This window comes from Netta rufina (assembly GCF_964035555.1).
Source record: "Netta rufina genome assembly, chromosome: 9".
In the NCBI taxonomy this organism is placed as follows: domain Eukaryota; kingdom Metazoa; phylum Chordata; class Aves; order Anseriformes; family Anatidae; genus Netta; species Netta rufina.
In genome coordinates, this window is record NC_140132.1 from 4,532,678 (window position 1) to 4,821,035 (window position 288,358).

General features: G+C 41.8%; 1 protein-coding gene across 1 annotated transcript; it reads right to left on the reverse strand.

Moving 5' to 3' along the window:
* Positions 1-107,098: 107,098 nt before the first annotated feature.
* Positions 107,099-238,911, reverse strand: NYAP2 (neuronal tyrosine-phosphorylated phosphoinositide-3-kinase adaptor 2; the record flags this gene model as incomplete). Its single annotated transcript, XM_084292010.1, has 6 exons — positions 238,700-238,911; positions 182,881-183,179; positions 159,101-160,198; positions 139,613-139,825; positions 131,222-131,325; positions 107,099-107,326 (listed from the first exon to the last, which is right to left on the reverse strand). The coding sequence occupies exons 1-6, from the start codon at positions 238,903-238,905 to the stop codon at positions 107,099-107,101; spliced, it is 2,148 nt and encodes a 715-aa protein (XP_084148136.1). The 5' UTR covers positions 238,906-238,911.
* Positions 238,912-288,358: the final 49,447 nt, after the last annotated feature.

Here is a 288,358-nt window from a genome sequence, read left to right on the forward strand (position 1 = left end):
GAGAAGAATGAGGTATTTATAAACAGCAGAACATGCTAAGGCACCCTGTCTCCTCCCAACCAAGACAATGCCTCCACACCACACAGAACAAAGCTAAACAGTTCCCAGCTCCACTGTGAAGGTATCACCATCTCAGTGTGGCGCTGTGCCTGTGTTGGCCTTGGCATGGTGCCACACTGATATGATATGATCCACACTGGCTGGTTTAGTGCAAAACCCAAGCTATCTCTAGCAAGACTTAAACTCTTATTTGTAGGGAAAAGGGAAAAGAGAGGTTCCCTATCTTACAGTCCTTTGTGAAAAGTTTCTGCTTGCCCAAATACTTAGGGTCTTTAGGAGAAAAGAAACAAACTGACTGACTTCTCCAGTAAATTGGGAAAACACACCCTTTACTGCTGCAGAGGTTCCCAAATGAAGAACAGCTGGATGGCTGCCAGTGAAGCCTTAGTACAGTAGTTGGCTAGGGAACAAGGATGCCCTGGCAACCATGCATTAGCAAGGATGCTGCATAATCTTTAGCAAACTGTTGTGTGCTAAGCCTGAGGGTGGTGGAGGGGAGTGGTCTCTGCCTCCCAGTGATTTACGTAGGAGCTGCTGCAGAGGAACAGGTGATCACTCTCCATGGATGGAGAGAATGGGGTAGTAATGGAGCCTCAGATGTTTAAGGCTAAAGGGCTTAAAAAAAATTGGTAAGTGTACTTACTCTTTCTTGTATCTGCTTGAAGCTACAAAATACAGCAATGGTCTTCACTGTCATGGGATGGACGATCTAAGGATCTAAGGGAAGGTCACACAGACTCCTTTTGAGAAAAACAAAATTAAAGCTTATGAAGGGAAAGGGAGAAAACGTGAGTTATGAAAGGTAATTGCTTTAGACTGCACTGACATCTGTTTGAGCTATTATTTAGTTTCGCAACCTTCAACTCTTCCTTTGTGCAAGTGTGCATCAGTGCATTGGTAGTACAGCACTAGTCGTATGTTTAACATGGGTGCTGGGGGTTTCTCTTGCTCTCCTATGAGCTATATCAAGTGACTTATAGCCTGAGGAAGCAAAATAGGCTCTCTTCATACAACTGCTAAACCCCGTTTTATGACAGCCCACTACCACCTACCTCAGGCTAATGTGTTACAGAAGATGTCACTCTTTAATTCTTTCATACACATAAACTACTGATGGAAGACAACAGGAGTCAGAGCGTTGTCTTAAATAAACTGCAGCATACCGCTGGTGCCTGCAACCATAAGAACTGAGGCCTTGTAAGTGTGTTCATTAATTTTGCCTGCTAATGACAACCCAAAAACTACAGCAGCTCTTTGTGAGGTTCACACGAGGTCTGGTGGCTTCCAATACCCTACATATGCATTTAGCCGGAGGTTCCTCTTCCAAACCTTTGTGTGATAGGAACACTGCCTGTTAAGGGGAAATACCATCACAAGAGACTCTAGTTCACTGGGCAGCAGAATAAACTCTCAGGCAGATCTCATATATTTCACACAGATGGTGTAAATATTATTTTGTCACATCAGTTAATATTTATGGAATATTTTACATTCTCAGAGGAATCATTACAAAGTTGCTACGGACATTGTGATTGCTATAATTGACAGGAAAAAGATTGTATTCTATTCTCTACATAAATGTTAATATTGTTTTGTTTCTTCTCTTAAGAGTGTTTATGTGCTTTATAAAATTCATTTTGTATTTTTCCTTGTGTGCTCTGATCTCTAGAAACTTTATAATGGTCTTAAACATTGATGTTTGGGGATTTTTTTTTACAGTCTTCTTTTCACACAGACTTCTGTGGAGGGTTTGCTAATGGTATGCACATTTGTTTGAATTAAACCCTTTAATGCTAGGGGAGGAGATCAGTTTAACATGGAATTCAACTGCTGTTGTTTTTTTAAGGAGAAAAGAACTGGTGGATTTAAGAGTGTTTAAGTATATCTGTTTGACTGAACTGTTTCCTCAAGGAAGTATTCATTCAGTCAATGTTCTCAAGGGTTAAGAAAACAGAAACCCATAGTTTTAGTGAGTTGTTGTTATGTACGTTGCCAAGGGAACTGTAGCTGGAATGTTTAAATGTGTTGTTCCTCCCCAAACCCACAGGAGTGGAGCTTGAGTGTCTCGGTGTGCTCTAATCCTTGCAATTAGCTACTATGTGGTGGGGGGCTCACGTGGCTGAATCAGACCAAATACTTGTTAGCTAGTGGCACTAGGTAACATTCCCACCATTCTGGATGGATCATACTCATTAGCTATGTGAACCACAATCTAAAGCAGAAAATGAAGAATATTAAAAGCCTCTCTTAATGCCTCTCCCTGGACACCATGGACTTATTTTAGTAATGCACATTATAGAAATTAATGATCTCCAAGGAACACTCCTTAGGACTTAGGTAAGAGAAATCATGAGGTTAATCGATTGATCTTGACACAGGTCATTAGTATTTATATTGTCTTACCTCGAGTGTAACTTAGGTTCACTGGTATATATTTGGAGGAAGTTATATTGAAAATGATTTTCAACAGAGGAAGCAAATTTTTGTCTTTTTTCCATTTTAATGGTTAGTCTCAAGTACTGCCAACAGCTCTGTGTGCAGACAATCTAATCAAACTCCCCTCATTGCCAAATCAATAACTGTAAGAAACATCTATATCTGAATCTATATATCTGTAGAGTTCTACTGTGACATGGGTCCTTCAGGAAACTGGGAAAAATCACAGGGTCCAAACACTTTTCCAAAACCTTCCACTGTATCATCACTCTCAAATATTGGTCCTCAGCTGCCACCATGCTTTTTCATGAGAGGCCAGCAGCATCTAGCTGAGCCAAACCTAGCTGAGTGGCACTAAACCCCTGGTTGAATCAGACCTTTTTCAAAGCAGAAACTGATCCACACTTTGGTTTATGTATTTCGTCTGGTATGCAGTAGCATCTGCATTCAGGGAAATGCTTTTAGTTCTCTATTTGGATTTCCCTGTGTGACTCAACATAAAATTTTTCATACTGTCCTAGATAAATCTTAACATAAGTTGAGCCATTTCTCATTCCAATGGACATGGAAAACAAAGACTATTTCCTGCTTTGCAGCTGCCATTTAAAAGCCCTGTCTTTCTCCTTCCATAGGCTGAGCAATGCTCTTCCAAACCATGTTTTTTAAACAGCTGATCATAAAACAGAATCATAGAATCATTTAGATTGTAAACGCCCTCCAAGATGATCTGGTCCAACCATCCCTCTACCACCACTATCACCCACTAAACCATGTCCCTAAGTACCAAGTCCAACCATTCCTTAAACACCCCTGATGACTCTTACTGCCTTCTATGGCTCCTAAGCAGGACCTGCATCTTGAGCTGTGGCTCCTGAGACAGAATTAAAGTCTGTCTTGTCAGTGCTGAGGCAGATTACAAATGGAATAGAAGTTCTGTGTATATACATCCTACTGTGACATTTCTTTTTTATTTTTTTTTTTCAATTTTTTTTTTTTTAGTACTGCCTCAGTATAAAACCGTTGACCAACAGGCTTTCTTTCTGCATCCAGATAAAACCAGTATCTTTCAGTATATCCTGGGGTCCCTTCACTCTCCAGTTGTCTAAACTGGGTGTCATCTGAACTGCAGAACAAGGAGGAAGACTGATTCACACTTGTGTCTTTCACAGATCCATGTTCTCAAAACATCCTTCAAGTTCTAACATTCACAAAAAGCAGAAAAACAGACCCATGTGATCAGTGATAGTAAAATCCAGGGGAGAGAATTCTGGTCAGAGGCCAAGGGCCCTATGTCCGCTCTGGTCAGAACAAGCTGGCAGTGCTGCAGCTACCTTGGGCATTCTGACAGCTCACGTTTCCCAGCCTCAGTGTTGGCATCATTTGCATGAGACTTCCTGATGAGCATGATGGTTTGAAATAGAACAAAGAAATAAAGGCCAGATCCTGATCCATTGTTTCTGTGTCTCTTTTACTCCACGTCTTTTGATGCTGTGAGGCAAAAAAGGGGATTTCAAGAAACATTCTTATTTATTTATTTATTTATTTATTTATTTATTTATTTATTTATTTATTTATTTATTTATTTATTTATTTATCCTCTTACCTACATTTGTGCTTCACGAAGCCTCCACATGGTTTATTTTGACCAGGCGTTTCTGCACACTTCTGAAAGCACAGATTAAGGCTGGACTGAGGTGCGTTGGCAGGAGCCAAACATGGCTTGCCTGCACTCTGCTTGGCTCAGGTTTGTACTTCATCGCTCAGATTTATCTGCGTTTTTGTTTAAAATAGTCTTTTATCAGTTTCCTTAGATAGCGAAAGTCTTCTAAACTGAATTCACAACAAAAACTCTGATATGAGCTCAGTCTCCTATGTAAAAGGCAACCTCTAAAATGTGGAGGGAAACTGTAACCAAAGCTCTGCACTCAGAAGAGTTAATCCTGCAATGGGTGCTAAACTCCAGAGCCCTAACAGTGCATGGGGCGCGCCTTATGTTTTTTTTGTTTATTGCCATTAGCAGCCACAAGGTATTGGATGAGCAAAAATCTGCCTTTTTCCTTTTATTAGATGCAGGAAACTCTTTTGTTTTGGCAATGCTTCTATTTGTCATTCACAAAGTTTGTTTTTCTCTTGAGTTTTTTGGGAGCTTTTTATTTCCTGTCAGAGTGTGGAGGAGAAAGCTGTTCTCGTCTGTAAGTTATGCGCCCCTTACAGTGCCCCTTAGTTACACAGCACAAGTAAAAGAGAAACAGAATCCATGGCATCGTGCAGAAATGCTGCACTATATGGTTTGCCCTGGTTAAACATTCCCAGAAAGGGAATAATACAACACTGTGGAGCTCTTGAATGTCTTTTGACCATTGTGCTTTAGAGGATGCAGGCGTTCAGGGTTAAACTGAAAGAGCGTTGGATTCTGGGCAAATTTGATTTCAGATCTGAGCACCACAGAATACAATTATTTCCCATTTGTAACAGTACAACAGTGTCTTCTCCATACCTGAAAAAGGTGTCAGCTGTAGCCTAGAAAAGCGATACTCAGCTGCCACAAGAGAGCTTCAGTTTGGTTTAGCTGTGTGCCCCAAACATTCCCCACTTTTCTTAATCTTTGTCAAAACAACCTGATGTATGCCTGCAAAATAATGCTGGAAGTTTTGCATGTACAGTTTTGTTTTGTTTGTCTTTCTGTAGTACACAATTCTGTCATTTTCCCTTTGTGCTCCAGATACTCAGTGAGATGTCAACCGGAAAGAAAAAAAAACAAACAAACAATAATTTAATCACACTTTGCAGAACCTGTAAGAGGAAAGGTTTGCATTTTTGGCTCAAGTTTGGGATGGCCTCACTTTGTTCTCAGGACCCATCTTTAATTCACTTTATCTTCCTCTAAAATGTGTTAGTGAGGGAAGATGAGCATTGAATCTAGTCAGCTCCTTACAGCTGCAGAGGTTTTCTGAATTACACCTCAGTACATTCAGAGTTGGTGGTCCCTAATCTAACAACAGAATGGATCAAACCACTGGATCAAAATAGCAGCATACATGAAATTTGAAAGTGCATCTGCATTTTATGACTTGTGTCAGCTGCTTTTTCTTTGCTGGCAGTATTTGAATCTTTCTTGTTCCTATGCATATGCTTTAACGCCTCACCTTCAAGATCAAACACTTTATCTGCTTATATTTATGCTTCTCCGTAAAGTATCATGCAGTATTTAAAGTTGCAAGGACCTTTCAAACTAACACGTTTATCACAGACAAAGTCCACACAAAATGCAGGATGGCAGATCACATTTTGGCTATGCATTAAATCATCTGCAACTGGGAGACAACAGGATTTTAACAGCGTAAACAAGAAAAAAAAATAAACATTGAGAGCACACATTGCTGTTAACACAGTAGCAGAGAATATGTTTCTACAGGAAAGTGAGCATTGGTTAAGAGAAAAGCCCTTTTCTGATTTGTAAGTAATCTTACTGTAAACTAAGAATTATGGTTTATCTGCTGTTCTGCCAATTAATAACTTATTTTCTGTTATGTTCAATTAATTAGTTATTGGAAATACAATGAATCAAACCTTTCAGCACACTCAGCTGTTGGGGACGGGGGTATACATCCTCCTTTTCTGCAGCTATGTAGAGCAACAACAACAGCCGAGCCCACGGCCTTTGGTTAGCCTCTGCATTTTTACACTAGGATTTGTTCGGTTGACATAAAATGGTAGCTCAGGCATTCCGAGCCATCACTACAGGGGGCCTCTGCAGGGGAAAACACAGCCCCTAAACATGCTCCGCAGAGCCCCCCTAACCAGGTTCAAAGAATGCAGCTTTAACCACCGCTCGGAAGAAATCCCCACCAACTTTTACAGAGGCCACCCTCTGCTCACAAAACCTAGTCCCTTCCCTGCAGGCATTTGGGATCCTTTGAAATGGAAAATTTATGCTGTACTGAAATAATTCATACTATAATAAACAACCAGTGCCATCACTCTGCTGGTATTCGGAGTGCAATTAAACCTGAACCTCATGTGAGTACAGCATTTGGGGTGGGGAGGTGGTGGGAAGGGGGGTACGGGCAGCTCACCCCCAAGCATTTTTTCCTACGGGAGCAGGTTTACTGCTTTCCCTCCCCTCCATCTCCTTTCAATGAAACCCCTTTCCCCCTCCCCACATTTACACGGGGCACGGGGGCTTGTGGGTGATTATATAACTTATAGGTCAATTTGTTGTTTGGGCAGAAGTGCCGCAAGAATGTGGTATGTTGGCCGAAGCTGTTTGTTTGCTTAAGTTCTCAGAGTTCAATGAGGTCATTTTCTCATCTTCCCTGTGTTTTCTGTATTTTCCACAGACCTGCCAGCCTCAAACAACACCCTCTTTCTTCGCATTAGAAATGGAAACACGTCCTCTGCAGGAATTTTCCACTTAATAGCTCCTGCTTTCCTACCGGGGGCCTCAGTGCACCACCACTGCAATGCTGTATTTCTTTCCACTGCAGTTTGACATTTTGCAGCCAGAACAACGAGCGGCATTCACTCCATCCTGATTTTTGAAAAACATATCTCTATAGGCACACAGAGAGCACCCAGTGCAGTAATCACTGGGGGAAAATGGCAAAGGTATTTAAACATCATTACAGGTCACCAAGGATGTGACATTGTCTCAGAATACTGATCTGTTACACAGACTCTTTTCCTTACCCCCCACTCCTCCCCCCTACAACCCTTTCACATACACACACACACACACCAAAGCCCCTGCCCTGCTCTCCCATTGCGAGCCAGGCTCACGTTCTACACTTGATTGTAATTGTTTTCCTTTGTGAATTATTTCCTCTGCATAATATTTGCAAACTGTATACCAGGTCCTGATATCGTGATGAGCAGAAATGCAGATTGCAGCTAATCTCAGCAGTAAACAAGGAGGCTGCTTTAAAATGCGCTGAGTGACCTGTCAGAAAGCAGAAGCATTTGCAAACTGTTTACTGCTGAGATGCAATGATGTGGTCTGAAATGCAGCAGCCTGAAGATTGGAGCAAAATGGGATCTCAGAGGCTCGGTCAAGCACAACCTGAAATGTTTTCTTTTTCTCATTATTATTATTTTAAAGCTAGAGCTTTATTATAAATTATTAAGAGCTAATTTCCAAAAATCCCTTTGCTGTGTCTGGGAACTATTTTTATATTCCTTTACAGGAAGATAAAGGCATGAAGGTAAACATTGTTTATTGGTAGAGAGAAGGTTTCCCCTGTCTGCACAGTGGTAGAGTCTCAGACAGCAAGGTCCCAGTAGGTCAGACTGGCACACTGAATTGCGTATCAAATGAAAGTGGTATTCAGGAGAAAGGGTGGAAAGAGGAAGAGGGGTGTTAGTAAGGAGGTTGTTCAAGCCAGGAGGGTGGGCCACAGAAAAACAACAAGGAAAAAAATAGGATTGATGATTTGCAGGACACCTAGGGTATTTCTTTCAGGGGGTATTACTTCCACTTTTAACCAGGAACAAGAGCTGGTAGAAAAAAAAAGCGGCAGGAGCTGACAGCTTTGTGCTGATCAAAGGGACATAGCATTGAATGCCTGCCTTTGCTAGCTATTTATTAGAAAGAGAGAGGGCTCCTTTGCCATTCTACTTGGGAGAGAAGGGATTAAAGATCAAAAAAAGAAAGGAACTGGCCTGACTTCTTTGTTCAGAAAATATTTCTCTCTTTTTTTTTCCTTTGTGTGTGTGTGTGCGCTATGCTGTCCACTATAAGAGAAAAACACCCTTTCTTTTCATGGTGTTGCTGCCTTTATTTTCTCAATGAGCAAAATTTCTGGTGATGAACATTTCCAGCAGCACTTTTTTTTTTTTTTAATGTAAAGAAGGCCCCTTTTGGGAAACTTAGTTAACTGTCTTTTAGCCTGATTAACCTAGGAAATAAAGTTTAAATGCACTGCTGGGATTCTATTAGGAGCCTCACTTCACACAGATAACAGCAAAAGGTGTTAAAATGCACTTCACTGGTGCAAGTGATCTCATGTTGTAAAAATGATTATCCCCGGCAGAACAGGGAAGGATTAAGGGGCCATGTCTACATCTGGGAAACTCTGTAAGTGTTTTATTAGCATTAATACATGTATTGATCCCCCCCTCCCCACAAACACACACACACAAAAAAAAAAAAATTAAAAAAAAAGCCTGTCATGATGGTGGCAAATGGCATAGTGCATTAAACCTATTTGTAAGTCAGTGAAATGTGATCATTTTTATTCCTAGAATTGCAATAAAGCTGTTAAGCAGTTTCAATAAAATTGGGAAACGCCTACTTTTATGATTTTGGATCATCGTGGATTACCTGTCGTGTACAAAGAAGGAGTGTTACCTAAATAAGACTCTCTCATTCCAGAGCCTTTGAAGAAGTGTGGGGTAAATTTGGTGTTCTAGCTCTAAATCAATTGAACTACACTTCACGTGAGTCTGATCAGAGAGACCCAACTCCTCTTTTATATCCTCCAGACATTTCTGTTACATAGACCAGGAATAGTTGCTGCTTCCTAGTGCAAGCACGAGTGAGACTAGACAACTGTGCAAGCGTGGTTGAGGTAGACACTGATAAAAGTAAATGCTGTTAACCAGACAAGTGAATAACTCAGCAGCTGAACAGAACAGAACAGACAGAGTAGTTGGAAGGGACCTACAAAGATCACCTAGTCCAACTGCCTCGCCACTGCAGGGCTGACCAGAAGTTAAAGCATGTTATTGAGGGCATTATCCAAATGTTTCTTGCACATGACAAGCATGGGCTATCAACTGCCTTTCTAGGAAGCCTGTTGTGGTGTTTGACCACCCTCAGGGTAAAGAAATTTTCCTGATGTCCAGGCTGAACCCTGAAACAGCTTTGTGCAGTGCCATTACATTCTGTTGAACTTAGTTGAATACTAAATTATGTTTCAGCTTGGGAGCAACCACAAGTATCAAAATGAAACACAGACAAATATGCATGATTTTAAAGCAAGGCTTTTTATACTCTCTACTCCCAAAGTTAGGCTAGAAAATCAAATACAAAGTGAAAATCATCAGTGTCCTTTTTGATCTACAGCCTTGAGCACTACCCAAACAAATCGAAGTCCTTCAGTGGAAATTAGGAATGCAAATCTTGAAAAAAAAAATGTTCTCCCATCTGTGCTGTAGTCTTCTTTCAACGAGGCTATGTTCATTGACAATCGCCATACTAGCATAGCATACAAGACAGTCTTAGTAAAAACTACTTTAGCACCATGATAGTTGTTATAGTGAGACAAATTATTGACTTTATTGCTAAAAATATTGTAGTTACACATGTTCAAATCTTGTCAAGCAGTTGCCTCTTTCATTCCTGTATTAAAGATTTCTTTCAGTGGATATTTGGAATATTGTATATGTCTATCACCACAGCAGTGGCTTTTGTTATTTTGCTCATCAAAATGTCACCTGTCTATCAAGAAATCTAGGATAAGTAGGAGTGGGAAACTTCGTTGAGTCATGCACAGGCTCTTTTTCTGCCAACAGATGTATTACAAGAGGCACTTACATTGATGTGGAATAGCAACAGAAGTCAGCTTTCCTGACTGCAAAATTAAAGGAATTAACAGTTGCCTCAAAAGGACATTTTAGAAATTGCTCCAGAACATTAAGGAGGACTGGGAGGACTATTAAACCAATCCATCCCTGAGAATACAGGATTGTTCCTATTGCAACAAGTATTTGCAAAGTACTTCAAAGATGAAGAGGACTGAAAGTGTTAAGCATTTTAAGTCCTATAGCATTTTGAGCCTTCTTAGCACTTGGTAGCCCTAAAAGCCTGAAGAAAAACTTAGCTGAGGGCTTAGTAAGTAGCCAGGTGACAAAAGAGACAGGAAATAGGGATGCTAGATAAGTGGAAAGCAAATTCTAAACAGGGAAGCAAAGATGTAATTGAAAAGCCAAGCCTACAAAAATATGGTGAGGTTTTCAGAAATGACACCATTATGACAAATGATCAACACTGTTTCAAATATACTGCATTTCTCCACCCATCCCTGAGTAGATGTTAAGTACCCTTCACCGCCTTGGAGTCAGATTTCATGCCAAAATGTCTGTGTTACTAGTTTTGCAAGTGCTACCACTAATTGAAACCACATAATGTTGCAGTTCTGAAATAAGGCAGGCAGGGCATCCCTGCTGAAAAGCTACCCAGCAGGACAAACTCTTTGTTCTCTTTTAAAATGAACTAATTCAAGGGAAATGTTGTCTAAATCATTATAACTAAATGTATGCAGAATTTCCTCCATACCATCCCCCCACCTATAATTTTCCTTGTTAGCTATCAAAGGACTTCACTTCTCTTGTAAACTGCAAAAATGCTTTAATATGCACACTTGTCATTTCTAGGTATATAAATTTTACTTTTGCAGGGATCTTACATGGCACATATTGTGATCACCTGTGGGTAAGGTGGTTAATTAGAAGAGTCCAAGTCCTGTTTCATTTCATTTATACCAGAGTAATTTAAACTAGGAAAATGATCACAGCCACACTCAGTAATTTAACTCCCTCCTTTCAGGCTGTTTTAGTAATTATATTTTCACGGAATGTGTTCAGGAAGCTTTTACACTGCTTGTTTTCTTCAATCAAGTAGGCTCGCTTCCTTCCCACCTCCCTTCCACCCTGTCTGTTTGTCTTTCTGAGTAGTGTTAGCTTCATGCCTTTGAGAAACAGAAAGATGCAGCTGTCATTATCTTGTTGATTATAAAATCTATAACAGGCAGAAAGAGTTAGGAAGGGGGGGGGGCAGGGGAGTTGTATGATTTTTATTGAGAAAAGAGGCTGTACCCTCATCTTTCCAGCAGTACTTCCATTTGACCTGAAAGGAAAGGGTAACAGGCAGACATCTATTATCAGGGCTTGGATGTCCAAGTGGATCAGAGCAATGTGTATGCATAAACATCACTTGACACCCGTTTTGGAAACCTCAAACACCATCCTCAACTCATGATGGAAAATAACATATCATATAGTTTCATTCTAAGCTTTCTCATGGTTAATAGCAATCATTTAGCTACATACATGACCAGTAGAATGGGTAATGGGCTGTGGCCCAGACCTGAAGTGTCCCAGTCAAAGTACGTTCCTGGTCACGGTGGATGGAAAAACTGATGATAGCATGTATCTGGTAACTTGCAAATAACCTGCTCATTTGTAGCTTCATAGCGAAGGCCTTGCCCACTGTGTGTCCTTTTAAAATCTGTCCTTTTGGACCCTGACTTCAACATTTAGGAGGACTTTCTTGGATGGAACGACTTACAGAACCGTATTTTTGTTTTCTCTCTAAACAGACACTAGGAAAAACATGTTTGTAGTAATATCAGGATTCCCGGAATAGATTGTACAGTTTTTCAGTTGAAATTGCAAAGTATTAGACAAATAGGTAAGCACTTCCTTTTGAGTATTCTCAAATGTCTGTCCTTTACTGATGATATTAATATTTCCGGTTAACCATGTTCTCATCATGCATGCATTAGTTAAAAATCAATTAAATAAAATTCTGCATATTTCTGTATGTCTCCTACAGATTACACACCAAAAAAAAATCAAACTTTTAACATTTATTGTTGTTGGAAAATATTTTTGTATGCGTGTTTTCTTGACTAAAAATTCTTATTTAATATGCCAAATAACTTGGTACTTATGAAAAATTCTTTCCTGAATATTGGTTATCTCCTTTGTGGGGAAACACAAATCTCAACAGTGACATCACTTGTAATTTAGACAGCTGGTGGCGATCTAATTATTTATTTTCTTGAGTCCATGGCCTTTGGAGACACAAATTTCCAGTCACTGATTAGTCTCCAAGTAGTGGGAAACCTTTGTGAAATGTGGGACTTTGGAGGAGGCGGGAGGGATTTTCTTTAAAACAAGAAAAATGTCTGTGGATTTTGTTTGAAGCTACAATGTGTGATTAATGATTCTCTATTCATTGGAAAACTGTAAATCTCATTAAGTTAAATGAAAGTACACCAGTGTAAAATGCAGCCTAACTGAAAAAAAGAATTAGGCTTAGGAAATCCAAGAATCAACCTTTTTTTCTGGGCAGTGAAAACCAGTGTGTACTGTAGAGGTATTAATCTCAAATTTCAAGGAAGAAGCCAGATATTTTGTTACTTTCTCTGTGCTATACAAAGGACAGGTCCTGAGCTTTTCCAAGGGTTGCACATTGCTTCTCTGGGCTAATGGGTGAGTTATCAAAATGCAAGATTTATGACAGCTGTCAAGGAATTAATGAACAGAATTATGAAGGCTGAGGAAGTCTTTGCAAATCCCCAAAATAGAAAGAAATCTCTGCTTGAATCATCTTTGTAGTGAATTGGTATGGCATCTGCTGCTATGAGTCTAAAAGCAGAATGAATAGACAAAGAGGTTCAGATGCACAAGCTATGCTTAATCACCAGATAGTAACAAATAGGAACTCCTCAACAACCCTCTGTGAAATCAGGCTCAAATTAGCTACACATTCAAGTTTTAGAGCAACAATTTCCTCACTTCTATTTATGGGAAAACTGTAGTATTTATACCAGCCACAGAACTTCCTGCATCACATGACATGGATGATTTTCTAATTGACTCACCCTCTATATTGCTTCATGCATGGTCCCTTTGGAGCTTTTTTTTTACTGTCAAACTCAATGAAGACAATGTAAAGCACTTCTCAAGGGCACCTCCTGGCTAACTTTTGGAAGTGAAGAACGGAAAAATTAGCAGAACATTTCCTGATGCCCAAAATAAGAGTTTTGACTTTGAGACTTCATGTATTAACCTGAGATACATCTAACTGCTTACTGTGCTTTCACAGTAAGCAGTGACAGAAGAGCTGCACAAAAGTTTGATTTTTACATAGTATTTTTAATTCTGAAATTATCCCAGTAGACATAGGCAAGTAATGTGCGTTGACAGAAGCTGTTAAGTGTGCTTACTGGATAAGCAGAATAGAGCAGTCATGTTGTGGGTAATGGTAATTTACATAAAGCTCCACACAATGAGAACTTGTTTGAATGGGAGAGTAGTTAAAACTTGGCCAGGGACTCAAAGGGTATCAGCATGTCCCTCATTTTTTTCTCTTCCCTTCTTTCCTCCCTCACCAAAAATCTTTAGATCTTAAACTGAGTGAGTAGCAACCTGAATTATGCTTTTCATCTGCTCCTTGACATGCCTTTTTCTCATTCAACCAGGCATAAAATAGTGCATTTCGCTGCATAAAGGGTGAAATGTTGCAGGAGTAGATTTCAAAGGCATTAGATGCCTAAACGTGTAGTTAGGAGTGCAGCAGGAATTATCAAAGGTGAAGACAGAAGGTAGTCAATGGGAATTAGGAGCCCTCCTGCTTTTTTAGCTGCCCACATGACTTCAAAGAAACACAACCTAAAACATCCTCTTGAGGATCACTGGCCCAACAGCCAGTCCTACAGGAGCTGGGCTGAATTGTTTCAGTTAAATTGAAACTAGAATAGTAATTGGAAGGAGTAGATCTATTTCAGAAGAGGTATTGGGCCCATTGGAGTTTACATTGTTTACTGCAGAACAAGATGGATCTCTGGCACTCGTGGTAGAAGCCCTCAAGTACACCTCAGCAAGGTTGCCAATGAGGTCCCCAGTTAATGTGATTTAATGTGATAGTGATGCATATTTAAATCTAGGTATTAATAAAAATGAAGTTAGGCTCAAAACAAAACAAAACAAAACAAAACCTCAGACCAGCAACAATTAGTCTATTAATTCAAATAATGCTCTGTGAGTTGCTGTCTGAACTATCTCTGCTGAATAGTTTGAGGTTAATTAACACTATGATATGGGTCTCTTCTGATAAAGCTATTCAATTTTGGATGGAGCTCTACAGCAGCCACTGAGAAAAAAAGCATTTGGACACTTACCCAGGGTGTGGAGCAGCTATGTGCCTGTCTCCTTATCAGCATAAACACCAATAGTCGGTCATCTGACAGAGTCCTGACCATAGGGCCTGCAGCTCAGAATCACACATAGGCTCAGGGTTAGAAGTTTCTCTGAAAGTAAAAGGCTCAAATGAAGTTCCCTTACAGCATGGGTGAGTGATCTGGACTTTTTTTTTTTTTTTTTTTTTTCACTGCTGGGAAAGCAGGGAACTTTTTCCAATTTCTTGCATGTATAAATCATGCCTGCTCTCATTTCCAGTATTCATATTTAAACAAACACAAACATAATACAAATTGATGCCTGGAAGGGAAAGAATATGGTTTTTAGATGACTGAGTGAAAGCAAATGTCAGTTTGGGGTCAACTGAAACATTTAATTCCACCCCAAATCAATTGTTCACACAATTCTAAACACAAGGTGCTAGAACCACACCATAAAAGCTATTGCCAGGAGCAGAGCTGTTTCTGAGTTACCGTCCATGCTCTGAGGCTGCCTGGAAAGCTGGTGTATGGCCACTAGAGGAGAAATAGGTATACGTTCAATTGACAAATATGAAAAATGTAGTATCCTTTTGCCCTTTTTCTCTTCCTCTCCCATATCTGCTGCAGGTGGCTTCTCCATCATGTGCAGTCCCACCCTCTTTCTCTGCTTTGAGCTACAATTAGTACATATTTTCATAATAAAAATAAGCCTCTCCCTCTGTCCTCCCAGCTGTGCTTCCCACCCAAATTCCCAATATGAATCAAGAAAAGTAGATAACGTTTAAAATAACAAAAAATTGTCTTTGTTCCCTCTCCAGCTCTGTCTTTTCTTTCCACCCATCACCTCAGCTTCACTGAAATATTTCCTGGAGGGCTCCAGAGTTTCTGCTGAGTTGAAGGCGCCTCATCCATCCCACTTCTGCTTCAGTGTTTTGAGAGCAACACATCACCACAGCACCACAGCACCAGGCAGAGATGTCAGGAGTCTCTGTCACACTTGTTTAAGACAGTCAGAAGAAACAGGCATAAAAGGACCAGGCAAGCTAGAAGGAGACCTAATGGGAACACAGAAGGGTGAAGGTCATACTTATCTTCGTGAATCTACAGGGTTTTACACCACAGAGCTCAGCTTGCCAACAAACAGGCCATTGCAGGAGCACTCTGGCTGTGAACACGGAGAGCAAGAACATGCCAGCTGAGCAGATTTGCATATATGGTTCTAGAAGGATTGAAAAATGCATGCCAAGGAGAGTACCCACAGAGGAGACCTGCCACTATTCCAACAGAAGATTACAGACTTTCAATAGGTTCACACGGCATGCCCAGCAGCCCTTCCCTGCTATGGAAGTATGTAGTCTGGCTAGAAATATCACACCACTTCTTCCATGACGCAAATGATAGCTGCATTCAACATCTCTCTCTGTGCCTCAGAAAAGTTCCTCTGGAACACAACTCCTACTGAACACCTTAAGACACTCCAGGATGAGCTTCTTTGTATTTACAGGTTATCAAAATAAATGCCAGAAGCATCAAATAATGTATGCTTCCCAAGGGAGGTTTCTGTTCAGTTTCTTTTCAACATTGCCTGCTTTCCTAATCTAACACTATGGTATCACCACTTGAAGTCTGACTGAGGCCTTTTCAAACCAAAGCCTGCTTCCTACTTCTCTGCTTTCAGCCTCTGAGCTATTAATCAGCCTTCATCTCACTGCCTTGCTTCCCTTGGCCTTTAATGGTAACTGGGGTGGCTAACCCAAAGACAAATGGTGTTTTAGCCGTGTTAGTTGTGAGGTCCAAAACTGGACTCACCTGAACACTTCTCTACAAAACTTTACCCACAATGAAAAACACTGAGGATGTTCTCATTTCAAGTGACTGTCAACCAGCAACAACCATGACCTGCAAAAAGTTCTAGGGGTACCCATTGCTTTAAACAAGCTTGGCAGACTGATGCAGAAAAGACATATTTTGAGCTCGTCTAACCACGAGGATTGCATCAATAAGCACAAGGCCATGGACATTGGCTCACTTTGCTGCTGGCTGAAAAGGCAAATTATGAACAAAATTGTTTCATATGGAGCTCCCTTTTCCCGGTGTCTTACCTCGGCACACAGAGTTTCAGGGCAGGCTGAAAAACCTTCCCATGGGCAAAGTGTGGGCCCAGCTAGCAGAGCAGTGCCTGCCCTGACCTCTGCCAAGTGCTCTGAGCCCTCAGGGTGAGCACCCAAGGCACAGGGCAAGCTCACAGCCATGGGCCACATGCCGAAAGGGGACCCAGAGTCCTTGGGGTGGGTGCCTGCCTGCCTTGCTCTACCTACTACATGTGCCCGAGTCGAGTATATGGGCAGGCAGGTGCATCAGCATTTCCTTTATTAAAAATCAGAACCTAGGTCAAAATGCTATTTTGTCAATAGGAAGTATTCAGCTCTGTTCTTACCATTAATTACTGATATTCCTAAGGGCGTTACCTAGCGGGCCAGAGAGGACTCATAAAGGATACATGGCTATCCTAGCCAATCTGTCATTATTGGCATAAGCATAACCTATTTTCATTGCTTTGTGGGTACTGTGTATAGTTTATATTTATTGTTAAGGCTTGTGCTGCCTGCAGAGATGAGGGTAGGTAAGTTTGCCATAGGAAGGAACCACCTCTGTATGGTGAACAATTCCTCATCCTGGTTTTCCATTGCTTGATCTCACAACCTGTCCACCATCTTAGATGCCTTGACATCTACCAAAGAGCTCATTAGAGCAAAGACAGTATGATCTTAAAAAAAAGAGTAGCAGATGGCAGCATTGCTAGGGATGAGTGTTTCTTGAGTACTCCTGGGTACTCCAGGAGGGCAAATCTTGGAATACACTTCTTACCTTGAGAGCTCAGCCTCCTTCTCCAGCAGCCATCAGTGGTGGTGGTCTTGCAGCTCATGATGGAGAACAACATGGAGGCATCTTCCCTGGTAGAGCTCTCCCTGAATCAGATCACATCTGGTGTCAGAGCCTACCACCATGGACTTAGGTTTCTATCTAAAAACTCTGCATTTTATCTGCTTATTAATAGACAATAAAACCTTAACCCTCAGCATGGTGTTTCATGTTTTTTGTTTGTTTGTTTGTTTCCTTCATTCCCAGTACAGATTAAAACAGGCTTTTAACATTCCTAAAATACAGGCTGTCTTACCAGGCCCTCCATCCCTGGAGGACGAGCTGTCTTTGGGAGATCACCTGCCTTTCAGCTTGAGTTAGTCCCTGCCCTGGCTGTGCAGGGCAGGAAGCTTGGAGGCAGCGCTAATGAGCCAAACAGCAGCTGAGAGCAGGGGGCAGCTTGGCAAGCGGCGTGTGGCCAACAAGACAGGATTGAAGAGAGAGGAGGAAGGGACTGTGGCTCTGTATAGCAGTGCAGATAACATATGCTCAGAGCCAGCCCTGGATGGCACAAAACGTCTGGACTAAGACAGTTCTTAGATCTTTTATTGCAGCCAATATTCTGTAATATTTCCACACCAGACAAATCTTGTTTTCCAACAGCTCTTTTTGAAGGAAACCCTATCCTGATCATCCTATATCAGGCACAAGATGATGGCCTCAAATTAGGATAAGCATCAACACAAACTATCTTCACCCTAATCTTGACACTGTGAAGAACCATTAGTGTTGGGAGTGACACAGCAAAGGACATGAGAAATCCTAAGGTTCAACATGGTTGGTTAGTATCTCTTGGGAGTGGGTATCTACGAGTACTACTGCCTTTCTACCTGCCTTCAGGCATGTAGGAGTGCAAAGACTTCAGTAAAATTTTTGTTATTCCTGTAGACACCAGAAGAGAGCTGTACACTGAAATCATCATGAAGAAATTCACACTTGCTTATGCTGTATTTGTACTTGATAAGACTGCTCAGAGATGATACCTTTTCTTTCTTAAGAGTTTGCTTGCATAAAACTAATTCTAGGTTCGGGTTGTACCTTGGGAAGATGGTGCAAAGTAGTAGATTTTTTCTTTCTATTTCATTGATATTTCTTTTATTTGGACAATGCTGAAAACATGCTAGGTGTTTGTTGTACAAGCATGCCCAGATTAAAAACAACAACAATAAATAAATAAAAAACGTTATATTGAATCATTTACAGAGAACAGGTCGGTGCAGACTTTCTGCTGGGGTAATCACATGGGGAGAAAGGATTAATGTCTGCATTATTAAGCTTTGGTGCGCTTGTCATAACCTTCTACCAGCTTTTGCATTTGCTGACTAAAACCTGGCTACCAGATGGCATTATTTGGCTTTGCCTATGCTTCTGAGACACCCTAGCATCATCCTGCATTGTATCCAGAACCCCTTGGTGTGTTGTTATACAGTAAGAAGAGTGAGTCTGGCACCTTTCATTAGCAAACCATGCAATAAATAGCATGAGATCCACAGGAACAAGCTGATGCTGTTTAGATGCTCATTTAAGTCTAGCATTTTTCTGACCAATCTTCTCTGGATTTTAATTTATACAATTATTTCACATGTCTATTTTAGTTTCTGATTATTTTTTTTCTTTTTACCTTCCTGCACCAGGAAAAGCAGGCATAAAAGCTTCAATCATCTAATTTCTCTCCCATTAGTTTTCTGTTTTTGTAATTCTAATGCCAGTATTGATTGAAGTTAACCCTTAAATTTGCTGGTATAAATTGAAAGTAAACTGGCCCTGATATATATCCCATCATCTTCCAGGTATTTATTTCCTGCAATGTTTTTTGGTCCTCTGCCTCACCCCAGTGATACCTGTCAATATTTTTTGGCCTTTTCCACACATTATACAAAAATGTTCAGCAAAACTAAATTTTGAAAACAGAATTTTCCTCTTATTAAGACTTCATGAAGCAAATCATGAGGTTGAGAAGTCGTGGTATTTCATAATCAGTTAAGCAATCATCCCTGCGTACTACTGATAGCGACATTTTCGTTCTATTTATATTCTTCCTATGTTCTCTATTCTGCTAAGTCTGAGGCAACCCTTTATAGCACTGACTGCTGTTGTGAGCTCTGCCTTCCATCTCCCAGCTAGCCGAAGTACCTATGGCAGTCTACACAGTTGTTTTTAGCAGTTCTGGACAACGATCACACCTATGAAAAGCTCCAGAACATCTTTTAAAACTGGAGGCTAGCAAGCCCTTAGCCATGAGGTTTCATTAGTGAAGACTGGAATAAAAATCTGTTGGTGCAAAAAGTTTAGCCCTTCAGCCTCAGTTCTGTTGAGGAAACCACTACAGGGCCTGCAAGGTATCTGACTCAGTGCAAAAGTGCCTGATGGACACCTTTGGACCTGGTGTTCACCACGGGCTCAGACCAGGCAATGAACCCTGAGCTGCTCCTGGCTGTGGCCCTGCTGCCTGGCCCTGGGCTGCTGCCTCTCCAGCTCTTCTCACAGAGGTCGCTCCTTTGGAGCCAGACCAGGACTTTTGCAAATATTGGCTGTGCTGACAAAGTGTGTGCATGGGGCATGGGCTGTGCATTAAGAAAATCCCTCAGCAGGATCTGTTTATTGGTATTTCATGACTGCCTGTTATTACCTAATATTAATGGTGTAAAAATAAAATGAATGGTCATTTGCCTGTGTATGTGAGGGAAAACCTTGACATCTTGCTGCCATGGGTTGTGCTGCCTCTTGCAGTAAACCTCTTCAGACAGGGTTTGGTGCAAACTACAGAGCCTGTGCACTTCCACACACATTTGCCTCCAGACTCAATTCTGCTTTCTGTAGCTAAAGCTCAAGGTCCTGGTTACAAAATTTTGAGGCTCCACAGTCGGCAGTTCCAGGGAGCTGCCATTTGGCACCTCCTCCCAGTAATGTCATTTGCTCTGTCAGGCTTGCAAGGTCCTGCAGTTAAAATGCACACAGCCATCCCAAGATGAGGCAGGGAACACAGTGAGTATCTATAGCCATTGTATTTTCATAAAGCAATTTTTTGCTCATTTAGGTAAATAATGTACCTAAGCAAAATAAATCTCTGCAGTTCTTCATATGAAGCCATATTTGTCACCTACTTTTGAATTCTTCTAGTGATATTAGAGAAATCCAACCACACGAAGAGTAGGAATAAACTCATTGAGTTGGTCACATGTTCTCAGTATCTCTGTAGGACTGGGTCCTGCTACAAAGACATAGTCTGTGCTTGAACATTTGCTTTTTTTTCTCTCTTTATAGACCAAGGTGGAGCACATGACAAAGGTATATACACTCCTGAAATATTCCACAGGACAGAGCCATTTCTTGTGAGGAGAAGACACAGATGTTGTCTTCTTTCTTTCTCTGTTAACAGTTAATTCAGTGCTGCCTTCTTTCTTTCTTCCCAGTGAATGTATAAAAAATTGTCCATCTGTTGCACTTCCTCGGTAATTTAGACCAACTTCTTACTGACACAATGTATGAATATCCCAATGATAAATAAGATATGTGTTGATGCATAAGAGGCTTCCTGCAGCTTTCATTTGTTATTGTCTATGCAAGTCTGCAGTTAGAGCACCAACAGCTGCAGATAGATTTGCTTCATCTCTTGTCCTGCTTGCAGGGCAGTGTTTTAGGCAGCAACAGAGCCTGGTGGGAAGCTGAAAACCACAGCTGAAACCAACAGACACATTTGTTGCTGCTGAAGAACCTGTGCTAGAGAAATGGCTCCTTGGTTGCATTACTCTCTGTGTAGCAGAGGACAGGTTTGCATTTGTTTACAGAACTTACACATTTGCAGAGTTAGTATCAATAAATAAGTCCGCCGCGTAGGATCTTTCAGGAAACCATCACAGCCTTAGCTGTATTCTCTGAAATCAACCAGTTTAGCAGTGACCTGATGAGACACTGTTGCCACAAGCAGGGATAAATCTGTGTGGTCAGACCCTGGGCTGGACCCATATGTGCTGCAGACGTGGGTGCAGCAGCCCTTGCTCTTTGCCCCTCTTTAGAAGCCTCTGTGGGGCCTTTGAGTCCTGTTACATCAATGCCAGTGGTAGCGTCTCATGGTGCTGTCTTTGCAACACAGCTCTCTTTAGCAATGCAAAAGCCTGCTTTGCTGAAAACACACACACAAACCCCACATTTGGAGCTGCATAGAAGGGCTGAGAAAATCTTCTCTTGGTGAACATTGAGGGGGGTTACCATTGACATTAGTGGGGCCACCTTCCCACCCCTTGTTCAAGCAAGACTGAAAACACTGTGGTCGGCTGACTGGAGGAAATTGTGCAAGAATTACAACCACCAGGATAGAAACACAGTAGGCTGTGATGTAAATCTTGGGTGTAACAGGGGATCAATGAGTGTCAATGCAGTTTTATGAGCATACATTTATTTATTGATGCCATCACTTCGAGGCAGAGCTTACACGTCCTAGGGAAGTGCTGCAAAGCTCCCACACCTCATTATATAGATGCATGTAAATCTGCCACGTGTCGTAAATGAACTCAGAAAGATTTATTTTGGATGTTGCCTTTCTAAGCTCTTCTAATGTTAGCTCTAAGCAAACATGCAAACAAAGCCTCACAACCACACGTGGAGAAACAAGATGTTAGAGGCATTTCAACCACCTGTCCGAGGGAGCTGCTTTGGGCTGCGAGGTGTGCCAGTGATGGAAAGGTCGGAATGAAGATGCTGGCAAATGGAAAGGCAGGGTCGTGTCTTAGTACAGCTGTGCTGCTGTGTTGCCCTTTTGGTTCCCCTGTCTGTCTGAGACCTGGGACTGGTGCTTGGCTGGGGAGTGGTGGACAGCAGCAGCACAGCCCCCCTGCAAGCTGACTTGTGTACGGGGGCTTGATCAGGCATTTGTGCTGCTGCTGAAAAGGAAGGAGCAAGGTGTTCTCAGCTCCTAGAGCAGAAGACATGGGGACAGAGACAGCTGGAGCAGGCCACCTGCTCCAACAACTCTGGTGACATCCCAAAGCCAGCAGCACTCGGATCCCACACTGCTGCCAGGGAGCGCACAGACCCTGTGCAGAACCAGGAGTGTGCACAAGCAAAACAGCCGGGCGCATGGCCTGGAGAGCTCACCCTCAGGCACCAAATAGGAGAGAAATCCCAGAATCTTCCAAATTTTGAGATAGTTCTAATCCTGTTTCTAATCTGGAGAGGAGTTACGCTTTCTAGCATAGGCCAGGGTGAGCGAACAGGCTAACACCTTCCTAATTACCATCTAGGGGAAGGCTCTTCTTGGAGACTCCTGGACTGCCGTAAGTGGCAGGATGATGAAAAAATCCATGGCACAGTGACTTTGTAGTAAACCGAATTAATAAATCAGAGAGAGAGATCACACTTGTCAGATGCATCAGTAAATATCAATGTCCTTCCCCATAACCAGGCCTGCCCCGGTGTTGAAACAAGAAATGGGCAGAAATTGCTAAGTGTATTTTCATAAATTAGTCTGCATTGCCAAAGCATAATGACTTCTGAAGAAGTACAGATTCAACAACTTTTAAATGTGAATATTCCTGTGGTCCAGATCACTTACAATCAGAGAAAGAAAACGGAAAAACAGTGAATCAAAAAATATATTTCTTTCCAATTTAAAATAGGCCAATGTAGCAGTTCTCTTTTGTGATATTTTCCAAAGACCATGTTTTGTGTTCCAGTCTGGAATAGAAAGAATCTGAGATCTTTAAAGTTATCACAGAATAGACCTGTTTTCCTCTGGTTGGCTGTATTAAGGAACTACCCTCAGAAATGAGAGATGTAAAGAAAAAGTGAGGCATAGGCAGCTGAGAAACTTTACTGTATGTTTAATTCAGGACAACAATAGTCTGTTGTCATCTCTCTGATTCCAAGGACAGTAATATCTTAAGGACCACACATAAGATCTTTGGAATGAAATAACCTTAGACAAGTGAGAACCCACCCACAGAGCATCTAATAATATCATAGCAGAGAGAAAGGGCATATATTTTTTTTAAAGTTGCCTTTATCTCTCTCCAAATAGCTGTGCAGATGCATAGCCCAACCTAGCAACTTTGCAAACATTAACACTTGGGAACAGTTGATAAATTCTGCAAAAGCCAATGTCTGTACTAGCTCTGCAATAAATAGAGCCTGGAATTTATCGGATTAATAGTTGCAGTGTGGCAGTCTAATACCAAAAGCCCTTTTTTAATGGCAAAAACCGAAAGCACTTTTAAACATTTTCATATTTCTGAAGAGAACTTTCATGCTGTTTCTGCAGCTCGTGAAATCACTGTTTCTGGAGGAGTTATCACTACCTAGCTTACCAGCTGGCCAGTGGGCCTGCCCTTCACTACTGGCTTGGCTTTAAAAGATGGCATCAAAATCAGTGAACAAACTGGCAGTGACTGCTAGTAGAATTTCTTGATTTAAATACAATGAATGAATCAGAATGCAGAGTTAAATAAAACAGAGTGGTAACCAGGATAGATGGCAAACTTGCTGCTTGTGTCCATGCCTATCCCAAGCTGCTACATTGACCAGTGAGGCTGAAAGCCCTTTGGGACCCAGGATGCATCTTGTTAATATCTGTAAAGTCCTTGTCACATTTGCAGCTCTGCATTACTATTAAAGCCAAGCTGGAGATTCCAGTGTTGTACAGAAAATTAAATGCTTATTAAAATTAACAAGACAGTGGAGCTCAAACACAGTGCCCTTCTGCTTCGTTCCATGTAGAGAGCGTGTCCTTGTCCCTTGTTTGTACAGCACAGATCCCCGATCTTTGCAATTGCCCACACTGCAAATTAAAGCATTTTACTGCATATTCTTTGAAGGAGACAAGCATGGAGGCACTATAAATGTGCTATATTGTACCAAGAGATAGACAAAAATATGCGGTATGAATTTATTTTTGTTAACAGTCAGAGAAATAATGCTAGTTATTTTAACTCGCCCTTGGAGTTACTGCTCTGAAGGAATGTGCTAAATGCTATGCATTTCTCATGTGTCTATTTGAATACGAAGATTCAACAGCATGGGGCTACATCTGTTCTAAAAAAAGTCACTGCTTGGCATCTTGGTGTGCACTGTGCTACGATGCGTCAGATTCCTTGCAATGTAGCTAAGATCTACATTTTTAATACTGGCTAGCAATCCCTACATTTCTGGCTTGTTAGCCTAAATTGCCTTACAGATGTTGGGTGTTCTGAGAGTGAGCACTCTGTGCTGCTTTGAAAAGTCTTAAATGAGAAGTCCAGTAATATTTTGGGAGGCAATCCAGAATTATCAATTGCCTAAATACATGAATATTTCAAGTGCTTCTGAAGATAATAGTGCTTGAAAACCTCATGCAATAATATTCTGAGATGCAGAGCTTACTTCCCATTAAATCTGTTCCAGCATTGATCAAATATTATCTGCTACTTCTTCCAGAATTCCTGAGTGGCTCTGTGAGACTTTAAAATATCTTTAAAATTTGGAGTTGCTTAGCTGAGTCAGAAGCCCTGCTGCTCTGTTTAGAAGTTTCAATATATAGCAAGTTCAGATTTTTTTCAAAGGCAATAAAACAGCACTATTTTTTCCACAGGGTGTGAATTTTGCAAGTCATTCCAATACTGTTGGATAATGCTACATGATTTGAACAAAAACCGAGCCTGCAATTATCTGAACAAGTGCAATAAGCAGCATTTACTGCCAAACAGAATTATATTAATGATTCATAGAAATGGCTTCATTTGAACTTGAAAATCTTAGTTAATAAATACGTAAATAAATCAGCTCCTGAACCTCAAATTTCACAAAACCAGAGAAGCAGGTGCTGCTAATTACTGTCAAGTAGTCTTTTTGTCAAGTAGACTTTTTGTCCCTGGCTTCACTTTCAGATTGCAATGGATGCAACATCCAACCTGTGCAACACCTGAACACTTGCACTGTTCAGCCACTTTCATTTCACCCACTGGTAGCTATCTGAAAACAGCGTGTGTGAGCTGGCTGTCTATGGTGCCTCGCTGCTTGCTCCAAAGAACCAAATATGGCCAGAGGGGATGCAACGAATAGACCTTTTGCAGGTACTAAAGTTATTTGATGTAAAACTCTCTCTAGATTTGCTAAAAAGCAGAGTATAATTCAACTTTAAACACAAGAAAGCACTTTGGAAGATGTGCATTTGCGTTCTTGCCTTCTGTTTTATTAGATCAGTCCTGACCACGGATGTTTTCATCTGCTAGAATCAGTATTGTTGAAAGCCAGGGAGCAAGAATTCCTCCCCAAACACACAAATTCCATTGTTTTTAAAATTCACTTATGAACAACTGTTCAAAATTATTAAAAAAAAAAAAGTTTCAAAGGCGCATCATAGAAAATTTGTAGAAACTGGCACATGTGAAGATCTGCTTCATAAATGCCTGAATATGTAAAAAGTACTGTGTGACTTCTCTGATGAATAACAACTGAGCAGCACAGCTTGACTTTCAAATATTCATAATCAATTCATTAAATAAGGAATGAATGGGAGAAAATTATGATCACAGATATTCCACAAACAGAAGGGAAAGCTAAATGACAATTCTGATGTGTCCTCTGAATATTTTCATGAGAAAACTATATTAATATTTAATGCATGTATTACCTTTTTCAGTCTGCTCTAATTTAAGTGAATTTCATTCCCTGTGAAATGTCTGCTAATAGAATACTAATGCTACTGATCGTTGCTTGCCATACAATACTAATGCTACTAATAGTGGCTTCCCATACTTGGGAAGGCAGAAGTTAATAGTACTAACGTCTGTGTCTGAAGATGTTATTCTTAACACTGAATTAGAGAATGTTGTAACCATGTAAATTTATACACCAGCACAATAGAAATGGAAGCAGTGTGTCAGAGTGAGCTATTTAATCTATCTACATAAATACTTAATCTCACAGATGGCAAACAACCCCAGATTTGAGAAACAGACTGTGAGCAATACTGGTACTAGAGAAAAACATGTCCCTAAAATGGCAAAAGCTGGGGTGTCTACCAGCAGAGTCAACACACCAGGCTTCTATTTAGCCTGAGCTGCCAGATGCCTGCCCTGAGCTGCTAGCTGGGTTTCCCAAGTCTGTGGCCCACTCTGAGACTGATGGTGCTGTTTTCTCCCTTTGAGCCCCCCAATGACTGTTTATTTATGGGTTTCTGAGCAGTCCCTGCCAAGCACCTCCAGGGCGGTTAGCAGGAGAACCTTGCCTCCCATGGGAAGTTCCTGAAGAAACCCAGCCCTCCTCCTCCCAGGGCTGGCTCTCCAGTCCTACTGCTTCCTGCTCTTCAGGTCTGGCAGATGGACTGGCCCTCCAGAGCTTCATTGCCTTCAGCCATCCATTTCAAGAGAAGAAACATGCCACCTTGGATTGTTTTAGCTTAATCCAGCTCCACGCTACCAAGTACTAAGGGATCAACCCAGTAGCTACACCTTAGGAAAAGCAAAAGCAAACTGCATGCAGGACTTGATGCACTCACTTGATGTGAGGAGGCATTTCATTCTGCATCATGCCACCTCTTTGTAGTTCATTATTTTCTTTCCAATAGGTCCAAGGAAACAAACAACATTTAGAGTTACCAAGAAGCTCATGAAGAAATGAAGGGCACAGCCACATATTCACATGCAAATATAATATACACAATTAAAGGAACTGAGGGCTTAATGAATGCACTAAAGAAAGGTTATTTTAAGTGCCTGATGCTAATGATTTCTCAGTCAGCTTTCTGATATCTGTGGAAATGATTGACTTTAAAAACAGAGCTTCTGTACAAGTTTGTTCAAAGATGTTTAAAAACAAACTTCTGTACAATGCTAGGAGGGATGGACCTACGTCAGTACGTCTGTGAAAAGATATATAACTGCAGGAAGAAATGCCAGCCAAAGGGGAAAAAGAAAAATCCTGAAAAAGCTTGAGCATAAGGAAAAGTACAACTAAGCTTACTGGGGCAGCATGCTCAGGACTTCATTGAACTAAAAGTGTTACCTTTTAGCCAAGTTCTTGCTAAATTTCTTTGCTAAATCCAGTTTACCAAACAGAATAAGCAGAACAAATTTCATGTAGATTACAAAATATTGAATGTGACCTCCTTTCTATTGGGGTTGAGATGAACCACGTGAATTAATTCCTTACCCATGGCGCCTCTGTCTGATGGCAGCCAAGCCTTACAGGGAGACAGGCCAACACTTCAGCAGACAACAAAACCTCTTTTCTTAAGAAGTTTCTTCTCACACTAGAAAAAACACGGCTAGCTTTTCTTTCATCGTATATCTAAAAAGAAAATTCTTGTGCTTCCTGGGGGAGCTCCTGCTTCCAAGTCATCTCCCGGCAGGGAGGTAGGTGTCACTGCTGAGGGAGGCTGAGAGGGAGGCAGGTGGCCCTGCAGCCTGGCAAGGCTCTGGGGCAGGGTCTGCAGTGCCTGGCACAGGAGGCATGGGGCAGTGGGAGATCCCCAGCCCTGCGTCCCATGGGGACACCATCCCATGGTGGGGAGTCACCTCCTTGTGCAGCACCGCGTGCCCTCAGACCCGCTGACCAGCATCTCCTGGCTTCCACTGCCTTTCTGCTGGTACGCTCAGCCCCTGAACCAGGAAGGAAAATTACAGCCTGACCGACCAGCACCAAAAAGTTGCCAGAATCAGCTCTGAAGCACAGAAAGGGGGGCTGCATTTATGTCGTCTACCATTCTCCTGTTCATGGGCATCTGAGGCCAGGTGATGCTAAACCAAGGCTCCTTCCTGAGGGAGGAGGTGCTGGGAGAGCAATAACCCACCTCAGAAGCAGGCAGAAGCATCACCAACAGCCTGAAAAATGGAGGATTGGGGCATTTTCTCACTTTTTACCTCACTCTAATGCTATTCAAGAACAGGAGTGTAATAAGTCAGAGCAGCGAGAGGTGGGAAGGCATGCTGGGTTACTCCTGATGTCTACTCTGACGGGCTGACAGGGCTAAGTCTTCTTTTTAGCTGCCGTGTGCAAGTGATTCTTACATCTGAAGATGCACTGACTGAGCCACCTTCCTTCACCTCAGGCATCGGATTTACCAGGGGCACATGTACAAACTCTACAGAGATCCTAGAGGTTTTTCCTCACTTCATCTGGCCAAGCACAAGCAAATTCTTCTAGAATTGAGAGATGTTTTCACTGCGTTGCCCTGCCTAAGTGTTCCCTTTTGCACAGATCAGGTCATGTCCAGATACGAATAATACACTGAGAAAGTAAGTTGCTGAACAGGCATTTCGTACTGCCCAACCTCCTTACAGAACCCCAGTCTACTGTACATCCTATTGCTTCTGAGGGATCAATGGCAGTGGCTGCAGTGAGGTTTGAGGGCTCGTCACATTCATAGCTGTAGAAAAGGAGAGGCTTTCTGCACGAGGGTTTGGAGGATGACACTGAGGACTTTATTCACAGTGCCACCGCACTGCCCCAGAGCTGTGCCTTTTTCTCCCCTCTTCCTGGAGCATATGAAGTGCTCTGAGAGCAGAAAAACAAATTGGGTCATTGACCTTTCCCATGACCTTGACACAAATTCCAGCTTGCATTGACCAGCACAGCGCCTACTTGAATGAGACCTGTCCTGTCCTCTTTCTCACCATGCCTCACCCATTTCAAAGTAGCAGAAACAGAATAGAAACCAAAGTTCAGATAGAAAGGAGGATTTTTTATTTTTTTCATAACAAAACCCTGGAGGCCTTCCTGCCATCACAATTTAAGGAAAATAAGTTATTTCATTCTAATTCTGATATTTAGTAATGTTGACAGCTTTAATGCATTATAGATCCTTTGGATCATATTGTTAGACCAACTCACTTTTACAAATTAAGCTGTAAAAAGACTGATGCCATAACTCGTGAGGCTGATAGGTAATGACAATTGTGCTTGCACTTAAACACAGTACATTTAATTTCCTCTTGTTCAGCATCCTCTCGTCAGAGAGCACCTTAACATTTTCACAGCAAGAATTGTATCTTAAGTTCGTGTTATGGGCTATTTCTATCATGGGGGAGTAACACAGATCACTTCTTCCTCTTGACTAACAGCAACCACAGTTGTTTATATCAAGTTCCTTACAATCAAAAAAGTAGTTAGGTGCAGTATGCTCAAGGACTTACGGTTAATTCACAGCTGCCATGGTTAACTGTCACAAAAAGCCGTAGGAATTTAGATGTATAACTTCTTCGAATGCAACTGCTAAAGCTGCTAAATATCTAATGCGGCTAAACGCTATGGCTGTGTGTGTAAGCAAGTGTTCAGTTTTGGCCAGAACTATATAATCATTTATAGTGGGGCCAGCAAGATTCAGGGCATGGGCAGCAGAAGGATTTGCTTTCTGCAGCTTTTTAAAAACTGTGCACAAGGACCCTGCAACTGGGAAATCCCTGCATGCCTCCTGACCAGCTCCAGTTCTAGGCTGAGAGAAGTGAGCGTGCAGAGGGATTTTCGCAGAAGTCCTATTGCACTGGTGCTAATGAGGGGCTAAAACCCCTTTATCTCCACTCCTTCCCTAGTGAATCCATATTTTTATGGGTTTGCCCAGACTTCATGCCACTGATTTCACCTCCAGCAGGAAGGAGACTTTAAAAGAACTGTGAGTGTGGTGTGAGGTCATTAAGTGATGAGAAGAAAAATTTTGTAGCAAACCATAACGCAGTTCAATTGGCAGAAGTGATGAGAAGGATCAAGACCCAAGTATATAGCCACGTCCTTCCACACATTTTAGGCTACTAGTCAGTTTTGGACCAAAGTCTGAATGTGTGTGATGACGGAGAAAGTGTTTTCCAGAGTATTCATCACAGGCCTAATTTGATCTCCTGTAAGTCGATAATGAATTCTTGGATTTCTATCAACTGAAGCAGAGTTAAGCTAATGCTAAACAGTTTTGAAAAACTCACCCAAAAACCTCATCCAGCCATTCAATTCCCATTAAGGATCCGCCTGTATAAATCCACAAGCAATGCAGACACACAGTCCCAGCAGCAGTTGCTCACACTGCACGATCAGGGCAGAGTGCTTTATATGTAGTTACCAAAATGGATTCATCCCTTGCTCTTTAACAAGTAGGCATTTGATTTCTTTGCATGAGGAATTCAAGTGTGTGCTCAGCACATGTATAAGCCATTGCCCACATATTTTTGCAGAGAGGCAGAGGACCAGAATAAAACATTTTTTGTTGTTAGGTGACTTTCTGTTTACGAAGACGTCTTTCTTCCTCAGCTATGCAGCCTTAAAGAAGAAAGGAGGCTTTAGTTCAAATAAAAGCTTTCAGCCTTGTTTAAGATTATCTTGAAACTTACTCAGTGTTTTGTTGCTCTAAATAATTATGCCAGCTGCAAACCATAAAGATTAAATATACGATCATAGCCTGAGCAGAAGGCTAATCTCCCACAAAGGGAGATGAGCCAAAGACTACATCAACTCAAGGAGGGATTTCAGCATTGCTCCTGCGTTTTATAAGGAAGGTGTCCATACACAATCCTGGCAGAAAGACAGACAGATGAGGAAGGAGAAAACTTGTAAGCTCTGTCATGGGAATTTTGGATGAACTGCATGATTTATCTAATTTTTTTTTTAAGTAACAGGAAAGGAAAGCATGATTAGGAGGATGTTGGAAATCAGACAAGCAACTTTTTTCAGAAGGGATGATGACTTTTCCAAATTATTTCAATAGAAATCATCACAGCTATTAATATTCAATAGTTAAGTAAGAGCTCTTTAGAAACAGAGAAAACAGAAGGAAGCAATTGCATATTTAAAGTAGAAATCACTTATCTGTCTGAAAGGTGTCCCCAGGGACCTGTGCACTTCTCCTTTGTGACCAACCCTACAGTCTAAATCGGGGTTGTCTGGCCTTGGTGGTCAGCTGTCATCAGGGGTTTAGCGAGGGCCTTGATTTCATTTCCCATCTGAGAGTTTACCCTCGTGTTTTCACACCAGAGAGGAGCTGCGTTTCTCACTCAAAGGCTGAGTGACTGCTCCCTCCTCAGCCCTGCGCCAGGGCTGTTTGTCAGGAAAGCTCCACGAGCCACCTGGGGCTCAGTGGCTCTCCGGACACTACAGGAGAAGGCCCGTCCCTCAGCTCCCAGCCTGTTTCCCCATGTGCAGCAGTTCACTGCCAACCAGCTACAACACCTTCTGCAGCCTTCTTCCTCTGCTACCACCATACCACGCATGCTTTGTAAACATTTTCAATCATCACAGCTATAAAAAAAGTGAAGCTTTATAGTAACAAAATACTTATTTGTCTCCTTAAGTGCTTGTCTGTAATTCAGTTTAATGATGCTGCACTTTCTTGTGGTGTCTCATTGCCTAGAGGGTAGTTTGTATTGATTTAGTCATTGTGTTGGTCTCAGTAACAAACAACCACATAAAACGCAGACTGGAAGAGGAAAAACCTTCCTCAGGTGGAAAAACACATTTATCAGAGTAATGAAACTTTTGATTTGGAGAATTATTTAGAAGAAATACAAAAAGAAAGAAATTTATTTCTTAAATAGAAACCTCTGTAGAGAGGATAGGGAAATACCCACTCAGTTTGTTGTACCCTGTCCTTTCCTAAACAAACTGACCAGGCTGAAATTCCCATCACAGTATGGGAAACATTGGTGTGTATGCACTGCATCAAGTCCCAGTGAATATGTGTAACGTACACAACACTTACCTGAATTCCAAAACATTGCTTTTGTCACAGCTTTAGTTATTACAAATACTAACTCAATTCAATTTATTTACGTGATAAATGATCAAGCTATTATGTTTACATATGTAATCAATTATCTGAGAAACAGGACCCATCATCTGCATGGCTGTCACTGAAAGAAAGCAGTTCTGTGGCTAGGAAAACCATATAGTCTGTTCATCTCCATTTACCTGCGGCAGAGTGATGCCATAATCTCAATGCAAGAAGTAGCTCACTATCCAAAGTGACTTTTGAACACTTGAAATGGGTAAGAGCACAGAAATCTCTTCCCTTCTGGCTCCAGTATAAAGACAACTCTTTCAGTCCTGTAGAATTTTTTCCCAGAGAACAAATTTGCTGATGTGCTCAGAGTAGTTGCGTAAGAAAAAGGTAATGAAAAAAATGTGAGGATTTCCAGCAAAATATGCAGGCTCCATCGCTGAGGAGCCCTTCAGGTTCCTCCTCCCCAATGGGACCAGAGCCGTGCCTGACCACCAGGCTCCCCACCGTGATCGTGGGCACCGCGGGCGCCTCCGCTGGGACGTGGGATGGCAGGCAGCGAGCTGCCTCACACAGCCAGAAGGAAGCAATAGAGACAAAAAGCCTAGGGAAAAGTCTTGTGTTACTGCCTTTCATGTCCAAGTTTACAGGCCAGTGCTCTCCACTAAAAAGCAGTGGCAGTTTCAGCTTCCCATCCTTTGATGGTGATTTCTTGAAGCAAGCTGTTGCTGACAAACGAAGCCATTCCTTAGCTCACACGGCTGTCCCCCTGAACAGCTTCTGCAACTTGGTGTAAAATGTAAGCCAACAGGCAACATTCTGAGACACTCTCGCTCACGAGGGAATATTATGGCTGCCATTTATTTGACAGCGCTGGGTTCTAGGTATCTTTATTTTTTGCCCTTCAGAAGCAGAAACGATGAAGAGAGGCTGTACACCCTATGCAGAAATTTGGGAACTGTAGAAGCACTCTGCTAAGAGCATCACCTTGCATGACAGCACCATGTGGGAGCTAAGGAACCCAAGCCTTGGGGCCACTTGGTCTGAACCACAACCCCGAGAGCTCCCAGAGTGAGGGCTGGCTCAGCGCAGAGGGAAGGCCTTCCCTTTAACTTGGTCCATTTCTGATTTGCCACTCATCACACTCACTGGTGAGTCGCCTCACACATCCATAACCGAGTGGCTCTGTAAGTCCTGGAAACAGCATTTAGTGCTGATTTACAGCTCTCACAGTATTAACCACCCAACTGCCACAAACTGAAAAATGGTATTTAAGACAGTGTTTAGACAATGTCTGTGTTACCGATTTCCGCAGCAGTAACGAGATGGATGTGCTTTTTGTGTAGCACACAGCTACAGACAAGCAAAGATAATTTTTGAGGCCATGCCATTTTCTTACTGGCATTCATTTGCAATGCTCTTATCATGTGGTAATAGTCATGAAGGACCACAAAACAAGCAAAATAAGACTTACAGTTTGAATGATGTTGGAAATAACTGTATAGACAGTTCCCCCAGAAGAGCAATCTAGCGCTAATTGCCTCAGCCGTACGAGAGGAAGCAGAGTCTTGGTTGAAGGCCTGGAATTCTCTTTTTCAGAAGATGCATGGGCCTGGAAACATATTTGTGTTCCTAACTGTAAGCATGTGAATAATCCCATTAGAGAGTTTTTGTGACTGGTTTTGTGCTTGAAGTTAAAATCACAGTAAGTGTTTAGAGGATCTGTGCCTAAGGCAGGCGTCAATATTGAAAGAGAAAAGCTCGTTAATACACAACAGTTCCTTCTGCCTTTTTTTTTTTTTTTTTTTTTTTAATAATATCATTTTCTGTCATGTCTTTTTTCTGGAAATTGCAAGAAGTGAAAAATCAATTTTGTTTTTAATAAATAATTCATTGCACTTCTGATGTTTTATATTTTTTTTCTGTGAAATCACCAGAACGGGGAATTTCTCCCTATGCATTTTTTGTCTTTTTGCACAGAGCCCTGATGAGGAATAAATGCTGTAAATGAAAAATTGTTACTGACCACGGCATTTAAAGACTCAGTTTTGGTAGCCAACTTTGCCTCTTTGTTATCCATTTACAGACTTCTAAGTCATATTTAAATATGCCTGCAGTGGACATTTTAAATGAATCAATAGATTCCTAAACAAAAGCTACCTTTGTAAGACTTCCAGAATTTTGAATGCATTGCTTCTATTCAAGCTACTAGCAATAAATATAATATTTATATAAAAATATTGCATGGAACATTAATACTACACCACTAGTAAAAGTGCTTGAAATAATTTATGGCAGATAAACAGCACTTCAGGCATTTTCTTTGGCAGTCTTTAATAAACTATGAACTCTAGGATTTCTGCAAGCCCTCGTAGCTCATGTACAATGCTACACAGTGCTGTAGCTCATCCACAATAGACCAGGAAGGTTTCCGCATTCCATGTCTCTTGGGCTGGACGTTTTACCACAGATGAGAGAGGAGTAGTTTAAGTAAACAAATTCCAACTGATTGCTCTTCAGCAGCATAATCAAGGGTTTGCGGGCACAAATCATTGATCCTGACCCATAGGAGTGCTATCGTGTAGGGTTAGCACAGAATCAACAGCCAGCCACTTGCCTGTCAATGTGTTTTCCAGATTTTAAGAATATAAGTGCTATAATTTGAGGCTAAGGATCATAACCAACAATAATACTTAAAATGTGAATAATGCACAGTGCAAGAAATGCCAATACCCTCACAGTGTCCACCCCCCATCCTGCACAGGATTTGCAAGAAATTACATTTCACTAGGTGCACAGTGTAGGAGTGGTGGAGGTGGCTGTTGAAAACAGCACGTGATGCTAATCTGTCTCAGAGAGGAGTTACAGGATGTTTCCTAAAGCCCTGAGCAAAAAGAATATACATTTAATCTAGTTTGCCAGATTTTCTTCATTCAGATCTTTCAAAATAGATAGCGTAGGTGTGGCAGGTGTAAAGGGAGGGTAATAACTTCGGTAATTTCTTAGGAAAAGAAGCAACAATTCTACTGTAAACAAATTCTAAGAGAAGCTACAAACACATCTTTATCATGCAAATCCATGACCTTCCTGGGTTCTTGTCAGAAGCAATCAAGATTTCATTACCAGCAACCATTCCCCTCAGCTCCATATAAAATAAATCCAGCCTCTAGGACAAAATGAGAAAGGAACACTGAAAATAATATGATCAAATGTCCCAGAGTGACTACATTAGAAGGAATGAACTGTCCACATTACAAACACTTACTTTCAGTCACGAATAAAATGCCACCAGGATCTGCTAAATACACTGACTCCTCCCCCTTATGTTCACAGACAGTGATGAAAACTGGAAGCCAAGAAACTCACAGAAATTAGTCTCTTTAGCCCTTTCAAAAGGAGTTTTTCTGACAGCTGACAGCAATTGCTGTATTGCTGCCTGGGCACAATACACCTTGGCTCCTCAGCCTCTGTCCTACAGACTGTCCATGGTTTTAGAGCAAGCTCTCCTGAACTTGCTGTAACTTGTGCAGTTGTAGGGTTGTAGTAGGCTACAGCAGCACCATGCTCACATCTGATTAATGCTAGTTCCACTAGGAGATGGCTTCTCACTTCTTTATCAATAGGATTAGATTTGCTCTTTTTCTGCCATGGGGTCTCTGGCACAGAGGAGCATGGTTACTGGGGATGGTATCCACAACCTCAGGCTCCTGCTCCAAGACATCCTTTGGAGCCTCCTTTTTTCTGCTGGGTGCATAAGAGGACCTCCAAGGATGAGCAGTGCTTCCTGCAAGGTGTCACACATCTCCCACACAGTCTTGTCAGTGATAGTAAGGTTGGCAAACAATATTCAAATATCTCCACGGAGAGGTAGCTACTGATTATCTCCAATGTCTTTGAGTTTTTCTAATTTGTGAAACAGGTGACAACACCAACAACTCACTTTTTTATAAGTCAGAAGTGCCCTAATTTTACTTTAAGGCATCCATCTCCAGAATTTCTGGAGTGGAGAAGTCCAAGAAAGAATTACATTTGTTTCTTTCTTATAGAATTTGCTGGGTAATTCTTTTCTTTCTCAGTACATACTGTGCTTGCATCTGGTAAGCATTTCTAGATGCCAGTATAATAGAGAGCAGCCATGTGGGAAGGAAGCCAAGTGTGGCTGCTGAAGATACAGATGTGATTTTAAAAACCATGCGGAAGATGTCACAACTCTAACCATCCTCTGGTCCAAAGGGAATCCAAAACATACATGAGAATTAGTATCTGCTGAAATGATCTTTACCACATAGCTCTAGGGCAGTCAGCAGCGGAACCTGTGAACCTTGACGTGCCTTCTGGGATAGAGGCAGGTCATCCTTTTGTGTACTTAAACCACAAAAGTGGGTGTGCAATATGAGGTACTTAAAGTTTATGAGGATTCTGGTTTAAGAAGAATCCATCGGAGCTGTAAAATGCCATGATGATGCTTGTGGATCAGAAAGTTCCCGACCTGCTCATTCCTGGAGGCTGGAGGAGTGCCCCACTGAAGTGCGCTTACCCTGCTCTCTACTCCCAGTGAGGTTTTTGACCACTGTCAGAAATAGCAAATGAGTTTAAGAGACTTTTGCTGGTTCAGTACAGAACAAGAATTCTGATGTTATTAAAAAAAGTTGGGAGTGTGACTTTTAGAGATGCTAACAATCAAAACCCTGCCTGAAGTCTATGGCAACTGTGGGTGTTCAAATCTTCCAAAAAATCAAACTTTAAGTATTTTATTTATTGAGACTAACAACCAATTTTGAAATTAACAACCAGTCTGAATATTACCATTGTAAATGGCATGGCATTCTCCTGGCACAGCTCTCCTTTCCAGGAAAACCTTAGGAACATCCTGTAATTTGTGTTCATAAGAAATTCAGGCTTCAGCAGCACTGCCAGCTCTTGTGATTTTATCAGAAAACTGATGATATTTCATGTTTTATTTAAGACCTAAAATCTTGGATTGATGATGGAAATCTTAGTTTACACATTTGAAAAGGTAATCTGGTTATCATGGCTGTGGAGAAAGCTTGAAAATCTGAATTTTAGGCTCTGTAATCAGAAGACACCACCTCTAATCATTAGGTAAAGAAAAAAAAAAAAAAAAAGGAAAAAAGAAAAGAGACTGTAAGCCAATTTCTTACTTTTTGGGAACCTGACTCACAGAATATGAATGCTTTGATTTGGCATTAATGTTTAACTTCAGCTTTGCAAGGCAGTCTTCATGTTAATGTCTAAGTCTTCGTATTTTCCATATGAAATTGGCAGGCTTACACATTTTTAGTGGCTATAGTTTTACAACAATATTTGTTTGTGAAGACCATAAACACAAGTACTTTCTAGCCATCTTGAACATTTTTTTATTTTTTTATTTTTTTATTTTTTCATTATTTCTGGATCGTGACCCACTTGGATTTCCATGCTGAAGTTGGAAGTTTATCAGCACTGCTAATAAAGGTATCTGCACTGTGTTGAGTGCTCTCCCATTGGGTTCAGAGCAACATACATCTTCAGCTCTTCTGACTCTCACTCAAGAGCAGTTTCTTGCAGGTTTAAACAAACTGTGGTTGATTCTTGCTGCTAGCAGGATTGAGAAAAACACATTTAGAAAGGAGAGTGCAGAGATTTAAACCTTGCTGAGAAATGGCCATCTCAGGTCTCATTGCAGCTGCCCTGGCTTTTGCCTTCAGCTCTCCCCACATAGCTGCCTTTCCAGCTGCCTGGCGAGGTCCTTGCAGTGCACACACCCTCCTGATGGGACAAGGGAGGGCTGGCAGAGCTGGGCATGGAACACATTGTGAGCCCCCCTCTCAAACCAGGCTCGCCTGATCCTGTGTTGGATTCACTCTTTGCCTTGCTTAGCTGGACTGGTAGGCATTGAGAGACAATAGGTACTTCATCATCTATCAAGTACCCACAACAGAGTCCAGAGCAAAATTTTTAGGGAAGCAAAATTTTCTACAGAAGGCTGCTTTCCCTGGAGCTCCCTAGATATGCCCAGCTTTCCAGAAGGTTTCTATGTTTGATACTCATTTTGCTGTGAAAGGAAGAGGGAAAGCTTAGGTACTATGCCCTACTGTCTTAAGATAGGAAATAAGCTAGTATTTTTTCCCTGACATTTGCTTAAGGCTGCAGAAGAAATTACATGAACACAGTCTTCTGAGGACTGGAGTAGAGAGCTAAGCCTAGTGAGCTTCAGGTCTCCCGTCTACGTGAAGAACTGTCTCTAGCAAAGACTCTGCCTGTCACTACCCCTGTGTGCTGAAGGCAGGTGCCTTGGCAGGGGTGTGTCGCATGGTGAGTTGGTCATCGAGAGAATGTGACGGTCACCTACATTCACAACTTTGCAGGTGACAGAAAGACAGCCTCCTAAGGATGATGATGGCCAAAATAGAAATAAGCCTGATGGTTGCCTTGTGTTTCATAGCTTCCAGAAATTACTCATGTTGGGTGCTTCTCTTGGAAGCTCAGTAACCAGAGGCAGACCCTGCCCATTGAAAGCTGTTGCTCCCCCAGGCTGTGAGCCCAGGTGAGGAGGCCTGGCAGAGCTGGGACTGTGCTGTCCTTCCCTGTGTGCCCGTGGGAGCACCACCATGGCCACTGCTCCACAGCCTGGGTATTCCTCATCCCAAAGGCAGACATTAAATAAACGCCCTGCAGAAACACTCTCTCACCAACACGCAATTCTCTTCTCCTGCTCTCCACCTCTATACACACAGACTTCAATAGATACCAATGACATTTTATGTCAGATTAAAAGACAGGAAAAAATGACAGTGAGAATAATATTGAAAGTCATCTCCAGCATGTCTGAGTTACAGAATATTTATCTTTTGGTAACTGCTTATTGGTGCATGAAGAGTGGCTTTCATCTAAAATATAGCTCTGTTCTATCCCCAGCAGAAAATTAATATCTTGTTTAATATTTGCCTTTTTTTTTTTTTCTCCCACCAAGAGCAAATGAATGGCCTGCATTAAACTGTTCTGTTTTACAGAATACAGTCCACACAAATAGTTCTGGTGTTTGGTCACAAAAATATTGAGGGGGTGGGAGAGAAGAAGAAGGGTGGAGCGAGATCTGCTCCCCAAGCACTCTTGGATATCAGTCGTTCAGGAAGGCCTAAATGGAGCTCAGTAGGGAAGAACGCAAGTAAGCCTCACAAATGTATAATTTTAAATGTAATTCATACCTTTTAAAAATCTAGTAACCTCAATGTCAAGCTTTCTGAGGTAAGAAATACATAGTAGTTGTATCTTGAGTTGCACCCTAAGTAGCTATAACTGAAATAAAGGAGGTCTGAAAAGAAAGGTTATGTAATAGCATAATTGAGAAACACCACTACAATCGTTATTAATAACAGAACAATTGAGAAACACTGTGTGGCATTTGTGTGCATTCAAGAACCCTTGATTCACCAGTCCCAGTTGTTTATGGTGAAGTAGAAATGTACTCAATCTCAAGTTATCTGGACCCCATCACTTCACGTCTGCCCATTCCTAGATCTACATGGGGTTCACTCATCTTTGGGGCAAGGGGAGAACTTGCACATCCTAACACATAACTCTGCCAAAATCCTGCGATGAGCCCATTGCTGTGAACCAGTAAATAAGGTAATTCTAGAAGCCCAAGTTTGTTTCCGTAGCTACATAACATTGCACAAACATTTTGGTTGCAATTTTGTGGCAATGGTTTCACAGTTATTTGATTAAAATACAGTGCCATGCTGCTTGGAGCCTGGGACTGTCTGATATCAGTGAAAGCTCTTTAGAAGTGCTACGATTTAAAATTACAGCTTACCCTGTTTGAAGGGATATTTTTAGTCTATTTATTCAGAGTATAAATATAGTTCTATACATCACTGGTTTAATGTCCCTCTCCGGAGCTGGTCAGAAAGACATTGTACCCAGTACCAAGCAAAGGTCAACAAATGGGTATCTTTTTTTTCCCCCTCTCTCTCTCTCTCTTTTTTTTTTTTATTTTTTTTATTTTTTTTTTCTAAAGCAGAATTAAGTGCTTTAGAAAACAAAATATCTTGTCAGCAAACGCTGCACATCTAACCTTTTTACTGCAGTGACCTACTTACAGGAAATACTCCTAATGAAAAAGGCTTTTCCAAGACGTAGCATTTCAAACAAAAATGTATCTAAAATTAGGTGGGAAGTGTTTAAGGGATCCCTGAGCAAAGATAATCGAAAGAATAAAAGGCGAGAGCAGGGAAATGGTGATGAATCACCGTGTAGTCAGGAGGAGTGATGTAGTGCATATTTCTATGAATGGCCATTCTCTGGCTTTATTATCAACAGCTTCATGAGTTATTTATTTCTGATTATTTGTTTGGGTGTCAGGGGGATGTTTGTGTCTGCAAATCCCTAGAAACCAGAGTTTTATGTGCATACAAAAGGCACAGCAGTGACAGTGCAGGCAACCACGTCCCTGCTCAGCTGTTGCCCTTGCCCTTGACCTAAAGGGAACCTCCCTTCCACTCAACAACCCCACAGCATATATTTGGTTTCTGTGTTAATGTAGCTCTGGGCTTTTCTCGAGCTGGGTTTGCTAGTTGTACTGAACTGTGACAAATTCTTTGAAGAACAGTAGGGCTGGGCTGATTTCAGGTTTGATTTGTGCTGGGGGAATGCAGAAAAAGGTTGAATTTCTTCTGACAAGTGGCCTCTCCTCAACATATCGCTCCTCCAGTTGGGGTCTGTCTGAGTCCTGCCATAACTCGCACGCCTGAGCAGGTAGAAAAGACCACAAGGATTAAGTGGGCTCTGCAGTTCTCTTCCCAGTGGAGTTCCCACCAGGAAAAAAAAAAAACACATCAGATACACTTCTGGGTGGTGTTTCTCATTATCTCACGTCCATAACAGCTATTTATGCTCAACCTCTTTATAATATATTTTTAATACTTGATTTTAGGGGTGACCTTTTTGCTAGTAGCATAAAACAAATAAATACTCCAAGTGAGATGGGGCCGGGTTTCAGTGAGGAATATTATGTATGTGTGTGTGTGTTTTTCTTTATTTTTCAGTTTTGACTATATATTTGCAAAATTCTCCCAAAAATCATTCACCAGAGAGTCATGAGGGACTTTGCAATACATCTGAGTGCTGTTTCCAGTTTGCTATAAGGTCCTGCAAGCCTGGGCACATACCATGATCTCTGTAGGTCCCACTTCTTCATTTCGAGAGTCTGGTGAATCTCCCTGTCTCATATTTGCAATCTGGGGCTACATTCTTAACATTTTACATATCACTCAGATGCTGGTGAGACTGAGCAGTAGAATTACAAAAATAATACACATGTTACAAAAGGATGAGATGAATTAAATCTTTACTTCATTACCTGAACTTCCTTTTATTCTGTTATTTATTCTCGCCATTTCAAAAAATGGAGATTTCCACTTTCCCTCTGCTATTAAAATGCAAGGGGTGATCTGGAGAGCTGTTCTGCTCCCCAGGCTGTGGCGCAGAGGGCTGGATTGCCCGCTCCGCACTCGCCTGGTGTGTGGAATACATATCCACATCCACGTCAAAGGGAGTTCCTCCTGCAGAACAAAGGTGGAATGCGCAAGCGGGAACGCGCGGGGCGCCGCCAAAAAAAGGGGGCTGCTCCTGTTGGGCAGATGAAGGGAAAATACCGTCTCCTCTGCAGTCAGGAGAACGGTGTGAGGTGGTATACTGCTTTCCTGGTACTTTTTGTCTCACCGTAAAGGAAGCAGAGCAAAACCCCAAACAGCCCCATAGCAGAAGAAATAAAAATATCGGGGAGATCATTTCCTACTCCTGCGAGGCACATGGGAGCCCCAAGAGCAGGACATTTATTTCTGTGCTGCTTGTTCAGTTTTGCATCCCCTGAGCACTTTGAATCAAATCCCCAGTGTCTGCACACTGTAACAGAGCTCCCCCCACACCCTGCAGTTCTCCCAGCACAAACCTCTGAGTTTCCGAGTACAGACAGCCCTTTCTGAACTCTGGGTGGATTTTATTGTGTTCTCAGCCACCAGCTTCCAGCTGTCCTTTTTCATTCCTTTGTAAATGGTTATGGACATAATGAGAAGTATATACCTTAACCTGGACATTCACAAAGCCACACGAACCATATTGCTTAGTAAGAGAAGTAAAACGTGTTCACTCTTTCCCTCAGTGCTTTTGTGTTTTTAATTGCTACTAGGTTAAACGCAGATTTTCATGATTATTTTTATATATTTTGAAGTCTTCAGACTACATACAGTAGTCCACATCCTAGTCTGCTGAGAAAAATGCCACTTCTTATTTAAAGGGCAGAAACAAAAAAGACAGATGACAAGATGATCACTGTCTAACATATCACCTACCCCACAGCAAGGATTGCACCTGGAAAGTGTTTATTATAGCCAGAAAGACAGCCCTCCCTAAGATATTTTAGGATGTGACTCATGATAATGACTAATAGAAAGTTACTTTACTCATAAATCTGCTCTGTCCTGAATCCATCTGTTATTCTTGTTCTTACAAAAGGCAAAACAATTTGGCAGAATGTTTTTACACAGATATAATACATTTGCATGATTGACTCTCCATTGCTGCTGGAAAAGCAAGCCATTGTGGCATGAGAATATGCTGTAGGAATTCCTTTATGGATAGCATTTTTGCAATGGCAGTTCCAGGTGAGCCATCTAGAGGCAAAAGCAAGATTGTCTTAAGAATACTCTACACTAGTAGTGTAATGAATTCCTCTCAAATAAATATCCTAAAAAAACTCATAGCATCATATGCACCAAGAGCTGAGATTGCCATCTGTTAAATTCATAAACCTCTTAAAGGCTTTAATTTCCTGTATGCTCACACTATGAGTTTAACAGTTTCCTCTGCTTTTAAAAATGATTTCTGAGAGCGGTTTGGATTGCTTTATGCTAATGTAGTATCAAGAAAAGCCTATATTAATTATAATAAATAATATATTAATTAAAGGAGAGAGTGTAGAGTTAAAGAGAAACTTGGAATCTCTTCCTGCTCTTGACTCACTGTATGACGCTGGGCTATTCTCTTAACTGGAGTCAGTTTTACCACCCATAAAGTAGGACTCATGATTTTACTATCTTTGTAAAGCACTTTATGGTCTTGGAAGAGACACCAAAACACTACAATAAAGATACACACAGAGTAAATACAGGGGTTGGCCACGTTTTGCCTTTGCTTCCCTCTTGCTGGGCCCTATTAAAACCCGAACTACGCGGTGCATGAAGCAGAGCACAGCCAACAGCCGCCTTTGCACTTTGCAGCAGCACTACACAGCTAAAGGAGGATGAAAGTCACCAACCTAAAACACACCTGGGGTGGTCTGGGAGTGGGGGTGCACCTGGTGCTCCCTGTGGGAGAGTTAGAGCAGGTAGCAATAAAAGGCTTATTTACCACTAGAACTGGTAAATTCCTTTGAAAATGGTTCTATTTGCACAAGACTTCCCCGTGCCATCTGACTGAAACCACCAAAAGACAAGACTTTCTTCTCAACGTGCTGGCTAAAGCGATGCAGTTGGAAGCCTGACCTCTGCTGCAGAGCTCGCAGATGATTACACAGAGCGACGTCGGCGGGGCTCCTAGGCTGTGAAGCAGGAGGTACAGCGACAACCCCAGGGGTGCCAAGTCCCAAATCCAGCTCAGACTGCCCCGATTTAGCAATTGCTGGTGTCCAGTGCAGCCACAGCTACACCAACTGCTAAAAGGAGATGTGGATCCTGTGCCTTCGTACCAATTACAACAATTGCAATGGGAAACAGAAGTGAAAAACCTCACTTAGGGGCACTGTTCCAAGCCCACACATGGGTGTCTCTGCTGCACACATGCGATCACCCTCTGGAGCTGGCAGGGCTGTTCCCTGACTATCAACAGGCCTGAATGACTATTTAAAAAACACCGTGTGAAGCCTGGGCTGTAATCTGTCTGCCATTTAACCTTTCCCTGTAGCATAAAATGTGAAAACTGCATCAGCATATGTCAGGCAGATCACACACTGCGTGTGAGCACTGGCGTGTGATGTTGGCCCACCGAAGGCCAAGGCTGTCCACATGGTGGCCGCTGTGGGTAGGAGCCTTGGGAAAGTGAGGAAGGACGGGGAGGAGGAACAGGCTGGTGATCTTCTCTCCCTTCCCCAAATTCACAGGGCACGTTGGGATAGCCACTCTGGGAAAACACTGTGTTCTTGTCAAAAAAAAAAATGAAATGGGTAAGGGCAAGGAGCCAATGGAACGATGGTTCCCAGTGGGAGCCAGAATGAAACAGAAAATGGCTTCTGGCCTGGAAATGTAGGCTTCTCACGTGGCATGACTCCGTGTGTGGAAGGGGTGGGTGGGATGCACAGACAAGGGTGAAAAATGTGCTTCAGCCTGTGAGCGGGTCACTGCTTTGTGCCGAACAGAGTCAGGATACAAGGGCACCTAGATTTCTGCCTGACCCTCCACTGAGAGCTGGTATTTTAATGAGGCTCCTAGGAACAGGGCTGCCTGACTTCGAAGACTCACTCACTCTCTTGGCTCCTAGGAGCGTGCTTGGGGTGAGCTGTTCTTCCCCCATGTCTGTTCCTCTCTGCACCGCTGGCTTTGGAGAGCCGTGGGCAGCCCCGGGGGCTCGCAGCATCCTCCAGGTGCACACTGCTATCTCCTGTGGAAGCGGCCAGCTGGGCTGCCGGCCCCACTCCGTTCAGACAGCTGTGGTCTCCTGTGGCTTCTGTCTCTGACCCAACATCTTCCATGCTCGATGATACATTTGAACAGTTCCTCCTTCACCCTTTTCTTTGGGGAATTACAGAGGATTTTTGTTAACTGTTTAAACAGCGCCAATAATTGTCCTCGCGTAGTTGAAGATACCTGGTGTCCGCCTAATCACACAGAAAAACATTCACCAACTTCCCACAGACACCAGCAGGGTAAGCCTCATGTATATATCACAGACACTTATTCAGACAGAATAAATAAATTCCATCCTACAGCTGTTTCCTAGGTAACTGAACCAGGACCACAGCAACAGACTGTGCACAGCATAAAGAGGCTGAACAACAAACTGCAGCATTTCTTCCTGGCTCCAAACTTTTGATTATGTGGGGCTACAAATATGACAGAAATAAAAATATTTCAAGAATGAAATGTGCAAGCAGAAATTCTGTACCCATTCTCACATAGCCAAAACACGTGATATCGAGAGTCAGGTGAGATATCACTTCTATAATTCACTTGGAGCTACCTTGCTCGGGTGTCAGCCAGTGCCCGATCCTCTGGAAAGCCTCAGAGAGCAGTCACCAAAATCCCAGCTGTGAAATCTAACCACCCCAGACAAATAGGCTTAACATGTGTGCTCAGCAGAAGTCAGTGCTGTACGAGGGACTGGTGAAAGTTGTGGTCTTCTCATCAAGGGTCTCCTATCACCAACAAGCTGGAAGGGTCCAGCAGATGGTGCCACCTTGCATGAGCAAGGTGCAAACAAAACTTTTCCTTAAAGGAAATTGTCTGCACCCGCAATGCAGACATGCTGCAGGAATATGCAAACAGATCATTTGAAATCCTGCTCTGCCTTATTTTGTGCACAACACTGGCTGCCATCGCGGCTTGTTTATTTTTTCTTATCACATACTTACCAAAGTGACTATCTGTGCTTTCAGTAAACTTCAGAGTCTGTTTTTGTGGGACATAACCCCCTTTTTTAAGCACTTGCAACTCCACTGAATTAACTACACTCGGTAATGGCTGATTTTCTTGTGCCTTGCTTCTTTTTGCTGCCCAGAGCAGCCTGGGCACGTTAGCACACTGGGCTCATTCCCGAGTCCATGTGCTGACTGCTTCCCCAGGGGCAGAGGCAGAGCACTCCTCTCCTGGGCCCACCAGGATGGGGCAGCAGCTTGTGCAAAGGGCTCTGCTGCCACGCTGGGGAGTTAGGGAAGAAAAATAAATCCACATGATCCTTGGCAGGGAAATAGGCAGGTGCAACTTTGCATCTGCAACGCAAACAGAGGGAGAGCAGTTATGAAAAATCTATGTAGATGGACTGACTATCTGTGCAGACAAAATCTACGTAGACAGACAAAGGTAAAATTATTTGGCTTCCCACAGTGCAATAACCTGAAATACTTTCTGTTTAGACCTTGCATTCAGCTACGAAAATTAGAAAAAAATAGCTTACACTGGATATACCCTCATTTAATCTATGGCAAGTAATATGCGAGCCATCAGCTGGGAAGTGATGCTTCTTTGTGACACTAGTAATTCTCTCAAATGCATATTGCGCTAGTTGAAATAAATGTGTTTGGTTGTTGGGCACAGCTACGGAACAGCATCTCTGCCTTGTGAAGCAGCACCTTTCTGCGGATTAGAATCACTATAAATGTGCTTCTCTAATGAAAGACGGCCTGATGAACAAATATTTAAGCAAACTGTTTTCTGTTAACTATAGGGCCTTGGAAAGGCAAATATAGGTTCTCATCATGAGAACTGAGCTGGTCTAGTTTTCAGTTCCTAAGTGAATGTCAATCAGACACTGAAGAATCAATGAACTTAGTAATTTTGGTTAAAAATAAAAATCTGACTTCTTCAGTTGTACTAATATATCTAGCTACTTTTTAAAAGACACAAAATTTGTATGCCAATGTGGGGAAGGAAAGTTTTTAAGTAGTAACACCAACGCAAACTCATATTCCTGTGTAAAAGGGTCAGAGGATCATAAATACCATTGGGGAAAGAGAGGCCTTCTGTTTTCATGATGAATTACATGCAATTTTTAGAAGAGGAATTAGAGTATGTGCTTATCCACCCAGAAACTGGAGTTCACAGACTGGATTTCAGGAAATGTGGTGCCAGCTTTTCCCTGAACTACATTTGTGTGGTCCCACTGAACATAATGGGGTTATATGAGGTGAAAGTCTATGCAAAAATGGGCTCAGCCAGACTCACCAGAGGTACGCAGAAACTGTAGGGCCTGAGTCTGATCTCTTTGGCAGCGATTTGAGTTTCATTTATAGTAAAGTCTATTGATTTCAGTGGATGAACCATGAATGTATACCTATGTAAATGTAGCCAGAGTCAGATCACCCACAGCTATATCCAGCCCTGCAGATATGAAACAGAGTCAGCTTCTGATAATATGGGTTCAATGCTTCTGGTCTGTTTGGCTTCTACATGCAAATTCTCAGTCTGCAGGGAAGCAAACTCCCATGTCATCTGCTACCTGTTTCAACTCAGCAATTCTGAGAATTGCTTATTCTGCCCCTTTGCATTTTACCAGTAAATGGTGCACGCAATAGTTACTCTTAATGTACATATCCAAATGTATCAAGGACAATAAGTCTTTACCTGAACTTCAACTAGAAGATCCTTAGATGACAGGAAAAAAGCTTAGTTCTCCCATTAGATGGCTGGCCAGAAGCAAAAATTAAAACAACAGCAAACACCCTTTGTCACCAAAAATCAGAGATCTCATTTTGAATCCACACACATTTTTCAAGCAGTAAATCATGTAGTCGCTGTAGTCACTTGCCTGAATGGACTTATTTTAGAATCTGATCACTGACATAAAACTATGACTAGGACCATCACCGCTAGCTGCAAGGCATTGCCTTTCTTTAAAGCTGTGCACTACCTTATGGTCCTGTGAACACAGCAGGAACTAAAATCCTGATACTATTCATATTTCATCCCACTAGGAAAAACAGACGCTCTCCTAGGGTGAAGCTCTTTAATAAGCATGGCAGCTTGAGGATTTTACCACCCAGGCAACTTTCCCCTGGGTAACGGGGAAGCACCTGAGGGCCAGGCTGGACCCCCAGCTCACAGAAACACTCGACTTTTGGCTGGAGCATAGCTGGCAGGCACCAGGACACGGCTGGCTGGCACCTGTGGCACTAGCCTTTCAGACGCAAGGGTGCCTATTTTGCTCTGATATTAAAAAGCTAGGGATGTGTCTCTTCTGAAGACGTTATCCATTATCAATGCCCGTTACCATCTAATGTGAACAGAAAGCTGCAGCCTGCCAGGGGAGCGCAGCTGATCTGCAGGCTGGCTGTCTCACATGGGAAGTTGCCTCCAAATGCATTTTGCTCTCCTCTTGCTGGGTAGTCTTATTCCTTCCCAAACATGATTCAAAAGCAGCCTGCAGAATTGCTAAACCAATAAATCACAGAACTGGATGGCCTGTATGTGAAAATATGGAAGTGAATTTAAAAACAGACAAGAGAACCCTAAGGGTCAGGCTCATTGCCATCCTCTTGATGGACTCCAGGAGAAGCATCTGTTCACGCTGCCTGATGACCTGGCTCATCCAATTTGTTGTGAAGTGCAAATAAATGTACAAGAAAATGGTACTACAGCTAAATTTTAGACCAGAGATAATGCCACAATCATGAGTAAACCTATGCACATACCTCTAATTCTGTGATACAAGCTGCATATATCCTAGAGAGTATAAGATGACATATATCCATGACTTGGCTTGCATTTTCCATTCAACCTTCTTTCTCCCACACTTGTAATTAATGCTAAACTGAAGAAAGCTTTGTCTTTGCCTCCTACATCTACCAGGCTGCACCTACCTCAGGATTTATACTGGCCCTCCTTCTTTGGTTCTGGACTTTATTTCAAATAAGCTCACTACTGTCCCAAAGGGCTTGTGGAAAGACCATAGGCTGGTTTGAACCACCCATCCCTTTTAACTAATGCAGACCGCTGTGAAAAGTTCATCTTTCTCTTATATCTGTGGAATATGACACATCCCACAGGTAGTTCTGTGCTTAGTACATCAGGATGTGTTTAGTACATCAGGCTCAGTGCGGAGTCTATGGGACATCACGTAAGGAACTCAGGCTCATCCTTTCTTCCCATTAGCTCTGAGAACCTGGCAGATTTTTTTGTCCTGTTGTTTTTAGTTACCTGTTGATTTGTTTCAGCCATTCTGTTCTAGTTCCCTCCTAGCCTAGCAGATTTTTAAAATATAAGAGAGTGAATTGAAAATATAAATCTGAAGGAAGGCATTCAGCTTTAGGTTCACAAGCTGCACCATTTATGCACATACTTAGGAAGTACAGAATGGATATCAACCGAAAGGAAGCAAGCCCCAAGTAATTAACCTCAAATACTGTAATTATCAGTGGTTTTTTTTTGTTTGTTTTTTTCCCAGACTCTTAAGAAATCTCTTCAATGACTGTTTTGTTATTATGGAAACCACTTAATACGAAACACCTCACGTTAGACATGTTAATAGCAGATGAGCTTATGTAATCACAGGTCTCCTAGCGATGGGTCAATAAAAGTGGTGTAACTGGCAGGCAGCCAGCAGCTTTTTTTTTTTTTTTTTTGGTTTGGTTGTTTGTTGTTGTTTTGTTGGTTGGCTTTTAGAGCTATTTCTGGCAGAATCTGGTATAGTTATAAATATCATTTTAATATAGAATTCAATGGAAAAACAACGGTGTGTTTTCCTTAGGTTTACACTGTGCAGTATTTCCTGACTGAAGCAACTGTTGGGTTTGGTCGCAAATACAACAAGGCTCATAACACGCCAGCTGCACAGACAAGACAAAATTTCCCTCAATTCTCACTCCAACATACACTTTAACTTTGTAGGAATGCCTGGCAGTTCATACACAACTCTTAGTTTATGTGACTCTCGTTCTCCTCTGTTCCTTTCATCTTTTTCCTTGATCCACCTCAAAAACCACTTTCAATGAAACTAAGTTAAGACAAAATTTAGTTTAAATGACTAATGCTGTTACTCAAATTGCCATTACATTGTTGGAAGGTCAGTGAACCATTCTGCTGGACTGGGCTTTCAAGACTTTAAAGAAAACTAGTGAGATTTAGATGCTGTGAGCCCAATGCTGACATTTTACTTGTCTCCAGCTATAAAAGACTGTTCTCTGGCTGGGGATAATCCATTTCCATAGAGGGGGCATTAGACATCAAGCCTTTTGGGCATGGATAGATCAACGCAGTGAGCTGGATCAGTGCTTCAGGGACCACTTCAGAGCAGGTGCTCAGTTTGCCTTGCTGGTGTGTAGGCTTTCAAAGATAATGAATGAGACAAAATTTAAATATATAAATAAGCATTGGAGTCTGTTAGAAATATACTTAGTATATGACATGGAAGATTATACAGGCAGGACATGTCTGTTATGCTCGTGTGATGGTATGAAGATGGTATGTTCATTTTGACATTTCAGGGTGAAAATAAAAGGCAAAGAACACTCAGTGTTTGCCTTACAGTGGTAAATCACAAGTTTGTAGGATATGGATCATATTTCCTAGGCTAAGTTCTTTATGATTATTCACAAGTATCTGAAGGCTCCCAGTGAGGAAAGAAAATGTCCTTGTACACCCTTCAACGTTACCAAAACCTAAAGATCCTCCTTACTATTTGAAAAAGTAGAAGAGGATGTGATGGTTCCACCTTGGTGTACTGGGAGTCTTGAGCTGCCACTCCAGAAACATCTGTGTTCTTAATTCTCTGTGCCCCAGGGTGAGAAATGCCTTTTTCTCTTGCATTATATAATCATTAATAGCAATCATTTAATTAATTTATTGTAATGACAAGCAACCCTGACACTGAACCCATCAGGGAACTGTACAAGCAATTAAAAATACAATCCTGCAAAAGGCATCACAAAACTGATAACATAAAATGAAATAAGTTATTAAAGTGCCACTTAGAAGTCTTATGAACCTATAAATACGAAGTGCTGAAATATATGAAGTTATTTCTCCCAAATGTAAACAGCTAGTGCTGAGATATGCCAAAAAATAAAGGGTATATAGTGGGAAGCAGGGGACCCTGTTTTCACTCTATAGGTCTGTTTGCAAAATAGGTTATGCAGAAAAGTTTCACGTACAAACAACAAGAAATTCTTTGACCTCATGGGCTATGTATTCCTGGGGTTGAGGTCATGTGTCCCTAGTTTGATTTTTCTGGACCCAGAGTATTATACTGTAATTGCTGATTCTACAATGAAAACGCTAACAATATTGTTAACTGACTTCCTACCCCAATTTATTTTGGTAATACAGTAATTTTTCCACCTCCAGGATTGCATTACCTACTGACACAACCACAAATGGCCTGGAAAAGAAGGGAATGTTATTGCATTGCTTTAGGCCATGTCTACATGGGGTTGAACCACTTTAACTGTGGTTACCTTGCATTAAAGTAGCTGGTGCATACATCAGACTGGTTTTCAAAGTGATTTAGTACCTCAGGCTGCACGAAGCATCTCTCCTTGGAGCAGCCACTAATCCATTCTGCAGGGAACCTGTTCCCTGCGGAGTTCCTGTAACCCTAGCTGTCCTGCTGCCAGAAGCTCTTTACTGAGTAACTTGTCCTGTCCTAAGCTGCCTTGATATTTCAGTGTCTCCAGTGTGTTGAGGTTGCCTTGGCCAGATACACTTTTTCTGTTTAAGTACCAGCAGCCCTGCAGACATTAATGTATCTAGCTTATACATCAGCTCTAGGACACATGTATCTCTCTCCAGGTTTCTTCATGGATCCGTGCGTAATTCTCAGGCCTGACTGCTCTTGCCAAACACAATTCAGCCTCACCACAGTAAGGTATCCCACAATTTAGATACTTCCACAGATTTTTTTCACAGAATTGCTAGATCAGAAAGGCAAAAGGATGAAGAAAGCTTGATTCAAGGCTGAGTCAAAGCAAAGGACTCCAGTGAAGGTGCCTTAGTTGAAAAGGCTATGATGGAAACAGAAGCAAAGCTCCTGGACACATGATGACAACTGTATTTTCATACTCAGGACAAAGACAAAGCCAAAATAACATGGTGGATATTTTATGCAGCAGCATTGTGATAAGCACCCATGATTGAACTCCGTGAAACCACCAAGAGCACTCAGCACCCCATGCATACATGAGGTCTGACCCAGAGGAGAATTACAGGGTGGCTGAGACTTGGCATATGTGGTAGAGACACAGAGAACCCCAGAAGGACAGCTTCACTGACTCATAAACTCAATAGACTGTTAAAAAACACTTCTGGGACTCACCAAAAAGTGTGATACTACATTATTTAATAAGTATTTACACTGATTTCAATGTGTTTTGTGTTTGTTTTTCACAGTTTTCTTCACAGTCTCTCCTCTGCCCCAAGAACTGGGTCCTTCCTCCTCACAAATCCTACTACTGCATTAAATACACTGATGCTTTAAATTTCTGGTTTAGGAGCATGTTTTTGTATTCAGGGCTTCATCCTGCTCCTGCAACACATTACAATGTCTCTGAAAGGGGTAAGACTGCACAGAAGCAAGAGTTCTGGGCAGGACGTGGCCCATTGCACCACCCTTGGTCCAGCTGATGACAAAGCCCATACCCTGCACAGCAGCTGGGACTGAATTGCCACCCCAGCAGAGGAGATGATGCTGGCTTAGGAGCAGCCATGGAGGCTGTGGATTTGTGACAGGAAAGGAGAAGAAAGGGGAACAAAGCCAGAATCCTCTCTGCCTCTCTCAGAAAAGAAGGATGTGCACAGAGGAGATGCACACCACACCACATCCCCTTCTGAGCCCAGCCATGTCATTATGGCCCATGGCCTCTAAATGAGGAACACAGCCCTGAAGAGATGCTGTCTTCACTACAGTTGAGCTCTTCAAGAACTGGAAGACCTATGCAAGCTCTAAGGTTTTAATTCCTCCTCGCCAGCGTGCGCAATCATTGTATCTTAATGCTTCAGCTATTTGTCGTTCAAGTCCTTTTGGGATAGGCAGTCCAAGTGTAACAAGGCAGTTTTTGCACTTGTAACTGGGGTAAAGCACTGCCAAAGCTTCTACCGACATGAAGTCTACTGACAGTCAACAGTTACACCCAAGAGGGGCTGGTTCTAGTCTCATTAAAAATATCAACTGTAGGATTACTTCTGCAAGTCCCTATGTAAAGACAGAGGTACAAAAGGTGTTCATCTCCCCATTCGGTGACTCTGTGAGCTTGCCACACTGAAGTCTTTGGGGATGACACTCTTACTAGAGTAAACGCAAGACCAGAACCCCCGTTTGGTCTTCTCTGCCAGAGAAAGAGATTGAAGTTAGAGTTTCAGACAGGGAAATGGCCAGCAAAGCCTAGTAAGCACTTGATTAAAACTTGAATTCAAACTTTCTCAACATCCACATTTCAGAAAGACAGAAGAGCTCTTGATTCTTGCTTCAATAGTTTCAAGCCAGAAAATTCTCTTCCTTTCCAATACAACAGAAGACAATAAATTTCATTTGTTCCAACCTCTTGTATGAATAAAGGAAGGCTATAATTCCTGAGCAAATGAATAGCATCTATCACAGTGTTGCCCTTGTATTTCTCTTTTATGCTGCAAGTTCTTTCCTTTAGTCTTGAATTAGCTGTAAAGCAAAGGGAGAGAAGAGATATATAATCTTCAAACCTCTGTATACAAAGGTATGAATAGTAGTGGTTACTGGCTTATTTGCCCGATGGCAAATATCTAGTGCCAGCTGGGTACCCAGAGCAGCCTGCCTGGCCTCCACAGTGCTACTCCAGGAAGCTGCAGGTCAGCCCAAGATCTTCCAGTGCATCTCATCTCCATTCTTAATAAGCAAACTTCTCAAGCAGCCCTGGGTGTTTTCAAGGTACCCAAAAGGTACCTACCTTCCAAGGTTCAAGGTACCTAAATCAACCCTGCTGCTGCTTCCATAATTCTTAATTTCTAAGACAAGCTGTTCATCAGTACACGGGAGCACAGCCTCATGTTTTGTCTTGCACAAGTGAAAAAACTCATCCTGAATGGAAGCACCAGCTATGTGTAATATGGGTCCCTCTAACACCCACATGCTCCAGCTTCTGCTGGATGTTTTGATCCTTGCTGTGAGACAGCACTGAACGATTCAGGTTCTGACTGGCCATCTCTAACACTGCCTTTGTGTTAGAAAAGGCCAAGTGCTAATTTCCCATTAAAAAAATAATTAAGCTTTGAACAAGCTAGTGTCATGGTATTCAATATATTACACATCTGTCAAAACGCAGAACCACTTGGACTTAGCATAAAATTCTGCAACCAGATCTGGGTCCCACTGAACCAAATGGCAAGACTCATGCCAGGCTTTACTGAGCTCAGGGCTTGCCCTACACTGATTGTCAGGAATGCAGGTTTCTTCAGATTTTTTTAGTCTGGTTTCCTAAGGGAATGAAATTTATGCAATCGTGCTGCGTGTATAAGCATGTCAGTCTACCCCAGTAACATTTGTACCCACTGGATCATTTCAAAAGAGAGCCCAAAGATATTTTTACTAAATTAGTGGAAACTCAATAAGCACATGGGTGGAGGAGGAAGACCCTATCAGCACCCAGCAAAGGCTACGTGGCAAACAGCTCACTCCTTGTTACACATCAGAGAATCTACGGAGGAGACAGCAATACGACACCAGATGACTGTAGTCCTGCAGCTCCTGAGACAGCTCAGTGTTGTTACTTTTTGTCACTCTATGCTTAAGATTCAAGATTGTTTTATATATATAATATACATACATACATATATATATATACATATATATATATATATATAGAGAGAGAGAGAGAGAGAGAGAGAGAGAGAATACACCCTGGCTGCACAAAGGAGCAGAGGAGTTGCATTAACAAATCCCAAATCATGGGTTCAAAGTGACCCCTAAAGATCATCTAGCCCATCTCCCTGCCACGTGCAGGGACTTCTTTCACTAGAGCAGGTTGCTCAAAGTCCTGTCTGATGCTACTTTGAACATTTCCAATGATGGTACATCCCCAACTACCCTGTACAACCCATCCCAGGGGCACAGCATCATCATAGTGAAAAATTTCCTCCTTATATCCAGCCTAAATCTCCTCTTTTCCAGTACAAAACCAACCTCTGGTCTAGCAGCGTTCAAGCACCAGTCTTCCTGTGACAATATCAAGCTCTCAAATATCCTATCTGTAGGAAGGCTGGGAAGTGATTTGGAAGAACACCCTGACCATGAAGGTTTTTCAAAGGCCTAATTATCTTCCCATTTTCTTATTCCTGATTCTTGAGCAGTCACTGACACTAAGTTATTCTCCAGTTGGCATCTCCGTGATTTTCCTTGGTAAATCAAGAAGAATTGGGTTCCTAAATATTAGTTGTAAAAAAAAAAAAACAAAAAACAAACAAACAAAAAAAAACAAAACAGTAAAACAGTAGCCAGGTTGAGCTATGATCCAGTGATATGGACAGAGGTATTCCTAGGGTAGATGTGCAATTTATAGCCATGACTATACATTTTTGTAGGTTTTGTATTGGGCTAACACCCAATTAACATGCATTCATTCAGGTAAATGGCCTTTTCCTGGCTATATTTATAATTTTATTAGATATTTATTTATTAGAAGAAAATAATTATAAGTTTGTCTATTTAAATTCATAGATGCTAACAAGTCACTAAGTATATTTTACACTAGAAAACTACTCTGAACACATTTTTCATTTTTTCCTGAATAAAAGAGATATTACATAGAAAAATGAGTCATTTATCCAGAAGCGTAGCCCTAATAGCATTGCTTTCACATTCATTTTTTTCTGTGCCAAAATGATTACTTTTTTTTTTTTGGAAATACTATTAAAAATACTATAGTTGTAGGATGTTTACATTCTTAGAACCTGAGAACCTTCCATTTTTACTGCACACGTTCCAATAAGTGAGAAATATTGTTGAATGAGAGAAAGCCTAGTGACAAATAAGGATGGAAAATCTTCATTAAGACTAAATGATGCTCTGGATTTTTTTATTTGCTATAACACAATTTCTTGAGGACACTACCTAGTTTTGACAGCTTCCACTGACTTCTGATGAATTCATGCATACATGAACACGTGTGCCCACACATGCTTTCATGCTCATGTGCACACAGCCTTGAAGTCTGCACTGCATTGTGGTGTGCAGATATTTTTGCATTATATCCAGTTGCACCATAATGTTACATCTCTTATTTTAAGGATTTTATTTTAAACTAAAAGGTGCTTTCTCTATATTTATTTCTTCTAGAATCCGATGTTCTGCTTCTGACAAACAGAAAGCAATTGTCAGTCTCAACAAGAGTTATATCCCTAATAGCTAAAAAGATGTCTTCCTTATGTAATAAAAGGATGGCTGTTATTGTAAGACAATTAGTTTTCTTTGCAGATTATGTAAAGTAATCTGTTACTTTGAAGTAGAGTTGCTTTATAAAGCAGAACATCTATTTCCTGACATACACCAGGAAAAGCAAGAGAAAAAGTATCCAAAGAAGATTTATAAACAGTTTATCATAAAAGGATTTAAGATTAGTTTATCCTACTTCTTAATACTGTTATTGCTTGCCTTCAAGTGAGATGGTGCTGATACTGTGACAAGATCAACCAAGATTGTTAGGGGAAACTCTGCATGGCAAGTTGGAGTTTAACCATCACTGTTGTCTTCCAGAGACTGTTTATACCAGCTGCAACTAATGGTCCTTAAAGGCCTTCCATACTGGCTGTAAGGAACGGTAACCTTGAAAAAGAAAAGATCTGGGTGCCTTGACAGCCAAAGCAAGAACACAGTGTGATAAAGACTCCCCAACAGCAAAATTCAAACATTTTAATAGAAGTGCAACAGTTGATCAGAGAGATGTGCAGTACTCACAGGTACAGAGGAAGGATACTCAGGGTCCTTATATCAGTCATAAAACACTAATAGGGACCCATGAGTACACTACAGCCAATTTACTTAAACTAAAGTAAATTCCGGAACCTTAAATTATTAGACAACCACATTTCTTGCATCACTTAATTTCACTTTTGCCTTACACCCTAATGGCTGAAACTCAGAGCCTTCAATCCCACTTGTTTCATAAACTGTGCAATTAACAACTGCTGACTTTGGGTTGGGTTGTACCATATCCAGAGCTTTGTATCACGTAGAGCAGAAATGAGAGATTTTCTTAAGAAAGCATGAGAAAAGTTGCATCTTTCCTATACGATGCCTCAGCACTGGGATTTCCGAGAGTATGACCCTTGCATAGGAGGGCGCCTTGGTGAGTGCTTCCAAGTCCTTACACTCAGTGACAGCATCAGACAGCTGAGGGTTCCAACACAGGCTTATAAACATACAAAAGGAAGCATGATTTTTTTTCCCAGTTGGAAAATAATGTAAACTTTCTACAGAGAAACTATTATAGGAACAGTTACATAAGTTAGTCATGTGTATCCCATGTGTGAGACTGGGAGACTAAAATTTCAAGAGCCAGGAGCCTTCAACACCCAACCTAAGCCCCTCTGAAAGAGCTCTGCCTTTCTGAAGGCCAAGGCTGTAACGTTATTTCTAAAGACTTCCGTGGGGTCAGGGTTGCATGCTGGCTATTACTCTAAAACAAATAGGCAGCTTCAACCCCGGGCCCGAGGAGCCGCAGCGATGTGCCGCGCATTATGTAAGAGGCTGGCCTAGATAACCAGAGTGGGCCCTTGTGGCCTTATGAAACAATCAGGCTTCACATGCCAAAAATATTATCATTTGAAGAAAACAACACTTTTGCAAAATCAGATCTTTTGGATTTATGCGCATACCTAAACGCTCTGCCAAATCCAGCTTTTTTGCATTATTATTTTAAAATCAGTTTTATTGGCTGAAGCGCTCAGTAATTGTGGTTGTTTGCTTTACTGCAGAAGTATGTGACAGCTAGCGATTGGGAATGTGCCTTGAAGAGTTCACAGGGCAATCAGAAGTATCCAAGCGTTTCTGAACTCTTTGCACAAGGGGATGGTGAGATAGCCCAGGGCTGCAGACAGAGATGGTCTGTCCCACCACTAGCTCTCCCTCGGTTTTCATTCCTTTGCCCCCCTGGATCTCACCATACAGCAGGCCCCATTCCCCGGGAGCACAACGAGAGGAGCTGTGGAACAAAGCAGAGTTGGGCTCTAATCCCTTGCTGAAGGCAAAGGGCTCCTGTTGGCAGCACAGCCCTGGGCTGGCTCTGCGGAACTGTGATGCTGGAGATGCTCATGTGGAAAAAAAGATGTGTATTAGGAATCGACCCAAGATGAGCTTTTAACTGTTGATGCTCGCTGTCCACAAACAATCTCCACACCCCTTTACAGGAAGGAGCTGACAGTGAAATTCTGAAATCATACTCATACCAGTTGCCTCCCCATTTCCCACCCTCACTCCCCAGACTCTGGGTACCTAACGGGGCTTCAGCTCTGCCTCATTCTTGCATTAGCCACGTGCTTGGGCTGCTGTAAACTCAGCTCCTTGCTCACAGCAACTGGAGCTTTCCATCCTCCACTGCCTTGTTTTTGGTCACTGTTTTGTTTTTTTTTTTTTAAATACTTGGTAGGATCAAGAGCAATGGTCTCACACATATGCTATGATGAACACACATTATAAATTCAAAGGTAAAGTTTGCCACAGAACTGTATCACATACAGTTAAAGTGCTTACAAATGCACAAGTCTCTAAGCTCCCCTCAACATATCCACGTATTCTCAAATCATGTGCCCAGGGACAATTTGGCAATGTACAAATCATGGTCGTGAGGTGCCTTTTTAAAAGTTTTATTCTCTTAAGTGAGGTTTTGATTAGTTTTCAGACCTTTGCCATTATTGCACAGTGAGAACATTTTACAGAGAAACACATGGCCATACTTTGGGGGTTTTGAATTTGCATTACTCAGATTTAGGAAAAAAACTCTTGCTTTGGGCTTCCCTGTCAGTAAGTTTGGACTCTCTCTTTGCTGAAGAACACAAAACCAAGCTCTGCTTTCTCTCTTAAAATGCATGGGACTTTTACTTGCACATCTGAAACGCTGTTAAAGTGGGGGCCTGCTGATTGAATCATGCAGGTAGGGACAAGACCTTTTGCATCACTCCAGATTATGTTTTGTTTAAATTCAAAGTTTTCTTGGCACACAGTGCTGTAGGTAACATGAATCTGAATTCTAGAGAGAGTATCAATTATCTTATGAAATCATATTTCTAGCCATAATATTGAGGAGAGTGAGGGGGACAGGGAAGGTAGAATTGAGTATAAAACTGGCCTTCAATCATGGAAATACTTATAAGTGAAAAAGACCTACATATCATCCATGTAGCACATGACATTACATATAGGAACATGATTCACACTAAATTCAAATCCTTCACCTATTACCAGAAGGTGAGAAAACTAAAAACTGAATACAGACATCCTAAAGGTAGTTAATATTTTACTACAGTGTAGTAGGTCCAGACCCTCTAGGGGCCTGTCCACTCTCAGCCTCATCATTTCCTGTGAGTGCTGCCCTGAGAGCTTGCAACATCCATAAGCAGCCCTAACACAGCTGTCATACACTAAGAGCTGTTCCAAAGCAATTGGACTTGCTGCTTTGAACTCGAAGTCTACAATGAGCTGGGTTCAGAAGAGCAGGGGGATAACTACAAATATGAACAGTATGCAAGTATCCTACATGCGTATACACAAGAAGTTTCCATTTCCATTGCACATCTTCCACATGGCCATTTATCAATTAATTCCCTCATTAGTTATACCATATATTAGATCTTTAACTTAAGCAGAATAAAACAGGTCATGTAAAAATCTGTTGTAGGTAATTCATGTACATCCTGAAGATTTAGTTCAAAACCTGAAAGTTAAGATAATCAAAGCACAAAAGCCCCAGCAAAAAACCCACTGGATCAAGTCATACCTTCAGCTGCACCCAATTAATTCAAATGTGCTTACAGATTCTAGGTGGTCCAAGTGGTGACTTATGTTTACAGCAATAAGACAAACAGCTTTTAGACCAACTAATTATTGAAGTATACACGTATATTAAACACTACAAGTAACCACTGATTTGTAAGACTAAAGACCATGCTCCAAAAGCGTTAGTTTTTTGTTTTTAAATAAAATATTAAAAAAATGACCTAGATGACAGAGGTTAATTCTATTTACAGGCAGTGTTTCCATCTAAGCATCTACACTCACTTTGGACTTGCTAAGTTACTATTGGGTGCTGACAACTGTACATACGTAAACATGGGCTGAACTGGAACAAACTTTTTAAACAGATTGTTTGATAGCCAAATTGCAGTAATACAGCCAAAAGCAAAATAAATCTGTGCAATAGGGCAGCAAACATTGCTGGTTAGCTACAGTTCACTTTGTTCTGAAATAGTATTCAACAGTTGTGCATTACTTTTTTTGTTTATTACCTTCTTTTGTCAGACAAGTTATTTTATTATAATGCAGTTATTCAACAATGCATATAAAGAGCACTTTGGTTTTCCCAGCATGCCAGGCAGACATTTGTACTTAAACAGTAAAAGTTTAAGCACGTGTTATGAAAATTAAATAAACTGCAATTTTCTCAGTCACAGAAGCATAAGGCAAGTGTAAGGATGCTGGCTACACTGCAGGAAGGTAGGTGTTTCCAAGTACATTAAAGGAAGCATTATGACTGATAAGCTTTGATTTTACCTTTGAATTCATTATGGGACCAAGTATGGCTCATAGCAGCTTAAGTGTTCAGGAGAGAGGCAAGAACGGAACTGCCAGAACTGAAGTGACTTATTTGTGTAAAGAGCATGTCTTCCCCCTGGGACCTTGAGAAGGAGGAATAAGAAAAATACCAATGGGTTCATGTTCTCTACATTTATTACCGTAGGATAGATTATTTTCATCTTTTAGGGCTTGAGGAAAGAATGCTCTCCACATTCTCTACAGTTAAATGCTCAAATGTAGACCTCAACTGTAGTAAAGCTGGATCAGAAACTTTCTTACTGAAAATAATTTAGTTCCCTAGTATCAACATAACCTTATAAGGTAGGTTTCAGCTGATATCAGGGCTATCACACTACTAGTTATTATTAACTACGAAAGCTGATCACATTGTTGCTTGGTTTCATTCTGATGGCCAAAGTAAATCAACTTCCTCCTTTGAAGTAATATGCATAAAGTCTTTCCAATCAACCCACAAGTGATACTATTTGCTTACACTCTTTACTCATGAGGTCAAGGTGAGCCCTAGGTATAACAATATGCTTATTTTCAAGGCAGCTTCATAACTAAATTCTTAGATGCATAACTGCTTTAACTATTGATAACAATATTTAAGAATAATTATGACAAGTAATTATGATATGTGCCACCAATGTACAACCTCCTGCTGAGTGCTAGCAGCCAAGAAGACAGCAGAAGAGAAGGGAGGGTGGTTTTGGACCATGCATGTCAAGAGGTGGTCTGTAACCTGCCCTGTCACTGCAGCAGTCCCACACAACCCGACAGCATGGGGCCATCACAATCTCAAACTGCAAATTCAGCTCATTTCTTCCTGAGTTTACATGGGATTGAATTATGTCTGTATTAGGAAGGCACCCTCCTTTACCAAAAGCCATAGCTAGGAACAAATTTTTCCCACTACAAAGTCTAGGTTTAAAACCAGGTGCTGCTAAGTTTCCACCTTCACAAGTCATATTAAGATTAGTCATTAACTCACCTCATTTGGTAGTACAAAAAATAGTAAGAGTTACAAGAAAACACTAACACTTATTACTTGCCAATTAGTTTAACTGGTTAAGCTGTGCCCAGAAAGCATGGAAAATTGACAGTTAATACAACACAGGTACATGTGATGACAGACAGGTTAAAGAAATTATACCTTTATAAAATGCATTGGCTTCAATTTCAGTTTTCATGGAGGTGACAAAAACTAGGAGCTCCATCTTTTAAAAATTCACTTTCTCCCTGCAAGCAGCATTTCAAATTCCAGGAACTTGCAGAGGAAGTATTATTCTGCCACTGGATACCTAACAGAGTGGTAAAATGCAGTGATTATTTTGAAGATTCTTTCTACAGCTCTTTGAAGTTGCATCTGAGTTTGAAAGACTTCAATGTTTGAAAACTAGCATCAAGAAAGTACACAAATTTTTCCTTAAAAAAAATATCAAAGGAAGGGTTACTAACAGGGTGAGCACGAGCAACTGTGAATGTGAAAACACTAAAATAAATATCCAAGGCCAACATAATTCATGTTCCTAAGGCATACAAAACTACATGTGATCACTGTTTTCAGTTTATGTAAGCAAGAAGTTAAAATGCATACTGTCTGAAAGTATGAAAATTCACATTCAGGTGACTCACATAAAGTACCAAATAAAGTACCAGTCCTACACAAATAAATTCGTTACTGGACTCCACATCTCCATCTTTCCAGTTCATCCATGCTCTGAACTTCAAGACCTGCTGACAGCGTTTGCCTCTCCACCTTCTGCTCAGTACCGTGGTTCAGACAGCCAACACCCTTCCACTGAGCCTTGCAGTCTTCAAGTGCTGTTTTTGCTTCAGCTGAAGCAAATGCTAGCAGACAGAGGTCATAGCAAAGCCCACTAGTGAATGTAAGGTAAGAAAATAAGGTAAAGAGCATTAAAAGGGGTCAAAAGGAAACTGAACTGCAGGGGGATCTGCACAATAAACGCTCAGCAGAAAAAAAAAAACAAAACATTCAAGAGTGAGAAAAGTTACTCTATGAAGCAACTGAGCAGGTGTAGTGGGTTTACGTGGCAAGGTTTTGGTAGCAGGGAGCCATAGGGGTGGTTTCTGTGAGAAAGATCTAGAAGCTGCCCCATGTTTGGGAAGGGCCCCGTTGTTTTCCAGATCCGAGCCAATAAGCGATGTTGTTTTTCGCCTCTGTGAGAGCATATTTAAGACAGGGAAAAAACGCTGCGCCACACAGCAGCCGGGAGAGTCAGAGGAGTGAGGAACAGCCTTGCGCCAAGGTCAGTGTAGAAGGAGGGGGAGAGGTGCTCCAGGCGCCGGAGCAGAAGTCCCCTGCGGCCTGTGGTGAGGACCATGGTGAAGCAGGATGTCCCCCTGCAGCCCATGGAGTACCACGGTGGAGCAGGGTTCCACGCTGCAGCCCGTGGAGGAGACCACGGTGGAGCAGGTGGCCCTGCACCGACGGAGGCTGCCGCCTGTGGAAGACCCCTGCCGGAGCAGATTCTGGGCCGGACCTGTAGCCCGTGGAGAGGAGCCCACGCAGGAGCAGGTGATCTGGCAGGAGCTGCTGCCCGTAGGGGAGCCAGGTTGGAGCAGTTTTCTCCTGAGGGATGGACCCCGTGGTACGGACCCATATCTGGAGCAGTTCTGGAAGAGCTGCTGCCTGTGGGAAGCCCACGCCGGATCAGTTCATCAAGGACTGCATCCCGTGGGTGGGACCCCACAGCACAGGGGACGAGAGTGACCGAGAAGGAGCGGCAGAGAAGAAGTGCTGTAGACTGACCATAACCCCCATTCCCCGTTCCCCTGCGCCGCTCGGGGGGAGGAGGTGGAAGAGGGTGGATGGGGGGAAGGTGCTTTTGTTTTTTTTTTTCCTTTGTTTCCTCACTTCTCTCGCTTGTTAGTTGTAGGCAATAAATTTTGCTATCTCCTTATGCCGAGTCTGTTTTGCCCGTTACAATAATTATTGCGTGATTTTCTCGTCCTTATCTCAATCCTTGAGCCCTTTTCACATATTTTCTCCCCATTCCTCTTTGAGGAGGGGGAGTGAGAGAGCGGCTGTGGTGGAGCTCGGCTGCCCACTCGAGCGGAACCACGACAGCAGGTATCAAAATAAGTGAAAAATTGCAGAAGGATCTTGATACACGAAGCCATCAATAAAATGGCAAGTGAAATTTCATGCGAGAGGAAAATAACTAAAATGCACTAGAATTCATCACTGCCTAATTACATGAAAATGACACTGGATTTTACATAGACAGTTGTGTGGAATATGCAGCTTCATGCCCAGAAGCACTCAGGAATGCAAATGGAAGTGAAAGAAGGGTAATGAACAGAAAAACAGCATTGCATTGCTTTGCTAATCTGCAGTGCAGCCACTCCTTGGTACTTTGTATAGTTATGATCACTTTGCCTAAGACCGCAGACTGCCAAAAAACTATTTGTCTACAGCAAGGACTATTATATGCTTGCCCTATTCTTATACCCCTTGTTTCGGCATCTGCTGATGGCTGCTGTCAAAGGCAAGCCATTAGTTCAGAGGGACAACAAGCCTAAACCAGTAGAGCTGATCTGGATTCAGCCAGGTCTAAAGGATATGTCATAAGTTTTGACCATCCATACCACTTTAAATTATTTAAATGTCAAAAAAGAACAAGGGAATATTTCTATTGTTTTCAATCTCTAGTAATTTGAATTTTACTACTATTCAGGCCAACTTCCCTTAACTTCAAATATACCCTCACATTATAGAATATTTAAGAAGTCTGTCCCTTATTAAAAAAATTACCATACAGTATTTAAAAACACAAACATCCTTAGTGCATATGAATTCCTTTCTTTTTCTTTGATCCAGTCATTAATGGTTATGTGTTTTCTCTATAAAGTTGTCCAACTGCTGCATTTTAAAAATAAAAACTAGAACCATCTCTCACCTTCAAATCATAGTACAGAAAATACATAACTTAATGGCTTTGAAAAAATTGTAAGAAAAAATTTGCAAAGGAGAGGCTTTGCAAATACTATTGAGTTGATCTCAAGAGTCTGCAGAAGTCAGGTTTGGAGGAGTTGGGGGCGGGAGGGAAATATCAAAACTCAAGTTTTTTTTTTTAGTGCCTTTACTCAGCAAGAGGAATCCAAGTTCAGGCCTTTGACTGAGCATTCTTAAGCATGAGCATTTCTCTCCTCCCCTCTCCCCACCCCCACCCCCCCCTGCCCCAGACAACAGGAAGATGCATAAAACATCCATTCCCTTTGCTTACCAACACCATCAAACTGAATAAATGCTTTACATGTTCTCCAAGGTGCACAAACCATCTCCTGGTTAAGAAACAGTACTGGAATGCCTCAAATACTAATGCTCCATTTACTAGTACTCCATTTTCAGATGGAATTGGCTTCAAGGACAGTGGGTGGCTAAACCCCTCTAGGAAAAGGAATGGCTTTAACAAGTAAATATCAGGCACTACTGACCTTATCAACAGATAACTTACAAATACAGGACTTGTTCTATATACAAGCAAGAGCATGTTTTATTTCTCTATAACCACTGACTGTCAGCAGAATTATGTAGCCTCTTTGGCTGGCAAAAATAGGGCATCTCCACATTCATCCTTTTCACTTCTGTGCTCTTCTGCTTTAGTCATTGTCAGAATAATTGACCTCTCCCACAATCATTCGTACTATTTCATAAACCACTGCTAGCCAACCAACCTTTTTCATCCTGTCCTCAAGATCTATAAAAATGTGTAGTGCTACTGTACCTTATTGTTCTTAAAACAATGAATGTGTGTCACTGTAACAAGTAACCTGGGCAAGACATTTGCCTTTCAGACTTTTGTTTTCCATTTCCGATTTCTACAGACTTCCTCTCCTATAGGCCTAATCTTGCAGTGCACTTCATATCCTTGAAGCTTTGTATTTGAATCAACTGTACTGATACAGCTGAATTGCAGTGACATCACACTCCTGAAAGTGTTTAAGGGTAGATTTTTTCTCCTGTGCTGAAATTTGCTTTAAAAAACAGGCTCAATAAATGAATGCAAGAATTCATGGTTTTGATCACATGTTGTCTTCAACTTCATTCTCAATTTATTTTTACAGAATGTGTTTGCCAGCTGTTCTTTTGTTATTTTCATACCTCTCTATATCCAATTTTATAGTTAAAAAATACTTACTATTTGGCCCAAATTCTGTTTCCTAATATGCATGATCAGAAGTCACAAGTATATCCAAGAACTGGAATTGGCTCTAGCTATTCACCCACAGCTTGTCATATCCTTGTTTTTTTTGGACTACATCAGTTTCATTTTTCTTAAATGATCTGAGCCATTTTACTTCAGCAGCTTTTAACAGACATGTTTACAGCTAGCAGCAACTTTCCTGAATTTAACATTACCCAGATTTGATGTTTTTAAATTTAGTGTGAAGCATTCTTTCTGATAAAATATTTTTGGTAGCTGAACAGAACCCAGTTCTTCTCACGTATCGGTGGAATTTTGAAAATCACATTCAATTAAGGAAGCCAAATTAGATGAGTTATTTGAGCTTTCTAGCAAATTTAATCTACAATAAAATACCTGTTTGCCAAGTGCAGGAGCATTTAGATAGCGTTGTTACATTCCCCTCCTTTTATAGTTCTGTAATATATTACCAGGCACTTCTATCACCTCACTCTACATAAACACATGGAAATCTTTTACACAAGCATACCATAGTCAGACTGTCTGTATACAATATAAGCTTCATCTGTTAATTTGGCATCTATATTTTGAACCTAATAAAGAAGTATTTTTAATTTAACATGGAAGACCATACTTAAGATCTGCCTCCACTATTACTTTGTCCTTCATTTTAAACTGACAGCTATTCATTAGGAAAATGGATCATCTGTTAATTTGTGTCTTACCATACTATTTTTACTAAACTAAGAGTTAGAGGGGAAGAAAGCCCTAAACAGTCTTGGATCAGATGATTTATTTGCGTAAGTAAAAATTTTCAGTAAGCATTGGCAAAACTTACCAGGTTGTAAAATGGCTCCTACTACTGACTCACATTTAACTATTGCACAGACTGCGCTTCACTGGGCCAAGTTGTAGCTAGTTGCTGCTGCAGAGGAAAAGTTGAACTCTCCTCTTAGCATCAGTGAGCTCAGGCCCTTGCATAAAGTTGTACATAGGAGGTGGCTGTAAAGACTGCTTGCTTGCCACAAACATCTACCATTGTCTGAAGATTCAGATAATCACCTGTCAAATTTCTAGATACTTTCTAACATGAAATGCATGTTATTGCAACTGTAGCGTTATATCAACAGATGCTTTAATAGACAGGACACAGTATATACCACCCTGCCTAACTTCAATACCTGGCAAAATATTTTGAGCCATTAGAAATACCTAGAAGAAACCTGGCAATTGACACAGACATATTAGACATTATCCTGGAACAGAAAGGAACTAGAAAACTAGATTGATTTGACATGATTTGCTTTAGATTGCAAGGTCAGTGGAGATAAAGGATAGAGGAGAAGCACTAGATACCATACCCTGATTTTAGTAAGGATTTTGAAAATGGTTGGAAAGCCATATCCAGAGAGCAGCTGTCTGTTGCTCACTGTCAGGCACAAGGGTACAGCAAAGGAGAGTTCTGCAGGGGGCTGCACTGGCTCTGGTACTGCTTGCTGTTTTGGAAATTGGGATTGTCAAAGTTAATCTGAACTCTAAACAAACAAAAGCAAGCACACAGATATAAGTCAATAGATGAAGAGATTGAGTTTTCTTGGACAAGAGGAATGAACTGCACCAAACAGGGCTGTGCAAGTAGTGATCTACAGAGAAGAACCAGGGAGCTCCAGAAGCTTTCAATCATGAGTTACACAAGATGGTCCCTTTGTGCTATTGATCACAATGGTGCCACAGGGGAAGGGCTATTTGTGGACACCAGACTATAACAATTTAGGTCAATTAGAAAGATCAGGGGAAAGCGCAAAAATAGTCAAGGCCTAGAAAGAACAACATGTGAGGAAAGAATGAGTGAACTGGGGTTGTTTAATCTTAAAGAAGCTGAAGCAGACAATGAACAGTGATGAGAGAAAGGAATTCATTCTATCCCCACACCACATAGGCTTAGGGGCTAACAGGCTCCAGCTAATGGAAATGACACCAAAGAACACAAGGAAAAGACATCCAAAGGTTCAGAAGGGCAGGAGTGAACAGCAAGAACCGAAGTGGCCTTCACTATAAGGCAAAGAAACAGCTGGAACACAGTGTAGGCACAGCTGACCCCACCTTGGAAAAAAAAATGGGTGTACCTTTCAGATCAAACACACACCCCATAGAACAGGTTGTTTTTTTAGTAGTCCTCTTGCATTTCTGCCACTGTTCTGAAAGTTATACCTACTTTAGTGATATCCAATATTTTCAGAGACTTTCATTACACTTTCATTTTGAAGAATTTCTTTACTGGTTGAACCCCACTTCCTCACGCTTTGTACTTCACCTTATGAAGAACACTGTGCAACTGCTTGTTACTGGCCAGGAAACAGCAGCATGTTCAGCTATGGAGTACTGATCTGCAGGATTACAAGCAGGGGCAAGCCACAAGAGATCCCCCTGCCTATTTGTGCTAACTTCTGCTTGGTCAAAGCATACAGACATTTCAGCTATTGCCTTGTGAGCTTTTTCAGAAGGAAAATAGCATGATCTCTGCATTTCAGGCTAAGAAAGTGGTTAGGAAGTGATGAGAAACTATATGGCACGCATTGCTTTAATGGTTCTCCCAAAAGAGTTAATTTCTCAGCAGAAGTTACCAAATTAGGCCATCAGTGAATTAAACAAAAGCTTAAGTTTAATGTACAATAAATAAGCATGCAATGAAAGATAAATGCTGCTACTTAAACATGATAAAGAATGTAGAATTTTTATAGTGATTTATAAAAGGCTTAGCATTTGCAATAAGCAAGATAAGTTTGGGGAAAAAAAAAGATTTTTTGATGAAAATAGGCTTTGCTTGCATTATTTTTTGAAAGAAACCTGCACTCCAAAGTATTTTAATAGATTGACAGCATCCAGACTTCAGCCAGACTTTTAAGTTATTTTATAATGCCACAGCATCATCTATTTTATGTCATGGGTGTCACTTGCATGCATTTTGCAGTGAAATTACATCCCACATCACAGTAGGTCCAGAAACAGGACTCAAGAAGCTCATGACACCTCACAAATTATTAATTTCTGGATTTCAGACAAGTTTTACACCACCATCACGACTCCTATATAGTCAAAATGTTTTTTTGGAAGCTACCTTTCTTACCCCCTTCACATCTTTTCCCCAATTTTCCATGGCAATTTTTCCATAGTTGTAATACATTCATGCAAACCTCAAATTCCTCTAGAGATGAATTTGACTGAGACTGCCAGATTTTCTGTTACAAACTATACCAAAAGCACAAACTATTAAGTAGAAGAATATCAGAGCTGGGCATGACCTCTGGGACATAACACCCACACTTGCACACACAAGGTCCCATCAGTACAAGAAGAAATTCACCAGCTGCTATAAAACTCAGATTTAAATACAATGAGCATACAAAGAATGATAAAAATAAAGCAGAAACCATTATCTCATAGGCATCACAACCTGAACTTATTGATATTGCCACATCATACCTGCATCCCATTTTAAACAGGATGCTAGCTTTTAGGAGACAAAAATAAGGAATCCAAGTTTTCCAAGCAAGGCCTAAGGGACATTTTGAAGTATAAAAATGCACGTGCCTGGATGAAGCAGTTTTCAGAAGTGCCTAATAAAATCACTTAGGTAATTGAGCTTAGAAAATAAATTTCTCGCCCGTGTTTTTTATTTTTATACGGATATGATTCATTTATATATATTTATATTCAAAGAAAACACCATATTCCTTGCTCTTGCCATCCCATTCTGAACATGGTAACACAGAGACTGGTGAAGTCTTTAAAAGACTTCCTTTTCCCTACCACCTCTCTAAAAGCTGCGTAAGCAATTACCTTCTGCCCCAGTTACAGCCATACAGCCTTATGATTGCACAATGCAGCCCAGTTACTCAGCCTTTATATCAATGCCTCAAGACTCACTGTTGAGAAGAGCTTGAGATGAAATACAAGTAGAAATGGGTTATAATTTCCCCCCCTCATGTTTAGTTATGCAACATTGACTCAGCATCAAAACATTTGCTAAATAGGAAGCTTTTTGAATCATGACTTTTAACTTAATTTACACTGAAGGTTTCAAATGAGATTTATTCCTCCAAGCATTAATCCAGAGATAAATTGTACACATGGGCATGGATGTTAAGTGGGAACATTCCTCCTCAGTCATCAAGCAAACAGCGTTGAACTATTTTAAAAAAGTAGTAAATAACTTAGAGTAAGAATGACATCTCTTGGATTTTTGCTCTGTTTAAATTGGCAGCTTAAACCTTTATCTTATTCTCACTGAATTTCTACATAGCCACAGTTATGCAAAATTAACCTTCTGCATCTGAAGACTAGGTGCCTGATCTTCCTTCTGCAGAGATTAAACCAATATGCTCCCCTTGGCTTCAGAGATGGCAATTCTGCATTTTTAAAGATTGTTTCTTTAACTAAATTGCATTACATTTCATTTCAGATCTCAGCTTGTTAGGGACTTTATTTTTCAGGATGCAAAACTAAAATGTCTTTGGTTTGTTTCTAGAAAGTGGGCTCAGAAACCTATTAGTGCACAAGTTTAACAGAGATGAGATGTAACACAATCACCTGCTCAACAACTATTTTCAAAGAGAAAATGGTTTGCCCCCATTTGTCCACAAAACAGGAAAGGACGTGATCATGAACATGATTAAGTGTGGTACCAAGCGTGGATCATATGCTCAATATCAAGTAATTCTTTCTTTAATCGATTCTCTCACCTTCATTCACTTTAACACTGCAAGCCCGTCCTGTCCTGCTGCACTAAATGTGAAAACTCATTACAAAGGACTATTTGTCCTCCACATTCATAATACAACAGTAAGTATTAAATACACTTGTGATACAATCTAAGTTATTATATACCATGTGAAGTTTTTTCTTTATCTATGAGTTTATCTATGAGTTTAATAAAAGCTATTAAAAAAGGCTGAAAATTGCTTTTTCCTGAAATAGCTTGTTTATGCCAAATGTCTTCCTATTTAGCTCAGACTCCACAAAGACACTTTGCCTCAATCTCCTTTGCTTTTCTGAACACTTGTCCATATCCGCAGTTATTTCAGTATTTCAGTAATATCTGCAATATTTTAGTCACAAGAAGAAAGCAAAACCACGTTGTTTTTACATTTCTTGTAGTACTTGACCAGAATTTGAAAAGAATAAAGAGACTGTGCATTAAGAAAGTTATCACTGAAAAAAGTACTTTAAGAAGTGTTTGGCTGCAATTCTTAGTGTCTTGAGACTTACTGATCATTTCCTTCCTACAGCAAAAGGGCTCTCAAAAATAGTAGTTTTGTTGTGGAACTATTTGCATATACAACTACAGCATGCCAAAACTATGCGTTTGAGCACTGCCACAAGCCTTGATTGGGTTCTCACTGTATGGTTCAGAGATGAGAGTTAATCAGGAAACTCCTACAGCAGTGCCTCCTTTCTAAAATGCAACATTTCATCATGAAATAGAAGAGCACGCCACAGTCCTAGAATACCCTGTGCCAATGTTCTAACATTGCTGCAGGAATTGGTTGCTCTTAAGCTTTTCAAGAAGGTTTAAACACCATCTAGCAATGGAGTTACGGCTTTCCAATTACAGAAGATTTCACAATTGCTCTTGAAGTTCAAGCACACTAGAAATACTTAGAATTGGCCCTACACAGATATAAATTGGTCTCAGCTTTAAGATGGGCTCCACATTACAGATCAGCCTGCAGAACCAGGATTTACTTAGTACTAAAAAAAGTGTTCCCTTGCTTTCAAGACCTCAACAGGTAACTGAGACACTGGGAACCATGTCAGAGGCTACCCACACTTGCAGCACTCAAGGCAAGAACAGCTCAGACACCCTGAATACCCACACAAGTGCTGCTAAGGCACCTCATCCCACCTGCAGTGTTATTACTGGCCATCCACATTTCTCCCTACTTCTCTCCCTTGCCCAGAAAAGTCACCTGAATACAATCCAAGCATTGGCAGGGTCTCCCCCAGGCTGTGCAGATGCCCAGCAGCCAAGGCAGTCCTTGAGCCATAAAGCAGGTTCTGCCCACCTCTAACTGCACGTTTCCCCCAGCCATGCCCTGAACTGTCTCTGCTTTATGCATGATGCAGTGGAAGAGCTCACAGCACCCCCAGGAAGAGTGACTGATGATCCCATTCTGACCCTCCCCCCCCCCCCCAACAGCCAGCACTGGATCCTATCTCACAGGTATCACAAGAGAAAGACTTGGTGCCTCTCCAGTCCACAGCACTCATTAACACTACCTTGAGGAGGGACAGCTGGGGCCACAGCAGTTTTTGTGGGACACTGAAGTGCTCCCCTAGAGGAAAAAACAAGACTGCTCTGTAGTCTGCATGGCCATGATACATTAAGCTACCAAATAGAGGATCTAGCTCTTCTCTTCACAAATTAGAATTACTCCTACTGGATGGACTACAATAATTTCAGAGAAATAAATACCTATTTTAAGGGGAATTTGACAATTAAGATGTGTTGGGCTAATGGGATTTAACAGGTTTTTCAGTGTGATCTAATGAATTCTGAAATACAGTCTCAGGTTTTGCTGTAGAGACAGCTCAACCTCAGCAGATCCCAAGATAAAAATCTTTTAGGGGCATTATGTACTTAGCTGACACAAATAACATTTTAATTACAGTTAATAAGAGTCAGATTTTGTTTTGAATTCCATGATGTCAAACCTGGCATGCTCCTTTAAGTAGTCTGTACAGAGAGCACAATAGATTTTTCTGTAACTCATCTAGACTTTTTTTGCTCATGTCAGTTTGACCTTGAAGAGAACACGATGTCCTTCGAGATTCTTATTTTAAAGAAAGTCACACTCAAGGCCAACAACTCTTTCACTAAAGAGACCTCTATCTTTAGCTGGAGAAATCTGTTGCTTTAACATGGATTAGAGACAGCATTCCTTGTGCTCCCAGTTTGCAATATAACACACATACGTCTGAGCTCTGACTTCAGAAGTAGCACCACCACTAATCCCCACGCTAGAAGTTTTTGTATGAATGTTGGGAATCTGATGAGATAGGCTGTTAAACACAGCAAGGGGATGCAAATCTGAACAAGCTGATTTAAGGCCTGGTCTTTTAATTAGAAAGAAACAAGTCTCAAGTTACTACAGTTTGAATAGTCCAATTGATTTCAGTAAGCATTTTTATGTATTATCCATTATTAAACTATCTGCAAATTGGGGCCATTACACTAACAATCAATTGTAGCTGCTGTCAGTTAATTCATTACATTTGCCCACATGTAACATCTGTTGTTTTTATTGATATCATAAGCTGTCCTTCAGATTTCATTATCCTGCAGCAGTTCAGCAGATAGCCATGAATACTGCTGTAACCTGACTAGGACTTCACTAAATACTTCAGTGGAATTAAGGAAACGAGGCTGATAACAACAGATATTTTCCTACCGTTACTGTTCCGCAGAACTATGAGCAATGTAAAGAAGGAGTTCAGAAAATCCACAGGACCAAATTTATCTATGTATTATGGTATTCAAATGCACATCAATACTTTTGTTTACTTGATCCAGAAAGCAAATACATAAAACTCAAGCTCAGTAGGGATATTTATCTAAGATAGGAAGCTGCTAATTTGTGTTTGAGTTATAGCATTTTTTAAAGAGATATTCAGTCATAGCTTGAATACTCTACGTGTTGAAGAAACTACCACATGTCTAGGGAAGTTGCTCCAGTCATAACTATCTTTGCTAATAAGAGACTCCCTTGTTTCTAGTCTGAATTTACATAGCTTCACTTTTTGTTATTGGATTTGTGCCTTTTCCCGCTGAATGTAAGAGCTATTTTTCCCCTACTATACTTGTTGACTACTGTCAGTTCTTAACCTTCACCCAGAGAAATTAATAGACCAAGTGGAAATTTATCAAGGCACGGCATTTCCATGTTCCCTAAAATTGTGGGTTTCTGCCATTTTTTTTTTTGTATTTTGATGTATGCTTTGTGGAATTTCACACCAAAAGGGACAACGTCAATTCTACACCCCCAAGGACATTTCCTGACCTATCAATGTTCGTGCTCAGTGAACAAATCCCCATAAACTTGTCCTCACACATTAGAACTAATTACTTAAATATAGTAGCTTTATAACAGCAAAGTAATTAGAAAATTTAAAAACAATTAAAGCACATAGATATCTTGGTATGTAATTCTCACTGACAGGATGAAAAATAACATCATAGATTTAAAAGCATGCAGCTTTAATAGCTATGGCTTTACTACAGCCTTCATCTACTGTGAAGCTTGATTTTTACCCCCCTAGGATCGATATAATTCATAGATTATTTCACAAGCCCATACAGAAAAGTTTGTATTTTTTCTTCATTAGGATTCAATAATGCTTCCACCACTTTAATGTTGGACATGACCAAAGTCAGGATTCAGTTCTATCAAACAAGGATTTCTTATAACTACCCTTTACTTAAAAGAAGCTAGACCAAGTTCAAGTATTTTTAGAATGTCTGATTTTATCAAAACTTCATATTTGGGTGTGTCATTTTTAGCTTTAGGCTGCATTTCAGTTCCCAGAACCCTAAAAAAAAAAAAAAAAAAAAAAAAAAAAGAAATCTCCCTAACAACAAAACCACAAACTTTTGACATTTTTTACCCATACTTAAAAAGTCAGTTTTGACAGGAATGATGTTTTCCAGTAAGGTCCGCATTGTTGGAAAATAAATGCGGACAAGTATTTAGTTCTACTTGGTGCTCTTTAGAAATGGCAGTATAACCCCCTGAACTTATGAAAACTTATTCACGGGAAACGATCACTCCAAACAGGACCTATTAACCCACTCCTTAGCTTGAGCAAGTTTCTATGTCAAGGTGTCTCCCAAGAAACTGCAAAAAGCAATCACTTCTCAGCTCCCCACGTGTACCCTGCTTTTTTATTTCTTCTCTGATTCTCTGGACATCTCACTAATTTCTCCTGAGCTGTGTACATACACGCACACGTGAACTCATACATATGTATCTACTCTGGCTGACTGACTTTTTCTTTTTAAAAAAAGTTTCTTTGACCAGTGCACACATTCTCTTCCTATGCCAAATCAATTACTACACTGGGCTACAGCATGTTGGGCTCAGTGGCTTCTCCCGAAGTTAGTTGCATATGGATATCACTGCACCTCACAAACACAGGCGATGCTAGTTTCACACAAGTAGAGAGCAATTCAACCCAAGATCTATAAAATAATCATGACAACATTTGGGCATGTTATTGCCTACTTTACAGTCTTAACATAAAAACATTCAAAATTTGTGGCACTTAAGTTGGTTGCTTTATTGATACAGAAAATACCAGGGAAAATGAGGGTAGGGGATTTCTGTTCCTTTATGACAGAAACAGAACAAGATCAAGATCCAGGGCAGCTAAGTTCAAGACTGTCATTAAAGATCTGGTAAGTTAATTACCAGTATTAACAATTAGAAGCCAAGCACAATGTGAGGATATATTTAACAAAACCCATGCCTCAGGCACTAGAGATGACAAGGCACATGACATTAAATATCTTCATATTTAATGCATTGCACAATTATTGCAGGAGATTTTGGCCTTCTGCTAAGGAGTGTCTGTGTACAGGGGACTGGGAAACACACGGCAAAAAGGCCTGCTCTAGCTGCTGTGGCAGGTGCCTCTACCTCTCTGAAACAGTTTCAGCAGTGACATCTAGGTGAAAGAATACAGGATCAGTACAAAGGGAATTAAACTCAGTCTTCTTCGCCTCTCACAGCTTTCTCTGCTCCAGGAGAACAGACAACCAGAGTTACTGTGGAGGTCAGCATGGAAATAGCTGTGCTTAATTAATTCAACATGAAATTTAAAACTAGATTCAAAAATTACATGAAGCAGTGATATTGAAGAAAAATTGTTACTTATAATTCAAAAGACTTGTAGGGAAATCATAAGAATCTGTACAATCTTAAAATATTAAGTTTTTGTATAAAGCAAGAAACAGAAGCAAAAATAATTTTGACATAAGAAAATATTTCAAGTTTCTGTAAAATTTCTTTTGAACAAGAAAGTTTGCCTCATTAACATGTACTGTGAGAAGCTACATGGAAGCAGCTAGGTGTGTCCAGTCATACAGTAAATCGCATAAAATGATCAAGCCACTCTTAGGATTTATTCACAGGGTAAATATCTATGGCTTTAGCTCACAAAGTAACACTTCCTGCAGATGCAACACGGAAACCACCAAAAGTCTGACTCATTACTACAAGTTATAAATCACGGATTAAATCTTGATGAAAGTAGCCATGGAAGAGCCCACAGTTTTGAGATCACTGGTGTGGTATAAACAGCTCTAGCATTAATAATCTTATTTGATAGGGTTAAAGTGAATTACAACTTTTCTGAATTACCCTGTTAGACTCACAGGGTTAAATAATGAAGGTTCAATTAGAGATCTTACTTTTCAGAGCTTATTCCTGTTAACAGGACAAGCTTAAAATTTTAAAGCTGCTCTTATTTTTGAAGGACTATCAGAATACTTCGCAGAAGAAGTGTTTTTCCCCCACTGTTTTTTTTTATTGCATTCGAGCACATGACTTTCATGAACTTTCTATCCATGATAGATATTGTTGAAAGGACACACCAGAACTAAAAGCATTGTTTCAAAGTCCTTTGCATTATGAATCAATTATGGAAGGGTCTAGACCAACATAAGATAGAGGTACAATTTGTCTGAAAGCTGCAAGAAAAATTAAAAATAGCGTCACTCTAAGAAGTTCAGGCAATAGTGATGAAAACCATTTTCCTTCTAGAGTTCATATGCCACTGATATTCTGAGAAGAAAAAAAAAGACATCAAAAGGATGATCACACATTGCTCCCAATGAGCACTAAATACAAGCACGTTTATATATAATATTGGCTTTTTAGATAGCAATCTTAAGTGCCTAAAGGTAGCCACATAAAAGGACTTGACTTACCTTCACCCAGTTTCCAGGTACTTCATTGCAAGTCTCCCTTGCTCTGGAAAAAATGGCTTGCTTTTCAGTCCACATCCACTGCCTTCCCTAAAGGGGAAAGGAGAGCTGTGTTAGCAACGTAGCCACAGCTTCCAGAGCCTGCAAGTGGGCCACTGAGCTTGCTATGGAGCTAGCCCACCTTTGTCCCACACCATCCTGTCTCCCATCAGGGGGTCTGTCTACAGGAGAAAGGACCCCACGTTTTCCATCAAAACACCAGCTCCTTGGGAACAACTGATAAAACAGCCACACACACAAACATGCCCTTTCAGACATCTCTCACTTGTTCAGTGCCATAGGTGGGTCATCTGAAAGCTTAGATTTTTATCCTAATTCTTTGGTATTAGTGCTAATACCAAATAGTTTTATAGCTCGAATAGTTTTTCGCTTGGTCCCTAGGCTTTTTTCGAGCCAGGACATCCTTGGAAGACCCCAGCATTAAACAAGCACTTAGCTCAGCTCCCAGGGGACTTTTAAATTACCACAAACAATAGAAACACCTCGGTAGCACCACAAAGTAACGCTGCTCCCCTTCCCCAGGCCCCTTCACCTCCAAGGCTGCACTTCACAGAGCCAAACCCAGCTTCGCACTGCCCACAGCTTTCCTGCCCCACACGTGGCAGCAGGAAGGTGAAGATCCTAGAACAGCTGAGCCTCATGGCCCAAAACGATAGCATCTCCAAGAGAGGCCCAGGTGCTCAGGCTGGCACATTTATCACACCTGGGGCTGGTTGATCTGGCAATTGTGGGTGAACTTGGATGTTGCACATGAAGTAAAACTTTTCACCCCATCCCAAACAAAGCTCTCTTTGACATCAATACATCCAGATATACCTGAGAAAATCTGTTTTATCTGGCAGAGCATTTTACAGGTGCATATACTGTAATTCAATAGGATTGCATGACTCACTCAGTAATTAGCAAGAAGCCTTTTAACAGGCACAAACAAGATCCCAGGAAACTAATACCTTCCAGGAAACTTCTTTCTCACCTTCTAAGAGTCATACACCAGGGTGAGGAGCAGCTGGCCAGGCTGCCCATCAGCAGAGACAGCTGGCAAGTGCTGCTACAAGGTTTCGGCAGAGCCAAATTCAAGACATTAGCAATAAAAATGAATTTCATTGTATTCAGCTGTTCAGAAACAAACATAAGGGAAAAACAGAACAGGCAACAACAATGGATCTATTCTTGTTAAGTATGCTTTGGTTTTGATATTCATGTATTCCTATGCAGAAGTTAACAGTATACGTATTGCCACGACTTTTTGTTTCTAGGAGGTGTTGAGTGAACTATGCAGACCTTTAAGAGGACGATGTTGGAGTCACCACTCCTGTAACAACTTTATCATTTAGCTACAGTATAGTCAGGCAAGGAATCAACTAAGGGACCTGCTGTGAACGTGCCCAGTGTCAAAAGGAAGAAAGTGTGTGTAAAAAGTGCACAAGCAGCTAAGGTAAACATTGTGTTAGCAAACCTCTTGGTATTGCCTTTGTTATTTGAATTTCAATTTCTGTTCCCCTACAGGGTCATTGCTATAGGCAAAACAAAGGGAGAAATAAGCCCTGGACTTGTTCAGGTGAAGAGAAACTCACACCCCCTTGACTTGTTCCACCTCAGGTTTGTGATGAAGTAATGCAGACTAGTTTAGCTTCTAGTTTAGCTTCTGCTACCCACTGAAGTCTCAGTTCTATCTGATAGTCAAGTCAGCATTTGCAGGGAGAGGTACCAGCCTTCATTACCACTGGAAAATAAAAATAAATAAATAAAATAATAATAATAATAAAATAGCTGAGTAGTTTGCAGGCACTCAGTCTCTCGGCCCAGGGCAAGCTATGCAGAAAAGAAGCCAATTTCAGACCTGAAGACAAGCTGAGTGCCTGAAAGCCTGTCTTTTTCCAAGAATATCAATCTAATAAAAACTATTACTTCTTCCCACAGATCCTGCCGCCCTCTTAGACTATCATGGTTTCAGAAATGATCTAACAAGCATCTGGGAGCCACTGCTGGCAGGGGCAGCCGAGTTCCAGCAGTGTTGTCTGTGCCAGGCCATCCCTCTCATTTGCCAGCCAGAAATAAAAAGATGTGCTCCCTGTAAGAGGACTTTGAAGGGAGGGTGGCCATCATGTTCACCACAATTACAGAGAAGACTTGTAAAAAGTATACTATGGGATTATAAAAGAACAACCTTGCTACTTTTTATGTCTCTAGTTCAAAGCTGCCAAGCCTCTCTTTCTCTGCTGGAGTAAGGCTGATTTAGACCACAAGATACAGATTGTTACAGATAAATTGCCAACTTCAGGCCAAAGTAGGAACAAAATACAGTTTTTAAAGAGGCAGGTAGAGCTCACAGAGAAATGCATCAACCCTTCCCATTCATCTCTGACCTTTTACAGAATATGAAAACTCAGTCAATTAAAGAAAACCAAAACTAAAAAGCCAAACCAAAAACCCCAAACCAACTCCAAACTTTTTTTTCTTTAACTAAACACTACAGCTGGATTTACTAAAATTATAGTCAAGACCACTGGAAAATTGCTAGGGTGATAAAACAGCTTGTATCATAACCACCACTTTCATTCTGCTGTGTGGTTTGAGAACTCATCTGGTTTACTCTTGGCATTTTTCTTGTCTGAAAATATGTTGCTACATGATCCTTAGTGGTTAAAACTATGGCTGAGTCATTCTAGTCTGCCACAGTCAACTTATCCTTCAGAAAGCTTGCTCCCACCACAGTGTTTGGAGAGCGATTGGACATGCTTTAGCTCCTGCAGAGCATCCCACAGAAGGAGACTGTATATCCACAGCTTGCAACCATACAGGAAGTTTTTTGGAAGGCACTAGCCAAGAAAATGAAAGAAAAGTGTCTAAACAAAGTAAGAGCAAATGCAAAGCTAATTTCTGTAGTTGTTAGCCTCTATCAAATCTTGGCCAGAGAGTATTTTAGAAAACAGACTGCTTCCTGCACATCTCATCTTCCACTTGTAGGCTGTCACTGAGAGATGAGGATATCTCTACAGCAGATTATCTGTTTGACTGATTAGCCAGATGGGAAGAAAAAAGGGATGCAAGAAGACCAGGACTGGGAGAAATGAGAGACTGAGACAAGGTCGACTGAGAGCGTGCAGTGGGATGGAGAGAAGTGAGCCTGCCAAATAAGCTCACTAGAACAAGATCACTTTCCATTGTCCTCCACTTCTGCTTGCCAATACTGCATGGGTATCTCATGCTGGTCTGCAAACCCAGCAGACCATTATTCCCCTGGCTTCTGTCATCACATGCTATAAATATACACGCTTTGAACACTAAAGATGTGGCAAGTATCCCCTTGGAGACTTGCTGGGTTTCCATTGCATGTGCCACCCATGAAATAAGACCCTGATTCTTTCTCATGAATAGCAATTTCTCCCTCCATGGCAATAAAAACTTTAGAAGTCCCTGAATGTGTTGAACTTTCATATTTTATCCCAAAACTCAGCATCCATCTCATTTACTATTTGGCACCACTTGGTTTATCATGGGAAAAGATACCAAATTGTTGGTGAGATTAGTCAGGCAAAAGGAAAGAGCCACATCAAAAAGCAAATATTTAAAGCAATCCTATGAAAAACTGTTCTTGGGCTTTCATTCCTTGAGTAATAACAGATCTTACTGGAAGTATAAATTCAGATATATAATCTTAAATGATCAGAGAAGTAATTCAACAGACTGTGTTTTCAGACAGTTCAAAGACACCATAATAAACTTTTTTACTGCAGCCCCCAAAGATTGCACAGCAGAAAGGTGTATTCTGTACTGTGCAAGACCTACCCTAAGTCTATTTCATTCCACTTGGGCATCTTGTTTCATCTTGTTTTCACTGGTTTTAAATGACTTCCTACCTGTCTGTGGGCAGTGAAAGACAGCTAGGTACAGCCTGTGTAAAAGAGCTAGCCAGCTTTCTCTAATTGTTCTCCCTGCATAGCTAGATCTCACAGTAAGCACAGGTAGACTTTTCGTGGTTGAGTAAAGTTGCTGGAAGCTGGTGGAAGTAGGCTCTCTCCAGGAGACTCCGGGCAGTTAACAAGCACACAGCAGCAGTGAAGGAAAGAATCCCATGACCCTGTGCTGCAGAAGCAGTGAAGCAACATAATGGCCAGGGTTTAAAACACAATGTAAACACAGCAGCTTTCTCTGGACCAAAACAGTGCAGGATTTCATAAAACGAAGCAATTTTTTTATTATTATTATTTTTTTTTTTTTACCCCATGACTTTTGCTTGAGCTATACAAGAAAAAACATAACCATGAAGACCTGGCCCAGAATACTGGCAATGCCTTAAACATCTCTGAACAAAGCCCAAGCTTTATCAACATAAGTCGATGTATCCTTTGACAGAATAAAAAGTGAAAAAAGCAAAAACTATCACATGTAAACTGTTACCAAAAATTAACCACAAGTATCTTCTTTTCCAATTACAGCCAGAAATTGTGGCTATGTTGGACATTCTGTGGCAAACTTCAGCAAATGCTGCAGTTATAGTGGCAGATACCATATGCAATACTGCCAATTCTGAAAGATATCAATTCTGAAAGATGGTTCCTGAATACATGTTTTAACACCACCTTCCTGAAATGCACAGGTGATTGCAACAATGCTGTCTGAATTTTCTCAGGTCCATGATGCAAGGGTAGAACAATAACAGAGTTAGGGAGTGCGAGGTGTGAGGGGATGTCTTCACTGCCAGACAACTGACCTTGCCTCTGTCGCCCTCAGGCTTTTCACAAAATTTTGAAAAGTTTCAGACTATTCAACATGAAATAAGAAAAATCCAGATTTAAAATATATATATATATTAAATAGAAGTGTTTTCTAGATAGATGTTTATGTTGTCAGAGGTGAGCCCATAATGTGATTGCAATACTAAATATAATCTTTAGATGGTAACACTATGTTGATCATGACAATAATCAGCACACATAAAGTTAGACAAAACCCTATTTTCCCTAATTTGAGTGCACAATGCAGTGGTGAAATCCCTGTAATGCTGCATTTTTAGTTAGTGCCTTTTTAAATTTGAGAAGTACTCTGTGAATGTAAAATGATTAAAACTAAAGTTGCCAGTATCTTACATATTACGCATTTAGAGATGTTTAGACTTGTTTAGCTTAATGCTAGGTCCCCAACTTTCCTTCCCCTCCAGTAACTCTCAGAACTCTTATTTATTATTAACAGCACAAACAAGAATGGAAGTTTATAATAGGAAAAGAAAAAAAAAAGAAAAAAAAAAAGGAACCTTAATAGAAGAAAAAGGTAGCAAAAGAAGAAACATTCACTTAGTCCCTAAGGAACTGAATAATATATATAACGTTGATTTGTCAGGGAAAAACCTATTGACTTTTTTGTTCACGTTGAGCTTCAGAGGGTAAATAAACTTGTGAAAATCAGATTTGTAGGTAGGCAACAAAACAATCCACCTGCCATAGCCTTAGTTTCTATCTCAAACAAAGGAAAAAGTCTACTAAAAAGATGTAAGAACTAAGGTGTTGATTATTTTCCTGATATGATGCCAGAATAATATTGGTATGTAACTAACCTCTAGAACTCAGAAATTTGCAAAATGGGGTCAATTAGTACTAATACAATGGAAATTAAACTGTGGAAGGCATCCAAGGCAGAGCTTAGTTGCTTTAGCTTGCTTTGGCTATACTCATAGTTTATCCATAGTCTTTACTCAGATTCTATCAAATTTAACTGCAATCAAATCTATCCTGAATTTTAATTTACAGGAAAATGAATAATCCAGAAGCTGAAGCCAACAGGTATGATGATACTGTTTCCCAGAAAGAGACTGGTTTTGTAGTTCCACTATTGTAGAACACATACAACAAAACTGCAAAAAGAAGAGTAAATGAAGGCATTTATTCACCACATTTACACGAATATATATCACAACCGTATTTATATATACCAAATTGGATCAGCTAAGAACTCTTTAGCCTTTGAATAAAGTTATTCTGCTACTGATGAATCGTTGCACTCCAGCCATCCATAAGCTGAAAAGCAAAGTACAGCATGGAAGTGAAACAGGTGTTTGACTGCCTGGAAACATTTCCAGGTCAGGGAACCTTTCCCTGCCCTACTAAGGCAATTTTTGACCATTTTTGGACGTCTGGTGTCAAGGTATTGCTGCTGTTTCAACAACTAAGTAAAATTCTGTTTGTCAGGCCACCTATTGCTAAAGATCATGAAATTAAAACTAGGAAGTGTTCCCTATTTTCCATTAACCACAACATTTTTTTTAAAAAAGGAAATTAACTTGCACATCTCATTTTCACCACTCTCATTTGATTCAGCTCAACTGGTATTTTATTATTATTATTATTCCTGGTTATATCCCAATTTAATGGGCTTTAGACTTATAGTGGTCCAGAAGAAACAAACTGAAGAAGCAAACTCTCCTGTGACCCTTCAAGTACTTTGCATGGTCATGCTTGAATAAAACCAAAACAATTTAAAATTAAGTTTTACACTCTATAAACATACAAACACAGTCCCAATGACAGCACGACTTGTGTTTTCCTTTGTTGGTCAGAAGTGAACTTCAGTAGTAAACAGTGGAGTGCCAAATTTCCATGTCTGAATACTGAAGACTTAGCCTTGTTATTAGTATGGGATAGAGAAAGGTAGACCTAAGGCAAATTAAGCTAAGCTTTTTTCACTTAGGCCCAGATCCAGAGCTCTCTATTAGCTCTTAACTCACATTTGTTTCAATCTCCCTCAGAGAATTAGGCAGCTACATATGAGGTCTGCTTTTAAATAACCTTGTGAACCTGGGACTTAATTTACAAAGTGCTTAATGGAGGTTAAGGGTAATTTATTTATGAATATTCTCCTGTGCTTCCATTCCAGAAACCGGGGCTGGCATTAAGTTAACTACTGGAAATTGCTTTGACAAAATATGGATTCATGATCTAGTGCTGAACTAGCAACAGTCAGTGCTTGCAAGAAGAGGTTTTGAGCACATTTTGACTAGCAAAAAAACCTTTATACTTAGCAGAAGTTGGATTTTTATATTGAAATCTCTGGAAATGACTTAGAAACTTTTTTCTTTTTTTTAATCAAGAAAATATGCTACAAAGGTTGACTGATTATAAGCTCATACTACACAAGACTGAAATAAGTGACAACTGGACATAAAACAAATCCAATCAATTCCTAATAAATCCTTTATTCTAACTTACCCAAATTCATGTTTGCTTCTGACAAACTTGTTGGAAGAGCCAAGATCTCCTAGAATATGCATGATTAAATCTTGGAGTGAGGTTTGTTCCCTCAGCCATTCCCTTCTTAGAGGTTCTGCTCCCTAGGATGAGAGGCTCCTTAGTCAGACCTAACTCAAGTTTTTCAATACTCAACCTAACATTGTAACTGCTTGTTACTTCCAAAGGCAGGATGGGATTTCCACATGCCAGCTGATCCCATGCATGCCTTCGGCACGTAGCAGGTGTGCACACGGCTAGCTTGCCTCCTGCCTCCTCATTGCTTAAAATAAAATCAAAGCAGCAATTGCCAAAACAAGGTATGTGCAACAGTGACAGCAAAACCACCAAAACTTGTTGTAATCCATGCTTATTTACAAATGGTCTTTCAACAGATAACAGCTTTCACTCATGAAGCCTGGGATGATCTGGAGTGACAGAACCACAAACACAAGCAAAGCTCGCACTCTAGTTAACTTTCCCAGGAAGCCTGGAGTCACACTGCAGCACATCAGAGCAGTTCAGATTCACGCTTTTGTTTTCCTCAAAGTATTTTTACCATGCCCACATTCACTGTGTATTTAATTCATTTTAAAGCACTATATTCCTCTTGAAAAAGAACAAAACTCAAGAAAGACCTATCCACTTTAAGACACACAAAATTGATTACTAGTTTAAAAATCATTACATGGTTACACATTTTTCTTAAAGAGCTTCTTCACTGAGCAATATTTATCATGTAACTGAAGTGGTTTTTGGTGTTGATATATAACAATTGGCATGAAAACACTGTTCTAATGAATGATCCTCATGGTTTCTGTAAAACCCAATGACCCTAAGAAAAGGGAATAATAGATTATTTTTGTATTGACTTTTTTTTTTTTGAAGCTGTTAAACTTTTGTCTTTTTTCTTAGTATACACACTTCAGCTCATGCAGCTTGCCTCAGTTTATGTTCATACATGTTCTGGCATTTGCTGTTGCATAAAAACAGAAGATATATTTGTATTGATTAAATTCCACAGTGGTAACGTATTTATTTTGACTGATTCTGACTGATTCTTGAATTACATGTAGGTCAGAGTAATGTAATACCGTATTGCTAGTTTCTATATTAGATGCTAAAAATCCATTATAAGATACTGAAAGTTATTATGCAATGGTGAATGAAGGTTCTTCATCTTTTTCTTAACTAATCAGCCTTGAAAAAACAGATTTTTTGCATTAAAAAACACAAACTAAGGCATGGCTTTTTTCTTTGGTGAAATTTAGCATCTAAAGATTCTGCTCATGGTCACACAGAGGGTAAATGAAAGGAAAGGGTAAAATTAAAATATGGCATGGTTCTCAAGGATTTGGACTTGAGCTTTTCCAATGAAGAACAGCTTTTGGGACCAGAAATATAGTTGGCTCCTACTGGTAATTAGAGGCAAAGTCCTGGAACTAACTAGTTTCGTATAAAAACTTTCAAAAGGTTAAATATGAAAAGGTATAGAAAGCAAGCGACACAGCAATCTGGGGTTACTGGTTTTGGAATTTACCTTATATTTAACAATGAGGGCTGCTATGACTTTACAGCTCAGGATAACTCTCAAGGAAGTGAAATCACCTCTGGTGCTTCCCTTTAATGAAAAGAGTTGCTAGTTATTTGTAGTTCCAGCAAAAGAAGTAATTCAAGCCTTATTCTTCCATATTCTTCTATATCTTTGAAACAGAATGGAGCTCAAAATAGTTCACCTGCCTATTTGCAGTAGTATCTATCTAGGGAGGTCAAGGCAAGATTAGCATCTCATCAGTACCGCTTGCTGACCCAAGATACTAAATTAACTTCCCAACATGCCGGTTAGTTCAATGAACACTAGGACAGTAGATTAGAAGGATAACATGAAAAATGAATTGCTTTGCTGACTATAAAACTGGAGATAGTGTACTACCTATTTTCTACTTCCTGAAATAGTCTTCAATGGAAGTTTTCACAAGAGACATTGATTGCTCAGACTTAATTCAAGGTGAAGTTTTCCAATTTCTACAAGAATACTTGGAAATCTTTCCCAATAAATATATAAGCATGATTTATAGAAATTTGCTTCATGCAAATTTGATGGTTCGGAGAAAATTGATACAAAATACACTAATATAGCTGCTAGGCAGCAGCCCCAGCCTAACTACCACTCAACAACATAAAATAAAAGATATAAATGAGCACAAAGGAATAAAAGATATAAATGAGCACAATACCCAGTCTTCATGAAATTAGAGAGATCTGTGTTCCTACTGTAATCTGTTTTGAAGCATCAGGCCAAATGTTGCTAATGAGAGACTGAGTTACTAGCACATAATTCCCATTACTCAAGCACAGCCTGTCCAGTAACCAGGCATGGACAAAGTGATAACCAACTATACAGAAGAACCGTTGTTGTTGTATATTTGATGCAAAATATCTCAGAAAGAATGACAAATTACATATTTTGGCAGATTTAAATAAAAGCTTTCCAGGTGCTGAAAGAAGTAGAATGTCATCTGGTTGTATCTTTGTGACTAATGGAATTGGACAACGTGTTCTTGTAAATATTGTATTGTGATTTGTCAGCAAGTATAAAGGAAGCAGAAGAGTTCTGATTTCAAGCAACAGAGAATTCAAGGAAGCCCAAGCTTAAATGTCTTGCTGGTAATATTTGAAATTACTCAACCTGAAGTAATTTTAAATTTAGCAGATGGAACTCTCTAATGACAAAACTCAACATGATTAATCTTTGATTTAAATACTATTCTACTCTAAAGTGCTCAAAAAAGCTGAAACAAATATTGTAACCATAGCTAATTTCAAAACAAATGAGAACATTGCAACATAGGATTCAAACCAAAACATGGAAGCTGAATATTAAACAAGGTCTAGGAGAAAAAACAGTCATATAATTTAAAGTGTCATTCTAAAAAAATTAATGGACATGAAAAGCAATTTTAAGTAGTCTAGTTAGAAAAGGTAAACAAACAGGTTCTCATGTAATCAAACCCACTGAGTTCTACCTGAAGTGTCAAATTGTGTAACTCTAGAGGTAAGATGAAAGCTAGTTCAAAACCATGACCTAGACTCACCTCAAAGAAGAGATGAAAGAATTAATATTTATTTGAAGACCTCAGTTACTTTGGTGCATCATAAGCATCAGATTATTATAATCTCTCACTAGAAGTATCTACAAACAAAAAGATTGCCAACAGCACTATTTTTTTTCTCAGTCAACCCAGTCAGAAGTGAACATGGTTACTTTTTTCTGATGGAAAATTATACTATTTTAGGAAATTCTGCTAAAAAAATACTGCTCAGGAAATTGACAGGCGATCACCAAAAAATATCATTTAAAATCGATGAGGCTTGCAGGCTTGAATAACTATGTACCTGCCAAGCAGGAGCGCGGGCAGACAAATACATATACGACAATTTCTGAATTTATCAACCAAAGGCTGATCTACTCCCACTTGTGGCCCAAGAACTAGTTTGTCAATAGGAACGTACTGTGTAAATATCAGTTCAAGGGAATCATCAATGTCATTAATCCCAGAATAGGGAACAAGTCAACAAGAGCAAAAAGCACCAAGGCCCTTATACCACAATAGTTTGCGAAGAGAACAAATACATACATCACGGAATTGCACTGATATTATTGCCTTGTCATCCAGGGAGAGCCTTCTAGTATTAAGACGGTGCATGCTTGTTTTAATCATCCGTGGCATAAGCATTCAGGCTATGCCATTTCATTTTTTACTTTGCCAGAAGGAATACTGGTGTCACTGTCTAGTTCTCCTCTTCTGACATATCTTGGAAGGCATCTTTCAGTATGATGAAGATTAAAATGCTGTTATCAGTAGGAAATGGGATTGAATCCAACAGATTTGTGTCATGCCCCTTCCCTGCCCCCCAAGAAGGAAGTTTGTATAGGAAAAAAGTAGGTGCTACATAAAGAGAAACATGATAGGAAAAAAAAAAAAAAAAAAAAAAAAGAGATAATCCAGAGAAAGGTATAAGCAGTGAAAAAAAAATCTGAACTGGCTGACAAAAGGAATCTTAGTAGACAGCTCTCAGAATTTAACACAATACAATTTGTGTGGCTCAGCTGGAGATTTCAGGATGAAGGAGGCTGCCTATGAGGCTTGTAATATCTTTGATCTTAGGGCAAGCCCACTGAGATGGCAGCATTCACCCCCACCAGGCACGACGCTCCTTCTCATGGCATGGCACTCCTTCCACAATAGCTATGTTGGACAAATATCCAGCGAATGTTTCAGAATTGACTGGAAGGTGTCATCCATTCCTGCAGAAAAAGTGATAAAGGTTTGAATGTTTTCCCCCTTGCTCTGGAGGGAGGTAAAAACTCAGAATTGGGGCGGTTGCTCTGAAGAAAGGGGATTCTAAAAAGCATTATTTTGGGAGAGTCACAAGAAATTTTCTCTTCATGGTGTCTACTGAAAAAAATCCTGGCACTTTGACAGGAACAGTCTAGGCTGATAAAGAAGCAGAGCACCCAGGTATATTTTTTCCCTCCCTTGACTGGTTGCTGAAGGGGCAGGGAGGCAGGGTACTCAGCATCTTCATCTCACAGAAAGATATTCAGAAGCAAAGATCTCGATATCATTTTCTTCAGACAAAGCTTTCTTGAGGGGAAAATGCTTTCTTTCCCATAGAAAATATTTGATTTCACCAAAAAGGGCATTTTATTTAAGAGACCCAAGGGATTTTACCATCCAATAAAACCAACTTCACTTTTTTTTTTTATGTTGTTAGGAACAGGTTATTAGCTCTTGAGAAATCATTACATTGCCTTTCTATCTAGATCCCCCCCCCCTTTTTATTTTAATTATTTTTTTTTTAAATACTGTTTCCAAAGGAATAACTTAAGAATAAGCTTCCTTTCCAACTCTTGGAGTTACTGTTCTTTCCCATCTCTACTGCTCCTCCCAACACCCCAGTATTTCACATGCCTGTCTGGAGCCACGGGGGTCTTTGAGAAGTCCTCAGCCTCAGAAGGTGAAATGCTGCCTGTCTTAACACACAGGTATGCCTAGACCATCCGTTGTATTTCCTGGAAAAGGTTCAAGCCATCACCTGGGAGCTTCAGGTTACCAAGCATAAATGGTCAGTAAAATTTCCAGCCACAGACATGACACAAGAACTGGGAAGGTCGAAGTAACTAAAGATTAAATGGAACCTCCACTCCTCAGAGATACACATGGAACAATAAGCAGTAAAACCACAGAACCTCCTTGTGCCCCCTCAGCATCATGCAGTGAATCAAGCTCAAGGCCCTTTTAACTTTAGTAGCTGTATTTTTGCTCCATGTTACCAAATTGATCCTTTAATCTCCACGTGCCAAGTGAACTCCGTTCTCACACATCTCACCTCCTTCCAAAGCCCTGCTGCAGCCTCAGGGGCTGCCCGTGCTCTGTCAAGGCTCCCAGGTACTTACTGCAGTGATTCATTCAGGAACTCTATGTTCATAACCATTAATACCTAAAACAAACTTTGTATCAGTTTCAGGTTGGGACATTACTTCTTCATTCTTTCTTAAGACTTATTTCAGGGATTTTTAACAACTATTGAAAGTATTCCTTAGAATATCCAGGACACAAACAAATCAATGTCACTCCTCTAGATAGATGTGCTCAAAGAATGAGTCAAAAATATTCATTAATTACAGACAATGAATTATCAGTCTCTGAGCAAGGAACATCAAATGCAAAATATCTTAAATAATACAGTTGTATTTCCCTTATTCTGCAATGTAGCCAGTACTATATAATAAACAGCACTTCACACTTCGCATCATTTGAAAATTCACCTGTCCTGGCTTTACCAAAAAGTCAAAGTAGAATAAATACCAGCAATTTTATGTGAATTAAATTTGGCTGAATAACAAAAAAAAAAACAACACACATATCAAATGTTGTAACAACTCCACCTAGTTTACTGTATGTTTTACTAGGAAACTATGGTCTTCCTGTGCGAAACACCTCCAGAAAGACTACTCTAAACCAGGAAGCCTTGAAAAAATGCAAATGAATTCATGTATTTCTTCCTACTCTCCATGTAGACACAAAATCTTCATTCAAACCCTCCCATTTTCAGCTGAACTCACAGCCTCTCGAATAATTAGAACAAATTCTTGCCATAGTTAGCTCACTCTGACCTTAGGGAAGTATTGCTCTAGAAAATCAGAAAGCAGTGTGCCCGCTGGCCTTAGGGATATAATCAGATAGATCCGATTCCTTCTCATTCTGAGGTCAGGAGCATCTAAGAATAGACACAAATAAGAAAGTTATTCAGCATAAGCTTTCAGAGACAAAGCTACTTCAATTGAAAGCTTCTTTACTGTTCACTCACCTGCCTCAAAAGGCTGGGAGCCCGTGTTCCTCCTGCAGGTGATACCTCACTCTAAGCTGTTTACACCTTCGGCACCTCCTGAACCTGGGTGCAGCCTGCTACAGGCTCCCTTCGTTATGGCAGCTCTCATCACTGGGCAATCAGGAACACAGGATGCTGGGCCTTGCCTCAGCAGCACCATGCATTTGGAGTGACACCACGGACCAGGGCTCCTGTGAACACCAGCTGTTACCCCAGCCAGCAAGGGGTGGGGGAGTAGCAAGTGGAGTTGAGGACGTCTTTCCTGGGAGGCAACAGGAGCAGAAAAGCACTAATGAAAATCAAGACTCGAAGGAAAATGAGTAAAAGCTATGAACAGATGGGAGGGTTTCCCTCCCTGGTGGTACAAATTCTTATTTTAAGAACAGCTTTTACTTCTCTCATCCCTTACAGGACAGGTGCAGTGGGAACATCCTCTACCGCGACAGAAATGCTTTGCTTGGAAACCACTTCTGGATGTCTGGAGCTAAGACATGGTGTCACCTGGTTAATAAGCTGCTTCATGGGTTTGTGATCCTCTGTCAGCCTTGTACACAACTCCTTGCACACTTCTATTTACCACTCCTGTAGCAATCGAGCAGAAGCACTGAAATCTTTGTGGTTTTCTGTTCTTGGAAAGGAAGATGAACAAAGCAAGCACAATCCTGCCTTGTAAGTATTGCAGCAGAGACACCTGATGCGTGAAAGTTCTGATGAGGTACTGACAGCTAGAAACTCAGACCTATAATCATCCTCGGGGTACTTAATAGGCTTAACTAATAATGCCTTTAAATATCAGCTTCATACAAGCCATTAGTTGAGTCATAGATCTCTGTTTAAATGAGTACCTGGGAAATCTGAACAACTCTTGCATGACATTTTTGAAAGCTGAAACGTGCCTTATGGAGGGAGCTTCATTCCCTGGTGTAAGAGTCACTGCAGACAGTACCAACCCAGCCTCCTGAAATTAAACACTACAGCTCATACATTTGATCAGGAAGGATCCAAAACAGTCACACGATAAGCAGGAAGTGACCGTAATTTGATTTGATGTTAGCAGCCCAGGGACACGAGTTGCTTCAGTAGATAACTGAACTGTGATGCCAAGTGGCTGTTGCTGGCTCTGGGACAATTTCCAACCTCCTCAACCTGCCTGAGAACAAGAGGCCTGAAGACGCCGCTCTGGAGCAGGTTTCTGCACAGCTCAGTGCTGCGCCTCTTCGTAACACCATGCCATGCATTTGTTAGCGCTTAGGGACAGAGATGCACCTCTATTCTTGCTCAACGAGCACTTGGAGTAAATAGACAGTGTCCAAATACAGAGTTTTCCAGTCTTAAGAACTGACTGAAAATGAGTAGAACACATGAAAGCAGGCAAGTGTATTTTCTTTTATTTTAGACTTAACCTTCCTTCAAACATCAATTGTACTTCTGGTATTTCAATATTTGTCTTGTCCTGAAGTTTCTTTATGGTATTCATTTCTGGAGATGTGTATATATATCTTTCATTTTAATTATAGTTTCAAGATACTTGTTAACCTATGATTAGCACAGTGTGAAGCTGAAGGGGAGCATCCATTGGGCCCAGAATAACCTTGTAATTTTCTCCCTATTCTCAGCTTTCTAAGCTCCGAGGCTCCAGATTGTTTGATTCCTGTTTGGATTTTTAGCCCATCATGAACGTGACACAGTTGCTAAGATACATATCAGTCTGCACCATGTTGATACAATATTATTTAAACACTTTAAAGGGCAGCCTAACAGTTCTCTATAAACACACATCTCCGCTGTAAACTGTTCTCAGCAGAAACAAGCAGCCTGACACCAAAATTAAATCCAGGGTATTTCAAAGATTACTGTGCAAGGCTTCACGATCATCCTCCCACGACCACCACAGCACCTCGCAGACAACACGGGTGTGTTGCCACCCCTGCTCTAGACTCAGTGCGCACACATCCCCTGGCACGATGCCTGCAGCTCCGCATCGAGTGAGATTCCTCTCCTGCTACCGCTGTCACGAATACGCAGTGAATTTGATTTGATGTTAGCAGCCCAGGGACACGAGTTGCTTCAGTTACCTGCCCAAAGTCAGCCCAACCAGAGCAGCTGGGGTTCCTGCCCACAGCCCTCACGTGCTGCCTTGCTGCACACCACCACACCACTTCTCATGCAGCAGCCAGGGGCCCTGCTCAAGGCCAAAGACCTTGCTGCACCACGTGCTGGTGAAATTTAAATTGGAAGCTTAAAAAGCAAGGCAAGAGATTCACATGGCCAGCAGGAAAATACTAGGAAATAACAAAGACCAGTCCTGGTGCACCTTCCTGTGTGACCACCCAGCTTCCCTCTGCATCTGACAGCGCCCCGCAAACCACCAATAAACCCCAGCAGCCAGCATGCCATGGGACAGCTCTGCAACAACACTGATTTTAGTAGCTGTTACAAAAAACAGCAACTCCCATGACCATTTCCAACTTTCTGAAGCTAGTGAGGAATATTTTAATGGAAAAACACACAGACTTCAGAAGTACATAGTGGGGGCCCAAGATTCAAGGACGAGAATGTCTCACGGTGGCTGCCAACAGTCACCCCCTGCACCAAACTGAACAGAACACGTTTTCAAACCAAAAGCATATCCCAAAACAGTACACCGTTTTCAGTGTGGAAAAAAATATCTATTCACAGCATACCTTGGTGAGTCCAGCATACCATAAGCCTCAGAACTGTTTCACAAGTGACAGGCATCTATGTAGGCAACGCAGGTGCTCTGAGTACCTGGAATTACTCTCCCACTTACTCAATTAAGGGTTGTGGTTTTTTTTAATACACAAAGTGTACCAAGTTTCTTTGCATTGGCTTTAAATTACAACAGTATCTTAGGATGTTTTCCCAGTGTTATTTAACTGTATTATTTAAGATACTGGTAAATATTTATTGCCTCCCTGTAATTCTTGCTTCCTCCACTAGAGCACATCCAGTCTATTCATAAATATCTCCTTTTTTTTTTTTTTTAATCAAACTGCAATTTTTTTCAGTGCTTTATTTTCTCTCTCCTGAATGCATAGAAAATGCTGCTTTAACTCCACTTCTGCCTGGTTTCACCTCTGCTTAGATGTTTCTGTTCAGCCCATGACGCACTAAGCTGAAGATGCTGAGATGGCAGCAGCCAGGAGCTCAGCTAGCCAGCCAAGCCCACAGCCACCAGGCAGGACAGGGCTGCAGCAGAACTGGAGACCAGCCCCACTTCCATCCTCCTTAGGAAGGGAACAAGATCCTTGGGCTGAGTTTAAATGCAGCTCCTGGGCCCACAGCAGGTAAGGTGGGTGCTGGAGGCTCCAGGTGTTGCTGGTCAGGACCAATAAGGAAAATGAGTGTCCATGCTGGCCTGACACCACACACAGAGCCAGGGGCATTGCAGTAGGACAGAAATGACAGCAAAGTGTCGCTGCCAGGTGAGATGCAAGGTCAGTTATTCAGGAGAGGACAGAAGGGTGGCCTACAGTTATAGTGCTTTTAAGTTAATACGCTCACTTGCCTGATTCCTTGATAGGCACTTGTGAGAATCCTCTACAGAATGAAACCAACAAAATATTAAATATCTATAACATATAAGGAAATACTTTTTTATATATATTTTTCCTGAAAATATTTTCAACCTTTCTAACCCAGGGAAATTACAATGTATTGATTTATTTTGGATGCACTGTCTCATCTGCCCAAAAGTTCTCAACTGTTCTTCATAAGTCTCAGTGCTTGTTTCAGGGGCATTTTCTTAATAATCACGATCTCCACTGACACTATGCCCACAGACAGTTCTTCTGAAAGACCACACCATGGCCACTGACCTAGTGTTAATGTGTCACCAGGTCCACTCCAACCTTTTATGTTTTCTTTGCAGACCACACAACCATTTTAAAACTTATTTTTAAAGCCTGTTGCCAAAAGGAACAAGGTTTTTAGTCTTTCCGACTACCAGTTCATAAACTTCATGAACAACACCAAAAAGTTGTTTTTGACTTGTTCAATTTTTTATATTAATGTAGAACAGCTACTTAATGTTAAAAATGCATTTCAAAATGTAAAAACATCCTGCTTTGGAAATAAAATCATAGGACACCCCAACATCCAAGAATTGATTCATATTTTTTTTAATCAAAAACAGAATTTTCTTATATTTTGGTATCAATACAAAAGGAAAACTAGACATTTTTTTGGCAAGAATTTTCTAGTCAACTGTACTTCCTGTTCTATGCACTTATCCTCCTGGTATGTCCTCACATTTATAATATCTATACAAGTTTTTCTTGGCCACATGGTATTTCATTCTATTGTGAACATCGTCCCCCCTCCCCAATGAAAATTGAAAGCAATCCAATTAATATCTTCTTTAAAGCCAAGGCTGAGTGACACAGTAAAATCAGACCACTAATGGCACGAATTATCCCACCTGGCAATCCTTCATTATTCTGCTCATCCTGCCAGCCTGGAGCAGATGTGTGCCTCCTTTCTGCACAGCCACCAGCACTCTGCAAGCCCGGCAGCACCTTCGAGCACAAGATGAGTGCTCAGGGCTTTCAGCAATGCAAGAGATGGCATCAGTGGCCAAACTATTGTCCATACATAGCTGCCTGCTGTAGGCACCTCTCTCCTTGTAAACTGACTGTCATTTCAAAAAAGTCACTTGCTTCAGGAAGGACGGCAGGAAAACTCTTTTGCCACCACTTAGCTATGCAGGCGTTCTCTGCTTTCTTTTCCCTAAAGATGTCTCTTTGATTTGAAAATCACTACGTAAGCTAGGAGGTAGGAAGACATGGAATACTTTATTTTGTATGAAGTGCTAAATGACAGAAAACGTTACCATTTGTTGATGCTCACAAAGCATTTTTTTGTCATAGTAGGGTGTGGCAATTGCCAGGCCTCTTGTGTCGGAGACAGATGACCATGGAAAAGCCATTGGAGATGAAGCAGAGCACAGCGGAGGCACCTGGTCACAACAGAGATGACACCTGCTAGTACGAGGGCCTTGTTGCAGAGGGAGGGAGAACAGAAACTATTCTCTAGTCCTGCTCTGATCTCATGAACAAACCATGGAAATTCAGTAAATAAGAACCTTATGGAGAGTCAAGATGTTCCATTCTAGGATCCGTGTCATGCTATTACATATTTGTGGGTAAATATTTCCACTATTTTTCAAAGAAAATAAACCAAAGTACTGGTTTAAGATCCTGGTGCTTGGATGAATATTGAACTCAGCATACATTCTTCATCCTGAATTTATCATTAGTTAGTGTTCCCACGTGTTCTTAGGCCACAATGACACTCTCTAGTTAGGAGTTATGAGGAGGGCGATAATGTGAGAAAAATCAATAGTGTTATTTTAAAATGTTCAGCCATGAAAGAACAATCGACGCTTGAAAAGACCAGAAACAATCAATTTCAATGAGCAGTTAATATTAGGTAACAAGGCAGCAAAGCCATAGATAAAGATTAAACTGATGAGAAAGAATATTTAAGGCATTAATTAGATACACTAGAGCTTAATGCCCCCTAGAAGAGCTTTTAAAAGAAGGCTCTATCTTAAAGTTTCACAATCCTTTGCAGAACTGTATCAATTGAATAGCACGTGACAAATGGGATGCTGAAAACTATTTTTTAAAACAATCATAATTTGTTAAACTAAAGTATATACTGATGGCTGGATTCTGCAAGAGTAGGTGATGACTGACAATCCTTTCCCCCTATGAAGGCAATATTGTACTCCCCAGAATGAAGATACTCACACGCCTAAGTGCCCAAATCTATGGTAAGGTAAATTACATCGTTAGGATTTCGAGTTGGAGCTGTCCTAACATAAACACTATGACACGTTCTTAATGTGAAAGATATGAATGCCAAAAAAGCAGATGACCCCATTCTTGTTCAGAGACGCTTAGAATCTGGTAACTATTTTCTTGCACTATATGCATACAGGTGGTATGTCCCCTCTTTGTCATGGCAAACCAATGTACATGTATTCTTTATTTCAGAGGCTTACAGGGGACTTTTCAAGAGAAGAGAAGCATACCACAAGACATTAAAATAAAATAAAAAAAAAAGAAAAAAAGAGAGAGAGAGAGAGAAAGAAAGAAAAATAAACCAGCTAATAGCAGGAATCTGTAAACCACCTGTAAGGTGCAGATAATAGAAGATGGGACTATATTTAGAAGTTGGGGGAAGGAGGCAACAGCATACTCAGGGCTGAAATCTCCAAAGTTTAAAACGTTCTCTGAAATACAGTGAGACAGGTTGTCACTGGACTCACATTAAGGCTTTGATTTACCCTTGACAGTATCAGACAGCCAATAACAGTCTACCCAAAGATAAATCAAACTGGTATAAAATAATCTCTGTCTAGAATAAATCTAAGAGTGCATTCCTCTTAGCTAGCACAGCAGGAAATGTAGCATTAATTATTCTTTGTTGTATTATCAAGTGCTCTTCAGTAGAGATACAATTTGAAGGACAGAGGACTCTTTGTCATAAGCAAAAATCCCAGGTCAGCATTTTGCCTGATTTCCTATTAGTTTGTCATGGAAACAGTGTAAAAGTTTTCTAAGACATGCCTTGAACTAGCAGAACATGTAACAGCTATATTTCACCATACCAAGATAGTAGACAACCCTTCCCTCCCTCAGACTCACCAATGTCACTTCACAGAGCATTCATTTATCTTGTGGACATATAAAGGAAAACCTGAGCAAAAAGCACTACATATTAATTCTATCTCAGAGAGAGGGGAGAAAGGTGATTTACATGTGGTAGAAGTCTGTTAACAAAAGCAGTTGTGTCTCTGTGGAAATGAAATAGGCAGTAAGAACTTTCTTGCAGAAGTACAGAAAGCCTGAGCTCAAATTTGCTTTCCTATGTTCCTGAAGGTGAGATTATGTTTAGATTATGCTAACTTGGATTAAAACTTGTCAAAATGTGAAATTTCTTTTTGGTAGCAAGTCTTAAAATATCATGTGTATTTGAATGCCCAAACCAGATGGAAAGTAGAGGAATCTCAAATTTTTTGAAAAAAAAAAAAAAAAAAATTACATGAAGTGTTACTTAGTTCATTTCAAAAAATGTTATTATGAAGGGTTCTCAGCATTTCTCAGATAGACGTTCAGAGTATTAATTCAGACAGCATACTAGAGATTTTTACATCTCTCTGTATCTACAAAAATAGCCATAAGTGATAAAACAGAGGAGAGCTTCCGAGTAGAAATTAAATGCCAGCAAGAGTACAAGGCAGCGTAGTAACTGGTCAACATGGTAACTGGTCAAATTCCTAGTACCCTCCAGTCCATAGCACTAAATCCCTGACACGTGTTGGTAAAATCATTCTAGAATCATCTGTGGTAACTATGTGCAGTACCTGTTTCTGAAGTGCTTACAGCAATACCTTGGTCACACACGAAGGCACACACAGGAATGCATACAGTGCCAGAGCAGCCCCTGATCTGGTATTCCCTTGAGATGTCTGGGTGGGCTTTCCTTCAAAGATACATCCACTTTCAGCTTTCCATTCTTCAAAGTGACTCTGCAAACCCAGAAGAGTGCTGCAAGATGCTCTAAACAGGATATTCAAGGTCTAGGTGATGCCTAATTACCTTTCTAGATGTTCATTTTCAAACATTTGACTCAGTGTACAGTACTGCAGGTTTTCCCCTGCTGACCACACTCTCCTTGTCTTGCATTGGCAGGTTCTGATCGAGGTATTGCTTGCAGCCTCGAATACCCTGAACACATTGGATTTCAGTTATTTTGGATATTTCATCTCTTCTTTTGTGGTACCACTAGATTATGTGCCTTTAAGAAGTTAGGCCAGACATACTGTCACAATCGTCAAGGAGAGAAATGGCCAGAACATAGCAGGAAAGGCTTACAGATGCTGTGTGCAGAAATTTCAATTGGAACAATTCAGAGGGTGAAGCAACATCCCCACAGTTCGTATAGTTGTAACAGCACAGCAGAAATGTATGCCAGGAGGACACAATGTTTTCCCCTGGTGCATTCATTCTTTTGAATCAGTCTTTATTTTTTATTCCTGCTTGACTTTCTTCCACTGCATGAAAACACACAAAAAAGGCCTCATATCTATATTGTTCTGAAATCTCTCAATCTTCATGTCAGTCTAGAACAGCATCTGCTGCTGCCTAGCCCAGAAACCAGCATCCAGGGGATGATGGAACAGATTGGGGCGGACACAACCTTACAGCCTGCTGCAAATCACTCATGACAAAATTTTGCATGGAGACCTCATCATGGCTCCGCTTCCCAAACCCATTGCTCCCAATGCCACAGGGTGTGCCAGCACAGCCCAGCTCACCACAGCCACCCGCAGGCAAGTGCCACCAGCCCTGCTGGAGCTCACTGCCCTACTATCTGACACGCCAGGCAGTGTTCGGCCAGGCAAACAATTGCCATAGAGAATTTATCCTGTCAGGTTATTGCATATGTAGTTTCTGTCACTATATCATGATCTTTCTCACACACAGGATAGGAGCCAGGGGAAAGAACGTGTTGGGTTCAGACTTCTTGGATGGACCACACAGCAGAAACTCAGGTGAGACCAAAAGCCAGGCAGAAAGTGAATGCCTCTACACTAGAGATTCAGTTGTAGTGTTTACAAAAACAACTAAAAAAAAAAACCTGAAGAATTTAGGAAGGAAAAGAGCTCTTTGATGGGGGCTGAATTCCACAGGAGTTACTTTGAATTACACCAGCCAGCTGGAGACCCAGGGAAGGCTGATTTTCCATTGCCTGGCACCTTGTAGAATCATTTACACTCTTCAAGTGGACATAAAAACGTTACTAACCATAACAGCACCGTTTAACACCCACTTTTCAGAGGTGCTAATGTCTAAACAAAGTATAAGGTCATAGAGCACACGGCCCAGAGAAATTCAATTAGGAGTGGTGGCTGAGGAAGTGCAGGCTCCCCTCCTGCACTGACAGCCAGGGCGCGCCTCCCCCACTTCCCCAGGCACTGCACCACCTTTCTGTGGGAACACGGCACAGCAGTCAAATAATTTTTCTGAGTTTACCTTTTGGTGGGTGTCTTACATGCTGGTGAACTGCACCCCTGTGATCTCCCGTCATCTGGGGTGATGTTTCTGACATGGCCACAGTGCTCTGCTTCCTTCCACGTCAGCCAGCACAGGGCCTGTCCCCACAGGAAACATCCAGAAAGCCGCCATTATCTGAAATGAGAGCTCAGGAGGGAGGTTGGGACGCTTGCTCAAGATGGCGGGCATGACCCACAGGAATCTCGTCAGCCCAAAGCCTGCTTGGCACACCTGAACATGGGGTAGCTGTGCCCTTGCTTGTCTCAGAGGCTGAAGACCAGAGCTCTGGCTACTGGCTCACCTCAGTGGCTTTCTTGCACCGAAGCCTGATGTTTACCACTTACCACCATTTCCCCAGTCATTTCTCACTCCCTAACTCCAACCTCTACACTCCCGCAACCTGCGTTGTGAGACCCAGCCTTTGTGAAGGCAAGAGAGCCCGTCCCTCATGGTGGGGCCTGAGCTGCTTCCCCCTGTCCTCCTCAGGCGGGGGCCCTTCTGTGGTGGCCACCTCACACCTTTTCATCTTCCTGAAATGCCTGGATATTTATTTATTTATTTATTTATTTATTTATTTATTTATTTATTTATTTATTTTTAACATAACATTGAGGCAACAGTTTTATTTTTATTTTGGTTATATCAGTAAAGCTGTACATCTATAAATGTGAAGGGGTTTAATCCAATGCATTTCATGTTTCTCTAAAGGATTTAGAAAACATTTCTGCTAAATTCAAACTGTATCTCAGAGTAAATAATGTATTCCGGTAAAATGATCCAGTCACATATTATGGCTGTATTTGGATCAAGTGAAGCCTCTGAGCACCTGGCCCAGTTGTGCCAGAAGCTCATGTACTACCACTGGCCCCCAGAAGGGAAAGCAACCCAGCTTCCTGAGGAGCCCAACCCCAGAAGCCCATCCCCTCCCAAATCCCGTCATCTCCTGTCATCCCAGTTGATGTGCCCTACACAACCTCCTACAATGCCCCTGCTCCTCAGAGGCTGCAGTGAGCTCCCAGCAGGTTTGTCACCCATTTTGCTGCCTCCAACCCCAGGGCCAGGCACAGTGCAGGAAGGTGCCCGGTCCACACCCATACCTTGCTTGAAGGTGAAGCTCTTGGACTCCTCTGCCGGCTTCCTTGGGGCTAGGAGAGGTAGGCAGAGCTCCTGAGCCACTGCTGCGGGCTGCTCATGGCGCAAGAGATGTGCAAGAGAGAGGTGAGAACTGGCAGAGAAGGTGTATGGGAAAAGTTGTCCTTAGTTTTAATATACTTCATTTTACTTCCTTCTGGCCTGTGTTGATGTCCTGCCAGCTGCAGTCAGAGAACCTCTCCCCTAATGCCTACTCTTTCTATTCCTCCACCCAAAGTTGCTTTTGGGATGAGGATGTTAGAGCCCAGGAGAAATGTGACCACCAGCCTAGCCATTAGCTTCACCGCTGACTGGCTAGTATGCCAATAGCCATGGCCCAGTATGTAGCTTCTCAGTACCTCCAAGTTTTATCCACTCTTTTTAGGCTTATCTGAATCCCCTCATAAAACTTGCTGTATATACACTTGGAGCAGCAGCGATAAATGCTGTTATTTAAAATGAAATTGATGATGTTTCCTGCTCCTGCTTTCTTTGTACATTTTCATGAAAGGTTAGTGAGCATGGAGCCAGCTGAGAACAGAGTACAATATTAAAAGGAACAAAAGAGGAGAGGGGAACTCTCACTGGTACCTACAAATATATTTCCCAAAGCACACCATGAAAGAAATGATTGAGACAGAAAGAAAGAAGAGGACAAAGAAAGATGAGAATATGCCACAGGTGGGAAGAGCACGAAAACAATCACCCATCATTGTGCCAAAAGTCTCAATTAATAGGTGACAGGTATGTAATTTTGTTTTAAAGGCAAAACTGTATCATAAAAGAGATGTTGGCAGGTTTAGAAAATAAATGCCAAATGTGTTCAGTCTTGCCTTTGAGCAGTGTTTCTTTTCAGTTGTCTTTAGTTTTTGTAAATTTTATTTAGTTTCCTGCAGTTCCCTTGCCAGCTCTGTCAGCTCTGGCCATAGATCTGAGGGATGTTGGCCCATCGCTCCTCTAACGGCTGCTTGACTTCTCCGCTTTGCTCAGGGCAGGTTACTTGTTCCCCAGCAAGACAGGCCCCTGCCTGCTTTAATTGCTTCACAGCCACTCTGGCACCAGCTAAGGTCACTCTGAATGACTGCAGCGAAGAAACAGCAGTAACTCCAGCCAGTGTTATTGTGATGGCTTTTAAAATGCAAAGGGAGCAGAGACCCAAGATGTAGCACTGCAGACACCTTTCAACTTTCAAATAAACTTAGAGAAAATGCAAGTGTAAAACTCAACCGTTGCTTTTTATGGTCTTGTCTCCTTTTAATTTAAACCTCTTCTGTTTAAGAAACAAAGGCACATAGAAAGTGTTTTTGCAGTGGCAAAGCAAGCCAATGCACATATTCTAAATAGGAAAAAAACAGTCTGATTTTGCCCCAGATTTATGCTCCTTGCTGCATTTGGCAATCTTCCCCCTTCATTCCTTCTCTGGTTCAGTTGCCACTGCCTCCAGCAGTGGTCAGGCATGGCGTGGGGAGGGCATGGATGTTGGGGGCATACTGGAAGGTCTTTAGAAAGGAGCTAGGAGGCAGGACTTTGTGAACTGTCACACAGAAAAGAACAGATCACAATCTGACTCTTAAACTGACAGAAAAATCCCTTGTCCTCTTTTAGGCATGGAGATCTTTGGAGAAATCCCTGAAAAACCTTGTTCTGTTCATTTTTAGTCATCCCTGTAAGATTTCCCTGTAAAATACCAAGCCTAGGACAAAAGGCTGCAGTTTGCAGTTCGCAGCTTGCAGAGGGTGAGTCACTGTGAACATCCGTGGCAGTGGGTGCAGAGAGGAAGAGGAGCAGAAGGAGGTAGTGAAGCTCTTCAGCTGTTTCACAGGCATTAGCAGTGGGGTTGCTGCTGAAGAGAGAGGGGCTGTGCCTCAGGGAAAGCATGTGGGTCCAGGAGCAGGAAAGCTCTTGGAAAGCACATTTTGGATATCTGCAACCTGATTCAAAATCAACTCCTGCAGAAGACAACCAAAAGAGTCCCACTAGATTAGTTCTGCATACAGATCCATACAAACATGAATAATGCAGCACTGGTGTCAGTGATACAGAAAGAACATTACTGCTCTTTACTGGCTTCTTTTTTAAATAGTTGCTTACTTGCTCTTGGAAACTTTATATTATAAAATCTCATCTCAAAAATTTAGGATGGGAGATTCTCAGTTGCAGAATCCAGTCTACAAAACTTCAACAAAATCCACGTAATGAAAAACAGCACTAGAAGATCAGTATCATTTGCAAGGTTGTACAGGTGCTCTCCTTCCTCCACAGCTCCTGTCCTGACCCCACTGCCCCGTGGAAGTCTGCTGGTAGGACTGGGATTTACATCCCAGTAGGAGTAAAGCTTCTGGCTGGATCCACATAAAATTACACTGACTTTTAGGTAGGTTTTTTTTAGAGCTTTATGGAGTATGTGATGGGTCCTTCTCCCCTTAGTGGATATTCTACAAATGGGGATCTCCAAAGAAGAGTCTTCGATGTGACCATCTTCTGTCCCAAACTCTGATAAGCACTTGAAGAAAAAACTTCTGGATGCTCTTCAGAAAAATCTTATCCTGAGCATTTACTTGAGGATGGCACTCATGGCATTAGATGCAACCAGGCATGTCTTGCAAATACTAACCTATTAAAGCAATTCATTGATTTCCCTCAACAAATGATGCAATTACGAATGTGCCTATGGAATTCTATGAATACACATCTATGACTTGATTTTCCTTCCAAGCAATCTCTGCCTAGTCCCTAGTGAACAACACAGCTTTAAGATGAAACCACCAAATGAAAATGAACAGCCAAATATTTTAAACTATTGCTTTTTATTATAATTACACTGGAGCACAAATAAATAAGCACTAAAATATTGTAAAATATTGTCAATGCACTAAAGAAAGCAGAATTGATCTTCAAACAACATCTTATTACTTCAGAAGTATCAAAGTACATTTAATTACATCTTACCTAAAAAAATCAAGTACAAAAATGAAAAGAAAATTAATATGTATTTATACTGTGTATATAGAAACGGCTAGTAATATATGATTACAGTTAGCCTCTAGCTACTCCTTACTCCTACACAATCTCAGGCACATACCTGACAATTTCTAATGAAATATGAAAAAAAGCAACATGACATTCAATTTTAAGATATTGGTAAATGTATTACATTGGAATGAACACAGAATGATTTCATTTTATTTAAAAACCCTGTCATTTAAAAACATAGTGCTGTTGTCCACTTAAAAAGAAACCCAAACAAACAAACAAAAAAACCATACCATTTTATACCATTTGCTTTAATTTGTCATAAGGAGCAATAAAGTAGACATACATTGGCTAATATACGTAAACACATTTTTAGTGCAAGAATAACAAGACCTGTGACTTTACTGTGCTTTCTTGAAATCACAGTGCACTTTACACAAATTGCTACACAATAATGTTTAACTTCAGGAGTTTAAAGCAAAATAAGTGCATACCAAACAATTTCATATATACAGTCTTCATAAGTGTGTGTATATATGTGATCTGTATGTATATACAGATTGCATATTTATACAGACTACAGCTTCAATGAGTGCGTGTAACTAAGCACTGTCATTCACCCTGTGACACAGAAACTGCTGAGACAATAGGTGACATGGGAAATGTGTGAACAGCATTTTGACAGCACGCTCTGGGCAGTACGACACACCTTTTACTCAAGCGATTGGGTGAGCCAGCAATCACCGGACAGAAGGAAACGCTTGTCGAGCCCAGGTCTGTCTGTGACCTTTGGAAATCACTCAGCCTGAGCCTCACTCCCCTCATGATTCTCGCAAGCGTGAGGTTCAGTCCACATTTCTAAAGTGCTTGGAAGGTAAGTGCTAAGTTATATTTTACTTTTTCATGTGGTGTCACAATTTAAAACAAAAAGCCATTGTTTCCATGGGATACAATGGAGGTCTGGAAGCACATGGGCAGTTATTTAAGGACAACATAAATAGCATTGAGTAATAGAAGCAAAACATTGAGTGGCTTTTATGGCAGGCTGAATGTACAAGCAAGTCTGTTTACGACAAGAATGCTTCAATTCCCTGATCATTATTCCTATTACGCGTTGATATGAAAAGGACACAACATGAACAAACACTATTAAACACAGTAACTGTTCACATTAATGTTTGCCATCCTCCAAAGGGTTTGACACCGCAGCGCCCGAGCATACCCACGGGTCTGGACTGCAAAGCCAGTGCTTCGGCAGAGCTTTGAAGTGACTGCTCCAGGAGGAGAGCAGCGCGGAGAAGAAGTACCGGGACTGCCTGAATGCTGGCTTTGCTTTTGTTGCCAGAGATTTAGTGCAGCGGAGGGAAAAGGTTGAGCTGAGTATTTCACACATGGTTATGAGAAGTTCTTCTCTTGCCACATAACAAGGAAGACAAAGCATAAACGCTTTCTGAACAATGAACCTGTTATCTCAACAGATTTCTCACGACCAACAAGTCGTCTTCTTTCCAGGAGATTCTGGAACTTTGCGAGATCTCTTGAGTTTTTCTTCTGCCATTTTCTTTCTTTAAAAAAAGAGAATAAGCAGAATGTACAGTTGGTGTCGTGGATGTAACATGTATTCAAAGATTCCTTCACAGCCTCTGGAGTTTTTCATTTCTTCTGTCATTTGGGCTGTGAGGGGCTCTTTAAATCTGCATTTCAATTGCGTACCCATTCCAGCCACTGTATATTCATAACACACACAAATATTTAATGCACACATCTATGCGTATAAATAGAGAGATACATGCATATATACATATATATGTGTGTATACATATGCATATATACATACACAATAATGCTAATATACATACACACATATAAACACACACTTTATCTTTTACAGAAATCTCAGTTTGGACATCAAAATATACATTAGTTAGTTATAAAATATTTAAAAACTTTATTTCAGAGGCTGAAAAGAAACTACTACTGATAAAGCATTACTCAAACTCAAACTTTAGCAATATAGATTACAAAAACCTTCTAAAATTTGATATTTTTGGTTTTTTTGATCAGCAATTACAGCTGTGGCAATGCTGTCAATAGAATTTCAAAGAAAAGCCAATATAACAAGAAGTTTCAAACAACACACCTTTTCTTCTCAGAGAATATAATACTAAAATGATTGTTTTAAAGAGGAACTTTTGTGCTACCAAATTTCAGACACATAGAAATTTAAATATACAAAATATATGCCATACATTTTTTTTTCCATTCCACAATTCCACAGCAGTACAAGTTTCCCTCGTTCTCAACAGCTTCTTTTGGAAGATTTTTCACCTCATAGATTTCACCCTCATAATCAGCATAAGCCATCTTTTTCTCCCGTTAAAACCAGGAGGTCATAATTCTTTGGTCATGACATAATATTCTGTTAAAGTGGGTGTGATATAATACGGGATTGTAAGCCAATTGCAGAGGCAGCCAGGGAGACGACGTGGCGTACCTGGGAGGATGGATATATGGCCTCTGCTCCCAAACCACATGAAATCGAGGGAGATCTCCCTACCAGCTTTTGGGGGTCTGAATGCCAGCCTTCATAGGTAACACAAGGTAATCTGACACAGGACGTGTTGCTGGATTTAAAACTAATAAACATGTAAACAGGTTTTGTCACCTTTATTTTCTGGACCAAAGACAAATGCGGACAGGAGCCGTGGCTGCAGGGCCACGGCCTTGACCTGCTAACGACTGGGGCTCCTCGCCACGGGCTGTACAACGCTCAGTCACAGTGAACCATGGTCTCCGCTAGCCAGCTGAAGGTCATGAAGGAGGAGTTTCTGTTGCAGGCTTTTCTGCAGAAAATTTAGTTTCCCTTCTTGGCCAAATAATTATAGCTGGAGATTTTAATAACTGATTAGGATAAAACCAAGGGCAATTTATGCGATTACGAGAAAACTGATACAGAACAATTCGTGTTGTAAATGCAACTTGGGCATCCACATCAAGCACTTGTATTTGCATTGCTTGCAGTTTTGTTGTTTCCCACCAAAACTCTCTCCCTTGTCCAGCCCTCCCCCAAAACAGCTAAGGATGTCTAATGAGCACAACTCTAGGTAACTTCTACAGCCCTAGCACCGAGTTGTTTTGTACATTGTCATGTTAAACAAAAGGTACAACCACATGCTTTGTACAGAGTCCAAATCTAGGCAGGTAAGAGAAATAAAATGGTGGAAGGGGGTCAGGGGAGAGCGTTAGAATACCACATAGAAAATAGTTAATAAAACAGTATAACAGTAACATTATATAGTAAAATTCTTCATAAATTTTTTTGAATTTATAGATATATATATATTTAAGCAGTGTCATTAGTTTGGGTGTTTTCAATATATCGGCAAAATATTTACATTCTGATATCTTCTGGATCCAAAAAAAATCCTGGATAAATATGTATGCCTTAATCCAGTCAGAAACTTAAATCTCTCTCTTGATTGACAGATGAGCACTGTATGGGTGTGTTTTTCCCTAGGAAGTTCACCACCTGCAGGTAAGTCTTACGTTAGAGCCTTTGCCTTATTAAGAAAGCTGGCTACCTGTGCATGGTGCAACATGGTGGAGAGGGCATCCTCCACCTGCCTGTCAAATTGCAGTGTCCCAGAAAACAGTCTGTTGTTTGGAGTAAGGAGGAGGGCTGTATTTCTTGGTCCCGGTATTCTTTTTCCAACTCGGCAAAATAGGCATGCTGTCCTGTTTGCAGAGTCCTTTTTCTGATTTCTGTCGAGCTTTTATTTCTTTGCAGAGGCAACGTTTTTTCTCAATCATATCCAGCATTGTATGGTCCCCTTGCAACCACTGCATGCACGTCACCTGTTAGGGGGAAAAAAGGATAGAAAGAAAGGAAAGAGAAGAAAAGCATACAAATAACTATTTGGCCATGAATTGATGACATTGTTTCTTTCCAAGTTAGCATTACTCTTGAAATACTCTCATTTGTCTCACAAACAAAAAATCTCTATGCCAACAACAGAAACAAAGTCAGTCTTCACTTCTAACTACTACCCTATGGGGAAAAAAATGGTAATAAAAGGTCCCCTTTCTAACTTCTCCAGAGCACTGAAAGCTAATAAAGATAAATGTTTTCAGCAAACTACCACTACTTGGATTTTAAATGATGGAATAGATCTTAAAAAGGCACATGGATCTTAACAATGTCCTTAAGTTGTGGAAATAAAAAATTCTATACACTCAAAACCATGTTTTATATTGCTTTCCAAATCCAATCTGTCACATTAAAAGCATGGTGTTAACACTAGTGAGTATCAAGCTAAATATAACTCTGTGTTTAATTTTTTTTTAAATGATTTAATGAACTCCATGCGAATTATATGGATTAACCTATCCTCCTCTATGATGATATTTCATTAACTGGAAAGCATCAACTGTTTAGAAACTCCATGTCTTCACACATGTAGAATATTTCAAAACATGATCCTGATCCAGAAAAAGAGGTTAGCATATGTTTAGTTGTAAGTATATGTCACAGCCCCGCCAAAGCCTGAGAAAGTGGATTCATTAGAGTTCAGTGGGGTGCTCACATGATTGAAAATGTGTGTGCCTTCAAATGCTTTAGACTGGAACTGAAATGCCAAATACTAAACTATCTTGAAAGGGCTTATCGTATTTGGATCACACTCTGTATACCTGCAGAACAGAGAACTTCCTCTGAGCACTTACTTGCAAATCTGAAGTGATTTCTTAAGTCTCCCAAAATCTACTTTCCACATTAGTCATAAATTAAGGATTTGTAAGTAAATGCATGCCATACATTTGCAGGGGCTGTCCAAGTACATCTCTGATCTTGTCATGCAAATGCACATGTACAGTAATACTTTGGCAGCATTTTATGATTCATGAAGGAAATGTGTGTTTATTATTAGGAGTCTGTGAGTATATTCAACAATGCATATACATTTCGATTACAAATCTGAAAATGCTAAGTGTGGGCATGCACCAAGTTCCTAGCACTGGGGATTGGTCTTCTTAGAAGCCAAAAAAGAAACTGTCATTGACTTCTACAGCTTTTGTGGTCAGCTTGAAATGCATTTAGCTTTTACGGACAAATAGATAATGTTCAGATTATAGTAAGAAATAAAGCAAAAAGAATAAACGTGAACAAGAAAAAGTAAAAGCAAACCATGCAGCCAAACAGAAAAATAAAGAGAATACAGAAAAGTAGTTTTTTTTTCAAAAACAAAACAAAACAAAACATGTAACAGAATGTTTTTAATGCCTGACACAGAATAAAAGAATTTCAGATAAAATTACCTTTCTTTATACTGAAACAAAAACAAGTTTACCTTGCCTTATACATTAAATAGTATTTTGGGTACCTTGCCTTATACATTACATAGTATTTCAGGTAGACCACAATAGGAACTTTACTCACAAATGTTCTTAAGAATTTAGAGTTACAAGGGCAAAGCATCTGTGGGGTATCCTCCTGCACGGATGAACTAAAAGCCTTCTGGAAGCCCACCACGCCTGCTCTTTCTAATACCATCCTTGGGTTTCACCTCAGTGGTGATCTAATGCGGTGCAGGTGTGAGGCATGCCATCTGCCACGACCTTCAGACTTTCTCTCTTTGGGTGCCCAGGCCTGATCCAAAACTCACCGAAACGGAGAGACTCGCTCCTCCCCGCCCCCCGGGCGACTCCACGCATCTTTGGACGAGGCCCAGTGTGGGGCAGGTTTCCTGCCATGCTATTCATCGGTGACGTGTTACTACTTACGCAGCAGTGTCTTCGCTTTGGCTGGGTCCTCCTACGTGGGGCAGGACAGGGACAACACAAGTCTGCACACAATTCGTTAAACACAACATGGACAACACACGGTGGCACACTGCCTTCTGGGCTGAAGCTGAGGGCAACAGCACTCGGGTGCCAACTGCCCCTTGCAGACATCAGGAGCACCTTCTCCTCCACAACCATCCTGTCAGCAACCAGCACGCTAACACCAGCCCCTCGCTGCCTGTGCTCACTTCAGTTCCCCCGCATCGCGAGCACGGCCCTGACACATCCGACAGTGCGAGGTGCTACCTCTACGCCACCCATGCTCCCGCCATCGCACTGTGCACAGGGTGGCCAGCACAGCGTTGTCTGGTAGCTAATCCTCTTCACGGGACGCAAGGGCTCGGAAGCAGGATTTTGACATGCTAAGCTCTAAAATACCAGTTGCAGCCTCCCAAAGATAGAAGTGGTGTTGCAGAATGTATCAGTTACACCGACACTCTGCCACCCCCTTAAACAACAGCCCCTAAAATAAACCTAAGTGTAGACAGCTCCCAAATCCTTTTTTATACTGGCCACCATATTGTGTAGCAGTTAGAGAATCACTTACTATGACAAATTTGAGTATTTCCACATTCCAGGACAGAGGTTTTTAAGACTGGTGGTTTTTTAAATGTTATTTTTATTTGAGGGCTAAACCTTCCATACCATACACAGGTATGACAATAATCACAGAATCATAGAAACACAGGGTTGGAAAGGACCTACAAGATCATCTAGTCCACCCGTCCTCCTATCACCAATACTACCCACTAAGCTACTAAAGCATATCTTGTAGCACATTGTCCAGGTGTTTCCTGACAACCACAAGGGATGGTGACCCCACCACCTCCCTGGGCAGGCTGTTCCAGCACCTGAACACTCTTTGAGAGAAAAAGCGTTTCCTGATATCTAATCTAAATCTCCCCAGGTGAAACTTGTGGCCATTTCCTCGAGTTCTATCTTTAGTTATCTGGAGAAGAGACCGACCCCCCCTCCTCATCACAACCTCCCCTCAGCCTCCTCTTCTCCAGACTAAGCAACCCCAGCTCCCTCAGCTGCTCCTCAAAAGACTTGTGCTCGAGACTGCTCACCAGTTTTGTTGCCCTTCTCTGGACACGCTCCAGGGCCCGATGTCCTTCTTGTAGTGAGGGGCCCATATTGCTAATACAAAATCCCAAAGAGTCTTATCTACATTTTCAGTGTCTGTTGGACAAACCGTGGGCACCAACGCTCCCAAGCCAGCAAAGCACTCAGCACAGCTGTGAAATCACAGCAGTAACCTTTGATGACTTCAGTAGGGCTACTACTGAGGTGTTTAAAGTTTAAGTGTTTAGCACTGTGGACTTAGGCCTAATCCTTTCTGTGACTGCTGAACTGATGGGGCTCACGCTTTGCTCCAGTACTAATTCTTTTCATATCCTCCCTCCTTTCTGGCTTCAGCTGGCTCCTCTGGTCATGCACCAGGTTGTTAATATCACTGCTCTATCATAACAAAGGATTTATTTAATGTGAGAAACACACAAAAAAATAATGATGTTACAAGTTAATTTATAGAAAAAAGTAGAGCATTTGTACTATGCACAGCTATATGACTCTCCTGTTCCTGGAGGACCCCAGAGCACATGGGACCTATACGCATCTGGCAGCATGTCAGAGCTTGGCTGCAGATGTGGATGTAGGCACACAGGCGCAAAACCCATCATGCTAGCAGCCAACGAGACACGGCACAGGAGAAGCAAAGTTGATTTTCACTGAAGAGTCTTGGCCCAAAGCCTGTTCTTAATGAAAAGGGAAGGACGAGGCAGCATCTACCATGAGGCCTGTAAGAACAGGAGGGCTCTCCTGACCACTCCGTATCAGGTGGATCAGGCTGCCACACAATCACTTATGAACTGTGAAATTTGCTGGTTCTTCTTGTTAAATTATCTGGGGCCTAAGACACAATTTATCTTCAAAATCAGAGAGAGCAAGGATTTTCCTCAAAAATCTTATTTAAAGCAAATGTTTGTTCCAAACTTAAACATCAGCAACAACAACAAACATCAAGAAACCTCTTCCACTACGCAAAAGTGAATTCTTCCACACAGTTTTAAACACCAAGTTTCTGAAAGGCCTTAGGAGATATCAATGTGTTGTCACCTTACTTTTAGTACCTGCCCTTATTCCTCTGATATTTTTATTCCCAAAACATTAGAAGTAACTTTTATGATGATCTGTTAAACACTCTCAGATTTTACATTGGCAGTGCCACAGAACAAGAAATAACATTATAAACCATCTTTCAATTAAGAAAAAGCAGTAACTCCAACAACTTTACACATCCTCAAAACATAATGCAAAATATTTCCTCTTAGAAAATCTTTCTGAGTAAAAGATGGAGTCCAAAAGATCTCTCCCGGTGAGTGTTTCAATGCTTTATGAAGATCTGAGAGACAAAAGAGACAAACGCTATCCCTCATCACAGGAAGTGTGACTGGTGTATTTTTGTGTGTGTAGGTACCCCCATTAGCAGCGGGCCTGTCTTTATTTCTTCTGACCTCACTGGACTGATATTTTGCATCATTCTAGAAATACATGAAACAGTCCCAAGGGTTTACAAATTTGTAGTAAAATTAGATTGCCCTGACCAAGATCACAGCACTGTCTTGGGGCAGTGGTTTGATGGGCAGAACATGTACAGCCCAACAGCTCTTAGAGGACAGGTCCTCCAAGCAGAGGGCAGTACGCTCCACAACTCTCCACCACATCAGAATTTATTGAGAAAAACTCATAATCCTGGAGAAAACCCAGAAGATGCTTTGGGGAACAGGCAGTGACGCACGCTGCCAGGCCCAGCCTGGTGTCACAGCAGACTATTTCTATTTTCTCCTGCCCTGGCATGGGCTCTGCCCTGGCCCTGGGCACCCCTACGGCTCTGGCAGAGCGATGCCGGCCCAAGCAGCCTGCACTTGCATTGCTGTGCCCATCAGGCAGGCAGTGGGTTCACAAAGTGCTCAAATGTGGATGTCTAAGCAAGAAACTTAAAACTAACATAATTCTTCCCCTTTTCTTAACTAAGCATAATTGTTTTGTTCAGCAAAGAGAATAACAGTTATGGATGGAAAAAAGGTAGAAGGAAATATTCTCTAGTAACATGATTAAGCAGCTATTGATGGATGTGATTTTTCACACCTGCTAGCTGGAGTTACAAAGTACAGCAAACATCTTGCATCTCTTTGTTGGTGACAACTGAGAACATGGGATAGGACTTTCTGGCCCTTCAGGAATTGGACTTTCACCTGGAGGCCACAACGTGCCACACGAAGTGCACGAACGTAGTGCACAAGCAGTTCTTTGTGAGTTGCTAAACACATGCATGCTACTGAAGAAAGATGCAACACCTTTGAGCTTCATACAAACCAAATGATCCCATATAGCACAGCCTTTCCACATGAAAAATACAAGGGCTGTGAAAAGAAAAATGTGGAAGCCAGACTGAAAATATAGAGTGAAATATCCTCAGCACCAGGCCTGGAACTCTGTTTCTTAAGTGTGATTAAATTTTACTTGCTTTGTGTGACAGATAAAGAGATTCATAAATACGCAGATAAGGCTCTCTCTTGGGAAAAAGACTTATGTGCAATCCAAGTCCCACTCCTATCCTTTTGTCTCAAACTGAGCCCCATGAAAGATTAATTGTGAGCCCCAGGCTTGGGGCAGGCAGGTGCCCTGTGCTCCTGCTGCACTGGGACAAGAGGAACAAGTGCAGGGTGTGATTCTGCTCATCTGGACCCAAAGAGCATCGTCCTCGCTGCAGGGTCGGTGGCAGCGCAGGGGCCTCTGCTCCCAACCTGGGGACTTCTCTGGAGGCAGGCCCAGCGCGTGAAGCACAGGTTGTATGAATTCATGCTACTTCCCAGTCATGCTGAGAGGCATTTCAGGAAATGTTTCATTGAGAGGTGCAATACAGTTTCATAAGAGTGCCCATGAAAATATGTGCTGCTATAAATTCCATGGGGGAGGAGACTATTACTAGTCACAAAATTCAAAGATGTTGCCCATTTTCATTAATCTTTGAGCAAACTTTTCTAATATTTGAATTGACCACTCAGTATTTCATGTTCTGAACACTTCCATGAGTGTTTTCTTTTGTGGTGTATAAACCTTTAATGACCTAAAAGACATATTTTTCATTATATGAGGGCTTAGACAATACAAAATCCTATTCTAATGCTTTTCTTTGTGACATTTTGGCTGACAAGTTCCTGGTTTGCAGATTTTTAATGCTGCTGGTTTTTTGGAAGGTAAATCAGAAGTGATAAATGTGTCCCATGACACAGTGGTCCTTCCATAATTGGTTCATAGTACTGTACGTTCCTTGTTGCTGAAATTGTACGGATTATGGGGCTGAAGAAGATACTGCTTTCTCCTGGTCCTTTTGAGTGTCCTCCCTCTCCTACAGGACAGTTTGACTTCACTTACAGGAACAATGGGAAAAACCACATCACACACGTGTGATTGTGGATGCCATACAAATACTCTGTTCTTCATGACAACTGCATACCATAGATAAAATGAAAGCCAAAGAGCTGACATGAGGCTGTAACAAAGTGATCTTAAACAAATGCAAATTATACTGAAATAAAAACATCATCGGCATTTGGAAGCTATTATTAGAAATGTCTCCAGTATCAGCACACTAAGTGAGCTATGAGCAGTGCAGTCTGTGAGCAGTGCTACACATCCCTCAGCAGAGCCAAGCATGCTGGTTTGCCTTGGCAGGCTACAAGTGAAGAAGAAAGGCTTTCTGAAAGCCACTTACCATCCTCTGGGAGGAAAAGGTTCTCCCTCCCTCTTGCCTTTTCTCATACAGGAGTTTCCAAACTCTCTTTCCCACTGAAACTCTCGATGGCACTTGCTCTGATGCAGACGGGTCCCAGCCACCCAGCCGGGCAAGGTATTTCCACGCAGGAGAGCGACTCCTAGGAGGCAGCCGTGTCCCACAGGTGCAAGTAGCAGAGGGCCATGGTGAGTAGCAAGAGTTACTTCATGGAGTGTTACCTGATAGTCTTAATTTGACGTGGAGATCCTCTTAGCACACATGTGCAAAAGGGGAGTTGTCCAGTGCAGGAGTTCAGCATGAATCAAGTTTCAAAAGCTCTGAGTGCTGAGGACCTTGCTAGAAGCCAACAGGAATGTGCCCACTGGCTTCACGGGTCCAAGAATTCAACTACAGTTTGTTCAGACAAGTAGTAAAAAACACTCAAACATTTTAAAAAACCTTCTGAAAAGCGGTTGGAAAATGATGCTGGACAAGGTTTCTGTTGCCAACTGTGAGCAATAAATGTTGCACTGCACTTAAACGTTCCTAAATCCAGTGGCTGTAAAAGCTGGTAAGCGAGGGTAAAGCTACAGGCTACATCTGCAGCCGTATCTCTCTGTGACAGAGGTACTCTGGAACACTGCTAACACAAAAGACTGAGTAATTTGGCCCAGGACAGTCAGCCAGCTATATAGCTCTGTACTGCTACTCAGTTCTTCCATTACTGCTAAATTCAAAACAACAATTGATTATTAACACAGAGGTGATTAAAAGCATGTTCGGGAACACGCAGCATGTGCACCGTGAGCTGTGAAAGCAGAAGCTCTCCATGCAGCCAGCAGTGCATGGCAACGCTACCAGGGACACTTGATAACATGACTGCAAATTCTCTGGAAGTGCCTGAGGTGTTTTCTAGCAGGTGTCCTACTGTACCAGCAGCCGCATGAAGATGGCTCCTGTGCACTCGCATACTCGCATCACAAGCACAGGCACACACGATGTGCTAAGCGCCACACAAACTGCCCCCTCGGTTCTTCCACAAATTCTTCTTTTTAAGAGACACAAGTAAACTCCCCATTCTCCCCTGAATAGGGAGGGTTATTAACTCAAACAGGCGTAAAAATCTGTATCAATGACCTGCATTAGGCATATGTTTCCACAAACCTTGATAGCAGTACATTTCTGATTGACACACAGAATACACTGGAAGTGGGAGAAAACACACGTGTGTTCTGCTTTCTCAAGATTTTTTCCCTCTGCATTTCTAATGCAATACAAGTCACTAAAAGCCAATTTTCTATTTTTGTTTTTATAGCAACATCTTTAATGTTACTGGCACAGATCTGGAAATCAACATTTGCCAGTTAGTCTGTTATGTCTGCTGTGGCAGAAATAATGTAGGTGTTAGGAACACAGTCTTACTTGGTACTAGAATCCAGGTAATAATGCATCTAAGCACTGGAAAAGGATTCTCCTAGGACACCAGTTTTAATTCTAACAAAATATTTGTGCAGGAAGGAACACCTTGTAATCTTACACCGTATATTTAACATTAAAGGAATTCACTGACACCTGCTATTTCAACTTATAAAACTGCATGTGCATCATATTTTAGGGCTATTATAATATTGTGACAAAGGAACTGCTGTGTTTAGTGTTTTGATTTCCATTACTCTGAATTTCTAAACTTCTAGGAATATGTTTTCTTCCAAATGATACCACTACAGGAAAAAAAAATAGAGTCCGTGTAAAAATTGTTCTACCACTTAATGAAGATCCTGTAATTATATGATGCGATATCGCAAGAGACCTTTTTTAAATATGGGACTCACTTAAAGACTTACTACATCATCTGTGCTCTACGGCCCAACTGATCCACTACTTAAAATCAGTTTAACAGAATCTTTGGAACTCCAAGAATTCTCAAAGATTCGAGATTATGAACAATTAATACTTATCCTAAAATTAAATTAGCAAATGGTTAGTAAACTATCAGCACCTCTGACTTCAGACCTCCAGTTTCATGATTCATTGCTTCCAATTACTAAATGTCACAGCTACTTTATACAGAATCAGCACTACATACACTCCTATGTCTTGAGTTTTCCAGCTACCCTCAGTTTATTGCTGAGTCTATCAATAAAGCAAACTCTAAATGATAAATTTACCATCCTGCATTTCATTTTCACTCTGACAGTCTGGCTATAGATCTTCCTGACCTTGCATTATTAACATATTCGTAAACTTGTATCTGTCTCATCTAAGCTAATTTTTTTAAGCCAAACAACTGTCTGAAATGTACTGCTTGATCTGCTATTTACACATCCTGTAAATGCTATTCTGTTTAAAGTAAAAGTCTGTAAAGCAACTTATATTAGGCATATCGTGTAAAGTTGTCTCATGCATCTCATTTATGCAGTGGTTCATCACAAAGTGCATTCCTATTGAGATTGCTTATGAAAAATCAAAGCTTAATCTATGCCTTTGCTAAGCAGTAAATGCAGAACTCAAGCAACCCACCATGATACATCCTTTCGCTCACTGTAAAATAGAAAGGAAAATTCAATGTTGTATTAGGTCAGTCACAGAAGAAACAAAGGACAGAATATCCAGACTTTGGTAGAGTTCAGTGATACCGAGACCTCATGCTAACCACATTTTGCAGTACAGCACCTGCAGGGTAACACTTTAACATCCCAGATTACATCAAGATGTTACTAACTCTATCTCCTCACCTTTTCCTTGTGCTGGAGGTTGCTACTTCATCACATGTGTGCCTTAACTGTTCATCAACCAGTCTTAAACAGCAGGATGGGTTGAGGCAGCGACCTCAATGATCACTACAGCTGGCCCTGACTATGACTGCGTAACCATGTCCACAGTACAAAACACCTGTAATTGGTGTTTCTTACTCTAAATTGTGGTAGTTTTGAAAAACTGCCAGACTCTAAATCTCATACTGAAAGGAAGTCTGTCCTCCTTTATGCTCAGATGTGGCATGGAGCAGTGAGAGTTGCTGGTGGGAAAGATCCTTATCTCTGCAAGACCCAACCCTTGCAGGCTGCAAAAGCTCTCATGTAGAAGGGTAGCAGAGTGCACACTCTAGGTCACTGTTTCTGCTCATTCAGCAGCAGCCAAGGAAGACAGAGAAAATAAATTCTGAAGAATGACAATGAGTGCTAACAAGACCAAGACTTTGGAAGAACTAAGAGAAAGTCAACAGTGAAGCCAAGTCTAAAGTTAAAAAAAAAAAAAAAAAAAAAAAAAAAGTGACACAGAGAAACCACAAAATCAATGAGTTTCTCCACCTTGGGGAACCTAAATTGGACCTCATTTTACCCAAGCTAGAAACACATACATGAGCTTCAGCACTCTTCCTAGTGATGCTAGTATTAGAACTGAATATTTAACTAACCTTCATTGCTATGACAGCTGAAGAACCTCAGCACACCAGTTTTTCAGCAAAGCCACTAAAGCTTTGCATTTATCTAGCATTTTCAAGAAAATGGTCACAAGAATATTTTAAAAATAGTAATAAAAAATAATAAAATGATCAAAGTAATACAGGAAGGGAGAATGCTTCAGCCCTGAAAGGGCTGGTTTGTGCTTTCAAATCCTCATTCATTATTTAGTGATCTAAACACACTAATACCTCAATTAAAGACTATGAAGTTGCTTTACAGATGAGAAATTTTAATATGTGCTCTTATATTTCTCCTTTTCTAATGGTGAAATTGAGTCAATGACCATTTTCTTACTTTACATGCCATTTTTCAAGTATTGCATTGACTGTACCAGAGAAAAAGTTTTTAGGAAAGTATGACTGTAAACAACACAATGAACACAGATGATCTTGTTCTTTTATGTGCTCACATCTTGCTTTTTAAAGACGCATAAAATGAGATTAATAGACAGGGATAACCATTTATGATTCACCACTAACCCCAATTTGAAATGTAGTTAATGCACAGATACTAGGCTTATAAACTGTACTGAAAATGTCTAAAGAATTCGAATGTGAGAGATATCCTTAGTATAAGATAAGCCTTTACTCTAGCCTCAGAAAAACGTCATGTAATCTCATTTATATCAAGAATTGCTAAATAATACAGTACCCAAATCTCAGATAGACATGATTTACTGACACACAGAAGAGCTGAAATACAGGCAAGAAAAAAAGGCTGGCAACCCAAACGTCCACTAATTACCACTCTGACTTTTAAGACCAGGCTGCTGGCCCATGCACACACAGCTTGATTAATGGAATGTGTCCTTTCCCCATCCTATTCTCTGTTGAGAAAAAGCATTCCTTGGACATTCCAGTTGTAGCTTATGAGTTAAATGGGAATTTGCTATTGACGTGAGTGAGGTCAGAATTTAACCTTGCATCTTTAAAGAAAAAATGAAAAGGATTTTTTATCATGCATTTTTAGTTCGGGTGAAGGCTCTTCGTAACCGTAGCTGTGTCATGCAAAAAATTCTTTTGTATTTCCTGTATAAGGATCTATCTTCTAAGATTCATTTTTTTTCCTGAGTAGCTACTGCCACTGTGCTGCAGTAACTTAACTTTGCACTGAGACTGGCCTGCCTGACATGATAATACGACGATAAGATTAACTTCAAAGGAAGTAAATTTATCACTCATAGGCCTCAAACAGAAACACATATGATTATCATTGTAGCTCCTATTCAATGAAGAACGAATACATGCTCAACTGGAAAACACGTAATTGGCCCCTAGATTTACAGGGACGTTCTGCTATTTAAGATAACCAGTGCTTTGCTGGCTCAAGGCCAGTTAGCTGTGCCTACATGCAGAGGCGTGGTGATTAATAATAACTTCACAAAGAGCTAATAAATGACTGTTGGCTGTTTCAATAACTGCTTAATCAATGGGCAATTATATGTTACCGTGGACTGCAAACTAAGAGGCAGTTTGAAATCATAGCTGACAACCAGTGTCTGCAATGTTCCTGTTCAACTGACTCATAAGGGATGGTACAGCCAGCTGCTCCTACTGTGTACCTGCACTGCAGAAACTTTTCTTTCCAGGCTGAATAAGGCCCTTCTTTATCCAGTATTGGTATGTGCGAGATGTTACAGACATAGCTTGTCCCCTAGATTTATTGCAAGTGCCCCAGTGAATGAAGTTGGGGTTTTCTGTATGAGAGTCCAGCCGGGTAAAGGCATCTCCAAACCTAGGAACCCTTGAGCAACACAAGATCCAGCACAAGCTACAGAGTGTGGACTGTTATCAAATATTTTTCAGCTACAGAAAGCTGTCATAAGAAATACAAGCATCTTTGCAATTATTATTTTTTTTTTCTGAAGAACTGGAAACCTTAAATTAGTAAAAAAAATAATAATCTTTTAAAGTTCTCATTTAAAATACATGACATTTTTATTTTCATTGTTTAACAAGACAAAATGAGGATAAAAGTAGGTTATCAAAAGTGGGTGCCGGAATTCATACCTCTTCATAGTTGGCATACAGAATGTATATGAATAGCCACACATTGCTAGTGAAAGACTATGAACAAACACACATACATATACATAGATATATAAACATACTATACATACATACATGAGTGAATATACATATTTATGTGCATACAGTATACAGACAAGATACTATACAGGTACAGTAAGTGCAATATACTGTATAAGGCTATACAAACATCGAAAGATTCTGGTGAAATGACGACAACCATGAGAACAAAGCTCGGATGGTTCATGGCTTAACGCAGATGGTGAGGAAAACCTTGCTGTTCTGTGTCGTGTTTTATGCATCAGGCACACACAGTTCAAACAGAAAACGTGGTACAATACATTCAGTTCATATACGGAAAAGGTAAGACAAGTGGGAGTGCATGGAGGTAACAGAAATGTGTATGAGCAGACAGATAAGTTTTTTTCTACCTAGAATACAGAACGTTTGGTTCATTTACAGAAAATGCCTATATATAAACCCATGCTTTCATGAATTCATGCCATTTTTATTTCTACTTTTTTTTTTTTTCCTTTAAGAATATTATAAAATTCTTGCCCTGAGTTAAACATAAATACACACAGAAAAGGGAGAAAAAGGAAATTGCATGCTTCAGTTTTTTTTTTTTATTTTATTTTATTCTTTTTTTTTTTTTTCTTTTAACCAAGGCACAATGTCTTCAATAGTGGTTGCAACACCATTTGAAATAAACTTTTCAATTGTTATTGTTCTGGTACTGCATCCTTCTTAATGTGACTAAGCTAATTGTTTGCACATAAAAGTCTCAGAACAAGTTTTGAAGTGAATTTACAAGTTTTAGAAGAGAATAAGCAAATTTATGAGAAATGCCTTAAAGAGAGATTCCGTAAAGAGGAAGGAATGCTACTAAATGAAATCCTTATAGGCAACTTATGGATGCTTAGGCTGAAATTATTTCACATAATTACATTATATATTTTTTTACTACTGTAAATTGTTACTTATTTGTAGTAGAATCACAAACAATGCTGTAAGAGCTGTGAAAAATGAGATGAAGAACCTCCAATTAATTTTTAGTTTCTTGTTGTAGACAGGATAGGACAGTGATCTCACTAATTCAGTGTTTCATAAGCTGCAAGAGGTATTGCTTAGTAACATTTTTCCAATTAAACAGTAAGACTTTCAAGGCATACATCTCCCCATATGTCTCATGGACCTGCCTAAGTCTTTTATTGGGAATATTAGCTCGTTTCTGTTTCTGAATACATCACATTAAATTCTACACCCCATGCAGAACTCTGACTCTCAAAAAAAAAAAAAAAAAAATTAAAAAAAAAAAAAGCCTGGGTGGAAAGACTGTGCTTTGGCTGCTGTGCCTATGTCTGAGCCCTCTTTGTGGGGTACTGAATGCACGCAGACATACAAAAGTCCTACAAAGAGAAGGTGCAAGAGTAAACCAAAGTTGCTGCCCTGTCATTCAGGACAGGCAGCACCAGGAGCAGGGCACCCTGCTCTTCGCTGCCTCCTTCCATCTCAGCTCCTGACTACTTTCTTTCTTTTTTCTTGATAAAAGCATTGTGTGCCCACACTATGAGGTGCTGATCTGCTTTTGCTTTAAGCATGCTGAGAACCTACTTGCTTTCACTTACAATACAGGACGTACAATGGGCTAGATCTGCCTGTCTTCTTGTCCTCCTACTGATGTAGTCTGTTTTGAACTCCCCACCAGCTTCCAGGGGCTATGGAGTGTAAGTCACTTTCCAGGGAACAGCTGCAGTGTCTTCTTCCACACATTTATTTCTCTGTTGAGCTAAGGTTATTTTTCAAGGTACTGAAAGACTGTCCCAACTCTATCAAAAACAGACACAACCTCCCCATCTCCTCTCCCCAACCCTCCCCCCCCCCCCCCAAAAAAAAAAAAAAAAAAAAAAAAAAGTAGATAATATCTTGATAATATCTTCTTATGCCTATCCTTTCCATTTCTTTAAAAAGTAATCTCCCAGATCTGTGAAACAACTAGGTAAAGAGTTTGTTGTTTTTTTTAAAAAAAAAAAAAAAAAAAAAACATGGAGAGGGAAGTGAAAACCATCATAAACACTGTATTCCATTCTTTGTCAGAGTATTATTGTATTTGAAAAGTTTCAGCTACTTATGTGAGGGAACAAACCTCTTTCTGTACTCTACTGGCAAGCTTACAAGGCCCGTCCAAGAACAACAAGAGATCAGAGCACGAGAATGCAATATTCTTCCTCCCACTCTCTTCCACTGTATCTTAAATAATGGCAGCCAAGCTGGCACTCAAGGAGTGAGGAAAGGTAGGAAGACAAAATATAGGCCTGGTGCTCAGAGATTGCAAGGCCTGATCACTCTGCTCCCATGTCCAACGCCCTCTTTCTGCGGAAGTACATTTCTTAAAGACGGTCTATGTGCCTCAAACTGTGTGTCCTAAAAGGCCTTGACCATTGACACATCTGAAAAATGAGCAACAACGTCGTAGAGGTGCTGCTGCTGTGTGGTCACAGCCCAGAGTGCTCCTGTTCAATACTTTTTGTGCCCGGGAGCCAAGCAGAAGCCCCGCGCTGTCAGCGGCACGAAGTAAGCCACCACCACCGTGCCTGGGCCTAGGAGCCTACTGCGGCCACAGCATGTGCTCGGGCCTCGCCGCGTGTGCTTTCTCAGGCTCTTGAAACAGGGACCCAGCTTCTGAAACAGTGACCTGCTTCTGCTGCATGACCAGAGCAGCTGAATGCTGAAGAAAATATTCTGGGACAGCAGCAGCAGCAGCGGGGCTGTCTGCCAACAGAAGGAGGCTCTGACACGTCTGCTTCCCGTGCCAATCGGTCAGGCGTGCCTTGGAGGTGAGGGATGATGGATGTGGCAATTCCATCCACTTCAAGGTCTGCGTTTTCTTTTCTTTCTTTCTTTTTAATAAGAGTTCTCTGTTTGCAGTTTGTATATTTAGAAACTATTTCGCACGGCTTTGGACCCGTTCATGGATTATGTAAGACCAGACTCAAGCTGAAACTCAACATAATGCACTGTGGAGCCTTCTCTACAGCATTAAAATTCCTGTTGTTGCTCTCATCCAAAATGTGACAGTGTTTTTAGCTGGACTAACGACAGCAGAATTTTGCCTTCATGTGTGCAGAGTATTTGTCTTTGCAGGAAAAAAAGATGCTGTAAAGTAATCCAATTGCTCCCTCTCGTGGGCATGGGGCCCTGCTGCACTTTGTAAAGGCACGAAAACATACCAAGAAATTCAGCCTCCAAGCCCTTTAGCAGCGCAAACTCCCCAGACGGGTGTATGGCACAGCACTTCTTTCTAGGTGGTGGCAATCCGTGTGATGCCTCGTCTCTGTCCTGTGAGCGTCTGGCCTGAACAAGGCCTGTGGCTCTGAATGACTCGGATTTTCACATACTCTCAGCCCAAACTCTGAGCAAATCCAAACATCATCTTAAGGTAAAAGTTGGCCCACATCCCATCAGTGAAGTGCCTGTGCCAGGAGGTTCTCTCAGTACTCTACCTTGGGTTCTTCCATGCCTGTCCATCCTCCCAGGTGGGACACAGAGGAGCTTCTCCCTCTCAGCCATTTGCAAAACCAGCATCACAAAATCAGTCTGTGTCTACCTTCTCTTGTTTTCTCCTACGCAGACACTAAAGACATCTCCATGGAAGAGGCAATCCACCTCCGTAAGTGGGACATTTGAGAAAGAGACATAATTTGTAAACTTTTTCTAATTACATTTACCTTATTATCTGGTGTTAGACATCCAAATGCATTTCAGTATGTTAGTGGCATATAAAAGTAATTAAAATCACTGTCAAAGATATATGGATTTTACACCATATAGTTTTGCACTTTCTAATTTCAGTGTAAACCAAAGCTTAAGCAGTCACATATGTACAAATCGATTCCCTTCTACAACTGCTTACTTTCTCTTCTGTTATGCTGGACTTATAAAACCTTAAGGTAAGGACAGGATTTGTTCTACTAACATTGTCTATCTACACAGATACCTTATTTATGATATTTAGACAACCTTATTTATGGACCTTATTTATGATTCTTCAATGCCACAGATGATATTGTGGTAGATCCTATTGGCCAGCGTTAGGAACACTTTGGATCTAGTGACTATCCCAAGCCTTATTAAAAGTGATGGTTAAACAGAAGTAGTAATTAAGTCCCTTTAAGGAAACAGCATCACAGGCTACCATCCAAAGCAACAAATGGTGTATAGAAAGTGCAGACCAAAAACCCACGAGACTTTACAGAGCAAGAGGCTAAGGTACTGTTCCTGCACTGTGGACACACATTTTGAATGAAGAAAAACATCAAGTAGCAAAAAGGAACAACCACAGGAGCACTGAGACAGAGATCTCAGAGCCACTGCCCTGGCTGAAGGGGAACACAGACTTTACACATAGGAAGGAGAAGAAAACTATCATCACCATGCCATGAATTGTTCTATATGTTTCTACATATCATACATCCAAAATACAGAGTATACTTTCAAAAATGTTGAAAACGAAGGGTGAAAAAGAGACAGAGAGCCATACCAGAGCAGTAATTAGCACTGTAGCTAGGTACACCTTTTGAATAGGAATTTGGGACTGTGCCTCACCTGAGCTCTTTAACCAGCAACCCAGGGGGATCTTTATTTTCCCTCCAGCCCAGAGGGCAGGTATGATAGAAGTTGCTGCTTTCATTGCAACCCCCCTGCACTATTAGAACCATAAAAGCAGAATCATTAGGGTTTGATGTTGCTTTCAGATTATGATTCTTCAAGGACTGCATCCAGCCAGGATTTACAGTACCGAGCAATGACACTCATTTACGCCATTAGCAGACACTAATTCTCTTACTAGCACACTTTTTTTTTTCCCCCTGTTACAATTTCACTAGTGTTCAGACAGGATGAAAGAGTACTCTAGTCTACGGAGTTCTCCATCTACCTGCAATTACTGTATTTCTTTCATATAATGGAAGTTTAAAAAAGACTGCTGTGATCAGATATGGAACAGCATGGATCTTCATTTATAGATGTTCATTTTTCAGCAGCGGAAGTCATTAAATGTGGCAGCCAGGAACCCAGCCCTGCTAAGAGGCCTAACGAGTGCAGGGTGTTTATCGCCTGCGTTGAACTCCTGTACACTATTGCTGGGGAAAACTACAACTTCAAACTGAGAATAATAGAAGAGCACAGATGCATTGTTTGGGCTCAGAGTAATATAGAGACCATATGCTTTCAGATGCACATTTGCCAACTAAAGCATGATAATGCCAATTCATTGAGGATGCTTTTTGTCTAGGTGCTTTCAAAAATAATTATAGCCATAATAGTAACAATTTAACCTTCTTGCATTCATTAATTACAGGGTGAACACAATGCTTACAAGGCATACAAAGACTATAATACACTTTGTATACACAACGAAGGCCAGAGACATTAAGAACTAGGTTTGTGATAGTTAGTTGACCCAGAACAGAATTACTCATGCACTTAGCCATGAGGCAAACACTTGGCTGCATTGCTGAGGCATGCTCAGTACCTGTCAGGATTCAACTCTACATTATTTCTCTCAAGTTTTGTGAATTTCTTTCGGTGAGCCTATACTGCACTTAAACTACAGGGCATTGTTCTAAGAATGCATGCGGAGAGCAGCTAAATAGATATCTAAGCTTTTTTTTGTGTGTGTCATCGTATTTCCCTCCCACCATTCTTTTTCTTTACAGAGGAACAGTTCACACTGTGCTTGGGATTTTTCAGCTAGAGTATGAAATTAAATAGCAGTTGCCCTGAGGATAAGGTCTCACATCACTTTTAATGCGAGAAAATTTTTTTCATGATAAAACGTGGGTGTTTTAATTGCATTTTCCTTAGCACCTAAACATTCAGGCTTAAACAGAAGGCTATCTGTGCTGCTGTGCGGAGGAATTTGGGATTTCACTGGTGAGGGCGGTGCAGGCCCTAAAGCCAGCGCTGTGCTGCAGGGCGCGGGGACTGCACCAGCCAGGGAGCTGCCACGGACAGGGGCAGTTTGCAGCCACAGCTGCAAACAATCATTTATATTTCATCATTTATCTCCCAGAGACCTGGGGAGAGGCTCTCAGCACACGCCGGGCTTTTCCCCGGGGCCTGCCCCGTGCCGCTGGGGGGCTCGGCGAGGGCCGTGGCGCTGCCGGGGGCCGCCAGGCGGCGCCGTCGCCTCACGGAGCGCCGCGAGCGGACTCATGGCGCCGGGCCGCGCCGCGCCGCGCCGGGCCGGGCAGGGCCGGGCCAAGTCGGGCCGAGCCGAGCCGGGCCAGGCCGGGCTGAGCAGGGCCGCTGCAGGCGGCAGCCGGCGCCTGGTCGCCCAGGCTTTGCTCCGCCCAAGCGGTGACACGACAGAAAGCGCAGAGGCTGTGGGAATGGGCGGGTGGCACTTGGTGCTGATGGGAAGACTTCAAAAGCGTCCTTCAGCTGCGGGCTGGAGTTGGAAGTTCTGCTTTCTGCTTCCCTGCAGGCCTTAATATGTGCACAGTAGAAAACTACACTAGAAAAGTCCTGGTTTCTTGCTTTCAGGACTGTGCAAAGCTCGCTTTTCCATTTCCTTGAATCAGCTTTGGTAGTGGATTCAAACAGCAAAATTAAGTATCTGCAATTCTTGCCCATCAAAGACACCCACTCTAATAAAACGTTGGCAGAGTCCCTTCCTTTGGTGCGAGGCCACCGGGACGTGGTCTGCTCGGTGGGGTGTGCAGGCCCCCTCCTGCAATCCCGCACCCGACAGGGCACGGGCTGAAAAGCTCTGCCCAGCTGCTGCGGACACTGCCTCGGTCTGCTGCAGGCTGGGGCAGATACCACACGTTTTGAGCTGCATTTTGGGAGAAAAAAAAAAAAAAAAAAAAAAAAGCCACACACGCACAAAAAAAAAGTTAAGCGTTGATTCACTTTTCTAGTCTTTTCACTCTGTTCTTGCAATGGAAGTTGAAGCTCCTTCATGGCTGCCCACCTATCTTTATTCCCTCCTCTAAATTATTCCTTCTAATCTCAGCACGGCTTCTGGATTTTACTTTGATCACCACTGTTACGTTTAAACCTTCTTTCCTTGCTTAAATTGGAGATAGGTATCAGTGCCCTGTACCCCCCACCAGAAGACACCAGGCCTTGCAAGGCATGCTTGCCTTCCAGAGATTAGAACAGCACACCTCAAGGAGACAAAAGTAAAGGGACTAGAGTGCTGTCTTCCCACTGAAAAGCAAGTAACTAACTGGCAGCATGAGGAGAGGCTGCATATCTGCAGATAAGGTACATAGTTTTGTGGAAATGTCTGAAAGCAGGCTCTGCTTCACAGAAAAGCTGACATATTGAATTGTAGCTATCAGGGGCTTTGTTATCAAAGGGTGTGTTTTCCCTGAGGTTGTGGATCATATAAACATGTGGATCTTTCCTTCAGGATGCGTCTATAAACATGTGCCGTTGTGCTGATATGCAGCTTAATACACATGGCTATGGCTGTCTACATCTTAATGAAAATAAAATTCATTTTGCAAAATTTGTTTGCCAATAAATAAATAAATAAAACAAGAGATAGCTATATCAGCTACTTTTCTTTAAAATAGGATTTAGCAGATTTGTATGTGTGTGTGTGTTTCAGAGAAGCCTAGCAGTGGCCTAGAGATGGCTTTATGTACATTAAAAATATGGATGCAAGATACTCAGCTATCCAGCAGGGGGACGTCCACAGTACAGGTTGCTTGAAACATTTTACTCTACAAATAAGCATGCTCAGTGCACATACATCCTTTATGTCACATGGATTTTTGATTCCTATGTAATCCTTTGTTACCCTGAGATGAAGACAGAGAATGACAGGAGGCAGGGAACCATCAAATCATTGCAGTGGTATCCATGACTCCAAATCCTTCTTACTTTTCACAAGTGAAAAATTTAGTTCACTAGAGGTGTGCCCTGCCATGCTTGAGGATTGGCCATTGCAGGGGGGCAAGAACACCTGAGCATGTCTGCTACAGAAGCTGCAGCAATATGGGAGATCATTTATTTACTGGGGCATCCTGGGACCATACTTGATTTCTACTTCATGAACCTCGTGATCTGGTTAACTTCTGTTTTGTCTGCTTGGGTGGCTACAAAAGACTGGTACTTGTTTGCATTTCAATATAATGGTCAAATTCAGATGGACTTTCACTGTTTCTAGTTTTATCCACACATTACTTGGTATCTAAGGTGCAACTTTCTTTACTTTCTAGAATGTTTTTCCATTCCTGGTAAGCTCTCTGCTAACATTGGAGAACCTCTATAGCGGAACACATTCTGTGATATGTGGAACACCTCTCCACTACTTACATTCCTCTCTTTAGGATATATGTTTATATTAGGATATGTATTTAGCATATATAGCTATTTGCCACTTCTGTAACTCAAAAATATTCCATACATCTGCCATATTATATTTTCATGTTCACAGTTGAATTTTGACTTTTTTTTTCTATTTCCTTAATTTCAACTTTTTTCTTATACAATTAATAACTTTAGTTACATGATATTTATTTTTTTTTTATCCTTCACTCTAAATTTAGTTAATTCACGACTTAATCCAAGGTTGTGCCCTGCAACCATCTTTCAAAATGCCCTCACTACCTTCTACTAAAGTAGTACTTCTGTACTACTTTACCAGAAATACAGAACAGCATGCTCTCTGCCTCTGCGTGTCTGGACTGCTGGTCACCACTTCTAAGTGTTACTTTAAGTGTTCTTCATCAGAGACCAGCCACATAATTCATTTTAAGCCCTTTCTTTTTATTTATAAGTGATCACTGTAATGCTTACCATTCATACGCCATAAATATGTTCCATAAATATTATCTGGTTAATCCTCACAACTCCTACACCATTCCAGAAGCAAGAAAATAAGGCATACAGGAGTTAAATGCCAACAGTTATAAAATTAGCCAGTATTTGTTTGAAATGCAAATTCAGGTTTCTTCAGTTCAGACCTTCTTTGAGTTACTAAGCATTCTTACCACTTGCATGAGTCATTCTGTATTAAAACTGATGAGCCTTGGAGAGCTCGGTTGTACATCTAAATTTTTCTCAAGTTAAATGCTTGAAAAATATTAGTTGGGGATCCATGAAGATTTGAGAAAAACAATCAAAACAGTATTCTGCCCTTTCCCAGCTGTACCCCTCTACCTTGAATCCCTGTGGGAATGTCAGCTGTGCCCATATCATCAACACAGAGGTGGATGGCAAGAAGCACCCTCATAATCTTTTGGAAAGCGTAACTGCTGATTATGATGTAGTTAAGGAAACCATATTAATATAATCAATAGCCACAGCACACAAAAACAAATACAGTGTATGCCACAATCTGTCAGACTCAGAATGGGTTAACAACCCAGGCATTTCCAAACACATTTCACCCATCATAGACTATTTGCACATGAAGATAGAGTAGGTGTATAAAGAACGCAATTGAAGCAATGTTTGTGTCAGCCAGGGAGATAATGAGACTTCTGCCTTTCAGCTGGAATCAGGGTCAAATCCACACCTTTACAAATTTATGCATTCATAATAAATGGCAATTTAATAGATTGATAGTAAGAAATTGACAACTGGAGGGGAAGATGAGCAGAAATAAAGCTTTTACCAGTTTTTGTTTTTTCTCACGAAGCCATGCCCATACATTATCCAATTAACAAGAATACCCTCTACAGTCACTTGAAAATTCCTCTTATCATCTTTGTTCCTTTCTTCTGTATAAAGTGAGGTGGATTTTTCCTCCACAGTTTCAGTGAACCCTGACTGCAGCTTCTAAGAGGCTCATTATCTCTTCTATCACATCGGCTTCTGCTTTCAAGGCTTATTGTTTAGTTCTTAATATAAATTGAGAGACTAAAATGCCTTCAAAACACCCAAGGTGCCTTTGCCACTGAGTATCCAGCAAATCATCATGTCTGACGTGAGACTTGTTTTATCAAAAAAGGTGTACTACATGAACACCAGGACACTCAAATCCTTTGGAAATAGTATTACCTTAATTTCTTCCTTCAATAAGAATAAAAATAAAAATAAATACTTGATGCACTATTTAAATAGGCTGTCATTTTGAATCTCCATTATGTATTTGCTTTTATGTAAAATATGTTTTAGAAACATGCAAGGCATTGTGTCCAGCAGGACTCTAAAGTAATATAGTAGCTTCAGTTTTGCAGTTAAATAATTTTAACCAGTATGGACTAGGCTACACAACTATAACCTTCCTAACAAGTACATGATGCTCTGGATTGAGTAAATTGACCTTATTCTTCTGGTCTCTGCTTTGGCCAAGAGCTTCTTGAAGCAACTCACCAAGCTACAATAAACTTAAATAGGGAATTACATGTGAAGTAGTGGTAAGGGAGTTTACCACTCAGATCTCATTGAAGTTCAATAGGATTATGGGAACTAATTCCCTGAAAACCAATTGAAAATTTACCATCTAAATAAGGGTGCTTGTGTGTGTGTGCATACCTGTATGTGTGTGCACATATATACATATGTGTTCATGCCTCTGTACACGTACACCCACACACATACACAGGCTTGTGCAGGCCCATACGTGTGCACACACGTGGTACAATACAGGAGTGCTCTGAGCTTGACAGAAGGTATTCACGTTATGTTTAAGTGAAACCTTTCCTCTCAATTACTACTCTCAGCAGTTCGTTCTGTCAAACTAATAATACAGGTCTGTGCAGCAAAATGATACAATATCAAGTATTAGCATATAAAATAAAGGTAAGTATAGGTTTCCCATGTCTTTATTTCTTTTCCATTTTCTCTCTGTTGGAGAAATTTGCCAAACCCAAACACTTCTATTTCTTTCTTAAGGGTCTGTGTGGGATTATTGTCTCTGATGGGGGAAAAAAAGTATCTCAGTTTAAGATATGAGGAGAATTTTACCCCTTTAGTTTGTTGTTTTGTTGTTGTTTTGTTTTTTGTTTTTTGTTTTTTTTGGTTCCTAACAATATACAACAGATATAACTACAGCAGACTATTTCATAGTCCTGTAAGCCTTACATGGCCTAAAGCTGAAGAGAGTCTAGCTGCCTTAACTAAACAAAACGACTTGCTGTAAGAGCAGTTTTCAGGACAGTGATAAATCACAGTGTAATACAATCATGCACTGAGCTCAAAACAAATGTAAGACTGGCACAAATATTATAGTACGACTGGGCAGAAGTCAAAGGTATGTACAAGTCATTGACAAACATTGGTGCAAGTGCTCTAGACGACATTTAAAAGAAATTTACACTTAAACACAGATTAAATTTATCAAAGTTTGATAAATTTTAAAGACAGTAAAAAAGTACAGAAAACGTGAAAAAATAAAAAATCCAGTGAATCCATACAGTACAATTTTACTACATTTATATTACAGAATGAAGACAGAAAAGGATACAAAGAGTTAAGAGCAAAGAAAATTCTACTGGCTGCATCCAGTGGAATTTCGTTGCCAATGAGAGATGCGCACACACAAATGCACGCAGACGCACAGAAAATAAAGATAAGAAAACAAAAACTCATCTACTGTAACAAATGACAGACACAGAGGTGAGAAACATTTGGCATGTTGCAGCACATGGAGTCATTCACGATTGGCTAACGATGGTACCTGGCTCGGCTGAAGGTCACTGGCTTGCCTGAGCGGAGTAACGGATGGAGGAGGCACACCTGATGTGGACGCAGACCGACCTAATCTGCAACTTGCTTTAGGCTCTGGGAGAGAAGAGAAAAGAAAAGAAACCAGTGAATTGGAGGCCGGTTACCGCTGCATTAATTGAAACATGGTGGACCCAGGATTCACTTGAAACGGAGTCTCCAGGCTTAGTTCCAGTTCGTCTTGGGCATTTGGCCCAAAAGTTGGGTTAGAAGAAGGGGGGTTAGGACGGAACCCATCCAACATCCCGGCTTCTCTCCTTGCTCTCTGTCATCTCAGAAGCTGAAGTAGAGAGTATAAAGCAGCAAACAGACAGGCAGCATATAAAAAACTTTCTCATTGCTCTCCTCCTAAGGAAGGAATGTACAAAAGCAGTGAAGATACTGTGGTACTTTGGATTTGGAATGACACCAAAATCTCTAGGAAATGTGTTAAGAGCAATAACTTGACAGACAAGAAAGCAGGAAGAAAGGAGAGAAATTGGAACTTCAACAGTTCCCCTGCACTGAGGTGATTACAGAGGCCTTGAATAGAAGGGAGTGTTCAATTCCAGAGAGGAACTGAGCAGAAAAAAACATAGGTTTTGCATTTTCGCTCTGTTGTCCATGGAGGCATTTCCCAGAAGGCTCCCACTGATTCCAGTGCAGCCTACTACTGTTAACATCCTGCCATGAAGGTGACCGTGCAGCTCAGGAGTTCTGGAGGGTTTTTGTGTCTGCGCTATGCTGACACCAGTGTACTACCCCACAGTGTTCTGTGGGGTAGCCCCACGTCTGGTCTAGAAGAAACTGCTGTTTCCTGAGAAAAGGGTCTGCCTGTTTGTGCTTGAGAAAAACAGCTGTTCCTACACTTCGCGTTTATGGCTGAGGAAATATCTCCTTGCAACCTGTGACTTCTGGCTTAGATGAACGTGTTTGCTCTCTTCATGTTTTATAAGCCTTCCTCCTAACCCTGGACCTATCTTTTCTATATAGTGGGTAAACACTGACAACAAGGACACTCTCATTCAGCAGATACACTTTGTACAATAGTAAACTTCCAATTTTATCTGAAATGATAGTGGTTTAATATGAATAACAAATAATTATAATAGTACCATGCCTCCTCACAAGGAGTTGAAAGAATTTCTCCTATTTGGTCCTATATTTTCATGAAGAGAAGACTTATGCCTTCTGTAGTCCAGGTTTAGGATATGCCTTTGAAGCGCATATTCTCATATATCTTATTCTCATATATCTTTTGCTTCCATGTCTCTGAAATATATTTTCTCATGCCTCATTTGCACTGCTGCTTTGTCTGTGTATGCTTTATATTAATATCTCTTTACTACCTGGATCTCTAGTATCATTATTAGCCACTGGTCAGGCCATTTTTTGAAAGGAATAAAATTGTCCATCACTAGCACATCCTTGAGGTCACTTGGCATATCTTGGAAACTTGAGGACAGCTGGCACAATACGCCACCTACCAGCAGTGTGCTGAAATATGTCCTTCCAATCTCACCGATGCTTTTTCATTGTCACCTTAAAGGCTTATTTTCATTGGAATTCAGAATTCAATAGAGTATGGAGAAGAGCTATCCACTTAAGCTGGAGCACTTAGACCAGTGAAAGCATCTGTATGGGTGAATATTCATCAACTAAATATTAATAGGTTGGTTAACATCCAGCTGGCTGAGCAGCAAAAATATTGATGCTGTTTGACGAATGCATTATTCAATTCACTCATTCCTAGTCAGTCTGTAAACATACCACGAGTCAACACAGCAATAAGCAGGCAGAAAGGAGCGGACTGATCTCCCCCATAACCTTGTGTTTTGTACATAATCTGTTGTTTTGCTTTTTTTTGGACTTGGGTTGTTATTTCAAAGGTTTGATTAGATTTTTTTGTTCAGATTTCACAGTCTGCATGCCAGATTTCCAACTGGTTCTTTCTGCAGTGTAGATATAACAACAGATCTCATGTCCCCTCCTAGAATTTTGCTGGGGTTTCAGAGAGGGCAAGAAGTGGGGTTTTTGGTTGTTTTTCACCTACTGCTAAGTAGAGGCTTTGTTTTTGCTGTGACAAGCAAAATCAGACACGCAGCATGTCAAAAACTCTGAGGCATTGTCTGCCATTGCTTCTGAGTTGTTTTCTTTACTTTGGAAAAGCAGAGAGAAGTGTCATAATCTCTAATTTGGATATATATATAGTACCATTTCCTTGCCAAAGAGACTCCTTTCATCTAGAATCAAAGAAATAAAATCTATCACGCACAGATGAAGTATTAGTTCCTTTATCTCCCTGTAATATATTTTACAGTATTAAGGAAACTATTGCATTTTCCATGGTGATCCTCAACAAGAGTGGTTTCAAAGACTGTTCTATCTATTTTATTTTATTTTTTAATAATAATAAAAAAAAAAATCAGGAAGTTAGGTTATGCAGTGAAATGAAATGGATTTTTTTTTTTTTTTAATATCCATTCCATTGCTCTCAGAGGGAATATTTTTAGACCAAATAAATATTCTGTTCTACTGTAATTAGTGCTCTGAGTAACATCTTCACATTGCACGTTACTGTGGAAAAAAATCCATAAATGCTCTGTTGCGTAAGTGATGTCCAACTCACTGTTCTGCATTCTTCAGCATGTTATCTTCTGGCTGGACAACTTATTCACTGTACTGAGGGTAACTAGATTTTGAGTACAGTGGTTATTTCAAACACTTATTTGTACTTTAGGCCGTCTAAAAAGTAGTGAGAGGTTTTCTTGAATAATTTTGTGCACTATCCAACATCTTTCAGTATCTTGAACTCTTGGTTTCCATGTTCATATGGTCAGTTCAGCTTGTCTGCAAGGTCTGCATATTGATACTTACCCTGGTTCTAGAAAGAAAATGGTATTAGTATTTCCTGATTAGAACCTTGAAGGCAGAACAACTTCTGGCAGAACATCTTCTCAGGGATAGTTTGTAGTGTGAATGATATTGAGATAGCTCACTATTAACATATTGAAATGAGTAGTCATGAGACTTCTTGAGAAGTTCCCTCTGTAACTATAATACATGGTGTGGAGCAGGGGACGTTTTTATCAGGCAACCTAAGCACATATGTGGATGTATCCTCTGGTTTGAAAGCAAAACTGCTTGAAAGAGTTCCAGAGTCACCACTCCGAACATAAGACCCTCTCTGCATCCAACCACTAGAAGCTTTTTGCCATTGCTGCAAGCTGTTCGAATGCTGACGAGGACTAGCAGCCTACTGCCAAGCAAGGGAACTAGTAGACGTATGTTTAAGTGCTTTACTGGACGGGGTCCAGAGGATGCAGTGCACTTGAGTAGCCATTAGAAATGCCCCTTGCAATCAATGGGGCTTGAATTCTGGAGCAGGAGGTTGGAATTCAGTAGATTATTCAGGGTAGATACTGAACTGCTCTGTAGATTTTATTTAGTTGTGTTATGCACAAAAAAGTTCATCAGATTTGGTTGCTATATTTAACCTATGAAACTTTCTTAGTGTCATTTTGCACAGCTTCAAATGACACGTCCCTCTTACCCTGCTGAGTTACAAAAACCGCACTGCTCACCAAGTGCCTGAACCACCTCCAGCAGCCAGGTGCCGACGCAGCGCAGTGCTAGGAGGGGCTGGCTGGTCAGCTGTGTATCAGTGCCATCAGGTCACCCATTCTGTCACCCACCCCGTGGCAGAGACCACCTCCACCTCCATGTGAAGTATGCCCACAGACATAGTCAGCTGCACTGGGACTGGCATTACTCAACTCTAAAAAGCTGAGTCCTGACAATGCCAGCAGGGTTATATGTGGATATAAGTGAGCAGACAGCCCCAGTGGGACAGCATCATGGGTGTGAATTTTAGGAGAGAATACCCAACACAGAAATACAGGTTTTCCAATCACAAATAAGATTGCCTTAAAATTGTGTACTTAATTTGTATTTGAGCACTCACATAAATGACCTGTTTTCCAGAAGTATAACAAAGTGCTGTCATCTTAGCTAAAAGACGTAGAAGCTTGGTTGGTTACATTTAGGGCAGAGGGAGTTGCTGGATTTTTCTCAGTAAAGTAGAATGCTGAGACAAGATTTTATGGAAATATTTTCTATCAGTTTTATACCAATGTGTTATGGCTTTCTATATTCTCCAGAAATACAACAGCTCTGCAGAATTTTTATTTTTGGATCTTAACGGGAAGAGTTCTTTTATTCATCCAAGGAAGACTTCATTCTGCCTATCCTAATCTTAATTCAAAAAAATACTCTGGCTGTCACTTACATTGGAGAAGCTTCTTATCCTGTCACAGTCTCTTCTTTGCACATGAAAAGAGAAATATTGCTTATTTGCTACAGCTGCCAAGAAGCACGTTTTGAATTAAACAAGGCGATGTGACAGGCTGAGAGTAATCACATGCAAAAAAAAAAAAAAAAAAAAAAAAGAAAAAAGAAAACATGCATACTGGAAAAATGAATCACACCTATTATCATCATACTGGCCTGGCCATGTTGGTCTCCTAAAAAGGAGTAAGCTGAAACATAACTGGAAATTATGCAACCTTCAGGTGGAATGAAATCTATATTATTCTTTCACATACAGAAAGTATTCAGGACTCCACCTTCAGGAGTCACTTAGTGTTGAAAGCACAGCAGCGTGTCAAACTGAACTGTTTTCACAAAGGAAGCACCGAACCCATGCAACTCAGTGTTACTAGATATCAAGAGGCCAAAAGCTTAGCTGTACTCAAAACAAGTCAGATGACAAAGCCCATGTCTGCATTAGATGAGGTATGTTTTAAATTAAGATTTGTTCTGAACTGTCATGTTTCAGATCAATGTCAACAACATAAACAATGAGGTAAGGAATAAACTCTGGCAGCATGTTTTTTTTTTTTTTTCTTTAACACTTCTTTCTGTTTTTCTCTGAAGCTTCTGGCATGGATATCCATCAATCTCAGGACTCTGGACCAAAAGGACAATTTGCGAATTGCTTTGTTTCAAACGGCTGTAACGCCACCGCTGCAGAGGGCAGTGCATACAGGCTCTGGCATGGTGTGACCCAGCACACTGGAGGTCACACGCCTGGCTCCTGGCACACTGAGTTGATCCCCTTAGTGTACAGCGCCCAGTACTGCTCATTTGGTTTAGGCAAGTAGGCAAACTCCAGCAGCATTGGGTCCTGGCCTGGACCTGGCTGCCCACTAATGTGCGTCTCCAGCGTTAAGTTACCTTTGCTTCAAGAATCCTTCAGGTTTTAGTACCACAGTGATATCCTGATATTGCTTGAGGAGAAAAAATAGGGTTTGGTGGGAATGCTGAGTCTTTGAGTGAAGCAGCCCTACCTAGCTTTAATTGGTACTTTGCCACTATTCCCTTCTCGTGTTAATGAATGTCACCTTGGGCTCCACAAGCATCTCTTCGTTCCCAAAGAGCTGGAAGCTAACTATTCATTGCTTCTGCAAATCCACCACAATATGAACCAGTAGTTCTAGTTAAAGACTTACTTCCTGATTATCTGCAACGTTTGCAACTTGAATACTAAATGGATTGTCTGAGAGACAAGATGATGGCGATTCAAAACCAGTACACAACTGAAGAGAATTTGATAAAGGCAGTGCAGTGCCTGTCTCTAGCAGCAGGTGGCAATGCAAAATACTGCTTCATGGCTGCAGTTAGAAAAAAAGAAGCAACATTCCAGAAAATACTCTTCAAAGCTCCTGGAGTGCAGTTATCACAGCTTTCTGTTTCACAGATCTCATTTGGCTGTTCAGTACAATCGCAATGACTTTCTTAAAGGCCAGTGTGTCTCCAAGCCACTTACATTACTTTCTGTTAAGAAACAATAGGATGACAAGAAACAGAAAGTGGTCTTGACAAATTACATGGCATATGAGAGAACAATCAGTCATTAGTGACAGTGCATCTGACAGGCCATGCTCATTTGAACAAAATGACCAAAAGATTCAAGATCCCATTTGGAGCAGGTTAATTCCCCTTCTGATCTTACAAGCAGGTGCAGCGATCCCACAAAAAAATCAGGTACTCACTCCAGTTCCAGTAGTTAATCTGTCTCAGCAGAGCTCCCTATTGAACACACACGAAAAATCCTTGCAGATTGTTTCTGTTTTACCGCAGAGCAATTCAACCCCATTTTCTTTAAATTATTCCAACAGTGCCCTAACAAATGGTTGGACCAGTGCAAACAAGGTGGTAAGGAGGTAGGCAGCAAACTGCGGTGTTTCAAGGGCATGACCACACAAAAAAAATAGTGTTTTTTTTTTTTTTTTTTTTTCCTCGTGTCTATGGTATTGGAAAGAGAGTGAGAACTGTACTGGGGATTGCCCTGATTTTATTTGGTCCTGTGGTAAATCTAAGTTCCATATTTGTAGCACAGAATCTCTACCTCCTTGATCCCACAGAACATTATACCCATACAAATGTATTAAATTTCTTTTCTTGCATTCAGTTACGGTTTTAATTTAATTGTAAGAAATGAACTGTTACAGTTCACGTACAAGTTCATTGATGAGAACTGTATACAGCATTTTAAATGCAATGCCCAACCGATTAAGGTAAACCATGTTGCTCAGGCAACAGCTAGAGACACTGGGGAAAAATACTCCTGGCAGATGAGAGGCAATATTCATCAAATAAAATATCACAAAATCTGTGGGGAAGGGAAAATCATAATCAGCTCACAAATTTTCAGGATAAAAAAGGAGTCAAAATTGAGCCAATAAATATTTCTGTAATTTTGCTTTCCATATGAGTCTTTGGAAGTCTTAGTTAAGCCGGACAAAGTCACAGTTAACTAAATCAAGGCATGATTCAAAAACTATTGCAGTTTGCTGACGCCAAACTAAGACTGAGGCCAAAATGTTTTGTCTGCTTTTGGAGATCAACCAACTGTTTAAAATAAAACTTATGCAGAAAGTTTGGAGAGAAGTGCCATATTTTGCTAAGAACTTACTCTTTAATTTTCATTTCCCTTCCATTCTGCTCCGCAGTGTCATCCAGCAGAACTGAAAATATTGCTACAGACATTTGGTACAATTATGAAATGTCCTGATATGATTTGATGTGGTACCTTTAAACCTACTCTTTTACCTGCACTAGCACTGATGTCGTGTAATATACCGAGAACAGAATTCTTAGCAAAGCTGTGTGCTAACCTGGAAAATTTCTAGCTACCAGAAAGCTTTGTAAGAATAGAAATGTTAACAAAAGGAACTAAAACCTACATTACCCATGCTGGAGTCATGAAATTTGCAGAAAAGTCCCTTTTGCTGTTACAGGCAGGACTGTTTCATGGGCATGCTGTAGCAAGAAAAGCTGGACTACACAACTGCCGTAAATGATACTTCACATCAGTAAAGGCTGTTCAAGTTATCTACTGAGTTTCTGGTGTAATTTCCAGCAAGGCAGGGAAAATGCAAGTCCCATTATCATACAGGGAAGTAATGCCCTGCATGAGTGCTGAGTAACTCTGCTATCTCAGCACTGTAAAGACTAATCTCTGCCACTGACTGCCCAGCAGACCACTCCGGCAGGAATAGTTTCTTGTTCGAGTAGCTCCCTCATAGCCTTATTTTTACTGAAGACTGGCCATGAGGCTCCAATTCTATATATGCCAGCTGTTTTTAAAGTGGGTATTTTTCACAGCCCAACCAATAAGCAATACTCTAAGTGAACTGTCAAATCTCAGAAGTGATAATGCAGTGCTTATCCAAGAGCTATACATATCTGTTTAGGTGGACATTCATTTATCAGGTGTGTTTGTCTTATTCAATTTATTAAACAGGTTGCATTACTTTCCATGGTCTATGGCAATTCATTATTATATATATATGAAATATGATGGATAAAATGGATAGATATGAATTTGAGACTTCTGAAATCTATAGTCACTTTGATAGAAATTTATGTATAGGCATAAAGAAAAGGCAACTGTGTCCACTCACCTAGCATACCGATAAGAACCTTGTTTCTGCAGTGTGTTTTTGTTACCATATGTGACATCTGAATTTGTGAACTTTTCTCTAAGTTGTCATTTGCAAAGAGGGGAGGAGGGCTCTCTGCCTTAGTGTTCCCCTTCAATGTCAAATGGATTTTTTTAAAAACTTCTTTTAAAATAGCTGAATGGCAAGTTTACAGGTTTACATTTTCTATCACTATCCCAATCCTGTTTCAGTAGAGAGCACAAGCACACAGTGCAACGCTTATTACAGCAGCAGCTAATGGGCAGATTCTAGAAGATATTTGGAAGCCTGAAGAATCCAGATGCTTCCCTACATCTTCAGAGATCCTTTAGCTCACAGGGAGATTCATGAGATCTTCCCCCCTCTGCTATTTGACGTACCTGAGCTGTTGCTTCCAGCCAACATGGTTGGACTGACAGAGGATCTCCCCAGCCTGCTGGAGACCATGGGTGGGCCCGGCGTTCCATCCCATTCCTGAGCTTTCCCTGGCTCCCTGGAGGAAGCTGTCCCATGGTGGCCTCCCCTCTCTTTGTTTTCCAGCTTTGGTAGTGGTTCAGTGCTGTGACTTCTGATCTTCAGCTCATCTAGCGGTTCTACAAAATACACAAATGCATATTTCATTATAGAGTGCTTGCTAATTACCTATATAATGTAACAATGTTTTTCTCCGTATTCAATATATACCAATCATAAATCTTTTAAGGGCAATTTATATCACCATTTTACTATCTAGGCCCCAAACCTATTGCTTATGTTGGTTTCAACACACTGTTTAATTAAAACAATACACAATGCAGGAGATGGGTAAAATGTGACTTTTCTGCTAAAACTTTGCACACCAGGAAAATATTTCTGAAAATGGTATCCTATCAAATTATGCTTTTATTAACAGTTTAGGGAAATACTTCAATTCTTTTGAGCTGTCATTTCTCTGAGAATAAGTTCTTCTCTGGGCACTTTCTAAGGAAGCTGTCTCCTAAGGCAATATTGTGCAAGCAACATATCTGCACTCCTTCATGAGCACTAGCAGAAGGCACACAAACCACAAATCTGTCCAGCATTAATATTTTGGGTGTGCCCAACACCATAACCTAGGGATTAATATTTCACTTCTCTGAAAAATGCTTGGAGTCGTACAATGACTTTCTGCTTGCAACACCACGAGTCAATATTAGGGAAGAAATTCAAAAAACAATTGAATGATTTTTTTTAATTTTTTCTTCAGGCAGTGATATCAGCTTTCTTCATGGCTGGTGATTTTCTGTTCCTTTCCTGAGACCCTCATTTCTTTTCTTGCAGGTTGAGCAATGCAATGGAGAAACAATTCAACCTTTTCCATCTGTAGCTGTAAAAAATTCACATGAAAAACTATACACTGAAGAAGTATTAGATTACTAAGTCATAACAGCTAATCACTGTGGTACTCAGTTGTTCAAAGCCTTAACTGTTTAATTCCTTTTAATAGAAAACATTTGTATGAGTTTGGATTTTTATGCATCATATTTAAGCTCAAAAACATCCTTATGTGATGCTCTCAGTTCTAGCCATACAGGTTTAGAAATCAGCCCCCTGATGTACCTTAATTTCAGTGTGTACCAACAGTCTTGGAATTCACACTTAATACAGATGGACAATCTTTCCTTGAGACTTGCCTGGAAATCTTTTTGTGGCTACAAAAGACATTCCAAAATGGGGGAAAGCCAAGTGGAGGGAAAATGCCAGGAGCCATTCACAAGCAGGAGGTGACAACAGGCCCCAGGGGATCCACATATCTCCGGCAGTGTTCTGGGTGTGCAGGACTGCCAGAGATTCAGTGCCAAAATTTGCCTGAGTAACTCCTTCCTCTCCTGATCCCCAGGGCCTGGAACTGAGACTATCCAGCAGGAACTGCCACTCAGGTGGTGCAGTCCCATGAAAATGAACTCTGCTTTGTGGCTCAGCCCTTCTCCCACCATTCACCCTTGCGACAGTAGAAGTGGTAGAGGCAATATTTGACATCTACATGGGATGACAGGGACCACACTTAAGCACAACAGCAACAAAATCTCATATTTTGGCTTTGAGTTCTTTGACATTCCAGTCTGCAGATGAACTTGTTGAAGAGCACTAACAGAGTCATTCTGAAATTTCCTCAAGGAAACATATTGGAAAAAAAATCTAACTGGATATGCGATGTAATATTAATTGTGTAACCATTAATGTACTTCACGAATTACTATTAATTAATAGTGAAAATTCATGTTAAGGATATCATACCACAACCTCCAAAATTTTATTTATTTTGTTATTACTCACAGTAGTAACATTCCATCAGAAAAGTAAAAAACGATCCCAGTTTAGCAAGTCCCATAAACAACACTCAGTGACATTTGTGTGACAAAGACTTTCAAAAATCAAACCACTTCCTTGAACTTCTAGGTCACTTACCTACTTTAATATGTGCAAAAAAGAATACTGTAATGAAAATCCAAACTGTTTGTTTTTCCTGTTTGGTACCGCCACAGGGTATGAAGTTGAATAGCAGTCTGTATCAGTATAACATGACATCTGCCTTTCAGGGACCTGTGCTACGGTGTCTGTAACACAGCTCTGTGACTGCGTAAGGAGACTTGCTAATACAAAGAGCTGCACAAAGAATTGCTGAGCCCAAATTACTCGATTTGAACTGTTTCACTTACCAATAAAAAGGCTTTTTTTTTTTTTTAATATCAATCTATCAAAAATAATTACGCAAAAATAATATGAACACACATCTGATTTTCTTGTTCTTTTTACCAATAGCATGCACTTTGAACGATCGAGATTTCAAAAAATTTTGGAAGTGCACACAACTCTCTTTCCCACCAATACAGGACTCTGTCTAGTTTGCAGTGCTTACATTCCAGCAAAATGAGGAGAAAGCCAAAAGAATAGCAAGTGTGTTCAAAAATACAGAAGCTGGCCCTACAAGCACCCCCCAGCTCAATGCATCATGCAGTAGAGTTAATTTACTATGCCATGCTACTGGAAACGCTGTGATTGCCTTGGTGAAAACCTTCCCTGTGTGCATCCCATTGACACTACTTGAACACCAGCCCTTGAAATCTCACATGCTCGTGCAGTCAGCCCTTAGTTACAGTGGAAACACTCCATCTGAGTGTGGAGCTAAGGATCTGTCCACTTCAGTTTACTCAAAAGAGGAGCATTTGTACTTGGTGCTTGATAAAAATGATTTGTGCATTCCTAGTTTTATTATCAGCTAGATCAAAGTACAGCAGTTCTCTACAAACAGCTGGAAACTATGGAAGTATTCAGGCTAAATAAAGAGTTGGCTTATAGTCTGCTTCTTTGTAAGGTGTAGAAAATCAGTTTTCAGCTGGCTGTCTAGACTTCGTAAATTTATATTCCGCTATTCTTTCGGGGGGGCTTTTCAGTTCTCAGTTTATCTGAAAAGTAATATATCCTAAAAATGAAAAGCAGATTGAATCAGATTATAATGTCAAGCAACCCATCCCAGAGCCCAAATCATTATTATTTTGTGATCATTATCAGTAACACTGATACACAATCAGAAAAACAACCTGTCAGTGTTTTATCTGGTTTTCTATAATATTACTTTCCTGTTTACTTCAGAATACATTTAGAAAATAATAAAAAATTGTACTGCTTCACTTTCACTCAAATAATTTGTAGGGAATTTTACAAGAATTTCAGCTTGCTTAATAACTGTCAGTGGGAATCATACTCAGTCAGTAAGAAAAAAATCACTGTGCTAGTTCTTGCTTGATTAAAAAAGTATCTCACTTTTAATGTGCCCGGGACAGCTCCAGAAGTGCCAAACACTCCTCTCCCAGGTCCTGGAGCAACACTGGGACCTTTTGGTGACTCCCACCTGCACTTGGAGGTTTTCATACTGTCAGCTACTCTCTGCTGAAAATGCAGCCCCATGGAGCAAACTCAGTGGTAGAAATTATTGTCCCTCATAAAAACACGGTGGTCATGGCTTCGTATTTTTGCTCGTGCCATCAGGCAGGAGGCACTGGCAGACAGCAGAGCACACTCTGCTCTGTAGCTCCTGGCTGTTGGTACCTATGGGGTGGTGGCCTTATCATCGACTGAAACTCAAACCAGTGTATTTTAAACAGGGTAATACTTGAAAAAGACTACAGCAAGATTTAAGAGGCCACTTTATCCACATTGCTGCCTTACTAAAGACACAAACTCTGACTGGTCACATATACTCTGCTGGAACATAACAGTAGCTACCACACTTTTTTTTTATTATTATTATTATTACTTTTTATTTGAGAAGTGCAGCAACACAGATGGGATCTAAGTTACCTCATGCTGCTAAAAACCTTAATTTGAAGTTCGGAGATACTGAAGCTCAGTATTATGCTGGGAATTCACCGAATCATATGATGGCCACAGGCAAATCTTTTCACAGTCAAGTGCTGTATTTTGAAAGCTGAAATTATTATGGAAAGCATCTTTATTGTTCAATAATTCGTAAGCCAAAATAGTACATAAAAATGTAAATTTCAAGAAATAATTCACTGCTTTAAATATTTATGGATACAGTTGGTTGAACTGCCATAAAGGCATTCAAATGCTTCAAGCACTTCCAGGTGTCACTGTATTTTAATATTCAAAGACATGCATTTTCCTTATTTATATCACGTAAATCTCAGGCTTTTCAATGTCAAGAATAAGATGGTGGCTAGAATCTTGTACAGAGAACATATTTTATTTATAATTGATGTGTACAGTTTCCCCTTTATGAAGGATCCCCTAACAGCTACACACTCGGCAAGGCTGGCATGTGAGCTGGGGGACTGGAAGACTTGTAAATGCTGAAGAAAGTGAGAAACAAACCGGGTTAATCAGCTGTAGCTCAGACCAAAGCAGACTGCAAAACACAGCTAAGGAAAACATCTTACCTGAAAAGCTGCCACTCAATATATACTCTGTGCTCAGGCTGCCACTAAGCTCTTACAAACACAAATTAACCTCAGGTTCTGGTTAGCACAAAGCTAGGTGATAAACAGCAGAACCTTTGTAACTGGGCCTTTTCTGGGGGAGGGAAGAAGAGCCATTGTCTTAAGGAACTTTAAAGGAGGCTTGCTCTCTGCTGTCTTTGTCAGTTGTGAGCTGAAACGTATAAGCTAATCAACCATGCATTATTCATGTAGTCTTCTTCTGTGTGTTTGTTATAAACCTAAATAAATAATACATCACTCCAGGCAGAACTCGGATACTTTGGGAAGTAAATGGCACTGCTCACAGGGCCTATATTTAAGCATGAGCAGGCACATGTAAAGCCAGGACAGCACCTGGGATGGGGCGATGGGGTGAATGACAAACCCCAACCACCCCAGCGTCACTACAGGCCTCACCCCACACCTACAGCTGCACGGTGGGCATGCAGGAACAGTGATGTCCCCAAGGGCACACCTGGCCACCAGCAGCAGTGAGGGACATACCCAAAGGGACACCTGGCCACCAGGAGGGACAGAGACGTGGGATCAGAATGCAGCCAGCACGTGCGTGGTCGGAGCTAACAGACATGTCTCAGGCTTCAGCCCCTTCCTCATCCTTTCCCTCTAGCTCCTGGTGAGGACAAAAAGCCACCCACAGCTCCACCCGTGTCCTACATCACGCCACCAGCACAACAGCAGCATGTGCCCATCCACTGTGGACATCGTATGCGGAGCCCTTGAGGAAATCCCAGGCCGGTGTTACTTCTTTCTGCACACCAGGAATTTGTATTTACCTGTACTACACATTTCAAAAATAGGATCAGCCTTTTAATGGCTTTCTTGATGTGTGGTTGTCTGATCTGTACAGTCATAAATGTATCACAAGCCCGCCCAAAGAAAACAAATAGGCTATTAATACTGCACATGAGAAACGTGGATAATGCTCAGTGCTTAAGCCATTTTTCCACCAAAACGGGAGTATATTATACTGTCAGTGAAAGCCATTTCCTCATCTTTATTAACTATGGTGGTTTGTCTATGCTGACTTCATCTGCTTGCTAATTAGGCAGAAGTTTGCTTTGCATATCAATTTTTAATACCCCTTTTTACAGTTAAGTGAGAGTTGCAACAGCCAGCTTGTTCAATTAAAAGCAGCTCTGACCTAGTTCCATGCAAAATCAATAGAAAGCCTGAAAGAGTCTCACAAACCATCTAACATTTAAGGAGACATGGCTGAAATGCTGCTTGGTGTTCACTGAGCACATGCTCCTGTGAGCAGCGTGGGGTTTGTTGTTACAGAGAAATACGGATGAGTTCACATCTGCCCAGTACGGACCTGCCAAGATCAGCCCTGCCTGCTAGAGACAGCAAGGGGAGGGAAAGAGGCACCGCTGAAGAAGCTGTTTGGTCGATTTTCTGTGGCTATCCCAAAGCTGTTGTGGGCAATCCTGGCAAGAACAACGACGAGATAGGAAGAGAAAAAGCCCACACTGCAATTAATTGGAGACCGACAAAAAAAATAAAAAAGGGGGGCGGGGGGTAGATTTATAACAAAAGATCATCCAAAGCTTCAGAATTTAAAAAAAAAAATAACACAAAACAGAAATTTGGAAAAGGAGAAAAACATTGATAACATTGTAAAGGGAGACAGAGATATTCTCATACGTTAACTTTATTGAGTTATTGATTAAATTACTATTATTACATATGAAACTCCAGAAATTTCTGAAGGACCATTAGGGAAGTAAGCGATATTCAATGAAAAATTAAAATTATTAAGATCTAGGTGAGAAAAAGAATTCTTCAAATTTCGATAAATTTCAACCAGCATTATCAGTCGCTTAAAAGATAAAGTTTTAGAAGTTCTGCATTTTAAGACATACATTTAACACTGTTTGATGGCATACAGTAAGAGGAGAAATCCTCTTGTGATTTAGTCAGTCATCTTCTTGATTGACTGAAATATAGGAAAACCTGTTTTTAATCTTACATAAGGAGAGCCATTTAAGACAGTTATATTTTGCCACATATTATAGAAATGGTGACAACATAATACCTCCCGTTTCCAATGGGGCCATCATTATCTCATAATGATTTCTTTCACTCCCACCCTTGATCTTTCACATGTGCCTATTCTGATCCAGTTCATGTCACTGCCTGATCTTTTGACTAAGAATATACCTGAAGTATATGCGTTATTTTACAGCTGTATTACCAAGGCAATTAAAAATCAACATCCTGGGAGTCTCACCGTTAAATCAAGTGGTATTCTTAGAAAGGATGTGTTGCTATTAGTAGGTTTACTACTTACCTTGGAGCAGTCACAGTTATGTAATTAAGCAGAACACTTCATTCTCTGATATATATATATATATATATATATAATTCCAGCTTTCAAAACTGGATATATTGGGAATAACCAAAACCTCACAGAACCTCAACACAAGCCTCTCTGTTCCCCACTGCTTTCTTGGGCAAAAATCTAAGTACAGCAAGTCAAAGGCAATTTTGTCGTTGACCTCAACAAAGCAAGGACTTTCTTTCCTGCAGTTAGTATTTTGGGCTAGTCAGCTAGGCTGATTCATATGAGTGTATAACACAGTTGCTATGGGTGAGCTGCAAACATCTCTCCTACATAGTCTGTGCACCCAGACCTCCCACTGATAATCCAGGCTGCCCTTTCAGTCAAACTAAATGCGTGCACATAGAATTTGTACTTGTAGATGGGTACATACATGGTCTATGTCTATTTGCAGCAAACAAGATTTAAGTGCAAGAAGAAGAAAGATGATTATTTTGAAATGCTGGAATGGTTTTGTGGCAGTCTTGAGAACCTTACCTCTCCTCCTGCCTTTCATACTGGTATCACTGACACTGCCCTTGGACTGACACTATTCAGCAACATGCGTGTGCAACACAAGCACATCTTGCCATCCCCACCCTAAACTCAGCACTGATCAAAGAAAACACTGTTAGACAAAACAGGCAATTAAACTGTGGAAATCAGTGACACTTGCTATGAAAGGTTGCCAAACTGTTACTAGCTTTCAGTTTGAAAGGAAGATGGAACCTACTCTTACTTAACTGCTTTCCTTCCCAACATTGTTCATCTCACTACATTCTCATTCCATTATTCAGGTTCTTAGGTGCACAGCCTTCATGTTTTGATGTGGAACTGATGGTTGGATGGTCACTGCATATGTCCTAGCACAGTATGACAACAAATCAGAAGAAAAGGGAGAGACAAAAAAGCTGAAATATACAGACATTTTAATAAAAATGTTTTGGAAGACAGTTCATTACCTTAAGTTTCAAAGCTTCACTTCAAAATATCAATTGTTAATAGAAGTGCTGACTATATCAAACTTGGCAACATTTTTTGTCAAGTTTTCTGCTGAAAAGCAGCCTTTGAACTACAACAGCAGTTCAAATGCAGTGTTTTTCCATTGTTTGATCACTTTTGTATCTTCTAAATTATACAGCATCATCCACATACAGTAGTAAACAAAAATCTGTCATTGGTCAAAAAAATATGAAGATAGCAATGCGTGCACTGGTTGTGAAAACTGGAGAAAAAATCCTCACCCTTGGATTTTCACATAAAAAAATCAGATAGAAAGTTGGAAAGAAAATAAATTACTTCTTTTTCTTTTTTAACTACCTGTGTGTGTGTATATATATATGTATATTTATATAAATATATAAAAGTTATTGATGGTTTTCTCTTTATAGAGCCCTTTAGCAAATGAGAAAATTTACCGTTCAATATTGGAACAAATATCTCATCCGTACAGCTTTCCTTCTATCATAGTATTTTACCAGTGAAAGGAAAGACTGAAGGTGTTGCAATGTTGGCTTTACCTGAATTTTGCTCTCAGCCTTACAAAGCCAGGCACAAGCACATGGACTTTCCAGTGCAGATGCTGTGCCAAGCCATAGCTGGGTACTATTCTGCAAGTTCTACCGATTACAGAATGAAACATCCATACCATTCTGTCTTTCTCTGTCTCTTAACAAAGTTAATGATTTTAGGCCCTCCCTCCTTTCTAATTACTGGTTTCATTTTGTGAAACTGTTTTTTACTCTTGCTAGCTAAGCAACTGTTAAGCCATGGCAGCACAGACTTCAGATCCCGAGGAAATCAGTAAAACCGCAGATGGCCTTACACAGCTCCGGCTGATGCCCGTGCTTGCAAGACATTACTATTATTGCTTTCGCAAGTGCACAGCAAGTGTGTCTGTATGTGTTACAACACATATAAATTAAAAATAAATTACACAAACGTTGCCCAAGCAGTAAAATGGTTGTAGATTTCCTGGAGGAAGGTACTTTTCGAGTTATGAATTCACACGTTAAAATAAAGACATTCCCATCTCCGACAAATTATACATACAGCTTCTCTTTTTCAGATGAATAGTTACAAGAACAATAGTTCTCCTTACTCATTCTTAAATGCCAGATAAAGTGCTAATTGCATGTTACTGTTTTAACAAAAAATAATTATTAGGGATGGATAATTCCGTTCAGAGAATTGAAAGTAACCTGAACCTTCACAGAAAATTGAATGCAAATTAACCTATTTTTTTTATATGCATTATCATCTTGACAATTATTTCTTCAGTGTTCCTGTACTTCTCACCTTATATATACCTTGGATGTTTATACACTCCTACAGTTTAAGGGTTCAATATTTGAATCAAAGTTATGTGTATAACCCAAATAAAGCTATTTCCAACTCGGTGATTTCTCTTGTTATTGATAGACTCCTGGCAAGCCCAGAGAAAACTTAGGGAGACCGTATCTACCTTTTCTCAATTCAGAGTTTTTTATTTTTTTTATTTTTATCATGGTGTTATGGGTAGATTAGATAATACACTGACAAAAAATATGTGGAATACCATTCTGTCCACATGCTATTTTTTTCTTAGACTTTGTACTATTCACTGTTACATTCCGGAGGTATAAATGCCTTGATTTGCAGAGTGGTTTTGCAAGGAACAACAACTTAATACAAGGAGAGGAACCCTCTTGCCGTAATTTATAATGGGATCCCCTGAAGTATGTCTTATCTCATACTTCAAGGACCTTTGGATTGGATCTTTAATGACGGGGTTTAAAAATTGAGCTCACTCTGCCAGGAATCAAATCAGACATGCCAGAAAATCTGTGTTTTTAAAAATGGATATATAAGCCACTTAGCCCAAGAAATTGTCAGTCTTTGTAACACAGATCAGCATGGTAAAGACGTTTTAAGAAACATCAAGAAGAGCAGTCAGAAGTACTGGAGGATTTTAGAACTAAGGGAGGAAACCTTGTTCTTTCCTTTATTCTTCCCCAAATTCCCACCATCTTCTCTTAAAGGCACATAGCTTTTAGAGCAAGAGTTTTTTCACTATAAGTGTAGATAAGGCATTTAATTAAACTCCACCTCTTGTAAAGATGCAATGACAGCAGCTCAAAAGATCATGAAACCAGGTTTGAAGTCATAAACTAGCATTCAAAAGACTTGCATTTAAAAATGATCTTCAGCAGCTCCTTTGGCTATGATGTAGATATTCCAGTTTCAGGGGCGGGGGTTGGAGGTGGGGGTTTGCAGATTTTTGCTAGTGAAACTCTTTTTTGTGTTCATGGTAAATAAGGGTGAAATTGTTAAGCTCTGTTTCACTGTTTCACCTTGGTAAAGCTCACAGTCCCCAGGTTGGTGGTGGTAGGTAGGTCTAGGGGAATTTGGTTATTTTTCCTAAACAAAACTGTGATCTCATTTCTTGTGATTTAATTTGAGCAAACAGGCTGAAATGCTATCTCCATATGCCTACCAATGGAGTATGTCACATCTGGTTAAAAGCACTTCATGAACATTGTTCTTCTTAAAAATAAACACAGACAAAATGTAGGCCTTCCTATTCAGGGTCTCTAGTTTTACTTTTTTAAAACAAAGAAAAATGCATTTGAATCCTAATTAAAAGAAAAAGTGATTCAATTCCAGGTACCAGCCCCTGGTTATAAAGTCCAGTTCTAAAAGATGTAGCAACTGCCTTGAAAAAGTAGCCCTGTATTGCCAGCCAGATGGCAACCCCAAAATTCATGGCTTCACCCTGACAGCATGGCTGACTGACCAAAAGATGCACTACCTCACCACCCACTGGTCTGATTCACACTTTTATGAACTCACCTTATCCCTTTTGGAAATCTGACCTGCACAGATACCCTTTTTGTATGCCCAAACTGCAATTCCACTAAGACTGCTAATGCTCCAATTGCTGCAATGCATGATACAAGTTTAGAAAAGCACACCATGGAAGTGCTATAAACCAAAGCTGAGTGCCTGATGCCAGACATCTCCTCTAGCATGAGATTCCATATTATCTTCAAATAAATTATCTCTAATTCACACCAGTTTAAAAATAATCAGACAGTCCTGTAACACCTCTCCGGGGTACAAAGTTTCAACACGTCCATGCTCAATGCAGCCATTCGCTGTTCTAGCAGACAGGACTGAAACGCGGCCACGTATCAAATCCAGGACATGGATGGCAGCATGGGGTTAGGACAGCCACCCACCGTAGGTGTCACAGCTGCCACCCTCTGAGCTCTGGGCACATCCTTTCCAGCATCTGACACTGCCAACCTGTGGAGCCACAACACTGCACTGCCGGGCTGGCCACTGCCGTTCGATACAGCCACGTCAACATCCTGAGTAGAGGCTATGCAAATAAAAATGCATCTTTCCCTTAAACCAAAGTAGTTAGATTCCTACCTATTTGTTTTTATTTATTTATTTATTTATTTATTTTCTCCTTAGTTCCATTGGAGAAGGAGTACCCAGATGCCCTAAATGGCTACTGCCTTACCTAAAAAAAGCAGTGAGAAATTTTAACAAATTGTATTTATCCCTTTCATTGAAGATAATGTATGCTTATGGAAACCTTCACCAGATTAAATGTCTTTAACCACTTCTACTGAGCACCCACAAATTGGTTCATAATTATGTAGTCCCATTTAAAACAAAAAGACAATAAATTCTCCAATTCACCATTCTGCTGTATGATTACCCCATTCTGTTCTAGCCACAAAGGACAAATTTATTTTCTTGAAGCCAGAAACACAGATGGTGTAAACTGGAGTACCTCTTCTGACTTCAAATAAGAAGTGGTGATTTATAAGTGCTGAGGATTTGGCCTAAAGGTCAAGATATTTCTCTGGCTTAAAAAGCTTTGTTCAGGGAAAAAAAAAAAAAAAAATCAATGGCACTCAAAACTGAGAATCTATTATCATTATCCACATCCTTAAGTGCAGCACATGTTGCTTTGTTTATTGGTGACACTGTAAAATAGTTGCCAGTAACTGAATTAAAGGGGCTTTTTCCTTTATTTTTAACAATTTTCAGGCAACTCAACGTTATCCTCTTATATTAAAAACCCAAAGAAACCATCTTTTTCAGTCTTTTACCTGAAACCATTTTTTACTTGAAATCTAACAAACAGAAAGTAGCTTTATCTCTATTATTTTATTTTATTTTTTTTTACCATTTATAAGTTGATTTCTTCTTCATAAAAAGACATGTTGATTAAATTGCTACCCAGAAAGTATATCGAGCAGTCAAATAATACAAACAGAAGGAATAAATAAATCCATATACATCAATCAGAAACAGCAGCTGTTTCCAGAAAAACCTGAGCAATTATTTATGAAATTATGTCTTCTTCAATGATTCTGTATACGGTCGTGATCCCAGGAGGACCTGATTTTCTGATGAGCCTAAATTGCTGAATTAGAAGAGGAGACAATGTCATGGTACCAATTAGCAAAACCGTTGCATATCATCTCAAACCGTGTGTTTTTTTGTTTTAATAACTGTGGGTAACAAAGACATTCATTCATCTCAAAAGTGGAGGGGACTTCCCACCTTTTAGTGACTTGACTGATTAAGGGCCCTTTAAATAGACATACTCACTTTTGTGTGAAAGCAGCAAGACGACAAGTGGTGCAGTGTGCATTTCAATCAAGGAATGGGTACCTACCGATTTATCCTTTCGAAACGCAAGCTCTCAAACCTGGCATTATCCCTGGTGCTGAGAGAGGACTGCATTACTGGCACGCAATGCACAATGAGGCAGTGAAGGCACCCAGAGACACGCAATCTGCCACGGAGCTGCCATGCATCCCTTCACACGTTTCACATCTTTGTATCTTTGTTCCGCAGCTCAGTCTTTCCCATTTAGCGTAAACCTTGGAAACGTTGGTTAGCTTAGTGCTTAGCTGAATAACCTGACTGCCATGTTACGATTTTGCTTTCTGCTTCTTTCCTGTGATTGCTAATTGGGGGAACATATTTCACCTTTAACAAGTAAGAGGCTCCAGCTGGCCAGACGAGCCGATGCGTATCAAAGTATTTAGCCCATTGCCCACCATCTCGCAGTGGGGAATTTAGGGATTACTAGTAAAGGACAACAAAAGGCATGGCTGAAGCAGTACTCAACACCACTCAACTGCAGAAGCTATTTATTTATTTATTGCTTCAAAAGCTTGGTTCCTGAAGGATGCTGAACACATCCTGTCACTCCTGTGTTTACACTTCCACCATTTTCAGTTCTGTCTCCCAACAGCTACTGCTGGCATCCAGTCATCACAACAGGCACATTCCTCAGCACAGGGCACTGTTTCAAAGACCTGCTGCCAGCAGAGTAGGCAGCTCGTGGCTTGTGTGTGCGCAGACATACGCAGCTCTTCTCCTGAACATGCACTTACAAGTGGGCACCTGAAGAAGGCATTTCTGATGCTGCAACGCTTAAGCTTGTTTATATCTCAATGAATAGTAGCTCAGGGGCAAGAACAGAGACTTCTTCAGGCTTTAACTAAATGCAACAACCTGTGGTAAGCCCACATCCTGCCTGTGGTGAGTGAGTGTCATCCTCATCAAAGCTGGTGTTCTCCTTCACTCTAATCCACTTCCTGCGGCATTTCCCACTGTTCCCTCACCTAAGTCTCTTCTTTCAGATCAACTTTCAGGACTGTCAAATGAGATGTGGCTGCTGTGACCACATGGTCCAACCCCCTGTATATCACGGGTCACTAGACTAGAAAATACAACCTCTAGCGGAACAGCTGCTTCACCTGTGATGGAGAAGCCAATATACCTCTGGCTCAAGAGTACAGCATCATTCACGAATAATTTCAGGTATGCAGTGTTATTTCTGTTAAACTGTAGCTATCTCAGACTGAACAGAACATTCAGACTGCCTGCAATCAATGGCTATAAAGGGCTGAAGGACTAGGATGACAACCCTCTATATAAAACCACAGAAAATATATTAACCTAGAGGTTAGACATTATTTCAGCTTCTGAGTTTCGGTATCTGACTCTGACTCTCAGCTGTGTGGTAGCCGAGGAATAGCGGTATGCAATGGAACAGCTCTAACACTTCCTATAGCCAGCCTAGTCTTGTAGGCAAGCCCTACCCCTTCAGAATACCAGAAGCTGAGAGTGTACCCACATTTTTAGAAAGTTCAATGGCTTATTAAGTCCACCTTCCTTAAGTCAGCATTTTTCATTCTAACTTCATTAGAAATACACAAACTGAAATCCTGCCCTACGTCCCTCATCCTGTGTTTAATGCACAGAGGTTAAACAACCAAATAAACCCCATGAGAAGGATTTGCACTTGACTCATTTCCCAAACTCTTTTTCCAAAATATTGTTCTACCTAACGGGGACCCCAAAGCTATTTTCAAGCTCTCTGGAAAATACTAGCATAGAAATAAATTAATTAATTTAAAAGTGCATTTAAAATGTTTCCACTAATACTCCACAAATTATTCGTGGCAGGGCCTCAGCTGTCTGAAATTGGGATGAGTTTCTTTTTAACAAGTTGAACCATTTTTCCTCTCAGTCCTCTATTTATACACTATTTGTCAAATTATAATAAAATATTTTAGATTCCTAACACAGTGGGCACCAGCCAAGAACAGGAAATCTTAATAATCATCCCAATTTACAATCACTTTAACTGAATCTTCAAAGTAGCACGTTCACAAATTTCCTCCCTGTTTATGACTAAAAGCTGAAGAGGGAAACTCCATAGGCAAAACCCAGAAGGTACAAAGCCCCGCAGAGCAGCTAAGGAAAGCAGCAGCAAACTGCCCTGCATCGTGTGTGCCGATCTCATGCATCGTGCACAGGCTCAGAGCATGCTAGACACTACTGGGTGCAGTTCATTAGGAGGAACATTCGCAAATTTGCTCAAATCAGGCAGGAAGTTCCCAGGGGTCGGAAAGAAAATGGAGCCTTAACAAATGGAAGCAAGCAGTATACAAACAAAAAGGTTTGGTCAGCCGTGGCAAGGGTTTACGGGACCATTTTGCCCAGAAAAAAAACAAAAACAAAAACAAAACAAAAACAAAACAAACATCTGAGTGCAGCTCAGATACACAGCAGCAGCTTCAGTGCTTTGCTTTCCAGTAGGTGGGTGTGCCTGGATGTGAACAAGTTCAGGGCAGTATTTTCACGGCACACTACGTTTCTGTGCTGCAGAATAGACAGACACAACAAACAGCTCCAGAAACACTATTCCCACCTTCCCTGCCTCCCTCGCTGCCTAATTCCAGCTTTCTGAAGGGCATTTGTAACACAGAAACTTAGTGAATATGCTACAAGGAAAGGCAACGTGGTGTTCAGCACAGCTGGATGCAGCAACCGTACACACACACACCTTCCAAAGGCATTAGGAAAGTGCACCGTGTATCCCAACCTCAGCAGCTGGCACTCTTAAAACAGTTTCCTCTAACCTCTGAGACTGACATTATGCTTTATGGGGCTCTGCCCACTTTAGGGCATGCTACCATGTTACCTCACACAGTCACTGACAATTAATAACATCTGTCTTTTCTATTCTTTCACATTTTTTGTGCTTGACATCTTTCTTCAGTTTTCTGTAGGGTTCTCTCCATCCTTCTGTTTTTATTTGTGATCTTCCCCATTTTCATTTCTGATTTCCCCTTACAATTTATTTTCCTTTGTTCTTCTCTCTCCACCTTCCTAATTGTGTCTTAATGCATATTTAAGAAGCTAACAGCACACAAGAGAACTTTTATGGGAACAGAGCACAGTAAGTGAGCTGCCTGTAAAATCTGGCTACGCACATCACAACAGCAGCCTGAGGATGCCGAGCGTGTTTGGTAACTCGGCTGGGGCTTCACCAAAAGCTCGTATCTTCAGAAAATGTGGCCCTGAGGTGACAATCTCCTTCATATCACTGATTTACCCCAATTTCCCACTACTGTAATTCCAGTGAACTCAACAATAATAAAATGGAAAGGGGGGGGTGGAGGGAGGAATGCCAGAAGAACAAAGAAAATAATACAGAAGGGGGGACAGGGGCAGCTTTAAACGACTGGAAATAGGGGTTGTGCAGGTCCCCTCCCCCAAAAGAAACACACTCGAAAATGCCACAAAATAAAAGCCGGGGAATAAATTCTGAGTCTGGACTCAGGTGCAAAATTTCCACAAAGTCAGTTGCAGCAATAACAATAAAGATGAGAGAGAATTTTCTCTGTAACTGCTGCAATATTTTCCAAATACACTCATCTGAATATAAAATTCAGTATTGTGCTATTTTTTTGGACTAGCATATGGCAGCGAGAGCTTCAGACAAGTCACAGAGGGCTGAGTCTTGGAGGATTCAATGAGAAAGTTACTTGAGATGTGCTCAGAATAATTTCATATTTTAGAAGCACATATTCTTAGTTTCTTAGCACAATTTCATAAAGCCATGTAATTGCTCTTCTGTTTGTTTTTTTTGTTTGTTTGTTTGTTTGTTTGTTTTTTTATCCTCTGGATTCTGGAAATCTTTCTTCATGTGGAGACCAAATTACACTGAAGTGACACATATACAAATGTGGCAGTCCTAGTTAGTCCCATGCTATGCATTTGCTCTCTCGTAGTTTAAAAAACTAATCCAGAACTGAATGAGTGCCTTAAGCTTCCAGTATGATTTACAGGGGCAAGATTTCTTTAACACATCTTACGATTAGTCCAGTCTACCCATGGTATCACTACATATCATCATGGTGAGAAAATGTTGCAGTCTGAGCACGTTCTACTTTAAAATCCCATGGTTTAGATTTATTATTTTATTTTTTTTTATGGTGGATCATTTCAATGCAAAATTGCAGGACATGAAATGCTAGCCCTGTATGTGTTTTCTATGCATCCTAAAAGGACTTCCATAATATCTGAGTACAAACCTGGTTCTTCCTCAGTGCAGTAATCCCGTAGGATTAAGGCATAATGTAAATACCAGACGAATTACAATCGGATTAGGTGGGCAGTCAGTTCATTTACTCAACACAGCTGCACTCCAGAGTCTTTTCACCACTGGCATCCATTTATAAAATGAATGTTTTGTCCTTAAAGTAAAGGAACAAGGTTTCCATTTCATGACTCTTGTATTACCATTTATGACCAATGACGAGCACATTTCTGCTTCCTAAAGAGGAAGCACAATGCTTCTTGAGAGGCCAGTAAGAAAAGCTGCTCTTGGTACAGATCTGCAGGGCAAGATTTATTTTAAATTTATCACTGAGATGTCCTTTGATAGTCTGTATTCAATTTCAGTCAAGTGGAATATAGAGATCTTTTTGGAGTTAGGTATGGGACAGAAGCACACGCATTGCCTGACATTTCCCCGGACTCGCCACACTCACTGCAGGTATTTCCACAGGTTCCAAACCTAGTGCTTCTGCCAACATCAGTAAGCATAAAACCATCAAATTTGTGAGGCTCAACACTAGCTCTGGCGTAGCATGGTGTTTACAGAGGACTTCTGGTCACTGCTCAGTAAGTAGCATGTTTAATAATGTTCAGTCTTGCCTGCATTTTGCCAAACTCTCTCTACCACTTCATTACAATTATTTCTAAATGTCACAGCATATCCCTCATAATTGGTCCCAATTGCAAAAATCACCTTACTTTTTAGGCACAGTTTTGCTTCCACCCAACATACAAATCTGGTGTTATTGTATTTTTATTACTGTAATCACTTCATAAAACCCTACTGAGTCATGGAGCTATGGCTCATATAACAATATTTATGATTGCAGGCTACAAAAGTATTACAGCCAGATAAGGAGAGTTGCTGCCCTGACTCACATTCTCAGTATCCTGCTCACTCTCAGTATCCATGCTCACCTCCACCTTCTGACTTCAGTCATTATTCCTGATTTGCAGAGATGCAAGAATAAAACTGCCGGGGCTGAGGCAGAGGAGCCCATGAATGAGGAGGAAGGCTTTGTACACCAACCCAAACCATTACCACCGAGCTTCTCCATACTTACCTGTTTGCACGTACTCGCTCAGCAGCTGAGGATGGCACTGATGGGCAGCCCAGTTGAGCTGGTGGTGATCACAGACACACAGGAACCAAGTGAGCTACTTACCAAGGAGAGGTGTTAGCAGGACACCAGTGCAGTACCTGGTATTGCAGGCACCTCACGATCAACCACTGCTCACCTGAGCTTTGGCACAACCAGCACCAGGCAGAGCAAGGTGACCTGGCAACACCAGCCTAGCTTTCTGTGACTGTAAAGCAGATGTGAAAGGTAGATACAACCTGCCCGTGAAAATCTGGAAGGGGAGTTCTTGTGAGCTCCCTGAGTGTGCCCCAAAGCAGCATGAGCTAAGGAGTTCAGCCATGACCACTCTGCTGTCAGTAAGGTAACAGAGCAGCATAAACACAACTGCAAAGGCAGTGGAAAATTCACCTTTTCTGCAGCAATATACTGGCCTGGAAACAAGGATACCTTCTTTTAACAGCCACCACAGTTTGTCACATGGCACTTTACACATTACAGCTACCAAATAGGTGTAACACTTGCACAAACATAAAATTGGCTGTTCTCCAAAAAAGAGCTTTCCTTTCAGGCAGGCAGCAAGACTTCAAATTCATAAACTGATTTTATGGAAGTCAGAGGAGAAAGTGTACTGAGCACACTTTGCTCTCTGACAAAAGGTGTTATGGCTAATGTTCGTGGCAAGACATTGCCTTTGGCACCACTGAGCAGGAACATTTCTTTGCACCAGAAACACTGGTGCTAGGTCTTGCTTTCCCTCACACCTCTGACTCCTGCTGATTTTATTAAGAGTTTCCGTATTTCACTAACTCAGAAGGCGTGCTTTGTGTAAACCTGAATGCACACGGGACAGTGGTTTTACGATACAGTATATTCAAAGTCAATATTGGCTTAAGGTTTTCCTGCACAACTTCCTCCTGTACTTGTCTCTGTGTGCGGTTAATGTGTTTTAGGTCATGTTAGTTTTGAGATTGATTCACACAGTATGGCCTCGCAAGCAGTCACACTACCACAGCTGAAAGAGATACTCCATGGCACAGCACAGAAGCCGTCAGCAGGAAAGAGGGGAATGGCTCAAGCTGGTACTTCTGGTTTACACCATACACGTTGTGATCATTGGCAAAGTTAAGGGCGATAAATCAATCTCTGCCAAAAAACAACTACAGTCTGGTTATTTCACTGCAGACCTCTTGGACAATCACTGCATCTTAGCACCCGCTGCGAAATTAAGAATGTGAGATACTGAGAGGAACCTAACTCACATGAGACCACTATGACTGTGGAAAAGTTAACGAAACTGACTCCTTTCTCAAGACTGAGCCATGAATTGTACTCCTGCCTGACAGGCTTCTGTAGTAAGGTATACATGCTTAAAAATCTTTAAAATATAACCATATGAAAACTAATTTTAACAATAATTATTTTTATTCTAGATAAAAATATATATATACAGAATTCAGACTTTTGAGGGATTTGCTTTTTGCAAATGTTTGATTTAGTAAAATACAGTGGAAGCTGTTACTCTGTGAGGAAGAGCGAGGAAAAAATATATCAAGAACTTACTTTCTGCAGGTTCCTTAGATCTTCTGCCACTGGAGGACTTCCTCAGGAGACTTCGTCCTGAGGTAAAGAGGCTGGTTAGTTCCTCTAGAGGACTGGTAGGTGTCCGAGAACGGGAACCACTCTGAGATGACGACCCATACGTACTGACCGAGACATTTACCATCTTTCCTCCTTCTTGCAATGTATTTCTGGCTGTAGAATGAGGCACTGATGGGGAGCTTCTTGAGAGACTTCCTGAATGTACAGAGTCATAAGGTGGAGGTCTTTTGAGGCTTAAAGGGGTAAGAGACCTACCCATACTGACAGGAGAGGGTGAGGCAGAGTGACTTTTAGGATAACCATGTGGAGACTGTGTTCTGTATAAGGTAGAAGGATGAGGAGGTGAGGAGGTGTGCCCAGGAGTGCTAGTTCCATGAGATACTGTCTGCTCTTTCTCCAGTTTTTGATGGCCTGGTGTATGAGGTGGCAATGAAGATGGAGAAGCTCCAGCTTGTTGTTTGATGTAAGACACATTTTCTAAAACGGGAAGCTTTGTGACCTCTAGTGGAGTTAGAGGAGACTCGTCAGAATTTGGGGAACACTGCACTGGTGCTGGTGGGAACACCAGCAGTGGAGGTCTGTGAGAAAGCAGATTTGGAAATGGTGGGGGTATATCACAAAGCAAGCCCTTGGGAGTAGATGGCACTGAAGACTTGGTGAAATCTAGGTCAGGCACTGTGGGAGTAGCACACTGAGAAGAACAAGTGTGATGGTCATATTCACATTGACATTTTGAATCTTGGCCTACGTCATCAAATATAGGGTACTTCATTTCCTCATAAACTGCTTCACTTTGGTCATCCTCATCTTTTTTGAAGTCTCTGAGTATATTCCCAACCATTTCAATGTATACAGGCTCTTCTTCCTCTGTGTCTGGGGCAGGACTGCTGACCTGTGACAAGGAGGCATCCCTAGTGAGTGGTGTCTTCATAGGGCCATGCTTTTTGATATAAGTTTCATCAAAAGATGTGCTTAGCTGAGTGTTTGGATTTCGTTTCGGTTTAGGAGGTGGAATCTTCTTTGTATATTCATCACTGTGAGGTCTTGGTTTGGCTGACACTGGAAAAAGAACAAAATACAAATTCATCAGAAATATTTAACAACCTTTATCAAATATAGGATGTGTGTTAGTGTCATAATTCTGGAATGGATTTACTGGGACCAGCTTGTTGCTGGTTCTCTCTAGTATTACATCAGTAGAACACTAGTAGAACACTAGAAGAATAACATCCTATTAAAAGACACTCCCAATCTTTCCCAAGGAGGTTGTGACTCTCCAATATTCAGTAGTTACTGAGCACTTCCCTTCCTCTAAAACAACTGTTCTCTACCTACCTCTTTGGACAGGGAACTTTCCATTTTTAAATATTACACTTTTGAAATACCACTGTAGCATTAAAAAAAAAAAAAAAAAAAAAAAAAAGTTGCCAAAAACATATATCCAAATGAATTACTTATGGCTGCAAGACAACAGTTAAGATCCTGGACTCACACTGGAATGATAATGATGCAACTCTGCAGTAACACAGTGATGAATCAAGACTTTTTTATTTGTAGTAACTTTTTGTATAAAGTACAACAATTATCAGAGCACTGATTGAGAAAGGAAACTCTAACATACAAATACTGTAAAATGTACTGTTGGGATAATCCTAATCATTTCTCTGGATTCCGTCCTATGGCTTCACAAGATTTCAGTGAAATCAAGAGGAACAAAATACCTCACAGACTCAGATCGTTCCTAAATAGGTTGTATGTAGAAATAAGATCATTTTATCTGTGAAATTACAAATCAAAATAGAGTATCAAAATTAATTTGAAATGACAGGTTAAGGGTTTCTTAAAAAAATATCCTGATGAATTAAAGACAAAAGAAACTCATTTTGTTCTTTCTCAATGAATATTTAATAAAATATCTCATTAAATGTTGGGGTTAATAAAATGTCTCATTAAAGACTTGGCTGAAGTCAGTTTTGCCAGTTTTGAGTCCTATGTGTACTCAACAAACTAATTCAGAAATTAAATTTACCACGTATATTAAAACTAATTAGTATTCCAGAGGGTAAACAGTTCTTGCAATGAAAGCCTTGACACCTCTTTTGTAAGTTTCTCAGTTTCCAAAAAATCCTAAACTATAGGCCAGCTTAGAATGGCAGCTTTCTGGTCTTACCAGACAGCATTGCTCCTTGCAATTCACTGCTACGCATCTGTTGCTGCAAACTCAGCATTCAGAGAATTTTCAGATACCATTTGCTGACCCATCAGACAACAGCTAGTGAATATCCGCTGTTAAACCAACTGGGCAGTGCTCATGCAGTTAAAAATCCTCTTTTAGAAACAGCCTCAATTGTGCTCCTACAGCCAGCAGCTCTGCTAGCTGCAAGGTAGCATTTTGAGGTTTTCTAAGACACCGGCTGCGGGTGGAAGGTACCTGCACGACAACATTTTACTGATGTGCTTTGGTCAATGTCAGAGGAGGTTTCTGATACCATGTTACTGCTTTGTCACTCTTCTGCTTTGATCTGCTAAATAACTCCTCTGCACTTCTTAAAAGGCATAGCAATAGAGGCAGGTGTTAAACAAGATTCTGGCTTTGTTTAGGAACAAGGGACTTGAATGTGGGTGTGTACACATATGTGATGTAACAAGATAAGACTACTCTTCTTCAATGCATTTGTTTAAGTTGAACATATAAGTAAGTAAAGAAAAAAAAATGTAGACAAAAAAAAAAAGGAAAAAAAAAAGCACAAAGAATGATATTACGCTTTCATGACGGTTCCAATTAATGTGTTCCACTTTGCAGCAGGCTAGGGACATGCAAAAGCTACTACAGATAAGTGCACTCGGTAGCTTGATAGTTTTTCACTATGTGGATATATCCTAATGCACTTTAAATTTGTCTTTTTAATTAACCCAAATTAATTTTCTTGAATGTCTTAGGATAGACTTTGGGGAATGAGATGTAGGCTACAGGAATCATTTGGGCTTTGCAGAAAGTATTACTCCTCATGTGTTTGACAATACTATCAGATTTTTCTTGCTCTGCTCCAGCTAAATCACCATTCCCTTTCTATTTAGTATCTTATTTGTATATTACATTCGTACAAGTTCTACTGACACAAACTTGATCTCAATCCTCTCTCCACACCTCTGTTAAAGTCATTTGCATCCCTGGCACGCACAATGTTCTTCAGATTGGCGCGATTAAAATGAAGAGGCCGTCAATGAGACTGGCACAAACTGCCCGAGCATTTCTGAACATTTTGCCCAGGACCTGAACTTTGCTTTATACCAGCTCAAGGATCACAGACTTGGATGCCTTTGGAAATTGTGTATTTTATATAGAGGGGCTCCCTGCAGGCGTCAGTTCCCTATGCACCATAATTGTTTCCTGCTCCTCTGCCCTCCGTAGACCCCTGTTCTCTATTCTGTCTTCTACATCTCTTATGCCGCTGGTGTCACACAGAGAGCACCATCATAGACATATCCCTGCTCTTCCATCTTTTATCTGGAGAGATGATGATGGACAAAGTAAACGAAAAGACACTCTTGTGCTGGAGGTGATTATGACATTATGCTAGCATTAGTTGACACTAATACCAGTGTCAACCGGCATTTTCACTTAGAAATGGATAAAAGTGGTTAAAAGCACTGTGTTTTCCAACAAATTGCTAGAAATAGCATACTTTGTCTCTTTTTGTCGTCTGTTTTCACAATTTTTATCCAAGATGATGAGGTTCTGCCATGTGGTCTAGACCTCTCCCGAAGTGTTGGGGTTCACATATACAACAGTCAGACATTATTACATTACAGACAAGGAAATGAGAAATGTCATGGAAAAATGAGTGACATTCTGCCATCTAGTCTTGTAAAGTACTTTTGCATGGGTTGAAATTAACTGCTGCACTGACACACACAGCATGCTCATCTGCCATCGCGTGATATGTAGCATTAGCCTAAAATATCTTGGTGACATTATCAACAAAAAGGTCAAATGACCTGGTCCTGCTGGATGAACCACAGGATAAAACATGACAAGGTGAAAGATTTGCTTTCCTCTTTCTATTCAAAGCATTTTTCCTCTGCCATAGTTTATTTTATTAAAGCATCTATTGCCAGTATGTCATGGAGATCTTTTTCTCTCCTTAATAAAGAGGACTATTAAAACTAAAATTTAAAACTAAGTTCTTTAAATGCTTTACCTCCTATATTCTACTTAGCGTGGGAACATTGGGTCCTGAAAGACTTCCTAGAGAAAATACCATAGCAAAGAAATCTTTTATCATGACTGGGAACAAAGGAGCTGCTCAACACCTACTCAGAACTCCCTTCATTCCCACCAATGAGCTGGCGGGGCTCATTGAGAGGGCTTTAAACTAGGTAAGAAGGGGGATGGGGCTGAAACAAGGATTGTTGGAGCTGTGCCAGGGGGAACAATGGCAAGGCCGAAGGATAAGGCAATGGCCCAGCTGAAGTGCATCTATACCAATGCACGCAGCATGGGTAACAAACAGGAGGAGCTGGAAGCCATCGTGCAGCAGGCAGGCTATGACCTGGTTGCCATCACGGAGACATGGTGGGACCAGTCTCATGACTGGAGTGCTGCAATGCCTGGCTATAAGCTCTTCAGAAGGGACAGGCAGCACAGAAGGGGTGGTGGGGTGGCTCTCTATATTAGAGAATCTTTTGATGTTGTAGAACTCAAGGCCGGGAATGACAAGGTCGAGTCCCTTTGGGTTAGGATTGGCGGGAAGGCCAACAAGGCTAGTGTCCTGGTCGGGGTCTGCTATAGACCGCCGAACCAGGATGAGGAGACGGATGAAGAGTTCTACAGGCAGCTGACAGAAGTTGTAAAATCTTCAGCGCTTGTTCTCGTGGGGGACTTCAACTTCCCTGACATATCCTGGAAACACAACACAGCCCTGAGAAAGCAGTCTAGGAGGTTTCTGGAGAGCGTGGAAGATAGCTTCCTGACGCAGCTGGTTAGTGAACCTACCAGGGGTGGTGCCCCGCTAGACCTTCTGTTCACAAACAGAGAAGGGCTGGTGGAGGACGTGATCGTCGGGAGCTGTCTTGGGCAGAGTGACCACAAAATGGTGGAGTTCACTATTCTTGGCGAGACCAGGAAGGGGACCAGTAAAACCGCTGTATTGGACTTTCGGAGGGCTGACTTTGAGCTGCTCAGGACACTAGTTGGTGGAGTCCCTTGGGAGTCGGTTATGAAGGGCAGAGGAGTCCAGGAAGGCTGGGCGCTCTTCAAGAGGGAAATCTTAATGGTGCAGGAACGGTCTGTCCCCATGTGCCCAAAGACGAGCCGGCAGGGAAGAAGACCAGCCTGGCTGAATAGAGAATTGTGGCTTGAGCTTAGGAGAAAAAAGAGGGTTTATAATCTTTGGAAAAGAGGGCAGGCCACTAGGGAGGACTATAAGGATGTTGCGAGGCTGTGCAGGGACAAAATCAGAAAGGCCAAAGCTCATCTGGAGCTCAATCTGGCTACTGCCGTTAAAGATAACAAAAAATGTTTTTATAAATACATCAACACAAAAAGGAGGACTAAGGAAAATCTCCATCCTTTACTGGATGCGGGGGAAAACTTAGTTACAAGAGATGAGGAAAAGGTGGAGGTACTTAATGCCTTCTTCACCTCAGTCTTTAGCAGCAATACCGGTTGTTCTCTGGATACTCAGTACCCTGAGCTGGTGGAAGGGGATGGGGAGAAGGATGTGGCCCTCACTATCCACGAAGAACTGGTTGGTGACCTGCTACGGCACTTGGATGTGCACAAGTCGATGGGGCCGGATGGGATGCACCCAAGGGTACTGAGAGAACTGGCAGAGGAGCTGGCCAAGCCACTGTCCATCATTTATCAGCAGTCCTGGCGATCGAGGGAGGTCCCAGTTGACTGGCGGCTAGCAAACGTGACGCCCATCTACAAGAAGGGCCGGAGGGCAGACCCGGGGAACTATAGGCCTGTCAGTTTGACCTCAGTGCCAGGGAAGCTCATGGAGCAGATCCTCCTGAGAGTCATCACGCAGCACTTGCAGGGCAAGCAGGCGATCAGGCCCAGTCAGCATGGCTTTATGAAAGGCAGGTCATGCCTGACGAACCTGATCTCCTTCTATGACAAAGTGACACGCTGGGTGGATGAGGGAAAGGCTGTGGATGTGGTCTACCTTGACTTCAGCAAGGCTTTTGACACGGTCTCCCACAGCATTCTCCTCAAGAAACTGGCTGCTCTTGGCTTGGACTGGCGCACGCTTCGTTGGGTTAGAAACTGGCTGGATAGCCGGGCCCAAAGAGTCGTGGTGAATGGAGCCAAGTCCAGTTGGAGGCCGGTCACTAGTGGTGTCCCCCAGGGCTCGGTGCTGGGGCCAGTCCTCTTTAATATCTTCATTGATGATCTGGACGAGGGCATCGAGTGCACCCTCAGTAAGTTCGCAGATGACACCAAGTAGGTGCGATCTGCTCGAGGGTAGGAAAGCTCTGCAGGAAGATCTGGATAGGCTGCACCGATGGGCTGAGGTCAACTGCATGAAGTTCAACAAGGCCAAGTGCCGGGTCCTGCACCTGGGGCGCAATAACCCCAAGCAGAGCTACAGGCTGGGAGAGGAATGGTTGGAGAGCTGCCAGGCAGAGAAGGACCTGGGAGTGATGGTGGATAGTCGGCTGAATATGAGCCAGCAGTGTGCTCAGGTGGCCAAGAAGGCCAAGAGCATCCTGGCTTGCATAAGAAACAGTGTGACCAGCAGGGCTAGGGAGGTGATCGTCCCCCTGTACTCGGCTCTGGTGAGGCCGCACCTCGAGTACTGTGTTCAGTTTTGGGCCCCTCGCTACAAGAAGGACATCAAGGTGCTTGAGCGGGTGCAGAGAAGGGCGACAAAGCTGGTGAGGGGCCTGGAGAACAAGTCCTACGAGGAGCGGCTGAGGGAGCTGGGCTTGTTCAGCCTGGAGAAGAGGAGGCTCAGGGGCGACCTTATCGCTCTCTACAGGTACCTTAAAAGAGGCTGTAGTGAGGTGGGGGTTGGTCTGTTCTCCCACGTGCCTGGTGACAGGACGAGGGGGAATGGGCTTAAGTTGAGCCAGGGGAGTTTTAGGTTGGATCTTAGGAAGAACTTCTTTACTGAAAGGGTTGTGAGGCATTGGAACAGGCTGCCCAGGGAAGTGGTGGAGTCACCATCCCTGGAAGTCTTTAAAAGATGTTTAGATGTAGAGCTTAAGGATATGGTTTAGTGGGGACTGTTAGCGTTAGGTCAGAGGTTGGACTCTATGATCTTGAGGTCTCTTCCAACCTAGAAATTCTGTGATTCTGTGATTCATCTGCAATGGGGCATTCAGGAGATAAACTGAGTTAGCTTCAAGAAGGCTACAATGCAAGACACTTACTATGTTTAATGAACTAAGCTTCTACTCCAAAATACAGCTCCATGGCAAGGGCTGCTCAATGGCACATGTGGTTATGGAATACCTGCTCACAAACTCCTGCCCTGTCCCTGAATGACAGAGGAATGGGAATCCCGTAACTGAACAGAGGGGTGCAAAGCTAGCGAAAGGAGCAGGGAGCATTTGCACAGATCCTCTGTTACCAACATTTGGCAGGGATAAATGTACATGAATGCAGAAGGCCTGGCAAGAGCCCATAGCCAATGAGAGGAGATTATTTGGCAATCTCCTGAGAAAAGCAGGCAAGATTGCTTTAAGTACTTGACATTTATCAGGCAGAAAAAGCATTCAGTGCCTGCTGGGAACATAAACTCCTTTGAAAAGCAAACTATGCTGACATATTGGTGATACACACACTGCAGTGGTGTCTGCTCTAAACATGGAGTAATGAAGCACTTTTCAGTATGGATTTCCATGTCCCCAGTTCATCTATCCCTAGAAACCTGCCCTGAGGCTCAGCCACCAGCACCTCAGAGCACACGGGGCCCAATCCAACGCTAAAAGGAAGAAATGAAAGTTCCTGTGGACTTTGGTGGGCTTTGATCCGGGCTCTGCTTCCTCAAGGCGCTGCTCTGACAGCCACCACTGCCACTGAAATCCAAGGAAACGGCTGAGACTGCAACTCCTCCGCTCCAGGGACTGTCCATCTGTCTTCTGCAGCGTGCTGTGTGCATTGCTATGATCTGGGGGACGCTGAGCCATGGAAAAACATTACAACTGGTCTGTAACCGGAGTTTTCCTTTCTGGAGGATAGCGAGAATCTGTCAGCTTTTTCAATCAGAAATAAACTTGTTCTTTGTTAATTCTCTACAGGTGAGAAGTCCCAATTAATCATGACATTGAGTTTCAAAACAATGTTCACTTTTTAAAAAAAATAAAATACTATAATCCCACAGAGAAAGGGTATGAAGATAACTCAAGGCAGTGACACATTTGTAACAAATAGTTGTCTAAATAGAAAAAAAAGTAAAGCATTTTGCTTCCTTCCCCAAAAGCTCAGAAAGCAGGGCATTATGATACAGTCACCTCACTCTCCACAGTCCTGTCTTTTTTGCCCTCCCTCTTTGATTTTGATGGAAATGCACAGTTTGATAGCACCTTTTTGGAAATGTGCTGTTTGATGTTTGACTCACTGTATAAATTCCACTTTAAAAGTGTACACATTCCAAGACAGACAAGCCTGGTTAAAGTTTCTGACCCTTGCAATACCATTTTTAACTACCGAGCTGCGAACTGTTGAGACTGGCTTGACGCAGCTCTTGCATTCAGACTGCTAGCGCTCTGCACCCCCATGCCTAGGGCAGGACAGCACTGCAGAGGGAGAGCTTCTTCATACAAAACAAACATTGTTATTCCAAATGTCAAATCTGGTCCAAATCCAAGCAATTTTCCAAAAGGTAAAAAGGTATGCCTGGAATTTTTTTCTTGATTTCTTGATCTACTTGTAAACAGAGAATGAAGCTGGACAGTTGTTAAAAGAGCATGCCTGGAGCCAGCACAACCTGCAGAAAGCAAGAAACGGCTCCCAGCTGTGGGCTCCCCAGGTCCTCCGTGGTCCCCACGCACTGCCGCCGCTGGGATGGGGAAGCAGAGGGCACGGAGCAGGCGTGCTCAGCTGCAGGCTGGCAGAGCCACATATTTTCATATGTTCAGTTTCTCCCAAATTGGGCATTTTTCCAGATCTCTCCTCCCAAAACAAAAGATTGTGGATTTTCCTTTTCATCTCCAAACAGGGCGTTTCCCTTCCCTCCCTTTTTCCCCTCCACAAATCCGACATCTCCTCCATAAACCAGCCTGAGGGATCCCCTCAGAGAGATTCTGTGGTTTTCAGTCAGCTCTATTTTTCTCCCCACCAGTGTAAGTCATAGAGTAAGATGAAGGCAGGGACGATTTCTCCCCCTGCCAGGTGCCAGCTCCGTAAACTAGCCATGCAAAACTGCCTGACAAAGCCCCTGTGGGCACCTTTATCACAGAGCACAAAACAGATATGCTGCCAGGGCTGCGAGGAAGCAGCGCAGACCCGGGGTGTGAGGAGGACGGCTCGGCAGCTCTGCCACTACCCTGGCTGCAGGAGCTTGGGTGCAGTGCTGAGGGCCGTATTTTTTGGCAATCTGAATTGCCAAAACTACCACAGCTGAAAAACGGGAGGCATCACAAGCCTTGCAAATAAAACTGAACTTCACCGAGTTTACACCTCCTGGGCTGCCACTGCCTGTATTTAATAGCTTCCTGCTACCTAGCAATTATCCACCTCCAATAAACTGCAAAGAAAACCAAACATACAGGCAGGAATAACTTCAGTCCTGATCTGGAAGCAAGCAGCACGGTGCTTAAAATAGCCTTATGGAAGCCCTACTGAATAAGCAGAATATGACATTTTTGAAATGAGATATTTGTAGCGCAAAGGTTACGCATAGCTTTCAGACATGCCCAGATGATCTGTCTTTCACAGTTAATTTTGGAAATACAGAATGCTGCTTGTCATCCTATCCTCTTGAAGTATTTTTCTTTTTCTTTTTAAGGAGAGAAATATGAAAATGTTAGCATGTTATTTTTTAATTATTTTTATTATTATTTGCACACTCTATAAGAAATAAGCGAAAACATCTAAAAAATAAAATGGATTTTATCATTTTCTGTAGTCCTTTAGGTGTTTACCAGCTCCTGTAGTTCAGAGACTGGGATGATTTATTGCATTGTTCACTCTAACAAACGGAATAAAAATATGTGTAACAGGAGAATTCCTTCTTTTCAATTTCTGCAAGAGGCCATAGCATTCAATCTATTTCTAAATGAAGGAATGATCTGAGGCCTAGCAAATTTTGAAATTCTTAAAAATGTTACTTTAAACGCACATGGAATTAATCAGGCTGATTTTTGAGGGGTACCTTGATCAAAAAGAGCCTCCAGGAGTGAAAGGAAATGGAATTTCTTTAATTAAACACTGAACTTGCTGGGTACCCAACCAAAGACACACAGATTATGATTTACAACACGCAATTTAACAGAGAAGATCCAGCTCAAACGTAACACAGCACCTCTGTGCGTGTGTCAGTTCAAGCCTATAAGTAATCCCGCTGGCTTTAATGAAATGAACTGCTTGTTCAAAGTTGCATCTGATTTTAAGTGCATTTGTGCACTGGTGCTTATATTGGGTCTGATTTCATTATCTCTGTAGATGAATTTTGAATATTCTTAGGGAGATTGAATTTGAAAAGGCACAAAAGTCTTCTGAACTGTGCAAAAAATGGGCACTCAGGAGAACTGAGTTTAATTTCTATCTCTGTCATCAGGCCACAGGGCCTCGGGTGTCAGTTCAGCCCTTAAAGCCAGTTTTTCACATCTGTCTTTTGTAAGTTTAACTTCTAAAGTATTTTAGGAAATGGGCTTCTTTGTTGTTTATATCAATCCTTGCACAGTGGCTCCCATCCTTGGGAAGCCATGGTAGAAATAAAAACAAATGTAAATGCGTCTATTGGAGACCTGGTATTTTGAGCAAGCATCTTTTCTTCTCCAAAGAATTTTCAATGGCAAATGTTCTTACACCATGAACAGCCAGAAGATGTACACACATGGAGACATCTTAGCAAATAACTACAGAAACGTCATCTCTGGGCTGCAGTAACGTCAGAGAGCATCTCTCAATCACAAAGAAAAACTGGCTTTCAAAACAGCACCGTTCTCATGGACACCAGTCCTTTCCCTGCAGGTTACCTATTGCTAGTGGGAAGAAAGCAAAGAGGGAAAGAACACGGAAGGAATAAAAGAACCATCTGATTCATTCAAACACCTACGCAAGCAATAAGTGGTTTCAGCACAATGATTTCATGCAGAACATATTTCTTCCACCTCCTGGATCTATTACCTCTTACTGGAAATTATTTGGGCGTTTAAAGAAGACAAAACTGTACTCAGAGTGAAAGGACTAAAAGTCAGTGTCATAAAATAATACTGACATTAAAATAGCAATACATACTAATGCTAAAATAATCCTCAGATGTCTCAAGGCTATGATTAAGGAGACTTCTTCAAAAGTACTCAGGTCCCTTTATTTTGGCTACAGCTTCTTCCAGCTTTTAAAATGATGGATATCTGCTCTAATCCAGAGTGGTTGAAACCTAGAGGCTTCCACTGTGATATTCCAGAACTGAACACCTGTAGAATATCAGAACAGGGCCCTGCAATTAAATTCCGTTCTGCACTAATCCAACAACACAACTGATGCAACCAATAGGCACCATGGTCGGAAGACACACTGCTGCCAGATTTGGTTTAGCCCTTGTATCTGAGCCAAAAACCAAACTTGCAGCATCAATGCCACGGCTCTTTACGGGCCATACGCCAACTGAGCCACATCTGCCTGGGATTCACCAAACCAACCTGCTGCCAGAGTCTGGACCTGGAATGGCAGAGGCTGAAGGTCCTTTGCTCCACATTATGCAGGTAAGGGGAGATCCACAGACGCCAGGAGATTTCAAGAACTTTGCACTCTGGCATATCAGCATGTTGGGTGGAGCCTGTCCCCACACTGCCAAGCTCCAAGCAGAGCGACTTCCAGGCTTTCTCCTTCATAGCCCTCCACTGCTCTGTGCATTCACCCGATAAACCGAGCTTTGCTCAGCAACCTTTCCCCCAGTAAAAGCTCTCCAAAAAGCTTTTAGAAAATTGCAGAGTGACTCCTTCCAAATGCCCAGCCCCATGCCTTCATATACTTTGAACTTCATATCCTAGTTCTTTCAAAGAATATGTAATTGATGTCCTCAGTTATTCTAGATAACATTGAATAGGAAAAGGAAAAAAAAAATTAAAAAGTGTTGTGAGAAATAACTACAAAATATTTGTGATCCAGTCTTTCTGCAATAATCACTGAAGCTGGAAGCTGGTCAGTCATCACAGCACTGAAAAGCCATCACAAGCAAGATTTGGGGTAGGTAAAACAAAAAGCAAAGCCAATTTGTATCATCCTCCTTTTAAAGGAAAACTGACAAATTGAGTGTAAATGGAGGTAAACAGAACCTCACCCTAACTTCTTTGAGGTTGCAATGATTCCTGAGTATCCATTTAGAAAAATATCCTTGAACGAGTACACCTAGACACAAGGGGCCAGGATCTATTTCAATCCATGGGTGTTAAGTTGCAGCAATTCCTGTGGAAGCAGGCTCTGAGAGAAGAGGTGGGAGGATAACCAGGGAAATGGGAATCTGAGTAAAGGATCCTTACACTACCCACACAGCACCCGATGTTGCTGCTAAAGTGTCTGTTTGTTCCGTTTCAGATAGCCTGCAGTCCGCATGTGAAACAGATTTTGCAGCCTGTGCAACGGTAGCACTAAAAAAAATACAAGGACTGTATATAATCGCAAGGGTTTCTAGATATAGAAAGGCAATTGGCATGGCAACTCCCCAATAGCAAGCATCATTAGATGAATTACATGAAGAGTATGTGAATAAAACTACTGAACCATACTTGCTGAGAAATTAATTTACTGAGCATATTCACTTGTTTGTTTGGGGCTCTGGTGCTCTTCTGCAGAAATCTGTGCAGAGTCGGAGCACTGAAGAGTTAAACATGGTCACAATGGAGTACGGAAAAGCATCCAGAAAACGTGAGTGAAGCCCTTCAGTTTTAAAACAACGTTTATGGTATCTTCACTGTCACCTTGGAGATGGAACCTGAACAGCTTTCACCATTTTATTGTAAATTAATTGTTATCACTATTCTTACAGCTACCCACAAACTGACTTCACCTCACACTGAGCACTCAGGCTGAAATCAGCCCCCGCCAGCCTCCACCTAGCACCTTCATTACGGAACAGCCATTAGAGCCCAGTTCCAGTGCAGCTGTCATCCTGAATTATCTGCCCCCTTCCCTCCCCACAGCTATCCACCTATCCTTCTCCAAACACCTTGCAGAAGATGGTGAGGCTCTGTGTTTTGTCTTACAGTTTGTGCTGTGTGATGAGCCAAGCCGTGCATTAGACACTGATGTCACATCAGTTCGGTATGTACAGGACACCACTCCGATACTACTCAGCTTTGGAGGGCTTAGGGGCTCTTCCATGCAAGACCTGCTGCCTGGAAGGCACCAACAGCCTCTGCAGTGTCACTCTGCAAGGCTCACATGAACAAAGGCATATTACAGTCTGAATGCAACCCCCGGCTTCATGGGAAGAACACTCATATCAATTACTAGTCATGGGAGCTGAGGGAGATGACGTGTGAAAGCATCACTTGCTGGCCTCCAAGGACTCCTTGGAGAAGGAACAGTGCAGAGGCTTTCTGGTCCCATGCTCACAGAAACACTGAGTGGAACTGATCTCTGCAAGAGTTCCTGGCTCAGTTATTTCTAATACAATACCTACACCCAAATACTGGAGTTTGAAATGATTTACAGAGTAAAAGGGAAAGAATGAAATCAAGCCGGAGAAAGAGCAAACACTTAATGAAACAATGAGCTTAGCTCACCTACTTCATTTGTTTAGAACAGTATCTTGTATCCACTGACTTGGCCCATAAAAATCCTGCCCAGAATATTAGCAGTGACTATATGCAAATACTTGAATAATTTATCCAGAGGTATGTGACTCTTCATCCTGTAGATCCCCGGTAACGCCTATCTTCTACTCACAGATACGGTAAGTAGGTCAAACCCATTACTCGCTTACATAAGTAGCGATCTGTTTGCCGAGCTTCTAAAATAATTGCAGCCCATTAAAATTGCAGCCAAATCAAGCTGGCAGACCCACCGAGGTGATATTGTGCATAACACTGACCCCTTGGGGACTCCAGCAGGAGCCATGTACCCAAATACTCCCCAGGCCTGGCAGCATTCACTCGAGGTGCGCGTCCGCAGTGCCTCCCACTGGTGCCACGGACCCCGCAGCCTTCCCAAGCCCCTCTCCCCTCAAGTCCTGTGGACTGTGTACAAATCTTTTCCTTGAGGCTGCAGTACGAAAAGCCTCTCGCTGCTGCTGACTGACATATCCGGCAGGCCTTTCCGCGGTGAAGTTCACGTTTCAAAACAAAGCGTGGTGTTGGTTGCAGGGGTCAAACGAGTCACCGCAGCAGGAGCGTCAGGGAAGCAAATAACCCGGCCTTCCCCAAAAAGACACAAGGTGACCCTGCAGAAGCAGTTTCTGCAGGTTGTCACGGGGCATCTTTTGGGGGGTGAACATAATGATAGCTGAAAGGGACAGAGCATTGTCAGAGCAGCTCTCAACCACGCAGCATGGCCCGGAGACATAACACCTCCGTGGTCAGAGGCTGAGCATTGCTGGAATGCTCTGTGCAATCGGCTTTAGGAAAAGAGCCTCGCAGCTCTACATTTTACGTCCTTCTCTGCAGGGGTGACTCCTCTCTCCTCCTCAACTCTAAATAAAGTGTTGACAAAATCACAGACAAGCCACACATCATCAGCTGCCTCCTCCTCCAAGCTTCTCAGTGTGCCTGGCATCCATCATTTCACAGTGCTTGTTTTTGCAGAGCGGTCAGCTGAAACCAGCAGAGCCAAGTGCTGATCTATAAGGGTCACACAGCCTGGCCTAACCACCATAAATTCACCTGGTATAGGTGCTCTGTTCAGTACCATTTTGGAGGTGTTGCATGCGGCTCCGGGCAAGCTTTGAGGGAATTTTCTACTGTTTCAAAGGCCAGACTTAAACTCATTCTGCCACCTGTGAAGTCAGATGGAGGGTGAAAGACAAAGATGGAGCACAAAGAGGAACAGAAGAATTGCTACCAGAAGCTGTTCCAACCTCACCCATGACTGCCAAACCCATTTAGCTCAGGCAGCACTTAAATCAAAGGGTTACTTCCCATCTTATTCACCAAAATCCAAGTATTAACAGACTTCCATTGTCATTAGCAAAAACTTAATCTCATTAAAATCTTCCCAGTTGAGGAGACAGATCACCTGCACGCTTGTGGCATTACCACACTGATCCTAAGTCAAGATTTACAGAGAAGCCACTCTTTTGTATTCTACCAAGAACATAAATGTTCACGGGGAAGCTGTTGCCTTTGCAGTTAAGCGTGAAGGAGAAGATGCCAGCAAGGAATCTTCTTCATCACATAAGGCCCTGTGAGGACCAACACCCCACAGGTTTTACTGCTCCCTATAAAGAGCCGAGATTTTCCAGGCATCTTTATGCTCAGAGTCCTGTACTTGCACTACTGCTTTGGTTTTACTACTAGGCATAGAAGGAGCTAGAATTATTTAAGTGTTACACAAAAACTGGTTGAGCATTATTCATGACTACCTCAGAGAAGTGGTGGAAGCCATTGCATATATTACACCACTGCACTGGGAAAGGACGTAAAGTGATGTCTCTTGATGATGATCTCTTGATCATCCCCCAGCTTTTTACTTCCTGCATTCCAAGCACCCCCAAACTCAAACCAGCAACCAGCTGTAAATTGCACCACATTGGATTTCAAGGGATGTGCTTCTTGTCTGAGATGCCAGCAGTTCAAAGTTGTGGCCACTAAAATTAGCACACAAAATGTGTTTGCGCTTGTTTTCATTTTTCTTTTATTTGTTGTTTGTTTTTCCATGCATCTTTGAAAAGTCCATGCTTGTACACTTTGACCTGCAGGCAAGTTGATGGCATTGCAAAAAAGAAGCTGTGCTCTGCTGAGCTGTCACTGCTGCACACGTTATCCCTACACAGCACTGTTTGCACACATACAAACTGAAAAGCATGAAGTGCCAAACACAGTTCCAGCATGTCAGGCATATGTTGCTTGATGTCACCCAGTATTAAGCCAAGTGGAAGAGATGAAAGCAGCAGCAAGACTATTATACTCTAACAGTCATTAGAAAGAAATTACCAATGAAACAGGATAGCCATGACTGGATCTCACCTGGAGACAGACTTCAGTCTCTTAAGATGTGATTCTGCTAAGCGCTGTGCCTTCCCAGCAAAGCCAACATGAGATTAGGGTGGTTGGCCCCCAGTATCAACCTCTTGGCAGGAAATGCTTTTGAGTGCTTGGTCTTACTTCACTCCGTAAGGACTTGTCTCATTTGTTTGTTTAAGTGAGAGTGGAGTTAGGGCGCCAGTGAAAAATAAGGAAAGATGAAGAGGTGGACATCCAATGCATTTGCTATGGAATAAGTGCTGCAGCTGTTTTCTGTTCTTTAATCCCAAATGACTTTCACCACCCATCTCTACTGCCACAGACCAGCTCTAATAGACCAGCTCAACTTTAGGATTTCAGCCTGATTCCTCAAGCCCTTACCCATTTGTCGATAGTGCCTTTAACAGACAATGCCAAAGACAGTATGGAAAACAACAATGCAATATGAGCATTCCAAAATTATCTTTGTAGTTTCACAGGCATTGCATTTTACTTAACGTATTCTGAAGGGCTGTCAAAATGAGGCAAGAGAATTACCTGGATCTCTCCTCCCCTCCTGTCCTGGCCCTGATTTCAGGGCTGTTCAGTGATGCAAAAAAATGCAAAAATCTAGTGTTTCATAGGATTTCAGCTCACAGGTGGAAATGCTGAGAAAGCCCATTATTATGGTTCCCTGAGGTATAAATAAGATAAAAAATGAAATATAGTCACAAATATTATGACTTAAGAGTTTTTTTTTTTTTTTCTAGCAATTTTCCAGACTTGACATACAGTGACTTGACAATAATGAATGCATGTATTGACTCTGTAACCTCCTAGTTACATAGGGGCTGTGTATCGAGGCTGCAAATTAACCATGCAGTGGCCGTGAGCACCCACATGACACCTTTCTGCACAGACTTTCTCTTCATTGTGGTTCTTCTGGTAAAGATTATTGATTCACACCTCAAGAGCAGAGCTGAAGTGCTTTCAGAGCTGGGTTGGCTCTAAAAGCAGCCTAGCGACCTTCATGCAATGTGAAATCTGTGCTAATACTCTCTCCCAGACCCAAGCCAGCTGCATGAACAAGTCACTCATGCTCTCTTGTGCCGTTGACATGCCCTGGAACTGTGGTGACCCTATATAGTCGGTGAGCCTCAGGATGCCAGCAGCCTGCAGTCTCCCTCTCAGTAGCTTTGCATTATACTCAACAGCGCTTTGAGGCCCTAGATGGTTTGCTAATTCTGGGGTAAAATGATGCGAATTCTCCAGCACAGTTTGGACCATGGGCTGCAACCACGCTTACTAACTCCCCTGAGCCCTGCAGAATACACTGCAGAAAAATCTACTTGCTCTGCAGGGGTCACCTGAGTTTGGTAGGACTTACTAGCCTTAGCTCAGGGATGCAGCCTTTTCCTGGACTGGCTGCACTTGTAGCCAACCTGGTAAATCAGCACAACGCTCCCTGTACTCACATTATGAAGGCTTTTCCATTACCAAGAACATCACAGCTTCCATCACCCTAGAGTGCAGAGAGAGATCTGTACTGCAGGGTGGCTGCACATTTAATTTTGTGCTTTTTTCAAAGGTGCAGTGTCTCTCTGAGCAAATGAGTAACATCCTAATGTGAAAAGAGACATGAGAAATACGGGAAGCAACTTTGTTAAATTAAAAAAGAAAAAAAAGACGTTAAGTACACAGGATAGACTAGCACAGCACTGCTAAAGTACCAACTGCCAAGTCCTGGGCACAAGGCAATTCCCAAGTCAGTAACTAGATCTTCATGTCTTTTACCACTGCGTGGTCTATTTTCTGTTCAACGCTTGCAACTTCCATTAACGTTAATGAGTATGCATATGTGCCTTGAGGGTAAGAACATACTCCCTCTGTGGCTTCAAAACTTGTTTATAAATCCCTCCAAAAATCACATTGTGTTCATTGTTCTGCGCAGAAAGCTATTATAACAGCTATTAGAACCGCTGCTTCCATTCCTTCCTTCCCCCTTGCCCTCCCTTATCGGAGGGACCAGAAAACAGACCCAAAAGATGAAATGCTGCAGGAAATTGTGCACACAGGCAACAACCCAGCTCTGGGAGCTGGCATATGAAAACCAGCTCGCTGCAGGGAGGGACAAACTGAAATCTCAGTTTAAAAAAAAAAAAAAAGACAAAAAACTATCACTCCCCACCCCCAAAAGCAAAGCCTTTGAAACTCTCAAAGCTATCAAATGGTAGCGATTAGACCGAAATCTTTGCTGTGTGCCTCCTACTAGAGAGCAACTCAGTGGGAACAAGCTGGCATAGAGCCTGGAGGCACTGCATCCATCCCTGCACCACTCGGGCACCCAGGGCAGACCTCTGGAGTCGTGTATGGCAGCTATTGTCAAGAACCAGATGAAAGTAGGGGCAGGAAAACCAGTCCTGCTTTACGCATGGCTGCGCACTGGCTGGCATCACACCTCCATAGCTAACAGCCCCACGGTGCTGCACACCCCCGTGCTCCACCTCAAGGCACAGTGATGCCCAGCTGTGGCTACGAGGGAGCCTAAAATATTCCATTCTGCTGCCTCAGCATGGGGCTGCCAGGTCTGGCAGGAGGTGAGCTGACAGCCAGGAGCAGTAACTAATGCCTGTAGCTACACCCACCAGGACTCGCCTGTCAGTCCCTTTAGACTTGCTAGGTGTGAACAGGGCTCGTTAGTGATGTTTCTGTCTTTTGTAGGCACAGATGAAAAGATGCAGGAGTAAGATCTGGCTATAAGGAAGGATATGACATGGTCCTGCAGAGGACACTATTTCTGGGGTAAAAGTTCGCGCTGAATACAATGTTAGCTAAGGTAGGAAATAAAAGGAAACCAGCACCTTGTAAAAACAGTGAAAGCTCTAACTCCCTTTAACCCAAGTCCTGTTTAATGACAGTAGCAAAAGTTCAAGTTTACAACACAGAGTCACCAGTGTAGCTGACAGAAAACTAGATTTATGAGCGAGACCAGCTGGACTGCAACCCCACTTACAGTTATTGTAATTGCTTTTCTCCAGAGGAAAATTTTCCCTACAAGTCACCCACTTTTAGAGATTACTGAGCAACGGAGAGAGGCTGCCACTGCGTGGGCATAGAAAGCAGCACGAAGGTTATCTTCTTCCACACCAGGCACCCAGGAGGAAAGCCCTAAATGACCTGAGTGGGCTCTAGAGGTGGGGTCCCTGCAGCATTTTCACTTATCAGACCTAAACCTCCCACGGGCTCTGGCAGAATTACAGTGAACAGCATTTTCTGAGTTTTAACGGGCATTTGCATGCACGTTGATGTGTACACACAAGCACAAGCAACTGGCATTTACATTATATATAAATGTGAATATTATATATACATAGATTACACTATTATATATATTTTACATGTATGTATTTTTATTTATATATAATGTAGATGCCACATGAATTACCCAACAAGTTCAGAAATTTTTAACAAAAATTATCTTTCAAAACACAATTCACTGATAATTTTTCATTCATGTTGGTGCTGCGATAGGTTTGGAAATCTTTCTTGTGGAGAAGCAATGATCACAACAAAAACCACCACTTGAGGCTGGGTACGTTCACCAATTATACTGTTGTATTACTTCCTTTTTCTGTAAGCTTGGGTACTGAGAGCACATCATGTAGTTAAACTCTTGCATTTTCTCATTAAAAAGCCTCTCAGGATCCAGATTAGATATGCCTTCCGTGCTGAAATATGTTATTTAAAATTACCCTGTTCAGTTCACTTCTCACTTCCAACGTGTGATGTAAGGGGCACAGCACATTTGTTTGCTGTTCCTACCAGGGTTTGAAAGCTCTGCAGAAAGGCAGCCTACGTTTCTAAAAACAACTTTCTAGAAATCTGTCTCAGAGGAGAAACGTATTTGGTGGAAGGCTTTCAGTGGGTGCATATGGGAGGTAGCCGGAAGAACAAAAAAGGAACATAGGAGGGGATACAAAAACATGTGTGGCAACACACCAACAAAATTAAAGTTAAGAGGAATCAGGCTTTCGCTTTGGAGGCCGCTCTTTGAGGCAGAGCCAAGGTAGACCACCACAAAATACACAAACAGAAGCGTTATCACACTGCTGCATAATGAGACAGGGTTAACGTGTATCATTACATCTTAAAAATAAGTTTTTCACACTCCCACAAATTTGGAAGCAAGAGCACATATAGAAGAGTTTACAGAGCTCCTGAGGCTGTTACGGATGCTATTTGTGTTTCAAGAGGAAAAGGTCTTTCAAGCTCATGACCAAATTTTTTCCTGCTACTTCTGCAGCAAAGTCAGGCTCATATTCAAAACATAATCTACTGTTATGGTAGTTGTTATGATGTGATGGATTCAATATTTTGACTTTACCACAATCAGGAAAAGAATAAAAGTTACCATCAGCAACTGCTTTTGTTGGTACAAACTGGATCATTATCAAAAAACAGAAAGTAAACATGTTCAATAAAAACAAGTGGTAAGGCTGTCCCTGGTTGCCTAGGAAATGCAGCAAATTCCCTTTGAAAGTAGCCACTGGGTCACATAATAGATACTATAGTTTGAATTATCCTGCATTGCCATAAAAAAAATGAGCTTGGAACAATTTTTTGACAACTCTTTTGTATAGATTCCACAATAGTCGATGGAGAAACAATAGGGTTTTTTATCATTGTTTTCTGTAGCTCCTGGAAAGAGCTGTAGATATTCAGCCTGCAAATGCCACAAGTACATGCAAATGTGTGAGAGACATATGCATACACAAATATTTGTGTACAATATGGGCAGCAGTAACTGAAATTTAAATCTGGATGTTGTTGTACCTCCACAGGAGAACACGGAAAGCATTTTAGAAACCCAGCCTGTTCATCCAAATACCATACTCTAACACACCTGACTATATCTCAGACTTTAAAATCTGACTGCTTATTTCAAAAAACACCCTACAATGTAACCCCTAAAAATCTGGCATGTATTAAACCAGACACATGCAAATAGGGCAGATGTTCAGAACACATGAAGATAATGGCATGATTAAAGGGTTCCATCAGTTCAAAATCTCCAGGGAAATCTGTTGTGACTATAGTCTAAATCTATCGTGAGATAGTCTAAAGGTGTCCACTGCTGCACAATATATAAACTAGAAGAACAAACAGAATACAGGTCAGATATTAAGCATCAAAGAGATTCTCAATACTCCCTGAAGGAATTTAGTCACACTAAAATGTAACATTTAGGTATTATCTTTCATGAGACTAATGGAGAGTTATTCATTCACCAGTTCTTTCCAGAGATCTTGCTATGAATAGTCAGCTCTTGATTATAATAATGAAGCTGAGGTGGCCTGCAATACTTGTTGGAGTGTATGGTAGTACTGCGGTCACACTCATTAGTCAGTGAAGACTGCTACAATGCTTCATGTGCCACTGAAAACCATCGTGTGATGGGACAGATCACACTCAACCTGCACGGAATGGGAGCACCAAAGTGGTACTTGGTCTTGGAAACAGAAATGTCTCAAACCTTCAGATCTATCAGAAGGGATGTGACCACATATCATGTTCTTGGTATCAAACTTCAGATGGCAGGAAGAGATGAGGGAAAAGAGGCAAAATTTTCAGAACCTTGCAAAATGATAATGCTGAAGAAGATTGTGTCATGAGGACATGGACTGCTTAAGGAGTCTGCCATAACTTCTGCGAGATAGGTAAAAGACATGGATGCATTTCAATTACTATCACCATTATTCCTACTACTGTAAAGGCTGTCATAGTCCCTTGCTTCTCAGTAAATAAGGAAAAGTGCTGGGGGGTAGGTGTAAAATGGACCCCATTCCTAATCAGTCCAGAGAGAAAACCAAGGTTATCTACAGCAAAGAACCCAATGATACAGTGTGACTCAATACACACTTGCAGGAATATTCATTTAACAGGTTAGAAAACGTGAGAACCTATCTTAGAGGTGCCTTCACAGCAAAATGAGCTTCCTTTAGCCTCTGGGAATCTGGTTGCACAGATTCAGGGAGAAAAAGTGCTAATAAATACTAAAGAGTTATTAAAATATTTTAAAACACACCATTTTTTTAAATAGCTTTTGAGTACCTTCAGAGCTCCTGCCTTTGCTCCTCACAGCCTATCAGACCAAGACGTTTGTGCCATACATTCTGTTTTGTAATAAACAACAGACTTCTAAGACTTTCTGATACGAGATTTTAAATCTGTCCATGGCACAAATCTGAATGGTTTCTATGTAGGTTTCAGGTCCAATAAAGTCGTGGTAAACTGTTTTTATTAAGAACAGCTACTCAATGCTCAGACTTTTAATGTTAGTTGATCAGGGGAGCTGGTGTAGTGGTACTGCAACGAACAAGATATGGAAAGTAATGATAAACGTCACAGGCAAAGTAACTACCCACAGCAGCATAAATAAACCTATGGTTTTGTTCAGCATGTGTTCATCCTTGCAAGCGTAGACATACATATTACTAGCTGTAATACACATTCCTTTGTGCCTTTGTTACCACTGATGACCTTATAAATCAGATTTACCTAAAAGGGGTTGTAGCATGAGTGTAACTAACCAGTATTTATGGCCACAACCGCAAGCAAAAGGGATATGCACTAAGAGCATAGCATATTGCGCGGGATGTCAAATCTGATATGTAACATAGCAGTGGGAGAGACCAGCACCGATCAAAACCATTTGTCCCTCAGGGTTCCTCCTACAGCTCACACTGTGAAGCAGAGTCATCCTGATCTCTCCTAGCAGGGAGTAGAGCTGGTCCTACTGCCAGACAAAATGTATTTCCAGCATGGAAGAAAGGAAGATCCCTATACGGTTAGCTCATCTGTAGTAGTTCAGAGTAAGAAAGGGATATCCTCATTTGGTGCATTTTTTCAGCAGATTCAGCATTCAGGAGAAAATAAAATTTAATTGGGATAAATGGGAAGAGAAATGTAAACTAATGAGGAAAGACAAGTTTGGGGCAATACGTTACACCACCTCAGGTACAACTGTTACCATCAGATGATACTTTCTTGTTGTTGAATTTCAAGGCCAGAGAGTATTCTTTTAAATAATTTCTGTCCTTTACTTCTATGTTGACCCTCTCCAAATCAGTGGTTTGCACAGTGCTAGTGACCACAGTGATAAGTCATTGGCTGGTGTGCAGGCAACAGTATCTCATATGCCACCTGACAGCAGTTTCTTCCCTCCATTTTGAATGAATTCAACTCATTCCCCCCTTACATAACAATATAGTAAGTGGTGTAGTTCTGAGAAATGTCACAGTTTGGCAATTAACTGCTAGTCCAAAATCTGGGGAACAGTGATCTAGGATACTTGTGCTGGCACTGTGGAAGCATACAAGTAATACCCACATGCATGATTATCAACTGTCTAATCTTAACACTGGGTCTACAAAACCCTTCTTCCAGAGAATAATAGTGTTTACCTTCAGTCCTATCTGGTAGTTTCCCACTCTTACTTGTTGTTCCAGTGTTGACTGTTTCAGATGAGGTGCTCAGTTTGGTGTTGGGATCTCGCTTAGGTTTAGGTGGTGGCTGCTTGCGAGAGCTGCTACTTTCATCGTCAGTTCCTCCAACAGAATGAAGAGACTGGGATCTCACGGCAAAGCCACTGGAACAAGGATGTGGCAGTCTGTCCTGAGGAGCAGGCATTGTCATAAATCCCATGCGGAAATGCTTCCCCACGTAGCTTCCTTCATTTCCTCTCACTACTTCTCCACCTATGCTGTAAGAGAAAATACACACACAAGTAAGTGATCCATCTTGCCTCGGATGTACCTGGATGTACCATGGTCTCAGTTCTGCCTGCGATGAGCAGACTGCACTTTCTGCATTGTAAATACACAATGCTCTTTCCTTAAAACAAGATGACTACTAGAATGGAGTAATCAGTTTTTCAACACAAGTGGCCAATAACTGAAATGTCAATATACTGCTATGCACTCATTCCAAATTTTACAAGAAGAAATTGAGAAAAGCTTTTTGTTCAGGTTTCATAGCTCTGTGACTTGAAATTGCCTACAGGGCAAATTTCAAACATCAGAAGTCAGAACTGAGATTTTTAGGATGACAAGAGATTGCCAGTAGGACCAAGAACACAGCTTTAGAAATGCAACATAGTGTATTGATCTGCCCTCATCTTTAACCACAGACAGACGTGTATCTTGGGAAATAAGGCTCTTTGGGCCCAGTCAATCATTCCCCTACAGACTAAAGAACGGTTAGACAAAGTAATGTTCTAAAAATTGTTGGATATAGGAGACTGAAAATTAACACCTTATCAAATCTGTATGAAGCTGCAACATGAGAAGCATCAGACTGGTAAGACAAGCGTAGGTAGGAGATGAAAACACCACGGGCTGTGGAACACTGGGAAGAAAATAACCTCTGGCCATTCAGAAACACAGGTACAGAAGAAGGAAAGCTCAGTTGAAACAAGTGCTGTCACATCAAATCCATTATTCTGGGAATGGCAGGACTCAGAACCTGGTGCTGTTTCTGCTATACTCATGCATGGCCATGAGTTTTGAAACACAGCTCTTACTCCTGCTAACCCACAGTACATTAAGGCCTTTCAGTGACTGCATAAAGAAAGCCAGCAACACACACAGGTCAAAATGGACCTATTTGCTAGGAGGGTTGAAGTAGTACCACTGCAGGCATGTAGAGATGTCTGTATGAGAACTGCCGAGTCTCGGAAAGCCCTAATTACCTCCTGTTTCCCCTTCACACCGAATGAAGCTCTAAGCAGGGTCAGTCTGCTCCTCTCTAAGTTTTTACTCAATGTTGCCGTGGGCTGGTGTAATTTATTTGGTGCTGAAAACATCTCCCTCTCTAAAAGACAAGCACATTTCTCAATGGTTCATTTGAAGAGTGAGTAAGGTCACATCATTCCCTGATACTGCCCCCAGCAGATGGTAAATCTTCATCTTCTTTGTAGGTTACACACAAGCTGTACCTGGTTGTCCTAAAAACATCAGATTGGCACTGTGCAATGCACAATTTTGAGCATGGTAAAGCAGAATCTTTATGAGCTTACTGAGGTCCCTGCATTTTTATTTTAATTTCTGCTAGTGGAGAGGTCCACTTTCTAAACTGGTAACAACCAAACAGGTCTAAATAAAGATGTGACACCCTCCAGGGGCAATGACACATACGACACATGTACACATACACACATGAACCTCCTGCTCACACTCATGCCATGCATACACACACACCAGTCCACATTCAAAACCAAGTTATTACCGAAACCTAATTGGCATCAGTTCCAGAGGGATTTGCAGCAAGAAAGATCAAAAGGTAGAACTCATTAATTTCAAGATTAATAAAAAACCTGTAGCCAATTTAAATGATTAACTATGCCTCTACTAATCTTTCATAAATTGTCCTGAAAATAATATAATCCTCAGACACTAGACTACAAAAAGTGCCTGCCATGTTATTTAAAGAAGATTACTATCCAAATATGCTGAAGAATACAGGTGAGGAATCTGCTTTTTCCTACCTTTATTGTAGAAATCACATTTAGCAAACAAAATTTCAGTTCACCATGTGTCCAACACTATAATTTTTACCAGGTTACTCTATTTACTTGATGCATTTACTTTGCTTCTGTGCAGAGGTGTTCAGACCAACTATTATAGAGCAGATCCTGTTCTGGATGCGCTTACGTAAATTCCATTGAGCAAAAAGGTTTGAGTCTTCTCCTAAGAATACACAGAACTGCACTTACACGAAGCTTTTTCTTTTTCATCCAAACTTTCATCTTATATTTCAGAAATAAAAACACTATCTCAAGAAAGAAGAAGAAGAAAAAAAAAAGTATTCTCTTGTTCCTTCCCTCTCCATCATTTCTTTTTTTCTTTTTTTTTACTGAATTTCTTTTAACATTACCTGTGAAAACCTGCCTCTCCTGCTTCCTACACTTGAGAATAAACAGCCTATAGCCAGAGAGAGGTGGTGGGCACAGCTGGAGACAGGTCTTGTTCTTCTGCTTCATGGCTGAAGTAGATCTGGCCTTGCTCTTCTACATCATCTGCTCAGTGACTAGGCAAAGACCGGAGAACACAATCTCCCCCTTTTCAGCCACATCTAAGCAACAGTCCATTTCTTTTTGGGCACAGGAACCAACCTTCTGCTGATGGTTGGGTACTGTAAACTCCAAACTGAAGAACTAATTCTTGGTCCTGGACTCTGCTCATTGACCAGGATCCCAAAGGCTTAGCTTACTTAAGCTGGAGATGATGCCTGAATGTCAAGCAGTGGGTGTTTCTTAGAATAGCTTGACTAATAAACACAAGCATAATATCAGGTGGAGCACCATGTTCACTTGTCAGTTATACAGGCAGAAATACACCATGGTGTGCAAAGTCTCTCCAGACTCATACCCAGAGTACAAAAGCAGAATGGCACAAATCAGATGTGGCATCCCCAACCCTCTGGCAGCAGCATGGTGCAGTTCAACTTGGATGTGTGCAGCACAGCTTTGCAATGCACAGAGCTGCTGGTAGTACGTGATAAAACCAGACAGTGTTAAAGGATTTACTTGTACACTCCTCCTGCTTGCATCCACACGAGTTGGCTGAAGCTGGCTACTTCCCACTGTACCACAACAGGCTGGAATAGATTTATATGCACCTTGCTGCATAAATGACTACAGAGACAGCTAGGGAAAATAATTGTGGAGATGATCTCACTCCATTATTTCTGACAGGAAAGAGCCTGTGCTCCTCATTGTACTGATAATGGGTTCTATCTCATTTCAAAACTGTATTATGTGAGTTGCTGCAAGTATTAAACAGTTTATTAATATATATGGAAATACAGATTTGGATTATTCCTCTGGGAAGTTTCAATTTGAACTTGGCCAGGTTCAACTGCTTCTCTGACAAAGAATTATGTACGGCGTTCAAATAACCGTTAAAAATGCAACAGACATCTGTCTACAAAAAAAGACATGACTTATATAATAACGAAATTACTCATGTTACACACATAAAGCAAAGCTGACTTTGTGCTGAAATGCGCTTTGGCATATGCCTAAGTCTAGAGACCGAAGCTGCAGTAGACGAAAAAGAGCTGTGCAGTGAGGCTATCTCCAGCCAGCCTTCGGAAGAGGGTTCCGAAGCAGATTTCCACCAAAGAACACATTCCAAGCCTTTCCCAAAGCCTCCCTAACAAGACCCTTGTAGACCATCGAGTGCTGCCAGATTACACATTTCCTCCTGGGCACACTGGGAGGCAGGGGAGCTTTCCATCCCTCTCCCTCTTCTACACAAGACTGGAACTGAATTATTACGGCAAATACCAAAACAGTTGAGCCTGCCAGTAATAGTGGATTTTAGCTTCCATTTCTAAAATAAGAGCAAGAGCTCCAGTTGATGGATCTGATGAATCTTGTTGCATCTATGGTTTAGTGGAGGGCTGTTAGCGTTAGGTTGGAGGTTGGACTCGATGACCTTGAGGTCTCTTCCAACCTAGAAATTCTGTGATTCTGTGATTCTGTGATCTCCAATATAGGTTTTATCTGTCAGCTGAGACTTCTGAGGTCAGAAGCGGGCTAGCATAAAACCACACTGCAGCTGCTGTTCCTACCTGCGGTATCATCCTGCCTGTATGTAAGCTGCAATCGATGCAGTCCTGGACACAATATAGCCCAGCCTATTGTGTTCTGCTTGCTCTGTTGGATCAAGCAGGTACTGGAGCATTGACCAAACTGGAACATGGAATAACCAAAACCTTCAAGTGTTTGAACTACAGAGGAAAAAGTCTTTGCCATTATTAATTTTATGACACAACACAAGGGGGCATGTTATAGTGGATAGCTAAATGTAAATGAACACAGAAGTACTCTAAATGGGTAAAGCACTAAGGTCATCATCACCTTGCTTTGCTATGAGTCATAATGTTCCTGTTGACTTGGAAAGTATTTTCAAGTTGTTAAGTTAGAAAGGCAAGAAGAACTCGTCATCACATTGCTGGAAAAAACATAGCAAATAAGAAGTATCCAGAGACTGTCTGCCTTAGTCAGTGTGGTCTTTTCAATTTGCATTGTTCCTACTTAGCATTGCAAATAATGGTTTTATTTTCCTGCAAAGTTTCATTACTTAATCCAGGCAGAAATTGAATTAATTCCTGGAAAACCATTGAATAGTTGTGTGCAAATTTGTTTTCCTTGATTTTGCTTCTTTAACTGTAAACAGTATGGAATATTAAATCCCTCAATCCAATTCTAAGGAGTAGGAGAATTCTTGGAAATAAGTCCCATAAAAACAGAATACCCTAGAGCTACATTTTCTTCCCAGCAATCTACCTTCCACTGTTCTTGCTATTCATCCAGAAACTCTCTTTTCAGTTCAGACTTACAATGGATTAGTTTCATGCCTCAGGCACCAAGAACCACTCAGTAGTTTTCATTATCTTTGTTTGGTTTCCATTTTTCTTCCTGTGCTCCTAATATGAGACTTTCAAACTTTTTATCCACAAGCTCAAAAATGGAATTACACCTGAGTATGAAACTTGACTTCCTAAACAGGAGGAAGGGAAAAGCACCCTGCTGATGGCATGGCATCTTTGAAGATACTTTTGCCCTTTCTGTGCTCTGATCCACCCCAGCCGAGGACCACAGTAGGTACCTTTCCTTCTCTGAGTGCTGAAATTGCAGAGAACCAAATGAAGCTGTTGCAATGGCAGCTGTTTGCTCACTCCTCTTCTGAGCAAGGAGGAAGCCTTGGTCACACATACTGTTGTCGTTTTTTTTTAGCCAGGAGCAACTGGGATGGGAACGTCTGCAAGCTCCTCTGCAGAAATGGGGAGGACTGTGAACAGCCCAAGGGGGTGGCCAAGACTCTTCCTGGCAATGAGCTGCCTGCCTGTGCAGTGCCACCCTCACGTGGCAGGCATCTAATCCATCAGGGAAGCCATCTGACCAGAGAAGAAGAAAAGAGAAATCACAAAAATATGAACTACAATGAATGATTTAGGAAGATTTTTCTCAGTCCATCATGAAAATGACTAACAAACAGCAAAAATACAAAAGGAATAAACATAGTTAACTCAAGAACTGTGTATGAGCTGACTTGACTGATTAAACAGCAGTCCATCCCTCACTGCCTCTAGCCTTTTTTGGGTTAAGAGAATATCTACAGTTATTTTAGGCTATTTTTTAACCGCTTCCTAACTCTTACAGCAGTGAACATGCAGCTCCTCTGCTCATATCAAATGTTCTGAGTATAAAGGGCTGAAATGGCTTTGAAATGTCTATTCCCCATCAGAATAAATTATACACACACATACCAAGGATGACACATTTTACTTTGTATCTGAGAATCACTTTCAAGATTAGCATAAATTATATTTGTAAATTAGAGGTTGGATGCCAAAAAACAGAAGATATACTATTTTTATCCCCCTAAACATGATTTCAGCAGACCATGAAATATAATACTGAGGGAAGAAGGGCAGGATCACAATCATGAATTCAGGAACTGCGCTGCAAGTACAGTTTTACACAAAGCTGCACCACTTTTGATTATAGAAATTAAACATACAAACAAATTACATTTCTTCTCTCTCTCTCTCTTTTTTTTTTTCTTTTTTTTTTTTTTTTCAAGAATCATATTTCAAAGGCTTCATTCCTTGGAAGCAAGGAATGATTTAAAAAAAAAAAATAGATGATTTTGTCTGCATTACTTTGCTGAAAAACTCTAAATGAGACCCAGTGATCCAACGTCAAGATCCATAGGATAAAGCTACCCTCACTTTTAGATACAGGCTGAAGTGTAAATGAATCATGGCAAAGGTCAAATTTGAGTCCTTTTATGCACCTGGAGGAATATCTACAGTGAGTAACTGATGTGTCCATGCACATCAAACATTCCTCTGCCATATGCCTCTGCTTCTGAGGCAAGAGATCAGGTGCTGCTTAAGCAGCCAGGCCTCTCAGGACACGGAATGCATTAATGCTATAAAGTAAACTTGATTCTTTTATCATACCTGCCAAACCCATAGGTTTGATCCTGCAAACATGCCATGAGCTTATACTCCCTCTGTGCACCTGCATTATTGCACTGGGATATCTAGGAAGCCCTGCAGAAATTGCGTGTAGCCTCTGAATCTGCTCCAAGCAATAGCACTCGCAGAGGTGTACCCACATGGGCTTTCCAACACCAGGTTATTTCCAGAAAATCCTTTTTTTTCTGCCCAACCTGTGTGTGTAACAGAACCCAAACAGGATCCTGCACTGCTGCTGTGAGCCTGGCTCCTGTCACCCACGGCAGCCCTGAGCTGTGTGTGTGGAAGCCTGCATGCACTGGGGCGTTAACTGGGTCCCTGAAGAGCCACCAAAGGGCAGCTCGGGTCCTACACACTGCATGAGGGAGAAGGAACGCAACCAGCCGACCGTGGCCCATAAACAGCCAAACAACCTCAGAAGCCAAACAAGAGCATTCCCAACGGAGAGCTGCTATCCTGCAAGTCAATTCGTACAATCCCTGTAACACAAAAGGTTCAGAACGGGACCAGTGGCTGGGATTTTGAAAAATTCTGTAGGTAAAACATTGATAAATAAAACCTATACTTACAATTCTCACACCAGATCTGGCAATCCAGTCAGCTTGGACAGAAGTAACTGAGCAGCAGGGCCACTTCAGAGCCACGGAGTGCTGAACAGAGCTGTATTTCATGAGGGAACAGAAGTGCAGGCACCACTTATTGCCCCCACTGACACTGCTGTCCTCACAGGCTGCCTCAAACAGGGGCCTAACGAGGAGGGTGCCAGGCTGGACGCCCACAGGAGCCTGGTGCTGCTGCCTGGGGAGGCCCAGCGCCCGATGCGGTACCAGGAGCACAAGGCCGCCATGGCCCCGGCCCACACAGGGCTGAGGGATGGGTGTGGGACAGGCCGTACGTGGTGAAAACACAGGCCTGAGTGAAAAGCTCCCCACTTTTACAAGACTAGAGATATTTTCAATTTTACATGGGAGATGCACAGCTGAAAGCCAGAAATGAAAGCTCATATGCTCAGTCACCTAGCATTAGACACCAACCATATGCAATGTTTAAACTGAGCGTAAATGGGTGCTTGTGTTAATGGATGGGGGGTTGCTTCCTGTCAAAAAAGGGTGGAGCTGGAACAAGGTTGTGTTTTTGTCACATTTAGTGGAAAACCACATGGCACAGACTCCATCATGCCTGAGCAACTGGGGAAGAAGGAATTATTTCGATGACATATGAGAATAAATTAACATAGATTTAATTTTATTTTTTTTTTCGTCTTGCAATAAAATGCTTCTTTGGGTTGGAGTAAGAGTTGTAAATGAAGGAAAAATAAGTAAAAAGTAAAAGAGCCTTTTTGTGGATCAGAGGTGGAGAAAAGATAAAGCCTAGACAAATGAATGAAAGGAGCTGATGTTCTCAGAATGGATATTTGTAAACCAAGTGCACATAAGCCTCGCTGCGCTGCCAAGATATTACACTGCGCCTAACCTTTCCCGATTCAGGCTCATTTCAAACAGTGGCTGTACAGATATTCTTCTGAGTCCCTCAAGCAAACATCACTCTACTTTCCTTTTAAAATCCAAGCTCAAATACAAGGAAATTAAGGTTTTAAATTAAGGTTTTTAGTGCTTCCTAAGGCCTCCAGCCCCAAAGAGAAGGGAGTCAGATCCTGACCTGGCAGGGAACAGGAAAAAAAAAAAATTGTTTTGGAACAAAACCCCTCACAAATTTCACTTCAGAGTGACCCACATCAAAATAGAGAAATAGATTTTTTGGTTCAACTAGTGACCTGGAACTCCAGTTCTTTTCATAATTCTCTGATAATTTGGTTATTCACAAGCCACAGTTCTAGATTCACTCCCTGGGCTGACTTGTCTCTCAGCTGCTTTTATTAATGCCAGATGAGTAGATAAGGAACAGAGGCATGTACAGCTTGCAGAGCCATGGAGCTATTCTCATTTGCACAGTCACAGTAGGGATGTTGCAGGGACACAAGCTCCATGGGAGGGACACTTTTATGCAAATGTTTGTCTTCTGGCAGCTCACCACTCCAGAGCTGTTATATTCACATAGGGCAATTTTGCTTCCGGACATTTCAGTGAATGGCAAAACTTGGGGACTTGCATTCTGTAGAACAGGCATGCATCCAAACACTTCAGGTACAATGTTAGGTAATACTTTCATATATACTTGGGTTCAGTTTGCAGTTACCACAAAAGCATCTGCATATTAGCAATTTAAATGGGACTGAAACCATTTTAACGTACAAATTGTATTCTGAAATTCTTTATTTAAGAGGAATGCATAGTTTAAGTTCTGACAAATCAGAACAAGGCTTACTTGGATATTTCCTTCACTTACAGTGTTTGCTGAACTGATCTTTAAGCCCAGGGAACAAAATAGAAAGTTTAACCTACTGTAGCTTACTCTACCTAGCTACATAAACTTTCTGCTGTGCATATCACCTTACTGTCACAGATGCTGGAACCTATAGAAATCATCCCCAGAAAACTCTTTTTTTGTCCCGGTACAGCCTTGTTGGAGTCCTTTGCCTTAACTTTACAGCTAGCACTAGCTTGGGGTACCAGGTACACAAACTACCAAATCTCTGCTCCTCCTCAGTTTTGGAGGGAAGGTTTCGGAATGTTTGTTGATCACCTCTGTTATTGTCAATAAACGAACAATAGCTCATCATTAATATCTGTCTGCATCTTGCAAAATGAAACAGACCCTAAAAAACTAAGCACATTTTTCACAGGTGTGATAAACCCAGAAAATGGGAGAAAGATTCCTTTCGCCCAGACTTGTACAAGTTATGCCTTCTGATCTTCTTTCACAGGTAGCCTCAATAAAACATCCTGAAATCTTGTATGGGCTGTACTGACAGGTCTCAGCATCAAAGCCTGAAGAAGCTTCTTCACTAAGAAACAAAGTCCCACTGAAAATATCTCTTCGTATGTCACTTTTTTTTTTTTATCCATAACAAAATGACCATTATTGTCACATCAGAATATTAATGTGCTTCACACCTATATTTAGAAATAATAATAAGAAAAAAAAGATCTTTCGTTGTCTTGATGGATGTCAGTGACTTAGCCAGGATTGTCAGACGCTGGTTATTTGTTCAGAGAAATAAATAAAAAAGGACAATATATCTTCAGAAACACAGTTGATTTAATATTGCATGTCAGAATGTGTGAGAAGCAAGTGTAATGTGCATATGAGGTGGTGAAAACCCCGTGAATTCAGTCAGCTCCCTGGAGAAGGCTAGCCAGCAAAAGCACTGCTTGCCCCATGCACGCACACACAGCCAGCCCCTGAAGCACATCCAGACTTGGGTCTTCCAAAACGGTCACTGCAGGTCCATGCATTTCCCTTTGAAATCAGAGGGAATTGCACAAATGTAAAGTACAGAAATATTTCCTCCTCTATCTACAGACAGAGCTAATGGGACAGATCCAGGGATTCTAGCAGCCATATACACGAATTTAACATCAGAGACAACCAGCTATGATAAAAGCTACAAGTAATCTGCCAAAGCTGCCAAAAAATCAGCACATGCTGATTTTCATCACTCACAGAATTGCTTTGCAAATGGGGATGTTCAGCTAATTACTGATTTTTGGTCACTGCTGTTTGTGTGGTGTGTTTTGTTGGTGTTGTTGTTGTTTTTCCCCTTACAGGGGAAGCTTTTTGCCAAATAGTAGAGCAAGAACTGACACGGAAGGAAGCTGGTATCTAAATGCTCCTTTAGTGGCATACTTACATTGCCCAAAGGACCATCAGTACAGCTTATGAAGCTGCAGCCAAATGAAATTTTGCTTTCAACAGTAGGAATACTTTCCAAGCTGTAAAAATCTGTATGAAGATTTGTAAGGAGTTAAACATTAGAACAAAAGAAACAGTAAATATTCATGTAGCCTGCAGAAAAGGGGTATGCAATGGTAATGATGCCAAATAAGTGGGGAATCTATCAGCTTAGTTCACTGCATGAGGGATGATCAGCTCAATGCTGTTAACAGCACAGGTCTATAAACTCCCTTTATTTCTCATCTCACTCTTTGAGCTGTCATTCATTTAGAGGCATGCTCAAAATATTTGAGTTTGCAAGAAGCAGCACTGTGTGTTGAGGTGGTAAGCTGTGGCAGCTGGGGTTACATGAAGACGGGACCTCATTTTACAGAAAGATAGCAAACCAGAATAACGTGTTGCTACTTTTCTTTGCACTATGAATTATCATTAAAATCTCCAAATCAGTTGGTAGAAAATTTTAGTGGATGTACATTTCTAGGTCACTTAAGCCCCTTTGAAAAATCTTCTTTCTAGGTAGTATAATCCTGACTAATATGAACTTTCATCTCCCATTGCTGCACTGCAGGCAGGAGTCTACTTTAAAACAACTTAAGCCAGCAAGGGGCCCAGAGATACCAAGTACTGCAGCCCAAATCAGCAGACTAGATAACATTGAGAAATATCTGTGTGTCTAGTAGGAGAAATTCAGCTTTTTTTTAAAACAACAACAACAACAAACACCTTTAAATACTCTAAATCCTGCTGCAGAATTCTAAGAGGGAAAACCAAGGCCAATCTAAGGATTGTGAGATACTACAGAAAAAATTCAGGAAATCAAAACTATGGAGTTCAGCAGATGTTTGAGAGTGATTCAAGCTGAACTTTTCAATCTACCCTCAGATATTGAAAGGCAGTTTATTCTTCTTCACAGGTGTATCCAGTAAAAGTTTCAGGACAGCTTTGATTCAAGACCTAGATTAACTTCAGTAGGGCTCACGAAATAGTTGCATGAAGGAAAGAAAGCATCTCCCAGGCAGAGAACATTCCCTGCAGTGCAGGTGACAAAACTGGGTTGTCTAACAGAGTTTCTCAAAAGCTAGCATCTATAATTCTTGAACTGCAGGTAAAAATGCAAATTATAGTATTTCATAATACATATGAGTTATTTAGGCATATGCTTATTAATCTGTGTTTATTGCCCTTCAAGCTGAATAGAGAAACAATTATATCCCATTTTAGCAGTAGTATTATGGGGCATGCAGATATCTAACTTTGATTTACAGAGTATGACAGGCAATCAATGTGCGTCAGAGAAAGCCTACATCAGCAAAGAGACATGTTAAAGCCGCATTTAAATTTTCTTTTTTAGGATTGAACAGATGACGGTTTCCTTCACATTCTGAGCACAATGGGATTGGGAAATAACCTGAATTTTGGGCTCAGAGAAAACATATTGCTTCAAATTATATGAAAATGAGCAGCATTAATTTTATTCCTCACTTTCAATAGAATCAAGTAGAGTACACCAGAAAATGGAAAAGCAGGCATATCCCAAAGTCTGTCATTAGACCTTTCCATTTGCACATACCACAAACAGTATATAGGAATGACAGCTAGAAGACAACTGCTTTCCTACATTTTTCACTCACATGACATATACAATAATTTCAGCTGATGAACTGAAAAGGAGAAAGAAATTCAATGAATTTTAATTTATTATTATTATTATTATTATTATTATTATTATTATTATTATTATTATTATTATTTTTATGACTAAATAAAACAGGAATACAGCCAGGAAATGAAAGACAAAATTCCTGTATTGAGTGCAATGAGAGTAGTTAAATATCTCATTTAAAAGACATTGAAACATTCCATAAAAGGTTTACATCAGTTGGCAGAATGTGAACCAACCTCCTATTCCAGCTAGGAAGTACCTGATTGCAAAGTTATGAAGCTACCAATGAGGCAGGATTCTAGGATGCAAGCTTGAAAAAAACATTACAAAACCAGGAACCTGAGCAGGGCTCTATTCCCCAATCCCTTCTGTCCCATTATCACAGACATCACATCCTCTGTCAAGGCCAGGCTTGGGAACCCTTCCCACCAAAATTTTGCTATCCCTTTGTCCTGCCTTTAGAGCAATTCTGAGGCGAAACAGGGACTAGAACACCCTCAGAACAGAACTCTTGCGATTCAAGCTCCTCCCAAATTTCCTTTAGGTTCAGAATTATACATATGTGTATTAAACCCCCCAGCACACACACACGATTTAGACATCTCATGCAGAAAGCTGCAGTCTCAGCAGGTGTCATTTTCCAATTAAAATGCTCCAATACATAATTTGGTAATTCCACTGGTATTCCTTGGGAATTGTGACCATTATTGATCCTCCTCGTTTTGCTGTATTTTCTATTTTTTAGGCCAGCTTTTGTTCCTAGTGTTTTGTTATTATTATGGTCGTTGCCAAGCCTGCCCGTTATCTGCCCATTAGAACTTCTGTGACAGAAAACATTCCTTCAAGAAACTAATTCTAGTACCTTTCAGTCTATTTTCAGGCTGAGTAAGTCTATAAACTCAGATTATTATTAAGGTGAGCTTGCAGGTGTGTTCAATACACTCTGAATCTTGTATTAAAGCAAAGGAAAATTCATCTATATAGTTTAAACTTTATACTTGGAAATCTGAACAAAATATACATGACTTCAAACCCTCAAAAAAGCTTGCCTTCACTGGGATTCTTTGTCCATACATAAAAGAAGAATCTATGGGCACGAGCAACACAGGGTTGTTCTGATGACTGTTACACAATGGAAACCCCTCTGGAATTCTCCACAGCAACTTCAAAATGTCCAAGAGCAGGCAAGCTGAAAACATACGTGCTTTTAGTTAGTATTTCTAATAAAACCATTGAGTAGCTCAGTGAGTTTAACCTACAGTAAGCTCCAACAAAGCAGAGTTTTTATATGCAATTTGAAAGCTGAGTCCCCTACTGAATAATTGTAGAGTTCTCATTCCACTACAGTTATGACTACAAAATATTAGCAACCTTAAGTAAATTACGAGAGCTTACACGAGAAAGGCCTTCCATCAGTTAACAGCCGTGCCTCCAAGCTAACCAAAACAGACCTCATTAATAAATAAAAATAATAATAATAAAAAAAATCAGAGACAAGTAAATTTATTTACTAACATTTAAACTAAAAAAGAGGTTTAAATAATCATGGTTCAATGGTTTACAGCATGCGCATTTTTTCCAATTTATTATTACTAACAGCACTGAAAATTGACTGTGATTTTACAGGACAGGAAAAAAATAAGCAAATTATCTACAACTTCCAACTTAAATTTTAAGCACTCTGGGGCTTTGAATATAAATGACAATTTTGTCATTGGCATTAGAGATGTAGAGACATAGTCTTTGTGCAGAGGGAGCCTGGCTCCACCCCAATCATGTCTTAATGAGAAGCTCATCCCTCCTTATTATGAAAGACACCAAACAAATTTGGATATTTAGGTCTCACATTGCCACAAGAGGGGAAACTGTTACTATTAGTTTATTGCTAGAGTCCATGTCTCAGTTCCCAGGCATCGGTCTCAAACCCAGAACCACCCTTCCTCTGCCAGGGTTGTCTTATTCACTATGTGGTTAGAATTTCAGAGAGCATGCCCAGTGAGCACAGTGAAGCGCCAAGGCTGGGGGGCCCAGTAAGGACTGCAGAAACACACAGGCAAGTTTTTTTCGCTTTTCAGGAGGCAGGTGCACAAGAGGAAGACGAAGAAAGTGGAAGTCCTGCCCTCAGCACACTAAGATGCTTCATGGATGGATGCGTATTTGCTGCACTGCAGATACACTTACACATAATAAACCTGAATTCATTAATACTAAATATTTACGCTCAGCTTGTAACTGGTCCAACAAAGCAATTATGATACATCATGCTGACAGAGTATAAAACCATTAAAACTTGCATCAGCTGCACAATACAGCGTATCAATGCACTGTTAACAATAATGCTCCTAGCACAGTACATTTGCATGGGGACAATTCAATGCTTTCTATTAAAGCAATGCAAAACCTAAAAGTTTTGCTGTTACATGTAACCTGACGTAAGACCCCTTTAATTGACAATAAGCTACATTCAAGGCCACAAATGTAATTTCAAGTGCCCATTAAATTTAGCATTATTTGTCTGGAAACTCAGAGGGAGTTCCTGGACTTCACTTTGGCTGTAATGTTTTCCTAGCTGCCTAACATGTTACAGGTGTCATTCATGGGGCACTTGGATATTAGGGATGAGCTGGCAGCAACAGAACCTTCAGCCTCATGATGGAAGGTGAGGAGTGCCTCTTAGACTATTGTCAGTCCACTGGAAACTCTTTGAAAAATGAAGAAACAATAGCAATAATTCCTCAGTTGGAATTGAAGAGCATAGCTCTCAAAAGTTGGACTTCAAGCTGTGACGGTAACATTCAGCAACCTTCTCTCTTTCACAAACAACAGCTTCCCAACCTGGTACGCCCCTCTGACTATTACCCTCTTTTGATAGTCCAGGCGGGCAGTGACAACATCAAAGAGAGAAGCCTGAAGGCTATCAAAAGAGACTTTAGGGGACTGGGTCGGTTAGTGGTTGGAGCGGGAGTGCAGGTGGTGTTTTCATCCATCCCTACGGTGGCAGGGAGGGGTTCAGAGAGGACACGGAAAGCCCACCTGTTAAACACGTGGCTCCGGGGCTGGTGCCAACGCAGAAATCTTGGGTTTTTTGATCATGGGGCACTTTACTCAGCACCTGGCCTGATGGCCGCAGACGGGTCCCTATCTTTTAGGGGAAAAAGGATCCTGGGTCAGAAGCTGGCAGAGCTCATTGAGAGGGCTTTAAACTAGGTAGGAAGGGGGATGGGGCTGAAGCTAGGATTGTTGGGGCTGTGCCAGGGGGAACAATGGCAAGGCCGAAGGATAAGGCAATGGCCCAGCTGAAGTGCATCTACACCAATGCATGCAGCATGGGTAACAAACAGGAGGAGCTGGAAGCCATCGTGCGGCAGGCAGGCTACGACTTGGTTGCCATCACGGAGACATGGTGGGACCAGTCTCATGACTGGAGTGCTGCAATGCCTGGCTATAAGTTCTATAGAAGGGACAGGCAGCACAGAAGGGGTGGTGGTGTGGCTCTCTATATTAGAGAGTCTTTCGAGGTTGTAGAACTCGAGGCTGGGAACGACAAGGTCGAGTCCCTTTGGGTTAGGATCGGCAGGGACAACAAGGCTAGTGTCCTGGTCGGGGTCTGCTATAGACCGCCGAACCAGGATGAGGAGACGGATGAGGAATTCTACAGGCAGCTGACAGAGGTTGCAAAATCATCAGCTCTTGTACTCGTGGGTGACTTCAACTTCCCTGACATATCCTGGAAACACAACACAGCCCTGAGAAAGCAGTCTAGGAGGTTTCTGGAGAGCGTGGAAGATAGCGTCGTGACACAGCTGGTTAGTGAACCTACCAGGGGTGGCTCCCCGCTAGACCTTCTGTTCACAAACAGAGAAGGGCTGGTGGAGGACGTGATCGTCGGGAGCTGTCTTGGGCAGAGTGACCACAAAATGGTGGAGTTCACTATTCTTGGCGAGACCAGGAAGGGGACCAGTAAAACCGCTGTATTGGACTTCCGGAGGGCTGACTTTGTGCTGCTCAGGACAGTGGTTGGTAGAGTCCCTTGGGAGGCGGTTCTGAAGGGCAGAGGAGTCCAGGAAGGCTGGGCGCTCTTCAAGAGGGAAATCTTAATGGTGCAGGAACGGTCTGTCCCCATGTGCCCAAAGATGAGCTGGCGGGGAAGAAGACCAGCCTGGCTCAACAGAGAATTGTGGCTTGATCTTAGGAGAAAAAAGAGGGTTTATAATCTTTGGAAAAGAGGGCAGGCCACTAGGGAGGACTATAAGGATGTTGCAAGGCTGTGCAGGGACAAAATCAGAAAGGCCAAAGCTCATCTGGAGCTCAATCTGGCTACTGCTGTTAAAGATAACAAAAAATGTTTTTATAAATACATCAACACAAAAAGGAGGACTAAGGAAAATCTCCATCCTTTACTGGATGCGGGGGAAAACTTAGTTACAAGAGATGAGGAAAAGGTGGAGGTACTTAATGCCTTCTTCACCTCAGTCTTTAGCAGCAATACCGGTTGTTCTCTGGATACTCAGTACCCTGAGCTGGTGGAAGGGGATGGGGAGCAGGATGTGGCCCTCACTATCCACGAAGAACTGGTTGGTGACCTGCTACGGCACTTGGATGTGCACAAGTCGATGGGGCCGGATGGGATCCACCCGAGGGTACTGAGAGAACTGGCAGAGGAGCTGGCCAAGCCACTGTCCATCATTTATCAGCAGTCCTGGCAATCGAGGGAGGTCCCAGTTGACTGGCGGCTAGCAAACGTGACGCCCATCTACAAGAAGGGCCGGAGGGCAGACCCGGGGAACAATAGGCCTGTCAGTTTGACCTCAGTGCCAGGGAAGCTCATGGAGCAGATCCTCCTGAGAGTCATCACGCAGCATTTGCAGGGCAAGCAGGCGATCAGGCCCAGTCAGCATGGCTTTATGAAAGGCAGATCCTGCTTGACGAACCTGATCTCCTTCTATGACAAAGTGACGCGCTGGGTGGATGAGGGAAAGGCTGTGGATGTGGTCTACCTTGACTTCAGCAAGGCTTTTGACACTGTTTCCCACAGCATTCTCCTCAAGAAACTGGCTGCTCTTGGCTTGGACTGGCGCACGCTTCGTTGGGTTAGAAACTGGCTGGATAGCCGGGCCCAAAGAGTCGTGGTGAATGGAGTCAAGTCCAGTTGGAGGCCAGTCACTAGTGGCTTTCTCCAGGGCTTGGTGCTGGGGACGGTCCTCTTTAATATCTTCATCGATGATCTGGACGAGGGCATCGAGTGCACCCTCAGTAAGTTTGCAGATGACACCAAGTTAGGTGCGTGTGTCGATCTGCTTGAGGGTAGGAAAGCTCTGCAGGAGGATCTGGATAGGCTGCACCGATGGGCTGAGGTCAACTGCATGAAGTTCAACAAGGCCAAGTGCCGGGTCCTGCACCTGGGGCGCAATAACCCCAAGCAGAGCTACAGGCTGGGAGAGGAATGGTTGGAGAGCTGCCTGGCAGAGAAGGACCTGGGAGTGATGGTGGATAGTCGGCTGAATATGAGCCAGCAGTGTGCTCAGGTGGCCAAGAAGGCCAACGGCATCCTGGCTTGCATAAGAAACAGTGTGACCAGCAGGGCTAGGGAGGTGATCGTCCCCCTGTACTCGGCTCTGGTGAGGCCGCACCTCAAGTACTGTGTTCAGTTTTGGGCCCCTCGCTAGGACAAGAAGGACATCGAGGTGCTCAAGAGAGTCCAGAGAAGAGCGACGAAGCTGGTGAGGGGCCTGGAGAACAAGTCCTACGAGGAGCGGCTGAGGGAGCTGGGCTTGTTCAGCCTGGAGAAAAGGAGGCTCAGGGGCGACCTTATCGCTCTCTACAGGTACTTTAAAAGAGGCTGTAGCGAGGTGGGGGTTGGTCTGTTCTCCCACGTGCCTGGTGACAGGACGAGGGGGAATGGGCTGAAGTTGAGCCAGGGGAGTTTTAGGTTAGATGTTAGGAAGAACTTCTTTACTGAAAGGGTTGTTAGACATTGGAACAGGCTGCCCAGGGAAGTGGTGGAGTCACCATCCCTGGAAGTCTTCAAAAGATGTTTAGATGTAGAGCTTAGGGATATGGTTTAGTGGGGACTGCTAGCGTTAGGTCAGAGGTTGGACTCGATGATCTTGAGGTCTCTTCCAACCTAGAAATTCTGTGATTCTGTGATTCTGTGATTCTGTCTTAAGAGGCTGACTGTGGCGTTTTAAAAAGCAACACACTCACTGTGTATTCCCCATTGAAGACATTGTCCATTGCAGTGGACTGGGTATGACTTCCAGCTCTGACAACACACTGGACTTGGAATCAAACTCTTACAAGCAGATATAGTAAAAGGTTCTGAAGTTACCAATAGCTACTTCAAAAGACAAACGGTTTAAGATGCAGTCCAAGTACCCTGCAGGGAAACAAATGCAAACTGATGACAGAGGCTTTAAGGGAAGCAGCTCTGCAGCTTGGCACTGTGAATTACATTACTACAACATGACTTAGACAAGTCATGGGTGTCCCCTCATTCCATTTACTCTTCCCTTTAGATAACTCTGTATATAAATACACGGTGCCACTGGTAAAATGTTTGCTGCCAAGATAAATGGTAAAAGACATGGTATTAAATCAGCCATTTCCATGGACCAGATCCAAAGACACTAATCCTTTCATCAGGATTCAAACTGGCAATACTCCACAGAGGAGGACATTTGTTCTCTCTCTGAACTGGATATAAAACCCATCTGTTGAAGAGAGCAAACTCTTTTCTATTTTCAGTTCCATTATTGAATAAAAGGCTGAAACCACATCTGCCTTCTGTGCATCTCCAAATTAACCAAGGTGGTGACGAATGCTACAGTGACGCTATCTGGTTACATGTTATAATGCTCAGGTCAGCTCAGATATAAGATTTTGTATTGAATTTTGTAAATCATGTCAGTGGAATAGGAGTATATGACATGTTTGATCTGAATCAAACACCCTTACCTGTTGTCTTTTGATACAGGCTCACCCTTGCACATGATTTGACAAGGGTCCTGAATTCACAAACAAATCCAAAGTTTGGGTTTAGATCTGCTGACATGGCACTCATTGCTGGCATGGCAAAGTTATACTTCAAAAATTCTCTTTGTTTGCAATGAGAAAACTAGGTCAGTGTTTTAGATACTGCACCATGTAACTGCTGACTTTTTTTTTGGTGACACTCATTTCCTCGCAATACTCTCAATCTACAGCGAGCAGCCTTCCACAACAGAAATTGCCATTCTGATACAGAAAGACAATCTGGTGCTTCAATGACATAAAATGAGAGTCAAGATTACTTCAGAAGAGTCAATCAGTGATCGTTTCCCTGAATTCCAGCTTTGACATTTCATTTATTCTTGAGGCTAAGCCTGAGAACTTACATCCATGCTCAGATCAAATTGTATGTTTCTACTTTGGGCAACCACACACTGTAAATGTCATTGTACATATAAATCAATAAGGATGTCTTATGTATTTCTCTGCTTGATTCCTCTGCACCATGTTTACAAGATGGCGAAAGTCAAATCAGTATTTTTTTCTGTAAGGAATGAAATCTGATCATTAACTTGGAAATTCTACTTCACCCTAAAACCACTGCATAAAGATATGATACTACCACTTCAAATAAAGGAGACGCAGGATTATTCCAATGATTCAAACAGAAATCCTAGTGACAGTTTACTTAGATTTAGAAGGAAGTCTTAGATGATATGTTAAATTAGCCTCTACAACATATCCCAGGTAATTCAATTGCTATAAAGAATTTTTTCCAATTCTAATGTTGGCCATCTTATATCAATATAATAAATGAAGAACCTCATACTGCAGATTCCTATATGTATAAGCAGAGTATTTTCACTGCAGGGTCTTTTCTATTTCTTTGTGCTTATGAATCATATAATGTCAAATCTGGTTCAGGTAGGTCAGTCCGAAAAATAATTCATTTTTTCTGTACATACTTGCTACATTGAGAAGGAAAACATTTTGATAACAACCGTGTTTTAAAAGCAGTTTTCTCTAGCTCAGAAATAAAGCAAGGCTCAATAAGCTGTGTTTTAACAACTGCCCAAGGAGAAACCTGCTTTCTAGAAACATAATTAAAAACACTGCTTAGCAGAAATTAAACAACTATTCCTCCTCCCCCCCCCCCCAAAAAAAAAAAAAAAGAGGTGCTTTTTTGTACAAAATATACAAAGAAATACTTACCACTTACATCATGAATTGGTAGAGCTCAGAATCATAAGATATAGTGCACAAAGCATGAAAACCCAAAACCCTTAAAACTGCCTATTCATACGTTTTAGCACAGAGAAGAGCCATAGAATTAAGGTAAAAGAACGTTCTTCACTTTTTTTTTCCAAGTCAAATAATCCCCATCTCTTCAGTTGTTCCTTATGCTCCTGTCTAGCTAGACTTACCTTGTCAACAAAATGTCATAATATTTCTTCAAAGTACTTAAAAATACTTTCTAAATGCATTATTTTAGGATAGATTAAAGCACAATAAGCCATGCCAGTGTCTTAGACAAATTATAACTAGCTTAAACCTGCCTAAATATTGATTCAACTGCTAGAATAAAATAACTCTTTTGGGTAACCCTAATAACGGATTTAAAATACTTCCTAACCATGTTTGATCTATTGGGTAAACACAACTGTGAAGAATGTATTCCAGTCTCCTAAGTAACACTTTGCATATTTTATAACTTTCTAGGGAAAACTTTCAGAAGTTCAGTAGTTTATTACATATTTATTATTGAAGTATACCTAGGGACCTCATTTAAACTTCCATCATGTGAGAAGAAATTAAGATTGCTGTTCTTTCCCAAGCCTGTACTGTATTTGCCCTGGATCTGAGCACCATGGATCCAAGTGTGCTGCACCAACAACATTGTAAAGAATGCTGCTTCCAAGTTCAACAGCACCAGGATTTTACTCTCTGAATTAAGGATGAATTTTGGATGAAATTAAGGATGAATTAAGGATGAAGCACTGTGGGCTTCCCTCACTGCTGTAGCTTATTATTGAAAGTTACCAGTGAAATATTGCCTCAGCAGTGGAAAGAAATTGAGGAATAATGCTGCTCCTGGTAATGTTGGCTATACAGGCAAAAGCAGGGTGTGCCTTCAGAGCAGCAATGCCAGCACTAGCACATCAGCCAGTAAGCTACAAACAAGATCCAGGCTGCTGGATTTTAAAGGCTTTCTAGTTCTCCTGTCTGGGGTCTCCATGTCAGGGTCAATCTGAAAAGCAATCTGAAAAGTCCCAGGGGTAAGCCAAAGCTGGTGATCCAGGCCTGAAGCATCCATATTACTGCTGGCCAAGAAAAAGATTGCATTAGTAGAGCACAACCCTGGCACAAAACTATTTATTATGCTTCTTTGCTACCCCACAGAGCAGGCTTCACAGCACAGATTTAAGAACAGCACAAGAGGAGAAACAAACCACCTTTAATAACTACTAATCACGTCAGAGCTCCCATGATGGGTACTGTCTTCATGGAGCCTTCCCACTGAAGGACTGTTAGCAATCAGTGCTAGGCTGAGCTCTTACCATTCTCTAGACAGATTGAATGCTGTTCCTCATCCCTCAAAACAAAGGGGTTCTGACTTGGGATGAAAACCAAATTCAGCTGGTACTGTAAAGAGACCATCTCCTCATGTCTGCTCCCACAGCAGAGAGTAAGCTGTAGTGCTTGGATCTGCCTTGTAAAGCCCGGCATACAAACATGAGGTGAGACAGTGTACTGCAGTGAACAGGGAGGGGATACATCTCTTACTTAGCCAACTCCAGCAGGGCTGCAAGGAGGCTAGCTGGGAGAGATGACTCATTCAGCCTGCAAGCACAACCCACAGCCCTCACCTTGCTTTCAGACAAATGAGGCCACCGCCTTCCAGTCCATGCAGCACAAGGCCCAGGAAAACCAGGCAGTGAGCAGCGTCAGTGAGACAAGCCAAACAAAGACAGACTGGACCTCTGAGGAATGACAAAACTGCTCGCTCTCTTCAAGCAACTACATTTTTGCAAGTGAAAATGTTCTGCAGAAGGCGGGAGCTGATTGGGGAGCATAGTTCAGTGCAGCTTGGGAAAGGCAGGGAAAGCAACAGAGCAGAAGGGGCTGCAGAGGTGCACGAGTGTCTGGGAGAGGGGAGGGATGGGTGGCATCCGTGTACTCTGTACTCACTAGACTAGAAAGTTAATTTTGCTTTAGAACAGGAGGAAATACCTTTGGATCTGTAACAGTCACTGACTTTCTCTGCCTTGGCAATACAAGCTTTGAGACCAGCCTTCTGCCTCACCTGAAGTCCTCATGTAGCCTAGCCACTTTGTGGGAGAGTTTTGGGGTGATGAGACAAGCCGCTTTAGGAGATGGTTCTAATTCAAAATGGGACTTTTGTGTCAGAAAATCAGGACTTTCCTAGCTCTTTCTCCTCAAACCTGTCTCCAGGAGAATGATATGCAATTACCAATTATGAACTTTCCAAGCAGTAGAAATTCCACTGTCCTTCCCAAAGCATCTCCCACTGCCCTGCATATAACCTCAGGTAGTTTCGTAGATTCCAGATTGGCAAGGATCCAAGATTATTCTTAAACCTCAAGGGAAAGAATAGCGATGGAGCTTTTAAAAGATTTCCAAGTAATTCACAAAGACATTACACCCCTCATTACGGTCATCTTAAATGTAGTAGAATTGACTGAGTTGGAGTTTCTGGAATGAAAGGAGATACAGCCTAAAGCATCCTGAACAGCCCTTTCCTGGGCATCTTCCCCATTTCCTACTCACGCTCCTTGGGTGATAAATGTAATCTCTCCATTTATTGGATCATCATATTTTATCAAACACAGATGTATGTGTCACTGTACATCTGTGCACTCTCTAGATGGCCTCTCCAGCTTGTGCTAATGAGGCTGCAGCACAACAGAGCAAGGCTCAAGTCCCCATAAAGCAAAACTAAAGACAAGGAAGGCTGACACTGGGAATCAGATTTCTCTGGGTATTTCTGGGTATTTATCTGGGTATACATTCAGGAAATGTATGGAAAATAAATGGTTTGTTTATTCAGAAGAGCTCTCTGGTTTAATTCTCAGCTATGCAACAGTGTGGTTTCTGTTCTTACTTCACTAAAGAGATTCTGGGGTGAGCACCCCCCAGGAACAAGGTTGAGGTAGCAGTGTGTCATGGTTTAACCCGGCCGGCAGCTAAACACCACACAGCCATTCACTCACACTCCCCCCTCCCTCTCTGGGATGGGGGAGAGAAATGGAAAGTGAAGCCCATGAGTTGAGATAAAGACAGTTTAATAAGACAGGAAAATAATAATAACAATAATAATAATAACAATAATAATAATAACAGTGATAATAGTACTACTACTACTAATGTGTACAAACAAGAGATGCACAATGCAATTGCTCATCACCCGCTGACCAATGCCCAGCCTAACCCCGAGCAGTCCGGCCCCCTCCCCCCGGCTAGCCACCCCTATATATTGTTTAGCATGACATCAGATGGTATGGAATACCCCTTTGGCTAGTTTGGGTCACCTGTCCTGGGTGTGTCCCCTCCCAGCTCTTGCTGCACCCCCAGCCTGCCCACTGGCAGGACAGAGCGAGAAGCTGAGACGTCATTGGCTTGGTGTAAGCACTGCTCTGCAACAATTAAAACATCGGGGTGTTATCAGCACTCTTCTCATCCTAAGCCAAAACATAGCATTCTACCAGCTACTAGGAGGAAAATTAACTCTGTTCTAACTGAAACCAGGACACAGCGGTTGATGGCCAGGGCTCCTGGGATGGTGGAAGGATACTGCTGTGCACCCATTCACCCTGGCCTGCCACTGACTTGGATCTGGCTCAGCTTAGGGCTAAACATTGCCAAATCTCCCCAGACAGCAAGATTCAAAGTGGAGCATTCATGCCAGACACTAACACACTGCTCTGTTACAGCAGCCCTGTAAAAGTCCCTGCTATTGCTTTTCAACTGCAGGCACCCTCAGTGGCCCTGTGGGGGACCCAACATGTCCTACAGACCATGAAGAAGTGAGAACCCAGGAAACCAGCTCCTGAGAGCTGCTGAATTCTGAGTTTAAAACCCTCAAAAAGAATTGTTTATGAACTATTCAGTAACTCACGAATCAGCTATGGAATTATCCAAACAGTTATAAGAAATTTATAAATATATGGATAAAATCATAAGCCCCCTTAAGCAATTTATAAAGGAGAAAAAACAAAAAAAAACAAAAAAAAACCATGTCAATTATTTGCTGTAAATAATGCTTTCTATTTTAGTTTCTATTTATGTAGCTGCAAAAATAAACTATGTGCAATCCTGTTGTTTTGGCATAACTGCATTTGAATTTAACTCTTACAATCAGCTGGTTTTTATTATTATTTTGTTTTTAATCTTTGTGCTTATTAAATATGCGTGGACCCTAGCAAGAGTAGCCTACAGTGAAGGAAGTCTGGACTGGAGGAATTGCAGAAGTGCCTCTGGAGATCCTGGAGAGATCACCAAGAGTCACTGAGAAATTAGTCAGGATTCAGAAATTCCCATTTACCAAGGACAAGAGCCTGCAAGCTCACTAAATGTGCCCTATTTCAAATCTAAACGAGGTTCAGATACAAAGCTAAACTTTATGTCTATTGTAAAGACAGTGAGAGGAATACTAGATCCAAACCCATCTGATGTCTCGTTAAATCTTTCTGGGGTCCAACTGTAAGGAGGTTACTCTAGAAAACCCCCAGGACAGAAATACGAAGCTGAGGCAGCATTACACAGTGGAATGTTTTGATGAACAGAGAGACTGAGAAAATGGATGGAGAACAGCTGAGGCATTACATCAAGAAGTAGCTGAGCTTCATTTAATAAACATACAGAGAATTGATTTCAAAGGGAGAGAGAATAGTAAAATGAACTTCATGGGGAAACCCAAGAGGATCTGGATACCTTTGAATGCGTGTGACTCAGTATCACTCATTGTACCCATCAACTATAATACTTTGGCCCTACAAATTCCAGCTAATATAAAAATCAGTTAATTATCCATATTCACATGTAAAATAGATAATAGCATACAGTTATTTTCAGAATACAGTGAGACCTATTTCTCGAATTGTATAACTTCTAAAACCGATATGCTATAGATATGCAGCAGGAAATATGTGAACTTAATATGTCAGCTTTTACTTTAAACAATTTAAAGTTTGAAATTCTTTCTTACTTGTTAAGCTAATAGCATATAATAACCATAAGAACAAGTCATAAAGTTATCATCTTATTTGAATGGATATCATACTAGAGTCAATGAAATTATTCCAGATTTACACAGTCACTGTGAGGAAGATCAAGCCCACAGTGTATAAACATTAAAAAGAAATCTAATTAGGATCAAGTATTTTTGACAATTTTATTTCCAGATAATTAGCGCTGATGTTTCAGTGCTAGGACCTGACTGTGCTGTGTTCCGCAATAAAGAATGATTCATACCTATATTCAAATAAATAATTCAGCAAAGAAAGATGCATAGAAGTGCTTTTGTTTATAGCGCTGTCAAAACAAAACGCTTGGAAAAAAATGTTAATCGCCACGCACTTTTAACAGGTTGAGACTAGACTAAGTGCTATTTACAGAGAATCAGAGAGCCACCCTGCAGACTCAGGATAATGAGTCACCAGAGCAGGTTTCTTGCAATCTGGCATGTAAGGGCCAATTTCTGGGGTGTGTACACCCTCCCACATCTGTAACAGGAGCAGCACTTCTCCAGGTACAACTGGGAGGCTGCGGCTGCAGCCGTGTGGTTGTGACACCTTAGGTGGCTGCCTTTCTCCAGGTCTTCAAGAGACTGAAGGGGGCTGCTGGCAATGAGGGGAAGAATTCTGCCCCAAATCCTGCAAAGGAGTATGGTTTTGTGCTTGCACAACCTGGTGCCCAAAGGCAGCGCCCAGCTCCAGGACCGTGCTCCACCCTGGGGCTTCTGCGCAGGGCAGAGAGCTGTCTGGGTACCACAGACCTGCCATACAAATGCAAGGGTGCACCAAAGCTGCAGGTACAAGCCTGAAGAAATGGGACCACAGCACTTGGAAATCTGCATTGCCATGTGTAAAGTTTTCTGTACACATGCAGAACACTTCAGGCTGCACATACAAGCCTCAGTATTTAAAGTAGAATCTGTAGATGAAGCTACCCAGAAATACACTAACCGCTAAGAAAGGTTTCATATCTAAAACCCAGAAATACACTGGCGGTTGTAAGCACAGAAACCCATAGCATTCTTGTGCACAAAACAATTACTTTATCCAAGGTGATTTTAAAAAAAGAAATGATCTCTAGGCAACAGTGCTATCAGAAACAGCACTCAATGAAAACAGGACATCAGAACAGTGTTCATGAGATTGCTGCAAAGGAGAGGACATTCCTAAACTTACATGACGTTCAGGATTTGGAAGATCTCCATACCTCTCTCTGCTTCACTACATACTGCCTGAGCTGCCATTTACATCATCCTTCATAGAAATAAGCCTCAGCTGTGATTCATCCTTTGGAGGCCCCTGTCCTCCCTCAGCAGGTGCCCAGGAAATCCGAACATGCAGCTCTAGTGATTCAAACCACGGGCCTGAATTGGGATGAATCCAAGTTTTTGCCCCATTTCAGAGCTAGGGAACATAGAGATCTGTACACTGTGGATCAGAAGATGCAGAGGTGCTACAACAGGCAACATGTAGGTATTTAAGATAAACCAAGAAGAGGTGCATTACAGCCATCATCTGTTCAGTACATTAACAAAATCAATTCAACACGCAACTGGCAGCAACTGAAAAAACAGAACTGTATTTTCTCTTCAAATTTCAGTCAATGTGTACAAAACATCCAAATGAGGATAAGCAATTTTAGTGTCTTATTTTGTTCCTCTGGCAGTGGCAAAGCACTGACTTTGGCTGCAGTAACATTCCTATACACAAGCACCTTGTAAAGGATGTTTCTCTTCCAGTGTCTCAGCCCTCCTTTGGGCCAGACCCTCCGCTGTTACAGGCCAGCAAAACTTCACAGCACACAAGGAACGATGCTGCCTTACAGCAACCAAGGATCTATGCTTTGTCAAGTACAAGGAGGAGGGAAAAGGGGAATTTATTAGTGTAGTTATTTTAAATGGCCAATTACAATTTTATTAGAGGAAAAGCTTCAGCAATTTCAGTTATTTACAATTTAACAACCATGCTACAAATTAAATTTATATGGATCATTTTTTTCAAAAAATAATTAACACCAAAACCAATAAAAATGAATTTAGTGTTGATCAAGACAGTTTGGAGTAGACTGGTGGTATTTTTCATTTGGCGAATTCTTTATTATTACCACTTTAATGCCCTGAGCTTAGACATTCTACTTCCTTTCACCATATGTCACTTGTACTCTGCTCGTCTGGATACATGCGTGGGAAGGAGCGGGACTGATGTATATTGGAAAAGTTAACTCAGTCAATTAATTAAAGCCTTTATTTTTGTGTAACTAGCATTCATGAAGTGGGAAATAAAAAAATAATTCTAAACCAATAATAAAGAATCAACAGCATTAATTAGTCCTTTAATAATGAGTGACAGTAATAACCCAAGAAAAAAAAAAAAAAAAAAAAACAAACATTTCAGCTCTAGCGAATAACAGCTGATGCAATGGCTCATGGTTCAGGTTAACTCACAGCAGAAGCACTGAGGACAACGACATCTTTGCTGAGGTCCCAGCCCAATACACAGTGGCTTTTCTGTTGGAGGGCAGTACTCAGCTCAGTCTTACCCCCAGGTGGCTGACACAATTAGCCTGACTCCAGCATCACACCAGTTTAATACATCAGCAACATTTCGGTAGTATAATTCACTCTATGAAAGTGGAGTGAATTGATTTGCACTGATAGCTGGGCAGGTGAAAAACCAGGCCACAAGAACAATTGCAGAAGCAAGGTCGCTTTCTCTGGAGACAGAAACACGCACACCTCCCACATACCCATTCTCCACGGTCATTTCAATCCGTTCATCCAGAACAAGTAAACACCAGCAGAAGAAGTGCAGCATTTTGCTTTCTCCTTGGAACCATAGCATGACGAGCTATGACCCACCCTGGCTGCCACGGGCACATTAGCACCGCTCCTTCTGCCTCAAGGGCCCAAAGATTTGAGGGATGAGACAACTCCATCACTGTCCGCCACCCCAGCAGGACACTGCCAGCATGCCATTGGAGCCTGGGAATGAACAGGTCCTCCCTCCTCACCCAGCCAGCCACCAGCACTTCTCCTCCCTCCATCCCCATCTCTGGGGCTGCTCTCCCAGCCTCCTGCTTCCGGCAGGCACGCAGCAGACAGGAGCAAAGCGTCCTGCAGCTGCAGCTCCCCCTCCAGCACAGCCTTTCCCACGCAGCACCCCTTCCCTGGCAGCACTCTCACCCCAAAGGGAAGACGAGTTTTGGAAAGAAGGCACATTTATTTGAAGCAGGCTCCCCATGTAGCAGGAGCTGCATCCTTTTTCCAGAAGAGCCAGTCATTAAAACCGCCTGGGCCTGAGTGCCAGACTCTGCTCGCCTGCATTTTACAAAGCAGTTGTGGCAGCTCCTCGTTTGCTGCTCCATGCAAACGCTAGCAATTACAGTTCACACAGACATGAAATGTAGGTAACCTGGGCCTAATTAGAGCTGAAAAGATTTAAAGACAAATATTTTCCTTAGAGAAAACCCATCTGAAACAATACTTCAGACACTTGCTTGGACAGGTCCTTTGTGCTAAAGCAAGTTATCCACATTACACTGTGCTGGAAACCCTTAAGGAGAGGGAAGGAATCAAGAGCTCAGAGCAAGCTTTAATTCCAAGTACACCACTGATGTCTATATTCCTGTGATCCCTTGACACATTTCTATAACCAGCCAGCTGGGACTGCAGCCAGGCCAGTAACACTATTTTACTTTCAGACTACAGGAAAAGCTATTTGCGCATTCAGCCCTCTACCATAGATCAGCAACACTAATAATTATCATTGCGTTATATATAACAATGAATTAGGGATCAGACAAACTAGCTTTTAAAAGAAGATGCTTTCATTAAACCATAATGCAGCGAGTTTGAAACCAAGTAAAATGCTGTTACCTGTCTCATTTGGGTCGACTTTTACTTTTCTGTATAGCCAGTCCATTGTCTCTTATAGTAATAGGTGGTGATATTTTAATCTGATATTTTAATCATATTATCATATTTTAATAATCTTTGAGCACTTTTTTTTTTTTTTTTTTTTTTTTTTGTGTGTGGAAACAGATAAAAATAAGGAGTGCGTGGAGCCATGTCATCCTGTCCCCTCTCATACCACTCACACTGATTCCAGAGCTGTGAATTCCTTGGCTGATGACAGAAGTTTTGTAACTTCATCAGAATCAGTGGCATAATGTGAGTTAGCGTGCTTCAACATTTGGCTCGGTAAAGATTTATCTACCGTACCAAAATGTGGTCCCAGATAGCAATTTGCTTCCTCCAGCTAAATTAAAAATCCAAAGTTAAATTTGTTTAAAACACTAAAACAGAAAATCTATTTTCTTCTTGAACAGACCCCATGTGGAAACTTTAGAAGTCTGAATCTTCATAAGCAGATTAACTTTGGCATCTCCCACCATGAAGCTAGAATATTTAAATCTAAAAATAGCACACTAAAGCTGTTTTAAGTTGGATAATTCAGCTGGAGGTGGCTCTCATTTCATCTAGCTCTACCTAATTTGCTACAGCTAAAACCTATTTGATACATGCTGAGCAAAAGGGACAAGCAGTGTCCCCTTGTCTGTAGCTTAAAGCTCCACATTAAATCTTGCAAGTCATTGCACATATCCTATCCTACATTTAAAAAGTCACATTTGACCAAGCTGTCACTAACCACACATCCGCACAACTCAATCAATTGGTAGAGAGATTATATTAGCAGCTTCCTATAGCAGCATGCAAATCTTTTTGCCCTAGTTCAGCTTCTTTCCAACAAAGCCAAGGCAGTTTAGAGCAGGAAGGTAACAAGCTGATGCTCATCTGCCAGATGAGACAAACATGGGAGATGCCTCTTCTTTTTGTTTTCGTACTCAAAGATCAAGGAGAATGTACATCGGTATGGGGAGGTTGTTGTTTAATTATACAATAGCTGTGGAGAGGTAATCTCTTTGAAGTGCTTTAACTTCTGTGCCACTTTCTCAAGTGAAAAAGGAAAAAAGATCCTCATCACTTTGAATGCTACCAGCTTAGATCTGGGGGAGGAGGCAAGGGGGTAGAATGTCACACTGAGGAAGATATATATTCAAATTGAATAATAAATGTAAACACATCATTAGATTAAATAGCACGTTAGTTTCCTGACAGCCTGTCAGTAAAAAAAAAAAAAAAAAAAAAAAAAAAAAAAATCACTTTAAAAAACAAACAAACAGTAAAATGCTAAAATGCTAGAATTGTGTGGAGCTTGATGTTGTTTTTATTTGAGTGGGTGAGAATCCTTCCATCAACTTAAGGCAGCAGGAGCTAGCCCTGGGCTGTTTTCCACAATCCTTTCTATTAGTAGAAATTAACTGTTTCTTACTTTATTCAGCTGATGCATAAATAGAAACTAACTTTCAGCCACAGAGCAATTCCTGCTTCCCTTTCCAGGACTGGGGCCTGAAGTTCTTTTGTGAGGGATTTCTTGTTTTCAGGGAGGCTATTCCGGACTGGGGCAGGTAAGTATACTGTCCTGCTAGCCACAAAGATTTTCTTTTCAGCTATGGAAATATTTAGGAGTAGTTGGGAAGAAGGAAAATCCCACAAGTGTCCTGAACTGATCATCAGTGACAAAAAAAAAAAAAAAAAAAAAAAAAATTACATTTCAGATAGGTCAGTTTCTTGAATGTGGGAAGGCAGAGCACACTAACCATTTTTGCCTTTTGCTGAAATCCTTTAGTAATGTGCATTCTCAGTGGGAAAACTATACACTTTAAAATAAATCTTTGGAAAAGATGGAAAATCTAGAGCAAGTACGTGAACAAGGAATAGAATGAGTTCCACTGTCTCTGTTATTTACTGCAGGATTGAAGATCTCCAGTTGCAAATTTCTCCATTTAAAAACTCATATTTTTCAGATGTAAGGATGGCTTAATTTACTGAAAAATATGGACTGATAACATAAGCAGTGAAACTGCTGCCAATTCAATTACACAGCTGATTAGTACCCAGTAAAGCAGAGGTAAAATGAAAAGATTATAATTTAAGCACAATATGAGAGAGAACATAAGAACTGATACCTTTTCTTGAGGTCTCCAGATCTAATAAAATAATCTTCAGCTATTGCCTGCAGAATTTTTGCCCTTTTCATGACAAATACTTATTTGATCTTATATACGAGATAAATACTTTTAAGTGAAATGCTGCTTTTAAATTAAACGTTGCTTAAAGATAGAAAGAATTTTATTAAATAGTATATCATTTATATGTGCCATAAGACACACATGGTTTGATTATCATAGCAATAACTTACATTTATCCGTGTACTTGCAAATACTCCCCAGGGACCAATAAAAGGGCATATGGCATAATGGCATCTCTTCAGCTGTCATCATTACTAGTGGTACATATTAAACTTTTCAAGGTGAACAGAGGGCTTGTAAAAGAGATATGAGCCCTTTAATACAGATATTTGTGGTTTTTTGTTTCACTGTACTACAATAGGTGGCACATTATTCATTGCTTTACACTCAGGGTGCAGCTGTAGGAAGCACTAGTTTTGGCAGCAAAACTCCTTAAGAAGTTCTTTACTTCTTTCACAGCTCAAAAGTCTTTCAGCTGAGTTAATTTTACTCTTTGGATTAAAACAACCCTTTTATTTGCAGACACTACCAAAATTTCTTCTCAATAAACATACTGCTCCAAGTGTGCAGTGCTCCTGCCTCACAAGGCTTACCTAGACATGAGAAAGTATTTCTGGCAACTCTCCAATCCCACTCCAGCAGAACAACTGGCTGCATCCTATCCTAACTTTCACCACAGCAGGTCAGAGGCATTCAGGCTTTCTGAGCAAGTCATCCAAACTCTCATCTCAGCATTGCAAATACTGTATAGAAGCAGAGACACTGGCTGAGGAACGCAGCCTCCACAACATCACACATCTCACGGGAATTCTACACTGTGATTTCTCTGTTTTCATTCTAGCACCCAAATAAAATCTCAAATAGTCACTGCCTCAGATCTTCTTGCGAGCTATACTTAATGACCAGGCTCTCAGAAATGCCACTCTACTGTGACGCATGAGGCTGCTTTTAATCTTCCTTAGAGCTTTTGGAAGCTGCAGTTGTACAAATATCAGACAATCAATATTTATTGCATTCCAAACAGAGATAGTTAGGATGCATGTGATTGTTTGTCTCGGCAAGAAGATGCATATTAGTAACTTCAAGGCTCTGCCATGTGTACGTCTGTGTCTATACACAAGAGATGGGGTCTGCTCATCACTCCAGATGTATGCTGTGCAAGATGTCTGATGCCCACAATAAAGAGAGCTGACATATCAAATGTTTAGCCATTACTAGCAATTTTCTACCACATTCTGCTTCTCCTCGCAATAAAGCAATTCAGTATCACTGTGTTAACAAACACAGGGTTTCAAATAACTGAAAATGCTCTCTTGTCTCAAAATCTATACCTCAACAGCTGTTTAAAAAGCACCTTATCCATCCCTTTTGATAACTCATCTATTCCCTGTAATGAAGAGAAAACTGAAAACTTGTTTCTAGTTGTTTTCCTACAGGTCAAAAGAATTAAGTGGTGCCTGAGCTGCAGTATCTTTCAGAATCCACAGTAAGGAATGATACATCTATTTTAGAGATATTCAGTTATTAAAAACAAGCACTGCAAGACAAAAGTGACCCTTGGGTAACATTTTGCCCACTGGAGTGCCATTTACGACAAGAGAGTTCAAGCAGGAGTCTCCCCAACCTTCTTCCTATGGCCAACAGGAGACTCCTCACACTTTAACTTCATGTCTTACTTAAAACGAACTGAGGTTTACTTTACATCAGCTCATTTCATGAAGATTTTTTGAAACATAATTTTCAAAATTTATACACACACACTTGTCTACTGCTTTCCCCTATTACCTTCTCCCTGCTCCTCACCTTTTCTGCCCCAAGACCCTAACTCCTCCAGCTCCCCAGCATGGTAATCAAGTGTATCATAGTTTTCATGGAGATACAAGCACTAAAGCATGTATCTCCATGCAAAAATAATTCTGAAGGAAAAAAAAGGAGAAGAAATAAAAGAAGGCCAATTTGTCATGAAAAAAAAATCCTGGGGAAAAAAAAATAACTGCACAGAACTAAAAGACACTAGGAGTTTGGATGTATGATTCTTAAGAAGAAAAAACATAACTGAACAGTGTATTTGTGGGCTTCTGCTTGAAGATGTAAGCAGCTACAGACTCAACAGTGCTGCTGTGTTTATGGCAGCAGCGCAACACGCGACATAAATACTCTTTGTCTCATACAGGAAAGGTATTCCACTTGCTTTGGGAACTGTTCGGTGTTATCTGCTACTCTCCTACTTAAAAGTTGCATACAATAAGAAAACAGAATCCAATGCCATGATCACCTGTTAAGAATAACAAATATAAAACTCAGGGGTACTCTATAGGCTGAAATTTGTTTGCACAAATTATTCAGTGAGCACTTATGAATAATGAATACATTGTGGAAATCAGGATCAGTTTTTGAATGATTTATGAACTGAAGTATGGGCTGAATTTGTCAGATAACCTTATTTTCCACAAGTCACTCAACCATCTCTTACATTAAATGGTACCAACTGGTTTCCAAATAGCCCTACCTGCAAAATACCATCTGTGCTTTCTGTGGCATGAGAAGAGCTTTTTAAACCAAACTTCTGGATAACGTCCACATTATTGTCTGTGAAAGCTTTTCTAGAAAAACAATTATCCAGAACTGATACTAATGTCTCCTTCTCCCAGGTTAATTAGCAAAGGCTACATAACATGACAGTTTGGCACCTATCCTATCAAATGCACGCCTGCAAAGAGCACATGGGTGGGAGCTATCTATCACAGAGTACTTTATAGACTAGGAGTAGTCCTGCCAATCACAGTGCCTTTAAAGCAATTCATTATTTTTGAGTGAGCTGTCTGTGAGTCTGGAAGAGAAAGAATAACTAAACCAATTACAACTAGGGAATTAATATGACCAGAAATATAAAATATTTAATTTTGAAATATTTTTAAATGCTTAGGAAACTAACTCAAAATTGACAGTTTATAACATAGCCTCATTTCTTGAAAATTTTGATCTACTGTCAGTTTAGCCAAAGAATCTGAAAGAAACGTATTAGTATATACAAAAGGTTTCTTCCACATGGTACGTAATGCTGGTGCACAGGAGCTGTTCTACTGGATCAGACCCAAAGCCTAGCTAGCCTGCTCTCTTTGATGGCACCCAGTGTTTACAGAAAGCTGTAAAAAATCTGCAGTAAGAAGCAAGGTCCCTGTCATGCTCATAAACATCAGAAGCACAAGCTGCTCCTCTTGGCCCAGTTTCTCCTTGGTGCCAGAGGCATATGGAAGGTGTTATCACTGCATCCCTCTGGACCCAGGCACTGCTTATCTCTGGGCCTCCCACAGCAGCCATGAGGCAGAGCGAGTCTCCTCTTAGTGCCCCCTTTCCTCAGCATCCCCACAGAGCAAGGAAAGACTTGGCTGAGGGGGACTCAGGGAACAGCCTTTCAAAAAGCATCGTGGTTTTACAAGTAATGCCTCTAATGTACAGACAGCAGCGGGTTTAACACACCATTACTGTCAAATGGTGTGTGGGGTCTACTGCCTTCATTTTATGCTCATGATTTGCTGAGTGAACACCAGGATGCAGAGAGCCTGCTAGCCATCGCACGCGATGTCAGCAGCCGCTCGGGTTGTTCCTTCACAGCCTGTCACACCTTCAAAGAAGGGGGACATGAAACAGCTGGTGGATGCAGCAGCTTAAGAAGGAGCAGCTTCTCAGGTGGGAGTTCATCTCCCTTGGGGTGGAACAACTCCACACGGTGGAAAGCCACTAATGATCACGCAGTGCTGAGATGAGAAAGGCAACTTGATAGTACTGTATTTGTTGCTTGCTTATGCAATTGTAAGGAAGGATTGCTGCAGAATTGCAAAAAGACCTGGAGTGCTCGTGACCTTTTGTTTTGCTTACTGCAATCCCTGACAGTTTCAGCAGCATGATGGTTGGCAGCAAACAGCACAAGCTGAACTACTTCTTTGGAGTACTAATGAATAATGAATAGGAGCTGAATCAGAACCCCCACATCAGCATTCTTACTTTAACAGTGCCAAAATGCAACAGGCTACTCACAAATAAACTGTACCAGATGAGGAAAAAATAGCACTTCCCCAATTATTTGTTGCAAACAAAATTCAGGAACGAGTTCATATTGTTTACACTGATTAGTCTTTGTATGCATACAGATTGCTTGATGCTGTAGTTTTCAGTGCATAACCCTATGCAGCTGACATCAAGTTTCCTGGAGAGGTAATGCTTGGGAAAAATCATACTTGCCACTTAAGGCAGCCTATACTGGCACTTAAGATCACATTAACTAAATGATTTAGGAGACCATTTTTCTCAGATCTCCTTTTGACACTGATCTACTGTTGGTTGGGTGCTTTTTGTCCCATTGCTACCAACAGCCCCTTTGGGAGGCACAGCCCAGGGGCCAACACCACTCTGTCCTACACGGTCTGCAGGGCCAGAGCAGGAGGCAGCTCTGCAAGAGGCAGCAAAGCCCAGGCTGAACAGGCAATGAGACAAAACTCAAGCAGACTACGAGGCTATTTCCAGCTAAATCTGGTGCTCTTTGGCCTCCTACAAACACCTTCATGAGACTGGAGACACCCAACTGCTTCTTTACAAGACCCCAAACAAGAAAACAGAGTGTGTTAGCCAGCTCGCAGAACAACCTTTGGCAACGACCTGTTAGTGCAGGGAAGTTTAGCTGTGTGCTTGCATCCCTGAGATCTACAGCAAAAAGCATCTTATAGTTGGGTAAGACTAACAGCAAGGGTGCTGAAAGTCTCTTGGAGGTGGCTCCAGCATGGGGTTAACAGAGAACAAAACACCAGAGCATCCAGATTGGTACTGTGGCTGGCAGCCCACGCTGCCATATTGCCATTCCCTACACTGGCTAGCTGCAAGCTAATGCAGCTGCACCAACTTCTCACATTTTTTCCTCTGTAGCTTTGCACACTAAATCTTAAAGCTTTCACAACTCCTTTTCATCAAATATGTTAAGTAAATATTAGAGTTAATCCATAACAAATGTCTCAGGCTGTAGTCAGGAACCACATTCAAATACCCCTCATATTTAAAATCCCACTTCAAATGGGCATTACAGATACATATTTTTCAGCACCCATGGTTTTATTTACTTTTTTTTTTTTTTTTTTTTTTTTTAAGAGAAAGGCTACTTTTAAGATTAAGTTCAATTTATGCTTTATGCTTGATCAGCTAATAAGACACATTTGTTTGAAAAAGAATTCATGACTGGATCTCATGTTTTCCTTCTATACTCAAATGAGACCCACAGGCTCAAAGTGGGATCAGAGCATGCCATAAATGCCTGAGCCCCCACAGGATCAAAAATGCTCAAATTAGGGTACGTTTCACTATTTCACATGCACACACTTAGAGGAAGATGACAGGGACTGTGAAGAGTGATTTGCATCACTTTCAGTAGAAAGTATTGCAGAGACCAATGAAGAGGTAGCAGTGAAAACAAAATAACTGCAAAGCTTGAGGTGAGGCAATCGGAGAAGATGAATCATCTGAAGAATCTTGCCACTGCTTGTCAAACAAATTATTCATTGAATTAATTCTGCTGATGTTTGACTAGTTCTAATAAATATCCCAAGCTAAAACAAAACAAAACAAAACAAAACAAAACCAACAAAACCCATGCAATTATAACTCAGTTAGAGAAGATGTTTTTATACCCCACAGACAACATAACCACAGCTAACAACCAAAATGAAGGCATGTCTGAGGACACAAACAATCACTTTTGATCAAACAACCAGAAATGTTTCTTAGTTTGAAGCAAAAACGATTAATGCTTTGATTTCACAGAGGAGAGAAGGTGAGCAGGCATTATCCTTCTTTTTCATCTTTATCTCCCATTTCATATACTTCCACACTCAAGTGCCACCCACATTAACTTTCTTAAGGCTAAATGTAGCCTTTTAAATAAAAGCTCTGGTAAGCCTGCACCATACTGGGACTTGAGTCCTCTTGCAAGTTCCAACACCGAGTTACTTACAGCCATACAGCAAACTTTCAGGCAAGCTTGCTCATCCAGGTACCTTCTGCTACAACATTAATACCTGAGTCATATGGGCGGAGGCACTTACAATGGGATATGGTGCAAAAACTAAACCTGAAAATGCCTGAATCTGAGCACCATCTGCTCTTGAATGCAGCTGTGCTGTTTGACAAGCCAAGAGATGCCCCACTTGAAAACAACAAAAAGTAAATCTTTTAAACCATAAAAGCTTGCAGTCACCAGAATTGCAATTCTTCACATATACAAAGCTATCAAAATACTCATCAATTCACAGGGACATTGCAGCAAAGAGCAGGCAGCAGAAATTTGCCCTGTTTCAACCTTTACAGGTGGAGTCTAAAATTTGCAGTCCAACCTGGAGGTCTGGGAAGTACTGACACTGCCCAAGAGCAGCCTGGCTAGGAAATAGCTGCCGGTAGCAAGCAAGCACCTCAGTTTTCTTCATGTGGATGTCTGCTCTCCTGCTTTGATCTACGTGACCAACAAATAGAAAAAATAAAGTCAACTATGCAAATAATAACAGCAATATTAATAGTCTTGGACTTAAGCAAGGGGAAAAGGGCAAAGCATATAAAATAACATGTTTTAGGTGGAAAAAGGAGTTCAATTTGATCTTCCAATGAAATTAAGAAGGCCTTCTTCGATGTACAGTGTAGTGCTATAATTTGCTGAAGAAAGATAACATCTTAATAAGCCTTCTATATATTCTTTATATATTACTTTTCTTTTCTGTGGTCATTTTGTGCAGATCTTACCTTCTCTTTCTTTGCTGAAAGCTAATGGAGGGTTTTCCATATTCTAGAGAGGACAAAGGGAGAGTGGGCTTCCAGTTCCCAAACCAAGAAATGGAAAGGGTGAGTTGCGGATCCAAGAAGGAACAGTAGCTAATTAAACCACTCTGTCCCGTATGCCTTAGCTGAAAATAATTGAGAAATTCAGTTCCTCTGATGGCTTTCTTTGTTCTCCTATCTCTGCTTCAATTACTCTGGTGGTGGAAGGTTTCTTTCCACAAGGCTGATAATAAGTAGAACAAAAGAAGTAGCACTTTGAATCACTGATGGTTCATAAAGCTCATTGAAATAATCATGGCTCAACTAGTGTAGGCCTTCATGCAATCTCAGCCTATTAGTTGTAGGCTAATGCAGGCCTTCTTCACAGCCTCTAGACTTCTGTTTTGGATTAATCTAAATACTCCTGCTCTGTCCTCCCTCATGCACTTCAGTGAAACAATCACATTTCCTTATCACCAGCATGGAAAACAGCAAATCCCCACACAGGACAGAACAAGCATCAAAGGCATCTTGCAGATTAACAGCTGTGCCACCTTCCAGGGAGAAGGGATACAGGTGATGGTTTCAAACAAGCAGAATTAATGTTTTCAATATTCCCATTGTACCTCCTAAGTATTGCTCAGACATCTGTGCCAAAGGCTTACCTGGAGCCTTCTGACAGCAGACGCACTGCCGTGTAACACTGGCTTAGCCTCCTGCTGCCCCCTTGCCTTTCTCCTTTCTGGCTCAGGCAGCAGGAGACACCACAACACCAGCTGTATACAGAGCAGCTGGTGCGTAAACATGCTTTCTACCTGAAATCCAGTGCTGAGGTGCTGCTGGTGGCTCTGCCCAGTAAAACTTGATGTACTCAGAGGAGTGACAGGAGGCACAGTGAGAATGAAGGTTCAAGCTCAGGGAAGCGTCTCTCTGGCCCACGTGTAATCAGACCACAAGGCATAGAAACACTCAACATGAATTTGTGCAACCTTGTGAAACGAAACAAAAACAAGTACCAAAAAAGTTCCAAAAAGGACCTAGAATATTGAAGGCACTCAAGTACATTGAGAGCTATTTCCACCAAAAGCTTCTTACTCTGTCCTAATACAAAATACAACTGAATATGTGAAGAAAGTTAAATGATTTAGAAAAGTAAAGGGGAAATATTATTCAGAAGATGAACTACATGCCATTTGGACATGGAAGTGACCACGCAGTAGGAGATTTAGCATGACAGCATGTACAGCACTAGGGGACGCTGGAAGAAAATGTTATTTAAATTAAGCATTATCTCACAAACTAAACTACAGTAGTGAACACAATACTGCTAATCATGCATGGAATGATGATTTGCATTTCTTTAATTAATGAAAACATAAGCCACCATACACTCCATCAAATTGTTTAGGGTCACTTTTGCAAATGAGTATGAACTAAAATGGCTGGTCTTTAAAATAAAATTATAAAAGGCAGGATTATCACTAACATCTCAAAGACAGAAAACATGAAGGGAAAGACCCTTTGAAACAGCCACTCCAGGAATTTCAGCATCAAAGACATTTAGCTCCCTTTTCAGATTTTACTTGTATTATTTCCATATTGTAAGATTAAGGCAAAGAGTAGGTGATTACATGTATAGAGAGCAAATTGGAAATTGCGTAGGAAAAGCTGTGTGCTAAAGAAACAGCAAAAGTACACATACCATCATCGCATTCAGTGTCAACAGCATCACTGGAGTGTTTATCCCAGTCTTTTACAAAGCACTGTATAATACAAGGTCTACAATAAATATACAGTTCTGCTGACATTGCCATTAAAGAAAGACATGCAAAAAAGCTTTTCCTGCCCCTAATTTGCATGAAAGGGGCAAAAAAAAAAAAAAAAAAGGTTGAAAATAATAAACCTCACTTTGTGCTTTTTGTCATTGCATTTTATTTGTTCTCAGAGAACATCCTGAAGTGATTCTGCATATGAAAAAAGTAAAAATTTAGGAGAATCAGAATCAAATCTGAACCTTTTTCCCTGTTTGAACAGCAGCCTTTTTCATTTTGACAGTTGTACATCTAACACTTGAATCAGGTAAAGGAATACTATTGAAAGGACATCTTTTTTTCCTGACTACATGTTTATGATGGAGTATAAATTCATCTTAGAAAAAAAATAAAGAAAAAGTAGCAGCAAATCCCTTCGTGGAATTGCACTTCCTTCCCCTTAAGGTCTTCTGCATCTGAACACAGTACCTGGGCAGTGTTGCAGGGACAACCCCACTACTTTTCTTAACCCCACTGCTTTTCTTAAAACAGCATGCCTTGTCCACGCATCAGCTGTACGTTGGAGCAAACAGCAGATCACTGGGTCCCCAAAGAGAAAAGAAGCAACCACCAGAAAGTCCCTCCCAAGCTCCTGTGGCCTAGCAGAGCTTTCCAGAGCAGCCAGCAGGTGTACTTTTTAATAGGACAACTGGGATGTAATCCTTTGGCTATCCATACAGAGTCCCACTGCTGTTGCTGCCAGCAGAAGGGTGACTATGTGAAAGAAGCTGACGTGCCTGAAGCTCTGTTGTTTCCGAGGCAGTCTTCAAAAGACACCTTTAGACAGAACTTAACCAAGACTCCTGCTGCAGCCACGAGGATCAGAGAATGTGTGAGATGGATGCTCATGGGCTGATACTAATGGTTTTCATGACATCTCTAAAAACTCTGGTGTGTTCCCCTGAAGGAGTGTGTACAAGGCAAGAGGTTACCTCTATCTACAAAACAAAAATGTTGTTTTGGGACAACTTTCTGGTGAAGTGACCTGTATTTTGTCCATACTAGAGCTTCATGAAAACATCTTTCTTCTATTCTGATGAACTTCAGTGAGTGAATGGACTCAAAGCCTCTTCTGGACAAGTTGCTAAGGCCAGAGATGACTAAAGTCTTGAACAATGCCCTGCTCCAGCCCTCCCAGAGCAATGCCCCCAAAACCATGATGTGCATGGACATATTTCATCTACTGACCAAATGCCAACTGAGTTTTCAGCTTACTATGAGGCTGGTCAGAAGCATTTCAGTACTTCAGTGAGTTCTTCAGTTTTACAACTAGTGTTTCATACTAATGAGAATAAAACTCATTTTTTAACTAAATAAAAAAACAATGGAAGGTGTTTCCATTCTGAAAACCAAGGGAGAAACCTCTGTTGTTCTTTGCACTGTCTGTACCTCATTTGCTAGATACATGCCCTTAAAACCAAGCAAATGCATAGCTTAGGATGGCATAAATCTTACACTGCCTACATAATAGTCACTTTGACACAGAGAAATGTTAGCTTCACTGTGGCACCAACTTATTTTGCACGCAAAATAAATCGCGCTACTTATCTCCAAGTGCGAGTGCAACACAAAGCATTTTAGAAAAAAGCGAGTCAATGACTCACGCTGGTCAACCTTAAATTAACATCAGCATACATCAGTAACCTTATCATAACACAGGGATGCTGAACATTGCTACTATTAAAGTAAGACTACCATTTTCAAGAAAGTGTAGTTGGAAATCCTTTGCTAGAAAAATTATACAGTTTATACATTTCACGTTTGCATTTTCTGTATCATCAGTTAAAATACATGCAACAAGAATATGCAGATTTGGGGATGGAGAGGGAAATGAAAATAACTGATATACATTTAGAAAAAACTCACAGGTCACAGTTAAAGCTCCTGTGTCATTTTCAAATGCCCTTTTAGAAAAGCATTTGATAAGAAAATGCATTTTGGCTTATTTTGTGTATGGCTTCGAATTCAGGCAGTCCACAGCTCTCGCCCTGCTAAGTGTTTGGGAATGGTAAACAAGTTGGCAGATAATTGCATGCTGTCTCTTAGCAACCAGAACTGTCTTGCAATGAAGTTACTAGGCCTTTTTTTTTCTGATATATTCTAGTAATGACACGATTTCCACAAATTTTAGACCCAGTTAGGCAAACCCCTTTCATATACTATCTCCTGGATGAGCCCATCATTAAACGACAGTAGAGACCTGCTAGGGAAAGCTACCGCTTTGTTTGCAATCTCTTGGGAAGACAATTCACAATAAACATACACTGAGGACAAACAAATGAGTAAGTAGGAAGAGGCCAGTCAAAATATTTTGTCATGAGCCCAAATAGCCTTTTCTGTGGCTGTAACTGCAACCAAATACAATATAGAAACCTGTGGTGGCGTACATAATCCTTGAGATAGCAAAACTTGCAATTGCATAAATGCAGCAATGAAACTCAAATTCTGGAACAGAGGAGAGGCTTAGGCCAGTTTTCCAGAAAAGCTCCAATTTTGGTGACTTCTTTTGCAAATGCAGTCCTGCTTTCAGGCATAAAGGAATTTTGAAAAGCCTGCTCTTTGCACACAGAAGGGGAAACGCTGCTGCCACTACTTCACTCTGCAGATCTAGGACTACACAGTGCTCATAGACAGCTGAGAGTGACTGCCAAAATTTTACTACATTTCATTTGGAGTGGGCAGGGCCTTTGTTTAGTGCCTTCCTGGGAAATCCATGATCTTTAGGTTCTATTTCCCTCTACAGTACCAGAGCAGGTATTAATAAAGTAGCACAAGAATGTTTAAAGAGATCAATAGTGCCATAAAATACAATTAAAACTGCCACTTAAAATACCTTGCCCTGCCAATAGGCTTTTAAAACGTCTCCCTACTCAATGCTGATTTTGCATTACAGCCCGTGTCTGCTGGCTGGCAGAGATGCGTGGATGCACACTTCAGAAGAGAGCACCCTTCTCATCCGTGTCCCTCCACGGACATCATGCTGCTTCTCTGCTCAATGGTCAATTTGTGCACAAGTACCTCTCTAAATTAATTCTCAGAGCAGGTTACTGTTCCTTTATTATGGGCCATCTCCAAAATGGTAACCGAACTCACTTGAAGCAGAATGCAAGGAGCCATTACTCTCTCACTGCCTGGTGTTAGTTGCACATGTTTGCACCCTGCCTGGCTACCTCGGAAATGAAGATGAAAATCTAACTGATTGATTCTGGAAATTGAAAATAGATTTTTCTTAAGTTCAAAAGCAACAACATAAATCACAAAAAAATATTAATTTCAGCACACAGACTTGAGAGTCTGTCCCTGTAACTCTTGTTAAATTGCAGCTGCACAGCAGACACAAGAGCTAGCAGTCTTTTCACCACGTTTTGCTGTGCAGAGTGTGGGTCTCCATTTTAGTCAGGCACTTGGAGCTGCACCTGGCCTCAGATGAAGTGCTTGCTACAAAAACTCAGGTTCCAGCTAAAGAGAAAGAGAAACCATGCTACTTCAGTCAGGGATCTGACAGAGGAAAGGAAAATAGAAGAAGAAAGGGATTCCCTGCAATAGTACACTGTTCCAGTAAATAGCTCCAATGGTGCTCTAAGTGCACCAGCATGCTCCCCTCGGCACCGATGGGCAGCAGAAGAGCTGGTGGCACCAGTCCAGCGTGCACAGCACCTGCCCAGGAGCAACATAATTATGCTGTCCTCCTCTCCTTCAGGGCATTAAGGTGCAGGCAAACATAAGTTGTCAACTCTCTCTGGCTTTAATCCACCCCCATCTCCACGTCTCTTTGCCCACCACAAAAACTAGTCCCTCTGCTGAGGCTGCTGCCCCTCAGATTAGCTCATCATGTGCCTTGGGTGACTTCTCCTAGTCGAGTGAAGTCCTACCAGGCTGCACCTTGCTGGTGAGGAGCTAGAGATCACTGCCATCTCCATCAGCGCTCCTCTGAGCGGATGCGTGTTAAGTGGCAAGGAAAAGCTCTTCTGGTAAGTGCTTTGGCAACACACCATCAATACTGAGATGGATTAGTCTCCCCATCCTCCCCCCGCCCCATTCTTCTTTACACTCAGAATTGTACAGGAGTCCACAGGAGGTAACAACAGAGAATGTGTCCAGAGAAGCAGCATACCGCTTGTCCCACTGCAAAGACCCTTCAATTTTAATTACACTAATAAAAACCTACTATTTTATTTTCTCAGACAGATTTTTTCCAAATGAAAGAAAGTGAGAAAGTGAAATACCTATAGCAGAGCCTTGAGCTTTGCCAACTTTCTTGCTTTTTTTTTTTTTTTTTTTGCTTTTTTTTTAAACTCAACACAGAATCAAAGAGGATAGGAAGGAACTCCAGCAAGATGATGCTGATGAGGAAATCGCGGCGATGCTCAAATACAGTTTCCCTTTAAGAGTCTGCCAGGGCTGGAGCAGTCACGTGGCAGACTGGTGTGTGCATGGGTCTGTGCGTGCCTGTTTAATAAGCCATGAAGCTCTCTTTGGCTGAACTAGTATGTCTGTCATGTGGTATAGGGTTGCCATGGCAAGTACATATGCAGTTTTTGATCTACTTCAGAGACTTAGCAGAATTCAGATTAACAATGCAAGAATATGATTTCACAGGAAAAGCTTTCCTTTGCTTAGCCTAACAGTTCAGATGTGAAGCTGAAATTATTTAAAATATCTGCTGAAAAGTTTTAATCAGCATGTCACAAATACCATTTAGCTCAAAACAATAGCCCTTCAGCGTGAATCCCATCGGTTCTGTCTTTGAAAGCAGCTGTGTATTTGTCACATGTTGCAGTGCATGAATTTCTGTACACTTGTCCATTTACATTCACAGAAAATTGTATTTCTGCTCCAGCCATCAAAACAAGGACAATTATTCCAGTGGGAAATAAATAAATAAACAAATAATACTCCTGTGAAAGTTGTCCCTGACACTGAGGTAGAAAAGGTCTTCAGGTTTTAATACCTGGTACCAAAGTTAAGATCTTGCTTGTACAACAGGCTGATGCACACCTGCATTACACGGACTTTAACGCAGCGAGAGAATACGGCTGAAGCCACTTGCAACTCAAAGCCAGACTTGGGGAGGGAGCTGTTTCTGCAGGAGCAGTCAGAGGGCTGTTCTGAGTGACTGAGGCCAGCTCCAACAAAGCACACCGCTCATGTGCTTCTGGAAACCTCACCATGGTGCCAGCAGACACCTTGACCTAAGCTCATCAGTGTTTAGTACACATTCAGGTGGTTTTCATGTGTGCTACTGCTCCAGAGAAAAGATTTCCAAGTCCTGAAATAATTTTTGATGCTACTGAACAAGCTTCAAGCAAAAACATTACACGGAGTCTAGCCATACAGAGTGTCCAAGCCTCTAAGCAACTGAGTAAATGCAAGCAGACCTCAATACCACACAATTTTTTAATAAAAGTTAGCCCTTTGTTTCCTTGTTTTTCATAAAAGTCCTTGAAAAAGGATAACCTATATTGAAAAGACAATTGATTCTCAGTGTTTCCTTCCAGCAAGGAAACCAAATGAAAACTAAATTTGAGTTAAAGCCGAGTGGATTCCTCTCCCCCTCCCACACTGGCTTCCAAACTCTTCCAACAGCCCCATTCATGCCTGTAATTACCACCAACGCATACCATCAGGAGGTGCAGAGCCTTCCCACCAAGCAGGGAACAAGATGTTGCTTTTGTTCTTTCCCTTTCTTAGAAGATACTGTGTTTGGGTTTTGCAGGCTAAATTTGAATCCTTCTCCTTTTTAACCTTATGCTTCTTACTCCACTTAGATTCTCCATGTCCCCATACACATCTCACTTCCACTGTGTATCATATCCTTTTCTCCAATAGCAACAAAAGGAAAAATCTCCATTGCAGATCTCTTGCTGATTTAAACAAACCTGAATACTAAAACATGAAGTGATGCTCTAGGATTTCCTCTCCTCTATTAGAGTGGGTTGCATTTAATGTTGATTGATAATCTGATATCCATAAAATTGGACACCTGCATCACTACATTTACAATCAAGAGCTTTCTCCCGTAGCAAAATTGCCTAACAGAGTATACGGATTTTTACTGAAACTGTTTTGAATCTGTTTACAGAAGATGAACATCAAAATCTAGCCACTGAAATACTGGATGCAGTTTCAAGATGCAAATAACAAATTTTGCTGCACTACTGTTTTTTGTTTATTACAAAATTGCTGACATCTCTCAAGTTCATCTCATTGCCAGAAATTAGAAAAATGAGATCACTAGTCAGAGCTCCTACTAATGTGATTTTGGTGTTAGCAGTCTAATTTTTTAATTAGCCTCTCTTTGTTTCCTGATTCAGATCTGCACATTGTGGAAGGCTGCAGGATTTTCTGTCGGAGTTACAAAGCTGGGCACTGAACAACTTGTCATGCTCCCCAGTACCTCTGTTTCAGCCCTGAGCCCTCTGCAGACAGCAGGAATTTGCTTCTGCATAGCCACATGCAGAGAAGCAAAACAAACTTTATGTTTAATTATAGAAGATTATTCTCTAGATGGGCTACATTTTTAAACAATCTTTTTTTGCAATACTAATGGACTCAGCAGTTTCCTTTTGTCTTTAAAGATTCAATTAAAAGTATGTTTCAGAAATTAAATTACAGCATGAAATTAGCTAAGGGTATGAAATACTGCATTTGCCCTAGCATTCAGGGAAAGGCTGTACAAAGCAATTCACTTAATGGCTCCTAACACGTGATCTCGACTTAATAACTAAAGTGCCCTCAGCTAGCAGAGGATCTACTGGTGAGATATGCCCTATATAACCCACCAAAAGGAAGAATGGATTAAATGCAGGTAAATTTTGTTAATTTATGGTAAGCCCTGCAGTCATTCTAATTTTTGATCTTTTAAAACATTACAATTTTGTCACATAACATACTTGTCAGCAGGAGTATTTCTGTGTGTTTTGGCAGGCTGTGGCCCTCTGTCTTCACGTGTTCCAGAAGCATCTGCCCAGGTCTATTGGAAGCATTTCTTTCTCTCCAGCTTTCGGAGAGTACTGCTGGATGTAATTCATCACAGCCACCAGGGATACACTTCAGTTTATTCTGTGCTGTACTAATATGGGGAAGGAAATGAGCAGTCCCCTAACTCTTCAGCTGTCCCTTTAGTCACTAGTTGGGCACAATTTCGACTCGTGCTGTGTGCTGCCCTTGCGCGCACACAGTGTTAGCGCTACGGAGGAGTCTAACCCATTTGGGATCCTTGGGTACTGTGCAATAACAAAACAAAACCCAACTCCACTTATGACTGCTGTTCTGGGACCAGAACAGCTCACTTGGTTCATTTGTAAGCTCCCCAGCAGCACCCAAGCCCAGTGGGGCTTCCCCCAGGGCTGAGCGGATCCTGCCCTGCGCTGCTGGCACCGCAGTATTGCTGAAGGCCCTGTGCCAACAATACTTTTCACCTCTTTTTTTTTTTTTTTTAATATATATTTTTAAACTGATTTCACTTAGGATTACAACACAAATTAGAATAGAAAGCCAGAAAAAAAATCAAATGAGTCTCAAATTAACTATAAAACCTACAGCTAGTAATGTCTCTGCAATCTATTTCTTCTCTAATCTCTCCTTTCTCCCATTTCATAAAAATCTAATCAGTACAAATGCATATTCCTATTTCATATGCATTTTAGCCACTGATCTAGGTCAATCTGGCAACAAGGTGCCCATCACCTGATGCTTCTGTTGCAGAGGCGGTCTGCTGAAATTCTGCATTTTCAGGGGTATATGTAAGAGCCAACTCTTCTTTAGGCTAAGAAAATAAAGATTCTGATTAAATTGTCAAGGACCATACCATGTTTATGTTTTCCTGCAAAGGAAAAGGAATAAATAAGAAGCATGTGTAGCTTGTCAGAAGGGTGCTGAGAAAGAGAAGAGGCAAAGTGAACAAATGCCTACCAGCTGGGTGGGGCATGAAGTAATCCGTATTATCATCAACAGGAAAATACATAGAGATGTGATTTATGGCCCCAGAAGGAGCAAGGGACTGAGCTGTTTTGCTGAAATAACATGTTTATTTTCAACTTTATGAACAGCTATTGTTAAACAATAGATTTTCCTGAAGGTACAGAAGGATTCAGCCATTAGGCTAGCGCAGATTTTTGGTTCTGCTGTGTTGTGTGACCGGTGCTCATTACAGACAGTTTTGGCAGAGCTTCCTACATGTATGTGCATGAATATGCTTTGAGCATGCTGAGGACTGTGACTAGCTGCAATTTTACTGCTTATGGGTCACAAGACTACTTTCTGTATGTCTTCATATCCGTGCTTCAGGCTGTAACATGAATTCTTAATCCAGGTCACAGCCAATGACAGCATTTGTCAGGTGTCACTGAACTTCAGTGTGGAGTACATTGTGGTTACTGGAAGCCTTGAACGAACGAGAACAGATCGATGCTTGCGTTCTGCCAGCAGTCCTGGCTAGGCTTGCTAGTGTTACATGACATCAGTTGTGCTGTTGTACTGAATGCATTTCTTCATTAATGAACTCCAACCTAGATTAGTTATAAAGACTTTATCTGGGAATGCTTCAAAATAGTCTTGCTTTTTTTTTTTTTTTTTTTTTTTTTTTCAATCCAGTCTTCACAATAGCAGTTTTTATTTTTTTTTCTGCCATTGGTAAACACTATGCAATTTCATAGTGTATTTGAAGACATTTTTCAAAGCACATGCAAGCCTCTGACTAGAAATAGCAGCACCACCAGAGCCCTACAGGCTTGTGCGAAACATCTACTTAACAGCTCTACGTGCATTTCTGTCTTGCTAAGGGGGCCTTCTTGGTAAGAGGCAATGCACGATAATTTTAACTTTCGAGTTAAAATCACAATCACATTCTCTCATTATAGTGTAATAAAGAGATAGTGAGAAAACTAGAAACAAAGTTAGCTTAGGAACAAATGGCTGAAGTGTACATTATGATCCATACACCCCCGCCCCCCACCACTACACAGCCTTTCCAGTCCCTTCCAACCCAAACCATTCCACGATTCTGTGATTCTGTCATCTCCCGGTGGTACACCAGACCTTCTCCACAATGACTCAGGCTGCTGAAAGCACACGAGACTGTAGGTTGTGTGTGAACATCCGTCCAAATGGAGCTGGACCACGGCCAGCTCACTCATTTACACAGGTGGTCAGACAGCCCACAATAGCAACAGTGTGGAGCCACTTAGACTGGATCTTCACTAGAAGAGGGCTCTGTAACCCACTTATAAGTCCTTTGGGCTCTCTGTGACCCCATGCTTCTAATTATGCTTTTAAATATAGCAAATGAATCTTGAGCCAAAATGCACTTGCTTATGTAGTGGACCAGTACACACCTGGGCAATTTGTAAAGTGATGAAGGGGAAGAGATCTCGTACTTCCCCCTGAAAAAGACTACAAGCAATAGGCAGAAGCCCTAAAAACATGGAAGATTTATAGAAAACAACATCAATGTTTAAATACCAAACTGGAGATGATTTTATTTTTATTTATTTTTAAAAACTTTGGATTACCAAGTTGCTATCAGCCACTATAGTAAATTTTAAATAACATCTGTTGCATGACTGTCCTAAAATAAAACTTCTCAGAACAGCAGCAATAGCAATATAATATAGCTTGCATTGTGTCTGTAGTTTATTTTCTATGGCAATAATACAGGCAGCCATATGGATACAAGCATTTGGAAAGGAGGATTTGTTGGCTAGACCACCACATCTGTTTACTTATAAAATACAACCAAAATACATTTGGAGGTCACTGACTGCACAACCATTTTACTTACTCTCGATGAAAAAACTGTCAATGCTACTCTTTCTAAATCAACTCATCTTCAAAAGAGGCTATCATTCTTATAAGGAAAAGGTTATGAAATCATACTAAAATTAGTCTCTATCTTGCCTCATCAGACACTTCAACCATAAAGGTGGTATAACAACATTAATTTAATCCAGGATGAAATCAGCATGCAACACATCCAGGAGAAAGAAAACTGAACAAATTCCACATGCATAACTTTCTCATAACCCATGCCCTTTGATTAAGGGAGCAAATACCACCAACTCCATATGCAAAGCCCACATTCATAGCGGGAACTTACATTTGAATTAAAAACAGAACACCAGAAGCAGCTGCACACATAAACCATGAACAAAACCCACACACAAACCATGAACAACAGGTTCATAAGCTAGTAACTTAAAACATCTCAATGACATGCTTGCAGGTATTTTAATTGAGCCCCTCACCATGATCAGAAAAAATTATTGCACTTCCTTGACGTTTTTCTTGAGGTCTGGCTGTAAGCATATTGTAATCTAGTAAGCATACATTCCAAATTTAGAAATGTCTAGTTCACTATGGAAAATTTCAACTACAGGCAAGGCAAATGTTTAGGAAAAAAACAACAACAACAACAACAAAAAACCACACACAACAAGCAGTATTTTAAACATTATTTTGTCTAAAGTATTTCTCTGATTTCAATACATCATTGAAATTAATTTTATTATAAACAGTGAGATCATAATGAAATTATTTTCCTTTGGTTATTTTTTATTCTGGTAGAAACTTTTGGTAGAAACACATCAACATGACCTCATACTCTAAGTTAACACACATTTTCTCAGCTAAACAGAGCTTTTGGCAGTGAATAGTCCCATACATAGAAGTATTTTTATATTTGCTTGCTGTCGCCCACACTTGATAACACTTAACTTTTAGCCAAAGGACACATAACTTATGTCTTGTTTATGAAGAAACCTAAGGACAGAATCTATAGAAAACAACAGACAGGCAATACCTGAATGCAATTGCCTCCACAACCTTAAAAAAAAATAAAAAGGAGGGGGAGAGAGCAAGAGAAAAATATTATCTTACTTTTGCCGATGGGTTAGTCTTCTTCAATATTTGAGTTGCCATAGAAAGGAGAGGTTAGGATGACAGCTGTTCATTACAATTCCTTCTTTATTATAAGAGCTTAACTCTGCCACTGGCTGGCTGGCCCATTTCTGCTAGCTTTAGCACAAACAGTGCTCCTAAAAGCTCCTCCTCTTGACAGCATCTGTCTGGATACTTCCCTCAACAAGCAGAAACACGGCTTTGCACAGAGCCATTTAGGTGCTGGGAATGAGCTAGGAGTCAGAGAAACCATCAGAAGCAGAAATATTTTGGTGGCAACATCCAAGATTTGGCAGGCAGAAATGTATGCCTACTGACACCACCAGCTTTGCACTAGAGCAGTCACGTTTTTGTAGTATTACAAATCAAAATGTCAACTCCCCCAATTGAAACATTATCTTAAATGATACCTAAAAACTAGAAGCCAAAACTTTGAAAGCATGCATCTCCTATGAAAGCATGCAACCCCTGCCACTCCCTATGATTAATGCAACATGCCTCAGACTTAAGAGAAAGAGGAGGAAGGGTTCATTATTTCTTACTAAGGCTTTGTACTTACACAATTTTAGAATGTCACCAATGAAGTATCACACAAGACTAAATATAATAGATGCAAAGTATTTAAATATATGTATTTCAATTAAGGATGAGTAAGGAAGCAACTGCTTATTGTAAGAGGTGCCTTAAGTAAACTCAAAATTCTCACCTTTTCCCTGGCACCCAGAGCAGCAGAGCCAAATCTACCTTCTGTTCCCAGAAAAACTGCCTACGGCAAATATTGTATCATCATCGCAAATGTACATCTCACAGTACTGCAACTTACTCCCAGTGAAACTAATGCTGCTTCGTAACTTTATTTGCAATTTATAAGCTCTGTGGGCAACACGCCAGTGTATTCTCTTGGTCTGGACACAACCCCCTGAACAGACAATGATCAAGTAAGTGAGTCCAGACAAATAAAAGAGGGAAGAAAGAGGGTCTAAAAATTAGGCTCAAAATGTATATGCATTAATATTTACTGTGGCTTACTCCCAGCTAACTGATCAGCATGTTAACCTTATTTTCTCTGCATGATCGCTAAGTACTCTACTAAAATTAGGTCAGAAATTCAGATCAGATCAGCTGACTCAGCCCAGCAAGATCAGACAAAGGCTAGTTGCTTTTTTTTCCAATGCAATGCATGGTTTATCCCCTTCAATTTACAATAGATCCATACATTTTTCCCCACAATTAACCTATCAGAACCACAGAGAATGAAACAGCAGTCACGCTAACAGTATATCAGTGCTATTGAAGAAACACAACACAATATATCCTTTTGTAAGGCAAAAATATAATTGCACCTTTTTTTTTTTTTTTTAGGGTAATTTTTCAGATCTTGTTTCCAAACTGCCAATACTACTGCATTTCAATGAAGTTTTAAGTCATTCAGCATGGTTATCAGACGACTCAGGTAAATAACAGCTTCTTTGCAATAATGTTTGTATGAATTCCAACACTGTATTAATATTAAATAAAGTGCTCATTAATTTGTTAATATACATGAACAGCCTACTTCTCAAAGAGACCATCTGAACACCAACATTGAATAGCTTCTCAAAAATTAAATCACCAGACTTATGCAATTTTCAGTAGGTGCCAAAGACTCGCAACTGCTTTATTTTGATTCCTGCCATCAAAAGGAGAGTATTTGCTGGAACCCTCTCCCCTGCTCAAAATTTACCTGCTGGGAGTCACGGGGGAAGGCTCCCTTGTTGCTACGGAGATTGTTTTTGGCTGTTGATAGTCTCCAGACTGTTAGCACTGCTATCACTGCACATGTGCACCATTTGCTATCTAGGCCACACTATCAGGAAATAGGGTAATATAAATACCCATGAAGATAAGGTAAAGACATAAGGAAACTAGTACAGAACAAAAAAGAAATCAATAATCCTACTTTACCTTTTCTCACTGCCCTGTCTCGATAGACATGGGCTTGGGTGAACCTCTGGAGGTTACTACAGGGAGAAGACTTGATTGCAGTCAGCCTAAGTGACTTTAGACATCATTGTTCCTGTAGCCGCATCAGTTGTTTTCCCTTAGTCTGCCATTGCTCTTAGTTGTACCGATCAAGGGTTGATCATGAATATCTATTTTCCCTTCCCAAGTTTACACAGGGAAAAGACAGAAAAAGTCTAGGTAAATAAAACATTTTCTAAAATTTCCTAGGGTGTTTGTCCTACTCCATTTCCTTAGAAGGATATTGCGCGCACACACACGCACACCAATGCTACTGCAATAAGCCAAATCGGCAAGGAGTAGAGGGACCCACCACAAACACAGTTTTGCACAGAATAGTGCTATATCCAAGAATGTTGGTGCCTACAAGTCACATACACACATTTATGCATGCACAACACACATATACTGTTCCTCAGATAAACCATAGCATAGCTGGGAATCTTCCTTGCATTTTCTGACACTATCTGGGGAGCAGAGCTCTGTTCTCAGCCATCTCTGTTTAACGTAAGCAAAGAAATTCATGATTTGGCTCAGCCCTAAATCATCAACACTTATCCAGACCTTTTCATCTAATCACTTTGCCAGGATCAATAAACAAAACCACACAAAACAACCACAAGGTTGGAAATACTATTACCACCATTCAAATTAGGTATGGAGAAGCTTAAGAACCAGGTAGGTCCAAAACTTACTCCCTTGCCTCAAGAAACTTATTTACAACAAAGCCTGTTCTGGCATTTAGTGACCTTTATGATCACTCATAAAAGTGCTCGTGAAAGGCTTAGCCAGAGCACGGCCTAATTAGCTGTCTACCATGAAGACCATATTCTAAATAAATCTGTATACATTGACAGTTTAACAGCTTATCAAATGAAGTTGCCACCACAAGGACCAAGGAATTTATTTTTGCAGCAGTTGTAAATTAATGAAAAAGTGAAATTTCAGTAAATTAAAAAAAAAAAAAGTTCAAATCAGATTTGCAAATAAATTTCTTCAGTGGGAAAAGCCACTAATTTAAGATCATAGAATAATTAAGGCTGGAAAAGACCTCTGAGATCATCTAGTCCAACCTTCCACTTACCACCAATATTGCCCACAGATAAGAAGGTACTTTTCATCTTATTACTTTAGAACAGTGTTTTACTGACTAGCACTTTTACTTAGCAGGTGAGACATTCAAATTTTTCCTCTTCTTCATATAACTACTGTTTAACTCCCCCTTACCATCAGACCCTACTCATCCCTCTTGGAAATTCTGTGGTGTATGTAACTATGGTAGTCAAAAGAAAGAGAAGACTCAAACTGCAGGGTTTCTTGTGGTTGTTATTGTTTTGTTTTGTTTTTTACTGCTAAAGGCACATCTTCAACACAAACTTTCCAGTACCTGCTCCCAGGAACACTAAACAGAACTGGCAAGAATTAAACAAAATGCATAAATCCTGCATAGATCAAAACAAAGCAAAAACTGCATTTATTTGCTGCAAGGAAAAATGTGTTTCTTTGTCAAGTCATGCATAGGATACCTCCTGCTACAAGTTACCTATGCCTTTGACTCCTCAACAGTTTGAATCCCTCTAAACATCACCCAGAAGGAACTGACAAGGTAACTAGTCCAGAAGACATGAAAAAAAAACATTGCATTGGCTCTCATGATTCACTTTAATTACACATTACTCTTATATCCTCTACAGAAAACAAATTAGTGGAAATCCAGATAATTCTAATTCCTGGAATGTAAAGCAGCCATTATTTTGCTTTATGTTGCTTCTTCTCCATTCCCCCAAACTATATGGGCTGCTCTTTTCCTTCTAACATTCCATCAAAATTACCGGACTACTGAGGCGTCACTGGAATGTTCACAGCACAGCGTGTTTGTTATACCTGGAAGTACAGTACCCAAGACATGGCATAAAATTTAATCACTTAAGCTGAAATATAGAAAATTCATGCTGGGGGGAAAAAATTCAAAGGACTCCTACCATTTTGTGCTCAAGCCATCCATTTGCATATAAAAGTTTAGCAGTTAAATGAATGGTTTAACTGTATTACAAAATTGTCCATTTTGAGAAAATACAAATTTTGGACATGCAAATGCGTGTGTGCGTATACGTGTATACACATAAATAACTCGTTAGATAGATAGATAGATAGATAGATAGATAGATAGATAGATAACTATCCCATGCACCCTTCTTTTCCTGTCAAAAAGACTGCAGAGATTTCATACTACCCTCTGGCACAAGAGGCCACATCGTGTAAGTGCTCTTCTCATTAACTGTCAATTAAAATTTATGGAATTGTTCAAGAGCCATTACACGGTTGTGCCCATCAGGTGTGTGTTCCACTTCAAATATTCAAACAAATACAATTATTTTTTTTACTAACTTCAGAGAGCACAGAATAGTGAAGAAGCCAAATAACACAAGACAGAATTTTTGTAGATACCAATTAGAGAGCTTTGAAAGCTTATCAGAATTTGAAATCAACTCAAGAAGAATCTGTTTTCATCTGTGAGACTGTGAGGCTTTGCACAATACGTCTTTGCAAAAAGTAGACACTGTTGAACTAAAAGCACCAGATGGCTGAGGACCTATTTTCCATTAGATATAGGTCTCCAGTTGCAAACACCTAACATTTTTTGTTACAAATCACACCTGCTGAAGATGCCACACATGCTTAAATTTAATAAATTTTGATGGAAGTACTCTCTTCCATTGAGGAGAGGAGAACCTTTCAGTACTCTGTCTATACAATATAATACACATGCAATTAGCAGCCTGACACAGGCCTGTAATGCCTTTTTTTTTTTTTTTTTTTTTAAACCAACAAGCAGCTGGAAGTCAACTGATCTAAGCAGATTTACTACTGCTGAGACTCTGAGCCCCTCACTGTTCATTCACTGTGCCAGACCACTCATCTTTTTATCAAAATATTTACCGTTTTATTGCTTCTTCTTGTTTTCGGCGTTTTTCGCTCTTTTCTTTCAAGTAAGCCAGGTTTGTTTCATTCCTCATGCGATCATTCTCTCGAGCAATGTCTGATGCATTCTGTATAACCAAGCCATCATAGGCCTTCATCCCCATGTCTTCAATATACTGGAGAAAAGCGCCCAAAGTGACCTCCTCCTGATTAGAACTCATCATCTTGCAGGAGATAATGAACAAAGGAAAGCAACGTTTCCTGCAGGTTGAAAAACACATAATACCTTAATCAGTAGGAAAACAACTTATGGTTTATGACAGAGAGACCATGTCAATTGTAATCAACATCTCTGTAAGAACTTTTATACTTTCTCCTGTCTAAAGGACAATAAACAAAGCAATTCAGAACACAGAACTGTATTATTATAGAGACAAGAAGACAAAACCCTACAACCTCTTCTTTCCAGCGATGTTGATCCATCCAATTATATATTGTTCAATTCCCCCAAATTATGTGGATTATAGGGTTTTCTCCCACCCCTTGCTTTTCCTAACAGCTTTCAGTTGCAAGGACATTGATTTCCCCAAATCTTGGTTTGAAGTGGACTGAAAAAGTTTCCAAGGACAACAGGTCCTTTTTACAGTTTAGACACAGCTTCACCAAAGCAGATAACCAGACAAAATTCCTGTTCTGCAGAATATTTCCACCTCAAAACCTTGAGATGGAAATCACTGTTCCATTTTTTGGAACAAAAAAGTTCAATTTTTTCTTCAGGTTCAAAATCTAGAAAGAAATATTGTAAAATAGCTTCCAGTACTTCTCAGTAACACAGAAATGAATGCATGAGCCCCTAGTCATCTGCTGCCTGGCAGCTTATTAGCTTGAAGCTCCAAGAACAGACAAGAAAACTCAGCTCAGCTGGGACCTTCAGAACTGTGAAGTGCTTGAGTTCTCCAAGCTTCTGTATTTCTTCCACAGGTATGACAGACACTTGCATTTACAGCACCTCCAGCTATGCAGCATGGAGCTGGCACGCACTGGGATCCCCAGCCCACTTACGGCTCCATGGCAGGCAGCCTGAAGGCTCTCAGAAAGGCCTGAAGGCTTCCCACTCAGAAGCAGCCAGCCTTGGAGTCATAACAACCCTGCTATGCAGACATCAATAAATACTACAGGTGACTAAAGACAAGGTATAACTTGAAGAAACATATTGGCCAGCTAAATTCTGTACAACCAGATTAACAATTTGTGATGTGAGTAATACAGAATGTTGAAAAGCAGGGGTGCACCACCTTATTTTACATGCTGATTGCAGCCTTCCTGCTCTAAGGTACAGAGATGCTACGATCTTGACTGGCGCCATCCCGCACCCGCTGTGAGGGGGTCTCCATCTTACCACCGAGGCCTGAGGTGGGGTGATGGCGCGAGGCACCGTCAGGCCCACTTGCCTCGTCGCGGCAAGAGCAGCCCTCCCTTCCTGCAGCAGGATGCTGTGACTTCTCGGAATGCGCCTGAGAACGGTGCCAGCACTGCTCCTAGAAGTGATCTGACTGAATAGGCAATGAGCAGCCTGTCTGCACACAGATTTTTAGGGGCAGAGCCCCTGTGTAATCATCATCAAATTTTTTCCTCCGTCTCCTAGCATTCTGCCATATTTCTAATCTTTATTACTCTGCTGGACAGGCAACATTCTGATCAGGGTAGGCCCTGATTTATAAAAATAAAATAAAAAAGTAATAGATTCTAGCAATCACTGTGGACATTCAGGCACAGCCCCGAGCACGAGAACAAAATGTTTCCACATCCATGGAGTAAGCAATCTGCAGGGCACTTGAAGGGTAGAGAAATATTTTCCATCCTTTCCCTCCCCCTTTTTGATCATGTGAAGTGGCAATGGCAACAAGCTGATTTTAGACAGTTAATGATTAATGCGATGCACACCAATGACTTTTCCCTTGTTCTTTGCTTTTCTATATCAAGATTATTTCTGTTCAGTGGTAAGGTGTGTTAAAAACCTGAAGATTCAGAGGTTGGGAAGGGCCTGCTCCCGTCACCTCTGCCTCCAAAGACAACCTTTGCTATCATCTCAGCCTGAACACAAGGATGAGCCTGATGTTCAGGGTCACTGGATTGATCTTAATGTATTTTCAGCAGGGATATAGGTATCTTCTACTAATCCCTGCAGGCTACAACCAGTGAAGAGGTCTTAGCACAGCCCAAATGTGAAGGCTGCCAATTTCACATAGCTGTCGCACTGGAGGTGGCTAGCACTCCACTGGGCCGGAACATGCACTGAGCCATCAGATATATTTACTGTAAGCGGCACAGTGTCTACAAAGGAGTGAATGCTTCAGTAGACATCATTTTAGACCTGTTCTTAACCCTTCTGATTAAGAAAAATAAGTTCAGGCACTAAATCCCCTACTTGGGGACTCTCTTTACAGCAGTGAGGCCTGCCTGATTAAAAGCAATACTAATGGCATGGGCTGCTCCAACTGAAGAGCCTCCAAGCTTCCCAAATGGTTCCTGCTTCCTGATGGTTAAGATCTAGGCTGTTGCCACAGCAGATGTTTATTTCACTTTATTTTATATTTTGGAATTCTAGTAATGTCTAGTTTCTGCATTGGTGTTGCATTTAATTCAATTCAGATAAACCTGTAAAACAGAGAAACCCCACTATAGTGACCTTAATGGTAGTTTTGCCATTGATTTCTCCAAGGACCAGATTTTACTCCTGAAATATAATATGAAATTTAATCCTGGAGATAACCTCAGCAGGCCCTCAATAAATGCAGTCCAGATCCATTTTTCCAAGAGACAGAACTTGATCTGCTTTGCACCCTCTTTTATGACAATACTGCATTTTTCCATGCTTAACCTTTCTTTTTAGAGGTCTAAAATGATTGACTCTTAAGGGTATGCTGAATCTCCTTTTATAGTTAAATTTATTTATATACGGGAGGATTAATACCAAGGTCGTTCCAATTAGAAAAAGACTAACAAGACTAAAAAGACTAGCAAGTCTCTGGTCACTGCACACAGCTGAACAAATATTTTATATACTGTTTTATCACTACTACAAAGCTCATTCAGAATGCCAAAAATTTGCATGGTATTTAATTAAATAGATCAAGATGTTCTTTGCCCCAACAGGGGTCCAATCCCGCAACAATAATGAGGATAGCTGTTGTTATTGAACTCCTCACTGACAGTCAATGCCTGCATGTTACTGACACCAAATTCAGCTTGGGGTATTCCTGGAGGAACTGTTGGGGGGCTCACAGAGACTTCAAAGCCTTTAACCAGCTCTTATGGCACTAATTTTGAAAAGCATCTATACCTACAGCAAGCATTTTCTGGATTAAAACCTGCATATCTCCTGCCTGCATGGTATTTTACAGCCTCATTGCATTTACTAATATCTGATGGCTGTACATGCTCTGCTTAAACAGGGAATAAAAAGGCAAACAGCTGGGGCAAAAAGCTTAACTAATTACTGTAAACATTTTTATAGTATTGGTATTCCTTGCATAGCGCATTCAGAACAATTTTACTGAAAGGTAGCAATACCACTTCTGAGATACTACGTTAATGTAGGAAATGAGCTTTTCAACTGCAGTGCACGTGGCCCACCAAGTCATACACATCATTTGCTTGCCACTCTTATCAGGAAATGCTGATTATGGGCAGCACCGATCAACCTGTGATCAAAGGTTCTGCTTGCTGGTTAACTCAGGCAGCAAGCAATTCCTAGCCATCTGTCAGGGCAGATACAAGTACAAGCAAGTGTTCTGAGTATATTTATATTTGATTAAAAAATGCACATGCCAGTTGTTAAATATGTAGTGTAAGCTGTAGGTGAGGCACCACCATTTTGGTAACCCTAATACACATGTTGCGGGCAGATATTTTATTAGCTAGTAATGAGGACCATGCAGGGCCACTTTCTATTTGTAACCAAATTGTATTCAGTACATTTTGGTTTTGAAATCAATACACTCTGGAAAATAGTAACTGAGAGTTGTTCTGTTTGGGATATTCTCATAATACTCCTTTCTCTTCCTCCCTTCATTGTATGGGGACAGAAGGAAACATGATGAAAAGCCCTGAATTTTGCCCCTGTTTTTTTTTTTGTTTTTTTTTTTTTTTTTTTTTTTGCCTCTATATACTAGCCAACATACTGAGAGAACTGAAATGAATGGAAGGAACTTTGTTGTAAGCATTCAACAAACACTGAACATTTTTGGAAATTCTCCTGAGTGGAAGGGCACATATAAGGAGTTGTTCAACGTGTTCACTTTGCCTCTTAAAGGTTGCACTAACACTATGTGAAATCTCACTGAGAAATATAGTTGTGTTCATTGTCACCTGAGCCTCCAAATAGCCACAAATGGAGTTTCACACATCTCCACCTGTAGCTTAATCTTTGTTTTCTAAGCTATAAATAGAGCTTTTACAATTATGAGAACTCTGTACGTGTTCTTACAAGCAGCAACATAGGCCAGGTGACTGGACAGTGAATAATCCTACATTTATTACATTATTGTACATTGGTCCTTTCAATGCTACTCTGTTTGTTAAATATACACTAATGAATTAAAACATCAGGTGTTTCAGATTTAAGTTCTGTAACAAGTGTTACCATCCTGGGGAAAAATTTTAAGACCATCTAGAACAGGAGTTGCTGACAATATAACCTTTTTCAAAATTCAGGAAGATAAAATTTCCCCAAAATCTAGAATAGCTTTCTTCCAAATCAGAGAGACATTTGCAAAGCAGCAGAGAGCAGCTCGCACTGTCATGGCCTGTGCAATAAACTGTCAGCATGGAAGGCGTAAAGCAAGCAAGATTTTTGTGGGTGGGTGTCCCCTGTCCCCCCCAGCCAGTACATCTGGCTTGCTGCTGGCAAGGGCAAGCAATCCCCTTATTGGTTTTGCCTACTAATATTTACATAACAGAAGTGAAGGTCTTTGTAATGATTCAGAAATAATTTATATGCGAGAGTAATGCACTGTCATTCACAAGACTGTTGCACATCTTACTTTTTACTCAACTATTTGCTCCCATGCCAAACATACAGCTTCTTGGTCAAAACCAAACACCTCTTTTTCATGTGATCAGCATGCAAAGCTACTGAATTCATAAAATAAGATGCAATTCTCCCAGTATCATAATATTGCAGTGCTGCTAGGTGCTACCATTTAGATATGTGGTTCTCCCTCTTACTCACATCCCCAAAATATCGGTTGCTTTTCAGCATGCTTGACAGCCATAAGCTGCAGCTGTGCTGCACTGAAAATTGGCAATGCTGACATTAAACCGAAGGAGCTTTTTGAAGTAGTGACAAAGGCACTGATTGCCTTCTTCCTAAACCAGGGGGATTTTTTTGTTGTTGTTATTTTAACGTAGCAGAACCAAGCACAGTAACACAAGAGTGCAGTTGCCCAAAGTCCTGACCCAACCTTTCATTTATGAGAGGTCTACACCTCCCCTGTCCTGCCTGTCTCCCTTCCAGATACTGCCTCCTCTTTGAAAACACATCCACTTTTGCATTGCCTGTCAATTCCCTCAACAAAATATTTCAGGAGGATTCTGCACAAATCAAGGATACTGACCAGCCATTTAACCCTTAAGTTTGTGCTGTTGTGTTCTAGTCACTTGCAAGGCAATAAGAGATGAGTAGACAGGCCATATCCAATTTTCACAAACTGCTGACCACAGCAGTGCCAGTAAGGACCTAATGGTATTGGGTGTACAAAGAATACTTCCTCTGCAACCAAGAAAAATTCAGTGATGGAAAAAAAATACTAGAGACTACTTTCCAGAATTCTCCTCTTATCATAGCTGTGCCTTATGCCAACTGACCTTTGAAATACCCAAACAGTTGGATATGATGTGAAAAATTTCTAAGACATGCTTTTTGAAGTTGTATTCCCTCCTCATTCTTAATGATCTGGCATTACTATTTTCACACAGTAATGCATTAAATTCTCATCTCAAATAGAAAGTAAAGACTGTCTCAAATAGGCTACAAGTTTCCTGCTATATATCATTTGACAAGTTTTTATGTAGACATTTAAAGAAAAATACTACATTAATTTGGAAATACAAAATGTACCCCCATATTTTGACTGGGATTACAAATTATATACCTTGTCCTCATTCTATTGTACAGCATGAGCTCTAGCACCTGGATGGAATCAGTGATGCTAAGTAGTGCTAAGTCCTTCACTTAAAGAGGTTAAAAGTGGCTCCTTCAGTAGAATGAGAATGCTATTGCATGGGTTTAAAGTAATAGCCCATTTCTATAGACATCCCGCCCTTCATATGGGAAAGTCATCCTCCCTGTAGTTTTAAGAAATGGGAGAAGAAAAGAAAAAAAAAAAAAAAAGAAGAAGAAAAAAAAAGCCTTGAATTTTGCATCCCTTGGTAGTGCTTTCTGAAAAGGGAAAGGTCTTTGCTAACAATGACTCCTCGATGACTCTAGAATGTAAAGAGCTGTTGTTTACTTTGCAATAAGGCAACACTTCTATCACTTTTATCCCCTGAGGAAAATAATGCTTCCTCCTAACCACACGGATGTTGGACAATTACAAAACTAGATTCAGAACAGCCAGTACTTAAGTGCAATTATGACATTTTATCATCCCATTATTATGTGGACGATTTATGAACAAAAAGAAGAAATAAAGCCACACAGGGACATATACACACGTATTCTGTATGCAGACAGGAGTGTATTAGAACTCAGAAGAATGAGCTTGCTCGCTGATGGACATGTTTTTTTTTTTCTCTCTATTTAAAATGAAATGGAGATTTCACTACCACCAGCATCATGTTAAGATGCCGTAAAATATTAATGGTGTAGCGTGTCTAATAAGTAACTAACATAGATGGTAAGAATTATTTCAATTAATTCATCAGAAAATAGCAAAGAATGTTTTTAATTATTTAACAGTGCCTTTTACCAACAAAAAATGCAGCTGCAAAATGTCTCTATTACAAGCACAATCGACATGTGAAGTACACAAAAACAGTCAAATAGACTTCAGCTTTCACTTTAGCAATGGCCTGATTAATACCTCCCTAAAAGACATGCAAGTTCATCATTATGCATTCCAGCTAATCATTATTTCATTCTGTAAGTATGATTATTTCTTCATTCTAATTAGCACCATATTTTATCAGCATGCTCAAAGAATTTTCAAAAATACGTACGTACCAAAATTCAAGTCCACGGGGACTGCTAAGTGCAATAATCAAAGGTGACTTTTGCCTGTAAAAGCCCTTTCCTGTGGTTATCTCAGTGCAGTCGGAAGGGATATTTCAGCACCATAAGAAACAGATTTGCAGTTAGGCTCAGTTTTTTCTTCAGTTAAAGTGCATTAAATCTTGTTGGCAAAATTGCCCAGATTGTAGAATTCGGCATCACTGTAAGTCAGCGTTACATTACGGATCTTCTTAACGTATGATTAAAATGGCATGGAAAGTTTGGCTTTTAAAAAAAAGCAGTGGCAAGAGAAGACAGGTGCTTGCTTCTTTAAATCCACATTCAGAGAAGAGAGGGTACAGATAATGGGAGGGTATAAACAACACCCTGCTTTGAGGTCCAGCAGAGAAGAAACTGGATGGTTTTTACCCACTTTACAACATAGAAGATTACAGCACCATCATATGCACTAACACAGAGATTGCTAAGGTGCCTCATTTGAATATGTTCTGTGGAGACAAAAAGAAAGGAATGTAAGGAGTAGAAAACATCCTCTCCAAATGGCTTCTTGCAGCAGGAAAGACACTCGCTCCCTCATTGCCACTTAGACATAGAAGGTCTGAAGCAGCCTAGCTTGTGGCATCGCCTCTCTCTCTCCCCCCCGTGACTACAGGCAGGCTTGCTCTCTCCAGCTGCCTTAGTCTGCTGCCGCCGATTAATCAGGGCTTCTCAAACAAAGAGCAAGCCTACCTTCGGGTGCCAGCAGGACGGCGGGGCTCGGCGGCTGCTGCAATCCGGCTGCCGGCGCGGCCGCATCCCAGCACCGCGGACAGCTCCTGCCGCCTCCCCGGGCCGAGCAGAGGGGGACGGGGGCAGCCACAGCCACAGCCCCAACCCCAAACCCAACCCTAACCCCAACCCCAACCCCGGCCCGGGGGCTCGGCGCCCCCCCGGCCAGCGCCGGGCTGGTCTCCGCCGCGCTGGGGCCAGCTAGCAAGTCATCCAGCGGGAAGAGCCCTGCGTCAAGAGCACTGGCGCGTTTGGTCTATAGGTAGGAAAGAATATGCAACACCACCCTTCCCCCCTCCCCCTCTTCTTCCCTCCTCCCCCTTCCCCCCCCCCCCAAAAAAAAAAAAAAAAAAAAAATGTTCTTCCACGGAGAATGTGTAAGTTAACCTTTAGCCCGTGTTATGGCTCAAGGAAATGAGCAGCCACTTAAAAGGAACGTCTACGCCTCGGTTTGATACCTCGTATTGATGTATCTTTTGCACTCACCCTCACTGAAAGCAGTGCAAGGCACACAATTACTGCTGACGCAGATTAGGCTGCTGCTTGGGGATGGAGGGGAGGAGCTTTTTAACCTCATCAAAACAACCTCCCACCACCTGCTCCCATTGCACGGGAACAAAACTATGCTCCTCGGACAGAACAAGCCTGACATTTATGCTGTTTTACTTGTATTGCTATAAGATGCACGCTCTGGAATGAGGCATTCTGTTTGAGAAGCATCCAGGATGAAACCACGCAGGTTTAGGCTCATCCAGAATTTGTAAGCATGGTGCTTTGGAGGGAAACATTTCCTTTTTTTTTCTGGAGTGGAAACCTGTGTTATAGCTCCTCCTTTCAGAACGTGTGCAGTTTTGCTTTCTCCCCCAACCTGCAGCCTGGACACAAAGCAGAAGCGTACACTACCTGCATTAAAACCAGTAAAAGGGGAGATGTCCAAATATGCACAGAGTGTATTCCCCATTAATAAATGTCAATTCGATCTGCCTCCTTTCTCAACTGACAGGCATATTTCTCTCGCATGAATCTTGGCTCAAATGAATTTATTTCTAAAACTAACATCTGCTATTCTAATACCAGAAATCAAGTACAAAGAATAAACTCCTTTCAAAATAATGCATGTTCACATCAAAAGCAGTGCTAAAACACAAGCCCTCATGTACAGAGCACAAAATGAGTACTTCCTGCAGATCTACTAGCCCCAGACTGGGATGCCAGTATCACATCCCCTTCAGGAGCACTCGAGATAGTCACCTAAACGACCACAGTGCAAGACTGGTCACCTCCTTCAGGCTGCATTGGCCAACACTAACATCAGAAGCATGGCCTGAGAAAAGTTTGCTCCTAGACCCCTGCCTGTTGCAGGCAGGACTCTTACTGCTTCCCATTACAGAGCGCAGCCCAGAGCTCCTCTTACAGCCCTGTGGAACAGGGCACCGAGGCTTCCACGTAACACTTCCAAAAGAAGATTTCAAATGGATGCTTTAAGAAGGGTTAAAAAGACAGCAGGGCCTGAAGACATGGATGGTTTCTCTTTTGGTCAGGGAAGAAGAAAGGAAAGGAAGTACCTGCAGCGCAGAAGAACTGGAGGCAGTCCTAAAAGAAGAGCTCTCCTCCTAGCCCAGAGGCTAGCCTACAGCTCCACCACTGTTTTTTTTCTCCTTGAAAGATACTTTAAAAGGAAGAGCTGTAGCTGTGCTATAATTGAGGAATTCCTTCTTTCCTTTCCTTTCCTTTCCTTTTTATTTATTTATTTATTTTTTGGTCAAGCGGAGATTCCTGTCATGTAATAGCCTTTTATTTCCCATATTTTTCCAAAATTTCAGACCTTCCTTATCTCTGCCCCAAGTCAATGTACCACAAAGAGAAATTGCCTACTGAGATTTCTTCCATGTTACTTTAAAAATGATATCCCTGTAAATTCATTATAATTTCATTAACAACTTGAAGAACTATGAATTTTAATCCATAGGGTTGAAACACCCAAGTAATGGGCATCTCCATTAATAACTTTGTGGGTAGCTCTAACTCAGCCTCCAGAGGAACAGAAATTGAAAGAAAAGATTCTGATACTGGCTCAGAAATAGAGCTAGCATCTTCTTTTCCAGAGTAACTTTGCTCTTGGCTATGTCTTCACCGCATGATTCATCCCAGTAATTGAACTAACCCAGATACAATCCCCTTGCAGACTACATATGTTATTGCAACTTTTGGCAATTTCCAAGTCTTATCGCTCTTGTACCAATGATCCCAGGGACCATGTTTCCATTAGCTCTGGAAGGAAATGTTCATTTTGCCTTCTGGTGTCACTGTGGGAAGGGCTCTGGAGAACTATTGTGACCTCTGTAAGGCCAGTGGTTCCATTCGCAGTTAAACTACAGAAAAGCTTCTTGTCTCAGCCAGATAGCATCAGCCTGGGAAAAAGTATCTACATTATCAATTGTAGGATTTTCTGCATGGATGGCAGAAGGACTGGATCAAAATTCAGGTAACCTGATTTCCACCCCTCCCCCCCCCCAAAAAAAAAAAAAGAAAGCTCATTACAGAACAATCCAAGGATCATCTTTAAATATATATAAATATGTATAAAGACAATGTTAATGAAGCCATGACTAGCTTTCACTCCTTATTTATAAAGGGGGCCTAACCAGAACAAATATATGCATTTCCAAAGAGTACTACCTACGTTCTCATATCGCAGAGCTCTATACCTGACTTTATGGTTTCAAGACAGCCAGCAGTGGAAAACCATTGAACCATTCCTCAGAGAAGCCACCAAGCCCATCTCCTTTGTACTACATCCTTCCTGGAAGTTATAACCATGCAAGATTCTGGCAGACAGATTATCTGCACTTTGAATTTCTTAAAAACAAGCAAAAAAAAAAAACAACCAAAACCAAAACAAAACAAAACAAAAAACCACAAACACACAAGGCTTCATTATATAACAGATACATTTATTTTATTTATGTGCATGTACACACATTCGTACATATATATGTGTATAAATATACACAAAGTCAGGGGGAGATATCACTTGACCTGTGGTTGCATTTGCACACTGAGAAAAGAGACGAAAATGAATAATATCTGCTATAGAAATGCACACTGGTGTCTGCTCAGTCTTTTAATAGATACAGGACACAACAGGGCCAGGCAGAGAGCTGCAGTAAGTAGCCTGGAAGGACAAACCACAGAATAGGAGGAGACAGACCTCTGCAGGAGACTTCTTTGCCAAGGGGACAACAAGCCCTTTCAAGCTCAGAGCAAAGTGGATTTGCAAGGCCTGAAGTCTGCAGGCAGAGAGACAAAAGGCTTTCAAGAGGAAGAGAACATTTAATTTAAGATGCTAACTGACCACTTAGTGACTGAGAAAGGCTGTCCGCCTGTCCCTGAAGTAAGGGAAACTTGTAGAAAAATGGATTACAGAGTTTGGGTTTATTGACTCAGTCTCTACTTGGCTGGAAAATGGGGGAAGGCTCCCCAAGAAGAAGGAAAACCCATGATTTCCAGGTCTGAGCCTGGCCACACATGACTTAGTGCAGAGACCCTTATGTAATTATTTAAATTAATTATATTTATGTAACTATTAACAGGTTTCATCACCTTGAAAGACCTCCCCACCCTCCCACCCCCCACCCCCCAAAAAAATAATTAAATAAACAAAATCCTTGGTTAAGCTAAGATAAACTTGGCTTGCTTCTTTCTCCTTTACACCCTTTACACCCTCCCGTTATTTATTTATTTATTTATTTATTTATTTATTTATTTATCCTGGTTCTTAGTTTCTATTGCTGCCAGTCTTCAATTGCTGCAGCCACACCATGCTGCTTGTAGTATGGATTCCTTGCCTTCCTGACCTCTGAGCACATCTCTTAACCTAAGCCTTTTCTTGCTACTCTCTTTGACTTTTCCAGGCTTGCACTCAACTCCAGGACCTAGTATCTGGTTCTAAGTAGTTCTAGCTGATAGGACCAAGTTAACAGTCTTAATTTCATTATAACACAATAGTTTCATCACAGAGACTATCATAAACCTCGTGTATGAGAGGCAAATGAAATTTTAAATGGCAATGTTGCCTATGCCGCATCCTAAGTCTTGGCTTAGCAATCACGATGACGCGCCTTTAGCACTGAACGTGCGCACTTTTCAATATTTTTATAAATGATCTGGATGTAGGAATAGAAGGTATTTTGAGCAAGTTTGCTGATGACACCAAACTTGGAGGAGTTGTGGACTCGAATGAGGGTGGAAAGGCCTTGCAGAGGGATCTGGATAGGTTGGAGAGCTGGGCGATCACCAACCGCATGAAGTTCAATAAGAGCAAGTGCCGGGTCCTGCACCTGGGACGGGGAAACCCTGGCTGCATGTACAGACTGGGCGATGAGACGCTGGAGAGCAGCCTAGAAGAGAGGGATCTGGGGGTCGTGGTAGACAGCAAGTTGAATATGAGCCAGCAGTGTGCCCTGGCAGCCAGGAGGGCCAATCGTGTCCTGGGGTGCATCAAGCACGGCATCGCTAGTAGGTCAAGGGAGGTGATTGTCCCGCTCTACTCTGCGCTGGTGCGGCCTCACCTCGAGTACTGTGTGCAGTTCTGGGCACCACAGTATAAAAAGGACATGAAACTGTTGGAGAGTGTCCAGAGGAGGGCTACGAAGATGGTGAAAGGCCTGGAGGGGAAGACGTACGAAGAACGGCTGAGGTCACTGGGCCTGTTCAGCCTGGAGAAGAGAAGGCTGAGGGGAGACCTCATCACAGTCTACAACTTCCTCGTAAGGGGGTGTCGAGAGGCAGGAGACCTTTTCTCCATTAACACCAGTGACAGGACCCGTGGGAACGGGGTTAAGCTGAGGCAGGGGAAATTTAGGCTTGACATCAGGAGGGGGTTCTTCACAGAGAGGGTGGTTGCACACTGGAACAGGCTCCCCAGGGAAGTGGTCACTGCACCGAGCCTGTCTGAATTTAAGAAGAGATTGGACTGTGCACTTAGGCACATGGTCTGAACTTTTGGGTAGACCTGTGCGGTGTCAAGAGTTGGACTTGACGATCCTTAAGGGTCCCTTCCAACTCAGGATATTCTATGATTCTATGATTCTATGATAAATACAAAATGTTTTGTTTTGTTTTTTTAATTTTTTTTTTTTTTTTGCTTCTTCATAGACTGAGCAAAAAGGAAATTATTGGTATAGAAAAGAAACTGCTTAGATTTTTATCTGGATTTTAACATGAGTTAACATTTTTAAATGGCAGCAGCCTAGAGGAAATATATAGAAAAGTCTTGTTTATTACATCACCTTTCTGTTTATTATCATAGTAAGCCTAAGGTAGTTTTTACATGACTGAATGCAAGTATGGTGTCACATTAGGAAGTGGAGCTTTTACTCAGAGAGCAATAAGCAAGCCATGTCTACACTTCGCAATCTGCACAATTACTACCAGAGCCAGAACTCATACTGCCACCACCACAACCACCTGTAGAACTATATAACCTAACACAGAGCTCACTGTAACCCCAACTTCAAGTGACTTTCTGAGGTTTGGTTTGTTAGTATCAGGCTATGATCACTCCAAGCAAAGTGAAAACCTAACCATCTCCCTATTTGCAAATAACTTTCAACATATGCTGAAAGATTACACAGAGACTTCTAGACAACTGTTTCCAAATTATTTCATCCCATGTGCCAGGACAGCTTTAACATTCACATCTCTTTGCCTCATTCTTAAATGCCTGGAACTTCTGCAGTTTCTCCTTCTTGCAGCTGCGCTTGGCTCCTTTGGCCCTGCTCTCTCTCCTCACACATCCAGTGCTACCACAACAAGCCTAACAGAGAACACAGAGACAAGGAAGCTCTCACTGCTTTATTGTGGCATTTGTTTCAGCTATTTCATATCCCTCGACAGTGCCCTTTCACTTCCCTGGAGCACACTGGCTCTACCCCATCCCAGGGACTGACTCTCCACAGCCACTGCAGGCATTTCTCTTATTTTGGCAAGGCATTTCCAGTATACTGAGGAGGAGTCTTCTAAAGGTACAACGGTAGAGGGGTCCCTACTCATGTATAAAGCCAATTAAAGTTAAATGCTTAACTGCCATCTGTGCCTTTAAGAAAAATCTCTTAATTTTCCCCAGTGATCAATTTTTTTTCACATGGGACCAATTTTGCCGTTATTGCTTAGGCAAAATTCCCATTGAAGTCCATGGGGAACTTTGCCTGAATACAAAATGTGGAGCGAAACCCTGTGCTTATTTGCATAGAGCACAAATCATAAAGATCATATCCTGATGCAAGTGATTTATCCTATATGACAGTTGGTGCAACTGGGCTATTTTTAACCATCATTTGCTGTAAAATATTTCATGATATTTACCATTCGGAAAAAAAAAAAAAAAAAAAGTCAATTGATTCTTTTTCCTTTAACTGGATTAGATTGAAAGATTCTGGCTGCTTTCCAAACCCATTAATTACTAAATGGTACATTTTCAACAGAAATGTTAAGCTATAAGTAGTTCTTCTAGAGCCAGTTTGCTCCTAGCTAAAATCAATTAAAGCTGGTAAAGATACATTTCTCTGGTCAGGTCCAGATACAGACATCTATATTTATAGTGTAGTGGATCCTGGCAAAATTGTCCAGCCTGGATGCAGTTGTACAAGCAAAACTGTTTTTACTGTGTAGCTCTTGAAAGGGATAAGTAGGTGGCTTTCTGGGATAAATCCAGCTGTGTCAGTAGGGCTGCGCTTGCACTAGGCTGTTTCTGCTTAGAGTAGCCTCAATCTCCCAGGCCACAAACAAGCACACACTGCCCTATGGAGTATAAAGGCAAGGCAGTTTAAGCTTGCTTGTCACCACCACACCCCGCTACTCATTCCCATTTGTGTGGCCTTGCAGGGAACTGGGTCATGGAAATGATCCAAAGCAGAAATCATTTGGGGTGGGAACGAGGGGAAACCCAAAAAACACAAAGAAGAGGGTGTTCTTTTCAACCAGATCACTTCCTTGCACCACACAATGCAGAGGGCACTTCACAGCGTGAGAATGAGTCCCCCTGCCAAAGCGGTCGGTGACTTTTAAAGTGAAAAGTCCTTATGCTACAGACACCAGTGCACTTCAGCTTCTATCTGCATGACTCTGCTGCACAAATGGCACACATGCCAGAGCTGTTGCACAGAGGCTTGGCCTCCTGAAGCCTACAGGAGCAGAAAATCCCACAGTTCGTGGGGGTGCTGACAGGTGCTGCTGACTGCCCTAGAAACCCCAGGACATCTGACAACACAAGCAACCCTCTCAATTAGCTCCAAGCTGGCAGAGAAGGGGGTGTGCACATTGCACAAAATGTGACCATGTACATGTATGTAAGCTGTAAAGTGTTTTTATCAGAGCACTTGACAATCTCCAGCCATCTCAGGGTTTTGTGTAGCTGCAGCACTGGCTCACATGCAGAACCAAGACCTCCGGCCTGCTTCCCTCCCAGCCCCTGCTACTGCTCTGGCCTCACACTGGTAAAGCACTGCTTGGCCGTGTGGTGAAGCAGATTGGCAATGTAATCAAGCTGAGAACTAGCCTGGGATTTTGGCACTACGTGGATGTTATTACTTGAGAGGACCACCCTGCCTATGCAATCAGTGGGCAGCAGAGAGCCAGGGCAGCCCAGCAGATGGAAGGCAGGCCAGCTGGGTCTCATTCAGGAGCAGCCAACTTCTTGTTTATATCCAAGCTACTCAGAGAGCAAGGAGCTCCAGTGAGCCCCACAGGTTTTTGGAACTCCACAAATAAAGTGCCTGGAAGGGCACAGAGCACAAAACCTGTAAAAGCAACCCACGATGAAGCATGCTACAAGAGATCTGGGAATGGGAGGTTAGAGGCAACTTTTCTTGAAATAGAAAGTCTCCTGTCTGTATTCTCTAACATTATGTGACATCCCCACCCCACCACCGCAACGCTGCAGATAAGTCCTGTTTAGTTAGGAAATGGGTGCAGATGGGGAAAGCTGGAGTTGCTCACTTGCACAAAACAGAATTTGGACCATTAGATAAAGAAATACTAGAAACTGAAAGACTGGAAAGACTCATAGAAGAAATTGCATTTTGCATTTAAGGACTGACAAATTGACAGATTCCTCTATTAAATAATTCAGTTTTGCTACGTACACTGAGATGACATTTAAGAATAAGTTGTTGCTATTGGCTACATTCATTAAGGAATTAATTTTCTAAAGAAATTAAAAGACTATATATTCATTCAGTAAAATATACTTAAGCTTTATAAACCACAAAACTAAATCATTTGTCAAATGTGTTTTCTTTCAGTATTTAAAAAGTCCACACAGAGTATTTGTTGCTACATGCTTCAGGACTGGGCAGGAGGGCAAAGACAGTTTGGAAGAAAAAGCTGACAGATCCATAGGGAGAGCATGTACAACTTAAAGGCTGGGCAGGTGGAAAAGTGCAACAGACAAACAATAACAAGGATGTAGAGATGGTGAAGTGAAGCTAAAGAAGTGGCAATAGCAGAAAAAAAATTGAGGGCACAGCTACGTGAAGTCTTTTGCTTGTTTTTCTTAATTAGACAAAGATAGTTGCATTAACTCGAGTTGAAGAAAGCAAGCTTCATGGAAGAGGAAGGCCTTGCACAGGGGATTTCCAGTGGAGAGGGAGGCTGGTTCCCTGCTGCTCTTCATGCACTGAGGAGAGGCTGTGACTACGGAGGTGCTGGGCAGGCCTTGGGCTTCTGCCGCTGGCTGCCACAGGAGCAGGAGGGAGATCACCACCCCCTGGAGCCAGCTCCAAGCACAGAGAGCCGTGGGCAGATGATGGAGGGAGGCCTGTCACAGCCAGAAATCACTGCCAGCAGCTGGCCTCCTTGGCACGGGGCTGGGCTCCATCATGGGATGCTCCAGGCCCCAACACCATGCTGGGATCCAAAGTTGCAAAGTGTGTGGGAAAAGTTGTCAACAGAAGGGGCCGGTGGCAAGGCGAGAGGTAGCCTGGCAGCCCCAGCGCACCGATTCCTCTGGTCATGGCCTAACCAAGCACCAAGGAGGGCAGCAGAGGCCCATTTTATTCTGTTAGTACAGGGAGGTGGGCATCGTTTTAGGGCTCTGTATAAGTATTCCCCTCAGCACCCGAGACAGAGGAGGAAAAGAGCAGTAGCTTCTCTCATACGTTTCCAAAAATTTCCATTTCCATAGAGAAGCAGGCTGAAGTTTACCATGATTTATGTGTTGTTGCAAACATTTTAGTGGAAGTGAGCTATTTTTCCCAAGCAATTTAGAAGATCAAATTCTTCTAATTACTATGGAAACAATTTCCTGCAGGCACTCCCTACATACCCCGTTAGGAAAACTGCTTTTCTCCACAGTTAGAGCTGGCTAATCATCATGTGTCAGTTAACTTATTTCTCTTCCACATATACATACTTATTTTCTTGGAGAAAATATTGTGATCCTTTATATTCTCTCAGTATAATAGCCATTCCTATCAATGGATGAGCTACAATTGCTACCACTCAGGAAGAAAGGAATGCAAATGAGGAATACCAATTAACCTCTTTACAATTAAAAATATCTCTATCTATTATAGCACCCATTAGTGATACTCTAGTTAATGGTCTGTCAACATTTCCATTAGACCTTTTCCCCCTGCTCCCACACAGAACTAAATCCTAGCTAATCACCTTGAATATACCTCTATGGATTTACACAATAGAGATACACAGCTCAAATGAGGCAAAATACAGATTCTGTTATCTTGAGCCATTACATTCTCTTAAGTACCTGTTTTCTAATGTATCAGTCTAAATACTCTGTCCTGCGAATACACTAAATTTTACAAGATGATTCCCTGTCCCCCGCTCCCCAATGTTACAGCTACTTCATGTATCAAACCCTCCCAACTGCAAAGACTTAAATATATTATATTATGTTTAAGACAATATATTGTCCTAAATACACACTGTGAAAATTGTAGGGTGAAAGTGTGTTCACAGCAGATTCCTTTTGTCCAATATAATCCACATCATATATTTCTTTATTAAACACTAGATGTGAGGCAGTGGGCTCCATTTGGTGCCATGCACTGTAATACCTAGAAATGACAGGGTGAATTAAGGACAAAGCATCAGCCTTAATAGCTTAAGATCCCCTGGCATCCTTATGGTCAAACCACACTCTCTACACTACCGTAATGTAGTTTTTGTATGTCCAATTCATTACAAATGTATCACATTCATATATATTGCATTTGTTAGTCCTTCCCACTCTCAAAACACACTTAAGCATTTTATAGTGTACTCATCATCAACTGTCCTCAGCAAGAGGACTGGCATACTAGGGAGGGTAAGCACTGTGCAACCAGTACCCAGAGGGTAAAAGAGAAGTCCCTAGTATGACTCCTAGGCTATGGTTAAGCCTTTATTTTCACCACAGGATTTCTCAGTAAATTTACAATAGTACTGTTGGTTATCTATATGTACCTTGGCAACATTTTGAGCACTGAGCTTGCACACAGCAATTCAGATATGCCAGGTTATCCTGTCTTGTTTTTAGTCTTAAAATAGAGGACCTGACAGAGGCTAATTAAATGTATGTACACAGACTACCCTTCAGAAACAAAACCTGCACTCTGTGCAGCAGAGTTAATGTTTAATACAGAGCGACTGGCTTTTGTTTGGTATTACAATTAGCAAAACTCTAATTCGATCAACCAAAAGTGACTTGCATTTTGTATATTACAGCAGATAAAATACTAGTTGGAAAAACTATATTTTTCATTCTCAACAGGCATACAAACCAATGCCACCACATACATAGATGCTAGAAATACGGTTTTGTGGCAGCCGTGCAGGGATGTCCTTAATTTTAGAGACTGGTTTCTCATAAATGAAGTCTCAACTCAGTCTGAATTTTATAATATTTATACCTATAAAAAGTAGAAAAGGTATAAAAGCTATAAAACGCAAGTAAACAGTGCTGGGTGTGCAGGGATTATACGCTCCACCAACACGCACACACGAACATCAAGCATTCTAAATATACAGAACATTGCTTTTACAAACTAAACCCGAGTCTGCCTATACATACGTACAATCAGGAAAGGTAGAAAACAATCCTTTAAGTTCCACGACTTACTAAACTTGAGTACGCCTATACATAGGTACAATCAGAAAAGGTAACAAACAATCCTTTAAGTTCCATGACTTAACAGTCTCCATTTTCCATTCCTTTTCTTCATTACAGACAACAGTCTCCGTTTTGCATTCCTTTTCTTCATCCAGAGTGTGGGGTCTACTGTGAAATTTTCCACTGAAATTGTGTCCATTTCTGAGGATTGTATTTCAAGGAACACACACACCAAGCAGAAAGCACCCAAGGAACCCAGGAAGCGATGCTAAGAACGACCCTTCTTAGGATCAGACTCTTAGGAAACATGGTCTCTGAGGAAAGATTAAACATTGGATTAATGGACTAAGGCTTTAATGTCAAGAGAAGGCAGAACCGAGATGTGGAGAAGGATGCTGCAAATAAAAAGCGAGCAAACTCCTCCCCAGGCCATAGATTTAGGACAAGGAAGAAAGGACTTCAGATGCAGCAAAGGGACTTTAGTTTAGGTGTTACAGTGTGGTGCTTTTACTCGGGTGGGCAGCCGAGTTCCACCGTGGCCGCTCTCTCACTCCCCCTCCTGAAAGGGAAAGGGAAAGGGAGAGAAAATACGATGCCAAGGGCTCAAGGGCTGAGATAAGGACGGGGAGCTCACTCAGCAGGTATCGTGATGGGCAAAGCAGACTCAGAGTAGGGAGACAGTAAGATTTTCCCCCCCCAGTCCACCCTCTCCCACCTCCTCCCCCCAGGCGGCTCAGGGGAGCGGGGCAATGGGGGCTGCGGTCAGTCTGTAGCACTTTGTCTCCGCCGCTCCTTCTCGGTCGCTCTCTGCCCCTGCTCCACTGGGGTCTCCTCCACGGGCTGCAGCGTGGAACCCTGCTCCACCGTGGTACACCATGGGCTGCAGGGGGACAGCCCGCTTCTCCGTGGTCCTCACCACAGGCTGCAGGCTCCGGCGCCTGGAGCACCTCTCCCCCTCCCTCTTCACCGACCTTGGTGTCTGCAAGGCTGTTTCTCATTCCTCCCTCTCTCCCAGCTGCTCTTCCACAGCAATTTTGTTCTTAGAATCATAGAATCATAGAATATCCTGAGTTGGAAGGGACCCTTAAGGATCATCAAGTCCAACTCTTGACACCGCACAGGTCTACCCAAAAGTTCAGACCATGTGCCTAAGTGCACAGTCCAATCTCTTCTTAAATTCAGACAGGCTCGGTGCAGTGACCACTTCCCTGGGGAGCCTGTTCCAGTGTGCAACCACCCTCTCTGTGAAGAACCCCCTCCTGACGTCCAGCCTAAATTTCCCCTGCCTCAGCTTAACCCCGTTCCCGCGGGTCCTGTCACTAGTGTTAATGGAGAAAAGGTCTCCTGCCTCTCCACACCCCCTTACGAGGAAGTTGTAGACTGTGATGAGGTCTCCCCTCAGCCTCCTCTTCTCCAGGCTGAACAGGCCCAGTGACCTCAGCCGTTCTTCGTACGTCTTCCCCTCAAGGCCTTTCACCATCTTCGTAGCCCTCCTCTGGACACTTTCCAACAGTTTCATGTCCTTTTTATACTGTGGTGCCCAGAACTGCACACAGTACTCGAGGTGAGGCTGCACCAGCGCAGAGTAGAGCGGGACAATCACCTCCCTTGACCTACTAGCGATGCCGTGCTTGATGCACCCCAGGACACGATTGGCCCTCCTGGCTGCCAGGGCACACTGCTGGCTCATATTCAACTTGCTGTCTACCACGACCCCCAGATCCCTCTCTTCTAGGCTGCTCTCCAGCGTCTCATCGCCCAGTCTGTACATGCAGCCAGGGTTTCCCCGTCCCAGGTGCAGGACCCGGCACTTGCTCTTATTGAACTTCATGCGGTTGGTGATCGCCCAGCTCTCCAACCTGTCCAGATCCCTGTGTAAGGCCTTTACGCCCTCATTTGAGTCCACAACTCCTCCAAGTTTGGTGTCATCAGCAAACTTGCTCAAAATACCCTCTATTCCTACATCCAGATCGTTTATAAAAATATTGAAAAGTACCGGCCCTAAAATGGAGCCTTGAGGGACCCCACTGGTGACCGCCCGCCAGCCTGACACAGCCCCATTTACCATAACCCTTTGGGCCCTGCCCGTTAGCCAATTGCTCACCCATCGTATGATGTTTTTATTTAGCTGTATGGTGGACATTTTGTCCAGTAGGATCCTATGGGAAACCGTGTCAAAAGCCTTGCTGAAGTCCAAAAAAATCACATCAGCTGGTTTCCCTTGGTCCACCATACGGGTGATCTTATCATAAAAGGAAATCAGGTTAGTTAGGCAGGACCTACCCTTCACAAACCCATGCTGGCTGGGACCAATGACTGCTTTGTCCCCCAGGTGCGCCTCAATAAGTTCGAGAACCAACTTCTCCATGATTTTACCAGGCACTGACGTGAGACTGACAGGCCTGTAATTACTAGGGTCTTCTTTCTGACCCTTCTTGAAAATCGGCACAACATTTGCCAGCTTCCAGTCTACCGGGACCTCTCCAAATTCCAAGGATCGTTGAAAAATAATTGAAAGAGGTTCCGCGATGACGTCCGCCAGCTCTTTCAGCACCCGGGGATGAATCCCATCCGGACCCATGGACTTGTAGGGATCCAGGTGGAGTAGCAAATCCCGCACACGTTCAGGGTCAGTTGGGAGTTTGTCATCCCCACTGTCCCGGTCCTCCAGCTCAGGGCACCCTGGGTCCCGAAGCCCATCATCGGCATTGAAGACAGAGGCAAAGAAGGCGTTAAGCGTCTCTGCTTTGCCTATGTCATCGTCTGTGAGGAGACCTTCCCAAAGGCTTCTTGTTGTTGTTTGTTTTTTGTTTCTTTTAACCTTTCTTAAATCTGGCCTCACAGAGGCGCAAACAACAGCGCTTCTTGGCCTGGCGGTGGCCGCCAGCGGGCCCTTCTCTAACGTGGCGCAGTTTCTGGATTCTTCTCGCAGAACCCAACCTGATGCCCCCCCCCCGCTCCCAAAACCTTGCCACATAAACCCAGTACATGAGGCAAGAGAACTCGGAAATGGTTTGAAAGAGATTTATAACAGCATGACACAACATGGCACCTCCTAGTACAAAAAAGACAGCTCTACATGAAATGATCGGTTGGCAGATTGAAAAGAAACAGAAGAATGTGCTTCTTCACACGTCAGGCACGGAGCTGTCGGTCTGGCTGCAGACATGGTAGATGCCAAAAAGCGCCTCATTGTAGAAAACACCAAAAGCTGCATGATGAAGAGATCCTGAAAAGCTGAACTATGAAGAACTCCTCATGGACGACAATGAAGAATACACCAGAAGCTGCATGCAGAAGCACTCCTCGGGACCTGGAATGAGAAAAAAAAAAACACCAAATGTTAGAAGACGAAGCACTTCTCAGGGACTGGAAGGTGAAAACAACACCAACATTGGCATGATGAAGCTCTCCTCAGGGAAAACATGGTGAAGAACCCCAAAGGCTGGATGGTGCAGAACTCCTCAAGGGCTGCAATGAAGAAAACACCAAATGCTGCTCAACAAAGCAATCCTCAACGGCCGAAGTGAAGAGAAGCAGAAAAGCTGCACGATGAAGAACTCCTCAGGACCGCAGTGAAGAACACACCAAAAGCCGCACGCAGAAGCACACTTCAGGGGCCACAGGGAGAAGAAACCCCAAAAAGCTCCACGAAGCAATTCTCCTCAAGCGCCACAGTGAAGAAAACACGACGAGCTGAATAGTGAAGCCCTCCTCAGGGGAAACGTGGTGTGGGGAAAACCCCCAAAAGCTGCACGATGAAGAGCTCCTCAGCGACGTAGTGAAGAAAACACCAAAAGCTGCTCAAGAAGGCACTCCTCAGAGGCTGCAGTGGAGAAACACCAAAAGCTGGACGATGAAGCTCTCCTAAAGTGGAAACGTGGATCCCAAGAAGCTGAACGATGAAGAACTCGTCATGGGCCTCAATGAAGAATACGCCAGAAGCCGCACGCAGAAGTACTCCTCGGGGCCTAGAATGAGAAAAAAGAAACACCAAATGTTAGAAGATGAAGCACTTCTCAGGGGCTGGAAGGTGAAAACCACACCAAAAGCAGCATGATGAAGCTCTCATCAAGGAAAACACGGTGAGGAGAACACCAAAGGCTGGATGGTGCAGAACTCCTCAGGGCCGAGTAGAAGAAAACACCACAAGCTGCGCGATGAACTCCTCAGGGCCGTAGTGAAGAAAACACCAAAATCTCCACGATGATGCATTCCTCCGCAGTCCCAAAGTGAAGAGAACCCCAAAAGCTGCGCAATGAAGAACTCCTCAGGGACCACAAGGTGAAGAAAACACAAAAAGCTCCACAAAGAATTACTCCTCAAGCGCCACGGTGAAGAAAATGCAAAAAAGCTGAATGATGAAGCCCTCCTCAGGGTTTGAAACGTGGTGTGAAGAACCCCAAAAGCTGCACAATTAAGGCATCCTCAGTGGAAACGCAGTGAAGGAAACACGACAAGCTGGACGCAGAAGCACTCCTCAAGTCGCAGTGAAGAAAACACCAAAAGCTGCTCAAGAAAGCACTCCTCAGAGGCTGCAGTGGAGAACCACCAAAAGCTGAACGATGCAGAACTGCTCAGGGCTGCCGTGATAAGAACACCAAAAGCTGCACGACGACACCCTCCTGCAGGGTCACACAGTGAAGACAACACCGAGAGCTGCACACAGGAGCACTCCTCAGGGGCCACAAGCAGCCCAAAGGCTGCGCCTCGCCTGTGCGCCACCATCGCCGGAGTGCCGCAGCCCCAGCACACCCAGCACCATGTCACCCACCCTGCCCTGTGACACCTCTGCTCCATCATAGCCAGGCGCTGCCCCATTGGCCGCCTACCTTGGCGCCTCTGGGCGCAGCCAATAGTGAGGCCGCTGGCGCTTGTTGCTAGGCAGCATGGAGCTGTGGCAGCCGATGGGCGCCAGGAGGCCGCAGGGCGGGGCTGGCCTCCCAGGGCTGAGGCCTGGCACAGTGCCTGGCAGGAGCGATGAGGCTTTCCTGACACCACCTCCAGCTCTGCCTCGCCTTGCCCCCGGCCCTCCAAGAGGCACGTTTTGGCGCTAGGAGCACGCAAACTGCTCCAGCAAGGTGGAGGCAGCATTGTGCAGGGCACACTGACATTGCCCATCAGTCAATCCCTCCTCTGTCCCCGGTGACACAGAGTACGCTGCCCGCTTTGCCGTGCTGCCCACAGACATGAAATTGGGTCCTCAGTGTCCTGAAAGGGTACAAACCAAAGCCAGTTCTGTTGACACAGCCCACAGGACTAAACTCGGTTAAACCATGCACTGTGAGAATGCCAGTCTCTTTCTTCCTCACCCAAACTGCTCATTGCCAGGTAGCTTTTGCATCAGCTTCTTGCAGAACTGGATCTTCAGTGTTCGTACAGCTCTGCAAAGCTTCCGCTCTGCAAACTTATGAGTCTGCGGACTGTGGAAGGACCAAGGCCCCACTATGCAACTCGCCGTTCGATGTCGTCTTCAAAACCAGGGGTTCTTATCGATGCAAGCCAGGTCTAGAAAGACTGCATCTGCCTCTTTTCAAGTGTTAGGGGTAATCCAAGTGTTAGAAGACTGTGGAAACACTGTATTAATGGAGCTGTTACTCCAATAGGTTAAAGAGAAGATAGAGAAATGTAGGCATTGCAGGGCTCGTTTCACAGAATTGTAGGGGTTGGAATGGACCTCCAGAGATCATCGGGTCCAACTCCCCTGCCAAAGCAGGTTTCCTAGAGCAGGTTGCACAAGTAGGCGTCCAGACGGGGCTTGAATATCTGCAGAGAGTCCACAGCCTCCCTGGGCAGCCTGTTCCAGTGCTCCGTCACCCTCACCATGAAGAAGTTCTTTCGCGTAGTGGTGCGGAACTTCCTGTGCTCCATTTTGCGGCCATTGCCCCTTGTCCTGTCCCCACAGACCACTGAAAAGCGGTTGGCCATATCCCTGTGTCTCCCACACCTCAGGTATTTATAGACATTGATAGGATCCCCTCTCAGTCTTCTTTTCTCCAGGCTGAACAGAGCCAGGTCTCTCAGCCTTTCCTCCTAGGGGAGATGCTCCCGTATCCTGTCTGTGAGCCTCCGCTGGACTCTTTCCAGGAGATCCCTGTCTTTTTTGTACAGGGGAGCCCAGAACTGGACACAGTACTCCAGGTGAGACCTGACCAGGGCAGAGTAGAGGGGCAGCATCACCTCCCCTGACCTGTTGTCCACGCTCCTTTTAATGCACCCCAGGATCCCGTTGGCCTTCTTGGCCACCAGGGCACACTGCTGGCTCATGGCCAACCTGTCGTCCACCAGGACCCCCAGGTCCTTCTCCTCAGAGCTCCTCTCCAGCAGGTCGTCCCCCAGCCTCTACCGATACATGTGGTTGTTCCTTCTCTTATAAATGGAGTCTCACCTCAACCTTAAAATTAGTAATATTTATAAAAGGTATAAAGTAAAGAAGGCAAGTAAACAGCGCTGGGTGTGCAGGGATTATACGCTCCACCAACACGCACACACGAACATCAAGCATTCTAAATATACAGAACATTGCTTTTACAAACTAAACCCGAGTCTGCCTATACATACGTACAATCAGGAAAGGTAGAAAACAATCCTTTAAGTTCCACGACTTACTAAACTTGAGTACGCCTATACATAGGTACAATCAGAAAAGGTAACAAACAATCCTTTAAGTTCCATGACTTAACAGTCTCCATTTTCCATTCCTTTTCTTCATTACAGACAACAGTCTCCGTTTTGCATTCCTTTTCTTCATCCAGAGTGTGGGGTCTACTGTGAAATTTTCCACTGAAATTGTGTCCATTTCTGAGGATTGTATTTCAAGGAACACACACACCAAGCAGAAAGCACCCAAGGAACCCAGGAAGCGATGCTAAGAACGACCCTTCTTAGGATCAGACTCTTAGGAAACATGGTCTCTGAGGAAAGATTAAACATTGGATTAATGGACTAAGGCTTTAATGTCAAGAGAAGGCAGAACCGAGATGTGGAGAAGGATGCTGCAAATAAAAAGCGAGCAAACTCCTCCCCAGGCCATAGATTTAGGACAAGGAAGAAAGGACTTCAGATGCAGCAAAGGGACTTTAGTTTAGGTGTTACAGTGTGGTGCTTTTACTCGGGTGGGCAGCCGAGTTCCACCGTGGCCGCTCTCTCACTCCCCCTCCTGAAAGGGAAAGGGAAAGGGAGAGAAAATACGATGCCAAGGGCTCAAGGGCTGAGATAAGGACGGGGAGCTCACTCAGCAGGTATCGTGATGGGCAAAGCAGACTCAGAGTAGGGAGACAGTAAGATTTTCCCCCCCCAGTCCACCCTCTCCCACCTCCTCCCCCCAGGCGGCTCAGGGGAGCGGGGCAATGGGGGCTGCGGTCAGTCTGTAGCACTTTGTCTCCGCCGCTCCTTCTCGGTCGCTCTCTGCCCCTGCTCCACTGGGGTCTCCTCCACGGGCTGCAGCGTGGAACCCTGCTCCACCGTGGTACACCATGGGCTGCAGGGGGACAGCCCGCTTCTCCGTGGTCCTCACCACAGGCTGCAGGCTCCGGCGCCTGGAGCACCTCTCCCCCTCCCTCTTCACCGACCTTGGTGTCTGCAAGGCTGTTTCTCATTCCTCCCTCTCTCCCAGCTGCTCTTCCACAGCAATTTTGTTCTTAGAATCATAGAATCATAGAATATCCTGAGTTGGAAGGGACCCTTAAGGATCATCAAGTCCAACTCTTGACACCGCACAGGTCTACCCAAAAGTTCAGACCATGTGCCTAAGTGCACAGTCCAATCTCTTCTTAAATTCAGACAGGCTCGGTGCAGTGACCACTTCCCTGGGGAGCCTGTTCCAGTGTGCAACCACCCTCTCTGTGAAGAACCCCCTCCTGACGTCCAGCCTAAATTTCCCCTGCCTCAGCTTAACCCCGTTCCCGCGGGTCCTGTCACTAGTGTTAATGGAGAAAAGGTCTCCTGCCTCTCCACACCCCCTTACGAGGAAGTTGTAGACTGTGATGAGGTCTCCCCTCAGCCTCCTCTTCTCCAGGCTGAACAGGCCCAGTGACCTCAGCCGTTCTTCGTACGTCTTCCCCTCAAGGCCTTTCACCATCTTCGTAGCCCTCCTCTGGACACTTTCCAACAGTTTCATGTCCTTTTTATACTGTGGTGCCCAGAACTGCACACAGTACTCGAGGTGAGGCTGCACCAGCGCAGAGTAGAGCGGGACAATCACCTCCCTTGACCTACTAGCGATGCCGTGCTTGATGCACCCCAGGACACGATTGGCCCTCCTGGCTGCCAGGGCACACTGCTGGCTCATATTCAACTTGCTGTCTACCACGACCCCCAGATCCCTCTCTTCTAGGCTGCTCTCCAGCGTCTCATCGCCCAGTCTGTACATGCAGCCAGGGTTTCCCCGTCCCAGGTGCAGGACCCGGCACTTGCTCTTATTGAACTTCATGCGGTTGGTGATCGCCCAGCTCTCCAACCTGTCCAGATCCCTGTGTAAGGCCTTTACGCCCTCATTTGAGTCCACAACTCCTCCAAGTTTGGTGTCATCAGCAAACTTGCTCAAAATACCCTCTATTCCTACATCCAGATCGTTTATAAAAATATTGAAAAGTACCGGCCCTAAAATGGAGCCTTGAGGGACCCCACTGGTGACCGCCCGCCAGCCTGACACAGCCCCATTTACCATAACCCTTTGGGCCCTGCCCGTTAGCCAATTGCTCACCCATCGTATGATGTTTTTATTTAGCTGTATGGTGGACATTTTGTCCAGTAGGATCCTATGGGAAACCGTGTCAAAAGCCTTGCTGAAGTCCAAAAAAATCACATCAGCTGGTTTCCCTTGGTCCACCATACGGGTGATCTTATCATAAAAGGAAATCAGGTTAGTTAGGCAGGACCTACCCTTCACAAACCCATGCTGGCTGGGACCAATGACTGCTTTGTCCCCCAGGTGCGCCTCAATAAGTTCGAGAACCAACTTCTCCATGATTTTACCAGGCACTGACGTGAGACTGACAGGCCTGTAATTACTAGGGTCTTCTTTCTGACCCTTCTTGAAAATCGGCACAACATTTGCCAGCTTCCAGTCTACCGGGACCTCTCCAAATTCCAAGGATCGTTGAAAAATAATTGAAAGAGGTTCCGCGATGACGTCCGCCAGCTCTTTCAGCACCCGGGGATGAATCCCATCCGGACCCATGGACTTGTAGGGATCCAGGTGGAGTAGCAAATCCCGCACACGTTCAGGGTCAGTTGGGAGTTTGTCATCCCCACTGTCCCGGTCCTCCAGCTCAGGGCACCCTGGGTCCCGAAGCCCATCATCGGCATTGAAGACAGAGGCAAAGAAGGCGTTAAGCGTCTCTGCTTTGCCTATGTCATCGTCTGTGAGGAGACCTTCCCAAAGGCTTCTTGTTGTTGTTTGTTTTTTGTTTCTTTTAACCTTTCTTAAATCTGGCCTCACAGAGGCGCAAACAACAGCGCTTCTTGGCCTGGCGGTGGCCGCCAGCGGGCCCTTCTCTAACGTGGCGCAGTTTCTGGATTCTTCTCGCAGAACCCAACCTGATGCCCCCCCCCCGCTCCCAAAACCTTGCCACATAAACCCAGTACATGAGGCAAGAGAACTCGGAAATGGTTTGAAAGAGATTTATAACAGCATGACACAACATGGCACCTCCTAGTACAAAAAAGACAGCTCTACATGAAATGATCAGTTGGCAGATTGAAAAGAAACAGAAGAATGTGCTTCTTCACACGTCAGGCACGGAGCTGTCGGTCTGGCTGCAGACATGGTAGATGCCAAAAAGCGCCTCATTGTAGAAAACACCAAAAGCTGCATGATGAAGAGATCCTGAAAAGCTGAACTATGAAGAACTCCTCATGGACGACAATGAAGAATACACCAGAAGCTGCATGCAGAAGCACTCCTCGGGACCTGGAATGAGAAAAAAAAAAACACCAAATGTTAGAAGACGAAGCACTTCTCAGGGACTGGAAGGTGAAAACAACACCAACATTGGCATGATGAAGCTCTCCTCAGGGAAAACATGGTGAAGAACCCCAAAGGCTGGATGGTGCAGAACTCCTCAAGGGCTGCAATGAAGAAAACACCAAATGCTGCTCAACAAAGCAATCCTCAACGGCCGAAGTGAAGAGAAGCAGAAAAGCTGCACGATGAAGAACTCCTCAGGACCGCAGTGAAGAACACACCAAAAGCCGCACGCAGAAGCACACTTCAGGGGCCACAGGGAGAAGAAACCCCAAAAAGCTCCACGAAGCAATTCTCCTCAAGCGCCACAGTGAAGAAAACACGACGAGCTGAATAGTGAAGCCCTCCTCAGGGGAAACGTGGTGTGGGGAAAACCCCCAAAAGCTGCACGATGAAGAGCTCCTCAGCGACGTAGTGAAGAAAACACCAAAAGCTGCTCAAGAAGGCACTCCTCAGAGGCTGCAGTGGAGAAACACCAAAAGCTGGACGATGAAGCTCTCCTAAAGTGGAAACGTGGATCCCAAGAAGCTGAACGATGAAGAACTCGTCATGGGCCTCAATGAAGAATACGCCAGAAGCCGCACGCAGAAGTACTCCTCGGGGCCTAGAATGAGAAAAAAGAAACACCAAATGTTAGAAGATGAAGCACTTCTCAGGGGCTGGAAGGTGAAAACCACACCAAAAGCAGCATGATGAAGCTCTCATCAAGGAAAACACGGTGAGGAGAACACCAAAGGCTGGATGGTGCAGAACTCCTCAGGGCCGAGTAGAAGAAAACACCACAAGCTGCGCGATGAACTCCTCAGGGCCGTAGTGAAGAAAACACCAAAATCTCCACGATGATGCATTCCTCCGCAGTCCCAAAGTGAAGAGAACCCCAAAAGCTGCGCAATGAAGAACTCCTCAGGGACCACAAGGTGAAGAAAACACAAAAAGCTCCACAAAGAATTACTCCTCAAGCGCCACGGTGAAGAAAATGCAAAAAAGCTGAATGATGAAGCCCTCCTCAGGGTTTGAAACGTGGTGTGAAGAACCCCAAAAGCTGCACAATTAAGGCATCCTCAGTGGAAACGCAGTGAAGGAAACACGACAAGCTGGACGCAGAAGCACTCCTCAAGTCGCAGTGAAGAAAACACCAAAAGCTGCTCAAGAAAGCACTCCTCAGAGGCTGCAGTGGAGAACCACCAAAAGCTGAACGATGCAGAACTGCTCAGGGCTGCCGTGATAAGAACACCAAAAGCTGCACGACGACACCCTCCTGCAGGGTCACACAGTGAAGACAACACCGAGAGCTGCACACAGGAGCACTCCTCAGGGGCCACAAGCAGCCCAAAGGCTGCGCCTCGCCTGTGCGCCACCATCGCCGGAGTGCCGCAGCCCCAGCACACCCAGCACCATGTCACCCACCCTGCCCTGTGACACCTCTGCTCCATCATAGCCAGGCGCTGCCCCATTGGCCGCCTACCTTGGCGCCTCTGGGCGCAGCCAATAGTGAGGCCGCTGGCGCTTGTTGCTAGGCAGCATGGAGCTGTGGCAGCCGATGGGCGCCAGGAGGCCGCAGGGCGGGGCTGGCCTCCCAGGGCTGAGGCCTGGCACAGTGCCTGGCAGGAGCGATGAGGCTTTCCTGACACCACCTCCAGCTCTGCCTCGCCTTGCCCCCGGCCCTCCAAGAGGCACGTTTTGGCGCTAGGAGCACGCAAACTGCTCCAGCAAGGTGGAGGCAGCATTGTGCAGGGCACACTGACATTGCCCATCAGTCAATCCCTCCTCTGTCCCCGGTGACACAGAGTACGCTGCCCGCTTTGCCGTGCTGCCCACAGACATGAAATTGGGTCCTCAGTGTCCTGAAAGGGTACAAACCAAAGCCAGTTCTGTTGACACAGCCCACAGGACTAAACTCGGTTAAACCATGCACTGTGAGAATGCCAGTCTCTTTCTTCCTCACCCAAACTGCTCATTGCCAGGTAGCTTTTGCATCAGCTTCTTGCAGAACTGGATCTTCAGTGTTCGTACAGCTCTGCAAAGCTTCCGCTCTGCAAACTTATGAGTCTGCGGACTGTGGAAGGACCAAGGCCCCACTATGCAACTCGCCGTTCGATGTCGTCTTCAAAACCAGGGGTTCTTATCGATGCAAGCCAGGTCTAGAAAGACTGCATCTGCCTCTTTTCAAGTGTTAGGGGTAATCCAAGTGTTAGAAGACTGTGGAAACACTGTATTAATGGAGCTGTTACTCCAATAGGTTAAAGAGAAGATAGAGAAATGTAGGCATTGCAGGGCTCGTTTCACAGAATTGTAGGGGTTGGAATGGACCTCCAGAGATCATCGGGTCCAACTCCCCTGCCAAAGCAGGTTTCCTAGAGCAGGTTGCACAAGTAGGCGTCCAGACGGGGCTTGAATATCTGCAGAGAGTCCACAGCCTCCCTGGGCAGCCTGTTCCAGTGCTCCGTCACCCTCACCATGAAGAAGTTCTTTCGCGTAGTGGTGCGGAACTTCCTGTGCTCCATTTTGCGGCCATTGCCCCTTGTCCTGTCCCCACAGACCACTGAAAAGCGGTTGGCCATATCCCTGTGTCTCCCACACCTCAGGTATTTATAGACATTGATAGGATCCCCTCTCAGTCTTCTTTTCTCCAGGCTGAACAGAGCCAGGTCTCTCAGCCTTTCCTCCTAGGGGAGATGCTCCCGTATCCTGTCTGTGAGCCTCCGCTGGACTCTTTCCAGGAGATCCCTGTCTTTTTTGTACAGGGGAGCCCAGAACTGGACACAGTACTCCAGGTGAGACCTGACCAGGGCAGAGTAGAGGGGCAGCATCACCTCCCCTGACCTGTTGTCCACGCTCCTTTTAATGCACCCCAGGATCCCGTTGGCCTTCTTGGCCACCAGGGCACACTGCTGGCTCATGGCCAACCTGTCGTCCACCAGGACCCCCAGGTCCTTCTCCTCAGAGCTCCTCTCCAGCAGGTCGTCCCCCAGCCTCTACCGATACATGTGGTTGTTCCTTCTCTTATAAATGGAGTCTCACCTCAACCTTAAAATTAGTAATATTTATAAAAGGTATAAAGTAAAGAAGGCAAGTAAACAGCGCTGGGTGTGCAGGGATTATACGCTCCACCAACACGCACACACGAACATCAAGCATTCTAAATATACAGAACATTGCTTTTACAAACTAAACCCGAGTCTGCCTATACATACGTACAATCAGGAAAGGTAGAAAACAATCCTTTAAGTTCCACGACTTACTAAACTTGAGTACGCCTATACATAGGTACAATCAGAAAAGGTAACAAACAATCCTTTAAGTTCCATGACTTAACAGTCTCCATTTTCCATTCCTTTTCTTCATTACAAACACCGGAGAATTCCAGGGCTAGTCGTGGGAGCAATATGTCTCGCTTTAAGTTGTTAAGCAACTCGGTCTTCGGGCCTTATGTATCCCGTTCTTCCCGCATCGAAGAAAAGCATATCCATCTCCTTTTCAAGGCCAGTAGGGCCTGGGTCAAAAGGCATGTCCAGGTCACCAGGGGGCGGAACAGCAAAGGCCTTCGATGGCTGTAGCAGCAGAGGGGCCGATGGTGTAGCAGTCGGATCAGTAATGGAGCCCGCAGCTCCCTCGCTGTCTGGCAAACCACACGTTTCTGACTGTGGTCCCACACGGCTCTTTAAGGCCTCAGAGACTGCTCGCCAGGTGCCGAGCAATCCCACTGCAACCCTGTCGTTTTTAGTTGCAGAGTCCCACACCTTGACCTCAGTTTGGTCCCATATTTCAGGATCGTAAACTGTCCAACTGTTAAGAAGGAGAATAAGCCGTAAGGTTACCAGGACAGTCTTTGTTTCTAAGGACGTATGATTCCCCATAATGCGCAACTGCTTACCAGCGAGGGGCAGCTGTGTGTGAGGCTCCGCTTGTCTCAGCTTGAGCTTCTTTCCAGCTCCGGTGCACCTGTTTCCAGCAACTTTCAGTATGAGCTTCTCTGAGCCGTTTGCTGAGTTTGGCCGAACCGATCTTCATGAGGCAATCAATGTGCCTCTTCCCGTCCTGGTCTCCGTTCTGTGAGCCTGTTCCTTTTCATTCCTTCTTTCTGCTTCTTTATTGATGACATAACTTCATCGCATCGCCTTGCCTTTTCTTCTTTTTTTTTTTTTTTTTTTTTTTCTTTTTTATCTTGAGGGCAGGCTCCCCTCTTATACCCTTCACCCCACAGCAGTCCTTTTCAAAAACAACTTTTCATTGGTCAAGCAACTCTGCAAATAACAACAGCAAACACCCAGAAGCTTCCATGCCTTAACGGCTGGAGAACAAGCAACCCTGAGACTGCATGGAGTCTCCTGAATCACCCTTCTTTGTTCCCTCTAAACTCTTTTACATTCCTGATGGCCTCATCGTTAAAAGTCTACTGTTATCATTAACCACGAGGTTTGCCGACCCCCATGGCCACACTCCCACATCTCCCCCTTCTTTATTAATATTAACCATCTTCTCGACATGAATTACCGCTCCATATAGAACAGTCTGAAGTCACTATTCTTTAATTCTTATGGCTGCTCTAGCTCATTATGTCAAAAAAGCACAGAATTGCTTGGAAATTCAGAGAATGAATGACAGTCCAATTGAAGCTACAGTTCACATTCTCCAATGTGTAACTAAATCTCAAGGCCTTAATTTCCTGGAAAATGTGTCTGGCATTACAACAGGCCAGCCACAGAATAACATCTTTCTGTAAGAGCCTTCGTTTGGTAGAACAGCCCTCACACACCAGCTTTTTGCTCATATCTTATTTAAAATTAATCTTGTATTTAGGAAGAAAATGATACCATTGCACAGTAACAACAATTGCATCTGGCATTGTTTATGAATCAGAAATCTATACTTAATAATGAGCTGGGTTTTTTTGTTTGTTTGCTTTTCTAAGAAAACAGGGTAAATCAGAGAAAAAGTGCAGCTTCCTTGTCTGTCTTGAGTTAACATGTTAAAGGCCAGCTGCTGTTTTATTTTCTGGAAATATTTCAAAGTAAAAAACACTTCAAGCTGAAAAATCATTTCCTTAAAATCCCAATCAGTTCCATTAAGTGGCACCAACTTCAGTGAGGCCCAGAAAGCATGGACAATCTCCTGAGGAGCTGTCTGAGGGACATCTTTCACTTAAATATGGTGGCTGTGGAGCAGTGTGCAGACGTTACAGGCATATCTGAGCTTTCATTTTCAGATGCCATTAATCGTTTTGGACCACTAAGAGATCAACAACAATGACTAAATAGGCAGCACAGCCTAGAAATTTAATAGTGATTTTAGCCCTTTTGTTATCTAGATTAAGCATTCAAAATCTTCAAAACTGACTGAATTGTGTGCCTCTAACTACAGATCTACATAGACCAATTCTGATTCAATGCTCACAGTATGCTTTTCTTAAATGAAATTTCCTCCAAACTTACACATTTGGAAGGAATGTTAATGACAATACTCTTTTTCTTCCATTGTCAGAAGAATTTTACATTACTGCTATTTAAGTGCTTTCCAGTGACCGAAGAGAAATTTAAATGAATGTTTTGCCAGAATTTTCTTCTGGAAGTAAATAATAATAATAATGATGATAAATTGCTTCTATTTTAACACAAGAACAGCATAAATGTCATACTTTTCAAAAAGGTTCCATTACATAGTTGTCCTGCATTCTGGTTAGTCAACTTTAACATGAAAGCAAAATAAAAAAGCCTTCCTGGGCATGGAAAATTCAGAAGCCCTTGCCATATTGTAAGCTATGCTAATAAGGTGGCAGTGGGAACATAATCTGTTATTTTCATTTGGCTTTATTTATAGAGGTTTAAAAATGTGTACTGCAGAATTCCTGTCTTTCAGTCTCCTTGAACATCATTCAGCATACCTATTCTCAAATCATTCACCATTTGCCTCTCCCTTTAGGAAATGTGCTCTCTTTTAGAGTTATTAGGGAATTGTGTGGATTGGACAGTACAAAAACAGAACTCAGTCCAGGATGTACTGAATTCAAGGTACTGTCACCGAGACAGCCACGCTGAGAGCTGGAGTACAGCCTCAGCCAGGTATGTGAGGAGCAGAGCTGCAGTTTTCCATTACCCGTTCACAGCATACTACTACAGGCAGATAGTGTTGTGGGTCTGTGCAATGTGATCTGTCAACTGAAGGCACCACCTGTGTTATCCATCCAAATGCGTAGATCTCTCCAGGAAATCACTACATGCACTTCTAGGATGATGTCACTATAAACCCATTTCCCAAGGTGCTACTAAAAGGAATTAAGGCTATTTCCACAGGTTTTGCTGCAGCCCCTCTAGAGTGGGTTTTTAGACGTATGAAGTGTTTTTTTTCCCTACTTGAATAGAGCAATTACATTGTGGGTCTCCAACACACCGCAGATGGAGCCTGCTTTCCCTAGTGCAGCACAGAGAATGAACGTGAAGAGCTGGTATTGTTTAAAGGCTCCATGGCATATGAGTCAGTTGATTCCATGCACACACACAAAGGATATGCACGATCAAAAGCAACTCAAGGTTCATTTTATTATTTAAGTTTCACATTGGCTTTGAATACCTTAGTTAACATTCACTGCAATTCCTTTGGCAGGCTGCTATTGTGAATACCACTGAAGATTTGCTCAGAGATGTTCTGACAAAGCTTTCTCATATTGGAAAATACCAGCTTGTTAAGCTGAAAAGCTTTTGTGGCAATATAAAACTGTAGCAGAAACCTGCCAGGTTAGTGGCAAGCATTAGGGGAACTCAGATCCTTGACACACCAGCTTTAGGATTCATGACAAATTATCAGGCACGCTCCCATCCAACATAAGCAACTCCTTCGGGGCTCCCATCTTCTATTACACAGATCACCAGAAGCCCTCTGGGCTGCTATATAGCCAGAGTAAACATGGCACTTTGGCCAAACTATTTCCTGATTATCTCCTCAATCTCCTGGCATGATGTAGAGAATAAAGAAACAATGCTAATCCCATGTCTTGCTTAAACTGGCAGCAAGAGAACAAGCCTGAGTCAGAATGTTATTGCAGCATTCTGCACAACCGATCAGCATTGTGTTACATCCTCCAGGCACTTCGCAGAACTCTTCAAGTGATTACATTCCCCTCTGTATTGGAGCACACTGCTGGGTTTGGTCCTTTGCATCTGATCATTGGCTTGTTTTTGCCACAGGAACTTCAGCTGAATCTCTCTGCATTATATCACTTGCCTGCAGTGCTGAGGATTCAGACCTAATGCCTCCACATTCTTCTCACTGCCAATCAGTCCATGCTGACCCACCCAAACTTCTCACTTCAGCACACTACACAGAAGTATTTAACAGGATTTTTACTTCCCGCTTTCCAGATTGTTAAAAACAAGGCTACATATAGAGCAGGATACAAATAACATCACATAAATTTTGTGAGCCTAAATTGCCAAACATAACAGGACTCAAACTTCTTCCAAAAGTGAGAATTAGCGGCAAATTCCACTGAAAGCAATAAAGAAACATCCCTGTAAAACTAGTGTAAACACGGAAAGAAGCAGGGCCACTGACTTTTATAGCTCTAACATGTTTTTCTCACATAGCAAAATAATACAAGAGCTAAAAAAAGCTGCACAGGGAGTCTCCAGACCCCCGTGATCTCCTGCTCATAAAAGCAAAGCTCAGTGGACGATATTTATCACAAGTGTCTATTATCCATGAACACAGGATTGTCTCAGGCCAACATCTGGGAAGAAATAAAAAGGAAGCGATGTACGGTGTCTCAGCTGCACTCACATGGTACTCAAAATGGGCACATCTAAGAAAAATACAGGAGTCTTCCCCCCTCTTTCCTTTATCCTCATGTGTCTAAGTTAAACTGCACTAGAAATCTCACAGATACTTCTTAATCTGCAGCAAAAGAGGCATTGAAGTTTCTCATTTCCATAATTAAAGGAGAAATCTAAGGACTGTTCTTTGCTGGGATTTTTTTTTCTTAATCATTCCTGTGAGTCATAAATAGGATATGAAGTAGTAAAAGGTGACGCGAACTCTCTGCCAGAATAGGCACTCCAGAATGAAAGTGGCATTACTGCTTATCTTTTGCTTCTCATTATTCATCTGTTTCATGCCTCTTCATTGCCAAGATAGTTTAACATTTCTGATGCTTCGTATTTTACTGAGGTTTAATTGCAAAGAGCTTCAAGGGAGGAGGAAAAAAGGCAATAGAGACAGACATGTGCTAAGAGATTTTTGCTTAAACAGTAAATGCTGTTGCTATACAATTTAAAACAAATTAGCTCAGAGGATGACGCACAGGATTGGAAGCAGACTAGACTGCTTCCCCATCTCTAGCGGATGAAGGTCAGGGTGACAGAGGTTACCATAACCAGTGCAGATTGTGTGGCCAGCTCCCAATTGTTATGGTTACAGAGTTCTCATCCCAAACAATAAGGCACATGTGCTTTGAAATACAGAATCACAGAATCACGGAATTTCTAGGTTGGAAGAGACCTCAAGATCATCGAGTCCAACCTCTGACCTAACACTAGCAGTCCCCACTAAACCATATCCCTAAGCTCTACATCTAAACATCTTTTAAAGACTTCCAGGGATGGTGACTCCACCACTTCCCTGGGCAGCCTGTTCCAATGCCTCACAACCCTTTCAGTAAAGAAGTTCTTCCTAACATCTAACCTAAAACTCCCCTGGCTCAACTTAAGCCCATTCCCCCTTGTCCTGTCACCAGGCATGTGGGAGAACAGACCAACCCCCACCTCGCTACAGCCTCCCTTGAGGTACCTATAGAGAGCGATAAGGTCGCCCCTGAGCCTCCTCTTCTCCAGGCTGAACAAGCCCAGCTCCCTCAGCCACTCCTCATAGGACTTGTTCTCCAGGCCCCTCACCAGCTTCGTCGCCCTTCTCTGCACCCGCTCAAGCACCTCGATGTCCTTCTTGTAGCGAGGGGCCCAAAACTGAACACAGTACTCGAGGTGCGGCCTCACCAGAGCTGAGTACAGGGGGACGATCACCTCCCTAGCCCTGCTGGTCACACTGTTCCTGATACAAGCCAGGATGCCGTTGGCCTTCTTGGCCACCTGAGCACACTGCTGGCTCATATTCAGCCGACTATCCACCATCACTCCCAGGTCCTTCTCTGCCTGGCAGCTCTCCAACCATTCCTCTCCCAGCCTGTAGCTCTGCTTGGGGTTATTGCGCCCCAGGTGCAGGACCCGGCACTTGGCCTTGTTGAACTTCATGCAGTTGACCTCAGCCCATCGGTGCAGCCTATCCAGATCCTCCTGCAGAGCTTTCCTACCCTCAAGCAGATCGACACACGCACCTAACTTGGTGTCATCTGCGAACTTACTGAGGGTGCACTCGATGCCCTCGTCCAGATCATCGATGAAGATATTAAAGAGGACCGGCCCCAGCACCGAGCCCTGGGGGACGCCACTAGTGACTGGCCTCCAACTGGACTTGACTCCATTCACCACGACTCTTTGGGCCCGGCTATCCAGCCAGTTTCTAACCCAACGAAGCGTGCGCCAGTCCAAGCCAAGAGCAGTCAGTTTCTTGAGGAGAATGCTGTGGGAGACGGTGTCAAAAGCCTTGCTGAAGTCAAGGTAGACCACATCCACAGCCTTTCCCTCGTCCACCCAGCGCGTCACTTTGTCATAGAAGGAGATCAGGTTCGTCAAGCAGGATCTGCCTTTCATAAACCCATTCTGACTGACATACATGTAGACTGACTTTCACACTTAAATAAGGCAGCCACTGAACATGTTCCCATCTGCTAAAGTAGAAGGGTTTTACAAACAAATGCAAATATAAGAGAAGGATTCCTAAAAAAAAATAAAATAATAATGTCTCAAGAAATGAAGACAGCACAAATGTCCCTGTCTAGATTAAAGCTGAGGTTTGGGAATACCAAGCTACTTGATAGATTCCTCCAGAAATACTAACGGCCAACCCCAGAAAGCCCCTTTCATCCTTTCATTCTACCGTTGGTCAGCACAATATACTAAAGTACTAGCCATTTACAAAGCAACACATGGGATGATGTACTCATGTTGGTGTTTGACGTGGAGCTACCACCACACTGTGCCTCAGAAGAGAAAGCAGTCTGTTGTGGCAGGCCCAAATCAAGGCGATACGCATGACAGCATCGACTGAAACCGAAGAGCACAAAATCCTTTCCCTGTTATGGATTTCCCACCAAGTTTGCTGCTCTCTGAACAAAAACAGTTGACTTGGACATCCATTATAACATCTTAGCCCTCTTTTAGGCATACTGGCACATCAGAATCACCTCACCAGCATCCTAACAGGGATGCACACTGGAGTGCAGAGAGGTGCATCACAACAAAGCATTTCCTGTAAGGCACAAAATCCCAGTAGTCCCATCTTGAGCAGTTCTTTTCTGAGAAGCCTGACCACCTTGCCCAGCCCTCGAGAAGTCCTGTCCAAACACCACAGTGATGAATTCCCCATTTCCAGGGTGGGAGAGGGGCACACACCACACGCTGACAGTCGAGAGAACACTGCACTGACATTTCTCATGTACAGCTGGGGAAGCACAACACTGACCTTGCAAACAACCCCCTCAAAAACAAACAAGCTTATTCAGAAGGGCTAACTTACCCCACAGCAAATCCATGAGTAAGGGTAGTGAGATCACTACTGACTTTGGGACTACAGTGATTCCTACAGAAATTAACTTTGAATTTGTCTCAGATCAGGCAGCTGCTTTCACGAGATTCAAGAAAGGCCCTTCAGAACGGTAACTTTCCAGCCCAGAAACAAAATCTGAGCTGTGGGACCAACTTATCCCAAACCACTGCATTCACCCATGGGGCTTCAGATCCACTGGACGATGAGTTCACTATTATTGGGAGTAGGGTTGCTCAGAGGACAGCTAATCTTACTGCCTATGGAACTTCATGCACAGTATAGTTCTGCTAACCTGTGGTAGCATTACTAACAGCAGCTTTTAAGTCATTTTCTATTGCCCAGCAGCGGATTCCAGTCTGACATTTTATTTGTCTATTCAGTAATCACACATTGCTTCTGCAGTTGGAGTTTTTGAGTAACCAGAACAGATCAAAAAGTCTGGTGATGGAATTAAGCCAGTGCTATTACACAATACCAATATTTGAGCACTCTTAAAATATTTTCCACGCATTCATCTACAATTCTGTTACTCCCTAAAATTTCAAACTTGAATGAGGTTCTCTGTAGGTCAGGGTGCCTGACCTTGTGCTTGGTGTTTCCTTCAGTCAGGTCTCAGATACAAGCTAACTCTGAACTGCCGTTCCTGTACAGGACAAGTGGCATTTGTCCCTACACAACTCTGCTGGAAAGCGGCTGCTGGGTGAGTCAAATGGCAGCAGGTAAAAACTAAGAGCTAGGGAAAACTGTGCTGATTTAGAAGTGGTTTCCAATTTTATTAACCCTTTATTAGAAACAAAAACCTAGAACCTCTAGGTTTTTGGGCCTCTTTCTTTCCTAATATTTTCTAAAAGTTTCAGATCACCTCTGCACTGAAGAGCAAGGAGACCTTGCAAGTCTTCACACACATTTAGCAGTTTTACCAGAAGCCTTAATCCATTTTTCACTCTCCCATTCTTCCTTTAGAAAAGACCCAAAACAGCATCTGACATCGCTGTAATATATAACTGCTCTAAAAATATATTGCTGTAGGCAGCAGCTATGACAGTGAAGACCTGATGGAAAGCCACCAGTCCAGCCCCCGCCACATCTCATTTCTGATCACGCCTCTCTGCTCCCTCCCTCAATGGGAGCAAGGTACACCGAGCTGCACCCACTCACAGTCTTCCTTAAATAGACGCAGTGACTTGCCAAAATGGTATTTACACTGTCTCACATGCCACGAAAGTTCATAGCACTCTTGAGCAGATAGGCAAAAAGATGAGGGTGGTAAGGAAGCCTGAAAGAGACTATGCAGAGGGCCACGTAATTGCAATTCATGCAGCTTTAATTTACACCAAGTAATTTTCTGCCCACAGTTTGAATCACAAGTGCCAACGGTTTAGTCCTCTAAACTCACTTATTAGTCTCAAGACTGGAAGGAAAAAAGAGTTTGACAGTAGCAAAGTAACTCTGCTAGCAGGTTCAGGCTAGGGCTGTACAAAGGAAAAGAAAAGAGGGCTCACAACTTTAAAGGTCAGGGAAAAAAGTGACCAGGTTTGACTGGAACAAACCATCATCTCTTCAGCTTTCTCACCCAACTCACAGAAACAATGACCATGCAACTGTTTTTCCCCTCCATTTCCATCAAGGGACTTTTGACCCTTCAACAGTGTGAAGGGAATGGCAGGTTCTGTTTCGGCACCCTTCACAAAACAGGATCCCTTATGGACACATTTTCCAAAATTGCATTTTTGGTGCCAGAGACTGATGCTACCTGGTCTTCAATCACTGCCTTCAAATACCCTGACTATTAAAGCAAGAGACCACAGGAAAGATTAAAAGGATTTTTTTTCCCCACCAAACCTAGAGCTTCACAGTGCAGAAACAATACAACAGTTGTCTTTTATATGTCATCTGAAAAATGCTGGATACCTGCAGGGAATGACATAGACTACTCCAGGAGTTGTCTGGGCTTCTATATAAGATATAGGACGGGGTTCTCAGAAGTCTTTGCTGCACTTTTCAGTTATTGGTGGTGGTGTCTGTTTACACACACATGTTCCTGAGCTGTTGCTCACTTTGCACAATGCAGTAGCAGGCAACTAGCACTCCATAGCTGCAGGTGAAGTCAAAAGAGTTTCAGGAGGAGCAGAACTACAGGCAATGGCAGGGTTGTTATCATCAGGAAATGCTGCAATGTGTTCAAAGCGTTGCTAACAATACCCCTGTCCACATGCAAAGCTTGAAATAAGACTGCCAGACTGAAATATGAATACAGAAAAACTAATTTATCCACCTGCTCAAAATAAGATTTCACTTCAAAACATGACATCTGCCCAAAGCCTGACCTTAGATCTTTGATTTGGGACAAGAACCACAAGGCACAAACATGGACTTAAGCACATTTTCACTCAACTTTGATCTACTAAAACATATGCAAAACAAGTTCAAAGTTACCAATGCAAAAGCAATAGAGAAAAGCCTGGCTCATAAACAAAGGACTACAGCTAAGTGTATTTAAGGCACATATGTATGGCTGAATATTTTATTTTCATTTCAGATGCCGATATTCAGCCATCTGGCTTTCCTTGAGGCATTTCTTTCTCTCTCTCTTTTTTTTTTTTTTTTTTTTTTTTTTTTTTTTTAATAGAGACACTTCAATAGCAAGGCATTAACAAGAAAAAAAAAAATAAGTTCTTTAGCGTGAACCACTGCAGGCTACCAACCACCACGCCATTGTTAAGCCTACATGAAACATAACATTAAGAAAGTTCGTATTTTCTAACACAGTTCTTTATTGTCTGAAATACTCATTTTCTCTTTATCCCACTAAACATTAGTCCTAATGGCCATATGGTTGGACATTTATAATTAACAGCTTTTATCTAAATAAATTCAGTGCTTTGAATTTTTAATAGGTTTGTCCATTAGCAGCCCTCAATGAAAGGTGGAAAAAAAGCTCTTTTTAAAATAATAACAGAGCAACGTGAACTTCAGGAGGTACCTGCAGGCAGGAAGCAGTAGGTTAGGTGAGGTACTGGCCAAACGCTCTCAACAAGCACTGCATATCTGCATGGAAACTGCAGTGTATAGCTGATCAAATGCCAGATGAATGAGAAGGAGTCTCAGGTGATGGATAAACCACAGCCCTACTGCTTGCACAGCACAGGGATCTGCATGGATCAGCCTTGGAGACATCTGCCCCCAGACATTCGTTTGCTCACAAACAACACAGCACCAAGACAGCTCAGCTTTTGTATGGCTTTACAGTCTAACCCTGCTGATTACATGTGCTTTCTGCTTTTCCTAGGATGTTAAAGGCAGAGAACCGCAGCCTTTCCCACAGCCTCCCCACGCCAGCGCAGTGCTCTGAGTGCTTCCAGTGAGGCACTGCACATTGGTGCTGTCTCCTCGTGGCAGGGTCTCGCAGCTTTCTCCATCCATACTGCCACATTTGGTGCTGCACTAACAACCAAGTTCTTGTTAGATTTCCACATCCACTCGTTATTTCCTTTCCTTGTTTATATAAATTACCGTGGCTTGTTATTTGTCAGGATTCATATCTGTGAATTTAATGGAACCGCACTTCTCAAAATCACCCACACTGTCAACAGCTCTAATTTGTTTATGTCAAATCAGTCTTTTTTTTCCCCATTTACCCTTCTGTTTCATACCACTTATATTAGCTTGTCAGCTGGGATTTTATTTATTTATTTGCTTTGGAAGGTTTGCTTCTGTGAAACCCTGATGGCAGAACTGCACAGCTCAAGGGACAAGTAATGAGATATAAATGCTTTCAACATCAAGCTGTTACTTCCAATTCGGTCCTGGTCAAAAGCAACAGAAGTTCTGGCCAGTTTTTGCATTTACTACAGAAACTGATACGGGGTGCTTTTTTATTTTTTTCCTCCTCTCTGCAGACTGCTCTTTCTTGCTATTTTACTAGCCACCACGCTACAAAATGCTCAAGAAACACTTGGCTCATTAGTGGGAATTTCAGCATCCAGTCATTACAAGCACACAGTTTTACCAGCTCTCCCCAGCATCGGCGCACTCATAACTGAGAGGTTTGCTCTGCCACCTCCCCTGGCCACACAGGCACTAGCGCTGCATCTCTTCTCTCAAAAAGCTCTCAGGCAAGGAGACAAAGAAAACAGAAATACTCTGGTAGTAAGCATTTCCACACACAGTTTTGCCAAGAGGAACTAGTGCGAAGATACTGAAGCATGTATGAATATGTATTCAGCAGAAATGAAAGTCACCGTTCATCGGCATGTACAGTATTTGCTTCAGTGTCATGCAAGGTCTGATGTTGCTTGCAGTGCCTCTACTACGCTTGGTGCCACAGAAACCCAAAGCAACGAGACAGTCACAGCTTACACTGGTCATTAAGGAAGGACTGAAGCAAACTGCAGCACAGCAAAATCCACCCATGGCAAGCTAGATGAATACTTAAAGGATGTGATTTTGTCCAGACTCAACAAGGGGAGCAGCCAATTTTTAATTTAATAGTTTAGAAAGGACTGGGAGGGAAGGAAAATACTTCAGGGAAAAACTGGGACCCTCAATCTTAAAGACCAAATCATTGACCCAGAAGGCAGTCCTGGTGATTGTGCACTGTGCAGTAATTCCAAAGAAAAAGAAACCCAACTCAATCTATGCATTTGAAGGCAGCCCATCACCTCACCTCTCCTCCTGCTCCCCATGGCCGAGCTGCAGCTTTCATGGCCCCGGGGGCACACATGTGGGAGCACACACGTAGAGACACCCACACAGCCACTGCACAAAGAAGTGAGCGCCTGGGCTCCACAAGCACACAGGGCAGCTCTGTCTGTTCTCCACCCATTTTTGTGCTACACCAATTTCATCAAGCAGTAAGCTCCTTTTGTCAGAGCTCTCAGGCTGCAGCCTGGCACACCAGCTCATTTGCTGGCCAACTTGCTTTTTAGACTTTTGACAATAGCTCAGTATTTTGAATGGTTTACACATCATATATTCTATTGTGGTGCTTCTGATTTCCAATTCATTTTGGGTACTGATTTTTCCCAGCCATGGCAAGATTTACACGCTGGCAAACCTTAACAAAATGATTAATGGGAAGTATTTCTGGATATCATAGCAGAGCTCCGTTTAGAAAGAGAACAAAAATACCATATTTCAGTTGTCATGCTGAAATTGACGAATTCTTATTACCATTAAAATACTTACTATAATTTTTGTGTATATTTTACTTTTTTTTTTTTTTTTTTTTTTGAGAGAATTTACAATCTTAAGCTTCACAGCAGCAATATTAGTGCCATTATTGTGTCATCACAAACAAGCACCAAAACAAGCTGCTATTTTAGGAGTACATAGACCTTCCTAGCTGTAAAAAAATAAAGCACCTTAAGCTAAATTTAGCTCACACAGTTTTCACATTTACATGGGAAGGAAGGCATTTTGAAATCGTGGTGCATCTTCAGACAGTGTGCACACTTTCCAGATTTCAACAGGCCAGGATTTATTCCATTCATATTTGCTGAGTTGAGGCAAAAAAAAAGAAAAATAATAAATAAATACATGTATGTAGGATCAGATCTTCTTGCTCATTTATACAATATATTTTCAGCTGCACATAAGCATAATATGCACTAATTTTACAAACAATTTGAAACTCTAATTTAAGCCCTGAATGAGAAATAAGCCGAGTACCTCAGAGAGTTGCAATCATCATTATTCTCCTTGCAGCACACTGAGATGGGACTGATCCCATCTGCTCGGTCAATGAAGCCAGAAATCAAACTTGAGATAATGTGAAATCTGGACTGATTTCCTCCTTGTGTCAAGAAGATCTATTCTTTGGGACAAAAAACAGGGTAATTCTTAATCTTGAGATCTACCTTAATATGATTATAGGTAAGATTTGAAAGCCTGCACAAACAATTCTGCTAGACATCATCAGTTTAAGAGACTCCACATGCTACACAATACACAGCAAATAAGCCTAGAAAAGCTGTCACCTATTACCTTGACCCAAGCCGAGAGGGATAACAATCCAACCCACAGAGGTGCTTTCAACCTATTGGTAAAGGCTTCCAGTGATGGAGAACAGGCCATCTCTTTGTCTAAACTGCTCCAGATTGACATTTCAGCTAGCAACTCCTTGGTCTGCTCGCAGGGCAGACAGAGCAACAGGTCACCTTTGTTTACTAACTTCCACATACCGTAGGTTAACTGCCTCAGCTTCTCATAGCTTGTGTGGTCTAAAAGAGAGCAACAACAAAATAGATCTAGAATTTTCATCTACATCTTTCTCAAAACCTGGTTCCCAAAAGAGGACTTCCAGAATGCAGTAAGTGTCTTGCATAGGATCACTCTATTCAGTCACCCAAGAGCAATCACAGAACAGCACAGTACCCAAGCTTTATGACCAGTTTGTCATCTGCTTACAAGGTCTGGAACATTTTTCAAAGTACTGCTACCTATCCAGTTTTTCTTCATGTTATATTTGATCATTACATCAGCTATTTTTCATTCTTACATGCAGCATCACCTGCGGCTGAATGAACCTTGCAGATGTATCATCGTGCTCACAGGTTCCCTTTTTAAACATTGTGTAGGAACATTACCATTCTTGTAAATAGAGCTTTTATACAAATAGGCCACTTTACATCAGAAGCCAATGGACCAGACAATCAAGTAAACAAAAATAGCTGTGGCCACAATAGCTTTTCTACTCATTCACATCAGCTGTAGCAATGCATTTTCTTTCATTATTGCTGTTCAATTGATATTAAGCACTAATTAGACTCAGTTCTTCACCAACAGAACCCTGAACAGACTGAGGACATGGAAGTGATGAGGTCAGGACTGGCTGTTCTATGAGTAATAAACCATATTCTGGGATATTCACAAAAAGGAAATATCGCATTTTATTTATTTTTTTTAATCAATTCTCTTCTTCACATGAGAGTTACACTGTTTGAACTGAGACATGATCCCTTTGGAGTCTATTAACTCTTCTGATTACCTACACAAATACAGCAAAGCCAATGAACTGCTTCTATGCACAAACACCAAGCAAAGGCTCTGATTTTTCTGGTGGGCAAGAGCCAGCAATATTAAAAAAAAATTGAGAGAATAAACTTGGCTCATTCATTCTGCCTAACATTTGAAGACCATGAGCTGCACAGGGGTGAAAGTATCAGAGCAGAGATGCAAGCTTAAGCCTCGTGCTGAAAACCTTTCCCTTTCAAACTGGATACAAGAAGTCTTTCAAGACAGGAAACCCAAAGTGACTGGATACTGCATTAGCTACATCACCTCTCTGGCTTCTGCATGCTACAGACCTTTAACCAAGAAAAGGCACAGGAGCCCACCTAGCTAGGTCACAACACCAGCCTCTTTTGACCAGAGCTATAATGCAGTGTTATCTTTTCTCCTCCTCCCTTCCCCCCATAAATAAATAAATAAATAATCTGGAGTTGTATTTACATCTCAAGTAAGTCAGTACTGATTGCTGACAGGTGTTCAAATTTGGAAGTTTGTTGAACTCCTTTACAAAACACACAAATGCACTTGAACTCCGCTACTAGAGGAAATGGCGAGGGAGGGATCTCAGACGTAATCAAAATGGGAAACACGATTTAGACCTAGACGAACAGAACAGGAGGATGAATTTACATTTATTTCACTGTAGCTGCTGAGTTATACATCCCTGCAGCATCATGAGAAGACCCAGTCTATTACATTTCCAATGATACTGTTAGCATACACAGAGTCAAATAGAATCATAAAACAGGATGATCTGGCTCCCAATTGCAGCTGTGACATAGTAGAGGTCCAAATATTTGCTTTGCTGCCTGTCATATGGCAGCTCAGTGAACAGTTGAAGGTACGTAGCACAGTTGGAAGTGAATATTTGTGTCCAACAGCCCATGCTGGTTACATATCCATGTATCTGTAGTAAAGGCTGCCTCCAAACTTGAGGGAGAGTCATTGTAAAACAAGAAGACTTTCACCCACAACAGTTCTGTTCATTTATGTTCTCACAAACGCCACAAGAATAATAGCCTGGCTACCTTGCTGCTTTGTGAACTTTTCTACCTAGACCTACACTCATGCTTTGGATTCAAACATCTGCCACAATTATCTCAGGACCTTTGCCAATTTGTGGGGCCAACAGAACTGAGATAGGAGCATTTCAGATCATCTACTAATAAAAAAATAAAATAAAAAATTAAAAAATCAAGGCAGAGCAGTACCCAATATTCGTTCCTTTTCAAAGAAAAAGAAGTTGTTAACAATAACTGGTTGTATACTCCATAGTGATGTTTCTTGGGCTTTTTCTAAAGGACAACACTTATCTGAAACATCCAGGACTTGTATTGAAGTGAAAGCAATAATCCCAGCTGGGACCAATATGTAGGCAATGCATTCCATTAGGGGATTGCTTGTCAGTGTATGGTCTGGGCTAATACATGATCCCTCAAAAACATTATGTTTGATAACAATCACAAGGATTGATTAAATTGCCTCAGATAAGATTATCAGCTTCCATCAGGTTAGCTAGTTATGCTAACACTATGTGGCAGCAGTTACAAAGCAGATGAATGCCATTATATCCTCAAAACTTCTGTAGAAATTTTCAAATCTCATTTTGACTGTTCAGATTAACATGCTTTTCCCTCCTGCCCCCTAATACCTCAAAAACAGATGTAAAAATACATTAAAGACAACAATTTTGAGCTCCTCTTTTTATTTAAAACTTACTTAATTAAGGCATTTATACTTCTGCAAATTACTGCAAAATTCTTGACCTAGAGGTTGCTCTGAACCTTACAGATGGAAGAATTCATATGAACTTCTCGGTAGTTTTTTTCCAAATTCATTTGGCTTAAAATCCTTTCATAGGGCTTCTTCTGATCATTATCCATAAATGAAACTTAGTTAGTTAGCCAGAACAGAAAAATATTTGATTATCTCACCATGAATTTGTTCCTTAAAGCTGATTAACTCCTATTTCATAGCAGCTCTAGGCATTCTGTTATCAACAGCGACTCCCAAATAATCACATTGGACACTTACAATGAAGCAAAATTTATTTGAAAGCAAACAATCACAAATGCAGCATGCTTCAGATTTCATAATGTCATTTTAAGTATTATTGCCTATTAGGAACCACAACAGCACAGCTGAGGCAGCTAATAGAAATGAACAAGTCAGAGTTTTAATTGTAGCCTTAGAGCCATGTTCGTTAGTGATGAGCACATCCCCTTCACACTGCAAGCAGCATGCCAGCATACCTGATTTCAAAAGGGACACAGATCTGCACAGACTATCACCCCTGTCTTCCCACACCTATCTGTTGAAGGCAATAATGCTTCTCTCCTAGATTTAGCAGCTGTGTAGTGTAAAACAGTGCATACCTTAGCCAAGAAAATAAATTATGCTGGTATTTCTTTAATCAAGGCTTTAAAATGAGATGCAATTTAAAGTGAGCCACACAGATACATGGAAATGACTTGCTATTCTTGCTACAACTATCCCACCACAAGAAACAGTTTATTTCCAGTCCTGAGAAAACTATACCTGCCAAGCAAAAAAAATCCTCAAAATCTCAATACTATCACTTAGAAACACAAAAATATGTTACATTATATTATTTCCTGTGTTGATAGAGGTCAGCTATTGCACAGGGGTCATTTACATCTCTGGAGGCAAACAGTGGTTGTAGAACTCTTAACGCCACCCTGTTTATGTCAGTTCACGGAGCCTTCAAGAATACAACGTCTTGTACACTTCCTCAGAAGTCCCAAAGCAGAGTTCCGTAACAACAGCTGGTCACAGAAGCACAGGAAAAAAAAAAAAAAAAAAAAAAAAAAACACAGGGAAGACTGTATGGACTTGAAAAGAGGCCAGTAAAGGATCAGTGTAAATGAAACGGGAAACATGGTCTGACATATTTATTTGTAACAGCTAAATACA